This window comes from Schistocerca cancellata, chromosome 1 (genome assembly GCF_023864275.1).
Source record: "Schistocerca cancellata isolate TAMUIC-IGC-003103 chromosome 1, iqSchCanc2.1, whole genome shotgun sequence".
Taxonomy (NCBI): Eukaryota; Metazoa; Arthropoda; class Insecta; order Orthoptera; family Acrididae; genus Schistocerca; species Schistocerca cancellata.
The window spans coordinates 1,227,323,278-1,227,611,635 of record NC_064626.1 but is presented as its reverse complement, the minus strand read 5'-3'; the positions used below and the strand labels follow the sequence as shown (position 1 = coordinate 1,227,611,635).

At 43.6% G+C, this 288,358-nt stretch overlaps 1 protein-coding gene across 1 annotated transcript; it reads right to left on the bottom strand.

Moving 5' to 3' along the window:
* Positions 1-88,711: 88,711 nt before the first annotated feature.
* Positions 88,712-267,838, bottom strand: LOC126142539 (ionotropic receptor 75a). The gene is made up of 9 exons (XM_049915288.1): positions 267,827-267,838; positions 243,139-243,306; positions 239,058-239,173; positions 189,776-189,943; positions 185,768-185,994; positions 126,180-126,388; positions 119,741-120,012; positions 102,529-102,726; positions 88,712-89,040 (listed from the first exon to the last, which is right to left on the bottom strand). The coding sequence occupies exons 1-9, from the start codon at positions 267,836-267,838 to the stop codon at positions 88,905-88,907; spliced, it is 1,506 nt and encodes a 501-aa protein (XP_049771245.1). The 3' UTR covers positions 88,712-88,904.
* Positions 267,839-288,358: the final 20,520 nt, after the last annotated feature.

Genomic DNA, 288,358 nt, shown 5'->3' with positions numbered 1-288,358 from the left:
AAATTCCGCAAATACGTGAAAAATAGTCAGCCACTAAATTTCCTGCGCCTCTTAAATGGCGTATATCTGTCGTGAACTGACTTATGAACTCAATATAACGGAACTGTTTTGGTGAGCACTTATCACTGGTGTTTTTAAAAGCCGATGTTATGGATTTGTGGTCTGTAAACACAGTCACTGGTCTAGCCTCTATTTGTGGGCGGAAGTATCGAATTGCTTCGTAGATCGCGAACAATTCTCTGTCATACGCGCTCCACTTCTGTTGTGCAGTCTGTAACTTTTTAGAGAAAAACCGTAGTGGTTGTCATTGCCCTTCTACATGCTTGTGCAGCGCCGCCCCCATTGCTGACAGGCTCGCGTCTACAACAATAGATAGCTGTGCGCAGTGAACTGGGTGAGCGAGCAACACTGCTTTGCCGAGGCTTACTTGAAGATCATTAAATGCTTTGTCCATTTCTTGTGTCCATTTAATTATTCGTCGACCTTTGCCGTCGCGTCCCTTGAGTGCATCAGTGAGCAGTGTTTGCACCGTAGCCGTCGCTGGCAGATAACGTCTATAAAAATTTGTTACTCCCATGTATCGTCGTAGCTCTTGGTAGTTTGTCGGTTTCGGAAGGGCCGTATCGCCGCGATCTTCTCTGGCAGAGGCGATATACCTTCTGATGACACAGTATGGCCGTGGAAAGTGACTAGGTTCTTGTGCATGACGCATTTATTTTCGTTTAAAACGACTCCGTAGTCAGATAGACGCTTGCGAAGTTGACACAGATGCTCTACATGTGTTTGACTATCCGGAGAGAAAACTAAGATGTCATCAAGATAAGCAAAGCAAAATGTTAATCCCTTAATCACTTCGTCGACAAAACGCTGCCAAGTCTGTGCTGCGTTCTTAAGGCCCAAAGGCATAAATAAAAACTCGAATAATCCAAATGGTGTAATCACTGCTGTCTTCTGAACATCTCTTGGAGCCACCGGTATCTGGTTGTATGCTTTCTTGCAATCGAGGACGATAAAATTTTCGCGCCGGCCAAGGCACATGTGAAGTCCTGTATATTAGGCACTGGGTATCTATCTGGAATGGTTCTTGAGATTAATGCTCGGTAATACCCACACGGTCTTCATGATCCATCTTTCTTACGTGCTAAGTGTAGGGGTGAAGACCACGGATTGTCTGACCGGCGAATTATTCCCGACTGTAACATTTCCTCGAATATCCCCTTTGTTTTTGTCAATCTCTCTGGTGCGATTCTACGTGCTCGTCGTGAAAATGGTTGTCCTGGCGTGGTACGAATATAGTGAACCGTACTATGTTTAACCTCTTTTGCCTGTCTGTCAGAACTTCTCCGATTCGTCTCTTCGTCATGTAGCTTTTCGGATACAGAGTTGCCAATCGCCTGTAGCTTCTCACAATTTGTATGCCCTTTAGTGTTTGGTATTAAGTCGACCACCAACTCGAAATGTGCCAGAAAATCAGCACCGAAAATAGATTCTGATATACCAGCTGTCACAAAAGACCACGTAAACTGCTATCGTCGCGGTTATGTGACATCTCTGGCCACGACAGGCTCCCCTGCACATGCTCTTCCTACAACATAATTCATACATTTTCAGAAGCAAATACAAATAAAATTAACAACTCCTTTCTTTTATCGAAATTGACACTTTGATAATACACTCCTGGAAACTGAAATAAGAACACCGTGAATTCATTGTCCCAGGAAGGGGAAACTTTATTGACACATTCCTGGGGTCAGATACATCACATGATCACACTGACAGAACCACAGGCACATAGACACAGGCAACAGAGCATGCACAATGTCGGCACTAGTACAGTGTATATCCACCTTTCGCACCAATGCAGGCTGCTATTCTCCCATGGAGACGATCGTAGAGATGCTGGATGTAGTCCTGTGGAACGGCTTGCCATGCCATTTCCACCTGGCGCCTCAGTTGGACCAGCGTTCGTGCTGGACGTGCAGACCGCGTGAGACGACGCTTCATCCAGTCCCAAACATGCTCAATGGGGGACAGATCCGGAGATCTTGCTGGCCAGGGTAGTTGACTTACACCTTCTAGAGCACGTTGGGTGGCACGGGATACATGCGGACGTGCATTGTCCTGTTGGAACAGCATGTTCCCTTGCCGGTCTAGGAATGGTAGAACGATGGGTTCGATGACGGTTTGGATGTACCGTGCACTATTCAGTGTCCCCTCGACGATCACCAGTGGTGTACGGCCAGTGTAGGAGATTGCTCCCCACACCATGATGCCGGGTGTTGGCCCTCTGTGCCTCGGTCGTATGCAGTCCTGATTGTGGCGCTCACCTGCACGGCGCCAAACACGCATACGACCATCATTGGCACCAAGGCAGAGGCGACTCTCATCGCTGAAGACGACACGTCTCCATTCGTCCCTCCATTCACGCCTGTCGCGACACCACTGGAGGCGGGCTGCACGATGTTGGGGCGTGAGCGGAAGACGGCCTAACGGTGTGCGGGACCGTAGCCCAGCTTCATGGAGACGGTTGCGAATGGTCCTCGCCGATACCCCAGGAGCAACAGTGTCCCTAATTTGCTGGGAAGTGGCGGTGCGGTCCCCTACGGCACTGCGTAGGATCCTACGGTCTTGGCGTGCATCCGTGCGTCGCTGCGGTCCGGTCCCAGGTCGACGGGCACGTGCACCTTCCGCCGACCACTGGCGACAACATCGATGTACTGTGGAGACCTCACGCCCCACGTGTTGAGCAATTCGGCGGTACGTCCACCCGGCCTCCCGCATGCCCACTATACGCCCTCGCTCAAAGTCCGTCAACTGCACATACGGTTCACGTCCACGCTGTCGCGGCATGCTACCAGTGTTAAAGACTGCGATGGAGCTCCGTATGCCACGGCAAACTGGCTGACACTGACGGCGGCGGTGCACAAATGCTGCGCAGCTAGCGCCATTCGACGGCCAACACCGCGGTTCCTGGTGTGTCCGCTGTGCCTTGCGTGTGATCATTGCTTGTACAGCCCTCTCGCAGTGTCCGGAGCAAGTATAGTGGGTCTGACACACCGGTGTCAATGTGTTATTTTTTCCATTTCCAGGAGTGTAAGTTGAGGCGACTTACGTACGTAATGCCACATACGTATACCACTCAAACTACTTTTCAATTTTGGGGCATTACATCTTGCAACAGGAGTGTTTAGTTCAACTAGCTCTCCACCAGAAAACTCTGTTACGTGTTGATGGCAATATGCATGTACAACCGTATGTTGTCCCACATGGGTTTCCCTAATCCACTATCAATATGAGCTTACTCTCAAATGCCGTTTCCTGGACCTTATTACAATACAGTCCCTAACCTAATGCTTTTAGTACTTAGGATACAGTTTCTACTTCCAACAACTCTTCCAATTCCCTCTCTCATTCCTACTATCAAGACCATAGCACTATCTTCTACTCTTTTCCCCTACAACTACATATCATATTTTCATCCCCCATTAGGTACTGAATTACCCGTTCTGTAAGATCGTATACTTTCTCTGTCTCTTCGTCTGCTGATTGCAATGTCGGCATGTAAACATGAACTACTGCTGTCAGGTTGGTTTGCTGTCGATTCTAAGAGCAACCCCGTCACTGAACTGTTCCCAGTAACACAGTCTCTACCAAACCTTCCTATTCATAATTGATCCTGTTGCCGTTATATCATTTCTGCTGTTGTTGACATTAGCCTAATCTCATATGACCAGAAATCCTTGTCTTCTTTCCATTTGAATTCACTTAATCACGCTATATCTATATTGAGACTTACCATTTCGCTTTTCAGATTTTCTAGGTTCTGTACCTGGTTCAAACTTTGACATTCCAAGCCATGACTCGTGGAACGTTACCATTTTGTCGGTTATTCAGTCTTTTTCTCCTTGGCAGGACCCTCAGGGAGATCCGAATGTGGATCTTGTCCGGAATCTTTTGCCAATAAAGAGATCATCGCGACACATTTTTACCAAAGAGCATATGTCCTATAGATAGAAATTATGTGTCTTTAATGCAGTGGTTTCAAATGCCTTCTGCATCCTCGTGCTGTTGATCATTGCTGATTCTCCTGCCTATTAGTAGCAGTTGCCCACCACAAGAGCAAAACAGTGCCGTAGACTTCTGATAGCTCCTCAGCCTTCTTTGGCACATGCCGATGGCTGAATGAAGGTGACTTCTTATGCCGAAAGACTTCGTCACCCATTGACCACGATATTTTATTCAAAATTTGGGCAGTGGTGTGGTTCGAACCCGGGACCTTTTGATTTCGAGTTTCAGACGCTACCTGTAAACCCCGGGTGCAAATCTACAACCACTAGAAAACTGTAATAGGATTTTTATAACACCTTTACACACATACAGAGTAACAGTTATTGAACTATATGAAATAAAATCGTCATAAGTTTTGAACTGTTTTCGTTGGGACGTTGCTACTTCACGGTTAGCCGCGGGGCATGATGGGAATTAGCATGCACTTGCGCACGCGTCTTGTTGTCATCTACATGCATTTGGATGGGTTCGTAAGTAACCGAAATTGGCGAATTTGAGGGAGTGACAATCCGCATTTTGCGATCGAGAAGTCTCTTTACCCTCAGTGGTTGACTGTGCAGTGTCCAGTGTCGAGTAACGGAATAAACGGTGCGATATTCCTTGACGGCACGGTGACCACCGAAGGTTTTGGAAGATGATTTCACCCCATTACCCAAAGTGACCCTCATTTCGATAAGATGTGGTTCACGCAACACGGAGTTCGACCCCATCGATGCAGGAGAGTGTTTGATGTCCTGGAGGATCACTTTGGAGACCGCTTTCTGGGTCTGTGGTATCCAGAGGCCACGGGCATGGACCTCGATTTTCCACCATATTCTCCGCATCTGAACACATGCGACTCCTTTTTGTGGGGCTATACTAAAGACAAGGTGTACAGCAATAACCACAAGACTGAGCTGAAGTTATTCAAGAGGTCATCGACAGCATCGATATTCCAAGACTGCAACGGATCATGAAGAATTTCCTATTCGTCTGGGCCACATCATCGTCAATGATGACAGGCGTATCGAACATGTCATAACATAAATCCGAATACCTATAGTGACGTTAACATATTGAATAAAGTATGCGCGCCGTAGTTTACGTTTATTTATGTTCCTTTTCTTATAGTCCAATAGTTGTCACCTTCCATTTGACATGACTACAATGTCTTCTTAAAACGAATGGTGCATTGATGTACTTCATAGTGAGTTATCACCTCAAAGTAGCATAATAGGCGGAAATCAGAATTGTGGTGTAATATGTATTTAATAAAAGTCCGGGCAGATAACGTTAGCCTTTCTAAAGAATTATTCTACTTAATTGCTCTACTTATATGGTGCGGCGTCCAAGTTTACAAACAGCAACGAGAGTCATTACCGAGTCCATTCGTTTGCTGACCTTGGACCAGTATACATCGAAGATAGTAGATGTGTGTCCATTACCACCATTTTACCAAGCAAGCATTGCCTTCCGTAGCCCTGGGAGCAGCCTTGTGTTATGGCCCTCCCGTTTGATTACCGTGTTTCACGTTAGGAAGCGCACAGCTATTGTGGTAGTTGCTTTCGTACGATCACGCCGATTGTCACCGCGAACATCCACTCATCGCAGGGTGGTAGTTCCCGACCTCTCCCTCTTTGCGCCTAATACGCAACGCGTGGCTAGCAACTCTTACTTTCTTGGTCCGCTTCAGATGAACAATTCTCGCTCTCTCTGGTGACTGGATCTACTATTGTTTGGATTTTCTTTGTGTTTGGTGTGATGCCTTTAGCCTCATTCTTTACTTTGTAGAAAGGTGGCATCTCAGTAAACCATTCATGATTGTGGATGCTTTCTCTAAGACTGTTTAAGAGACCACCTCGTATTTGCGTGTCTCCCTGCTATATACAGGATGCTGCACAAAGGAATTTGTAGTGCTTGAACTTAATCAACAGGAATTTTTAAATAAAACCTAATCCATTTGTCATTGTAGGGTGCGCCCATGAGTAGTGTAAGTAGCTATTCATTTCTTTTTCTTCCTTTTTATTTTCAGTTGCCAGTTACTACACGTAAATAACAAGATGACTATAACCTTGTCTTTGGAGCAAAGAAAGTGGTTTTAAAGGTGTTATTGGAAATGAGAAAACATGAAAGAATTTCAGAGACGACAGCGGACAGAGTACGTTACTGCGTCAGCGTCATGTGTAACAGTAACGAAATTCCACAACAAATTTAGTAGGGAAGGAAGCGCGCGTAATCCGAAGAAGAGATGGTGTGGAAGAAAGAATTCAATAGCGGACGAGATTGGAGAAGAATCAGTGGCACAATCTTTCACAATATCACCAAAGAAGTACATTCATCGGGGCGCGAGTGATAACAAGAGTTCACCGCAATTTGAAACAAGCAAAGTGAAAGCCCTACATTCTCAGACTGCTTCAGGCGATGAATGAGGACGATCCGCATAGGCGCTTCGAATTTTGTGAATGGATTTTCGATAATGAACAGTCGACTGATGTCATTGTTTGTTGAGATGAGCCACGTTTAAACTGAATGGAACCATCAGTCGCCACGACTAAGCGCAGTGGGCATGATGAAATCCTCATGTTACGGTAGAACGAGCTGTCAATATTTCTGGCTTATCGGTGTGATGAGGTACGCCAGTCACAGTACTTGTACAGTCATTCTTTGTAGAAGGAAAATTGACAGATATAAAGTACCTCACCATGTCGCAGGAACGAACTGTATCAGCAGTTCACTAACTGTATATACACTCCTGGAAATTGAAATAAGAACACATTGACACCGGTGTGTCAGACCCACCATACTTGCTCCGGACACTGCGAGAGGGCTGTACAAGCAATGATCACACGCACGGCACAGCGGACACACCAGGAACCGCGGTGTTGGCCGTCGAATGGCGCTAGCTGCGCAGCATTTGTGCACCGCCGCCGTCAGTGTCAGCCAGTTTGCCGTGGCATACGGAGCTCCATCGCAGTCTTTAACACTGGTAGCATGCCGCGACAGCGTGGACGTGAACCGTATGTGCAGTTGACGGACTTTGAGCGAGGGCGTATAGTGGGCATGCGGGAGGCCGGGTGGACGTACCGCCGAATTGCTCAACACGAGGGGCGTGAGGTCTCCACAGTACATCGATGTTGTCGCCAGTGGTCGGCGGAAGGTGCACGTGCCCGTCGACCTGGGACCGGACCGCAGCGACGCACGGATGCACGCCAAGACCGTAGGATCCTACGCAGTGCCGTAGGGGACCGCACCGCCACTTCCCAGCAAATTAGGGACACTGTTGCTCCTGGGGTATCGGCGAGGACCATTCGCAACCGTCTGCATGAAGCTGGGCTACGGTCCCGCACACCGTTAGGCCGTCTTCCGCTCACGCCCCAACATCGTGCAGCCCGCCTCCAGTGGTGTCGCGATAGGCGTGAATGGAGGGACGAATGGAGACGTGTCGTCTTCAGCGATGAGAGTCGCTTCTGCCTTGGTGCCAATGATGGTCGTATGCGTGTTTGGCGCCGTGCAGGTGAGCACCACAACCAGGACTGCATACGACCGAGGCACACAGGGCCAACACCCGGCATCATGGTGTGGGGAGAGATATCCTACACTGGCCGTACACCACTGGTGATCGTCGAGGGGACACTGAATAGTGCACGGTACATCCAAACCGTCATCGAACCCATCGTTCTACCATTCCTAGACCGGCAAGGGAACTTGCTGTTCCAACAGGACAATGCACGTCCGCATGTATCCCGTGCCACCCAACGTGCTCTAGAAGGTGTAAGTCAACTACCCTCCGGATCTGTCCCCCATTGAGCATGTTTGGGACTGGATGAAGCGCCGTCTCACGCGGTCTGCACGTCCAGCACGAACGCTGGTCCAACTGAGGCACCAGGTGGAAATGGCATGGCAAGCCGTTCCACAGGACTACATCCAGCATCTCTACGATCGTCTCCATGGGAGAATAGCAGCCTGCATTGCTGCGAAAGGTGGATATACACTGTACTAGTGCCGACATTGTGCATGCTATGTTGCCTGTGTCTATGTGCCTGTGGTTCTGTCAGTGTGATCATGAGATGTATCTGACCCCAGGAATGTGTCAATAAAGTTTCCCCTTCCTGGGACAATGAATTCACGGTGTTCTTATTTCAATTTCCAGGAGTGTAGATGGATTTTTTTTTAACAAGACGGCGCCCCGTCATTTTACCATCATGAAGTGCAGCAAGTCCTGCGTCAGAAACTTGTTGAGAAGTGAATAGGCCGACGAGGAAGTGTTCAGGTGTTCAGTTTCCACCCAGATCTTCCTACCTAACGCTGTATGACTTCCTACTGTACGGAAATCTGGAGGACAACGTCTACGCCACAAAGCTGTGTACGATGGATGACATGAGAGAGGCCATTGTGACCGCTTATGAATCCATTCCTGTGGCAACCATAATTCGTGTGTCGTTCTGTTCCGCAACGTTACAGGCCCTGTGTTGCGGCCGATGGAGGACATTTTGTACGTCTTCAACAGAAAAACACCATGAGTAATGTTTTCTCTAGATGGCACGAGAAGCATAGTGCAGTACGTCTGTCGGGTATTTACGACACAGCTGATATTTCACCTATTGATGTTGTTGTTCATGGAATTATCATGCATTTCTCTCTGTAGCTCTTCTTTATTCGACTATTTTTGGCGGTAACTGTTTATATTCCTGTGTTGACCTTCCATAAATCTAAATGTAATATTAATTTTTATTCGGACAGAAATTTGTGTACTTTACGGACTGATTTCTGTGTGGCTAAAAACCGCCCCTCTTCTCTGTCAAGTATGTCTCTCCAAGTTTGATGAAATTACTTCTAGTGAGAAGAGTGTCTACAGGAATGAATATCATAAAAAGGACCCGACATTCACTTTCGCCAAGAGGTGTAAAATAGTTCGTTGGTCCCAAAAATAGTTTCAGTGACTGCTGCTTCATCCTCTGTACACAAAAAAAAAACACTGCTGACCATTAAAATTGCTACACCACGAAGATGACGCGCTACAGACGCAAACTTTAAGCGACAGGAAGAAGATGCTGTGATATGCAAATGATTAGCTTTACAGAGCATCCACACAAGGTTGGCGCCGGTGGCGACACCTACAAGATGCTGACATGCGGAAAAAAATAGTTCAAATGGCTCTGAGCACTATGGGACTTAACTCCTGAAGTCATCAGTCACCTAGAGCTTAGAACTACTTAACCTAACTAACTTAAGGACATCACACACATCCATGCTCGAGGCAGCATTCTAACCTGCGACCGTAGCGGTCCCTCGGTTCCAGACTGTAGCGTGACATGGGGAAAGTTTCCAACCGATTTCTTAAACACAAAGAGCAGTTGACCGGCGATGCCTGGTGAAACGTTGTTGTGATGCCTCGCGTAAGGAGGAGAAATGCGTACCATCACGTTTCCAACTTTGATAAAGGTCGGATTGAAGCCTAAAGCGATTGCGGTTTATCGTATTGCGACATTTCTGCTCGCGTTGGTCGAGATCCAACGACCGTTAGCAGAATATGGAATCGGAGGGTTCAGGAGGGTCAAACGGAACACCGTGCTGGATCCAAACAGCCTCGTATCACTGGCTGTCGAGATGAAAGGCATCTTATCCCCATGGTTGTAACGGATCGTGCAGCCACGTCTCGATCCCTGAGTCGAGAGATGGGGACGTTTGCAAGACAACAACCGTCTGCACGAACAGTTCGACGACGTTTGCAGCAGCGTGTACTATCAGCTCGGAGACCATGGCTGCGGTTAACTTTGACGGTGCATCGCAGACAGGAGCGCCTGCGATGATGTACTCAACGACAAACCTGGGTGCACGAATGGCAAAACGTCATTTTTGTGGATGAATCCAGGTTCTGTTTGCAGCATTATGATGGTGGCATCCGTGTCTGGCGACATCGCGGTGAACGCACATTGGAAACGTGTATACTGACGTATCACCCGGCATGATGGTTCCATTGGTTACACGTCTCGGTCACCTCTTGTTCGCACTGACGGCACTTTAAACAGTGGACGTTACATTTCAGATGTGTTACGACCCGTGGCTCTACCATTCTTTCGAGCCCTGCGAAACCCTACATTTCAGCAGGATAATGCACGACCGCATGTTGCAGGCCCTGTACGGGCCTTTCTGGATACAGAAAATGTTCGACTGCTGCCCAGGCCAGTACATTCTCCAGATCTCTCACCAATTGAAAATGTCTGGTCAATGGTGTCCGAGCAACTGGCTCGTCACAATACGCCAGTCATTACTCCTGATGAACTGCGGTATCGTGTTGAAGCTGCGTGGGCAGCTGTACCTCTACACGCGATCCAAGCTCTGTTGGGCTCAATCTTCAGGCGTATCAAGGCCGTTATTACGGCCAAAGGTGGTTGTTCTGGGTACTGATTTTTCAAAATCTATGCCCCGAATGTGCGTGAAAATGTAATCACATGTCAGTTCTAGAATAATATATTTGTCCAATGAATACCCGTTTATCATCTTCATTTCTTCTTGGTGTAGCAATTTTAATGGCCAGTAGTGTAATTTATCATCTCAGATCTAGGCACATAAGCCATACGTAGTCGAAAGTATTCACCACGCATGCAGTAAACATCAGCCTATTTACTCACCATCTACATGACGAACAGTTTGCAGTTCAAGAGAAACCACAGTCCGAACTGTGCGGATGTGTTCAGCATGCGAAGTACCTTTCTGCCTGTGAGTAGGAATGAACTGCTACAAGAGGAACCACAAAAATTTAAAGGAAGTTGTACCAAAGTGGAAGCACCAACCGTCGAACTTGTATACTGTAATGGGGCGATGGTTAGTTGCGGTGACCGCATTTAATGCTAATATTTTGTTGTTTTTAAATGCCGGCCGGTGTGGCTGAGTGGTTCTAGGCGCTACAGTCTGGAACCGCGCGACCATTACGGTCGCAGGTTCGAATCCTGCCTCGGTCATGGATGTGTGTGATGTCCTTAGTTAGGTTTAAGTAGATCTAAGTTCTAGGGGACTGATGACCTCAGCAGTTAAGTCCCATATTGCTCTGAGCCATTTGAACCATTTGTTTTAAGGCGAATTTTTACAGTGCTGCTGAACAAAAGAAATCATAAAAATAAAACTAAAGTGTGAAAAGTGCATCAAATCAAAAAGTATGTACAATATTGAACATGTAACACGTCAGCCTCAGTTGCTAATAGAAACCAAGCTTTACCCAGGTTTCAGCCAAAAAATTTGGCCTTCTTCAGAAGCGAGTGACACTAAACTACTGCATGCCAAAGTCTGGCCATGTCACGTATAAAACTGTAGCACCGTAGTAGCTAGTCGTAATCTACATTACTTGGGCTGAGGAGAAACAGTAGGCCCCACTGCGCGGACGAGGTCGGTTGGCCACGAGAGCTGCGCCGGAACTAAACGTGGCGATCAGCTGTATTTTAGTGTCACTCGCTTCTGAAGAACGATATTTTCTAAATCCGTGCTGACTATATGTCAATAAATCGTTTTCTTCGAGGTACTTCATAATGTTCGAATACAGTATATATTCCAAAGCCCTATTGCAAATCGACGTTAGTGATATAGGCCTGTAATTCAGCGGATTACACCTACTTCCCTTTTTGGGTATTCGTGTGACTTGAGCAATTTTCCAGTCTTTAGGTACGTATTTTTGTGTGAGCGAGTGGTTGTATATAATTGCTAAACATGGAGCTATTTTATCAGCATACATCGAGAGGAACCTGACTGGAATACAATTTGGACCAGAGACCTTGCCTTTATTAAGTGAATTAAGCTGCTTTGTTACACCGAGGATATCTACTTCTATGTTTCTCATCTTGACAGTTGTTCTAGAGTGGAATTCAGGAATATTTAGGTCGTCTTCTTCGGTGAAGGAGTTTCGGAAAACTGTGTTTAATAACTCTGCTTTAGTGGCACTGTCATCAGTGACTTCACCGTTGTTATCGCGCAGTGAAGTTATTGATTGTGTCTTGCCTTAGGTGTGTTTTATGTATGACCAGAATCTCTTTGGGTTTTCTGCCAGATTGCGAGACAGAATTTCGTAGGGGAAATTATTAAAAGCATCTCGCATTGAAGTACGAGCCATATTTCGAACTTCTGTAAAACTTAGACAATCTTGGGGATTTTGCGTTCTTTTAAATTTGCCATGCTTTTTTCATTGCTTCTGCAACAACGACCTGAACCGTTGTGTGTACCATGGGGGATCAGTACCATCACTTATTAATTTATGTGGTACACATCTCTCAATTGCTGTTGATACTATCTCTCTGAAAACATTCCACAACTTTTCTGCACTTATATGATCAGATGGGAAGGAGTGAAGACTGTCTCTTAAAAAGGCGTTTAGAGCATTTTTATCAGCTTTTTAAATAGATATACTTTTCGTTTGTTTTTAGTGGCTGTAGGTGTTACGGTATTCAGCCTAGCAGCAACTGCCTTGTGGTAGCTAATCCCTGTATTCGTCACAACACTCACTATTTTTCCAGGATTATTCGTTGCTAAAAGGTCAAGTATGCTTTCGCAACCATTTACGCTTCGAGTGGGCTCATGAACTAATTGTCCCAAATAATTTTCTGAGAAAGCATTCAGTACAATTTCGGATGATGTTTTATGCCTGCCGCCGGCTTTAAACGTATAATTTTTCCAGCATATCGATTGTAGATTGATGTCACCACCGACTATAATTGTATGAGCGGGGTACTTATTTCAAATGAGACTCAAGTTTTCTTTGAACTGTTCAGCAACTATGTCTTCTGAGTCGGGGGGTCGGTAAAACGATCCAATTAATATTTCAGTCCGATTGTCAGGTATAACCTCTACCAATACTATTTCACATGAACTATCTACTCCAATTTCGCTACAAGGCAAACTACCTCCGACAGCAATAAATACTCCACCACCAACTGTATTTAATCTATCCTTTCTGAACACTGTTAGATCGTTTGAAAAAAAAAAATTTGCCGGCCGGTGTGGCCGTGCGGTTAAAGGCGCTTCAGTCTGGAACCGCGTGACCGCTACGGTCGCAGGTTCGAATCCTGCCTCGGGCATGGATGTGTGTGATGTCCTTAGGTTAGTTAGGTTTAATTAGTTCTAAGTTCTAGGCGACTGATGACCTCAGAAGTTAAGTCGCATAGTGCTCAGAGCCATTTGAACCATTTTTTTTTTTTTTTTAAATTTCGGCTGAACTTATTTTCGGCTCTAGCCAGCTCTCTGTACCTACAACTACTTGAGCTTCAGTGCTTTCTATTAGAGCTTGGAGCTCTGGTTCTTTCCCAACACAGCTATGACAATTTACAACTACGATAAGAAGTCTACACTTGTGTTACAGGAAAACAGTTCAAAAATGGTTCAAATGGCTCTCAGCACTATGGGACTCAACTGCGGTGGTCATAAGTCCCCTAGAACTTAGAACTACTTAAACCTAACTAACCTAAGGACAGCACACAACACCCAGCCATCACGAGGCAGAGAAAATCCCTGACCCCGCCGGGAATCGAACCCGGGAACCCGGGCGTGGGAAGCGAGAACGCTACCGCACGACCACGAGATGCGGGCAGGAAAACAGTGATAGGCACTGACTTCACCAGTTTATTCTTATCATCCATCATCTGCAGACCAGTCGTCACAGCTTCAGACGTGACTTGCAAAAACTTATTTACACATAAACGAAGAATTCAGTAGCTTTTCACAGTACAGTGGCCTTTGTAGTTCCTGAACTCATTATGATTCATTCAGATCAATTCTCTACCAGAGGCGAGGTCTAAAAAATTAAGCCACAGTAGTAAAAGTTGAGTGAAGTGCCGTCTTAAAACTGGTCCTGTGCTACGTTCTGACACGGAAGCACCTGCTCGGAGCATCTGGACAGTGGCTGCGTACCTATACGTTTGACAGGGACCAGGAGCCGCGTGTCCCGGTATTTTGATGGCACGCCGGGACCAGCGGCTGTTTGTTTTCCGGGCTCTACTGTTTGTGCGCCAGTGGCTTATCTCTTGTCCGTCAGCGGCCGTCCGGCGGTAATGTGATTAATGGCCAGCCGTCACTCGGGCTGCAGCTTGCCTTGCAGCCTGTACCGATCTGCAGACATCAGGGATGCTCGAGCGTACGTTCAGAGTCAGCAGACAACAGATGGTATTCACTTTTCAGAATCACTTGTTTTACATTTTCCTTTTTTCCAGCAAAGGAACCTGTGTTTACGCCTGTCAGCGAATACAGGCTATCGCACAAATGTAGAATTTCTCGTATGGTCACCATTTCGATACTCCGAGTAGTAGGGTCATCCTGATTTGCAATCGTACACACCCAAAGAATACCATTATATAGCATAATCATACCAAACATTCAGCTCGAGAACGCAGGACACTTAGCAAACTGGAGAAATAATGAGTGGACAGCAGCACACATCACGTTAATACCATGTACCACCGCCTTTAGCCTCGATAAAGGCCTCAATTTTGCGAGAGCAAGTTTCTGCCATGTCCACCTAGAACTACTCATTGATGGTTACATCCTGCACAGCTACCAAACTGCGGGGATGTTGATTGCTACGTTTCACCCAGACTGTGTGCGATGGGATGCCTGACTGAAACTCCCTGGAAGATTGAAACTGTGTGCAGGAACGATACTTGAGACACTTGGCTTTCACAGATATGTGCTCTAGCCAACATCCTTTCTTCTCATCATCATCATCATCATTTAAGACTGATTATGCCTTTCAGCGTTCAGTCTGGAGCATAGCCCCCCTTATACAGTTCCTCCATGATCCCCTATTCAGTGCTAACATTGATGCCTCTTCTGATGTTAAGCCTATTACTTCAAAATCATTCTTAACCGAATCGAGGTACCTTCTCCTCGGTCTGCCCCGACTCCTCCTACCCTCTACTGCTGAATCCATGAGTCTCTTGGGTAACCTTGCTTCTCCCATGCGTGTAACATGACCCCACCATCTAAGCCTGTTTGCCCTGACTGCTACATCTATAGAGTTCATTCCCAGTTTTTCTTTGATTTCCTCATTGTGGACACCCTCCTGCCATTGTTCCCATCTACTAGTACCTGCAATCATCCTAGCTACTTTCATATCCGTAACCTCAACCTTGTTGATAAGGTAACCTGAATCCACCCAGCTTTCGCTCCCATACAACAAAGTTGGTCGAAAGATTGACCGGTGCACAGACAACTTAGTCTTGGTACTGACTTCCTTCTTGCAGAAGAGAGTAGATCGTAGCTGAGCGCTCACTACATTAGCTTTGCTACACCTCGCTTCCAGTTCTTTCACTATTTTGCCATCCTGTGAGAATATGCATCCTAAGTACTTGAAACCGTCCACCTGTTCTAACTTTGTTCCTCCTATTTGGCACTCAATCCGTTTATATTTCTTTCCCACTGACATTACTTTCGTTTTGGAGATGCTAATCTTCATACCATAGTCCTTACATTTCTGATCTAGCTCTGAAATATTACTTTGCAAACTTTCAATCGAATCTGCCATCACAAATAAGTCATCCGCATATGCAAGACTGCTTATTTTGTGTTCACATATCTTAATCTCACCCAACCAGTCTATTATTTTCAACATATGATCCATGAATAATCCTTTCTTCTAGGAGTACTATTCCTGCGAGTTCCACAGAGGAAACTGTGTGATGTTTGGCAGCTGGCAGATGAGGTACGGGCGGAAGCAGAGCTGTGAGGACGGGTTGTGAGTCTTCGGTGCGTAGATCGGCAGATAGACCATTTGCCCGTGAAAGGCAAAGGTCTCGAGTTCGAGCCTCGGTCCGGCACGCAGTTTCAATATGCCGGGAAGTGTCACATCACTTCGCTGCAGATTGAAAACTTCATCCTGATGACGCCTGAGTGATGTTAAACCGGAAACGGACGTGAACAACGTTGTTGGGGACTCTATTTTCCATAGCTTATTGTTTACGAGATGTAGAAGAAAGTACGAAACTTGCTCACCGAAAATTGATTCAATAAACATACTGGTTCATGTTTACGGCAACCTCATTACATGTGCCCGAATTATTGTTCCCAACACTGAAAAAAAACGCCGCGTTTGGCCAGAACAGCACTCTCTGAACACCGAAGGTCAAACGCATCAGTAGGCTTCGATACAAACGAGAACTTGTAATATCTTAAAAGATACAAAATGGTGAACACTACCCGCAACACCAGCAACCTACTGACATGATTCTGGGTTGTATGGGCCATTAGTCACATACAGCTTCATGTGGTGCTGCGAGCAATTCGCTTTTTACGAGATAAATGTTTGCAAATGTCCATTACACGCAGTTCTCTTCGTAAAATTCGCCCCGAACGTTACTGGAATGATGTGCATTCACTGGCAGCAGCAATTCATGTCAGGTATGAAGTGAACTGTCATTGACAAAGCGTCACCCTCGCCTCTGACTGCTGTCGGTTAGGACCACTGGTCTTACGGTATGATGGTCGCGAGAGCTTCATCGTTCTTTGTACAGGGTGGTCCATTGATCGTGACCGGGCCAAATAACTCACGAAATAAGCGTCAAACGAAAAAACTACAAAGAACTAAACTTGTCTAGCTTGAAGGGGGAAACCAGATGGCGCAATGGTTGCCAGCTAGATGGTGTTGCCATAGGTCAAACGGATATCAACTGCGTTTCTTTTTTTTATAGGAACCCCCACTATTTATTACATATTCGTGTGGTACGTAAAGAAATACAAATGTTTTGGTTGGACCACTTTTTTCGCGTTGTTATGGATGGCATTGTAATATTCAGAAACATATGGCTCACAATTTTAGACGAACAGTTGGTAACAGGTAGGTTTTTTAAATTAAAATACAGAATTTAGGTACGTTTGAACATTTTATTTCGGTTGTTCCAATTTGATACATGTACCTTTGTGAACTTATCATTTCTGAGAACGCATGCTGTTACAGCGTGGTTGCCTGTAAATACCACATTAATGCAATAAATGCTCAAAATTATGTCCGTCAACCTCATTGCATTTGGCAATACGTGTAACGACATTTCCTCACAACAGCGAGTAGTTAGCCATCCGTAATGTTCGCACATGCATTGACAATGCGCTGACGCATGTCAGGCGTTTTCGGTGGATCACGATAGCAAATATCCTTCAACTTTCCCCACAGAAAGAAATCCGGGGACGTCAGATCCGTTGAACGTGCGGGCCATGGTATGGTGCTTCAACGACCAATCCAGCTGTCATGAGCCCGCATCTCGTGGTCGTGCGGTAGCGTTCTCGCTTCCCACGCCCGGGTTCCCGGGTTCGATTCCCGGGGGGTCAGGGATTTTCTCTGCCTCGTGATGGCTGGGTGCTGTGTGCTGTCCTTAGTTAGTTTTAAGTAGCTCTAAGTTCCAGGGGACTGATGACCATAGATGTTAAGTCCCACAGTGCTCAGAGCCATTTGAACCATTTTTGAACCACCTGCCATGAAATGTGCTATTCAGTACCGCTTCAACGGCACGCGAGCTATGTGCCGAACATCCATCATGTTGGAATTACATCACCATTCTGTCATGCAGAGGAACATCTTGTAGTAATATTGATAGAACATAACGTAGGAAATCAGCATACATTGCACCACATACACTCCTGGAAATTGAAATAAGAACACCGTGAATTCATTGTCCCAGGAAGGGGAAACTTTATTGACACGTTCCTGGGGTCAGATACATCACATGATCACACTGACAGAACCACAGGCACATAGACACAGGCAACAGAGCATGCACAATGTCGGCACTAGTACAGTGTATATCCACCTTTCGCAGCAATGCAGGCTGCTATTCTCCCATGGAGACGATCGTAGAGATGCTGGATGTAGTCCTGTGGAACGGCTTGCCATGCCATTTCCACCTGGCGCCTCAGTTGGACCAGCGTTCGTGCTGGACGTGCAGACCGCGTGAGACGACGCTTCATCCAGTCCCAAACATGCTCAATGGGGGACAGATCCGGAGATCTTGGTGGCCAGAGTAGTTGACTTACACCTTCTAGAGCACGTTGGGTGGCACGGGATACATGCGGATGTGCATTGTCCTGTTGGAACAGCAAGTTCCCTTGCCGGTCTAGGAATGGTAGAACGATGGGTTCGATGACGGTTTGGATGTACCATGCACTATTCAGTGTCCCCTCGACGATCACCAGTGGTGTACGGCCAGTGTAGGAGATCGCTCCCCACACCATGATGCCGGGTGTTGGCCCTGTGTGCCTCGGTCGTATGCAGTCCTGATTGTGGCGCTCACCTGCACGGCGCCAAACACGCATACGACCATCATTGGCACCAAGGCAGAAGCGACTCTCATCGCTGAAGACGACACGTCTCCATTCGTCCCTCCATTCACGCCTGTCGCGACACCACTGGAGGCGGGCTGCACGATGTTGGGGCGTGAGCGAAAGACGGCCTAACGGTGTGCGGGACCGTAGCCCAGCTTCATGGAGACGGTTGCGAATGGTCCTCGCCGATACCCCAGGAGCAACAGTGTCCCTAATTTGCTGGGAAGTGGCGGTGCGGTCCCCTACGGCACTGCGTAGGATCCTACGGTCTTGGCGTGCATCCGTGCGTCGCTGCGGTCCGGTCCCAGGTCGACGGGCACGTGCACCTTCCGCCGACCACTGGCGACAACATCGATGTACTATGGAGACCTCACGCCCCACGTGTTGAGCAATTCGGCGGTACGTCCACCCGGCCTCCCGCATGCCCACTATACGCCCTCGCTCAAAGTCCGTCAACTGCACATACGGTTCACGTCCACGCTGCCAGTGTTAAAGACTGCGATGGAGCTCCGTATGCCACGGCAAACTGGCTGACACTGACGGCGGCGGTGCACAAATGCTGCGCAGCTAGCGCCATTCGACGGCCAACACCGCGGTTCCTGGTGTGTCCGCTGTGCCGTGCGTGTGATCATTGCTTGTACAGCCCTCTCGCAGTGTCCGGAGCAAGTATGGTGGGTCTGACACACCGGTGTCAATGGGTTCTTTTTTCCATTTCCAGGAGTGTAGTTTGCCATCGATAAAAGGGGGGCCAATTATCCTTCCTCCCATAATGCCGCACAATACATTAACCCGCCAAGGTCGCTGATGTTCCACTTGTCACAGCCATTGTGGATTTTCCGTTGACAAATAGTGCATATTATGCCGGTTTACGTCACCGCTATTGGTGAATGACGCATTGTCGCTAAATAGATCGCGTGCAAAAAATCTGTCATCGTCCCATAATTTCTATTGTGCCCAGATGCATAACTGTACACGACGTTCAAAGTCGTCGTCATGGAATTCCTGGTGCATAGAAATATGATACGAGTGCAATCGATGTTGATTTAGCATTCTCAACACCGACGTTTTTGAGATTCCCAATTCTCGCGCATTTTGTCTGCTACTGATGTGCGGATTAGCCGCGACAGCAGCTAAAACACCTACTTGGGCATCATCATTTGTTGCAGGTCATGGCTGACGTTTCACGTGTGGCTGAACACTTCCTGTTTCCCTAAATAACGTAACTATCCGGTGAGCGGGCCGGACACTTGGATTATGTCGTCCAGGATACCGAGTAGCATACATAGCACACGCTCGTCGGACATTTTGATCACAATAGCCGTACATCAACACGATATTAACCTTTTCCGCAGTTGATAAACGGTCCATTTTAACAGGGTAACGTATCACGAAGCGAATACCGTCCGCACTGGCGGAATGTTAAGTGATACCACGTGCTTATATGTTTGTGACTATTACAGCGCCATCTATCACAAAGCAAAAAAAGTGATCCAACCAAAATATTCGTATTTCTTTACGTACTACACGTTTATGTAATAAAAAATGGGGGTTCCTATTTTTAAAAAACGAAGTTGATAACCGTTTGAACTATGGCAGCGCCATCAAGCGGGCCAACAATAGTGCCATCTGGTTTCCCCCTTCAAGATAGACGAGTTTCGTTCTTTGTAGTTTTTTCGTTTGATGTTGCTTTCTTGAGATATTTGGCCCGGTCACGATCAATGGACCACCCTGTATACACGTTGAACAGTCTGCCTTGATACACAAACCAATTGGAAAACTGCAGCAGTGTGGGGTCATTGGCTCGTCCACATGCAGTAAGTCCTTTCTGGTACTCTGGTATGTCTCCAAATCTACGCCGCTGAATACGTACAACCGACTTTTTCATAGACGACACCTCATTGCTATGTCTCACGTCTACTTCCGAGGATCAACGAGTAACTAGTTCTACACCGTTTACAGACCAAAAAGCCGACGAATGAGCTCTTGTAAGGGATGCACTAACATTCAGTACGGTGAGCTTATTTGGGAGAATTTATCTGAAATACATATGTAAAACACAACCGATATTAAAACGCAAGGGATATCCAATACAAACTGACCATAAAATGTTTAGATGTCCCATTTACTAGCTAACGAAGACAGCTTATAAGAGGTGCTGCGAATGTCCACTATTGAAGTTTTTGATTTTCGGAACTGTGGCTGACGTATAACAGCTCATCCAAAGGCATCGCTGCAACCATGTTTACAGCCTTGGTTTTTAACAGTTCTGTTGTGTGGGGATTCTGTGAACACATCTGCCACTTCAGCTTGCTCCACAGGCAGCATGAATCACAAGGGGAGAGAGATGAGGATATCTTGGAGGACAGGACATTTTACTCTCTTCGATAACGTCTTCTCGCTGAATGTCTCATGAACCCATACCAAAGACGTGTGTGTTGTGTTCTGTTGCCAAAACGTACTGAAAATATTGATTCCGTCGTTCATCTTCTAGTATATCAACATACAAATCCAGCATGCCATCGTATGGCACGTGGGAGGGTACCTTGTACCACTAACAGTTGTTTTCTTTCCGGTTCCACTCACAAACAGAGCGAGTAAAAAACTGCTGTCTGTATGCCTCAATTAGAGCGTCTTACTTCTCTTGTCTAATCTTCGTAGTCCTCAGCCGAAATGTAGGTTGGTGGCAGCAGAATCGTTCTGCAGTGAGCTTCAAATGTTAGTTCCCCAAATTTATCACTTACGTTCGGCGTAAAGAAAATCCTCTTCCCTCCAGGGATTCCCACTTGAGATTGGGAAGAATCTCCATAATAATCGCATGTTGATGGACCTGTTGTTGTTGTTATTGTATTCTTCAATCCGAAGACTAGTTTTATGTAGCTACCTTCTCCCGTGAAAGCTTCTTCATCTCCGAGTAACTACTGCAATCCACATCCTTCTTAATCTGCTTACTATAATCATCTACTGGTCTCCTTCTACGATTCATCCCCCCTTCCCCACCCCTCTCCTACCAACCGACACCTTCTTCTTATCAGGTTGTGCCACTAATTTCTTTAATCTTCAGTTCTATTCCGCACATCCCCATTAATTACGTGATCTACGCATCTAATTTTCATCATTCTTCTATGGCACCACATTCTATGGCATCGCATTTAAAAATGCTTGTATTCTCTTCTTGTCTTGTGAATCGTCCATGTTTCACTTTCATACGTCACTCAATACAAATTCTTTGAGAAAAGACTTCCTAACACGTAAATCTATATTCGCTGTTAACAAAATACTCATCTTCAGAAATGTCGAACCTACCGGTAATAAACCTAGCAACCAGCCTATGAAATGCTTCGATATCTTCCTGTGGGGGTCCCAACCACGCGAGCATTACTCACAAGAATCACAGTAGTGTTCCATACCCGTTCCCCTTTACAAAGGAACCACATTTTCATATTATTCTCCCAATAAACTGAAATTAGCCATTCGCCTTCCTTACTACCATCCTTACGAGTTCGTACCATTTCGTATCACTTCGCAACATTACGCCTAAGAATTTAATCGACGTTTCAGTGTCAAACAGTACAGTACTAAATCTGTATCCGAACATTACGGGATTGTTTCTCCTACTCATCTGCATTAACTTACTTTACCACATTTAGAGCAAGCTGTCATTCATCACACCACCTACAAATATAATCTAAGCTATTTTGTATCCTTCTGCAGTCACTCTGAAAGGGTACAGTACCGCCCGACATTGAAAATAGGTACAACATACTTCATTATTTTTGTCAGAACAACACTTTTTTTTTGTAAAATAACTCAATTTCAATTAATACAGCGAAGCCGGATACCAGTGTGGGAAAGAATGACAATTTATTTATTTAATTGATCACATGTGCACTCCCACAAAGTAAATCCCTACATCCAGTTTGGTGAGATCTGTGAAATGAATGAATGTATGGTCGTCTGCTAACTGCAGATAGTGAATGTGAATATATGATCATCTTTGAGACGATCCTTTGGTGGGACCAAAGAGATGAAACTTACCTGAGCTTTGAGCGCCTGAAATGTGGCTGACCAATACGGTAGCAAGGTGCTCCCCCACTTCAGCAGAGGTGCGAGAGGACCTCGAGAACGGCCATGTTTCAGCACTCTGCCGCTGGATCTTGTGCTGTTATGACCTGTTTTAGTTGTGCTCCGTAATGACGAAAGAGTGGAGACATGGTATGCATGTGGAATATTTAAGAGTAGTTTGAAATAATAATTTCTCTATTTCAGGAACTTTTGTGGGGATAATTAAATGTCAGGCAGGTAATATTAATGGGATTGTAGTAATCTTCGGAAGTGACCAACGGTCACAATGAAACCATGTGTAGCAATAAGTTGAAATACTTCTGTGTGCTTAAGTTAAGCTGAATTACTAGCGTGTGTACAATAAGTTGAAATTTTTAAGAAATAGCATGTGTACCATAAGTTGAAATATTTAAGAAATGGCGTGTGCAGGACTTGAAATTAGAGACGAGTACTTCCACGTGGTGAGTACTGTGTAAGTCTCAAACTGTGTATGATACAAAGGATAAAGAGAAGTACTCGTCCCTGGTATCAGTTGAGGACTCGCGTGTGTGATGCATACGTTCTTAATATTACTTTGCGTGATATGATTCCGTGTGACGCTAAATTCAAACTCTGAGAGAGAAACAAGGTGAGTCGGCCATCTATCCAGCAACGCCACTTGGCTTGCATTGCACAGGAAGACGTGCATATATCTCCAGAGTTCATAGTAGGAAAGTAGAATTACGAAGTGGGGCAGTGTCGTGTGAAACTGGGATAAATATTAATTGAAGTGGGAAAGCTGAAAGTGATAATGTTGTGACTATTACCTGTGTAGTATTTCATATTATAGTGTGGTGTATGTCATGTAATTTGGGTATGTGTGGTTTGCATGGGAGAGTAGCGAGGTAGTTTCAAAAGATTAGTGGGTTATGCTTGTTCCTTCTGTACCGCTCGGTCTGGAGGAAGGTTACGTGATAGTGATTGTGAGAGTCGAAGTGTGAGAAATAATAAAAGGTCCACCATCCTATCCAGAAAGTGCACTGTAGCGTTAAATAATTACGAGACCATAATATAGAGATTCACCAATGTAAAGCCATGCCCACTGGGTATGAATTTCTCATGTGTTATTGTTGTAGGTTATAGAATTTGTGTGTTTAGGCTATTTCATACAGGAGGATAATTTGTAACTTAATGGTGAGTACGAGAGTTCATGTTACTCGATAAATAAGAATGAATCCACTCGCTTGGCAGACCACTCATCTTGCAGGCCTGACTGCTTGATGCCACAGTATGAGCAAGGCACGTGGGTGCCTCTCAACTCAACTAGGATCATACCAATATACCACAGCGCCATCAGCAGAAAGCCACAGACTGCTGCGCACACTGTTTGTAAGATCGTTGTCGTACCGTATATAGTGAATAACAGCAGCCCTCTCACACTTCCCTGGGGAAATCTTGATGATACAAGTGTCTCTGACAAAGTACTGCTTTGTATTAGATAAGAAGTTGAAAGCGTATTGTCATATCGCTGGCTTAGTTGTGGAGCATCTTTGCGGGCAGCCGCGTCTGTGGGGAGTCGAGCGCGGGACACGGTACTGTTATGTTGTGTAGTGTGTAGCTCTGCATGTGAGATGCTTTTTTAGTATTCAGGTTGAAGTGTTGCTACAAGTGCTGTTACAGTAAAGTGATGAAATATGGAAGTGATTCAGAGGAAAGTGCGTCAAGAAGTAACTGAAAACGAGCAGTGGCGTTAATAACGTATTTATGTATCCTCTCGTTGCGTGTCGCATAGCATCGATCATCCGCGCCGTGTTCGGTCTCCAACATTGAACAAAATGTGAATCAGTAATACTCTTTACAACAAAAGAGTGCAATCAAGTACCAGTGACTTGTAGCGAGCGTGATAACGTGCGTTCGATCATCGTGTTTCCGCATTATCAACAATTAGCCGCACTGCGACGGTTACGCGCACGCTCGTACAAGGAGAACTGAGAACTGAAAAATTAACTTTACGAACAGCGGTGTATCATTACTAGTGACAGGGAGGACCATTACCAGATATCTGTATGTGTGACGAGCGTCGTGTCGGTTACGCGTACGTTCGTCTGCACTATATTTTGGACTGTTAATCATCAAGATTTTTCCCGAGGGCATGCAGCTTCACTGTATGGATAAATGATGATGGCGTCCTCTTGGGTAAAATATTCCGGAGGTAAAATAGTCCCCCATACGGATCTCCGGGCGGGGACTACTCAGGAGGACGGCGTTATCAGGAGAAAGGAAACTGGCGCTCTACGGATCGGAGCGTGGAATGTCAGATCCCTTAATCGGGCAGGTAGATTAGAAAATTTAAAAAGGGAAATGGATAGGTTAAAGTTAGATATAGCGGGAACTAGCGAAGTTCGGTGGCAGGAGGAACAAGACTTTTGGTCAGGTGAATACAGGGTTATAAATACAAAATCAAATAGGAGTAATGCAGGAGTAGGTTTAATAATGAATAAGAAATAGGATTTCGGGTAAGCTACTACAAATAACATAGTGAACGCATTATTGTTGCCAAGATAGACACAAAGCCCATGCCTACGACAGTACTACAAGTCTATATGCCAACTAGCTCTGCAGATGACGAAGAAATTGAAGAAATGTATGATGAGATAAACGAAATTATTCAGACAGTGAAAGGAGACGAAAATTTAATAGTCATGGGTGGCTGGAATTCGATAGAAGGAAAAGGAAGAGAAGGAAACGTAGTAGGTGAATATGGATTGGGGGGAAGAAATGAAAGAGGAAGCCGCGTGGTACAATTTTGCACAGAGCATAACTTAATCATAGCTAACACTTGGTTCAAGAATCATAAAAGGAGGTTGTATACATGGAAGAAGCCTGGAGATACTGACAGGGTTCAGATAGATTATATAATGGTAAGACAGAGATTTAGGAAACAGGTTTTAAATTGTAAGACAGTTCCAGGGGCAGATGTGGACTCTGACCACAATGTATTGGTTATGACCTGTAGATTAAAACTGAAGAAACTGCAAAAAGGTGGGAATTTAAGGAGATGGGACCTGGATTAACTGAAAGAACCAGAGGTTGTACAGAGTTTCAGGAAGAGCATAAGGGAACAATTGACAGGAATGGGGGAAAGACATACAGTAGAAGAAGAATGGGTAGCTTTGAGGGATGAAGTAGTGAAGGCAACAAAGGATCAAGTAGGTAAAAAGACGAGGGCTAATAGAAATCCTTGAGTGACAGAAGAAATACTGAATTTAACTGATGAAAGGAGAAAATACAAAAATGCAGTAAATGAAGCAGGCAAAAAGGAATACAAACATCTCAAAAATGAGATCGACAGGAAGTGCAAAATGGCTAAACAGGGATGGCTAGAGGACAAATGTAAGGATGTAGAGGCTTATCTCACTAGGGGTAAGATAGATACTGCCTACAGGAAAATTAAAGAGACCTTCGGAGAAAAGAGAACCACTTGTATGAATATCAAGAGCTCAGATGGAAACCCAGTTCTAAGCAAAGAAGGGAAAGCAGAAAGGTGGAAGGAGTACATAGAGGGACTATACAAGGGTCATGTACTTGAGGGGAATGTTATAGAAAGGGAAGAGTATGTTGATGAAGATTAGATGGGAAATATGATACTGCGTGAAGAATTTGATAGAGCACCGAAAGACCTAAGTCGAAACAAGGCCCCAGGAGTAGACAACATTCCATTAGAACTACTGACAGCGTTGGTAGAGCCAGTCCTGACAAAAATCTACCACCTGGTGAGGAAGATGTATGAGACAGGCGAAATACCCTCAGACTTCAAGAAGAATATAATAATTCCAATCAAAAGAAAGCAGGCGTTGACAGGTGTGAAAATTACCGAACTATCAGTCTATTAAGTCACGGATGCAAAATACTAACGCGAATTCTTTACAGACGAATGGAAAAACTGGTTGAAGCCGATCTCGTGGGAGATCAGTTTGGACTCCGTAGAAATATGGGAACACGTGAGGCAATACTGACCCTACGACTTATCTTAGAAGCTAGATTAAGAAAAGGCAAACCTACGTTTCTAGCATTTGTAGACTTGGAGAAAGCTTTTGACAATGTTGACTGGAATACACTCTTTCAAATTGTGAAGATGACAGGTGTAGACTACAGGAAGCGAAAGGCTATTTACAATTTGTACAGAAACCAGATGGCAGTTATAAGAGTCGAGGGACATGAAAGGGAAGCAGTGGTTGGGAAGGGAGTGAGACAGGGTTGTAGCCTATCCCCGATGTTATTCAATCTGTATATTGAGCAAGCAGTGAGGGAAACAGAAGAAAAATTCAGAGTAGGTATTAAAATCCATGGAGAAGAAATAAAAACATTTAGGTTTGCCGATGACATTATAATTATGTCAGAGGCAGCAAAGGACTTGGAAGAGCAGTTGAACGGAATGGACAGTGTCTTGAAAGAAGGGTATAAGATGAACATCAACAAAAGCTAAACGAGGATACGGAATGTAATCGAATTAAATTGTGTGATGCTGAGGGAATTATATTAGGAAATGAGGCACTTAAAGTAATAAAGGAGTTTTGCTATTTGGGGAGCCAAAGAACTGATGATTTTCGAAGTACAGAGGATATAAAATGTAGACTGGCAATGGCAAGGAAAGCGTTTCTGAAGAGGAGAAATTTGTTAACATTGAGTATTGATTTAAGTGTCAAGAAGTCGTTTCAGAAAGTATTTGTATGGAGTGTAGCATGTACGGAAGTGAAACATATATGATAAATAGTTTGGACAACAAGAGAACAGAAGCTTTTGAAATGTGGTGCTACAGAAGAATGCTGAAGATTAAATGGGTAGATCATATAACTAATGAGGAGGTATTGAATGGGATTGGGGAGAAGAGGAGTTTGTGGCACAACTTGATCGGTTGGTAGGACATGTTCTGAGGCATCAAGGGATTACCAATTTAGTATTGGAGGGCATTGTGGAGGGTAAAAATCGAAGAGGGAGACCAAGAGATGAATACACTAAACAGATTCAGAAGGATGTAGGCTGCAGTACGCATTGGGAGATGAAGAAGCTTGCACAGGATAGAGTAGCATGGAGAGCTGCATCAAACGAGTCTCAGGACTGAAGTCCACAACAGCAACAATCATCAAGATTGTTAATTGGAATAAACATTTACGATTTAGAGTGTAAACAGTGCAACCTGTGGTTTCCATATCATCTCAGAATATAGATGTTCATCCCAGACATAGGACAGTGTTGTGTTTTAACGTTGAGTGGCTCCCCTAAACCCGCTTGCATATTTCGATAGATAATTTCAGGCAAGCCAACAGCAGTGTGGAGCAGAACAGTACGACCGCCGCGGGATTACCAGGTACGTGGTGTGGACAGGGCGCACTGTCACGAAACGAGAAGTCTGTATAAGGTACCCCCTCTCCCACCCCACTCCATCCATTAGTACTCCTGGGCGTGTTACAAAGTCTTCGACTCACTTACATATCTGGGAACCAGTTCCGTATACTGGTACCTTCATCAACATCCCGCAGTGGGGCATCGCGTCAAACAGTTTCAGGAAATCTAGGAATATGCAATCTGCCTGTTGACCTCTATCCATCGTTCGCATGATTTCGCGTGAGAAAAGGGTAAGCTGAGTTCCGAACGGGGGATGCCCTCTAAATCCGCGATGATTTTTGGACAGAAGCGTTTCCCTCTCAAGGACATCGTAATATTCGATGTGAAAATATGTTCAAGGAACCTGCAGCAAACCGATGTTAAAGATTTAGCCTGTAATTCTACAGGTCCATTCTTTTACTCTTCTTGCTTATCTCTATTCTCCAGTCATTCGGTACTTTGCGCTGGGTCATGTTTGCGATAAATGCGAATTAAGCGAGGCACCACTTCTGCTGGGTACTGTCTTTAAAACCGAAATGAGATCTCACGCGGACCTGGCAACGTATTTGTTTCCAATGATAAGTTTTCTGTTTAGTTCACGTTATGAAGGAACATCGAGAACACTATCACGGCAACTTACTATTTTGTGTAAGTCAGTTTGTTAGTTCATTTCAGGAACAAATCTGCAAACTCGACTAGAACCCAAGAGCCACTGTGTACACGTGCCGGAGGTACTACGCACTACTATTAGTCTTACTGAGATCTGTTTCATTTGAGTATGGAGTGTAAGAGTAAATTCAAGCTTTACGCCTCGGTAGGTTGTGAAAGGCGAAATTACGGTCTCTGCTGTGGGACTCGCCAACGAGCACACACCTAAATTACTCCCTCCCCTAACCGTGCTTACAGCATCGAATTCATGTTCAACTACAGGAGAATTAAAAGGTTCACAGGAGAGCTTCTGTGAAGTCTGGAAGATAGGAGACGAGATACTGGCGTAATTAAAGCTGTGAGGACGGGGCGTGAGTCGTGCTTGGGTAGCTCATTTGGTAGAACACTTGCCTGCGAAAGGCAAACGTCCTGAATTCGAGTCTCGGTTCGGCACACAGTTTTAATCTGCCAGGAAGTTTCACATCAGCGCACACTCCGCTGTAGAGTAAAAATTTCACTTTAGATACAGGAGAATTGTCTTCACAAAGTGTATAGATTAAGGACGGTTGGGGATAACGCAATTAAGAGTGTACTATAAACTAAATTAAATATGCATAATTTCGTTAAGTTCCACGAACGTATTAACAATGAAGCTTACTGACTGAACAAGGTAAAAAGGTTGTGAAAAAGTTGACGAACGTGCCTGGTTACAAGACTGACATTACTGAACAGATAGACAAAACTTGTTCACTCAAGACAAATCACACTTTCACGTTCTCACAGGACACAAGGTGAAGAATTGAGACGCGTGCTCGACGGCGAGCGAGAGAGATACTGCATAAGTGCGGAAATGTCGTGAGTACCTTCCTGAAGTCCAGCAACAGGATGTACAATTGGGCGCCGCTGTTTACAGCTCTCTGGATTTCATCCATCAGTAGAGCAAGGTTTCGCAAGCTCTCTTCTTCCACACTCCATTTTGGGTATAATAGATGAGAGAAGTTCTCATTAATGTCGTAAGCCATGAATATAAAACACGTATTTCCATAATTCTACAACAGATTCACGTCAACGGTGGAAGCTACACTCAAGAGTTAAAGAAACTGGTACACCTACCTAATATCGTGTACGACCCTACGAACACGCAAAAGTGCCGCAACACGGCATGGCTTGTACTCGACTAATGTCTGAAGTACTGCTGGAGAGAACTGATACCATGAATCCCGCAGGGCTATCCATAAATCCTTAAGAATACGGGGTTGGAGATCTCTTCTGAACAGCATGTTGCAAGGCATCCAAGATATGTTCAGTAATGTTCTTGTATGGAAGTTTTGTGGACAGTGGAAACGTTTAAACTCAGGAGAGTGTTCCTAGAGGCATTCTGTAGCAATTCAGGATGTGTGGGGTGTCGCACTGTCCTGCTGGAATTGCCCAAGTCCGTCGGCATGCACAATGGACATGAATGGATGCAGGTGATCAGACAGGATGCTTACGTATGTGTCACCTGTTAGAGTCGTATCTAAAAGTATTAGTGGTCCCATATCACTCCAACTGCACACACCCTACAGCATTACAGAGCCTCTATCAGCTTGAACAGTCCCCTGCTTACATGTAGGATCCATGGCTCCTGAGGTTGTTTCCATACCCGTACAAGTCCATCCGCTCGATGAAATTTGAAACCTGACTCGTCCGACCAGGCAACATGTTTCCAGTCATCAAACGTTCAAGTGCGCAGGCGAGGCGTAAAGCTTTGTGTCGTGCAGTCATCAAGGGTACACCAGTGGGCCTTCGTCTCCGAAAGCCTCTATCGATGATGTTTCATTGAATGGTTCGCACTCTTGACACATCTTGATGGCCCAGCATTGGAATCTGCAGCTCTTTGCAGAAGGATCGCACTTCTGTCACTTTGAACGATTCTCTTCGGTCGTCGTTGGTCCCGTCCTTGCAGGACATTTTTCGGGCCTCAGCGATGTCGGAGGTTTGATATTTTACCGGATTCCTGATATACACGGCACACTCGTGAAATGGTCGTACGGGAAAATCTCCGCTTCATTCCTGTCTCGGAGACGCTGTGGCCCATCGCTCGTGCGCGAACTATAACACCACGTTTAAACTCACTTAAATCCTGATAAGATGCCATTGTGGAACCGGTAACAGATCATACTGCTGCACCAGACACTTGTCGTCTTATACAGGCTTTTCCGACTGGAGCGCAACAGCTTCCTGTGTCTACAACGCAATTTTGTAAGCTTTTCTATGCCAATGCCTCTTCATTACTCTGTAGATGGCTGTTGTTTTAGCCTACGGCCGCTGGTGCTTCGCGCTGTTGAAAGTTGTCCAAAACGCTGCCAGGTATCAGGAATTTCGTTAATTTCACTCGTCTGTAGGAGTACCTTAGTAGTAAATAATAAATGTACTAAGACGTCATGCATGATCCGGCAATTTTTCACGCATCTTAGTGTTTATGACGTCACATCTCTTTAACTACCAGTCGTAAAACAACGTATTTGTGTTGGTACATTCACTGGCACATGTGTGTGTATTATCTGCGAAATACGTTACAAATAAAGTTAGTTGCAAAGAAATAATGAATTTAAACGCCAAGCGTGATGCGGCAGTTTTTCACACACCTCAGTGTTTATGACGTCATATCTCCTGCTTTATACAATGCTCATTTTGTAGTTTCACTCAGCGACATATATGGACACTGTCTGCAAAATATGTTGAGAATAGAATTTAGAGGAAAAAAGTAATAAATTTAAATGTAATGGACAATGCGGTAGTTTTTCATGTATCTCTTCAACTGTGTGTGGTATCATGACATATCTTTGTAGGTGCATTTAGCGGTAAATGTGGATAGTGTCTGCGAAATTTATTACGAATACAGACTTAGGCAGGGGCGATTCTAGAAGTCGGTCAATGGGTGGGCTTAGTGGGAGGGGGTTAGGGGGAATAGAATATGGCTTAACAAAAGGAGAGTTGGGGGCTCTCTGCCGACAAACTGGTAAAATTTGGTGTTGGTTAAAGTAGTTTTTCGTTACTGTTTTGGAGCTCAGGGTAAAAAAGTGTATTAAATAATAAGACGCCTATTTTAAATTAAATGATATTTATTGGTTTAGGTAGCAAGCTGTTTGCCGCTCATAGTGTTTTGTTAAAATGTGTATTACATTACAACCTATATTGCTACATAATTATAAAATAATGATTGACTGTGATGGAGTAATATATTCCTCATTTCTGAAGTCATTTTATCCAGTGTAATATGATACTCCATGCGGTGGGGGTGGAGGGGGGGCTATAGAGCCATATCTACCCCTTGCCACCGCCCCTGGACTTAGGATGCGCACTAGGAACTGCGATAACTAGTTTTCGTCACTTTCTACAGCTTTTGTTGCTGTTGCACATTAAGTTCTATTTTGCGAAAGATTTTTAAATATCAGCGTTCTATACATTCACGTGCTGTATAATCTAGGGTGTACCAAAAACAATCATTCGATTAAAATAAAATTATAAATATTGTGTTATTTCAGATATGTGCATCAACAATGAACTGTTGGAAATACCAAACTCTCGAGTTTCATATAGTTCCCGCTAGGTAGCAGCAGTCGTGTCGGGACAACAGAAAGCGTTTTGTGTTCTACGTTTTGCACAGTCCGTATCATTAATGTCTGTTCGACGTGACTTTCGTACCAGGTATGATGTGGATCCTCCTACAGCACAGAGCATTAGACGATGGCATGAACAATTCCGAGAAGCAGGTTGTTTGTGTAAAGGCAAATAGCCGAGCCATCTCTGAGTGTCTGACACAGACATCGAACGAACCCGCCATGGTTTCACGAGGAGTCCGCAAAAATCCGTTCGCCATACAGCTCGACAGCTCAACATGACCCCGATGTCCGTCTGGTATGTAGTCCCTCGACGTTTACACATGAAAAAATTGTATAAAATTCAGCTACTGCAAGCTCTTCGCGAAGGTGACATACAGCAACGTGTGGAGTTGTGAAATTTCGTTGTTGGCAAAATTGATAATGTTAGTTTTCTTCCACGCTTAGTGTTTAATGACGGGGCAACATTCCATTTAAATGGAAAGGTTAACCGTTCTAATGTGGGAATATGGGGTACTACATTAAGTTGTACAACATGAGAGGGACTCTCCTAAGTTTAACGTGTTCACGTGAAAAGGTGTATGGTCCATTTTTCTTTGTCAAGAACAGTGTCACAGTAAGCACATATCTGGATATGCTTTAGAACTTTCTTTTCCCACAGTTGAAGACTGATTCGAACGCCTTCGTTTGCTAACAGGATGGGGCACCGCCACACCGGCATCTGCAAGAGCGGGAATGTTTAAATCAAAGTTTTACTAAACGATGGATCGGTCGCACTGAACCAGATGATTCAGCCTTACAATACTGGCTTTCAAGGTCACCGGACCTAACCGTATGTGATTATTTCCTCTGGGGGCTCATAACAGACTCTGTGTATGTGTCTCCGTTATCAAAAAAATGGTTCAAATGGCTCTGAGCACTATGGGACTCAACATCTTAGGTCATACGTCCCCTAGAACTTAGAACTACTTAAACCTAACTAACCTAAGGACATCACACACACCCATGCCCGAGGCAGGATTCGAACCTGCGACCGTAGCAGTCCCGCGGTTCCGGACTGCAGCGCCAGTACCGCTAGACCACCGCGGCCGGCTCCGTTACCAGTTCCTTGAACTGCGACATCGCATAACAGCAGCTATAGAAGCTGTAACTCGACATGCTTGCTGCAGTGTGGGAATAATATGAATATCGCATCGACATACGCCGTGCATCTCAAGGGGGCATACTGAACACCTGTTAAAAGGTATTAAAAAAATTTGAGTTTCCCATTCATCAAAAAGCAAAATTCATTGTGTATGTTAATTAGTTTCAGAAACATAAACGTGCCAAATTGAATGATCCTTTTTGATACACCCTTTACATTAAAGCTATTGGAATATATTGTTAATTGTTCAGGTATAGAATTTTCAATTCAGTAACGTGCCATACATTTTTAGAACTATTGATATAACATGTGGACAACTGAGCCATACTTTGTCAGTCATGTACGTTTTTGTACCTTGAAACAGAATAAGGCATCTAATCATGCAACATGGGACACTTGCAGTTGAACCGAGTTTCATTAATATATTGACAATCCTTAGCCGATCCATTACCGATGTTTCAGACCCCACTATCAAAAGCTTCAACCATTCATTTTTTGAAATAGTTATTTATCGTTCCACAAACTGGTTTTAGAACTTTTCCAGGTTCCTCTACTTGTGGTTCTTAGGAAGCTACATGTATAGTTCAAGAATAATGCTTGGTATGATATACAACTTCCGGAAAACCATCTGAAGACGAGCCTGAAAATGTTCTGAAACCGAAAACCGGTTCATGGAATAATAAATAGCTATTTCACAAAGTGACTGGTTGCAGTTTCATATATTTATACTTAACATTGCAAACAAAAACTAGAGTCAGTTTACAGTAACTTCTATTTCAAAATGTATTAAACTTGTAACTGGTTTTTGATAATATTTATGCTTAATTTGATTTCATTTGCTGGTTATTGGTATATAATAAAGCAATACTGGTTTTCGAACTTTTCCAGGTTCCTCTACTTGTGGTTTTTAGGAAGCTACATGTATAGTTCAAGAATAATGCTTGGTATGATATACAACTTCCGGAAAACCATCTGAAGACGAGCCTGAAAATGTTCTGAAACCGAAAACCGGTTCATGGAATAATAAATAGCTATTTCACAAAGTGACTGGTTGCAGTTTCATATATTTATACTTAACATTGCAAACAAAAACTAGAGTCAGTTTACAGTAACTTCTATTTCAAAATGTATTAAACTTGTAACTGGTTTTTGATAATATTTATGCTTAATTTGATTTCATTTGCTGGTTATTGGTATATAATAAAGCAATACTGACAAGGCTTTCTCGATTGCAACGCTTTTAAATTTTAGTCGAATATTTTTTCCTAGGTACATAATCACTTTGTACCTTGAAACATGTTTACACGTTTGAAAAAACTTAATTTTTCCAGGATAGTTCTTGTAATTTCGGAAAAAGACTGCAGCACATAAAAAGTGAACGCCAATGTTTAAAAATGGAATCAGAAAATATATTAAACTTCTGTTACAGAAGAAAAAGCCTGAAAATTCTTCCTAGTTACAATACTCTCCCCTATAACACACATTAGACGTTTCTTGGCTTAATGGCTTAACGACGAAATGGAAACTGAAGCTAAGATTAAAGTTCGGTGTGACAGCTACGATTACGGTGAAAACACGTAAAATCTCAGTTGTTTCTGACACTGTTATTTATGAAACATTCGCCACTTGTACACGCAGAAAGAGCAAAAAAACCGCGCAACCTTATTCATTATTGCTAATAAATGTATCACCCATATTATATCTTTGATGTAGGAGATTACATTATGTATGCTTTTTGTTCCATTTATATATAGTAAGGGCATCCTCAACATGTAGAAAGTGTTATGAACATGAATCCATAGCATTTATTTACAAAAACAGAGGCATGCTAATATTACTTCCACACATCGTAAATGAAACAGTCAAAGTGAATGTGGGATAGGTGTAAAACAAATCTTGAACTTTTTTCATCTAAGAGGTACTAACAAAATTGTCACAAAGCGTGTTAATGTTTCCTACACTGATGTGAATTTCACAGTTCTTAGGTTACTGAAGCCGAACATCTTCAAACACAAAATCAGTTTACAACACACATTTACTGAATATTTGTAGCAAACATATTTAAGTAAAACTCCACTTATTAGATAATATTAATAGTTTCTATTGAGAAATGCATCAGTGCAGTAGGCGTTGGCCATCATTCTTCATTTAGACTCCTCCTAAATTAACTATATTAGTAGTTAGCTGTTTGAGGCATCTGGAAAGTTACTGAAATGTTTGTCACTGAATAAAGGGCACCTTTCCAGGACAAATTACGTGTTTTCAAACATTGGTTTAGATTATTCGTATTTCTGGTAATGAATAAATAAGTTTGAAGTGCCTGGTTGGGATAAGAACATCTTCGTCTAGTAAGTCATTCTGCTTTTTCAACACTAAAAATATCATCTTACATAAGAATATTATTGGAACTATTGTGTATAAACTAGTTCACTGAAAACGTGGAGAAGGAAGACTGTTGTAGATATTGTTGTACTCAGTCACGGATTTGCCTGTTCACCATAATCTAATACTAATACGTAATGTACGTTTATTGCAGGTGGTTAAATCTGTTCTGGAAATGGCTGATAAGAGATCTCATCACCACCGAACATAATCTACAGTAAATTCTTAAAAGTGAAACTCAATTTAAAGGATTTCACGCTTCCCTGGGTGCAGATAAGGAATATCTGTTTGTTGCGTTAAAGTCAGCATCTCTGTAACATGAAGACAGCTATACGTTTGGCTGCATGAAAAAAGGGCACACCTTTCGCACGGTGGGAGCTTCCAAGGTAAATTGGGTTTTTCCGCCTTTTCGACGGTGAGGTGGCGAGAAAATTGCGTCGAGAAGCTTTATTTCATTTAGACCGCTCTAGAAGAGGAAATAAATCGTAAAAATCAAGTTCTGTTCTTTTCTCCTTCTTTGCTTCTGCTGTCCCGCAGTCACAACGACAGTGTTGCAGCATATTTTTTTCCTACCAACGAGTTTCATAAATCAACGTTGCGGAATCAGAGACGAGTAATCAACCTAACGACTTGTAGTTGAATAGCGGGTTTATGGATTTCGATTCACATTTATTCTTTCTACTCCCCGCAACACTACGAAATCGTTCCGATGAGTCAGTGGATGTTGGCTACCTTTCCCACAGTAACTTAATGGTTATTATATATTACTTTTATTATATATAGGAAACAAAAATTATTTTGTAGATGTTTGTTTCTCCTGTAGAAGTTTAAAGATACTGATTTTTACGAAGAAACAGTTGTATACTCCTACCTGTCTCGAAATACATTTGTGTTCTCCTTTCACAGGTAATGTGCACAGATTACATTTATTTGTCACTAGCCGCAGGCTACTATGTATGTAAGGCTGTTATGTACCTGAATCTTGTTCTGATGCCCATATTACTTCCGTAGACATTGTACTACTGGAAGAGGCACCCTTCCTGACTCATATCCATCTGAACCACTTACACAGTATGTAGGATAAAAAAAAAGCACCCAGAAACATCTAGAAGTCTATATCAGAACATTTAGATTTGTATTTTAACACTGTATATTCGAGCATCATTAAACGACTCTCAGGTAGTACATGCATATGTATTAGACCTTAGTCTTTGACGCCACTGGTATGCGAAATATGTGATCAGCTTAAAGAATGCTTGCTGGTGATTCGTCCCACTGAATCTAAAAGCATTTAACGTACACCCGTCTGCTGGAAATGAGTCTGGGAACGATATGAAATTTCCTATTTACAAATGGTAACTATCTTTTACGAGTTTCAGCAAGGACTTAGTAACTGTCATTATTAAAATACCAAATATGATTTTCTAGCACGGTCGTAAGTTGCATTTCTCCTAGAAAATTTACTGAACACAGAACCAGGGGTATTACAGCAGACACCCATCAGCTGTCTGTTTTGGGACCGCTGTTACTCTTCTTCTACGTATTTCACAATTACTTTTTGTATTATTTCAATTTAAATAATAGTTTCTATCCTTCCTAAAAGAAACTTTCCACCTCCATCGGACTGCACACTCCTGGGAAGATGATAGAAACATTGACTCCGAGGCCCATGTTCGAACCCTCATGGGCAAAAAAACTAAACCTCTCTGCAAATTAATACTGTGTCTCTTACTAGGTCAACGTATCTATGTGAAGCTGGAATTCATGTTAAATAAATAAAATTGTACAAGATGGCGTCGTTTATGCCGAAAAATACTCTCAGCGCATCAAATGTTAATGAGTTCAGAATCTAGAATATTAGTTAACATAAAACAGATACTCTTCCTACCAACTCATTATGCGACTTCGGCACATTGTGAGCTAACATCTAATGTAGATTAAGTTGCGTAATTTTTGCATCCCGGAAAGTACAAGTATGTCTCTTGGTTTATATGTTACAAGTATCTTGAGGTACGCCACTTCAAAAGAGCTTCGTATCAATGCCTACTGAGCACGTGGCGAAAAACAGTCAATCCCGTCACTGATTGTAGAGATGGAAATGTTGCCGATGATGATGCCAATAAAGCGGAGTTACTAAATACAGTTTTCCGTAATTCCTTCAAGAAAGAAGTCGAAGTAAATATTCCAGAATTCGAAACCAGAACAGCTGTTAGCATGAGTGACATCAATGCAGAAATCTTAGGTGCTGCGAAACAATTCAGATTACTTAAGAAAGGCAAGTCTTCCGGTCCAGGTGGTATACCAGTCAAATTCCTTTCAGAGTATGCAGACACAATAGCGAATTTCTTAGCAATCATATACAACCGCTCATTTGACGAAAGGTCTGTTCCTAAAGACTGGAAATCCTAAAGACTGGAAAGTAGCACAGGTCACACCAGTATTGAAGAAAGGAAACAGGAGTAACCCATTGGATTAAAGACTCATGTCACTGACCTCAGTTTGCAGTACGATTTTGGAGCATATACTGTACTTGAACATTACGAATCACCTTGAAGAAAATGACTTATTGATACATAACCAACACGGAATCACAAAAATCGTTCTTGTGCAACACAGCTAGCTGTTTATTGTACATCTCAGATCGATTCCATATTCCTAGATTTCCAGAAGGCTTTTGATACCGTTCCTCATAAGCGACCATTAATCGAATTGCCTGCATATGGAGTATCGTCTCAGTTGTGTGACTGCATTCGTGATATCCTCTCAGAGAGGTCACAGTTCGTAGTGATAGACGGTAAATCATCGGGTAGAATAGAAGAGATATCTGGCGTTCCGCAAGGTAGTGTCATAGGCCCTCTGCTGTTCCTGATTTACATAAACGATCTACGTGATCATCTGAGAAGCTCCCTCAGATTGTTTGCAGATGTAACTGTAATTTATCGTCTAGTAAAATCATCAAACGATCAATTCCAATTACAAAACGATCTAGAGAGCATTTCTGTATGATGCGAAAAGTCGCAATTGGCACTAAACAAAGAAAAGTTCGAGGTCATCCACATGGGTACTAAAAGAAATCCGATAAATTTTGGGTATACGATAAATCGCACAAATATAAGGGCTGTCAATTCGACTAAATGGCTCAAAAATGGCTCTTAGCACTATGGGACTTAACGTCTGAGGTCATCAGTCCCCTAGACTTAGAATTAATTAAACCTAACTAACCTAAGGACATCACGCACATCCATGCCCGAGGCAGCTGCGCGGTTCCGGACTGAAGCGCCCAGAACCGCTCGACCACAGCGGCCGGCAATTCGACTAAATACCTCGGACTTACAATTACGAGCAACTTAAATTGGAAAGACCACATAGATAATATTGTGGGGAAGGCGGATCAAGGACTGCGCTTTGTTGGCAGATCACTTAGGAGATGCGACAAACCCACTAAAGAGGCAGCCTACATTACACTTGTCCCTCCTCTTCTGGACTATTGCTGCGCAGTGTAGGATCCTTACCAGGTAGGATTGACGGAGGACATCGAAAAAGTGCAAAGAAGGGCAGCTCGTTTCGTGTTATCGCGCAATAGGGGTGAGAGTGTCACTGATATGATACGCGAGTTGGGGTGGGAGTCACTGAAACAAAGGCGGTTGTAAGTAGGCTGTTTATGTTTTCTTTATGTAAGTAGGCTGTTTATGTTTTCTTATTGGCAACGTTACGTAGCGCTCTGTATGAAAATCACTGGCTGTACTGTGTGCAGTCTGTGGCTAGTTTGCATTGTTGTCTGCCATTGTAGTGTTGGGCAGCGGCAGCTGGATGTGAACAGCGCGTAGCGTTGCGCAGTTGGAGGTGAGCCGCCAGCAGTGGTGGATATGGGGAGAGAGATGGCGGAGTTTCGTAATTTGTCATGAACTGCTATATATATATTATGACTATTAAGGTAAATACATTGTTTGTTCTCCATTAAAATCTTTCATTTGCTAACTATCCCTATCAGTAGTTAGTGCCTTCCGTAGTTTGAATCTTTTATTAAGCTGGCAGTAGTGGCGCTCGCTGTATTGCAGTAGTTCGAATAATGAAGATTTTTGTGAGGTAAGTGATTTCCGAAAGGTATAGTTTAATGTTAGTCAGGCCCATTCTTTTGTAGGGATTTTTGAAAGTCAGATTGCGTTGCGCCAAATAATATTGTGTGTCAGGTTAAGCACAGTCGTGTATAAATTGTTCTAAGGGGACGTTTCACGGTTTTCTTTGCGGCGAGATACATTTACGAAATTTCAATCACCAGCTTTCTCTTCCGAGTGCGAAAATATTTTGTTGACACCCACCTACCTAGGGAGAAATGATCATCATAATAAAATAAGAGAAATCAGAACTCGAACGGGAAGATTTAGGTGTTCCTTTTTCCCACGCGCCACTCGAGAGTGTAATGTTAGAGAAGCAGTATGAAACTGGCTCGATGAACCTTCTGCCTGGCAGTTGAAACACCCCCGTTTAAATTCCTTTATTGGCTTTTGGGTAATTTACCGAAGCCGCCAAACAGTTAATTATTATGATATATGACCATGTGCTTAATGGATGAAAGGCTATCGGTTTTTATGCTGTGGTTTCGGGAGTATTTCAACCGAATTCGGCTGTTCTGAGATGGAATAGCTAATGATTGAAAGTTTGTCTATTATTAAGGACCACAAAGGTTGCGATGTACAAACTGATACATATTTCCTACTAACACACAAATTCTGAGGCAGTTGCTACCTTCGCCTTACACATCTCATTACGATTATATCTCTTATTGGTTGCTGATTTTAGGTATTTCGTCACACGCAATGATGATGGTTAACATCCACAACAATCCTCACTGCAATCCATGGTTCTTGCTGGCCGACGCGGTTGACGCGAAACACGAAATTCGGCAGTCTGTTAAGGGATCAATAGGTTTCACACGTTCACTACGCAAAAACCGAATAACAGAACGCTGTTCTTCCCTGGTGCAAGTCGCAATAGTGGTGGCCATCTTTACACTGATACTGCGGTGGTATGTGTGCATCTGCACTATACTACCACCTACAGTCCATTCTGCACGCTGTTTGTAGCACGCTTACTAACTTACAGGATAACAGCGGGAAATTTCGATTTGTTATTACAAATTTACGGTGTTCATTTGACTCACCCTCGTATAATATCTTGCAAATAGCAGCTGTAGGTAGATAAGTGTGTTTCAGCCTTTCTGGAATTTCTAAAGCGATTTGACGATGTTGACACATGATGAAGATGTCACGTGAACATAAGTCGATGGATGAACGTGTCATTGTCTTGTGTGTGTGTGTGTGTGTGTGTGTGTGTGTGGTTTGAGGTTTTCGGGCGCTAAACAGCGTGGTCATCAGCGCCCAAACGCATAGAAACAGGAACACATGCAGTGAAGGGACGAAGACGGACACCGAACAAGGAGAACAGCTAAAAGACACAGACCTGCCGCAGTTCCAAATCCTCACATACAGAGGCAAAACAAGAGGAGAAGAAACGCACTAAGAGAGGAAAGGAAACACAAGGAAAAGAGAACAGAAATCGAAGTGAAACAAGTAGGTAAACGTGACTGGCGGACCTCTTACCTAAAGCCTCGGTGAGCCAGTCACCCAGCAGCACATTAAAATCCTCTCCCTAAAATCCGAGGTAACAAATTGGACAGGACACAACACCGTAAGACCTTAACCACAGTCGTTGCGTCGTCTTGCAAAATAGAGGGCAAATCCGGTGGCAAGGAAACCACCGCCCTCTGGTCAGAGAATAAAGGACAGTCAAGTAAAACGTGGCGGACCGTAATCTGGACGCCACAAGCACTGCAGATTGGGGGGGGGGTCCTCCCGCCGGAGTAAAAAACCGTGCGTTAAGGGACTGTGCCCGATGCGGAGGCGAGTGAGGAGAACCTCATCCCGCCTGCATGACTGGTAGGACGTACGCCATGGCCGCGTGGTGGCCTTGACCAGACGCAGCTTATTTTCACCGACTGCCAGCCACTCCTCTTCCCATTGACACATAACACGAAAACGCAAAAGGGAGGTAACAGCATGGAGGGGGACGGCACATTCAACAACGTGAGGGAGGGAACATGCATCTTTGGCAGCCACATCCGCCAGTTCGTTTCCCCTAATACCCACGTGCCGCGGCACCCAGCAGAAAGAAACCTCCTTCCCCTGCCGTTGCAGGTGGAGGAGGGCATCGTGGATGTTCTGGACGACCGTATCCGCTGGGTACAAGTGTTGCATGGTCTGAAGGGCACTCAGGGAGTCAGAACAGATGAGAAACTTATGACTGGGAACACATCTCATCTGCTCCAATGCCCACGAGATCGCAAACCATTTGGCATCAAAGATGGTAAACGCTGCAGGAAGCCGTAACTTGACGACTTGATCAGGGAAAACAACAGCACAACCAACAAAGTCCCCCTGTTTAGAGCCATCCGTAAATACTGGTAGATGGTCGGGATGCCGGTTTAAAATATCATAAAATAAGGAGGTAAAAACAAACGCAGGAGTGCAGCTCCGCCGGTACTCTGACAAGTCTAAAAGGACGCTGGGCCTCTGGAGCAACCAGGATGGCAGACGGGTAAAACCCTGGAGTTGGGGTGCCACACGCTCCACACCAAGGGACTCAAGCAAATGCTTGGCACGAATCGCAAATGGTCTCGTTGCCCTTGGGCGACTGGAAAAGAGTCATTGTCTTGTCCAAAGCTACAACTCCCGCCGGGAACGCCTTGCTCCATCGCTGCAGCATTCAGCTGAGCATACCTCACGGTGAGATCAGAAGCCACGTGATCTTAAGTGGATGGTAACAGGGGTCGTTCACAGCAGCCGGAACACTTTGATACTCTCACCACGGGTGTCCGCCAGACGCCACAGTGACAACATTTCGCTTTGAGAGACAACGGGCGAGTAGCGCACGATCTCCATGAGCAGCAGCCAATCGCACAGCTTCGATATATCGTCCCATACCGACCCCGCAGTCAGCAAGACACCATTTGGCGTGCGGACTTCGGCGAGCAGTCTTCGCACTTCACTCTTCAATCAACAGTCGGATTTCGTCGACGCAGTCGTTCGACAGACTTAGTCTGGAGTTAGCAACCAATGTATTGCAATTCGCCATAAAGCAAGCATTCCGCAAGAATTGGAACAGCCCCAGACCATAACGCAAACTCTTGGCCTCAGACGTAGTGTCTGGTCTGGTGTTAAGTACTGGAAGTGACTATCTCCTACTGAACTTGTAAGTAGGCTGTTTATGTTTTCTTATCGGCAACGTTACGTAGCGCTCGGTATGAAAATCACTGGCTGTGCTGTGTGCAGTCTGTAGCTAGTTTGCATTGTTGTCTGCCATTGTAGTGTTGGGCAGCGGCAGCTGGATGTGAACAGCGCTTAGCGTTGCGCAGTTGGAGGTGAGCCGCCAGCAGTGGTGGATGTGGGGAGAGAAATGGCAGAGACTTGAAATTAGTTAGACTGGATGTCATGAACTGCTATATATATTATGACTATTAAGGTAAATACATTGTTTGTTCTCTATTAAAATCTTTCATTTGCTAACTATGCCTATCAGTAGTTAGTGCCTTCAGTAGTTTGAATCTGTTATTTAGCTGGCAGTAGTGGCGCTCGCTGTATTGCAGTAGTTCGAGTAACGAAGATTTTTGGTGAGGTAAGTGATTTGTGAAAGGTACAGGTAAATGTTAGTCTGGGCCATTCCTTTGTAGGGATTTCTGAAAGTCAGATTGCGTTGCGCTAAAAAATATTGTGTGTCAATTTAAGCACAGTCATGTATAATTTTTCAAAGGGGACGTTTCAAACTCAGTTCTTAGTCTGTACGGATTAACCGTGTAACCTGAGTTGGATGTTAAGGTAATTGTCAGTTGCAATAAATTCTTGCTCCTAGGGTAATTTCATTTGCGTCATGGTTACAGAACTTTGTTGTCGGTGCAGTTATTGGAGCCCAACAATAACCGATCATAGTGTGACCGTTACAAAAATGACACATTTGATAATATGTGACCACTAGCAATAGTGGCTCTTAACAAGAGAACAGTCGTGAGTTACCAGACAGTACCATTGACAGACAACCACGCATTTGGCAAATGCAGAGGCATTTAAAGTAGCCATTGACACAGTCATAATTAAGTGGACAACAAGTTGATCATAATGACATGGATATGCTGTAGTGTACTCTGCACGTTTCTGCCGACTTCCATTGTTGATTTCCAGATATTGATTGGTCATAGTAGACATAATGGTCATTCTCTTCCCGAATTCAGGCGTTTATGCTTCTTGCTGGACATTTGTTGCACATTCTTGTTAACAGTTTCAGTGAAATGGATATTTATAGTCGGAGCTTGGGTCGTGCGTTGTCATTTAGTTATCAAGTTGACTGAGGACACTAACCTCTTTGCAGTTTGTTCAGAATGCTGCAACGTTTTAATCCTAAATTACATATACTAAACCTTTTGACATCCGTTAATGCTCCTACGAAAAAGTTAAGTGCTGTTCAGGACCTGTTGTTACACCGGTTGGAGTATAGGTAACAGCGGCACATACTGCCACCAGGATTCCATCTTTTTTGACCCGGAACAGAGACAATGGATCAGCTACAAAGACAGACAAGAGAAACACTTTACAGCACATGGAACTTCATGTGATGTAACTAAATGTGCTTTTTTATTGTCAAGGGCTAATACTTATGTTTTGGGCTCGCTCAGCAACAATTTCTGGATAAGGACCTGTGTGAGTTAGGAAACTCAAACGTTAAGGATTACCTAAATATTTTCAGGGGAAAATTCTAGCTGCGAAAGCACACCGTAAATTTTATCGCATATACAAGAAACAGTTACAGTCATTTAAAGGATTGATTGCCACACTACAAGATCTCTCTCGCGACTGTCCCTTCTAGTGTGAAAATTTGGACTGCGCTCTTTCTTTTGTTGTCGGAGTGGCCTATGACATTCTTATCGATCTTGCTGCAGATGCAGGACTGTATACTGATCCTGCCTATTTTAATAACTCCACGTTGGACGAGTGCTTGCCAGTTATTCAAACCTTTGAACTGAACAGGAAAACACAGTAGGCAGTCTACTACATAGAACCTGAAACTTTTAAGACAGGTTTTCGAAATAGTAATTCTCGCAAGGGAACACAAGATCGTAAATTTCGTCACACTTCTAGGAATAGTGGTACACCCCGGAATGGGTGCAAACCAAACTCCGTTGCACATTCTTCTGGCCGGCCGTTGTGGCCGAGCGGTTCTAGGCGCTTCACTCCGGAAACGCGCTGCTGCTACTGTCGCAGGTTCGAATCCTGCCTCGGGCATGGGTGTGTGTGATGCCCTCAGGTTAGTTAGGCTTAAGTCGATCTAGGTTCTAGGGGACTGTTGACCTCAGATGTTAAGTCCCATAGTGCTTAGAGACATTTGGACCATTTCTCAGTATTCTTCTGATGGCAAACTTCTGCTCAGTGTGTTTTAGTTCAGAATAGAAAGTCATGCTTCTACAATCACATGTGTACATGTATATCTACATCTACTTAGAGATTCGACAAACCACCGTACGGTGCGTGGTGGAGTATACCCTGTACCACTCACAGTCATTGCCTTTCCTGTTCCACTTGCAAACAGAGCGAAGGAAAAACGAATGTTTACATGCCTCCGTATGAGCCCTCAGTTCTCGTGTCTATATATTCGTGATCCTAGCGCGCGATGTTTGTTGTCGGCAGTAGAATCGTTCGGATAGTCAGTTTCAAATTCCGGTTCTCTAAATTTTCTCAACAGCGTTTCTCGAAAAGAACGTCGCCTTCCCTCCAGGGATTCCCATTTGAGTTCCCGAAGCATTTCCGTAATTAGGTGCTGTACGGATCAACCAGTAACAAACCAAGCAGCCCGCCTCTGAATTGCTTCAATGACCGCCTACAAATCGACGTGGTACGGATCCCAAACACTCGAGCAGTACTCAAGAATAAATCGCAGCGTCGGATATGATACATCCTTTATCGCTGAACCAGTTTTTCTTAAAATTCTCCTAATGAATCGAACTCGACTATTTGCCTTCCCTACCACAGTTTTCACATGCTCGTTCCATCTATATCGCTTTTGCAACGTTACGCCCAGATATTTAAACGACTTGACTGTGTCAAGCAGGACACTAGAATACTGTAACCGAACATTACAGATCTGATCTTACTACTCATCCGCTTTAGCTTTCATTCTATCTGTCACGCTATCTGTCATTCATCACAGTAACTGTAAGTTTTGTCTAAGTAGTTTTGTATCTTCCTACAGCCGCTCAATTTCGACACCTTTCACTACACCACGACATCTTCAGCAAACAAACGCATATTGCTGCCAAAACTGTCCGCTAAGTCATTTATGTACAGGGCTATTACAAATGATTGAAGCGATTTCATAAATTCACTGTAGTTCCATTCATTGACATATGGTCACGACACACTACAGATACGTAGAAAAACTCATAAAGTTTTGTTCGGCTGAAGCCGCACTTCAGGTTTCTGCCGTCAGAGCGCTCGAGAGCGCAGTGAGACAAAATGGCGACAGGAGCCGAGAAAGCGTATGTCGAGCTTGAAATGCACTTACATCAGTCAGTCATAACAGTGCAACGACACTTCAGGACGAAGTTCAACAACGACCCACCAACTGCTAACTCCATTCGGCGATGGTATGCGCAGTTTAAAGCTTCTGGATGCCTCTGTAAGGGGAAATCAACGGGTCGGCCTGCAGTGAGCGAAGAAACGGTTTAACGCGTGCGGGCAAGTTTCACGCGTAGCCCGCGGAAAATTGGTTCATGCCAGAACTGGAGACCGACAGCGCCGACTTCATCTTTCAACAGGATGGTGCTCCACCGCACCTTCATCATGATGTTCGGTATTTCTTAAACAGGAGATTGGAAAACCGATGGATCGGTCATGGTGGAGATCATGATCAGCAATTCATGTCATGGCCTCCACGCTCTCCTGACTTAACCCCATGCGATTTCTTTCTGTGGGGTTATGTGAAAGATTCAGTGTTTAAACCTCCTCTACCAAGAAACGTGTCAGAACTGCGAGCTCGCATCAACGATGCTTTCGAACTCATTGATGGGGACATGCTGCGCCGAGTGTGGGAGGAACTTGATTATCGGCTTGATGTCTGCCGAATCACTAAAGGGGCACATATCGAACATTTGTGAATGCCTAAAAAAACTTTTGGAGTTTTTGTATGTGTGTGCGAAGCATTGTGAAAATATCTCAAATAGTAAAGTTATTGTAGAGCTGTGAAATCGCTTCAATCATTTGTAATAACCCTGTATATGAAGAACAACAGCGCCCCAATCATACTTCTCCTGGGCACTCGTAATGGTGCCATTGCCTCTGATGTATTCCTTCTTAAGCTGAAAAAGCTGTGTTAGTGGCTCTTGAGATCGGTGATACCATCATAAACAGTGCTACATTCTTTAATTGGGCCTCTATAGTTGTTCACACTTCACAGAACACTAAAGAGTTGCAGTTACCAGACAATTCACATGAACGTTTGTTGTACTCTGAAGGTCAAGTATAAAAATAAAATAGTGCAACCTGTGCTGCTAGTAACTTAATCATATACAGCGGCTACTCTTTTGGTACTGGATCTTTTCGAGCGGCTGCATTCTGTGTGTCCAGATTCGGGCAACCATGCCCAAATCGCAGACGTGAATAGGCGTTGCTCACCACTGTACTCTTATTTGCCCTTTCTGAGGCATCAAAACCCTGTAGTGGGCTTCATCTCCATTACACTGATCTGGGGACAAGCTTGCTTATTCTCGTAGACGCCTACATACACTACCCGTACGTAGTAACGCCGAACAGGACATGGACGTCCCAAATGGTCTTTGCGTTAAAAGAGACCATCGTTATGGAATGTCATCCGCTTGCCATTGTGGCTGATACAGGCACGAGTCAAAAGTCTAAGTCTTTCTGCATAGCCCATGATATCCAGCACCTCCACAGTACGCCATTTCACTCCGAATCAAAAGTGTTCGCTGAACGCTTTGTTCGGATATTCAAGGAAAAAATGAGAAAGCTCGCGGCTGACAAGGCACTGGAGGATACTGATGTTTTGTGCTCGTACGGAAACATTCCCCACAAGGACGCATCTCCAGCTGACATACTGGATGGTGGAAGGATGAGGACCCTCCTGTCCCTATTGGTGGCCACCAACGGTACAACACTGTCGCCACCAGAATGGGCAACAGAAAACGACAGTTTGCAGTCGATGCCAAACTCTCATATGCAGAGATTCGGTACGGATAAAAGAAATTGTTTCCGGGGATAGCATTTTCTCGTTTGGACAATGCGACGTACGTCCTATTGGCAGCAGACAGGAACAAACACCCCAAACATGTCAATGAGTCCCTATCACGTGTTGAGAAGGTTCTCCATCCACATGTAACAGACCCCTTTCAGTAGCAGGTACCAGAAACGCATCATACCTGGAGGGGAGATGTAGAGGTTTAACACTGTACCAGTGTACCAACGCCGGCGCCTTGCCATCAACTGAACCATTGGAAGCAGAGCCCAGCAGCGTCAGCACGGAGGTCAGTATAGAGAAAGCCTTCGAAAGACTTCGTCCACCAACTGTGGTAGCAGCTGAATAAGAAGAGGCTTCGTCTGCCTGTCTCTCCTTTGGGAAGGAGAAATGTTGTGTCCAACGGTACAACCCCAGATGGGACGGCCTCCTGCCCATCGCAACGGTGTTAGTGTACATCACGACAAAGCCAGGAGCCATGTGAACTTCAATGGTTGCTTTATATGTAAATGGGAGGCGGATAGGGGAAGAAAGGAAAGGAAAGGAAAGGAAAGGAAAGGAAAGGAAAGGAAAGGAAAGGAAAGGAAAGGAAAGGAAAGGAAAGGAAAGGGAGGGAATCACTGCCATCAGCTGCATCGGAACGTTACGCAATTGGGCGAACAGTCTCGGCACGTCTCACGACCTCATGTCCGAAAGAAACAGCACTACACTTTCATATAATCAATGGTTGCTCATACAGGGTGTTTCAAAAATGACCGGTATATTTGAAAAGGCAACAAAAACTAAACGAGCAGCGATAGAAATACACCGTTTGTTGCAATATGCTTGGGACAACAGTACATTTTCAGGCGGACAAACTTTCGAAATTACAGTAGTTACAATTTTCAACAACAGATGGCGCTGCAAGTGATGTGAAAGATATAGAAGACAACGCAGTCTGTGGGTGCGCCATTCTGTACGTCGTCTTTCTGCTGTAAGCGTGTGCTGTTCACAACGTGAAAGTGTGCTGTAGACAACATGGTTTATTCCTTAGAACAGAGGATTTTTCTGGTGTTGGAATTCCACCACCTAGAACACAGTGTTGTTGCAACAAGACGAAGTTTTCAACGGAGGTTTAATGTAACCAAAGGACCGAAAAGCGATACAATAAAGGATCTGTTTGACAAATTTCAACGGACTGGGAACGTGACGGATGAACGTGCTGGAAAGGTAGGGCGACCGCATACGGCAACCACAGAGGGCAATGCGCAGCTAGTGCAGCAGGTGATCCAACAGCGGCCTCGGGTTTCCGTTCGCCGTGTTGCAGCTGCGGTCCAAATGACGCCAACGTCCACGTATCGTCTCATGCGCCAGAGTTTACACCTCTATCCACACAAAATTCAAACGCGGCAACCCCTCAGCGCCGCTACCATTGCTGCACGAGAGACATTCGCTAACGATATAGTGCACAGGATTGATGACGGCGATATGCATGTGGGCAGCATTTGGTTTACTGACGAAGCTTATTTTTACCTGGACGGCTTCGTCAATAAACAGAACTGGCGCATATGGGGAACCGAAAAGCCCCATGTTGCAGTCCCATCGTCCCTGCATCCTCAAAAAGTACTGCTCTGGGCCGCCATTTCTTCAAAAGGAATCGTTGGCCCATTTTTCAGATCCGAAACGATTACTGCATCACGCTATCTGGACATTCTTCGTGAATTTGTGGCGGTACAAACTGCCTTAGACGACACTGCGAACACCTCGTGGTTTATGCAAGATGGTGCCCGGCCACATCGCACGGCCGACGTCTTTAATTTCCTGAATGAATATTTCGATGATCGTGTGATTGCTTTGGGCTATCCGAAACATACAGGAGGCGGCGTGGATTGGCCTCCCTATTCGCCAGACGTGAACGCCTGTGACGTCTTTCTGTGGGGACACTTGAAAGACCAGGTGTACCGCCAGAATCCAGAAACAATTGAACAGCTGAAGCAGTACATCTCATCTGCATGTGAAGCCATTCCGCCAGACACGTTGTCAAAGGTTTCGGGTAATTTCATTCAGAGACTACGCCATATTATTGCTACGCATGGTGGATATGTGGAAAATATCGTACTATAGAGTTTCCCAGACCGCAGCGCCATCTGTTGTTGACAATTGTAACTACTGTAATTTCGAAAGTTTGTCTGCCAGAAAATGTACTGTTGTGCAAAGCATATTGCAACAAACGGTGTATTTCTATCGCTGCTCGTTTAGTTTTTATTGCCGTTTCAAATATGTCGGTCATTTTTGAAACACCCTGTAGATATCGCTCACATTGCCTGGACTACTTTGCTATGTCCACCACGGGCACCAACCAGAGGCAACGATGACATCATTCCACTTGGAGAGACAACGGGCGAGAAGCGCTTGATTCCAGCAGCGTCGGCCAGTCGTGCAGATCTGTGCAGAAATCCACATGGTGAGCAGCCCACAGCCCGGCAGTCTGCAAAACCGTTTTCGGCAGGCGGTCTTTGGCTAGCAGTCCACGGCGGGCAGTCTTCCTTGCTCCCTTAAAAGTCTTTGGCGACGTTCCTTCAGTCTCAAGTCTACAGTGAACAACCGGTTTCCTTTCGGCTGAGTTCGTATAGAGCTAGCAACCAACAATACCAAAAAATACCATGCTATAAACAACTCACAACTGGGAAAGGCACAACCCATAACACACAGACGTCGTTACGGAATTTTTCTCAGGGCAGATGTTTACTACTGGAAGTGAGTATCAGTTATGGAATTCAGTTCTCAGTGTGTATGGCTTAAATGTGTAACCTGAGTCGGATATAACGTATTTATGAGTTATAAATAAATGTTCCTGCACCTGGACTAACTTATTCTGTGTAGCAGTAGCAAAACTCATTGATTGGCACAGTCGTTGGAACCCAAACACACCCGTGGGATGATCGATACTGTAACCGTTACAAAACCGTGTAACGCCGGAAATGCATATCCTCCTATTTCCATCTATTGTACTATTTTTTTCCTTGCTTTGTTACCTCAAGATATGACATTTCTGTCTCTTTGTATATTGTAATTGTTTTACTATTTGTATATTTATGCATTTATGTCGATGTATAATTGGTTTGTTTCGTAAATATTATTTGTATTTTTACGCTGGGTCTTGCCTAGGGAAAACTGCTATCGAACGATTACGTCGATAGGTTGTGTGAAGAATCAAACTGTGTAGGATCTTTGGTAGTGTTAACTCTGCCGCGTGGAGCGCGGGCTGAGCAGAGAGAGAAGGAGTCTGGCTGGAGTAGCGAGTGGAGCAGGTGTGTTGTGTGACGCTCCCGCGAGTTGCCGCGCTTTCGGGGTTTGGCAGCATGTAATTGCGCTCGACTTGCGACGATAGTTTCTGACAGGGTGTCGCGGACGGGAAACATTAACTAGCGCACATCAAGAGCCCGTTTCGTCTGGTGACCGTGTCGAGAAGAAGGCGCGCCAACATCCAGCTTCTGCAACAGCGACGGCCGACAATGAGTGACTGTCGCCACCTCCTCGACCGACGGTTTCAAACCTTCAATCAACCGACAAGGAAGACTGGACGCACGTAAAGTTTTAGAGCTGTATGGCAGACCTCAGCTTTTAATCTTGTTCCATTAGCCTCGTATAATTACAGCAACTTAGCATGAACGTTTGTTGCTCATTGTCCCAATTGCATTGCCAAGCAGGGTCCCTTCCTTTTCCGAAATGAACCCGAGTGTCGTTGAAATTTAAACGCCAGCACTAAAGTAATATAGCTAATTCTATTTCACTGCTTTAATTTCAAAGTTCAGTTAGCTGGCTACAATATTCAGATTACACAAGCACAAATTAAGAGTGCGAGTTTTGTTACCATATTTTAGCTTACCTGTGACTGCAGCTCAGCTTGGTACGTACTAAATTTTACTATTGTTAATTGTTGAGAATCATTTAATTCAGGCTCAAAGTTAAATCTCTTCTTTCTAAATTGCGTAGATTCAAGTAGCTTTTGAAATGATTGTTGAGGTAGTCCAAGACTAACCGTATTTTACTGAATTTCGATGTGCTTCAGAAAGAAAGCTCACTATTAACTTCAGTCACTAAATTAACCTTCGATTTTCCGGTTTTATTAATTCTTTTGCTAAATTAAGTCAGGGTGTAGCGAAATTTATTACCTCTGACAAACTTTCAGTTTTCACACTACGCGTGTCAACCTTCAGTTGCCACGCTTCTAGTGCTAATTATATGTGTAATAACCTTTCTTTTTCAGTTACTATAGTAATTGTCCTTAGGACTGGCGACCGTGATTTCCCCCAAATCTCAAATACCTAATTACCGCTAGTTAATTGTTAACGTAACGGCTGCACATTTACCTTCTTTATTAACTCTACCCCTTTTCAAAATTAATTTCCACCAGTTTCATTAGCACATTTCCTTTCATTTAGATGTAACCCTTTCCTCCCTCTTTACCGACAGGTTAACTTCGGTGACGATTGCTTTTCCAAAACTCCCATTAGGTACACGCGGTTTCATTTTTCACTGTCATTAAGGTCGGTAAGTGAGGGGGAGGTTTCAACCGAATGACATGGCAGTGGCCTGATGCCTCGGTAATGAGTAGTTTACGTACGGCAATGGCAAGGAAAACGTTCCTGAAGAAGAGAAATTTGATAACATCGAGTATAGATTTAAGTGTCAGGAAGTCTTTTCTGAAAGGATTTGTATGGAGTGTGGTCATGTACGGAAGTGTAACATGGACGATAAATAGTTTAGACAAAAAGAGAATAGAAGCTTTCGAAATGTGGTGCTACAGAAGAATGCTGAAGATTGGATAGGTAGATCACATAACTAATGAGGAGGTATTGGACAGAATGGGGGAGAACAGAAATTTGTGGCGCATCTTGACTAGAAGAAGGAATCGGTTGGTAGGACATTTCTGAGGCATCAAGGTGTAACGCCGAAAATGCGTATCCTCCTATTTCCATCTACTACACTGCCAATTTTTTTCCTTATTTTGTTACCTGAAGATATGACGTTTCTATGTCTTTGTATATTGTAATTGTTTTACTATTTGTATATATATATATATATATATGTGTGCATTTATGTCGATGTTTAATTGGTTTGTTGTGTAAAGATTATTTGTATTTTTACGCTGGGTCTGGCCTAGGGAAAACTATGCTATCGAACGATTACATCGATAGGTCGTGTGGAGAACCAAAGTGTTTAGGATCTTTGGTAGTGTTAACTCTGACGCGTAGAGCGTGGGCAGAGCAGAGGGGGGAGGGCAGTGGAGCAGGTGTGTTGTGTGACGCTCCCGCGAGTTGCCGCGCTTTCGGGGTTTGGCAGCATATAATTGCGCTCGACTTGCTATGATAGTTTCTGACACGGTGTCGCGGACGCGAAGCATTAGCTGGCGCACATCAAGAGCCCGCTTCGCCTGGTGACCGTGTCGAGAAGAAGGCGCGCCAACATCCAGCTTCTGCAACAGCGACGGCCGACAATGAGTGACTGTCGCCACCTCCTCGATCGACGGCTTCAAACCTTCAACCAACAAGGAAGACTGGAAGCACGTAAAGTTTTAGAACTGTTTGGAAGACCTCAGCTTTTCAAACTGTTCCATTTTCGTAACTATAATTACAGCAACTTAGCATGAACCTTTGTTGCTCATTGTCCCAATTGCATTACCAAGCAGGGTCCCTGCCTTTTCCGGAATGAACCCGAGTGTCGTTGAAATTCAAACGCCAGCATTAAAGTAATATCATTCGATTTCACAGCTTTAATTAAAAGTTCAGTTAAGGTATTCATAGCTGGCTACAATATTTAGATTACAGAAGCACAAATTAAGAGTGTGAGTTTTATTACCGTATTTTAGCTTACGTGTGACTGCAGCTCGGCTTGGTACGTACTAAATTTTACTATTGTTAATTGTTCAGAATCATTTAATTCAAGTTCAAAGTTAAATCTCTTATTTCTAAATTGCGTAGATTCAAGTAGCTTTTGAAATGATTGTTGAGGTGGCCCAAGACTAACCGTATTTTACTGAATTTCGATGTGCATCAGAAACAAAGCTCACTATTAATTTCAGTCACTAAATTAACTTTCAATTTTCCGGTTTTATTAATTCTTTTGCTAAATTAAGTCAGAGTGTAACGAAATTTATTACTTCCGACAAACTTTCAGTTTTCACGCTAAACGTGTCAACCTTCAGTTGCCACGCTTTTAGTGCTAATTGTATGTGTAATAACCTTTCTTTTTCAGTTACTATAGTAATTGTCCATAGGACTGGGGACCGTAATTTTCCCCAAATCTCAAATATCTAATTACCACTAGTTAATTGTTAACGTAACAGCCGCACATTTACTTTCTTTATTAACATTACCCCTTTTCAAAGTTAATTTCCACCAGTTTCATTTGTATTTTTCCTTTCATTTAGATGTAACCCTTTCCTCCCTCTTTACCGACAGATTGACTTCGGTGACGATTGCTTTTCCCAAATTTCCATTAGGTACACACGGTTACATTTTTCACTGTCATTAAGGTCGGTAAGTGAGGGGGAGATTACAAAGGGATCATCAATTTAGTATTGGAGGGAAGCACGGAGGGCAAAAATCGTAGAGGGAGACCAAGAGAGGAATACACTAAGCAGATTCAGAAGGATGTAGGTTGCAGTAGGTACTGGGAGATGAAGAAGCTTGCATAGGATAGGTAGGGTAACATGGAGAGCTGCATCAAACCAGTCTCCAGACTCAAGACCACAACAACAACATTTGTTTGTCAATAGTTAACTAATGTTGTCTTCAATGACGATTCTGATATGTCAAAATTATGTCACACGTGACATGTTAACGGGGCTTGGACTTTCCACCTTCGATTCCTACCACTTCATGACGGATCTGCAGCTTGACGTAAGGAAACCCGGTGAGCTCATCAGTACTGAGTGAGGGTGTTTAAAAAATTGTGGTAACCTTGGTGATTAAGTACAAGAATTTGCACCTTAATTAACGGGTAACGAAATTTTCAATGAGAGTGTAGTTCCGGTGGGCTATTGACAGTTTAAGGTAATACTCAGCTGTCACTAATTGCGTTTCAAGGGAAATATCTTATTTACACGTGTACTGCAGTATTTAAATTAATTATTAAGGGTTGAGTTTAAAAAGAATTGACGAGACTTCCTGTTTCAATGATATGTATTATTTTTTTATGTAATTTAAATGTGCAACCGCAATTGGTCTGTTGTAGTTGATTTATGCTTGAATTGGGCGGAGCGCAGTGTATTTTGTCCGGTTTGGTGGGACGTGACACCGGGGCTTGACGACTTGGCCGTTGCCAGTGCAAAAGTGTTTCGTTAGACCGGGACCCATGTTCCTGGCCTTCTGTCTCGATCTCGTTCTTAAGTTGAGTATTACTGTTCTCTTTGTTTCGGGCTCTGTGAGGTCGTTAAGCTTTGTAGCTCGTTCCTCCGCCACCTTGTTGGGTGCACCTCTCGCCCGAAATACGAATTTAAACTTGTAAGACAGGGTCACTCTGTAATTAGTCCCCGATCACATTGCTGGAGACTCCACCTTATTAATTCTGTGTTTATTAGCCATTTTTATCATATTTGTACCTTGTCTGCTATTTGTGAAGATTAATTCTTATAAAGGGGGTTTCATTTGCGTATGTTCTCAGGGAATGTTTAGATGTCGAGGTGTTATTTTTCACTAATCGTTTCTTATTTAATTAACACCTACTGTACTGGCATCAACTGGATTATTCCTCAAAGACAAGTTCGTGTGCCTGGTGTCTTCATCTCCGAATGTTCAAGTTTTAAAAGTTGCTTTATTGTTACTCATATGCATTATCTTATGCCTTAATGTCATACCTTGATATGAATTTATATCGCAAAAGAAGTGTCATTGTACAGATCAGTCATCGGGGTTCAGAGTTTGGCAAGTCTTGATTGTATTAGGTATTTACATCAACAGAAATTTTCTTAACGTTTCATGCATTTGTTATGCCGATTTCAACAAGAATTTAAGAAAACTTTCATTGTGCTTGTTAAATTGATCAACTTCATTGTATTTATATTCAGCAAGTTGTTCATTGTTCAACACAAGCTGTGTATGTTTGGTAATTCTGGTCCTGTTGCTTCCTGTCGTATTACTGGGCGCAAATAGCACGTCTCACTAGTCATCATGTAAATAAAAGGGTAATTTGCAACTTTGGCTGTTTTTCCGTTGTACTGATTAACACACGTTGCTGCCCCGTAATTACTACAGCTTGCTGAAAATTCGTAAAAAGTAAAAAGTAATGTAGCATTATCTGATTTGTTACAGTACTTACATGTAAAGTATAGCAGCGTTGAAAAACACAGATTATATAAACCAATTGTCTCGTGAGTGTGTGAACATATCTACGATGCATAAAAATCTAGGAAATTTGCATGTCTGTCAAATGCAATGAAGCTGTCACGTAAATCAGACATACAAAACACAGTTACAAGCTTCATTTTACATTATCTAAACAACAACTAACATGAGCATAAGTGAGACGATCATAAAAGATCATCACAGAGACATCACAATCTGCACCACTTAATCTTTGATATGTCAAAGAACAAGATAGTGGAATTGTTTATTTAACTTGACGATTACTTTATGAATACTACATGACAGTGTTTAAATTGTGTAAGACAGAGATCCTACTTCAAAGCTTGCAAGCAAACATCGTAAAATGCATAATCGTAATATAAATCTAAAACATGATGGATGATTGACCTCGTGAGACAGTTAACTATTTAATATGTGGCAAATTGTTGTATGTGTCGTTATAATTACGAAATACCCCAGGTTCCGTCCTCTCTCCTCTCCTTTATCCCCTCAACACCAATGATATTCCCTAACCAGCTCCACCAGTCCACCAGCTTCAGTATGCCGATGACACCACTTTTCTCACCCTTTACTCTACACTCCAGAAATACCAAGGATTCATCCGAATTTACCACAGACAGTTGAGCAACTGGTGTAACTACTGGCCTCCCAAGACCAATCTTCCAAAACCCAAGCAATAATTATGGGACGAACCACCCACTCCTTCTGTCCCCTCACTTTTACCAAGCCATTTACGATCGTCGTATCAAGTTAAATTACAGAATAAAATATAATAGAGTAGCTCTCGACCGGAAACTAACGTGGAAGTCTCAACCAAACGAAAGATACTAACAGGCCGAACTTGAGGAGTACACCCCTCTTTTACTTCCACCAAATCCTCATAAGTCATGCAGTCAGTCTGGTTTCCCGTATCAGTTTCCCTGCACCCACATGGATTTTTTTCCCTACTGACCCACTGCAAACACCTCTCCATTTCATATACTATTCTCAAACTTGATTTCAACAACTCCATTGTTTTCCCTCTGGTCACCAACCCGGGCATGCTGCTGTGCTTCTAAGAACACATTCCAGTGCCGCTACACCTACATACAGGCCATATCCTATCAGAACGCAACTTCTTCGCTGATACCAACTTTAAAGCTTCCCTACAAATCGCACTTCTCTTTCCCCTAACTTCATCATCCATCCCCATCTATTTCCTCCTGTTTCCACTACCCTACTCGCCACTACCGTGCCGACACACCAAACTCCTCCGTGCCCCTCTGATTTTCCTAAACTCTTTCTTCCCACTATATAGCCCAGCACCTACCTTAAGGCACATAGAATTTCTACATATACCTACCCACACCTCTCAGCCCTAAGGAACGTAATCTCTCTACCTGAAAATTTCTCTAACAGTGTAGATCCTCCAGATTTTAAGTGAGAGTGTATGAATGCTTTTTCTCAAAAGAATATTACCTTAAAGCTATGTATTTTTATTTTTATTTGAGAAAGAAAACCATTTCTAGTAACTTATTTTTCGTATCTACGTTATATATTTATCATGCCGTGACCGCGTGCTTTGAGGGACCATGTTACGGATCGCGCAACCTCTCCTGCTGGAGGTTGGAGTCCTCCCTCGGTCATGGGTGTGTGTGTTGTTCTTACCATACTTTACTTTAAATTAGGCTAAGTAGTGTGTAAGTCTAGGGACGGATGACCTCGCAGTGTGGTCCCTGAGGAATTCACACACTTTTGAACATTTGAATATTTATAAGTGCTCTTGGATAAAGAGCAGAATGTTGTACCACTGACAGCCCACACCTTCATCCCACATGTATGGGACGCAGGGGATTAAATAACAACAAAGAAAAGGAAAATAATTACAAAAGCCTTATGTGAAAGCCTTAAAGTGTTTTGCACTGGAGAAAGTGCTCGAACAGATAGCGACGTAGGAAGAAAAGTTGGTGAAACACGAGGTGGGAGGAAATAAAGAAATGGAAGTAGACGGTAGGTAGGCAGACTGGAACTAAAAGGAAAGAAATGAAAAGTAAAAATTGAGGAGGGGTGGAAGCGCTTTTTCACTTTTTATTTTTATAATTCGCGCGGTAATCGAATCCGCCGGTAACAAATCTAGCAGTACACCACCAAACTACTTCAATTTTTTCCTTTAATCTGACGTAGTGGCGATCACAAACACTCGAGCAGTACTCTAGAATAGGTCTTCTATAAGGAATTTCTTTGACAGATCAGCAGCACTGTTCCTGAAATTCTTCCAATTAACTTCAGTCTGCCATTCGCCTTCCCCACTACCGACCTTAATTGCTCTTACCATTTCATATCGCATGCAAGTTCACTCCTAGAAATTTAAGCATCAAGACTGCATCAAGCACCACACCACCTTTCCTTTTATAGAACAGGGCTGTTTCTTTCTAACCTGTATTGAGTTACATTTTCCCACATGTAGAGCAACTTCCGGTTCATCGCACAAAATACAAACTCTGACACAGTCATTCTGTATCCTCCCATAGTCACACAAAAGACGGAACTTCCCCGTACTTCTTAAGTAATAAAACCCAGTACTTTGTCGTCGATGGTGAGTGTTCATCGAAGGTGAGGGTATCTTCTGGAGTGCCCCAGGGAAGTGTGGTAAATAAATGATTAATGGCTCTGAGCACTATGGGATTTAACATCTATGGTCATCGGTCCCCTAGAACTTAGAACTACTTAAACCTAACTAACCTAAGGACATCACACAACACCCAGTCATGACGAGGCAGAGAAAATCCCTGACCCCGCCGGTAAATAAATGATGTTTTGGATAAGGTGGATAGCAATGTGCGGCTGTTTGCTGATGATGCTGTGGTGTACGGGAAGGGGTCAAGTTGAGTGACTGTAGAAGGATACAAGATGAGTTGGACAGGATTTGTGATTGGTGAAAAGAATGGCTGCTACCTCTAAATATAGATAAATGTAAATTAATGCAGATGAATAGGAAAAAGAATTCCGTAATGTTTGAATACTCCATTAGTAGTGGAGCGCTTGACACAGTCATGTCGATTAAATATTTGGGCGTTACATTGCAGAGCGATATGAAGTGGGACAAGCATGTAATGGCAGTTGTGGGGAAGGTGGATAGTCCTCTTCGGTTCATTGGTAGAATTTTGGGAAGATGTGGTTCATTTGTAAAGGAGACCGCTTATAAAACACAAATACGATCTATTCTTGAGTACTGCTCGAGCATTTGGCATCCCTGTCAGGTCGATTGGTTCAAATGGCTCTGAGCACTATGGGACTTAACATCTATGGTCATCAGTCCCCTAGAACTTAGAACTACTTAAACCTAACTAACCTAAGGACAGCACACAACACCCAGCCATCACGAGGCAGAGAAAATCCCTGACCCCGCCGGGAATCGGACCCGGGAACCCGGGCGCGGGAAGCGAGAACGCTAGGGAGAGAAGATGCTAGTTGCGGTACGAGGTACCCTCCGCCACGCACCGTATGGTGGATTGCGGGGTATGTATGTAGATGTAGATGTGCTACACAATGGCATCAGACACCGCTTGCGTCTGCGTGTGTATGTGCGCGAGCTTTGTGCGTGTGCGTGTGTGTAAGGGGGGAGGCTGAGCAGAAGTTTACGAGGCTGTCAGGTGCGGCTGATATTCAGCCGCGTGGGAACGCGGCTGCGACTCGTGCTGCTGATTGCAGACGAGCAGCACGCGAGAACGCACGGCGCGCCGCGCGCGACCATACAGCCACACGCGCCTGCTGGCACACCTGCGTTAATCACGGGCCTGCACGCCCCGCTGCGCGCCTAATGGGGCCCTCAGCCAAGGCTGCCATTGTCGCCAGAGATAGCCGGCCGAGCGCCGCCTCCACAGCCCTGCTCCGACACCCGACACACCCACCGGCGGCGTCTTGCTGGCCCTAAAGGCCACTCAAGGGAACAGCCCTTAGCCGTCATCATTGACTGTCCACGAGTGAGTGGATTTCTCACAAACGTTAACTTTATGATACGCTTTGCTTCCTGGAGACAAATACGAGTGCTATTTGATACACTTCTGGCCATTAAAATTGCTACATCAAGAAGAAATGCAGATGATAAACGGGTATTCATTGGACAAATATACTATACCAGAACTGACATGTGATTACATTTTCACGCAATTTCGATGCATAGATCCTGAGAAATCAGTACCCACAACAATCACCTCTGGCCGTAATAACGGCCTTGATAGGCCTGGGCATTGAGTCAGACAGAGCTTGGTTGGCGTGTACAGGTACAGCTGCCCATGCAGCTTCAACACGATACCACAGTTCGTGAAGAGTAGTGACTGGCGTATTGTGACGAGCCAGTTGCTCGGCCACCCTTCACCAGACGTTTCCAATTGGTGAGAGATCTGGAGAACGTGCTGGCAAGGGCAGCAGTCGAACTTTTTCTGTATCCAGAAAGGCCCGTACAAAACCTCCAACATGCGGTCGTGCATTATCCTGCTGAAATGTAGGGTTTCGCAGGGATCGAATGAAGGGTAGAGCCATGGGTCGTAACACATCTGAAATGTAACGTCCACTCTGCAAAGTGCTGTCAATGCGAACAAGAGGTGAGCGAGACGTGTAACCAATGCCACCCCATGTCGTCACGCCGGGTGATACGCCAGTATGGCGATGACGGATACACGGTTCCAATGTGCGTTCACCGCGATGCCGCCAAACACGGATGCGACCATCATGATGCTGTAAACAGAACCTGGATTCATCCGAAAAAATGAGGTTTTGCCATTCGTTCACCCAGGTTCGTCGTTGAGTACACCATCGCAGGCGTTCCTGTATGTGATGCAGCGTCAAGGTTAACCGCAGCCATGGCTTCCGAGGTGATATTCCATGCTGCTGCAAACGTCGTCGAACGGTTCGTGCAGTTGGTTGTTGTCTTGAAAAAGTCCCCATCTGTTGACTCAGGGCCGGCCGCGGTGGTCTAGCGGTTTTGGCGCTGCAGTCCGGAACCGCGGGACTGCTACGGTCGCAGATTCGAATCCTGCCTCGGGCATGGGTGTGTGTGATGTCCTTAGGTTAGTTAGGTTTAAGTAGTTCTAAGTTCTAGGGGACTTCTGACCTAAGATGTTGAGTCCCATAGTGCTCAGAGCCATTTTTGTTGACTCAGGGATCGAGGCGTGGCTGCACGATCCGTTGCAGCCATGCGGATAAGATGCCTGTCATCTCGACTGCTAGTGACACGAGGCCGTTGGGATCCAGCACGGCGTTCCGTATTGCCCTCTTGAACCCACCGATTCCATATTCTGCTAACAGTCATTGGATCTCGACCAACGCGAGCAGCAATGTCGCGATACGATAAATCGCAATCGCGATAGGCTACAATCCGTCCTTTATCAAAGTCGGAAACGTGATGGTACGCATTTCTCCTCCTTACACGAGGAATCACAACAACGTTTCACCAGGCAACGCCCGTCAACTGCTGTTTGTGTATGAGAAATCGGTTGTAAACTTTCCTCATGTCAGCACGTTGTAGGTGTCGCCACCGGCGCCAACCTTGTGTGAATCCTCTGAAAAGCTAATCATTTGCATATCACAGCATCTTCTTCCTGTCGGTTATATTTCGCGTCTGTAGCACGTCATCTTCGTGGTGTAGCAATTTTAATGGGCAGTAGTGTGTAAGGTGAGGCGAAATGGAACTGGGAATGGCATGAAGTTTTAATTACGGTATTATCGTTACAGGTCTTGTGCAACAGAATAATAATTGTATAACACGTCGACACCTACTGCGCCTAAAAGTAACCTGGGCGAAATTGGCCAGTCTTGCAAGGAAAAGAAAACTTGCAACACCAAGTGGAAGTTGTGCGGTGTAAACTAAAGTTGGTAGGCGTCTTTCTACATCTGAAACAAGATATCTATTCAAATTTCGCGCCAGGTGAGTAAGAGTGCTCTAGTAGCACCTCTATGATGATGCAAATCAGGTTTGCTTTAATTACACTGTCACTGTCCTGAGTGTCAGTTACCTTTGAGGTTGGACGTGGTGAGATGATGACTGTCGGGCATGCCTTTAAGGCGACAAAGACGTCAATATGAACACTGCACTGAGTTTGGATGTTTGATTCGGTGGAAGTGATCACTTTTTTTTTTTTTTTTTAACAGCGAGGTCATCAGTCCCATGGAATAAGACAAGGGGTGAAAGGAAGTTGGCCGTGACCTTGCAAAGGAATAATCCCGACATTTGCCTGAAGCGATTTAGGGAAATCAGAGAAAACCTAAATCAGGACGGCCAGACACGGGTTTGAACCACCGTCCTCCCGAATGCGAGTCCAGTGTGCTTTTACCGAGTTTGAACGAGGTCGCGTGATAAGGTAACGAGCATATGGATATTCCACCTGCGATAATGGAGAAAGGCTTGGGAGGAATGTAGCAAATGTACTTGACTGCTGGCTGCGAAGGTCACGGGAATGTAAGATCACAAGGAGAAACGGCTCCAGACGGCCGCGTGGCACTACCAAAAGGAAAGACAGCTGTGTCCAGTCTGTGGCTGGTTTGCATTGTCGTTTGCTATTGTAGTGTTGGGCAGCTGGATGTTAACAGCGCGTAGCGTTGCGCAGTTGGAGGTGAGCCGCCAGCTGTGGTGGATGTGGGGAGTGAGATGGCGGAGTTTTGAGAGCGGATGATCTGGACAGAGACAGTAAATTTGTAAGACTGGATGTCATGAACTGATATATATATATATATATATATATATATATATATATACACTCCTGGAAATTGAAAAAGGAACACATTGACACCGGTGTGTCAGACCCACCATACTTGCTCCGGACACTGCGAGAGGGCTGTACAAGCAATGATCACACGCACGGCACAGCGGACACACCAGGAACCGCGGTGTTGGCCGTCGAATGGCGCTAGCTGCGCAGCATTTGTGCACCGCCGCCGTCAGTGTCAGCCAGTTTGCCGTGGCATACGGAGCTCCATCGCAGTCTTTAACACTGGTAGCATGCCGCGACAGCGTGGACGTGAACCGTGTGTGCAGTTGACGGACTTTGAGCGAGGGCGTATGGTGGGCATGCGGGAGGCCGGGTGGACGTACCGCCGAATTGCTCAACACGTGGGGCGTGAGGTCTCCACAGTACATCGATGTTGTCGCCAGTGGTCGGCGGAAGGTGCACGTGCCCGTCGACCTGGGACCGGACCGCAGCGACGCACGGATGCACGCCAAGACCGTAGGATCCTACGCAGTGCCGTAGGGGACCGCACCGCCACTTCCCAGCAAATTAGGGACACTGTTGCTCCTGGGGTATCGGCGAGGACCATTCGCAACCGTCTCCATGAAGCTGGGCTACGGTCCCGCACACCGTTAGGCCGTCTTCCGCTCACGCCCCAATATCGTGCAGCCCGCCTCCAGTGGTGTCGCGACAGGCGTGAATGGAGGGACGAATGGAGACGTGTCGTCTTCAGCAATGAGAGTCGCTTCTGCCTTGGTGCCAATGATGGTCGTATGCATGTTTGGCGACGTGCAGGTGAGCGCCACAATCAGGACTGCATACGACCGAGGCACACAGGGCCAACACCCGGCATCATGGTGTGGGGAGCGATCTCCTACACTGGCCGTACACCACTGGTGATCGTCGAGGGGACACTGAATAGTGCACGGTACATCCAAACCGTCATCGAACCCATCGTTCTACCATTCCTAGACCGGCAAGGGAACTTGCTGTTCCAACAGGACAATGCACGTCCGCATGTATCCCGTGCCACCCAACGTGCTCTAGAAGGTGTAAGTCAACTACCCTGGCCAGCAAGATCTCCGGATCTGTCCCCCATTGAGCATGTTTGGGACTGGATGAAGCGTCGTCTCACGCGGTCTGCACGTCCAGCACGAACGCTGGTCCAACTGAGGCGCCAGGTGGAAATGGTATGGCAAGCCGTTCCACAGGACTACATCCAGCATCTCTACGATCGTCTCCATGGGAGAATAGCAGCCTGCATTGCTGCGAAAGGTGGATGTACACTGTACTAGTGCCGACATTGTGCATGCTCTGTTGCCTGTGTCTATGTGCCTGTGGTTCTGTCAGTGTGATCATGTGATGTATCTGACCCCAGGAATGTGTCAATAAAGTTTCCCCTTCCTGGGACAATGAATTCACGGTGTTCTTATTTCAATTTCCAGGAGTGTATATATACAGGGTGTTTCAAAAATGACCGGTATATTTGAAACGGCAATAAAAACTAAACGAGCAGCGATAGAAATACACCGTTTGTTGCAATATGCTTGGGACAACAGTACATTTTCAGGCAGACAAACTTTCGAAATGACAGTAGTTACAATTTTCAACAACAGATGGCGCTGCGGTCTGGGAAACTGTATAGTACGATATTTTCCACATATCCACCATGCGTAGCAATAATATGGCGTAGTCTCTGAATGAAATTACCCGAAACCTTTGACAACGGGTCTGGCGGAATGGCTTCACATGCAGATGAGATGTACTGCTTCAGCTGTTCAATTGTTTCTGGATTCTGGCGGTACACCTGGTCTTTCAAGTGTCCCCACAGAAAGAAGTCACAGGGGTTCATGTCTGGCGAAAAGGGAGGCCAATCCACGCCGCCTCCTGTATGTTTCGGATAGCCCAAAGCAATCACACGATCATCGAAATATTCATTCAGGAAATTAAAGACGTAGGCCGTGCGATGTGGCAGGGCACCATCTTGCATAAACCACGAGGTGTTCGCAGTGTCGTCTAAGGCAGTTTGTACCGCCACAAATTCACGAAGAATGTCCAGATAGCGTGATGCAGTAATCGTTTCGGATCTGAAAAATGGGCCAACGATTCCTTTTGAAGAAATGGCGGCCCAGAGCAGTACTTTTTGAGGATGCAGGGACGATGGGACTGCAACATGGGGCTTTTCGGTTCCCCATATGCGCCAGTTCTGTTTATTGACGAAGCCGTCCAGGTAAAAATAAGCTTCGTCACTAAACCAAATGCTGCCCACATGCATATCGCCATCATCAATCCTGTGCACTATATCGTTAGCGAATGTCTCTCGTGCAGCAATGGTAGTGGCGCTGAGGGATTGCCGCTTTTGAATTTTGTATGGATAGAGGTGTAAACTCTGGCGTATGAGACGATACGTGGACGTTGGCGTCATTTGGACCGCAGCTGCAACACGGCGAACGGAAACCCGAGACCGCTGTTGGATCACCTGCTTCACTAGCTGCGCGTTGCCCTCTGTGGTTGCCGTACGCGGTTGCCCTACCTTTCCAGCACGTTCATCCGTCACGTTCCCAGTCCGTTGAAATTTTTCAAACAGATCCTTTATTGTATCGCTTTTCGGTCCTTTGGTTACATTAAACCGCCGTTGAAAACTTCGTCTTGTTGCAACAACACTGTGTTCTAGGCGGTGGAATTTCAACACCAGAAAAATCCTGTTCTAAGGAATAAACCACGTTGTCTACAGCACACTTGCACGTTGTGAACAGCACACGCTTACAGCAGAAAGACGACGTACAGAATGGCGCACCCACAGACTGCGTTGTCTTCTGTATCTTTCACATCACTTGCAGCGCCATCTGTTGTTGAAAATTGTAACTACTGCAATTTCGAAAGTTTGTCTGCCTGAAAATGTACTGTTGTCCCAAGCATATTGCAACAAACGGTGTATTTCTATCGCTGTTCGTTTAGTTTTTATTGCCGTTTCAAATATACCGGTCATTTTGAACCATCCTGTATATATATATATATATATATATATATATATATATATATATATATATATATATTATTACTTTTGAACACTATTTTATCAAAATATTTCATCTGCTAACTATGCCTATCAATAATTAGAATGTTTTATTTAGCTGGCAGTATTGGCGCTCGCTGCATTGCAGTAGTTTGATTTACGAAGGTTTTTGTGAGGTAAGAATTCATGAAAGGTATGGGTTACTGTTAGTTAGGGCCATTCTTTTTTAGGGATTTTTGAAAGTCAGATTGCGTTGAGCTAAAAAAAATGTGTGTCACTTTAGTGACTGTCTGAGTACGTTCAGTTTTGCTCAGCTGTTTAAAAAGCAAATAATGTAAGACGTTTATCAGCACTGTCATTCATCAATTTTTCTAAGGGGACGTTACAGGGTTTCCAAAGTTTACTTTCTGTAGTTTGTTCATAAAAGTCTTTTTACATTCTTTTATGGAGATGGTCAAGGTAAAGAGTCCCCATTCTATGTCGCTCAATATGCATAAATTTACTTGATTAATGAATATAGCAAATGGATTTGAAGTTAATTTTGAGTTTTGTGCACATTGTGCGATGGAAAGTGTAATATCAGCTTGTGGGCCCCCACTTAATGCTTTTCTTACTGAAGGTAAAGTTACTGTGAGTGCCCTTATTCATATCAGCTACAACACTGCTTATTAAGGAATTTGTAAATTTTACTGCTAGTGAATTGTAGTAAAATTTTTGCTGTTTAGAAATTATCTGATGAAATAGGATTAGGTCCATGATCATTTTTAATTTAACATCGATTTCCAACTTTATTTTTGATGAAATAACTTATGCCAGGTAACGTATTTACTATTGATGAGAGCTAAAGTGTCAATTGTATTTGTGAGAACTTGCATTCCCTATTGACACTGGTTATATCCACTATACTACTTGTCTGCTTCTAAAAGGGTTCGTTGCACGTCTGTGAGAAAGAAGTATAGGTTGTGTTTTTCCATCAAAACTATTTACTGTTTATTAAACAGAAATGTTTCACATTTCTATGCCTAATTAGACTGGCGATCGTAAAGTATTTGATTTTAAGTAAACTTGGTTATTCAAAACACTTTCCAGACTCAAAATTTAGTTTTCTGGTTTCTTCTGTTATATTAAATACAGGTTCTATAATCCAACTCCATTAGGTAAGTCACGGTCAGTTTACTTAAATCCTCCAAGAGGGTAACATTTACTGTGACTTAAGGCCATATTTGGCAATACACGGTGTACCAGCATAATAAACGGCGCAGTATACTGTAATATTTGGCTTTTATTGCGACAGTACTAAATGTTCTGTAAGGCAGATAGTGTTACGACTTCTGGTGACCTAATCTCTCTGTGACAATGTTAACTGATAAGATTATTCAGTGCAGGAGGTAATCGATAATTTTATATTGTAGACCTCCTTTGAAAACCAATTTGTTTGGCCTGATCGGTGTGTTAACACATTCACTGTACAGCGATACTTCTTCACCGATCTACAACCTCAGGCGGGACAATCAACCCACTCCACACTAGTGGCCGCATACGAAATCAGAGGGATGTCGAAAGGGTTGCGTATATGACTGGTGGGTGGAGAGCAGTAGATAAATCACCCTTATCTGTTTCGGATCACGTTCAAATGTCGTAGTGGTTCCACATGCCAATTAGGTAGCAGCCTCGCGATGTTTCTAGAAAAGCATTGAATCGTCTGGAGGTGTGTCATCAGTCGTAAAATTTGCCAAGAACGTCGTAATGTCGTGCGTCTCAGTGCCAACTGTCGTTTTAGAACGCGAAATGCATGAAAATAAGCGACTCTAGGAAGGGGGTGGTTTCATTGATGCCTTTTATGCCACCTGCTGGGGCCTTTTCGCGTCGGTTCTTGGCGGTGGTTTGTCTAAAATGTTTTCGGTTTGCCATCCTCTTAAAACCATCCTCTTAAAACCGGCGTGATTTCAACGCTATGTGAAACTGTTCTGACATCCACTGTAGAGCCGTCAAGCGAAGGGGTGAAATGTGAATAAGAAGGGATGTGAAGATCTCCCAACCATGTGACATGTTCACGGAGGCGTTGGACAGATTTACGGTGAAATTTGGTGCCAGTGGGACATCACTGACCCACCTTACAGCCGACGAGAACTTCTGAGCCATGGCCTTTTATTTACATGTGTCGACACCTTCCAGTCTGAAGCGGTTCTGAGACCGGGAGCAACTTCGCAGGGTGCCACGCTTTTGTACCGCCACAGAGGAACGTTGTGGGCCCTCTGAGCCAAATTTCAAACTTCTGCATTGGAATGGGAGACAATTACGGGTTTAGAACGAGTAATCCTTTAATTGTGTTACGCAGTGTATTTTAAGCCGTTTATTTAATTTATGGTATTTGTGAGCCGTAGCGCCATTGAGTAAGCAGACTGTTCTGGCTGGTGCCACTGGCTCAGGTGTAGTGTCGACTATCCCTCTTGCGGCCCCACTGCCAATATCTGTGAGGAAGAGTTGGTATCTCTGGGCTGTGTCCGTAGAGAGTCTCTGCTTGCCAATATATACACGGGGTTCTCTGGCTAGAGAAGGAAGCACGAAGTTTGGGGGTTGGCGGTCACGCGGTCCGAGCGACTGAAGCCACGAACTGCACAAGGAGGGCCTGCGTAGAGATAAGACACCGGAGTACTTCACCGGGGCCAGCGTCGACTGCAAGCAGCAGGCCGACATCGCGGCGTTAGGTTGGCAACATTCGTGTCGGACGACCACTCGTGGCCTGGCTGACCACTTCTACCTGGCTTTCATTGGCACCACTCAGTTACCGCTGCGACACCCCGTGGATCCATGGAACTGCTTGCTGATAAAGGGGAGTAACATTCCGTATTCCGATTGGCGATTTTGTAACGCCGGAAATGCATATCCTCCTATTTCCATCTATTGTACTATAAATTTGTTTTCCTTATTTTTGTTACCTGAATATATGACATTTCTGTGTCTTTAAATATTGTAATTGTTTTACTATTTGTATATATATATATATTTATGCATTTATGTCGATGTATAATTGGTTTGTTTCGTAAATATTATTTGTATTTTTACGCTGGGTCTTGCCTAGGGAAAACTGCTATCGAACGATTACATCGATAGGTCGTGTGAAGAATCAAAGTGTGTAGGATCTTTGGTAGTGTTAACTCTGTCGCGTAGAGCGCGGGCAGAGAGGGAGTCTGGCGGGAGTAGCGAGTGGAGCAGGTGTGTTGTGTGAAGCTCCCGCGAGTTGCCGCGCTTTCGGGGTTTGGCAGCATGTAATTGCGCTCGAATTGCGATGATAGTTTCTGACATGGTGTCGCGGACGGGAAGCATTAGCTGGCGCACATCAAGAGCCCGTTTCGTCTGGTGACCGTGTCGAGAAGAAGGCGCGCCAACATCCAGCTTCTGCAACAGCGACGGCCGACAATGAGTGACTGTCGCCACCCCCTCGATCGACGGCTTCAAACCTTCAATCAACCAACAAGAAAGACTAAAAGCACGTAAAGTTTCAGAACTCAGCTTTTGAAACTGTTCCATTTTCGTAACTATAATTACAGCAACTTAGCATGAACCTTTGTTGCTCATTGTCCCAATTGCATTGCCAAGCAGGGTCCCTTCCTTTTCCGAAATGAACCCGAGTGTCGTTCAAATTTAAACGCCAGCATTAAAGGAACATTATTCTATTTCACTGCTTTAATTTCAAAGTTCAGTTAAGGTATTCATAGCTGGCTACAATATTCAGATTACACATGCACAAATTAAGAGTGCGAGTTTTGTTACCATATTTTAGCTTACCTGTGACTGCAGCTCAGCTTGGTACGTACTAAATTTTACTAATGTTAATTGTTCAGAATCATTTAATTCAAGTTCAAAGTTAAATCCCTTATTTCTAAATTGCGTAGATTCAAGTAGCTTTTGAAGTGATTGTTGAGGTAGTCGAAGACTAACTGTATTTGACTGAATTTCGATGTGCTTCAGAAAGAAAGCTCACTATTAACTTCAGTCACTAAATTAACTTTCGATTTTCCGGTTTTATTAATTCTTTTACTAAATTAAGTCAGAGTGTAGCGAAATTTATTACGTCTGACAAACTTTCAGTTTTCACACTACACGTGTCAACCTTCAGTTGCCTCGCTTCTAGTGCTAATTATATGTGTAATAACCTTTCTTTTTCAGTTACTATAGTAATTGTCCTTAGGACTGGCGACCGTAATTTCCCCCAAATCTCAAATATCTAATTACCGCTAGTTAATTGTTAACGTAACGGATGCACATTTACTTTCTTTATTAACTTTACCCCTCTTCAAAATTAATTTCCACCAGTTTCATTTGCATTTTTCCTTTAATTTAGATGTAACCCTTTCCTCCCTCTTTACCGACAGATTAACTTCGGTGACGATTGCTCTTCCCAAATTTCCATTAGGTACACGCGGTTTAATTTTTCACTGTCATTAAGGTCGATAAGTGAGGGGAAGGTTACAATTTGTTTCGTTGCCTACCTACCCTCCTTATTACGTAGGTTGGAACTTACATAGTGGCAACTATTTATTCACAACTAATACAAAAGAGTTACATGTTAACACCTGTTACTGTCTTCAAAGTAGTCAACAGCTTTGTGTATAACCCGTTGCCAGCGATGTGGAAGCCGTAGTATACCGTTAACAAGAGCCTGTTCTGTTGATGGTGCGAATGGAGCAGTCTGCTGCCTGTCGAATCTCTGGAACAGTTCTGAAGCGAATGCCACCAAGTGGTTCCTTCATCTTCGGAACCAAATCAAAGTAACAAGGACTTAAGTCGGGGGAGTATGGTGGATGGTACAGTACTTCACAGTCCCATCGACCGAACAGAGCAACCACGGCTTGGGCTGTATGCGCCCGTGCATTGCCATGCAAAATGATGGGTGGGTTGCGCAGAAAGTGTCACCGTTTCCTTAGCAAAGCTGGTCGCAGGTGATTCTCCAAAAACGAGCAGCTTTGCGAAATAAGCGGCGACACTTTCTGGTTCTTGGGCGCGCTTTCTGCCTTGAACAAGGACAAATCTGACTCGCTCTTTCCTCTTGGACACTTGGGGGCTTCTTTTTTTTTTTTTTTTTTTTTTTGCAGCTTTTTCTGACTGCGTCTCGTGTCTGCCCAGCAACGGACAGTGATAAGCGAGGAGGCGCTGCTCCAAGACTAGGTGCAGGGTGGCGGACTTGAAGTGGCATCTGTTTGACACAGGGTTCTGGTAGAGGTCGGACACAGTGGTCCAATCTCGGTGCAGCTTGGTGTAGGGACTTTCGCTCCACGACGGAAGCGCACTACGTACACACGAAACTTGCTTCTCTACCATTGCGTGAGGCTAAGGTGAGAATCCCAGCCACACTCCGAGGTCAGCCACAATAAGAGCTACGCAACGCGGAGAACTGACTTCACATCAGAAGGGGCAGTGATCCATTTCAGCTTAGGTAAGTCGGGAAAAATCTATCGTAATATGGGTAAAATGGGGAACCGAGCCTATTCAAGTTGTGTTTATCGTCTTCCTTCTTCAGTACTCTGTCACATTAGCGTGGTCACTCATTTAATGACTTAGATTTGGGAGACTATATTCCGTGATGTTTGAAGCCACGAAACTGTTTTACTCTCTTAATTCAGCCACGGTATTTCCTCCACTACTTACGAACGAATCTCAGTTTTTAAATGTTCCTCTCAATTAATAAGTTTACACAATCCATTCCATTAAGCCTTTGAGACTGATTCATGATTCAAGCGCATGGGGCACTTGCGGGAATCCTAAATTTTATACCAATTGATATAATGACACATAATACACTGAATCATGTTACTCATTTAATACCTTTTGTTCTACCTGTATTATTGTACCTCCGCTACCACCAACCATAAATGAGTCGTTTCGGCCAGTAGTAACTTGACAGCGATTCCTCTAATGTTGCTTGTGGCCGCTAGGTCCATTTGGGGGACGTGTATCAGAGGATCCCGAGTGACTGGACTGAGGCTAATAAATGTTTTATGTCATGACCACAAGCGTGCTGGCGGCTAGCAGCTCTTACGTCACAAAGGTGGACGCATTCTACCAGAAATTGCCCAATCGTTGTCGAGTATCTGTAATTTTCACAACCTTCTAAAACAGCGGTGATGTTGCAGCCACCAGAGATCAGCAGGTAATATCTATTTTTCGTGAAGATGCTGATACTGAGAGGACATACCGTCACAGGAGCATGCTACCGAGCATGCGAGCAAAACATCCCACGTCATCCAACGGGATGGTTGGTTGGTTGGTTTGGGGAAGGAGACCAGACAGCGTGGTCATCGGTCTCATCGGATTAGGGAAGGAAGTCGGCCGTGCCCTTTCATAGGAACCATCCCGGCATTTGCCTGGAGTGATTTAGGGAAATCACGGAAAACCTAAATCAGGATGGCCGGACGCGGGATTGAACCGTCGTCCTTCCGAATGCGAGTCCAGTGTCTTACCACTGCGCCACCTCGCTCGGTCCAACGGAATGCCCCAGCTCATTCTTCACAAGACAAAGTAAAACACGCTGTTATTTTCAGCTAACAAATTCTCTGCTCCCACCCCGTATTCTGCTGACATGTCGTCTACTGACTTCTACCTCTTTACTCGGATAAAAAAAGATTCACTACGTGGCAAGTATTTCCAGAATGACGACGAGTTGATTTTCGAAGTCGAACGATTCCTTAACAGTTACGCACCCATCCATTATCAAATTAACAATTCCTTGATACCTGAGAATGTGTCGCGTGGCCGGCCGGAGTGGCCGTGCGTTTCTAGGCGCTGCAGTCTGGAACCGCGCGACCGCTACGGTCGCAGGTTCGAACCCTGCCTCGGGCATGGATGTGTGTGATGTCCTTAGGTTAGTTTGGTTTAATTAGTTCTAAGTTCTTGGCGACTGATGACCTCAGAAGTTAAGTCGCAGAGTGATCAGAGCCATTTGAACCATTCTTTCTTTTTTTTTTTTTTGTGTCGCGCGAACTGATCCCATCTTATGTGCTGAGATAAATACCTTTTGTCCTTATTTCGATCAATATCTCCTTATTAGTTATCAGAACCACCTATCACATTTTCAGCATTCTCAAATACCAACAAAACTGAAAGCTTATAGTCTGCTTTCTGTCAACAGTTTTTCGTATATCTTTCACTTCTTTACTGCGCTACGCCACAGACCGATACTTTCAGAAAAATATTCCTAGGAAATTTATATTCGATGTAACTTCCCTTTCCCAGAAACGATTTTCTTGTTTTTGCCACTAATCATTTGATGCCTCTCCTTTTTGATCATTCTCGCTTATTTTGCTGCTCAAGTAACAAAACTGATTTACTACTTTCACTGTCTCATTCGTTAGTCTAATTCACCCAACATCGCCTGATTTAATTCGAATACATCCCATTACTGTTATTTTACTTTTGTTGATATTCATGTTATAATCTATTTCCAAGACCCATTTCTTCTGAGCATTCCAATTTGAACTGAACTTCAAAGTTCAGAGAGAGAGAGAGAGGGAGAGAGAGAGAGAGAGTACATAGTACATAGGCCTTTTGGCCTATGAAAAACCTTAACAGCAGACGCGGACATCCGCACGTGTCCTGTCATAACAGTGGCAGGCTACTCGGTGGGTGTTTATACGGGCAGGAGGAAGCATAATGTGGAAGTTGTGGGCCATGTTAGGCTAGAACAGGTTGTGGCGTTGTCAGTAGGTGGCGGCACGGTTGACGCATGACGATCGGCGAAGCTCAACGTATGAGATATCCTGCCTTTAGGTGAGCTAGTTTGGCGGTCTGAACAAGTGCTGGTCAGATCCCGCCCGCTTGAACGAACTGCAGAGGTAGCCGCCGTGGTCGAACTAACTAAATAATAAAAAAAAAGAAATAATGGACACTCTAAATAAAAAAAAATTAACCAACCCGGTGAAAGGGAAACCTGTTACATGGTTTTAAAGACAGCAGTTACACGAGTGCACAAATGAAGACACGCCTTTGCTGCGATAGATAGTTTAAAATTTATTTGGATGTAAAGTGATATTTAAAAATTAATAACTCTTCAGTGCCTTAAGCTATTCAAACAAATGTAGTGTCAATCGATAGAGCCCACTGAGCACTAAGGAACTGTTGTCATACATTTTCTGTGCTTATTGCATAATTCAAACTACAGGCCTGAATGCACATCCTGGGCATGAAAAAGTTTATTTTCTAGTAAATGAAACATGCAACAGTGATATTAGTGGCAGCATTAGTAAATAGAGGTACTTAAAGGTGTATGAGTGTAATTAGTTCAACTGTTTACTATTTATTTGTGATATAACATTGCAAATCAGCGCCCATATGAACAAAAATACCATTTGCGAGCAAACCATTACGGCTAAACAAAAACTACGATTAGTCGGTTCGCTAGATGGGCAGGAAGGGCTGTACAAAACACTGTTCTAAGCGGTTCTTCGTGTGTAACTTCAACATTTATCGAAAAATATTTGCAGTGTTACTTAGAAGCTAAAATTTTGTCAGTACATTTATTTCAGTGTATTCTTCCTGCACAAAAAATTTCAGGGTAGGTTTCGGTATGTCAGTCTGAAACATTCCCTTGTCAAAGTTTGATTTTTAACCACTGTGACGATGCATGTCGGAAATGCCTGTACAGTAGGGAATAAGATGAACAACACTAGCATCTAATCTAAACAAACAGAAAAATATAAGCCTTATCATGATGCAGAATTGGAGCGTGAAGAGAGACGGACTGCATGGTATGGGATAGGGTACTGCTCCTCGGTGGTGGTGTCTCTGCTAAATTATATTTACTGCGCTAGCCAACAACACCTGCTAAAGCGACTACTTTTCATCAGTGTGTCAAACCTGGGTGGGATGGCACTGATACACAGAGATGACAAGTGTATTCAAACGCGTAGCGACACCATAGAGTTGTGCAACGCCATTTACTACATTAGCTATATGCAAGGAGTTGTGAGGATGGAAAGTTTAACCAAATGCTTACCACTCGCAAAATAGCTACTGCCGAAGATACAAAAGGACCACCACTAGTACAAACGGCTTCTGGTTTTATCAGCTAGTGTTAGCTCCCGATTGAAAATTTCAGTTAAGGCATCTGACTCTCACAATATTTTACAGTTCGACCAGCAAGTTAACACGAAAAGTAATCTACTAGTCGATGGAATCAAGCAGAAACTACAAGTCTGATTAGGATGCGCTAACTCACTGCGATGTACCACTCTTCACAGCAACGTGATCGGAAACTTCGCTTACGTAACCCAATACTCCAACGCTGATACCTAAGATTTATCTTATCTCTTTCCCAGCTTGAAAACTATCCAACGTGGAGTTTAAGCGTTCCTTTTAATAGAACCCCACTGAAACAATCAATCTAGACTGAACTTTCTTGGTTACCAGTTAGTTTAATTTTCGTAAGAGAACGCCAGCGATATAGTTTTACGTGTTGACTGAGCGTTGCTAGTCAGAGATTATTAGTCCTATACAGTCACTGTACTGCAGCTCTATCCTTGCTTATTTCTTTTTACGAACACACATGATGGGTAATGCTATTTGCACGCTATCAATGATAATGGTTTATGCTACAACCTTCATTATTAATTCCCAAAACTTAACTTTTCCACTTTTTGTCACTTAAACAGTCAAACAAAAACCTCTTTCATATACTTTAAGCCGAACTTTATGTAATTATCGTAAAAAACTCTTAGTGTGACTTATATTTCACTTTAATATTCTTTGTCCTGCTTGTTCTTTGCTGTTTTGATTCACTGCGGCCGGCCGGTGTGGCCGAGCGGTTCTAGGCGCTTCAGTCTGGAACCGTTCGATCGCTACGGTTGCAAGTTCGAAACCTGCCTCAGGCATGGATGTGTGTGATGTCCTTAGGTTAGTTAGGTTTAAGTAGTTCTAAGTTGTCGGGGACTGATGACCTCAGATGTCAAGTTCCATAGTGGTCAGAGCCATTTGAACCATTTTGATTCACTGTGTGAGCATTAACCTTTTTACTTTTTGAGATTCGAAGATTCTGTTATCGTATTTGGAAGTTATTTTATATGGGGAGAAATGATAACACGAGAAACCAATTTATCCTTTATCATGCACAGGGCCTGAGCATCATTTTTTAGCCATTTTCTTAATTTTCAACGTCTTCACAAAGTTCCGTCAGGCGTGAGTGCTGGTGGTAAACTACTTCCCCACTAAGCGGAAGCTAGTAAAAAAAAGAAACAAAAAACCTAAGCGTCACCGCCATTTTAAACTATCATTAATATTCACTCAAATCAAAGCAAATTTCTCCCTCTTCAGGCGTTGACATACGCGGACCCTCTATACCCAATTAAAACACTCAGCACTCACAATTTCAAAGAGACAATTATGGTGCTCTACTCACTTAATAGGTCTTGGATCTGTCAGTTTCGTAGGATGGAAAATTACTATTACACCAATTCGCGCGTGTCACAAAGTATCTGACACAGATTGGCTCTCCAGTTTACATTAATCAAACTAGGACGTCCGTTCTCACAACAATTACACGACAATCACAGACCGCACTTCAATTTCAGCCGGGGGTTCTATTACCTTAGGACTTCCCCAAAATTACAACCAATACATTCGCACACTCACGCCAAAGCTTTAGCAAATCCATATTACTGAAGCGGCAACGGCACAGTCACCTTTGTGGTTACCCTTATTAAAACACTCACTCACAAAGTCTTCGCGTGAAGGCGATACCAAATACACACAATCAAGACTAAAAATAACCTCTCCTTAGCACGAGATACGGAACGCCTGATTGCGAGTAACTCCAAGGTTAGCTCGACCAAACTCTACACTATCACTAATCACCTGAGAACACAAGAGATACCAATATCTTAGCGTGTCTCACAACGAGTTACTCTTTTAAAGCAAACTCCAAATATCGCACATCCCACTACCGATTGCGAACAATACATCTCGCGAAATAATTACATATAACTACCCATATAGGCCATAACCCCATCACGGGTTCATCTAATAACTTTAGCAGCCCAGATCCGACATTAAATCACTCGAACGCATCCTCAAAATTGGCTTACACTTCCCGAGTGTCACGAACCGACTGACGTTACCCCGTGACCTCAATGGTGACTAACTGCCCGATGTCTCAAAAGTAACTTTCTACACGACATCTCAACCGTAACTCCTCTTGAAACAAGGGACAAAACCAAGAACCAGAATTTTTGAACAGACAAACATGTCACGTTAATTGTCTCTTTTTCACAGCTTTCATTATTAGACGCTTTCGTTCCTCTTCAATAGCGGCCAGCTGCGCTTCAGTCGATATCTTTGCCGCGCGCCACGTTGCTGCTATCGTCGCGGTTGTGTGACATCTCTGGCCGCGACAGGCTCCCCTGCATATGCTCTTTCTACATCACAATTTTGACAACATTTTCAGAAGCAAATACAAATCGAAATTGACACTTTGATTATAAGTTGAGATGACTTACGTACGTAATGCCACATACGTATACCACTCACACTACTTTACAATTTTGGGGCATTACAACAGGTAAACGGAAAACTATTACTAGTTCTTCGACATTCAAACTAATCCATAAGTAATATCACCGTGACTGTGTACGTATGAAAGTGTTGGATTGATGACTAGGTAAATAAAAAAGCAGGATAATCTTAATTAAGCGGTTAAATCAGTTTGTACAGTTACTTACGTTAATAGTTAAGGTTTTCGTAATTAGTTTAAGTGTTTAACATTTATTAGTGATACAGCGACGCAAAATACTGTTCATGTGATCAAAAGTACTATTTCTGAAGAAACCAATAATGCTAGACGAAAACTAAGAGCAGTTTTGAAAAGGCGATCATATTTACGTCCTTATTTATTTGTAATATGTCTATATAACACTAATTATGTAGTTTGTATATGTTTTCGAAAGACGGAAATACTTGAGCTGAATGACGTTCAGTGCGAGGTTGTATCAGTGGCCCTTTTCGTGCGACACTCTAGGGTTTTACCGCTCAGTTGGAGCGGAGTTTGCGTATGGATAGGACGTATGTGCGGTTGGAAGTCGCCTCGTTTGTGTAACCAATACATTTTCTAAGTTTTCTGGCGGGACTTGTAACAGTTTCACGAGTACGATAGCGAGGAGTCTGAAACACTCTTCGGCGTTTGTACTCTTAATAATATTGGGTTAGACTTTGTCTAAATGTCTATAAACTTTTCTGCAGTTACATTTTATGGTGATCTGCAATTAAAAATTTCGTTAGTTCGTGATAACCGAACTTCAACTTAGAAGTGTACTGAAACACTTTAAATAATTTTCGTGGATTTTCTGAAGGTTAAGTTAGCACGTCTTGCTGTTCAATCTACTTACATTCTTTCAGTGACAAACTGTTGATGTTGTTGTTGTGGTCTTCAGTCCTGAGACTGGTTTGATGCAGCTTTCCATGCTACTCTATCCTGTGCAAGCTTCTTCATCTCCCAGTATCTACTGCAACCTACATCCTTCTGAATCTGCTTAGTGTATTCATCTCTTGGTCTCCCTCTACGATTTTTACCCTCCACACTGCCCTCCAATGCTAAATTTGTGATCCCTTGATGCCTCAAAACATGTCCTACCAACCGATCCCTTCTTCTAGTCAAGTTGTGCCACAAACTTCTCTTCTCCCCAATCCTATTCAATACCTCCTCATTAGTTACGTGATCTACCCACTTTATCTTCAGCATTCTTCTGTAGCACCACATTTCGAAAGCTTCTATTCTCTTCTTGTCCAAACTAGTTATCGTCCATGTTTCACTTCCATACATGGCTACACTCCATACAAATACTTTCAGAAATGACTTCCTGACATTTAAATCTATACTCGATGTTAACAAATTCCTCTTCTTGAGAAACGCTTTCCTTGCCATTGCCAGTCTACATTTTATATCCTCTCTACTTCGACCATCATCGGTTATTTTACTCCCTAAATAGCAAAACTCCTTTACTACTTTAAGTGTCTCATTTCCTAATCTAATTCCCTCAGCATCACCCGACTTAATTTGACTACATTCCATTATCCTCATTTTGCTTTTGTTGATGTTTATCTTATATTCTCCTATCAAGACACTGTCCATTCCGTTCAACAGCTCTTCCAAGTCCTTTGCTGTCTCTGACAGAGTTACAATGTCATCGGCGAACCTCAAAGTTTTTACTTCTTCTCCATGAATTTTAATACCTACTCCGAATTTTTCTTCTGTTTCCTTTACTGCTTGCTCAATATACAGATTGAATAACATCGGGGAGAGGCTACAACCCTGTCTTACTCCTTTCCCAACCTGCTTCCCTTTCATGCCCCTCGACTCTTATAACTGCCATCTGGTTTCTGTACAAACTGTAAATAACCTTTCGCTCCCTGTATTTTACCCCTGCCACCTTCAGAATTTGAAAGAGAGTATTCCAGTTAACATTGTCAAAAGCTTTCTCTAAGTCTACAAATGCTAGAAACGTAGGTTTGCCTTTTCTTAATCTTTCTTCTAAGATAAGTCGTAAGGTCAGTATTGCCTCACGTGTTCCAACATTTCTACGGAATCCAAACTGATCTTCCCCGAGGTCGGCTTCTACCAGTTTTTCCATTCGTCTGTAAAGAATTCGCGTTAGTATTTTGCAGCTGTGACTTATTAAACTGATAGTTCGGTAATTTTCACATCTGTCAACACCTGCTTTCTTTGGGATTGGAATTATTATATTCTTCTTGAAGTCTGAGGGTATTTCTCCTGTCTCATACATCGTGCTCACCAGATGGTAGAGTTTTGTCATGACTGGCTCTCCCGAGGCCATCAGTAGTTCAAATGGAATGTTGTCTACTCCCGGGGCCTTGTTTCGACTCAGGTCTTTCAGTGCTCTGTCAAACTCTTCACGCAATATCTTATCTCCCAATTCGTCTTCATCTACATCCTCTTCCATTTCCATAATATTGTCCTCAAGTACATCGCCCTTGTATAAACCCTCTATATACTCCTTCCACCTTTCTGCCTTCCCTTCTTTGCTTAGAACTGGGTTGCCATCTGAGCTCTTGATATTCATACAAGTGGTTCTCTTCTCTCCAAAGGTCTCTTTAATTTTCCTGTAGGCAGTATCTATCTTACCCCTAGTGAGACAAGCCTCTACATCCTTACATTTGTCCTCTAGCCATCCCTGCTTAGCCATTTTGCACTTCCTGTCGATATCATTTTTGAGACGTTTGTATTCCTTTTTGCCTGCTTCATTTACTGCATTTTTATATTTTCTCCTTTCATCAATTAAATTCAATATTTCTTCTGTTACCCAAGGATTTCTATTAGCCCTCGTCTTTTTACCTACTTGATCCTCTGCTGCCTTCACTACTTCATCCCTCAGAGCTACCCATTCTTCTTCTACTGTATTTCTTTCCCCCATTCCTGTCAATTGTTCCCTTATGCTCTTCCTGAAACTCTCTACAACCTCTGGTTCTTTCAGATTATCCAGGTCGCATCTCCTTAAATTCCCACCTTTTTGCAGTTTCTTCAGTTTCAATCTGCAGTTGATAACCAATAGATTGTGGTCAGAATCCACATCTGCCCCAGGAAATGTCTTACAATTTAAAACCTGGTTCCTAAATCTCTGTCTTACCATTATATAATCTATATGATACCTTTTAGTATCTCCAGGATTCTTCCATGTATACAACCTTCTTTTATGATTCTTGAACCAAGTGTTGGCTATGATTAAGTTATGCTCTGCGCAAAATTCTACAAGGCAGCTTCCTCTTTCATTCCTTCCCCCCAATCCATATTCACCTACTATGTTTCCTTCTCTCCCTTTTCCTACTGACGAATTCCAGTCACCCATGACAATTAAATTTTTGTCTCCCTCCACTACCTGAATAATTGCTTTTATCTCGTCATACATTTCATCTATTTCTTCATCATCTGCAGAGGTAGTTGGCATATAAACTTGTACTACTGTAGTAGGCATGGGCTTTGTGTCTATCTTGGCCACAATAATGCGTTCACTATGCTGTTTGTAGTAGCTAACCCGCACTCCTATTTTTTTATTCATTATTAAACCTACTCCTGCATTACCCCTATTTGATTTTGTATTTATAACCCTGTAATCACCTGACCAAAAGTCTTGTTCCTCCTGCCACCGAACTTCACTAATTCCCACTATATCTAACTTTAACCTATCCATTTCCCTTTTTAAATTTTCTAACCTACCTGCCCGATTAAGGGATCTGACATTCCACGCTCCGATCCGTAGAACGCCAGTTTTCTTTCTCCTGATAACGACGTCCTCCTGAGTAGTCCCCGCCCAGAGATCCGAATGGGGGACTATTTTACCTCCGGAATATTTTACCCAAGAGGACGCCATCATCATTTAATCATACAGTAGAGCTGCATGTCCTCGGGAAAAATTACGGCCGTAGTTTCCCCTTGCTTTCAGCCGTTCGCAGTACCAGCACAGCAAGGCCGTTTTGGTTAATGTTACAAGGCCAGATCAGTCAATCATCCAGACTGTTGCCCCTGCAACTACTGAAAAGGCTGCTGCCCCTCTTCAGGATATCTGTATCGCTGAGGCACGCAAGCCTCCCCACCAACGGCAAGGTCCATGGTTCATGGGGGGAAACTGTTGATAATAATGTGAAAGGAAACTTCGTCTTTTTTTTCCTAGAATAAATTCAGTTCTGTAAAGTGAGAAGTGAACAATATTTCACATCAGATTCCTACCCGCAATTCTAATAAACTTATGACTGCTTTAATTTAGGGTATAATGTGATGAATGCCTTGGTTGTTCCATGGACAGCGACGAAGCCAATATTTTGGTATCCAACACATTGGGACGTTCTATGAACAGTGTTCACCTTGCTTTATTTAACATTTTATGGAGGCTCATGAATCGAACTGTAGTGGAAGCAACACTGATTAACTTCACCATTAGTTACTTAACACTTTTCATTAAGCAAGCAGTAAAAAGAAAACATTTTAAGACAAACAGTTTTAATCCAAAATATTACCTAATTCACGCTACAAAGTCATTAGCCGTCCCTAACAGAATTACGTGGTTTCCTTGTAAGCAAAATCCAGGCGAATTCCACGCGTAGTTTATCTGTAACGTGTGAAGGTACTGGTGTCATTGTTATCTGCTGCTTTCCTTGTTTTCCTTCAAGCTGAACACAACTAGACGAGCCGGCCCTAGTGACCGTGCGGTTCTAGGCGCTACAGTCTGGAACCGAGCGACCGCTAAGGTCGCAGGTTCGAATCCTGCCTCGGGCATGGATGTGTGTGATGTCCTTAGGTTAGTTAGGTTTAATTAGTTCTAAGTTCCAGGCGACTGATGACCTCAGAAGTTAAGTCGCATAGTGCTCAGAGCCATTTCAGCCACAACTAGACTGATGAAAACAAGAATTTGGTAGGTAGAAGAGATAGGGTGGCGGAAGCGATTTCTGATGCTTGTCATGAATCCGTGCCTGAACGCTCTGTGGATAACGGAGCTGTCCACGAAAGGCAACGATACGTTTTCATTTCGTGATATGGCACACGTTTTTCATTTCTCAGAAAATTTCATAACAACAGACACTCCACTGCAGAAAGAGTGCTAACATCCTAGTAGTAACGTAACATCTATTGTGTGGGATAACAGAGAGTTAACTTATCTTTTCTTCTCGACTAAAATTAAAAGAAAGGTATTAATCGAACTTACCTAAAGATTATTAATAAAAGAGTTTTGCGCTCAGACAGAAGCCTTTATTCCTTAATTACCGAGCTATGTTGACGTTATAATCCTCTCTCAGGAAAATACTGTTCACTGCATAGCGCGAACAACAAGGTATCTATTACATCCGACACCACATTCGCCTCTTCCACCTCCGTTGCATGAGGTCGTCTTTACACGTGTGGTCGTCTATGGTTCGCAACTTGTAAACATAGTGCTCATGTACTGCAGGCATTGGTTTCTTTAGCCATCAACAGGCCAATATGTCGAGTTTCTCAGAAGTGTAGTACTTCCTTCCACAAATATTACCTCCATTATCAGCATTTCCCCGACTCCGCAAACAGTAATTTTCACTTCATTATGTAGGTCTTGCCCTCAAAATGGACACGCCTAAATGCTTTCTGTTTTATGTTAGGGGAGATCCATGGGTTAGCAAATGAATTTGTTTTGCCTTTGTTCCAGCCATTTGAATTCTGTGGTGTGCGAATGAGAGTAATTAAATATGATACATACATTTTATGTGTCCAGCCTCAGAATAACGCCGAGAACAATCGGAAAAAGTAACAAAATAGAACTAGAGAGGCGTTTAAACCAAATAAACAGTTTCTTCAGAAAGCTAGTTGAATACAGGAGGGTATCATAAGATTAATCACTTTCAAAGTGATTAAATGTATGAGTTTAATCACTTGCAAATTTTATGAATGAAGTCGATCAAATTTATAAAATAACAGTCACAACAGTCGTATTGGACTAGATATCAATGGAAGCAACACATAAATCATAGAAATGACATCGTGTAATAGTGTAAGCTGGTATTAAGAAAATTCTGTAGTAGATAACTGGTATCGGTGAAAGACCAATTCCCAATTCTTGTGTTACAAACAAATGACAGAAACCAGGTGATAAAGTATATTTTATAACTGCTGAAAAAATATTGTCAATACTTACAAATTGGGTTAACCGCGAAAGTTACTCAGGATTACAATGATGCCCAAAAAAGAAACATGTTAAAAAATCGATTGGAAAGTAGACCAGCAAACAAGAATTGGCACTCAGAAGTCAACATGTGCGAATAAGAATTGTGACACGATAAAAAAATTATATCTTTCAGTTTTGAAATGTTTGTTGCAGTTATTGTTTCTTGGGATTGCTTTGCTACGTGTTTTATAATAACAGTTTTAATAGTGCCAGTTGTATGTGAATATGTATATTCATTTCCCATTGCAAACTTTCGTACACTATTGTCTTAAAACATTTAGTTTTTTTCACTGTATGCGCTACATGGCCTTTTAGTGAGTGGATCACGCCAGATTTTGTTTTCACAACTTTTTACCCAGTCTATCGATTTTTAACCCTTAATGTTTGTGATGTTCATCTGTTATGCTTCTCGTAAGGGCTTGTTAGCAACTGTCTTTCCTATGCGTAGAGTTGCTCATCCCCCCATCATTTACGTTTGACAACAGGACTGACAATTAAAACTACCGTTCCACTTAACGGTAGTAACATGTATCTCCACCATTTAAGTTGGCTATGAGCTCTGACACACTTGTCAAGTGAATGGAACACACGGTGCTATTGGGGCAATTTATGTTAAGTGTCTCATAGTATTTGCAACTGTGCTCGACCATTTCTATATGTCGTGTTTATTGCCCTAAGCACGTATATTACTCTAAAACATTTTAATCTGCGACTGCTGTTAGATTATGTTGTCGGCTACACGCCGTATACCATAGAAGCGTGTTTACTCCCTATGCAGTTGGCATAAAATATTTAATTATGACACATCTCACTTTCGCGTATGTAATCTTCAAATGGTTCAAATGGCTCTAAGCACTGTGGGACTTAACATCTGAGGTCATCAGTCCCCTAGACTCAGAACTACGTAAACCCAACTAACCTAAGTACATCACACACATCCAGGCCCAAGGCAGGACTCGAACCTGCCTCCGTAGCAGCCGCGTGGTTCCGGACTGAGGAGCCTACAATCGCTCGGCCACAGCGGCCAGAATGTAATCTTCATGCAACTAATAAGTACCTGGCTAGTTTCCAGTCGACCTTTTGAAAATGTACTCCTATCAACCGATCCCTTCTTTCAATGAAAAAGTTCCATAAATTTATTTTCTCTTAGGTTCGTATTAGTCAGTTCATCTGATCCTCAGCACTCCTCTGCAGCACCATATTTCAAAAACTCCATTTCCTTGTGGCTTTTCTATTAATCGTCTAAATTCGGCTTCCCTGCAAGGGCACGCTCCACACAAAGACTTTCAGAAATGGCTCCCTGAGATTTAAGTTAACACTGAAGAGCCAAAGAAACTGGTGTGTGTGTGTGTGTGTGTGTGTGTGTGGTTTGAGGTTTTCGGGCGCTAAACAGCGTGGTCATCAGCGCCCAAACGCATAGAAACAGGAACACATGCGGTGAAGGGACGAAGACGGACAGCGAAGAAGGAGAACGGCTAAAAGACACAGACCTGACGCAGTTCCAAATCCTCACATACAGAGGCAAAACAAGAGGAGAAGTAACGCACTAAAAGAGGAAAGGAAACACAAGGAAAAGAGAACAGAAATCGAAGTGAAACAAGTAGGTAATCGTGACTGGCGGACCTCTTACCTAAAGCCTGGGTGAGCCAGCCACCCAGCAGCACTTTAAAATCCTCTCCCTAAAATCCGAGGCAACAAATAGGACAGGACACAAAACCGTAAGACCTTAACCACAGTCGTTGCGTCGTCTTGCAAAATAGAGGGCAAATCCGGTGGCAAGGAAACCACTGCCCTCTGGTCAGAGAATAAAGGACAGTCAAGTAAAATGTGGCGGACCGTAATCTGGACGCCACAAGCACTGCAGATTGGGGGGTCCTCCCGCCGGAGTAAAAAACCATGCGTTAAGTGACTGTGCCCGATGCGGAGGCGAGTGAAGAGATCCTCATCCCGCCTGCATGACTGGTAGGACGTATGCCATGGCCGCGTGGTGGCCTTGACCAGACGCAGCTTATTTTCACCGACTGCCAGCCACTCCTCTTCCCATTGACACATAACACGAAAACGCAAAAGGGAGGTAACAGCATGAAGGGGGACGGCACATTCAACAATGTGAGGAAGGGAACATACATCTTTGGCAGCCACATCCGCCAGTTCGTTTCCCCTAATACCCACGTGCCCCGGCACCCAGCAGAAAGAAACCTCCTTCCCCTGCCGTTGCAGGTGGAGTAGAGCATCGTGGATGTTCTGGACGACCGTATCCGCTGGGTAGAAGTTTTGCATGGTCTGAAGGGCACTCAGGGAGTCAGAACAGATGAGAAACTTAAGACTGGGAACACATCTCATCTGCTGCAATGCCCGCAAGATCGCAAACAATTCGGCTGGGTGTTGTGTGCTGTCCTTAGGTTAGTTAGGTTTAAGTAGTTCTAAGTTCTAGGGGACTGATGACCACAGCTGTTAAATCCCATAGTGCTCAGAGCCATTTTTTTTCGCAAACAATTCGGCATCAAAGATGGTAAACGCTGCAGGAAGCCGTAACTTGACGACTCGATCAGGGAAAACAACAGCACAACCAACAGAGTCCCCCTGTTTAGAACCATCCGTAAATACTGGTACATGGTCGGGATGCTGGTTTAAAATATCATAAAATAAGGAAGTAAAAACAAACGCAGGAGTGCAGCTCCTCCGGTACTCTGACACGTCTAAAAGGACGCTGGGCCTCTGGAGCAACCAGGGAGGCAGGCGGGTAAAACCCTGGAGTTGGGGGGCCACACGCTCCACACCAAGGGACTCAAGCAAATGCTTGGCACGAATCCCAAATGGTCTCGTTGCCCTTGGGCGACTGGAAAAGAGACGTTCCACAGGCGGTCGGGCAACAGTAGGGTATGCAGGGGAGGTAGGACAGGCAAGGAATTGACACACCCGTCGCACCATGAGGAGTTTCCGCCGGATGGCGAGCGGCGGTTCCCCTGCCTCAGCACACAGGCTGGGGATGGGACTGGTACGGAAGGCACCAGTAGCCAACCTGATACCCTCATGGTGTACTGCGTCAAGAATCTTCAGATACGAAGGCCTCGCTGACCCATACACAGTGCATCCATAGTCAAGACGCGACCGGACGAAAGCCCTATAAAACTGCAGCAGACGCGCCCGATCTGCTCCCCAGGACCGATGGCTCAGACACTTCAAAATATTCAGCGCCTTCAGGGCCCGCACCTTGAGGTCTTTAAGGTGCGGCAACCACGACAACTTGGAATCAAAAGTGAGGCCCAGGAACCTCACAGTGTCCCTAAAAGGAAGAATGGTGCCCCTCAGACGCAATTCAGGGGAGGTAAAAGCACGTCGAGAACGATTAAAATGAATACACACACATTTGTCTGCAGAAAAGGTAAAACCCGTCTTCGCAGTCCATGCCTCTAATCGCTTTATCGTAAGCTGCAGCTGCCGACTAGCAGTGACAAGACTGGAGGAAGAACAGAAAACAGCAAAATCGTCCACAAACGAGGAGCACTGGGCAGGACTCCGGATAGTGGACGTGATACTGTTAATGGCGACGGCAAAGAGGGTGACACTTAAAACGCTTCCCTGAGGAACACCATTCTCCTGCACGTACAAATCAGATAACACATTACCAACCCGGTATCGAAAGAGGCGGCGGGAAAGAAAGGACCGAATGAAGATGGGGGGACACCTGCCTAATACTGTGTAAGACCCCTGCGAGGAGGCAGAAGTGCCGCAACACAATCTGGCATGAACTTGACTAGTGACTGAAGTAGTGCTGGAGGGTACTGACACCATGAATTATGCATGGCTCTACATAAATCCGTAAGAGTACTAGGAGGTGGAGATCTCTGAAAAGCACGTTGCAAGGCACACCAGATATGTTCAGTAATGTTCATGTGTGGGGAGTTCTGTGACCATTGGAAGTGTTTAAACTCAGAAGAGTGTTCCTGGAGCAACAGTTCTCCACGTGTAGGGTGTCACATTGTCCTGCTGGAATTGTCTAAGTCCGTCGGAATGCACAATGGACATGAATGGGTGCAGGCGATCAAACAGTACGTGTCACCTGTCAGAGTCGTATCTAGACATATCAGCGTTCCCATATTACTCCAACTACACACGCCCCACAGCGTTACAGAGTATCCACCAGCTTGAACAGTCCCCTGCTGACATGCAGGGTCCATAGATGAGGTTTTCTCCATAACCTTACACGTCTATCCGCTCGATAAAATTTGAAACGAGACTCGTCCGACCGTTCAACATAATTCCAGTCATCTAAACAGTCCAATGTCAGTGTTAACGGGCCCAGGCGAGGCCTAAAGCTTTGTGTCATCAAAGGGACACGAGTGTGCCGAAAGCTCATATTGATAATTTTTCGGTGAATGGTTCGCACGCTGACACTTGTTGATGGCCCAGCTCTGAAATCTGCAGCAATTTGCGGAAAGGTTGCACTTTTGTCCTGTTGAATGATGCTCTTCAGTCGTCGTTGATCCCGTTCTTGCAGGATCTTCTTCCGGCTGCAGCGCTGGCAGAGATTTTATTTTTTCCGGATTCCTGATATTCACGGTACACTCGTGAAATGGTCTTACGGGTAATGTCCACTTCATCGCAACCTCGGAGATGCCGTGTCCCACCGCTCGTGCGCCGACTATTACACGAAGTTCATACTCACGCAAAAATAAATGCTGTTGTCTCATATAGGAGTTGCCGACCGCAGTGCCGTATGCTGCCTGTTTACGTATCTCTGCATTTGAATACGCATGCCTATACCAGATGCTTTGACGCTTTAGTGTAGATACAGAAATGCCTCACTTTCTCAGATAAGTTTTTCTTACATTGCAGAGGACCAGAAGTTACGCACATCGGAAAGGGAAAGTTTCTTGGCGGTTCCAATAAGTTCATACTTTATGCCAATAATACGACCAAATTAATGTGACTAATTAATGTGACTAGCGAACACTGTGAAATAAAAATAAGAGTTTCTAGAATCGTTTATTTCCTGTCAGCGGTACTGTAAACAGGCAAAGATATGTTTTATAACAATCTGTGATTATCTCTGAACCAATAAAAAGTTAGATCATGAGGAAATTAAGTAAAAAGTTAAGTAAGAAAATTATGTCACTAGACTCTTAAACAAAAAATATAGAGATTTTTGTGAAAAATTTTGGATCGGAATGAATCTGACTGCATATAAAAGATTGGTAGAAGGCATGAAGTAATTAAATGAATGTGTTTCTTGTGCTCTATGTTCTAGCTGATCAATGCTAGCCATTACAGTGCAAAATTCGTCATTCCATAAATCACTATCACAAAGAACTCTATTTAGTTATTTCAATCGCGATCCCACATGCTGCATGTGGGGCCGCTTCTGGGATATCTGATCGACGGCGGCGGTATAGAAGTCTGGTGGCTTTGCAGCAGACAGCGAACTGATGCATCTCATACGCTGCCACAGTCTGCTCCTATAAGAGAGGAGAGTTAGTTGAAATGATTAGCAAAGAGCAACTTTCATCACAGAATGTTCAAGTGCAGTTAATATAAAAATAAAAAAAACATACAGAGTTACACAATTGAAACCACACACACCTAGAGTCTGTAAGGGAAGAATCTTTTACATTGGTACAGATGTGAGAAAATGGTCAGCGTTAAAACGAGAAAGAAATCGTTTTAACTTTCATACTAATATATATATATATGTCTTCGTATGTAGTTCCCTCTAGCACGGACGAGACTGATTTAAAGTTTATATTAAATGGACCACTTATTATTACATTACTTGCAACTACTTACTTACTCCGAAAATCACAGTTGTAGCCCAACCATAATATTTGGCCATGACTACGTACACGCCGCAGTCACAGCTAATGCAAGAGACCATGGAAGCGGGTTAGATCGGAAATGGGCTCACGCAGTTACAACAGGGGCTACTTGTTGGTATGAGAAGTATTAGCTCCAAGGTATCAAGTCGATTATTACGTGGTAGTTATAATTAAACTGACGTTATTCAGAGTGCTGCAGTGCAGGCTGTATACATCGCAGAACGCTGAAACATCGTTGGTACATTCATTAATCGGTGCACTATCCGTGCATGCGGAATAAAATGATAGTTCCACTTTCTGCCACCAGGTTAGAATATAGCGCTCTAAGCAGTCACAATGTGAAATGTTTCCTATTTTGACGTCAGTATGCCGTTTGTCGCTAAGCGATGCGTGTTGATTTCTTTTGTAAAGTAACTGTTGGTGTAAAGGGTTAAGATGAGTGAAGTTCTCAGTACAAAACGCGGTGACTGTTGAGAAGAAAGACCGTGAACTGGTGGTAAAGTTGTTTTATCGGAACGACAGCTCGATTACAGGAATGTTGCCGATAGTAACAGCTACGAAAAGGCCCCATGTCGATAGATGGGCTAAACAGTATGCTCAAGAAGTTAGAAGACACAGGTGAATTAGGTGTTGCTGCAGTTACATGGGAGTTGTTGAAGTTCCTGTAGCTACTGCTGACCGTGCAATACATGCCTCAAAATCTTCAGCCAGTGATGTGAATAAGTTAGAAATTATTCATGATTCCCTAGATATACAGATATTTCGAGTGATCTGATGTTATCGTTTCTCTTTTCACACCTTCAGCAACAAAATTTGGCGGTCCAGCACCAGGTGTGAAGCGCGAATCTTGTGCTTGTAATAACAGTACATTAACGACAGATTACTTTATACTCTTATTAGTGTGTCAAAGGCCTCACTTGTCTTTACGTACTATTCCAGAAAACGCGAAAAGATCGTCAAATTGAGTTGTCGTAGGATTCTAGTTTCAATTATCGGAACGCTCCTGGCTCAGCTGTCCTTACAGATGATTCATTTAGTTCACATGCGCCAGCCATGATCCTGTTTTCTTATAAACTGACATTATAAAGAAACTTTCTGATACTGATACTAAACTATGGCGGCCCCTTTCAGCACCCCACTATGTTTCGCCACACAAACGTTTCTAGGACATGGCCAACAATAATTGTTCCAGACGACCTCCAAAATCTCGTACTCAAAGTTCCCGGTGATTTTTCAGGTATTGTCTTTATAATTTTCTTGTCATGTATCCTCGGTTCTACGGACTATTTAATCGTATGCAGTGGAGTGTGCGACAATTTATCTAGCCCTTCGTTGGAGCTTTAAGCTGATAACAGAACAGAAGCTTTGTTGGTTAGTGGCTCCATTGCGGTGTGAAATGTCAACAGAATTAACTTGCAAGAAACGTGATGTAATTATGTTATGAATAACGAAATGCTGTTGTGAACACTTCCATTCGGTAGTTAACCATAATGTGTTTCCGCCAATGTAACACCGCCAGGCGGCAAAGTCTGCTCTTCTACATGAACTTGTTTAGTACACTGTATTGACGCTTCTATGCCGCTGCTGAAATTTTAATCAGGACTGTGTTCACAGAATGTTGGATGTGATCTTTATACTCCTGTTTCCATTCGAATACTGTAATTCGTTTCGGTCTCTCTGAAATGGTGTCAGTTACCTGGACGTTGTGAGGAATAAAGCACGCATGAAATTGCAACACGTTATTTTGTCTTTGTCACAATAACTGAAGCCGCGATGCATTGTACGAAAGACGCCAGACAGATACGTGTTCCTCCTGTTTCACCTCAGATCAGACATAGAGATTTTTTAAACTCAGGACTGAAATAAAAACAACACCAATCACTACTCTACAGGCTGTCAGGACGTAATTATAAAGCGATGATGAAATAAACACATAAAATATGTGACGCAACGGAACAGTCTATGAATAAAAATCCGAAAGGCTTCAGAGCCATCTAGATGGAGGATAATTATGACGCTAAATGATTAGAGAGTGGGGTTTGCAATAAGCAAACGAAGAGGACAAAATATACTGGAATTAGAAGCACTAGAAAATTTAAAAACAATCTTGGAACTGTTAAGCAGAGGACCATACTACCAAAATAATAACAAAAGTGGTTCAAATGGCTCTGAGCACTATGGGGCTCAACTGAGAACGAGTTAAACCTAACTAACCTAAGGACATCACACACATCCATGCCCGAGACAGGATTCGAACCTGCGACCGTAGCGGTCTCGCGGTTCCAGACTGCAGCGCCTAGAACCGCACGGCCACTTTGGCCGCCAAAATAATAACAGCATTTATTAAATCCAAAGCGGTCCCAAACGAACAGTGTACATATAACGAAATAATGCAGAAACTACACATAAACTTCAGTAAGCTATAAACAGATGGAAGTCTTAACTTGGGAATAGTATACTGGAAAGACAGATCATAGATCGCTGAGAAATGGAGGTGCTATAAGGGGATGTGTAAAGAAATTGAGAAAGAAATGCTTGTGTGCTAATGTGTGTAAGATTGTTATGTTTATAATTAAAAGAGATTTCATTGATTACATATTGCCTTCAAATCATCTTTGCATATTCATTACGAAAAAAACCCTCGAAAATGCGTTCATGGTATTTTTCATTTGACCAAAAATATTTTTTTTCTCAATTGTGTCAAACCAACCATTTCAGTGTCGTGAAGTAAATGTGCAATTAAGCAGACAATAATTTAATTAGAAGGTGCAGTGTTATTTTCCCTTTTATTCCTCCTAACAATTCTCCACTTGGAAGTTCATTGACATTTCTATGTAGCTTCAAAGTTCAATTTCTTCCAGTTAATTCCCGATAATGCTCTTACTGCCAGTGATTCATTCAATTTAGTGCTGAGCTTTAAATGCTTTTTCTAAAATCTTAATGGTCAGTTTTTTTATTACTTATACCAACATACTGATTTTATTCAAACCGAGCGAGATGCACAGTGGTTAGCACACTGGATTCGCATTCAGGGCAACGGGTCAAATCCTCCTCCTGCAATGCAGATTTAGATTTCCGTGAGTTCCCTAAATTCACGGCCGATTTCCTTCCCCATTCTTGGAACATTCTGAGCTTGTGGTCCGTCTCTAAGGACCTCAGTGTCGACGTGGCTACTCTTCCTTCTTTCCTTTCTTTTATTTAATAATGTCTCTGATAATAACCTTCCTTCGGCTCTCTTACATAAACTTGTTTCCTTGATGATAGAGTGTTTCAAAGGTTTCTCATGTCACTTCGAATGTTGATATTCAGGATGTCTTTATTACACTCAGTATGGCGCTATTGTCTTTCCTTCCTTCTACTTTCATGACATCCAACTTTGTTTGCTATTAACAAAAATTCCATACTACTTACCCTGTCTACTCCATTTTGTAATATTAGTAATTTTCGCCTCACAAACATTAATATTCGCTCAATAGTAAACGCCTGACGACCTAAAGTTATCGAACAATTGTAAAGTAAAAGAAATGAACCATCGCATAGCAGTGACAGAATCTATTATTCTTTATCTTTGCCGTTCTTGCGCGGTGCCTGTAAATCTCTATGTACATTTATCGATTAATGGTATAAAAAAGAATTCTGTTGTTTCAAGACAAATGAGGCTTTTGGCGCCTCACCTTTTACTGTTTGTATTCTATGAAAGGCGGACGTGGACTTGCTGCGTTCCGCAACTGTGTTTTGTATTTTATGGGAAATTATTGAGTGAATATGCTAATTGTTATTTTTTTACAATCAGAAAACATGTAGTTTCTTGTAACTGATTACGAACAGACAGCATCAAGAGGACATTTTGACTGTTATGTATAAAGTATTTAACCACAATGGTCATCTATTGTAATTTAAAAGATGTGTTACAGATAAGTGTGCTTATTTTAGTAAATTAACCTTGATCATTTCCCTCTCCTCATTTTCTTGAATTATAATTATTTTGTGTTACTTCATCACCAGAAATTACGATCACGCTGATGGGCCGAACGCAGCATGAGGCAGAAGGAACATTATCGTTTTCCTATTATTTCTGAACCAACTTTTTTGTGTAGTGTTGCATTTCTTTTAAAGTCTATAAATCTTCTGGTCCCTTAGTGTTGATCCGGGTATGACTACATCGCGACTATAAAAATGCACAGAAATGATAATGTTTCTTCCGAACGATCTCATATATATATATATATGTATATATATATATCAATATGCTGCTCTTATTCAGGTATTTAATGCACAACGTATATTATTATAATAGTGTAATCAATCCCTGATTCTGTTGCCAAATGGCCCACCAAAATATTCACTTTTTCGACATTTTTAAATACATATATAAAATAACAATTCTTTTTCTTTTCGTCCCCCAAGAGCAACGCCACAATTTCTCTGTCTGTAGTGATTTTTATTTCCGAAGTATCAATCATCGATTAACAAGATTTCAACAGGAGATCCGCCACGCGTGAATAGCCGAGTGGCGTAAGGCGCTGCCGTCATGGACTGTGCGGCTGGCCCCGGCGGAGTTTCGAGTCCTCCCTCGGGCATGGATGTGTGTGTTTGTCTTTAGGATAATTTAGGTTAAGTAGTGTGTAAACTTAGGGACTGATGACCTTAGCAGTTAAGTCCCATAAGATTTCACACACAATTAAACATTGAACAACAGGAGATCCAGAAAACTGAACAGGAACTGTTGTAAGCAAAATGTATTGCGTCTCAGAAAAATAATGAATGTAACTAATGCACAACATTCGATTGGAAATTTGTCGAACAGGGACGTAATACACTGAAGCACCATAGAAACTGGTGTAGGCATTTGTTTTCAAATACAGAGGTATGTAAACAGGCAGAAACGGCGCTGCGATCGGCAACACCTATATAAGATAACAAGCGTCTGGCGCATTTGTTTGATCGGTTACTGCTGCTACAATAAAAGGGTACCAAGGTTTTAGTACGTTTGAACTTCGTGTTATAGTGGCCGCGTGAGTAATGGGACACAACATATCCGTAGTAGCGATGAAGCGGGGTTTTCCCGTACGACCATTGCACCAGTGTACCGTGAATATCAGGAATCCGGTAAAACATCAAACTGCCAACATCTCTGCGGTCGGAAAAACATCCTGAAAGACCGAGTCCAAAGACGACTGAAGAGAATCGTTCAACGTGACAGAAGTGCAAATTTTCAGCGTATTGCTGCAGATTTCAATGTTGGGCCATCAACAAGTGTCATCGTACGAACCATTCAAGAAAACATCATCGATGTGGGCTTTCGGAGCCGAAGAGTGACTCGTGTACCCTTGACGAATGCACGACACAAAGCTTTACCCCTCGGCTGGGCCCGTCAACACCGACATTGGAGTGCTGATGACTGGAAACATGTTGCCTGGTCGGACGAGTCTCGTTTCAAATTGTATCGAGAGGATGGACGTATACGTGTATGGAGACAACCTCATGAATCCATGGACCCTGTATGTCAGCAGGGAACTGTTCAAGCTGGTGGAGACTTTGTAATGGTGTGTACAGTTGGAGTGATATGGAAAATTTGGAAATTTGAGCAGACCGCTCGGCTACCCCGCGCGGCGGAGTTATGTGGAACCCCTGGTATGTCTAGATACGACTCTGACAGGTGACACGTACGAAATGGTTCAAATGGCTCTGAGCACTATGGGACTTAACATCTATGGTCATCAGGCCCCTAGAACTTAGAACTACTTAAACCTAACTAACCTAAGGACAGCACACAACACCCAGTCATCACGAGGCAGAGAAAATCCCTGACCCTGCCGGGAATCGAACCCGGGAACCCGGGCGTGGGAAGCGAGAACGCTACCGCACGACTACGAGCTGCGGACGTGACACGTACGTATGCATATTGTCTGATGAGCTGCATCCACTCATGTGCATTGTGTATGCCGACAGACTCGGGAAATTCTTGCAGGACAATTCGATGCCTCACACGGCTAGAATTGCAACAGAGTGGCTCCAGGAACACTCTTCTGAATTTAAATACCTCCGAAGGCCACCAAACTCCCCAGACATTAACATTTTGGAGCCTATTTGGGATGCCTTGCAACGAGCTGTTCAGAAGAGATCTCCACCCCTCGTACTTTACGGATTTATGGACAGTCCTGCAGGATCATGCTAGGTATCAATTTCCACCGGCAGTACTTCACATACTAATCTAGTCCATGCCACGTCGTGTTGCGGCACTTCTCTGTGCTCGCGGGAGCCCTAAACGATATTAGGCAGGTGTACCAGTTTCTTTGGCTCTTCACTATATTCTGCTCTAATGTAATCCCTTTTGTGACAGGAAACGAATCGACACATTCCGTTGACAATGGGCATGTTATGAAAGAAAGGACGAGCAGTATTTTGTTCGGACACTCCGACTATATACTGCAATAAACTAAACTGCAAATACGTGTCGAAACGCCGCAGTAAATGCGCCTGAGGACTCATAGGAAAGCACATGGTACACATGTACAGGTTTGTCATAAACAGTCCGTAAACTTGTAAGGGTGTTAAAGGGTAGATCGTGCTGATAAATAATTGTTAAGAAAAAATAGGATATGTAACGCCGTTTTTGAGTTAATTAGCACTGTAGTTGATGATGATGTTTGGTTTGTAGGGCGCTCAACTGCGTGGTCATCAGCACTTGTACAAAGGCCCAATTTTAACGCAGTCCATTTTTTTCTCCATTATCTGGTCTAGCCACGGTTGCGAATGATAATGATAAAATGATGAGGAAAGCACAAATATCCTGTCTGTGGGCAGAGAAAAATCTCCAATCCGGGCGGGAATCGAACCCGGGCCCCCGTGATCCAGAGGCAGCAACGCTAGACACTAGACCACGATCTACGGGCATTAACACTGAAGTTAGCCCAAGCGGTCGTTGAGCGAGCAAATTCATTCGGCCCGCTACATACAATTAGTGTCAGTTAGTTTCACAGACTAGACGATAACGAACGAACCGCTCAGCCTTTGGATCTGGTTCAATTCTTACTACCATCCGATGTCCAATTTTTGTACCACTCTCTTGTTCGGTGTTAGGAAAGCGAACGAAGTGCACGTTCTGTGACACCATCTCTGGCTGGCCGCTTGAATTTGCACGCGCAAAAGCCTGATTAGCTAATTTCAATGCTAATTAACTCGGAAACGGTAAAACATAACGATTTTTTTTTCTTAACAGTGATTTCTCAGCACAATATACTCTGTAATACAACACCTCTACGAACACCAATTCACAGCTGCAAAGATTTTACTATCACACAGCTCCATACATTTATAAAAACAAATCTGTAACCATGTAACATCGCTGACATACAAAATGTTCACAATATCTTAACGATAATGGCCAACAAAGAAAATTTCTACTGCTGAGACATTACTTAGCGAGTAATTTATAATTTCGCCTGCGCTTTGCTTAAACATGCATCTGACAGCAAGAGCGTCAACAACGTAATATGGAAGTAAGTCTTAGGCCAAAGTACAAAATAATTATTTATTACGTAAACTCACAGATATATGATCTAAATACTTTACTATATGTTGCAGAGTGCTTGAAAATGGCCCTTGAGCCGAAATAGATCTATAGCCAATGGAAATAAAGCCACAATAATAACAACTCCTACACAAAGCAGCGTTTTGGCTTAATGTACACATAATGTCCTTACAAGACATATACAACGCTGCAGGTCCAGAAGAATTTAAAATGTTTTCAGAGTGTTTCTGACCACAATCTGTCCAGAGTAGGTTAGTTACCTTGTGACATCGAGATATCTGAAGAAGTACTAATCGAATTAAAAAACGGAAAATTACGTTGGCTACCCCGAACTATCCCATTGGTTGGGAAGTGGGAAAAAAATTCGTAACTTTTTTTACACTTGTTACTGCATGATGAATGGCGCTGTACTCAACATATATCACAACTGAGTTACAAACACGAGTAAAATGTATTGGAAAAACGTGTTCGGTGAGTGCGAAAAATGCTTGTTTGGGATGTCATTTCTAACCAACGTGGTGTTCGTTGGGGGCCTGTCCTTTCAATTTCCACAAATGGCGTTATTGTTTGTAAGAACTATTTCACATTAAGTACTCTAAAATGTCGTCAATCACTTCGATGCACTTACGTATTAGCATAAGGAAAGATTCTAAACAACTGAGAAGTTTTTCCAATGTAATCGCTGACATGAAGTGATGGTACTCTGAACCGTGTTATCGGACGTTACTGGCACTTCATTATAAACTTCACTCTTCGAGTAACGCCGCAAACAAAATCCAGGTGAGGTAAGATTTAGCAATAATGCAGACCAAGGCACTGGACCGCCTCTTCCGCTTGCACAAGCGATCTGACATTTCGCGTGGTGATACAGAATAATGTGCTGGACGTGTTGGCCAACGGTCTTGTTGAAACCAGATTGTCTACAGCCCAACGAAAAGTCTGCAAGCAACAATCAACATCTACGTGATTACTCTGCTATTCACAATAAAGTGCCTGGCAGAGGGTTCAATGAACCACCTTCAAGCTGTCTCTCTACCGTTCCACTCTCGAATGGCGCGCGGGAGAAACGAGCTCTTAAATTTTTCTGTGCGAGCCCTGATTTCTCTTATTTTATCGTGATGATCATTTCTACCTATGTAGGTGGGTGCCAACAGAAAGTTTTCGCAATCGGAAGAGAAAGGGGTGACGGAAATTTCATGAGAAGACCCCGTCGCAACGATAAACGCCTTTGTTTTAAAGACTGCCACTCCAATTAATTCACGTATCATGTCTGTGCTAATATCTCCCCTATTTCGCGATAGTACAAAACGAACTGCGCTTCTTTGTGCTTTTTCGATGTCATCCGTCGGTCTCATCAAATGCGGATCCCACAACGCACAGTAATACTCCAGAATAGGGCGGACAGACGTGGTGTAAGCAGTCACTTTAGTAGACTTGATGCATCTTCTAAGTGTTCTGCCAGTGAATCGCAGTCTATCGTTGGCTCTACCCAAAACATTATCTATGTGATCATTCCAATTTAGGGCATTTGTAATTGTAATCCATAAGTATTTAGTTGAATTTACAGCCCTCAGATTTGTGTGACTTATCGTGTAATCGAAATTTAACGGATTTTTTTATTACTCATGCGAATAACTTCACACTTTTCTTTATTCAGGGTCAATTGCCACTTTTCGCACCATACAGATATCTTATCAAAATCATTTTGCAATTCAGGTAGGTCATCTGATGAGTTTACAAAACTGTAAATGAAAGCATCATCTGAAAACAATTTGACACGGCTACTCAGATTGTGTCCTATGTCGTTAATATAGTTCAGGAACAATAGATGGCCTATAACACTTGGCTGGGGAACGACGGATATTATTTCTGTTTTACTCAATGGCTTTCCGTCTATTGTTACGAACTGTGACCTTTCCGACAGGAAATCACGAACCCAGTCGCACAAATCTGACGATATTCCATAGCCACGCAGTTTGGTTAGAAGACGCTTGTGAGGGACGGTGGCGAAAGACTTCAGTAAATCTACACTTGTGGCCATTAAAATTGCTACACCACGAAGATGACGGGCTACAGACGCGAAATTTAACCAACAGGAAGAAGATGCTGTGATATGCAAACGATTAGCTCTTCAGAGCATACACACAAGTTTGGCACCGGTGGCGACACCTACAACGTGCTGACATGAGGAAAGTTTCCACAAACAGCAGTTAACCGGCGTTGCCTGGTGAAACGTTGTAAGGAGGGGAAATGCGTACCATCACGTATCCGACTTTGATAAAGGTCGGATTGTAGCCTATCGCGATTGCGGTTTATCGTATCGCGATATTGCTGCTCGCGTTGATCAAGATCCATTGCCAGTTAGCAGAATATGGAATCTGTGGGTTCAGGAGGGTAATACGGAACGCCGTGCTGGATCCCAACGGCCTCGTATCACTAGCAGTCGAGATGACAGGCATCTTACCCGCATGGCTGTAACGGATCGTGCAGCCACGTCTCGATCTCTGAGTCACAGATGGGAACGTTTGCAAGACAACAACAATCTGCACGAACAGTTCGACGACGTTTGCTGCAGCATGGACTATCAGCTCGGAGACCATGACTGCGGTTACCCTTGACGCTGCATCACAGACAGGAGCGCCTGCGTTAGTGTACTCAACGACGAACCTGGGTGAACGAGTGGCAAAACCTCATTTTTTCGGATGAATCCGGGTTCTGTTTTCAGCATCATGATGGTCGCATCCGTGTTTGGCGACATCGCAGTGAACGCACATTGGACGCGTGTATTCGTCACCGCTATACTGGCGTATCACCCGGCGTGATGGTATTGGGAGCCGTTGGTTACACGTCTCGGTCACCTCTTCTTCGCATTGACAGCACTTTGAACAGTGGACGTTACATTTCAGATGTTTTACGACCCGTTGTTCTACCCTTCATTTGACCCCTGCGAAACCCCACATTTCAGCAGGATAACGCACGACCGCATGTTGCTGGTCCTGTACGGGTATAGAAAATGTTCGATTGCTGCCCTGGCCAGCACATTTTGCAGATCTCTCACCAACTGAAAACTACTGGTCAATGGTGGCCGGGCAACTGGCTCGTCACAATACGCCAGTCACTGCTCTTGATGAACTGTGGTATCGTGTTGGAGCTGCATGGGCAGCTGTACCTGTACACGCCATCCAAGCTCTGTTTGACTCAATGCCCAGGCGTATCAAGGCCGTTATTACGGCCAGAGGTGGTTGTTCTGGGTACTGATTTCTCAAGATTTATGCACCCAAATTGCGTGAAAAATGGTTCAAATGGCTCTGAGCACTATGGGACTCAACTGCTGAGGTCATTAGTCCCCTAGAACGTAGAACTAGTTAAACCTAACTAACCTAAGGACATCACACACATCCATGCCCGAGGAAGGATTCGAACCTGCGACCGTAGCGGTCTTGCGGTTCCAGACTGCAGCGCCTTTAACCGCACGGCCACTGCGACCGGCACTTGCGTGAAAATGTAATCACATGTCAGTGCTAGTATAATATATTCGTCCAATGAATACCCGTTTTTGGTGTAGCAAATTTAATGGCCTGTAGTCTAAAAATCTGGAATCAGTTCGTTACCTAATGTCGGTAACACTCATTACTTCATGAGTGTAAAGAGCTAGTTGTGTTTCACAAGAACGATGTTTTCTGAATCCGTGCTGACTATGTGTCAAGAAATCGTTTTCTTCGAGGTAATTTATAATGTTCGGACACAGTATACGTTCCAAATGTACTATATTTACCCAGTTTAAGATGCAACCGACAAAGAATGGACCAATGAGTTTATCACTAGTTTGTCCATTCCAAACATTTACGTGCCACAGACGGAGTAACCAGTGTGGTTTTCAACATTCCAACAATGCAGTCTCTGTCGATTATTCGTGTGGTTGGTAGCTAAGGTCGATATCAGAGATCAACAGTCGAAGAAAGAAACTGGGATCGCTTCTTATTTGCTGAAATGACCAATGGCAAAACGTTATTCATTTCGGCTCCAGAAAACATTGCCATAAATCTCCTGGTGGAGGGAAGTGTGTAACGGGTGCTATTTTCCACTTTCAAAATCCAACCAACACTAGGCTGACAACTCTCGCTACACGACGTAATTTCGGAGTGCTAAAATGGGGGCTATGATTCACTGTAGCTAACATCACGGTTTCAGTATTCTTTCAAGTAAATGTTCTTCGCCGTTTCCTTTTCTCTTTTCCATGGCTGTACAGTTCCCGCAGTGATGAGCTTTCAAATGACCCGACAAAGAGAAGCGCGTGATCACACCCTCTTGAGGTAACGTTGAGTATAAAGGACTACTCCACTATCGATATTCCTGTCACGTTTCCATAAATGTGAACTATTCCACTTTTCTCTTCCGTAGTAATCCTATCAATATAACTATCTAACTAATAACGCAATCTGATAATGAAGGAACGTGTTTAAGGAATGGGGGATGACGTGCACGCAATGATATCCAGTCAGATAATGAATGAATGAATGTTTCGAAACAGCGACATGGACGAAACTGTAAAATAATTTGTTTGCTACACTAGTCTGTTTCTATGCCTTTTGTTGTTTGATTTGATGATTCAGAGGTGGGGACCAAAGGAAGTCGGCCGTACCCTTTCAAAGGAACTATCGGGGCATCTGCCTGAACCGATTTAAGGAAATGATAGAAAACCTAAATCAGGATGGCCGCACGCTGGTTTTCAACCGTCATCCTCCCGAATGCGAGTCCAGTGTCCTAACCACTGCGCCACCTCGCTCGGTCAGTGCTTTTCGTCTAATGCAATTTTGAACTCATTTGTGTTATTTGTCGACTATAGCTCAATCAGTTACGCCAAGACAATTTTTGTTTTGCATACAAAAGTAGGATCGGACTATACAATAAGAAATGGGATTTTCCTATTTAAGATTCGAAAGCTGCCTTGTGTATGGGGCAACGGTTGAACATTGGTACCGCACGATAGCATTTTTAAAAATATTGAACACGTATTTCTCCGATTCTTTAGGGTGTAGTTATTTAGTAATACCACGCATTTTACCTATTATCATGGTTTGTGACACAGTACTGCGATGTCGTCGAAATCGTGGCTGCGGGATCGAATCCTTGTAATGAAAAACTATGAATAAGTTACTCAGCTTAGCTGATAAGAGAAAGGGAAACAGTAACTAAACATTCCTTACCACCATGTGCAAATGCTCAATGTTAAGTCTCTAACAGCTCTGGCTTGTAATAGGTTGAAGGCATATGTAACTGTTGATGGTCAACTATTTATTGAATATACCGTTAAATACACGAAGCTGACTGGCGTTTACTAAAGGACTAGGTTATCGGTAGCACTGCGTTTCATCTTCACTCCACTTCTCGTTCCTTCCATGTCAATTCTACTCAAATGCAACACGAAACTTCCCTACTGTTTCATGGTAGATAGGATGAAGGGAACAGTACACCACGTATACTAGGAACCTACCAAAGTGAGCAGTATGATAATATCTCTGTTACACTGATAGCTCACCGTTGAACTCAAAGATGGTTTAGACTTTTGAGATAACGGCGTTACTGCGTGCGCATACCTGTGGAAGTATAGCAGCTCCAGGGCGAGTACTGCGATGGCGCCGGCTATGCCGTACTGAAGCACGAGCAGCGCGGGGTAGAAGTCCATGATGCCGACGCTGACGAAGCCACTGACCATGTTCTCGCAGACGGGTCTCTGGGGCAGCCACAGCCGGCGCTGCCGCGTCAGGATCCCCACCTCGCGCTGCCAGCCCACTCTGTGCAAACGGGGATGGTTGGCTCACCTTAGAGACATGGCCCGCGGTCAGGTGGAAGGAAAATGAAGTCCTTTTATACGTTGTAACTATGAAAATTGTGATTGTAAACAGAAACAAATTCCAGCGTGTACCACGTACCCAGCGCCGCCTGGCGGTCTAGTCCGTTTGGCTTCCAAAATTATCACTTAGTAGCAATTTTCACTTGTCTCGTGCTCGAGAATGTTGACGTGATACAATGTATCTAATGTTTTTACATGACTGACATAGCAATGGTAAGGTAGGAAGCCCTAGTCGTTGTAATATGTCTCTTATCAATTGTGACATACTCTCCTGGAAATGGAAAAAAGAACACATTGACACCGGTGTGTCAGACCCACCATACTTGCTCCGGACACTGCGAGAGGGCTGTACAAGCAATGATCACACGCACGGCACAGCGGACACACCAGGAACCGCGCAGCATTTGTGCACCGCCGCCGTCAGTGTCAGCCAGTTTGCCGTGGCATACGGAGCTCCATCGCAGTCTTTAACACTGGTAGCATGCCGCGACAGCGTGGACGTGAACCGTATGTGCAGTTGACGGACTTTGAGCGAGGGCGTATAGTGGGCATGCGGGAGGCCGGGTGGACGTACCGCCGAATTGGTCAACACGTGGGGCGTGATGTCTCCACAGTACATCGATGTTGTCGCCAGTGGTCGGCGGAAGGTGCACGTGCCCGTCGACCTGGGACCGGACCGCAGCGACGCACGGATGCACGCCAAGACCGTAGGATCCTACGCAGTGCCGTAGGGGACCGCACCGCCACTTCCCAGCAAATTAGGGACACTGTTGCTCCTGGGGTATCGGCGAGGACCATTCGCAACCGTCTCCATGAAGCTGGGCTACGGTCCCGCACACCGTTAGGCCGTCTTCCGCTCACGCCCCAACATCGTGCAGCCCGCCTCCAGTGGTGTCGCGACAGGCGTGAGGGACGAATGGAGACGTGTCGTCTTCAGCGATGAGAGTCGCTTCTGCCTTGGTGCCAATGATGGTCGTATGCGTGTTTGGCGCCGTGCAGGTGAGCGCCACAATCAGGACTGCATACGACCGAGGCACACAGGGCCAACACCCGGCATCATGGTGTGGGGAGCGATCTCCTACACTGGCCGTACACCACTGGTGATCGTCGAGGGGACACTGAATAGTGCACGGTACATCCAAACCGTCATCGAACCCATCGTTCTACCATTCCTAGACCGGCAAGGGAACTTGCTGTTCCAACAGGACAATGCACGTCCGCATGTATCCCGTGCCACCCAACGTGCTCTAGAAGGTATAAGTCAACTACCCTGGCCAGCAAGATCTCCGGATCTGTCCCCCATTGAGCATGTTTGGGACTGGATGAAGCGTCGTCTCACGCGGTCTGCACGTCCAGCACGAACGCTGGTCCAACTGAGGCGCCAGGTGGAAATGGCATGGCAAGCCGTTCCACAGGACTACATCCAGCATCTCTACGATCGTCTCCATGGGAGCATAGCAGCCTGCATTGCTGCGAAAGGTGGATATACACTGTACTAGTGCCGACATTGTGCATGCTCTGTTGCCTGTGTCTATGTGCCTGTGGTTCTGTCAGTGTGATCATGTGATGTATCTGACCCCAGGAATGTGTCAATAAAGTTCCCCTTCCTGGGACAATGAATTCACGGTGGTCTTATTTCAATTTCCAGGAGTATATATATATATATATATATATATATATATATATATATATGTTATCTCAACTGTGATGGACACTGAAGAAAGTAGACAAACAATTAATCCCATGTAAGAATCAGCTTCAAGTTCGTGACATGGCACATTTCGTCGGAACTCAAGGCAGTTTTTTGTGGAGCAGACATGACTGACTACGTTTCAACGATTTCATCACGATTTTACAAATAGATTCTAAGGCTTAGTACGTTGAAAATTGATTTTGATTTATTTTTTAGACTTGTTACCCCAGACTCGAAGTGATACACGTACAGACCATCACTTAGTTCAACGACCTGTTTGACCAACCTGAAATTTAGAGGACTGTCATAAAATGTTATCCCAAGAGCAACATTCTCGATTGCACAGACAATTTCCTGAAGTTTGTTTTGTTCAGAGCATGAGTGCGAACGGTTTTTTCTGTTATAAAACTGACAAAAGTCCCTCCAATGTTCGGGTTTCATTGATTTTAATCCGTGTAACTCCGTGCGTTCGAGTATATAATGAACTATAGCCCCAGTCATGTTATCTACTCTAAACTCTTAACGTATATAAATTGAGAAACATCACAACTTAATGTTAAACGCACGCACATAACAGCATTTTGTAGCTATGCACGGTGTCTAATAAAGTCATTGAATTAAATAGTGAAGTCATTGCTGTGGTAGAAAAATAAAAAGTTGAAAGAAATATTAGTGACACAAAACTACCTGTAAGAGCTGCAAAATTCGCCTGTTAGAAGTAGTCGAACTGTGTTATAAACGCGACATCCTAAGTTTCCCATGTGTGCAGCATTCAGCCTATAGCCAACTCACTCACACAACTGCTTGAAACTGGGCCAGTGGTGGGGGCAGTCGGAGTGCTGGGCGGACTGGGCTGCACTAATGTTAGCCAGACCTGCACTAGAGCGCACATCAGAAGCTGAAACGAGCTCCTTTCATGCATCACAAAATTGCACCACATTCGGTGTTAGCCACTTGTTGATCACAGTGAGCCGTCAACTTCTTGTGACCGCCGTACCTAGAAACAAGTAGGTGCTATTATATCTTACTGCAAGGCTAAAATCGATCACTGGAGACGATATTTCACACAGGGCAGTACTCCGTATAAAGCAGTTTTTCAAAAAACTGTCAGAAAACTGTCATGTTAATGAATATACGAGGGCAGTTCAATAAGTAATGCAACACATTTTTTTTCTCGGCCAATTTTGGTTGAAAAAACCGGAAATTTCTTGTGGAATATTTTCAAACATTCCCGCTTCGTCTCGTATAGTTTCATTGACTTCCGACAGGTGGCAGCGCTGTACGGAGCTGTTAAAATGGCGTCTGTAACGGATGTGCGTTGCAAACAACGGGCAGTGATCGAGTTTCTTTTGGTGGAAAACCAGGGCATCTCAGATATTCATAGGCGCTTGCAGAATGTCTACGGTGATCTGGCAGTGGACAAAAGCACGGTGAGTCGTTGGGCAAAGCGTGTGTCATCATCGCCGCAAGGTCAAGCAAGACTGTCTGATCTCCCGCGAGCGGGCCGGCCGTGCACAGCTGTGACTCCTCCAATGGCGGAGCGTGCGAACACAGGCCGTAGCATTGAATGGAGATTACGTTGAAAAATAGTGTTGCGTAGCTAAAAGATTGGGGAATAACCTGGTGTATTTCAATGCTGAATAAAACAACCCCTGTTTCAGAAAAAAATGTGTTGCATTACTTATTGAACTGCCCTCGTATTCAGCCAGCAATCTTCACTGTACTGGTGAGACCACAGCAAGCAGCGAGCAACGCTTTTGATCTCATATGAGTGGGATGTGTGGTGCTATTCAAGTTAGGTAAAACTGTACCCCTTTCATATTCTCTCTTGCTTGTGGATTTTTCTTGTGGAGCTCTTGATCTTTGTTCATTTTATCAGCTGCTTCAGAACACTTAGTGATCTGAATCCATCTCAGTGATAGGCATCTTCAAGTTACTTACATCTTCATGTACTGCACGACACAAACGTTTACGCCTCACCTGGGCTCGACAACACTGACTTTTGTCTGTTAATGGATGGAAACATGTTGCCTGGTCGGACGAGTCCCGTTTCAAATTTTATCGAGTGGATGGACGTGTACGGGTATGGAGACAACCTCATGGATCCATTGACTCTGTATGTCAGCAGAGGACTGCTCAAGCTGGCGGACGCTCTGTACTGGCGTGGGAGTGTGCGGTTAGAGTGGTACGGGACCCCTGATAAATCTGGATACGACTCTGACAGGTGACACGTACCTAAGCATCCTGTCTGATCACCTGCATCCACTCACGTCCATTGCGCATTCCTACAGACTTGGGCAATTCCAGCAGGACAGTGCGTCACCCCACACGTCCAGGATTGCTACAGAGTGGCTCTACAAGCTCTCGTCTGAGTTAAAAAGCCTCCACTGGCCACAAAACTCCCAGACAAGAACATTATGGAGCATATCTGGGATGCCTTGCAACGTACTGCTCAGGAGAGATCTCCACCACTCTCGTACTCTTACGGATTTATGGACAGCCCCGCAGGATTCATGGGATCAATTCCCTCCAGCACTACGAGGTGCATTCAAGTTCTAAGGCCTCCGATTTTTTTTCTAATTAACTACTCACCCGAAATCGATGAAACTGGCGTTACTTCTCGACGTAATCGCCCTGCAGACGTACACATTTTTCACAACGCTGACGCCATGATTCCATGGCAGCGGCGAATGCTTCTTTAGGAGTCTGTTTTGCCCACTGGAAAATCGCTGAGGCAATAGCAGCACGGCTGGTGAATGCGCGGCCACAGAGAGTGTCTTTCATTGTTGGAAAAAGCCAAAAGTCACTAGGAGCCTGGTCAGGCGAGTAGGGAGCATGAGGAATCACTTCAAAGTTGTTATCACGAAGAAACTGTTGCGTAACGTTAGCTCGATATGCGGGTGCGTTGTCTTGGTGAAACAGCACACGCGCAGCCCTTCCCGGACGTTTTTGTTGCAGTGCAGGAAGGAATTTGTTCTTCAAAACATTTTCGTAGGATGCATCTGTTACCGTAGTGCCCTTTGGAACGCAATAGGTAAGGATTACGCCCTCGCAGTCCCAGAACATGGACACCATCATTTTTTCAGCACTGGAGGTTCCCCGAAATTTTTTTGGTGGCGGTGAATCTGTGTGCTTCCATTGAGCTGACTGGCGCTTTGTTTCTGGATTGAAAAATGGCATCCACGTCTCATCCATTGTCACAACCGACGAAAAGAAAGTCCCATTCATGCTGTCGTTGCGCGTCAACATTGCTCGGCAACATGCCACACGGGCAGCCATGTGGTCGTCTGTCAGCATTCGTGGCACCCATCTGGATGACACTTTTCGCATTTTCAGGTCGTCAAGCAGGATTGTGTGCACAGAACCCACAGAAATGCCAACTCTGGAGGCGATCTGTTCAACAGTCATTCGGCGATCCCGCAAATCAATTCTCTCCACTTTCTCGATCATGTCGTCAGACCGGCTTGTGCGAGCCCAAGGTTGTTTTGGTTTGTTGTCACACGATGTTCTGCCTTCATTAAACTGTCGCACCCACGAACGCACTTTCGACACATCCATAGCTCCATCACCACATGTCTCCTTCAACTGTCGATGAATTTCAATTGGTTTCACACCACGCAAATTCAGAAAACGAATGATTGCACGCTGTTCAAGTAAGGAAAACGTCGCCATTTTAAGTATTTAAAACAGTTCTCATTCTCGACACTGGCGGTTAAATTCTATCTGCTGTACTGTGCTGCCATCTCTAGGACGTATTGGCAATGAACGCGGCCTCATTTTAAAACAATGCGCATGTTTCTATCTCTTTCCAGTCCGGAGAAAAAAAAATCGGAGGCCTTAGAACTTGAATGCACCTCGTACTTGAGACATTAGTCAAGTCCATTACACGTCGCGTTGCCATCATCACAAGATCAAAATAAACTGCAAAACGATTTAGAAAAGATATCTGAATGGTGCGAAAAGTGGCAGTTGACCCTAAATAACGAAAAGTGTCAGGTCACCCACATGAGTGCGAAAAGGAACTCGTTAAACTTCAGTTACACGATAAATAAGCCTAATCTAAAAGCCGTAAACTCAAGTAAATACCTAGGTATTACAATTACGAACAACTTAAAGTGGAAGAAACACATAGAAAATGTTGTGGGGAAGGCTAACCAAAGGTTGCGTTTTATTGGCAGGACACTTAGAAAATGTAACAAACCTACTAAGGAGACAGCCTACACTACGCTTGGTCGTCTTCTTTTAGAATACTGCTGATCGGTGTGGGATCTTTACCAGGTAGGACTCACGGAGTACTTCGAAAAAGTTTAAAGAAAGGCAGCACGTTTTGTATTATCACGAAATATGAGAGAGAGTGTCAGAGAAATGATACAGTATTTGGGCTGCAAATCGTTAAAACAAAGGCGTTTATCGTTGTGACGGAATCTTCTCAAGAAATTCCAATCACCAACTTTCTCCTCCGAGTGCGAAAATATTTTGTTGACACCGACCTACATAGGGAGAAACGATCACCACGATAAAATAGGGTAAATCAGAGCTCGTACGGAAAGATATAGGTATTCATTCTTTCCACGCGCTATACGAGATTGGAATAATGGAGAATTGTGAAGGTGGTTCGATGAACCCTCTGCCAGGCACTTGAATGTGATTTGCAGAGTACCCATGTAGATGTAGATGTACTTCTGGGTGCTCGCGGGGGACCTACTCGATATTAGGCAAGTGTATCACTTTCTTTGGCTCCTCAGTGTATCACTGTGTCACATTTACTGTCTGCGTTGTATTTCGGGGTATGAATTGCTTTCATCACTTCGTACGAATACTTGTCTATAGTTCTGAAACGAGTGGTAGCTTGCAAATTTGGATCAGGAAGTGAAATATTTATGCTATGGTGACTTTGGTTTGAGAGGAAGGTAAGTGAATTGGTGTCGTCAGTGTACTGCAACAAGCGGACTGGCTGATTTGGCTTGGGTATATCACAGATACAATTAAGTTACAGCAGTGAATGTAGCACCAACTCTCGATCAGCCCTGGTGACAGAATGTAAATTGGATGTTTAGACTGGTTGACAGTAGCAAATGCAGAACGGTGGTACAGGAACAGGGCAGTCTAAGAACTAAATCGTTTATTTGCTCGTTAACCTACTTGCTGTAGCAGTCTTCACTCTTTTGTATCTTTTGACGTCGTATCTTAGTAACGGGTGATAGTGCATCACGCTCGAGCGCTCTGCATCGTCTGCCTCCCGATTTAAGAGTCCTGCACGCGCTGTCTTTCTGTCTGTGTTTTCCTCGCTCTAACAAGCTGCACAACTGTTAGCAACCTTGACACGTGCTTCGATGGAGACATAGCAATGTTTTCCTTTGTGCTGTATATGAAGTCTGATGTCCTTCGCTCCCTTCTGCCAATATGAGGCTCATAGGTTTCCTGTTCACCCCTTCCGGTCCGTTGGGTGATGCACTCGATATACTGCATGTGAGGAGACCTCGAAGTGAATTTACTTACTCTGACGGGTCGGGGTAATGGCAAAACAATAACAGCTGCACGTAAAACGCTTGCAGTTTTCTACTTCGTTCACTACACCGCTAGCGGAAGACGTAAGAAAATTGAATCTGGTGAAAAACATTTACAAACAAAATGGTTTCAGTTTTCTCTGCCACAGCGAAAAATCTTATGTGTTTCCGCGAATCGTCATTTCAACATTGACCCTCGTTAATATTATTTTTTATTTAACTCTTCAAGTTTCATTTGCTCTTTCAATGTCGTTGCAGTGCTGTCTGTCTCTGGTTCTGATTTCTGTTATAATGGTTGTAGCTCCCCTGCCACAATGCTAAAATAATTTATGAAATGATGACTGGTTTGGAGGGGATCAAATAAACAAGCTTTCATAACCTGCTGCTCTCTTATTGTATAATGCCTTTGAGTTTAAGAAGCGTTTCCTTACATAGATGTGTGTACCCATCTACCTGCACACTAGGTTGTGCGCTATTTTGATTTGGTTTTTGGTGTCAGAAATAAATACCTGTTCTGTGATATCTAATCTCAAGTTAGTCACTTCTGTGACAATAGTTTTTCACGTTGGATTCCTATAATGTTAGTAGTCTTCTATTTGATATTATCAACTTTCATCGATTTATAAATTTTTATTCTGAGCTCTAAAAGGTTTTCGTATATTTACGGCTAAGCTCTAACAAGTACGCTCTGTATGCTTTATATCTTTACCCTTGTTTTATGAGAGTTTTTCGAGTATTATAGTTGTCATGTACGGATAGCTTAATGCTCTGGAACATTTGTAAAATTGTATCATGTTAGAAGATGGTATGCAAGTCAGACTCTCGGGGCACGGGCTAGCTGCTCATTTTATAATTTTTTTCAGTTCCTGTGGAACACTTGATTCTAATTCTTATGTACTTGTGTTAAAACTGACGAGCAATAAATTTGCTGTCCGCAGCTCGTGGTCGTGCGGTAGCGTTCTCGCTTCTCACGCCTGGGTTCCCGGGTTCGATTGCCGACGGGGTCAGTGATTTTCTCTGCCTCGTGATGATTGGGTGTTGTGTGATGTCCTTAGGTTAGTTAGGTTTAAGTAGTTCTAAGTTCTAGGGGACTGATGACCACAGATGTTAAGTCCCATAGTGCTCAGAGCCATTTGAACCAATAAATTTGCTTAAGTTTTAGTTTTCTGTAAAGAGCAACTCTACAGACCTCGAGTCCAATAAAATAATTTAGGTTTGTTGTGTACTTGTATTTTTATTGGCAGTTTCCATTCCACCTCCTCGCTACCCTTTCAGTAACCTTAAGAGTTGGTAAATGCTTAGGTTAGATGATGAAACAGGAGACATAGTGAATTTCGTGCCCAAAACATTATTTATGGATACAAAAGTGTTCAGTTGATGGAATAGAATAAGTGTGATGATATCGAGAAGTTGGGCGTGTACACAACGTTCGGTATGAAAGTAACACTGAATAAAGGAATAGGATACTCAACGTCACAAAATACAGCATCGCTGCTGTTTGTTTGCATATCGACAGTGTTGGCGCTATACAGGGTGTTCGAAAACGATCTTTACAGCTATGACCATGTACTTCAGAAATGCGGATAAGCAGGAAGATGCGGTTTAGTGGTATAACGTTCAGACACACCTTAAGTTTCATTCTCTCTTCTTTTATGGCGCACTATGAAGAATGGTTGTTATAGCCCAAATTTCACAGCCAGGTCCAGCGGAACGCTCGGACACGTCACAGAAGCACATCACCTCACGTCCGAACGTCAGAGAGTGGTCCAGGAGCTTCAAGGTAGATCAACAAAGACGATGAGTTCTGGGAATCATAGTACGAATGATTCAGATGTGAAACGGGTGCAACAGTCGCTTGTCCAGAGCCCAAGCAAATCAATCACAGAGTGGTCCAGGAGCTTCAAGGAAGATCAACGAAGATGATGAGTTCTGGGCATCATAGTACGAATAATTCAGATGTGAAACGCGTGCAACAGTCGCTTGTCCAGAGCCCAAGCAAATCAATTAGAGAGTGGTCCAGGAGCTTCAAGGAAGATCAACGAAGACGATGAGTTCTGGGCATCATAGTACGAATGATTCAGATGTGAAACGGGTGCAACAGTCGCTTGTCCAGAGCCCAAGCAAATCAATTAGAGAGTGGTCCAGGAGCTTCAAGGAAGATCAACGAAGATGATGAGTTCTGGGCATCATAGTACGAATGATTCAGATGTGAAACGGGTGCAACAGTCGCTTGTCCAGAGCCCAAGCAAATCAATCAGAAAGTGGTCAAGGAGCTTCAAGGAAGATCAACGAAGACGATGAGTTCTGGGCATCATAGTACGAATGATTCAGATGTGAAACGCGTGCAACAGTCGCTTGTCCAGAGCCCAAGCAAATCAATCAGAGAGTGGTCCAGAAGCTTCAAGGAAGATCAACGAAGACGATGAGTTCTGGGCAAATCAATGACAAAAATGGTTCAAATGGCTCTGAGCACTATGGGACTCAACTGCTGTGGTCATAAGTCCCCTAGAACTTAGAACTACTTAAACCTAACTAACCTAAGGACATCACACACATCCATGCCCGAGGCAGGATTCGAACCTGCGACCGTAGCGGTCGTGCGGTTCCAGACTGTAGCGCCTTTAACCGCTCGGCCACTCCGGCCGGCAAAATGCCAAATCAATGACAGTTATGACTATCACCAACTACGATCCACAGGCTACTGCACAAGGCTTCAAGACTACCATGTGCAGCTGCTGCATGCGCTTCAAGTTAATGACGCGCCAAAGCACAAAGCAATGAGTTTGTGAGACACATCGACTATGACCAAGACTGTTTGAGAAAGGTGATGTTCTCGGACGAAGCTCATTTCATGTGCCTGCGAAAGTAAACCGACTCATTGTGCAGATCTGAGATTCTGACATCCCACACTTTTGCATGGAAATGGTGCTCGGCAGTCCAAAGATAAACTTACGGTGTGGTCTCCTTCATAACTATGTGGTGGGTCCCCTTTTCTTTGCAAAAGCGTCAATATTCTCGAGTATTTATCTGCACGTATTGGAACAGTTAACATTTCCACAAGTTGAAGAACTGCAGCCTGACATAATGCTGTAACAAGATCGTTTGCCTATCCACACTGGTCCTCGATCGATGTTACATATCGCTCCATTGGCAGAGTAGGACCCATTTTCTGGTCCACAAGGTCTCCAGTCATAACGGCATTAGATATTTTTATTTGGGACTTCGTGAAGCATGCTGCCTACCAACCCTGATAAGGGACCTGCAGGAACTGCGAGGTCACATCAAAGCAGCAGATGTACACGTTAATGAGGACTTTCTAAGCCGGACAAAAGAGTAACTGGGAATATTATTCAAGTACGAAGCGAGCTACGATGCCGTACTCAATGAACTCTGTTAAGCAGCTACTGCAACACTAGGCGTGTGTGAACATTATGCTGCAAACCACACATTTTTACCTGTTCCCATTTCTGAAATATACTTGCTTAATTTTTAAAAGATCATTTTTAACATCCTGTATTAAAACGTATTTTATATCAAGAAATGTGTGCTGCTGCAAGCCGATGTGAGATTAGGCAAAAGAAGCAGTGGAAAACAAATGTATGCCTAAAAGTGTTCGAGTAGACGAAATTTCCTGATGTAAGTAGAAATCAGACGTAAAGTACCTACAATGCTGATGTTTTATATCAACTAAATAGGCGCATAAGGTGCAAACACAAGCTATTTCTCATAGTTGCACAGACAGATTGCAAATACTGTCATAGCTGATGAAGCCTTCTCTGGTTATCAAAAGAGTCAAGGCGTCGTACGGCGGCAAAGTTTCGACATATTCCCTACTCCTCATCTTCAGGCGAAGTGTGGGTTTCATGTGCAGTTTGTATCTTTTCAGCCGCTGGACCACAGCTTCCTTTGCCTCGTCTGCTGCAGCTGGGCCAATTACAAGAATGGAGTTGCACTTCGTCCAATAGTTGACACGATAAATTCACTAACGTATGGAATAGTTAACACCAGGCGCAGCTGCCAAATCGACTCGTGGGTCAATGTACGCACCATGTCAAAAATTTTTCCGAGGTTGTGAAGGTGTTTCGGGAAATACATCTGGACAAGCGTGAGCTGGTCAGTTCCGACGTCACATCTCTCTTCACACAGGCACCGCTGGAATACATCTTGACATTACTGGCGAGTTACGTTGACGAAGACACTGTGACGCCAAGCGATCGCTACCAGTTACTTCCAATGTAGTGGAAAGTTCTACCACCAGTTAGATGGAGAGCTTATTGGATGCCCCCCCCCCTTCCCCTCCCCATTGCCCCAGGAATCCAACTATATATGGAACACTTCGAAAAAACGTCTCTCGAAACCATACATCTGGAACAAAGGCGGTTTGCCGATACGTGGACGACACATTCGTGGAGTTGCCTCATGCCTTAGGAAACCTGCAGGAATTTTTTGGCAACCTTTGTAGGCTGCATGGCCACATAAAGTTCACCACGTAGGTAGAAGAAAACGGATGCCTGCCTTTCCTCGATATCCTGATAAGGAAGGAAAATGATGACACTCTGGTACAATCCGTCTATAGACAATAGACATACACGGACCTGTACCTAAACGCCAATAGCTGCAACTGTTTTTTTTTTTTTCTTATTTTGGTCACCACGAAATCCTCTCCTGTGTCAACCTCTTAATTCAGAGTAGCACTTGCATCCTACGTTCGCAATTACTTGCTAGATGTGCTTCAACCTCTGTCTTCCTCTACAGTTTATGCCCACTACAGCTCCCTCTAGTACCATTTCCTGGTGTCTTAACAGATGTCGTAGTACCCTTTTCTTTCTCATTGTCAGAATTTTCCACAGATTCCTTTCCTCTCCGATTCTGCACAAAACCTCCTCATTCCTTACCTTACCAGGCCACTTAATTTTCAACATTCGTCTATAGCGCCAAATCTCAAAAGCCTCGATTCTCTTCTGTTCCGGTTTCCTTGCAGTCCATGTTTCATTGCCATACAATGCTTCAGACGTGCAGTGCTTCAGACATACATTCACAGAAATTTACTCCTCAAATTAAGGTCAATGTTTGACACTAGTAGATTTCTATTGGCCAAAAATGCCCTTTTCTCAAGTTTTAGTCTGCTTTTCTGATGTCCTCCTTGCTCCGGCCGTCATTGGCTATTTTACTGCCTAGGTAGTAGAGTTCCTAACTTCATTTACTTCGTAACCATCAGTCCTTACGCTTCCTCGCCGTTTTCATTTATGCTGCTTCTCGCTACTTTCGTCTTTCTTCGATTTACTCTCAATTCAGTTTCTGTACTCTTTAGACTGTTCATTCCATTCTGCAGATCATGTAATTGTTCTTCATTTTCACTCAAGATAGCAATGTCATCAGAGAATATTCCTTCACGTTGAATTTTAATTCCACTCCAGTACTTTTTTCTATTTCCAGCGTTGTTTCTACGATGTACAAGTTGACACCGATTTTAATCCGAGCACATAGTTCTTGGTCCTCCACTCTTAATATTTCCTCTTGACTCTTGTAGGTATTGCACTACTGGCCATTAAAATTGCTACACCAAGAAGAAATGCAGATGATAAACGTGTATTCATTGGACAAATATATTATACTAGAACTGACATGTGATTACATTTTCACGCAATTTGGGTGCATAGATCCTGAGAAATCAGTACCCAGAACAACCACCTCTGGCCGTAATAACGGCCTTGATACGCCTGGGCATTGAGTCAAACAGAGCTTGGATGGCGTGTACACGTACAGTTGCCCATTCAGCTTCAACACGATACCACAGTTCATCAAGAGTAGTGACTGGCGTATTGTGACTAGCCAGTTGCTCGGCCACCATTGACCAGACGTTTTCAGTTGGTGAGAGATCTAGAGAATGTGCTGGCCAGGGCAAAAATCGAACATTTTCTGTATCCAGAAAGGCCCGTACAGGACCTGCAACATGCGGTCGTGCATTATCCTTCAGAAATGTAGGGTTTCGCAGGGATTGAATGATGGGTGGAGCCACGGTTCGTAACACATCTGAAATGTAACGTCCACTGTTCAAAGTGCCGTCAATGCAAACAAGAGGTGACCAAGACGTGTACATATGGCACTCCATACCATCACGCCAGGTGATACGCCAGTATGGCGATGACGAATACACGCTTCCAATGTGCGTTCACCGCGATGTCGCCAAACACGGATGCGACCATCATGATGCTGTAAACCGAACCTGGATTCATCGAAAAAAATGACGATTTGCCATTCGTGCACTCAGGTTCGTCGTTGAGTATACCATCGCAGGCGCTCCTGTCTGTGATGCAGCTTCAAGGGTAACCGCAGCCATGGTCCCAGAGCTGGTAGTCCATGCTGCTGCAAACGTCATCGAACTGCAAACGAATCTTGCAAACGTCCCCATCTGTTGAGTCATGGATCGAGACGTGGCTGCACGATCCGTTACAGGCATGCGAATAAGGTGCCTGTGATCTCGACTGCTAGTGATATGAGGCCGTTGGGATCCAGCACTGCGTTCCGTATTACCCTCCTGAACCCACCGATTCCATATTCTGCTAACACTCATTGGATCTCGACAACGCGAGTGGCTTTGTCGCGATACGACAAACCGCAATCGTGATAGGCTACAATCCGACCTTTATCAAAGTCGGAAAGGTGATGGTACGCATTTGTCCTCCTTACACGAGGCATCAGAACAACGTTTCACCAGGCAGCGCCGGTCAACTGCTGGTTGTGTATGAGAAATCGGTTGGAAACTTTCCTCACGTCAGCACGTTGTACGTGTCGCCACCGGCGCCAACCTTGTGTGAATGCTCTGACAAGCTAATTATTTGCACAGCATCTTCTTCCTGTTGGTTAAATTTCGCATCTGTAGCACGTCATCTGCTTGGTGTAGCAATTTTAATGGCCAGTAGTGTATGTTTTATGCGTCTCTCCCTGTAGCTTACCCGTACTTTTCTCAGAACACAGCTGAGATCTGTGCTCACCACCCTGGTGCACACAGCACTAAACATACAGGACAAGGAGAGTCTACCCATCTAGTCGTAACATACGAGGAAACCTTTCGTAAGGACCCTCGGAGACACAGTTAAGACGCACTCTCCAGCCTAGCCATAAGAAGAAAGAGAATGATCCCGAAGACGTCTTCTAGCGTCTTGGGTCCTTCTGTACGTTGCGGTTGTCCACGGTCAACATTGTCAGAATATTGAAGAAAAACAATATTTAAACCATTTTGGGCTTATCTGCTAAAACCAAAAATATGCTTTGCTCAATGAAAGACGAACTAGGACTACGAACACCTGTAGTCTACATCATCAGTTGCGAATGTGGCAAGCCGTATATTGGCCAGACCCAACAGTGTGTTTCGTAGCGCCGCGCAGAACATGTGAGAAGCATTCGCCTATGCCAGACAGACCGGATGATGATCCGGGATGATGATGGCATTGAAACAGAGGATGACAAGCGTAAAGCTGAAATACTAAACACATTTTTCCAAAGCTGTTTCACAGAGGAAGACCGCACTGCAGTTCCTTCTCTAAATCCTCGCACAAACGAAAAAATGGCTGACATCGAAATAAGTGTCCAAGGAATAGAAAAGCAACTGGAATCACTCAACAGAGGAAAGTCCACTGGACCTGACGGGATACCAATTCGATTCTACACAGAGTACGCGAAAGAACTTGCCCCCCCTCTAACAGCCGTGTATCGCAAGTCTCTAGAGGAACGGAAGGTTCCAAATGATTGGAAAAGAGCACAGGTAGTCCCAGTCTTCAAGAAGGGTCGTCGAGCAGATGCGCAAAACTATAGACCTATATCTCTGACGTCGATCTGTTGTAGAATTTTAGAACATGTTTTTTGCTCGAGTATCATGTAGTTTTTGGAAACTCAGAATCTACTATGTAGGAATCAACATGGATTCCGGAAACAGCGATCGTGTGAGACCCAACTCGCTCTATTTGTTCATGAGACCCAGAAAATATTAGATACAGGCTCCCAGGTAGATGCTATTTTTCTTGACTTCCGGAAGGCGTTCGATACAGTTCCGCACTGTCGCCTGATAAACAAAGTAAGAGCCTACGGAATATCAGACCAGCTGTGTGGCTGGATTGAAGAGTTTTTAGCAAACAGAACACAGCATGTTGTTATCAACGGAGAGACGTCTACAGACGTTAAAGTAACCTCTGGCGTGCCACAGGGGAGTGTTATGGGACCATTGCTTTTCACAATATATATAAATGACCTAGTAGATAATGTCGGAAGTTCCATGCGGCTTTTCGCGGATGATGCTGTAGTATACAGAGAAGTTGCAGCATTAGAAAATTGTAGCGAAATGCAGGAAGATCTGCAGCGGATAGGCACTTGGTGCAGGGAGTGGCAACTGACCCTTAACATAGACAAATGTAATGTATTGAGAATACATAGAAAGAAGGATCCTTTATTGTATGATTATATGATAGCGGAACAAACACTGGTAGCAGTTACTTCTGTAAAATATCTGGGAGAATGCGTGCGGAACGATTTGAAGTGGAATGATCATATAAAATTAATTGTTGGTAAGGCGGGTACCAGGTTGGGATTCATTGGGAGAGTCCTTAGAAAATGTAGTCCATCAACAAAGGAGGTGGCTTACAAAACACTCGTTCGACCTATACTCGAGTATTGCTCATCAGTGTGGGATCCGTACCAGATCGGGTTGACGGAGGAGATAGAGAAGATCCAAAGAAGAGCGGCGCGTTTCGTCACAGGGTTATTTGGTAACCGTGATAGCGTTACGGAGATGTTTAACAAACTCAAGTGGCAGACTCTGCAAGAGAGGCGCTCTGCATCGCGGTGTAGCTTGCTCGCCAGGTTTCGAGAGGGTGCGTTTCTGGATGAGGTATCGAATATATTGCTTCCCCCTACTTATACCTCCCGAGGAGAGCACGAATGTAAAATTAGAGAGATTAGAGCGCGCACAGAGGCTTTCAGACAGTCGTTCTTCCCGCGAACCATACGCGACTGGAACAGGAAAGGGAGGTAATGACAGTGGCACGTAAAGTGCCCTCCGCCACACACCGTTGGGTGGCTTGCGGAGTATAAATGTAGATGTAGATGTAGACAAAGAAGGAGTCGCAGAGCACAGCCACAAACAAGGTCATATATTTTATTTTGGACAGAGGTGCTGTGCCGGAAGAACGGGATCTGGGACTCAATCAAGAAAGAGGCAATGAAGATACGGGACCGTGATGATCTTGTCAACTTGTCGTTTAAAGCAAGAATACTAATTTCAAACGTGAAAGCGGCGAAGGCAGTGGATGGAACAGACACCCGACATCAGGACGCAACGCCAGAACCTTCCATCCCAACAACACTGTGTCACCCATCCCGGATGCATGCATCTGGCCTACCGGTTGCAGACGAGGCAGAGGAGCCAGCGATCCAGGCTATAAAGACATGAAGTGGACGTGAAACCCACACTTCGCCTGAAGATGACTAGTAGGAAATTGTCGAAACGTTAGCACAGAACGACGCCTTGATTCGGCTGATAAACCGCGAGGATTTCGTCTCAGAAATTCAGCGTGAAAGCCTGCTTTTCCATATACTTCATAGTCATAAAGCAGCTATTTCTGGCAGTGTCAGCAATATTTTGATTCCGATTGTACCAAAGCTTACCACACACTTGGTGCCGAGGCAGTTTCATTTCCATGCAAGTCTTAGCACGCTCACTGGTGCACGGCTGAGAAATCTTGTGCTGTCCCGCCACTGACCTTTGCGAGAACATCTCCCGGTAGCCAGCGTGCTTGGTGGTGGCGACACAGAGCGGCGGCAGCGGGAAGAGGTTGACCTCCATGAGGCCGCACTTCTCGCGCTCCGTGTACGTCTCGCTGATGATCTTGTAGGCCGTGCTGGTGTCCACCTGGAAGCCGAACATGCCCTTCCGCACGCGCTCCATGCCCTCGGCGCCGTTGCAGTACACGCGGTTGCCCAGCGGCTGCATCTTGCGGCGCACGAACTGTCGGAGCTCTCCGTCCGTCGTTTCCTGCAGAAGATATCAGCCACCGAAAGTATGTGTATTTTGTACACTGCCTGATAAGAAGAGTGAAGTACCAAGAAGACTTGTTCGGTTGTGAACGTAGACAGGCGCCACCTGGATGGAATGCAAGGGCCCTCCAACATTTCGGGTTCTCCTTCCCCTTCCCCCTCCCGCCTCCCCAGCCATCCCTCCATCCCACCACCATCACCGTCTGCGACATCCCCTCCGGATGCGCGGATCTGTCCCAGCCGTTGGAGACGAGTCAGAGGTGCCAGCAATAAGCGACTATATGAAGTTACGTTGACAACCGAACATGCCTGTTGGGTGCTTCACTATTCTTATTCATTCTAAGTCACTTACCTTACAGAAAATATTCGTAACACGAACTACAGCAATTACAGCAAGTAGCAACAACGGCGAGCTAAATAAAATGATACCAACTACTATAGATTGTAACTACTAGGAGCCATATGGTTACCAAAAAGAAATATTTTGTTGAAGAGCAAACAATGTGTTTAGAAAATTTTACCTTATTCATGTGACATCCAGTGCCAAAAATTGCAAAGTTGTCATTAATTCTATTACCCAAACATTGTCAACGACAGCCATCGTCATACATTTCCTTCCGTATTCTAGTGATATATGAGAACTTTTCTCTGTAATGTTTTGGTTATTGGTACACTCCTTCATTAAAAAAATCTTCTTTCATTACCTAGTTCCTTTCGTATATAATTTTGTAACCACTATTATGGAAACTATATACTGATGGGTTTAATGACCAGGAGATCTGTTCGACTCCTTGTCCAAAGTAAGCACTTCATGGCTTCGTTACTGAAAGACTACTTGGTGTACCATGTACATGGATGCATAATCACCAAAACAGATATTCCTTGTGTTCAATCGTAAAAACTTGTGAGACTGCATGATGCACACCCTTACCCAGTCTATATGCGGCAGCATCTATACAGTATGATACATCTTTGTTGTAAGTCCTACAAACTACAGGATCTGTGAACCACTCATCTTGTCTTTCATCAAGATGATAACCTTCTTCTTCTGAGATGTTATGTCGTAAGGATTATTGGCCACTTATCCAGACATGTCGAATACTTTCGGATTGTACCTAATTATTTCATATGGATTACACTCTTTCATTTAGTAAATGAAACATCAACAAAGTGTGGTTTTGAAAACTCACACTGCAATAGGTCAAAATGGAGTTAAAAAAGATGTAGGAGACATACCAATATCGACAGGCATCAATAACTCCACTGTACACCTTAGCCACCACTGAAAATTGTGGCCCACTGGCCTGGCAATGTAATCCCTTCCACTATAACACCCAACCCCACGGTTAACCAAATGAATGTCATGACAGTTTCTAACATCCTACATTGTTTTACCACAATCTAAATTATTCATTTATTTATAAAAATCTGTCTCAGAATCACTCATTGGGAGAGTCCTCTTCTTGGTATTAACAGTAATATACTCCTCCAACTAGGGATGCACGTTGGGTGCTCCTAAGAAATCACATCCCCAAAATGAGACACTACTGGAGGTTTCTACAGTACAGAATGTATGTCTGCTTATTCCCCAGAGTCGTTATCAGCATGGGGATGAAACCGCTACATGTATTTAAATGTGATATAACGAAGAGCTTTGAAGGGGAACGGACAGTAATAATCAGTAGTGGGGAAGACAAGTTGAAGATTACGATTTGTTGGGATGATTTTTGATGCGTGCAGTACATCTGTAAAGAAAATGGCATACAGGATTCTAGTAAGACAAAGTCTAGAAAACTGTTCCTGTGTTTGGAGTCCTTATCCAGCAGGCACGACAACAGACTTTGAAGGAGCTCGGAGAAGCGCTGCTGGGATGGTATCAGGTCGTTACAGCCCATCTGAAAACATAACGGAGATGACCGAATAACGTAAAGTGAATATCTGGAAGACTGGCGTAGTAATTCTCCAGAAACCCTGACAGAGAAACAATAGCGAAACAAGAGCGAGCATTTTGCTGCTTCAGTCATGCACAACGGGTAGGGAGCACGATAACAGATATTAGGGCTTACTCAGAGGCAGATATATCACAACATTTCCCTTGATCAAGAAAATAAGTTCTTCTAGCTTCGATTTCCCGCTGGTGTTGTCTTACTTAATTTGTTTATCTCCGGCCGACGATTCGTTAGTGCCACCAATGCGGTTCCAGACACGGGAATTCAGCGTCGAAACCTCAAACAGAAAACATTCTGGGCATCAAGAAATCGCCAGTTTAATAATGGATGGTAGAGCTGGATTCGGAAATTGTAGACGGAGCCTAAGATTTGAATACATTAAGTATGTCCCAAGAGATGGACGAGGATTCGCTTCTGTGTGATTGGCAAGAAAATAGAGAATTCACGGTGAGAGAGTCGTGCTGCGAATAAATATCTTTGTTTAAAAGGGAAGACGGCCAAACAAGTTTATGATTACGTGTTTAGTACACTGCCCTTCCTACTCCACTATCGGAATTTGGTTACTGCTTTTAAATTAGGGAATTTCAGCACTCGAGATAAAGAGCTTCCTGGATGGACAACTAAAGTCACAGATCCAAAATTGTGATTGGTTTTCATTTCATTACCCTCGATGATCAGAGGATAATTGCTAAGATGACAGCAGAGACTCTGTGCACGTCCTACGAACGGGTGGGTCATATAACTCATGAGATTTTGCACTTAAGAAAGCTCTCAGCTAAATGGGTTCCCAAGTGCCTCAATGCAGACTAAAAGCATAGACGACTGGTTGCTTCACTTGACATTTTGGTCCAGTTTCGCCGAGAACCTGTTGGATTTTTTGATCGTCTCGTCTGAAGTTTGTGTATTGTGTGTGTATTAAACCGGGAACCTAGAAACGGCGGAGAGGCCCCCTCCCGCCGTAGCCCTTAGTGTTCACAGCCCCACAACAGGCCACAGCAGATCAGCCCCCCCCCGCCCCCCCCCCCCCACGCTACCCCACACCGAAACCAAGGTTGTTGTGCAGTTCGGCCGCCAGTGGAATAATACCCCCTCTCCCCTCTCCACCCCCCCCCTCCCACACCTGGTAACGTCTCATACCAGACGAGTATAGCCCCAAATGTTTGCATGGTAGAGTAATTATAGTGGACATGTGCGTGGAGACAGTGTTTGAGCAGCAATCGCCGACATAGTGTGAGGCGGTATAAGGGAAACCAGCATTCGCCAAGGCTGATGGAAAATCGCCTTAAAAACCATCCACTGGCTGGCCGGCACACCGGACCTCGACACTAACCCGCCTGGAGAATTCGTGCCGGTCCCCTTCTGCTCGATAAACAGTGCGTTAGACCGCGCGGCTAGCCGAGTGGGCACGTCACAGATATACTCCAGGAAACAAATCAGTCCAAACAATGAAGACACAGTAGTTCTAAACGTCCAAAGTAATTCAAAACACACAGATCAGCAGACAAGGTGTTCGCATTTCTCTTTTGGGATAAAGATGGACGCCTACTTATTGACTATGTGCAACGTAGTAAAACAATAACGGAAAATTATTACGGTAAACATCTCGACATGCTGAAACAACAACTGATCTCAAAACATTGTTGAAAGCTGAGAAAAGGAATCTTGTTTCCGCAAGACGAAGTCCCTGCTCAGAAGGTAGTCACCACGAAGAGGACGTTGGCAGGTCTTCACTCTGACAACCTCAAAAATCAACCCTATTCATCGTTGAGCGCCCCACAAACCAAACAATCAACCCTATTCATCTTACTGACGACCCCCCCCCCCAACCTTAGACTGTTCCCAAACCTCAAGAAACATCTCCAGGGAAGACGATATCTGACCAATGAGTAAACCATAAAGGCTGAGGATGGCTGGTTTGCAGCAAAATCTAAATATCTTTGTAGATGGCTAAATGGAACTGGATCAAAGATATCATAAAAGTATTAGCTCCAGGCGAATATGGTGAGTACGTAAACTTGTTAGAACCAATAGAGCACTTTTTCTTTATAAAGCCAAGGACTTATCAGTATCCCTTAATCACTTAAGAAAGGCAAGTCTTCCGGTCCAGATGGTATACCAATCAGATTCCTTTCAGAGTATGCAGACACACTAGCGACATTCCTAGCAATCATATACAACCACTCACTTGAAGAAAGGTCTGCTCCTGAAGACTGGAAAGTAGCGCAGGTCACACCAATATTCAAGAAAGGAAATTGGAGTAACCCACTGAATTACAGAGCCATATGACTGACCTCAATTTGCAGTAGGATTTTGGAGCTTATACTGTACTCGAACATTATGAATCACCTTGAAGAAAATGACTTATTGATAGAAAAATATCGTTCTTGTGCAACACAGCTACCTGTTTATTCCCATGAAGTAATGAGTGCTGTCAACAAAGGATCACAGATCGATTCCATATTCCTAGATTTCCAGAAGTCTTCCCAGAAGGCTTTTGACACCGTTCCTCACAGGCGACTGTTAACCAAATTGCGTGTATATGGAGTATCGTCTCAGCTTTGTGACTGTATTCGTGACCATCCAATAGAACAGAAGTGATATCCGGCGTTCCGCAAGGTAGTGTCATAGGCCCTCTGCTGTTCCTGATTTACATAAATGATCTAGGTGATAATCTGAGCAACCCTCTTAGACTGTTTGCAGATGACGCTGTAATTTGCCGTCTAGTAAAATAATCAGACGATCAATTCCAATTACAAAATGATCTAGAGAGAACGTCTTTAGGGTGCGAAGAGTGGCAAATGGATCTAAACAAAGAAAAGTGCGAGGTCATCCACATGGGTACTAAAAGATGTCCGATAAATTTAGGGTATACGATAAACCGCACAAGTCTAAGGACTGTCAGTTCGACTAAATACCTAGGAATTATAATTACGAGCAACTTAAATTTGAAAGACCACATAGATAATATTGCGGGCAAGGCGAAACAAGCACTGCACTTTGTTGGCAGAACACTTAGAAGAGGCGACCAACCCATTAAAGAGATAGCCTACATTACACTTGTTCGTCCTCTGCTGGAATATTGCTGCACCGTCTGGGATCCTTACCAGGTGCCATCCGGGGTGGCCGAACGGTTCTAGGCGCTACAGTATGGAACCGCGCGACCGCTACGGTCGCAGGTTCGAATCCTGCCACGGGCATCGATGTGTGTGATGTCCTTAGGTTAGTTAGGTTTAGGCAACGGCCTTGCCGCAGTGGATACACCGGTTCCCGTGAGATCACCGAAGTTAAGCGCTGCTGTGACTGGCCGGCACTTGGATGGGTGACCATCCAGCCGCCTTGCGCTGTTGCCATTTTTCGGGGTGCACTCAGCCTCGTGATGCCAATTGAGAAGCTAATCGACCGAATAGTAGCGGCTTCGGTCAAAGAAAACCATCATAACTACCGGGAGAGCGGTGTGCTGACCACACGCCCCTCCTATCCGCATACTCCTCTGAGGATGACACGGCGGTCGTATGGTCCCGATGGGCCACTTGTGGCCTGAAGACGGAGTGCTTTAGTTAGGTTTAAGTAGCTCTACGTTCTAGGGGATTGATGACCTCAGAAGTTTAGTCCCATAGTGCTCAGAGCCATTTGAACCATTTGAATCATACAAGGTAAGGATAGACGGAGGACATCGAAAGAATGCAAAGAAGGGCAGCTCGTTCCACGTTATGTAACTGATATGATACGCTGAAACAAAAGCGGTTTGCTTTGCGGCGAGATCAATTTACGAAATTTCTATCACCAAACTTTCTCTTGCGAATGCGAAAATATTTTCTTGACACCCACCTACGTAGGGAGAAATGGTCATCATAATAAAATAAGAGAAATCGGAGATCGAACGGGAAGGTTTAGGTTTTGCCATTTCCCACGCGCCATTGTAGAGTGGAATGGTAGAGCAGTAGTATGAAAATGGTTCGATGAACCATCTGCCAGGCACTTAAGTGTGAATTGCAGAAAAACCATGTAGATGTAGATGTAGACCCCCTCGTAAGGTGCAGTAGGCATGCAGAGACGAAGAGCCTTGCACAGGATGGACAAGCGTGGAGAAGTGCACCAAAGCAGAGCGAAGACCACAACAACAAGACAGTGCGTGTGTTTGCCACTGATCGTAGAGTGAAGTAACAAGACCGGTGTGTTCAACTGAATTATGTGTGACGAGGTAATCAGAACTCACCCCGAGATACACCTTGTTGTAGGCGATGTCCTGGACGCCCAGCGTCAGCGGACTGGACGCCAAGTCTGAGACGGAGCGGATGGAGTGGCTGGGCGACTGCAGTAGGGCCACGATGTTGGCCGAGTAGGAGGTGAACAGGAAGAGTGAGGTCAGCGCCAGCACGAACACCGTGACGCGACCCGACAGCGACGTGGGCGTCTGGGGCAGACCTACGCACCAGGCGGTCTCTCCTGACACCTTGCAATATCGACTTAACCTTTGCATCATTGAAGCAATGGATCACTCAATTATATCATTATAGCCGAACGTAATTAATGTAATATATATATTCCTTAATGAAACTTGTCATAAAAAATATATCACTTTTTTCAAACCAACAGCTAAGTTCATGGAATCAGTACTAGAAATCACAGTAATCTTCATAACGATTTAAAGTCACTTACTCTTGTACAAAAAGGTGTGCATTACTCAGGAACACACATTTTCAGTAACTTGCCAGCAGCCATAAAAATCTTAACAACCAATGAAATTCAGTTTAAGGGAAGCCTAAAAGATTTATTGGTGGCCAATTCCTTCTACACCATTGATGAATTTCTCAGTAGAACCAACTGATTTGTGTGTAATATATATATATATATATATATATATATATATATATATATATATATATATATATATATATATGCCCATGAACCATGGACCTTGCCGTTGGTGGGGAGGCTTGCGTACCTCAGCGATACAGATAGCCGTACCGGAGGTGCAACCACAACGGAGGGGTATCTGTTGAGAGGCCAGACAAACGTGTGGGTCCTGAAGAGGGGCAGCAGCCTTTTCAGTAGTTGCAGGGGCCACAGTCTGGATGATTGACTGATCTGGCCTTGTAACACTAAACAAAACAGCCTTGCTGGGCTGGTACTGCGAACGGTTGAAAGCAAGGGGAAACTACAGCCGTAATTTTTCCCGAGGGCATGCAGCTTTACTGTATGGTTAATGATGATGGCGTTCTCTTGGGTGAAATATTCCGGAGGTAAAATAGTCCCCCATTCGGATCTCTGGGCGGGGACTACCCAAGAGGGCGTCGTTATCACTAATAAGAGCACTGAAAGACCTGAGTCGGAACAAGGCCCCGGAGTAGACAACATTCCATTAGAACTACTGAAACCCTTGGGAGAGCCAGTCCTGACAAAACTCTACCATCTGGTGAGCAAGATGTATAAGACAGGCGAAATACCCTCAGACTTCAAGAAGAATATAATAATTCCAATCCCAAAGAAAGCAGGTGTCGACAGATGTGAAAATTACCGAACAATCAGTTTAATAAGCCACAGCTGCAAAATACTAACGCGAATTCTTTACAGACGAATGTAAAAGCTAGTAGAAGCCGACCTAGGGGACGATCAGTTTGGATTCCGTAGAAATATTGGAACACGTGAGGCAATACTGACCCTACGACTTACCTCAGAAGCTAGATTCAGGAAAGGCAAACCTACGTTTCTAACATTTGTAGACTTAGAGAAAGCTTTTGACAATGTTGACTGGAATACTCTCTTTCAAATTCTGAAGGTGGCAGGGGTAAAATATACGGAGCGAAAGGCTATTTACAATTTGTACAGAAACCAGATGGCAGTTACAAGAGTCGAGGGACATGAAAGGGAAGCAGTGGTTGGGAAGGGAGTGAGACAGGGTTGTAGCCTCTACCCGATGTAATTCAATCTGTATATAAAGCAAGCAGTGAAGTAAACAAAAGAAAAATTTGGAGTAGGTATTAAAATCCATGAGAAGAAATAAAAACTTTGAGGTTCGCCGATGACATTGTAATTCTGTCAGAGACAGCAAAGGACTTGGAAGAGCAGTTGAACGCAATCTATAGTGTCTTGAAAGGAGGATGTAAGATGAACATCAACAAAAGCAAAACGAGGACAATGGAATGTAGTCGAATTAAGTCGGGTGATGCTGAGGGCAGTAGATTAGGAAATGAGACACTTAAAGTAGTAAGGGAGTTTTGCTATTTGGGGAGAAAAATAACTGATGATGGTCGAGGTAGAGAGCATATAAAATCTAGACTGGCAATGGCAAGGAAATCGTTTCTGAAGAAGAAAAATATGTTAACCTCGAGTGTAGATTTAAATGCCAGGAAGCCGTTTCTGAAAGTATTTGTATGGAGTATAGCCATGTATGGAAGTAAAACGTGGACGACAAATATTTTAGACAAGATGAGAATAGAAGCTTTCGAAATGTGGTGCTACAGAAGAATGCTGAAGATTAGATGGGTAGATCACATAACTAATGAGGAAGTATTGAATAGAATTGGGGAGAAGAGGAGCTTTTGGCACAACTTGACGAGAAGAAGGGATCGGTTGCTAGGACATGTTATGAGACATGGAGGGATCATCAATTTAGTATTGGAGGGCAGCGTGGAGGGTAAAAATCGAAGAGGAGGACCAAGAGACGAATACACTAAGCACATTCAGAAGGATGTAGGCTGCAGTAGGTACAGGGAGATGAAGAAGCTTGCACAGGATAGAGTAGCATGGAGAGCTGCATCAAACCAGTCTCAGGACTGAAGACCACAACAACAACACATTTATTCCTTAATGAAATTTGTCATTAAAAATAGATCACTTTTTCAAACCAACAGCTCACTTCATGGAATCAGTACCAGAAATAAGAATAATCTTCACATGGATTTAAAGTCACTTACTCTTGTACAAAAAGGTGTGCATTATTCAGGACCACAAATTTTCAATAACTTGCCAGCAGCCATAAAAATCTTAACAACCAGTGAAATTCAATTTAAGAGAAGCCTAAAGGATTTATTGGTGGCCAATATATATACAGGGTGAGTCACCTAACATTACCGCTGGATATATTTCGTAAACCACATCAAATACTGACGAATCGATTCCACAGACCGAACGTGCGGAGAGGGGCTAGTGTAATTGGTTAATACATACCATAAAAAAATGCACGGAAGTATGTTTTTTAACACAAACCTACGTTTTTTTAAATGTAACCCCGTTAGTTTTGTTAGCACATCTGAACATATAAACAAATACGTAATCAGTGCCGTTTGTTGCATTGTAAAATGTTAATTACATCCGGAGATATTGTAACCTAAAGTTGACGCTTGAGTACCACTCCTCCGCTGTTCGATCGTGTGTATCGGAGAGAACCGAATTGCGTAGGGATCCAAAGGGAACGGTGATGGACCTTAGGTACAGAAGAGACTGGAACAGCACATTACGTCCACATGCAAACACCTTTCTATTGGTTTTTTCTCTGACGCACATGTACATTACCATGAGGGGTGAGGTACACGCACACACGTGGTTTCCGTTTTCAATTACGGAGTGGAATAGAGTGTGTCCCGACATGTCAGGCCAATAGATGTTCAATGTGGTGGCCATCATTTGCTGCACACAATTGCAATCTCTGGCGTAATGAATGTCGTACACGCCGCAGTACATCTGGTGTAATGTCGCCGCAGGCTGCCACAATACGTTGTTTCATATCCTCTGGGGTTGTAGGCACATCACGGTACACATTCTCCTTTAACGTACCCCACACAGAGAAGTCCAGAGGTGTAAGATCAGGAGAACGTGCTGGCCAATTTATGCGTCCTCCACGTCCTATGAAACGCCCTTCGAACATCCTGTCAACGGTCAGCCTAGTTTAATTGCGATATGTGCAGGTGCACCATCATGCTGATACGACATACGTCGACGCGATTCCAGTGGAAAATTTTCGAGCAACGTTGGCATATCATTCTGTACAAACGCAATGTATGTTGCAGCTGTTTGGGCTCCTGCAATAAAGTGAGGACCAATGAGGTGGTCGCCAATGATTCCGCACCATACATTTACAGTCCACGGTCGCTGTCGATATACCTGTCTGAGCCAGCGAGGATTGTCCACGGACCAGTAATGCATGTTCCGTAGATTCACTGCCCCGTGGTTTGTGAAACCCGCTTCATCGGTAAACGGGTAGAACTGCAACGCATTCTCTGTTAATGCCCATTGACATAATTGCACTCGATGATTAAAGTCATCACCATGTAATTGCTGATGTAGCGACTCATGAAACGGGTGAAAGCGGTGACGATGCAGTATGCGCATGACACTACTTTGACTCAGTCCACCGGCTCTCGCAATGTCCCGTGTACTCACGTGTGGGTTCATAGCAACAGCAGCTAACACACCAACTGCACCCGCTTCTCCTGTGACGGGCCTATTACGGACCCTTTTGCGTGCTACGACCATACCTGTTGCATACAGTTGGCGGTAGATGTTTTGCACTGTGCGGCACGTTGGATGCTCTCTGACCGGGTACAGTTCTGCATACACCCTGCAGGCTTCAGCTGCATTTCTTCGACACTCGCCATAGATGAGTATCATCTCCGCCTTTTCAGAGTTCGAATACACCATGGTCACAGTTCCTACAACAGTACACTATCACAGACGTCTGGTAACACGGTGTACTACAGTTGGTCTGCGTGCGGAGACGAATGCAGGATAACAACAGCAGCAAGCGCTACATGCGGACACTGCGACAGCAAGACCAAACCACAACAGTGCACTACAGCCACACTCGTAAACACGGTCGTCATCGTAAACATGTCCCTGCAGATGTTGCTCGCCGACCGTGGCCCGTGTTTGTTACAACACGCAACTGAACGTCGGAGGTTTCAAGCGTCAACTTTAGGTTACAATATCTCCGGATGTAATTAACATTTTACAATGCAACAAACGGCACTGATTACGTATTTGTTTATATGTTCAGATGTGCTAACAAAACTAACGTGGTTCCATTTTAAAAAAACTTAGGTTTATGTTAAAAAACATACTTCCGTGCATTTTTGTATGGTCTGTATTAAACAATTACACTAGCTCCCCTCCTCACGTCGGGTCTGTGGAATCGGTTCGTCAGTATTTGATGTGGTTTACGAAATATATCCAGCGGTAACGTTAGGTGACTCACCCTGTATATATATATATATATATATATATATATATATATATATATATATATATATATGTAATATGTATATACATATACAGGGTGTTACAAAAAGGTACGGCTAAACTTTCAGGAAACATTCCTCATACACAAAGAAAGAAAATATGTTATGTGGACATGTGTTCGGAAACGCTTACTTTCCATGTTAGAGCTCATTTTATTACTTCTCTTCAAATCACATTAATCATGGAATGGAAACATACAGCAACAGAACGTAGCAGCGTGACTTCAAACACTTTGTTACATGAAATGTTCAAAATGTCTTCCGTTAGTGAGGATACATGCATCCACCCTCCGTCGCATGGAACCCCTGATGCGCTGATGCAGCCCTGGAGAACGGCGTATTGTATTACAGCCGTCCACAATACGAGCACGAAGAGTTTCTACATTTGGTACCGGGGTTGCGTAGACAAGAGATTTCAAATGCCCCCATAAATGAAAGTCAAGAGGGTTGAGGTCAGGAGAGCGTGGAGGCCATGGAATTGGTCCGCCTCTACCAACCCATCGGTCACCGAATCTGTTGTTGAGAAGCATATGAACACTTCGACTGAAATGTGCAGGAGCTCCATCGTGCATGAACCACATGTTGTGTCGTACTTGTAAAGGCACATGTTCTAGCAGCACAGGTAGAGTATCCCGTATGAAATCATGATAACGTGCTCCATTGAGCGTAGGTGGACGAAACTAAAATGAGCTCTAACATGGAAATTAAGCGTTTCCGGACACATATCCACATAACATCTTTTCTTTATTTGTGTGCGAGGAATGTTTCCTGAAAGTTTGGCCGTACCTTATGCACAATTTCAGTGCAGTAATGTGTTCATTGTAAATAAGTAAATAAAAAAAAAACTTAATTTTAAATTGAGTGCATTAGTGTTTGTAAAATGATTCTTCCATATAGTGTTCATTAAAAAAAAGTACTATCATTCCACTTGGGACCTGTGGAATGGTACATTAGCTTGTTTGTTTTACTTGTAAATATTTGTCATGTATTATTGTTTTTGTGACATGTTCTACATCCAGGATGACCTCCTCACTACGGATCAATTGGAATGAAAGTAAATCTAATCTAATCTAATCGAACCACCTGTCATGACACTCTTACATACATTTACACGGCATTGGAAAAAAAATTGAAAATGGAATTCCGCAAGCTGTCACATGGTCGCGAATTGAACAGTGACCCGAATATAGAATAAATTTTCTTTAGTTCACGTCTATAGTCACAAACTTTTATGACATCAGACTACCGCTTTCGGTCTATAATGACCATCTTTAAATCTGATTCATAAAAAGATGTCCTAATACACTGGAGCCATAGTGGCATCGTCAAATGCTAAACATAAAATCAGCGCCAGAACACGTTTTTATAAAACAGATTTGAAGATGGTCGTTATAGACCGAAACCCGTAGTCCGATAACAAAACATTTGGTGTTCATAGTCATGAACCAAAGAAAATTTATATGAAAATGGAATGTTCTCTTCGTTGAACAAGGAACAGCTCAGAAAGTGAGAGAACCAGAAGAACGAAAAGCGAGCGAATGGCTGCTAGGCATAACTTACGGAGAGGATTTATCTTTCGTTCGTAAATTTCAGTGAGGAGGAATATATATATTTGGCACAAATCTCCCAGATATCTGTTTAGGAACGGTAATAATTATTCTCTGTAACTAGTGAATATGTTATATTCATTGATGTAATCACACATTACAATATTACAACTACAAGAAAATTCAATAATGTTGGCTCTTCACACATACATTTCTACTCACGGCTTAAACATATTTCTGTTCACTACTGTTATTATGAATGCCAAAAATTGTATTCAACTGAACCACCACGTAAACCGTCCGTAGTCATACAATTTCCTGAAATTAAAAAGCAGCTAGAAATCAGTTAGCCAGAAAAGCCACGTGAATCTGTTCATGACCTAGGAGGCGTTAAATGAAAGTTTTAACATTCGCAATGACACGACCTAATAGCCAAAAGATTTTATTCAAACCGACGCTGACCGCTGAAGCAGATGAACTTAAACTTTCATTCAGTTCGGATCTCTTGCCCATCTTTATATCAGTAAAGAGGTGTGAACCCACGCTTCACTAATACACTCTTTTTTTCGTTACTGCATGAAATAAAAGTGCCTTCGAATGTTATATTGAGGAATTTATTGCCGTGATTTTGTCGCATATTACGGCAGTTCATCTACAGCGTTGGCTGCAGACTCATGTACAACTACACGTCTCCGCATCACATTCTTTACATATTCTGTTTATGACAAATAAGTATTCCTGATAAGCTAATCAAAGACCCATACGTCCGGAGCTTTGTATTATCCTTAAGGAATATTCCGTTTCGTACGCTCGCCATGATGGCTCAGGCAACAGTATTTACAACAGTATTTACCATTCTTGCTACATCCTGGAAAGCATTCAGCCTCCATCCAGTCAGTGACTATTTTCTAAAATTTTATGTGCCGGAACACACCTGTTCAACCACGGAACCATCCTCCCGCCCCCCCCCCCTCCTCACCCCCTAACTATCACAAGTTCCGGTTATTGAAATCTTGTGGTAAAGGAGTGAGAAATAACTTTCTCCAATTAATGTTCTGAAATTCAGGTTTATAAAACATAATTTCTTATAAACAAAACAATAAAATGATAAGGTTTAATATAAGTGACAGGTGCTACCGTCTATACCCATAACACTGCCACATTTTTCCGTAGCTCTGCTCCATTCATATCGGCTTTTAGCACACACACACACACACACACACACACACACACACACACACCTTGCCCGCATTTCATCAGCAGATGTGGCGAAAATCACGACACGGAAGAAACAATATTTTGTGAAAGCACGTTATGTAGGCGTTCTTGTCCAAACAGTCCTAACGTTAATTTATTTTTTGTTGTGGACTGGCAAGACAGCCAATCCACTAGGAGGAAGCCGAAAGGCACGCGTTTAAGCTTACGCAGGTTGCCGTGAGGTCTGGAACAGGACACGGAATGAGACTAGTAAAACAAAGTACGTAGCTGCTGGAATACTTAACTTTAATCCATAATTGGTGAACATCGCTCTTGACGGTACATGTTTTACAGCATCAATAGTAACTGGTAATGGCGCCTTGCTAGGTCGTAGCAAATGACGTAGCTGAAGGCTATGCTAACTATCGTCTCGGCAAATGAGAGCGTAATTTGTCAGTGAACCATCGCTAGCAAAGTCGGCTTTATAACTGGGGCGAGTGCTAGGAAGACACTCTAGACCTGCCGTGTGGCGGCGCTCGGTCTGCAATCACTGATAGTGGCGACACGCGGGTCCGACGTATACTGACGGACCGCGGCCGAATTAAAGGCTACCACCTAGCAAGTGTGGTGTCTGGCGGTGACACCACATTTTTCATTGACAAACATAACGCCAAAAGTCACCACTACTAGATCACTGAGGTTGCTGGCAAAAGACAGTAAACAAAAGACAGTCGCCACGAAGGTTACCGATATGTACCTATGACAAACTTCGGAACGAAGCTCAACGTATCTTGGGTATACTGTTCACACATATACACACACACAAACACACACACACACACACACACACACACACACACACACAGTACCTCGCCTCACGGCCCTCCCTATCGTATGACAGTGGTCACCCACTGCCTTGTTCACTGGTGCCAAAAAATGGGAAATTATTGTTACGTTGCGATTTAATAAACGTGTACAAAAAAGAAATTCCCTGGGAGGTTCTGGAGTGCCGGTACGGCGTGTTCCGGCTGAAATTAAGCCAAAAATTACTAAATGAGTCTTGTTGTCACATCAATTAACTCCTCACACCATGGCTCTAGGAGTTATATAGGCCTTAAGAATAGCTGGCCTCTGTGACCTTTCATCTGGTTGTCTACGAACACGCTGTTGTCGATCTGACTGCTACAAACAGAATGGTGACTCATGGCTGAACGCCAAAGAACATGACTCAATTCGGCTCTGCACCATGCAAGTCTCTGTTTCTTTGCTCCTTGGAACTCTGCTCCCCGGGCCATTTTGTTTGCCCCACCTGCACATTAGATGCGGCATTTTATTTTTCCGCAACTGTACATTCCACTCACGCGGCTGTGAAAGCTTTTTTATGCCTAGACAGAGTATTGTGGCTACTGGAAAGTTTGGGCCTGAAGAATATGAATCTGATTTTTAATTTGCAGTTATTGAAACGGACATATCGACTACTTGCGTCCCATTGTTAATGTAAAACTCTTGGGCTTTCCGGAGTCCTTCAATATGGTTTTTATATGTCGTTGTTTCCGAGTAGACGCCGCTTGAAGCGCAACTACTTGAACGGACTCATCCACAAAAACAGAGAGTAAATTTAGTTTACTGTAGAGAGTTTTTTGTTATTTTGTACCTTACCTTCACCACTAAGCCACTCTATTTCCAACTTCATCAACCAATGACAAATTTACATTTCCTACGATTATTTACCTTTTTTTATTACACTCAACTACTGTTATGGCAACTGACAGCTAATTAAGTAATGTCCATTGTTTGAGTTGTGCAATTCTCTGAGCTGAAAAAATTCCAATGATACACGAAATTGGTCGTTGGCGTGACAAATAATCTGTATCGTCACCCAGCATACTTTATGATGTGCAAGACTTGTTTCAATGTTCTACAGCTTTATTCACACAGTAGTTTTGCATTGCAGGATGTGCTTATGAGATATTTCATGTATTCTATTATGTTGCTGTTGTACTTACTGTGAGAAATATGCTACCAGGCAGAAGAGCTGTCGCCCAGCCTTCCTCGAACTTACCATGGCGTATTCGCCCTCTATGTGCTACGATAGGAGCATTTTTCATTCTTGTTAGTCAATGGAGCACCATGCATTACAAGTGCTTGTCACTCTTCTTTCAGTGTTTCCGGTTCTTCAAACTGAATGTCTCGTCTTATAATAATCACAATGGTTCCAGAAAGAAAAACTTTCAACATCAAGAAAGAAAGAACAAAAATAGTAACTAAATTAAAAATTAAATTGTAAGTTTCAACATTACTAACACAAGTGAAAGCGCCAAGAGAGACCGAGGAATGTAATAAAATTGTAGCTTCTGCTTCTTGCACATCGCGCTAATCTCTGTGAGGGAACTACTTCAGAGTGTATTAGACGGTTTAATTAGCTGGCTGAGCCTTAATCTCGGCTGCAGCGGCCGTGCGTGCTATCTTAAGACCGTCTGCAGCTGAGGCTGCTGCGAGACACGGCGGTTTGGATTCAACGCGTCCTCAGAATTTAATGCTTGCCTTACGTCATGGTGTATTCCGTAGTCGTTCGTGATTATCTACAGTACTGCACTGTATTACTGAATTCTTCACAAGCTACAGCTTCGACTTACAACGTTAGAGAGAAGGTGCGTGATATCATAGACTAATTTATTGCTGCGTTTACTTAATGTTGCATGCGATGCGTCAGAAATATAAAATTTCATGTTTGCCTGACCATGTAGATGCAATAACAAATCCCATGTGATATTTCCAAGCAGTCTAAATTTATCACTTATTAGCGCTGTCCACTTTGCATTTTACACCGAAGTGCCAAAGAAGCTGGTATAGCCATACGTAATCAAATACGGAGATACGTAAACAGGCAGCATACGGCGCTACGGTCGGCAGCGCCTGTATAAGACAAGTGTCTGTCGCAGTTGTTAAATCGGTTACTGCTGCTACAATGGCAGTTTATCAAGGTTTAAGTGCGTTTGAATGTGGTGCTATAGTCGACGTACGGGCGATGGGACACAGCATCTCTGAGTTAGTGATGACGTAGGGATTTTCCCGTAAGAACATATCACGAGTGTACTGTGAATATAAGGAACCCGGTAAAACATCAAAACTCCGACATCGCTGTGGCTGCAAAAAGATCCTGCAGGAACGGGACCAACGACGACTGAAGAGAATCGTTTAACATGACAGAAGTTCACCCCTTCCGCAACCTCCTGCCAGTTTCAGCGCTGGCCCATCAACAGGAGTCTGCGTGCGAATCATTCAACGGAACATCATCGACATGGCTTTTCGGAGCTGAAGGCCTCCTCGTGTACCCTTGATGACTGCACGAAGCAAAGATTTACGCCTCGCCTGGCCCCTTCTACACCGACATTGGACTGTTGATCACTGGAAACATGTTGTCTGGTTGGTCGAGTTTCGTTTCAAATTGCACCGAGTTAATGGACGTGTACGAGCATAGAGAAAACCTCAGGAATCCATGGGCCTTGCATGTCAGCAGGAGACTGTTCAAGCTGCTGGAGGCTCTGTAATGGTGTGGGGCATGTGCAGTTGGAGTGATACGGGACCCCTGATATGTCTAGATACGACTCTGACCGATAACATGTACATAAGCATCCTGTCTGATCACCTACATCCATTCATATATGGATAAGGTGTATATTTCAGACATGTCCGAAAGAACAGACCACACTGATGACCTGCAGCGGTCTAGAACGAAATTAGAATTATGTATTAATATCTTCAGCTGCTGACGGGCGTTGATATATATCAATGGAGGCAGGTGAAAATGTGTGCCCCAACATTGACAGTGTTGTGGGTTGGCAGGAGAGCCAACACTGTATCATTAGAGGAAGCCGAAAGGCACGCGTTTTAGCTCACGCAGGTTGGCGTGAGGTCTGGAACAGGACAAGGAAAGTAGACTTTAGAAAAACGGACGTAGCTGGTGGAATACTTAACTTTAATCCATTAATGATGAGTGTCGCTCTTGACAATAGTAACTGGTACTGGCGCCTTGCTAGGTCGTAGCAAATGACGTAGCTGAAGGCTATGCAAACTATCGTCTCGGCAATTGAGAGCGTATTTTGTCAGTGAACCATCGCTAGCAAAGTCGGTTGTACAACTGGGGCGAGTGCTAGGAAGTCTCTAGACCTGCCGTGTGGCGGCGCTCGGTCTGCAATCACTGATAGTGGCGACACGCGGGTCCGACGTATACTAACGGACCGCGGCCGATTTAAAGGCTACCACCTAGCAAGTGTGGTGTCTGGCAGTGACACCACAGACAGGATCCCGGGTTATACTGCTTACATGGCAGACGCTCTAGACATCTGAGCCACCGAGGGCACAGAGGATAATGCTCCTGCAGGGACTATCTCGCCCACACCTCCCGCGAGACCCACATTCTCATGTCCACACATTACATTCGTAGTCTTCTTACCCAACACACTCTTTAGTCATGGAAGACATTCTTACCTAATACCGTAAGAGTTCGGGTAGTATGTGTGCATCTGCGCACAAGAAGATGGTCATGGCCGGTATTGCCATATACTTATATGAATATGGTGGCTGTTCTTTCTGACATGTCCCAAAAAACTGACACCATTGATGATCTGCAGCTGTCCATAACGAAATTATAATCATATATGAATACCTTCAGCTGTTGACGGACGTTGATATATATCAACGTGGACAGGTGAAAATGTGTGTCCCGACCGCGACACAAACCCCGGACATCCTGCTTACATGGCAGACACTCTATCCATCTGAGCCACCGAGGGCGACGGTAGGGTTTCTTCCCCTACTAACAGGTTCAGATTCCCCATGTCTAACATATTATCATATCCCTCTAGGTTTAGTTTTACCAGTTCACTGTCTCCAAATATACTTTCCATTTCCCTCCGTTATTTGCTTCTGACGTCCGCATGTATAACAGATGTAATATTGTGGACGAGGTTCGGCTGTCGATTCTGATAATAACACTATACCTGAACTGTTCACTGTATATCAGTTAGACGACGATTTTCAACGGCGAATCTATAAAGTCGCCAGCTCCTCGTTGGCGAGAAATCAGTTGCTCTGTCGCTCTCAGCTCTTTTCGGTTGGTGCCGTCGCTGAAAGTCATGGACCGCCGCTCCAGCATCTGAGACGTATTTGCACATGAGGTTAGTCGGGCTCGTAGGTGTGTTCCTCCTCCACAGCTATATCTATCAAAATATAATGAGCACGATTCTGGCAGGCCAATGTCCCTATTCATCTCGGTACCAAAGGTGTTGATAAACTTTTTTATTTTTATTTTATACGAGACATGTGCGTATAGTAAGAACCTGTCTGGAAACGAAAAATTCATACATACATTTTTTTCAAATCAAAATTTGTTTTTACAAGAAAAAGCATTTATTAAACGATTTTTCTACATAGGAGTCGCCATTGCTCAAACACTCGTCATAGCGGGAAACCAGCTTTTCTACGCCCCCTTCATATACAGATGCGTCCAGTGAAAACAGTCACTGCTGACATACTGCTTTTCCGTCGTTATCGATGTCGAAGAACCCTCCTCCAAAATCACACTTCAAGTTCAAGAACAAGAAGTAATCAGGAAGTGCGAAATCGAGGATGTGCGGCGGATGATCGAACTGTTCCTAACCAAATTGTTGCATAAGGCCTCAAGTGATAAAAGCAGAATGGGGACGTGCGTTGTTATGAAGCAACACATTACCTTGACTGGTCTTTCCACGCCCTTTGCTTTGCATTGCGCGCTTAAGTTTTCTCGGTCTTTCACAATATCGTACCGCAATGGTGGTTTCATCTCTGGGAGGGAGTTCTCTGTCTGTTCAGAAAACACAGTATCCGTTTTTTTTGTGCTGACACCGTTGATTTGAATTTTGTGTGTGTGTGTGTGTGTGTGTAAGGGAGGGGGGTGGGTGGAGAATCGTGAGTGCCTCCACTTCATCGACTGCTGTTTCGAGTGTGAAGTGACAGTTTCATAATTTTATTTCAGAATTCGAACCAATGGCAAGTCTCTTTATTTTGTAGAGATCTATAAGCATTTTCGGAACCAAACTGGACTAGAATTTGCTAACGGTTAAGCGATTTGTGATAACCTCATGCAAAATAATTTTTGAAATTTGTGGAATCATCACAAAGTATTCTTATTGTGAACGGTCTGTTTTGACGAATTTCCTCATTCAATTTCTCAAACAAATCATCAATCACAACAGAAGGCTTCCCACTCAGAGCTTCGTCAAGGAACACTGGTTCGTCTGTAATTTAATTGTGTCACCCACTTTCTAATCATTCCGTTAGTCCTTACAGTTTCACCATAACTTTCTACAAGTTGACGATAAGAACGCATTTCACAGTACACGGGCTCAGAGATTGTCTTAAACATTTTGAACGACCTCTAACATATGTAAACACAACGCAACCCGACTGTGATAGCGACAGTAGAAAGACAATGAATCAGAGAGATAATTGCAAATGTGCGGAACTGAGACACTAGTACTGCCGCGGTCGTAGAGCGAAACGGTACTTACTTTTCGGACACGCCTCTTAGATGCTTTTATTCTGTTGAGTAACAGCCGAAGAAAAAATTACCGTATCTCTTGCACGGCACGATAAATAGGGAAGCCGTTCTAACAAGTACAGAAGGCAAACCACTCATGTAAGTAGGTAAAGACGGAACCATTATATTCATTCTCCTTACTTATGGATTAAATACTCTTTCCTGAAGCCCATTTCTTGCTCATCTTCCTCCACCCTCTTTCCTATCACTATCATATTCTACTTATTTGTACACATTATTTACTTTTTTCGGCATAGTCCTAGTGTGAAGAAAAGAGCTAAAATTTCTAATTGTAAGTGAAGTTATTTCTGCACCATCTTGCACACTACCGCTTAGAGCAGGCATTTTGTCGACATACGGCAAGCGTCTTTCGAGAATTTCAATGCAATGTCCAACTACTGTTGAATCAAGTATGCATAGTATAACTATTAGCGATACTCGACACTAAACAGAAATCTATATATTTCTTTGTTAACCTTTTTGATAAGCGCATCTGCCTGAACGTCCTGCGAACTCATATTGACGTGATTTTCACACTTCTGTTTTCTTCAGCTATTGAACAAAATTCACGCTACCTGTTCTTGCACTTCAGATACTATCAGCACGCCAGAACAGCAATACAACATCTGATATGTACAGCATCTTGGTTGAACCTATGCATAACACTTTCTCCTATAAGCTCATAATGTTAAATCGGAAATAGCGATCAAAGAGGCATGTCTCCGACGTGCAGAAACACGTAACACCAATATCTAGTGGAGGTGAATGTTATGCCTCCGGCAATTCAGGACAACCATTTGGACAAAGCTCGCTACGTCGCCTGTAAACTGCCAGGGTATTGAGTTAACATACACCCCAACAACACAGCGATACTTCGAGTATTGTAGCAGGAGATATTGGAAGCACTGAAGTGTGGAGCTATAGGATATGTCACATTTAAGTGAATAATTGTTGCTTGAACTCAACAGCTACTTAATACATCAGGAAAATAAATATTTTCCGGAACATCCGTCCGGTAAGCGGTACATACGTGTACAACGATCTCCAGGTATCGTCAACCTTGCTCTGGAAAGAGAAGTAGAGTGAAACCATTGAAGATTAGAATATGAAACATGCTGCATAGAAAATACTGCGTTTATTACATTTGTCCGGACGAGAATAGTGAGTCTACATTAGAAAAGCTGGAGGATGACGTAAAACCAGTGGAAAGGACAAAGACTAAAAAACTGTTGTCAGTTTCATGACGCACAAAAATCTGTCCCTCAAGCTACAAGATAAAAATTATTTGTTGACTCATATTAAACAGGAAGATTAGCAATGACCATGTCGAGAAACACTTGTTTCATACTTCTTGGGTGTATCTAGTTACTTAAACAGTCTCGACATATTCTAAGATAAACTGTCGAAGAGGACAGGAAATCGCTCTCTTGTCTGTATTCATTTCGAATATTTAGAAAAATATTTCTGTATATAGCAATATAATAACTAATTCAGTGTTCCATTTTGCCAGATATTTGGTTTTTGTGATGTAATTCAAGATGGACAGAGTAGCGAAGGACAATCAAATGTCTTGAATTAGCCATGAACATTTGCGTAAATCGCGTTAAACATTCGATTGTGTGATCACAGCAGTCCTTTTTAGGTGTGTGTATGGTTTGAGGTTTTCGGGCGCTACTTTTTAGGTACAGATGGGCACTTGTAACGTTGTAGGTGACGTGACTCATATTCTGACTTCTTCAGACCTTAAGAACCACTTTATTGTTATCTCGTCTTGGACATAAGAAAGTATCGGTAGTCCAAAACTGCATTCAAGACCTGATGTGACCAGCACGATTCGAGCTAGTTATCAATATTTGCGTATGTATTGTCTAATATTCGACTGTTTGATCACGACCTCAGTAAAAGCAGATAAAGGTGACATGATTTTCATAGATTCAGATTTCTTCAGGAATTGATCCTCTCGTCGATGTTTTGTTCTCTTCAGCTTTGACTACTTCTGTAATTCTGACAAGTATTTGTTTTGTGAGAAAATTACTTAACGCAATTTTAATGATACTAGTATTACTTTAATAGAGTAAGATTTATTCACAAGCTAACTGACTAATTATGTTCTCTCCTCATCTCTTTATTTCTTTTCTTTAATATAAATTATTCCCTGTCAACATTAATCCTTCTGGCGTCAACTATACTGTTTCCTTTGTTGTTCTGTACGAGTTCGTCCACATCTCTTTCGTCCTCCTTCTGTTTCACTTCGAAACTCTTCCAAGATCTGCACTTTGTTTGTAAGCATAATTCTGTATGATGTCTGAAATATCAAAAGCTTTCCAAACCTCTGTAATGCATTTCGTTGTGGTTCTATCTACCTGAGATATGTGAATGTATGCATGGTTAATCTGTTCTCAACAGCCTGCATAATTATCGAAGGCTCTTTCGCTGCATAGTTTCCGACATTATTTTCTGGAAGAATTCCTTCGTAATTTGAACCAAAAATTTCTCTTAGAAATGTCCTTTCCGAGACTTTTCGTTAGTCCAGGGTTTAGTTCAGAGTGATGAATTTAATGGTAAAGAACATTCTCTTCTGATAACGGTGTTGTTAGACCTTATTTTTGTATTCCAGGAGATTTATTGCTGTAGATATATTTCATCAACCTAAACTCTCTTTCCATCTTTAGTACACCTACTCCAAGTGTTTCGTCACTTTTAATCCATACCCAGTTATTGTCTCAATTGAAATTAAAATCCATCTTACCTGTGTTTCAAGGAATTTTGCTCTGTGTTTCTCGACTGCCATAATTTGAGCTTTCCAATTATAAATCCTGTTTGGCTAGTTATCTTTCACGGAAGATTAGAGTCTTCTGAGCTCTCTCATTGTATTATAAAATCAACACCAGACCCTTCAACTTAATTCAAAAAATGGTTCAAATGGCTCTGAGCACCATGGGACTTAACATCTGTGGTCATCAGTCCCGTAGAACTTAGAACTACTTAAACCTAACTAACCTAAGGACATCACACACATCCATGCCCGAGGCAGGATTCGAACCTGCGACCGGAGCGGTCACGCGGTGCCAGACTGAAGCTCCTAGACCGCACGGCCACACCGGCTGGCTTCAACTTAATTAACCCTGACTTTCTTCTTAAGCAAATTTCATTCATACATGATCTCCATATTCCCATAGTCTTTTCTAGGACGCAGTTGTATATGAATGGAGAAAGATCATCGCATTGTTCATCTGTAACAAACGAGAGAGTTCACCCATGCACTTCGTGTTGCACGAACTTCATCCTGCTGGGTATGTTTGGTTGTGGTCTTATCTATTACATTGGCTATATTGGTTTTTACTTTGTACTCTCCTGCAATCTTGTCCAATGCATCTCTTTCCTCTGAATCCAATGAATTTCTGAAGTCTATGCTAGAGACCACTATTTTCTTGCTTGTCCGCAATACATGGCGGCTTATTTATTCTAAGTGGAAGATAATAAAATGCAGAGAACCAAGAAAAGTTTGCTCATCTACTGTGTCGATGATAATTTTCACTGTAAACAGATTCTGTAAGGATTTTCACTAACACAGGGTCTGGGAAAAATGAAAAAAATAAATACATACGTAAATATATTACTATGTGTTCCTCACTTACTAAATCACTTTCGATCTCCTATGAGTGCGTTGCAGAAACTCTAAATGTTATATGTGTATGCAACTCATTTTCCAATTTCTCAGATTTTGGTTCGTGTTTATACCGAAATTATGTTACGAGTGCTGCCACGTGAGGAAGCAGACAACACACGTACAGTCCTCATATACCCCTTTAAGCAAAGAGAGACGGCAGTAATTATTTCGCGTGGGACAGCAGTTAATGAAACGCTGAGGCGGCGTGTAGTGCGGGCGAGTCGCCATGCAGGCGCCACGCGTGTACTGCGAGCCAGGCTGTAATTAGGCGGCGGCGTGGCTCAACGCGGCTCAGTGGCCTCGACCCGCTCTGTCACCTTTTGCGCAGCTCTCACCAGGCGTGCCACGTCAAATTGGCACTAGCTGTGACCTCTGCAATAGCCGCTCCCCAAACGGACTCCCTTAATTAACGTCGCGACTGTGTCCCACAGAGCAAGTTTCACTACGTGTCGACACTTGTCGTGGTTTGCTACTTCAGCTGTGATTTAGCGTCTGTCAAGTACAGTTGCAGCAACTGTCATTAGCTTGACACCAAACATTTCTCCCGATTACCCTTTCTATTAACAGCTGTAACAGATAAAGTTTTTGTTAGGTTTCTCAGTTTCAAAGTCAGTGTGTCAGTCAATCACCACACAACATAGCTCTCATACCGAGTGGTCCTCATAGAAAGTATTGACCTTTACACATAGGTCATCATATACGAGTGTACCGTCATTTTGCATGGAGGCTAACTGGAGTAAAGTATCAACCTTATTTACTCTGGAAATTTACTGGAGGGTAATGATAAATGATCTAAATAGACTCATCATTATCGTCGTCATCAGTGTTCTGTGCTACAGCAGGTCTTCACATGTAGCTACTCATACAGTCCTGTCATTTGCAACACCTTTCGTTTTCTCATAATTTCTATCTGTCGTTCTACAATCTACCATCTGATAATTTCTGCGTATTCTTCTTCTTCCATTCACCGTTCCTTCCATAGCATTCATCAGTAAACACTCTCTTCTCATCCAGTGTCCAAGCCAGTTGAAAATCCTCTTCCTGATTATCTTTCAAGCTTCTCTCTTTTCCTTCATTCTTCTTAACACCTACTCATTTCTCAATTTATTCAACCATTTTATCCCTTCTATCCTTCTCCAAATCCACATCTGTAAAGCTCCTACTCTCCTTTCTTCTTTCTACAGTATCCATGTATCAGTTCCGTATACTGTCACACTCCATATAAAGCACTTCACCAGTCTCTTCCTCAAGTCGTTATTCATTCATCCACACAGAAACATCCTTTTCTCTTTAAGTGCCTGCTTGGCAATTGCTACACACATTTTCACGTTCTTATTGCATCTCGTGTCTTCAATAATTAGGCTCCCCACTAACTTGTTGTGCATCTTTCCATCCCTACTTTGTAGCTGTCATTACTTTTCTTTCACTAGTCACCATACATTTTTGCTTTTTTTTTATTAATTCCCATTACAAATTCCTCATAGAGCTTATTTAATTATTTTATCATTCAAATTATTATTTTTTCTTTCTCTGTCAATAACACATTACCATCCACAAACTGAACACATTCTATCCTCCAACCATCAACCTCCTCTCGTTCGTTCCAAACGTTTCTGAATAATGTGATCCAAAGATATGTTAAACAGCATTGATGAGACGCAACAGCCTTGCCTCTCTCCCTTTACAGTTGCGCTTTCCTTTGTCATCAAATTCCCAGTCTGTACAAGACTTTTCTTTTGTAGGCATAGATTCTTAATTAACCTTATATCCTTCTAGTCGATTCCATTCTTGCTTAGAATGTAGATTCACCCATTAACGCGCAGCGTCATAGTTAAAGAACAGTTCCTTTCCGTTGTTGAATTATGCAACATTGAACACCACGTAATCTCTGTCTGCACTCATTGTTGCCACCGCACATTCAGCGAAAGCTACTGTCCATTTGGAGGTAAAGTTTATTAGTCTCTTTTTATATGTATTTATATCGGCATCTTGAATATTTTCCTGTGCACCTAATTTTCTTTCTGTTTTGCTATAAGTTTTACGAGGTGGATAAGTAATTTAGATTAGTTAATATTTAAATTTTAAAAGTCTATTTATGTCAGCAGTATAAAATACTGGATGAAAACTAATAATCTCATACTAAAAACTTTCAGTTAAAAATGGTGTCCTATGAATGGGAAGCTGGGCTGTTATAATACCCACATAGAATTTCCTTTTCTTTCGGCAATTCTAATACATATAGGCAGAATACATCCAGATGGGTCGAGGTCGGTCTAGTATACTTGTTTTCTGAGGAGGTAGAGGCAGATATGGTTGCATTTCCACCGATGTAGATGAACTGTCAGACGAGAAGAGGACCGATGACGATGAGAAAGGGTGTCCTATAGTGCAGGATATTCCAGGGATCAATGTGTCTAAGAACGACGACGTTCCATGTTATTCTACAGCATCTTCATCTACTGCCAAGGGAATTGAAGTTCAGTCACAACCACAGGATCAATCCCCTAGAAAGAAAAAGAGTGAACCAACGGTAATACGATCTACGACAAATCCTAATTACACTTTCGTCAATGTAGGTAGTCTGGCAACAGGTGTGAAAATGTTGTAAACGCTCTACGGGATTATATGCCACCGGACATTTTTGAAGAGCTGCTTACTTCTGTAATGCTAAATACCATTATGGAAGAAACTGAAAAGTATGCAAAACAGTGGAAAAAATGGTTCAAATGGCTCTGAGCTCTATGGGACTTAACATCTGAGGTCATCAGTCCCCTAGAACTTAGAGCTACCTAAACCTAACTAACCTAAGGACATCACACAATCCATACCCGAGGCAGGATTCTAACCTGCGACCGTAGCGGTCCCGTGGTTCCAGACTGAAGCGCCTAGAACGGCTCGGCCACTACGGCCGGCCAAAAACAATGGAAAAACAAGCCACAGTGTTCTATCTGAGCAGATGAACTGGAAATTTTTATTGATTTTTAAATTTTATCTGGATACGACAAAGTGCTCTACCAGAGAGATTATTGGACTGAAGACGTATGGGGCTTGTTGCAAAAACTGCCGTAGGACGTAAAAGATATCTTGAACTAACAGTACAGCTTCATCTTGAAAATACTGATGAAGCGAATGCTAACAAAAGTGATCGAAGGTTCAAGATCAGTAATTTGACTGTAACTATGAATAGAAAACCCTGTAAGTGGGGAATTTTTTATGAAAATCTCTCGATCGATGAAATAATGATATCTAAAAACTAAACCCATTAAGTGTGCGTATAAATTTTGGTTTAGTTTGGAAGAGGAGGCTATTGTTTCAATTTTGATCTCTGTTGTGAGGAGGGTGTCTCTGAAGACTCTCAACCTTTGGGAAATCGAGTGGAGAAAAAAATGATATAGCATGTCGGTGACCTGAACAGCCAAATCATGAGTTTTGATAACTTTTTTATTCATATCATCCGTTTGTAGTGCTACCGTAGACTGTGTTCCATGCCACGGGTACAATAACACGAAACAGGACAACCCAATGCCCTTTCGAAGGAGACAGAGTCTTAACAAATAAAGATCAAGGAAATTATGATTCCCCTTTCGACACAACCAGTCAAACATATCATCATGGCAAAGTAGAATGACGGCACCTGTGTGTTATGACAACCAATTTTTAATTCACGTAGCCTCTGACTAGAGTTTATAGATGACGAATGGGACAAAAATGAAAAGCTTCTGGAGAAGCATATGATCGGAGCTCGTGGAAAAAAAATGTTATTGGCCAATTTTCAGTAGAGTTTTTGACATGGCTGTGGTAAACACATATGTACTCTATCTGAAAATTGGGGAGAAAGCAAGAAGAAACGTCGGAAGTCCAGTACCACTGTAGACCTCTAGAAAGAAAAATTTGGTTACTGTGCAGCTGGATGAGAAACCTCACATTATAGGAAAACTGTTCGGAGGAGCCCCTAACATTTTATGCAAAATGCGATTGTAATATTATGAACTGTTAGGTTTCCAATTTTTCGTAACTAACCAGACTTCCCAATTACGTGGTTTGTTTGTAGCTGTACTTACTAAATTGTTACTAATTTCTATGAATACTTATTTCCCAACATTTAGATCAATAATAATTACATTCTACTACACTTTTACTTGCGCCTGTAGGTCCTAATCACTGTCATAGGTAATCACAATTATTCTTGTTTAATAAGTGTATGACTTCTGTGACTCCATTTAGAGGCTAGGTAAAGATTTTCATAAGTTATATCTCATAATGTTTCGAGAGTACTGAACCTATTTTGTAATTTGAGATACAAATATATGTTTCCCCCTTCTAAATTTAGTGTTATGTGTCTAATTTATTTAAGTAAAGTGGTACAAAAATTGTAAAACAGGAAAGAAAGCTGAAGAAAGGTTGTTTTCTTTACAGTACACCATAAGCGCGCAGTGTTCTATTTATAGGATAATGATTATTTTTATTTATGTCAGAGGGAATTAATTTAAACTTCAGTGGTGTTACTTTAGACTTTTTAAACATTTCCTTAAAAAGTTTAAGGCAATTCGCACTGAAGGTTTGGGCGCTAATGAGTTGCTGTATTTCATTATACTGTAGCAATGGCTTTGGTTCAATTGGCTCTGAGCACTATGGGACTTAACTTCTGAGGTCATCAGTCCCCTGGAATTTAGAACTGCTTAAACCTAACTAACCTAAGGACATCACACACATCCATGCCCGAGGCAGGATTCGAACCCGCAAACGCAGCGGTCGCGTGGTTCCAGACTGTAGCGCCAAGAACCGCTCGGCCACCCCGGCCGGCAGCAATTGCTTTCTCCAAGTCATTGTAAACAGGATAAACTTCTCTTCCCCTTTCAACTTATGTGTCACCTGCAGTAATCAACAGCGCCACGCGGAATTAGCCGAGCGGTCCCAGGTGCTGCAGTCATGGACTGTGCGGCTGGTCCCAGCGGAGGTTCGAGTCCTCCCTTGGGCATGGGTGTGTGTGTGTGTTTGTCCTTAGGATAATTTAGGATAAATAATGTGTAAGCTTAGGGACTGATGACCTTACCAGTTAAGTCCCATAAGATTTCACACACATTTTTTTACTCAAGAGCCCAGTTGCTTCCCTTGTACCTTTCTCTCTTACAGATCCATACTGTTCCTCGAAATACTTTTTTCCTGTCTCCCCTCAACACTTCTTCTTATCACCATTAGTAGAGCTCTGCTACATTAGAAGTGAACGAGACTAAAATTTCTAATATATTTTAAAACATGACGAATATCTCATTGAATGGTAATTAAAAGGTAGCTGTGTTCAATTTTACTCTCATATCGACAGATTTATGTAAAGTGGCTGTCATGTTTTATGGGACCTCTTGTTTGGCTTTTTTTCATTACTGAATTACATATCTTCGGCGTAGAATCTCATGTAATGGAGTCGAATTGTGTTCGGTAATTAATACCGCATCCAACTCAGTCTCATTGACCAGCAAAGACGTCCCAGATATGAGGGATACCAACTAAAATTTCTGCCAACGTATGGCCTGACAACTATAAATGATGGTCTACAGCAGAGCTTCCCAAAGTGTGGTCCGCGGACATCTTTCACCCAATCGTGTAAAGTAATGAGTAAAATTATTGAACAGAAATGTGAAAATCCAATTCATCACCATTATTTCTTCGTGTCAAAAACATGTGTACTTTTACTTCAGGACGTATTCCCAAGCAGCCTTTGCGGTTCCTAAGTGAGATCGCATACACAGTTTAGTGCCGGAGAATGCAGTTTCTCTGATCTACTGTTTCGCAGCAATACGGGGTCGTTTGTGCGCCAGCTCACGGCGCTAGATGCGCTGAAATCTATTAATCATGCGTGGAGCGACCTTTGTCAACCAATCACAGCGGCCCCAGGCATCCTTAAATGTTAAACTTACTTTGTCAGTCCACTACCTATCTCGTAAGTCGATTCTTGAGCAGTTTATTACTTCTAACATGGATCTGTGGCTGAAGTCAGGATCGTTGAAGAAGGGTGCAGTTTCTCCATCGTCTTCACAACAAGGGAAGTTTCCAGTTGAAATGTATGAGGAGGGAGGACAACCAAAGGAAGAACAATCACAAGAAGCTCCTCAGCCGGATTTATTATGTGAAAACGCTGCAAGTACTCCATTGGTTGCAATATCCTGTGGAAGTGGAATAACCAAGAAGCGTAAGTACAACGAATGCTAATTAGAAATGGACTTTATGGAGACAAATGAGGGTAAAGCTCAGCGTGTAATTTGTGCCCGAGTCCTTCCAAACAGTTCAATGCTTCCAGTTAAATCGCGCCGTCATTTTGAAAGTACTCACCCAGGCTAAAGACATCGATTTTTTCAAAAGGAAGAGTGCTGAACTAGCTGCTGCTCAGCATTGCATGGAAACTCATGCAAAAACAATTGATGAAAATTCATTAAAAGCTTCTTCCTTGGTTAGTTATCAAGTGGCGAAAACATTCAAAGCTCATCTCATTGCAGAAAACCTCATAAAGTCGTGTGTTAATGATATTGTTCCTTGCATGCTAGACGAAAAGGCAGTAAAGCTTGTATCTTTAGTGCCATTATCAAACAATACTGTCAAGAGACGCATTGTTGACATGTCAAATGATGTGAAAGACACTCTTGTTTCTCGCATCCAACACAATTCATTTTCTCTGCAGATAGATGAATCCACTGATGTTGCAGGATAAGCGATTTTATTGGCTTTTGTCCTCTATGAATATTCTGGATGTTTTGAGGAGGACCTCTTGTTGTGCAGACCACTACCTGCCAACACAACAGGTGCTGAAATATACCGTCTACTGGATGATTTTTTAAGGACTAACGAAGTTTCATGGTCTAATTGCATAGATGTGTGCACAGATGGTGAAAGCTATGACGGGTCCTACAGTCTGAGCAATAACGGCTTTATAAAAGCAGATTTCCAGAATCGATTCTGAAGTGTTTACCTGACCAACCAAAAGCGGAACTGGGACATCGGCTTACGAAATCCGGTTTTGGAAACGCATGTAAAACATTGCACAACAGATGTCACAATAGTCCTTTAAAGGCATTTCGTTGGCCACTTTTCTTTCGTGATGTGTTTGTATCCCGAATCATGGGTGTGCCTCTTTTCTTCATAGCCGCGCGGGATGGCCGCGCAGTCCTAGGCGCCATGTCGTCGTGGATTGCGCGGCCGCTCCCGCCGGAGTTTCGAGTCCTCCCTCGGGCATGTGTGTATGTGTTGTCCTTAGTGGAAGTTAAACTTAGGTTAATAGTGTGTAACACTAGGGACTGATGACCACAGTAGTTAAGTCCCATAGACTTTACATACATTTGAATATTTTTCTTCAGATTTCACGAAAAACCACCCACACAGACACACGCACGCACGCACACACACACACACACACACACACACACACACACACACACACGACTGTTACGAAATATGCATGTTCCTTTCACAACAGTAGCCAAACAGTGGAAGCTAACAGACCACAAGCGGCAGCTTGTCAACAGCGAATAGTTTGGACGTGACGTTGATTGATCTTAAAGGAGGAAGGCAACTCCAACGTGTGAAATGTGAGTTACCAAGTAATTTTAATCAGGCTATAGTGTGTTGAACAAAGGGAGTAAATCCACTAGTAAGTGTCTGGATACAGTGGGAATTCAAATTCGATCGTTAATTTCAAGTTGTTTTCATTCATCTCTAAACCAAAGACTATTGATACTTCGGTGACGGGGAGGGGAGGTCATTGGGAACACGGCACGTGCACTAAAAAGCTTTCAGTTTCCATGGGTTTCGCTCTGAAATTTAAAGTTACTGTGATCTTGACTGACTAGGGGTCCGCCGTGGATTTTCGACTGAAAAAGGGGTCCGCCAGCTGAAAAGGCTGGCAAGCCCTGGTCTAGAGCGTCATTTCGTTTCATAACAGCACCCATCCATGGCACCCTCACAGCACAGCAGTACATCGATGATATTCTGCCGGTCGGAGTGGCCATGAGGTTCTAAGCGCTACTGTCTGGAACCGAGCGACCGCTACGGTCGTAGGCTCGAATCCTGCCTCGAGCATGGATGTGTGTGATGTCCTTAGGTTAGTTAGGTTTAATTAGTTCTAAGTTCTAGGCGACTGATGACGTGAGATGTTAAGTCGCATAGTGCTCAGAGTCATTAGAACCATTTGAACCAATGATATTCTACTCCCCGTTTTGTTGCCCTTAATGGCAAGTGATCCTAGGTTTAGATAGCTGCAAGATCCTCAAATGTCTTTGCTTTTTTAGCCGGTGTATTGCTTAGATGAGCTCTTTGATGAGCATCTATCTCAAATACGTGTTCCGAAAGCATGGCTATGGTGCACGGGATATAAAGGCAGCGTTCTCTAAAAAAAGAAAACGTGAAAATGTTGCACACTCACAGGATGAAACACCGACTGCGGATCTTCCTTGTGGCACTATATCCAGCAAAATTGGAAGAGTCCTGGGCAGACGGGGCATAAGACCGATTTTTCGTCCTCATAAGAAAATTAAGGAGATGAAGCGCCCTGTTAAGGACAATCTCGGCCTCAGGGTCCCTGGAGTTTATAATATGCCCTGTTTGTGCGGAAGCAATTATATAGAACAGACGATTCGTACCGTTTATGACCGCTGTGCAGAACACCAACGCCATATTAAAAATAGAGAACGGGAGAAATCGGCAGTTGCGGAGCACAGCCTCACGAACATACATAAAATATTGTTCGATGAAACTAAAATTCTGTCCCATGCTTCCACGTAACGGGATTCTGTTATTAAGGAGGCTGTTGAAATAAGAATGAGCCGAAAGAACTTTAACCGCGATAGCGGATATCATCTGAGTGATGCAGAGAAGCAGCAGATAAGTTCCCTCCAAGATTTACGTTCCAATGAAAGCGGTGGCGCCACAGGCGCACACAGTGACACCGTCTGCGATACAAGTACGTAATCGCCGACCTATCATAATCCGACCAATCAGAAGCCGTCTACGGGCTATAAAGAGGCTACCACAGCAGCAGTGAAGACAAGTCACCTCCTGATGATTACGATGGAGGTAATCGTCGAAAGCTCGAAATTTTATCTCAGTCCATGTTCTGTAAATATTAGACCGTTTATATTACACCGTTTACTGCATTCAACAGATTATATAGTGTGAGTCACAAACTACTGCGACCTAGAATAACTCCGAAAGTATGATAATAGCAGAAACGTTTGTGAGACAAATGTTGCATGGGACAACGTTGGTTTTTTGTTGTTAGGTGGGGTCGCGTCAGAGACATGAAGGTCAAATTTGTTTCTTTAATTGGAATGCTAAAGTTTAGTACTTATTTTCTGATAGCCGCCTTTGAGGCAAATCGCCGGCCGGGGTGGTCGAGCGGTTCTAAGCGCTACAGTCTGGAACTACGCGACCGCTACGGTCGCTGGTTCGAATCCTGTCTCGGGCATGGATGTGTGTGATGTCCTTAGGTTAGTTAGGTTTAAGTAGTTCTGAGTCTAGGGCACTGATGACCTTAGAAGTTAAGTCCCATAGTGCTCAGAGCCATTTTTGGAGACGAATCCAAAGATGTGTAACAGTAAGGTCTTTGAAGGTCAAAACAGTGGGATGAACGTCCATTTACAAAAGGTGTTCGAGGTGATTGGTATCAATGCAGTGCTGCAATCTTCTTATCATGGATAGAATGGTATTTCTTATCACATCGGCACTTACTGAAACACATGCTCTGACAATTCCCTTTCGTATATCGCGAAAATCGTTAATATTCCACGAATACGGCGTATCCATCCAGCGTGCCACTGACATGTAAACACCATTCGACGGTTTAGCAATACAACACTAATAGGAACGTTAAGACTAGTATCGTCGAATCAAGCGAATGTGAATGATGTATTCCCTCGAAGAAAAAGTCGATATGCTTCTCATTTACGGAGAATGCCAACGATAATTCAGTGAGAGATAGAGACGTATACGCTATAAGATATCCTCAAAGTACTTACCCTACACGTCGTATATGATAAATTGAGAACAACTGGATCTTTAACGCATCGGAAACATATCCGGTAAAGTAAAGTTACTAACGTGGAAATGTAAATTGGTACTCTTGCCACTGTGGTTCGAGATCCTTGTGTTAGTTCGCGTCAAATCGCAAGGGAATCTGGCATGAGCCAGAGTAGTGTTGTTCGTGTTCTGCATCGCCATAAATATCGTCCTTACCATATCAGCCTCCACCAAGTGTTAACTGGTACGGATTGTATGCGTCGCATTCAATTCTGCCGGTGGGCTCAGATTTAGGGTCATAGGGATCAAACATTTATCAGTTTCATGTTATTTACTGACGAGGCTACATTTAGGAACCATGGAAATGTTAATTTGCATAGCATGCATTATTGGGCAACTGAAACTCCATGTTGGCTACGGCAAGTAGGGCACCAAAAGCCATGGTCGGTGTATGTATGGTGTGGGATTCTGGAGGACAGAATTATAGGTGTCTATTTCATAGAAAGAAATCTTAGGTAGGAAGTACACCACATTCCTGGAAGAAACACCCTAGGAGAAATACCTTTAGGGACAAGGAACAGAATGTGGTATCAACTTGATGGGTGCCTGGCACAGTTTTCGCTGATGGCTAGAAATGAGTTGCAGAGACAGTTCCCAAATCGTTGGATGGGACGGGGAGGAGATGTGTCGTGGCCGGCTCGTTCACCAGACGTGACGCCTCTGGATTTTCTTTTTCTTTAGGGAATTTCTCAAAGACATTGTGTAACCTCCCCACAGAAAAATTTACCGTAACCTCCCAAAAAAATTCGTTCCCATTTAACATCCACACAAAATTCATTCACATTTAATGTAAGCTCAAAACAGAAAAATTCCTAAACCTCTCAACAGTAAAAATTATAGCTATGTCGTTCACATTCATGTGTAATGTCCCAACAAAAAAAAATTCAGTAACCTGGTAATAATACAATGTAACTAACCTCTCAATTAAATTGTCAGTCACTTATGACTTTTCAATAATTGACTATGAATTTAACCTGGTAAATTTTGGACGTCAGCAGTGCTGCGTCATGGCTCTGAAAGATCATTCTGAATAAAAAAGAGAAAAATTGTTACCTCAATGAAGTCGCCGGATAACGCATATATATCTGCTCTTAAAATAGTGTTTTCTGGCACAGCCCTGTGCAATGCTGGCCGATAGATTTGTCATTTATGAAAGGAAGCAACTGATTTTTCTTTTGCAACAATCGAGATGATCATGGATGGGAGAAATTAGTAAATTCTTTAAATTGATGTGAATGGTTGTTAAAAGTTACTTTTTATGAGAAAGATTATTATTACGAGATTTTAAAAACATTTACATGGGACTTGAGATGACATTACTACATATGCGCGAGGCTGCTTTTTACCTTATACAATAATACTCAGACTCCGGCATCGCTGCACCGCGACCGGCCACCCAACACGATACACCAGACCAGACGAGAGCAGATCGCAGACTAGAGCAGACTAGCCACAACTTACTGCTACAGCAACACAGTTCGTACTGCAGTCAACACTGCTCTCTGGTCAGCGATTCTCTTATACCTTCCATATCGCAGGCAGCGCATGAGCAATACATCGAGATTACATCTGCTCGGACCTCTTATAATTGTTTATTGAGGCATTCCAACTACACCTGTGGTAGAGTGGGAGGTCGTCTCAAGGTGTGGCAGGGGGCGAAAGACATTCCGGAGGGCTGAACGGAAGGCTTCTCCAGTTTGTCTGCCGAACCAGTTTCAGGCTCTGTCTCAGGCTGATACTGATCTTCGGCCTGACATGGCTGCTTGTCCTGTTCCAGAGGTTGCCCCTCAGTCTGCAAGATCCGGGCGGTCGCAGAGGGTGGGCTTACTGGTAGTAAGGAGCTCCAACGTCAGGCGCGTAATGGGGCCCCTTAGGGATATGGCAGTAAGAGAGGGGAAGAAAACCAATGTGCACTCCGTGTGCATACCGGGGGGAGTCATTCCAGATGTGGAAAGGGTCCTTCCGGATGCCATGAAGGGTACAGGGTGCACCCATCTGCAGGTGATCGCTCATGTCGGCACCAATGACGTGTGTCGCTATGGATCGGAGGAAATCCTCTCTGGCTTCCGGCGGCTATCTGATTTGGTGAAGACTGCCAGTCTCGCTAGCGGGATGAAAGCAGAGCTCACCATCTGCAGCATCGTCGACAGGACTGACTGCGGACCTTTGGTACAGAGCCGAGTGGTGGGTCTGAATCAGAGGCTGAGACGGTTCTGCGACCGTGTGGGCTGCAGATTCCTCGACTTGCGCCATAGGGTGGTGGGGTTTCGGGTTCCGCTGGATAGGTCAGGAGTCCACTACACGCAACAAGCGGCTACACGGGTAGCAGGGGTTGTGTGTCGTGGGTTGGGCGGTTTTTTAGGTTAGATGGCCTTGGGTAAGTACAGAAAGGGCAACAGCCTCAACGGGTGCGGGGCAAAGTCAGGACATGCGGGGACCAAGCAGCCGTCGGTATTGTAATTGTAAACAGTCGAAGCTGCGTTGGTAAAGTACCGGAACTTCAAGCGCTGATAGAAAGCACCGAAGCTGAAATCGTTATATGTACAGAAAGCTGGCTGAAGCCAGAGATAAATTCTGCCGAAATTAGATTACATGCAACCGGTGTGGAGTGTTTGTCGCTGTTAGTAGTAGTTTATCCTGTAGTGAAGCAGAAGTGGATAGTTCCTGTGAATTATTGTGGGTGGAGGTTACACTCAACAACCGAGCTAGGTTAATAATCGGCTCCTTTTACCGACCCCCCGACTCAGCAGCATTAGAGGCAGAACAACTGAGAGAAAATTTGGAATACATTTCACATAAATTTTCTCAGACTGTTATAGTCTTAGGTGGAGATTTCAATTTGCCAGATATAGACTGGGACACTCAGATGTTTAGGACGGGTGGTAGGGACAGAGCATCGAGTGACATTATACTGAGTGCACTATCCGAAAATTACCTCGAGCAATTAAACAGAGTACCGACTCGTGGAGATAACATCTTGGACCTACCGATAACAAACAGACCCGAACTTTTCGACTCTGTATGCGCAGAACAGGGAATCAGTGATCATAAGGCCGTTGCAGCATCCCTGAATATGGAAGTTCATAGGAATATAAAAAAAGGGAGGAAGGTTTATCTGTTTAGCAAGAGTAATAGATGGCAGATTTCAGACTACCTAACAGATCAAAACGAAAATTTCTGTTTCGACACTGACAATGTTGAGTGTTTATGGAAAAAGTTCAAGGCAATCGTAAAATGCGTTTTAGACAGGTACGTGCAGAGTAAAACTATGAGGGACGGGAAAAACCCACCGTGGTACAACAACAAGGTTAGGGAACTACTGCGAAAGCAAAGAGAGCTTCACTCCAAGTTTAAACGCAGCCAAAACCTCTCAGACAAACAGAAGCTAAACGATGTCAAAGTCAGCGTAAGGAGGGCTACGCGTCAAGCGTTCAGTGAATTCGAAAGTAAAATTCTATGTACCGACTTGACAGAAAATCCTAAGAAGTTCTGGTCTTACGTTAAATCAGTAAGTGGCTCGAAACAGCATATCCAGACACTCCGGGATGATGAAGGCATTGAAACAGAGGATGACACGCGTAAAGCTGAAATACTAAACATCTTTTACCAAAGCTGTTTCACAGAGGAAGACCGCACTGCAGTTCCTTCTCTAAATCCTCGCACAAACGAAAAAATGGCTGACATCGAAATAAGTGTCCAAGGAATAGAAAAGCAACTGGAATCGCTCAACAGAGGAAAGTCCACTGGACCTGACGGGATACCAATTCGATTCTACACAGAGTACGCGAAAGAACTTGCCCCCCTTCTAACAGCCGTGTACCGCAAGTCTCTAGAGGAACGGAAGGTTCCAAATGATTGGAAAAGAGCACAGGTAGTCCCAGTCTTCATGAAGGGTCGTCGAGCAGATGCGCAAAACTATAGACCTATATCTCTGACGTCGATCTGTTGTAGAATTGTAGAACATGTTTTTTGCTCGAGTATCATGTCGTTTTTGGAAACCCAGAATCTACTATGTAGGAATCAACATGGATTCCGGAAACAGCGATCGTGTGAGACCCAACTCGCTTTATTTGTTCATGAGACCCAGAAAATATTAGATACAGGCTCCCAGGTAGATGCTATTTTTCTTGACTTCCGGAAGGCGTTCGATACAGTTCCGCACTGTCGCCTGATAAACAAAGTAAGAGCCTACGGAATATCACACCAGCTGTGTGGCTGGATTGAAGAGTTTTTAGCAAACAGAACTCAGCATGTTGTTATAAATGGAGAGATGTCTACAGACGTTAAAGTAACCTCTGGCGTGCCACAGGGGAGTGTTATGGGACCATTGCTTTTCACAATATATATAAATGACCTAGTAGATAGTGTCGGAAGTTCCATGCGGCTTATCGCGGATGATGCTGTAGTATACAGAGAAGTTGCAGCATTAGAAAATTGTAGCGAAATGCAGGAAGATCTGCAGCGGATAGGCACTTGGTGCAGGGAGTGGCAACTGACCCTTAACATAGACAAATGTAATGTATTGCGAATACATAGAAAGAAGGATCCTTTATTGTATGATTATATGATAGCGGAACAAACACTGGTAGCAGTTACTTCTGTAAAATATCTGGGAGTATGCGTGCGGAACGATTTGAAGTGGAATGATCATATAACATTAATTGTTGGTAAGGCGGGTACCAGGTTGAGATTCATTGGGAGAGTCCTTAGAAAATGTAGTCCATCAGCAAAGGAGGTGGCTTACAAAACACTCGTTCGACCTATACTTGAGTATTGCTCATCAGTGTGGGATCCGTACCAGATCGGGTTGACGGAGGAGATAGAGAAGATCCAAAGAAGAGCGGCGCGTTTTGTCTCAGGGTTATTTGGTAACAGTGATAGCGTTACGGAGATGTTTAAGAAACTCTAGTGGCAGACTCTGCAAGAGAGGCGCTCTGCATCGCGGTGTAGCTTGCTCGCCAGGTTTCGAGAGGGTGCGTTTGTGGATGAGGTATCGAATATATTACTTCCCCCTACTTATACCTCCCGAGGAGATCACGAATGTAAAATTAGAGAGACTAGAGCGCGCACGGAGGCTTTCAGACAGTCGTTCTTCCCGCGAACCATACGCGACTGGAACAGGAAAGGGAGGTAATGACAGTGGCACGTAAAGTGCCCTCCGCCACACACCGTTGGGTGGCTTGCGGAGTATAAATGTAAATGTAGATGTAGATGTGAGCGAGAATTGTCAGGGCATATGCTTCGATAATTGCCGTTGTGATAAGGAATAGCCGGCCGTTGTGGCCGAGCGGTTGTAGGCTCTTCAGTTTAGAACCACGCGGCTGCTACTGTTGCAGGTTCAAATCGTGTCTCGGGCATGGATGTGTGTGATGTCCTTAGGTTAGTAAGGTTTAAGTAGTTCTATGTTCTAGGGGACTGATGACCTCAGATGTTAAGTCCCATAGTGCTTAGAGCCATTTGAACCATTTGGTAAGGAATACCACTCAATCCATGATAAGAAGATTGCAGCACTGCATTGATACCAATGGTGATGAGTTCGAACACTTTCTGTAAATGGACAAAAAAATGGTTCAAATGGCTCTGAGCACTACGGGACTTAACATCTTAGGTCATCAGTCCCCTAGATTTAGAACTACTTAAACCTAACTAACCTAAGGACATCACACACATCCAAGCCCGAGGCAGGATGTTAAATCAGTGTTTTTCAACTGGCACAGTTTTCACGTGACTGGCTGCCCTCCGCATTTTGAAATCCTTTAACGCCGAATAAGGATTACTCTTATGTGACGTAAACATTCTCCAGGTTTAAAGGTTCAAAACTAATCGAAATATGTGTAAGATGAATGCACATGATCCTCAGTTCACAAATCTACATCCAGGAAATCGTGGTTTGGGAACACAGCCGTTGAGTCATATGTAAACATATATAACAACTTCGCATTTGTTGCCACTTGAATTTCAGCAATGAGAGATCTGACAATTTCTGAAAGTGTTTCTTCTTGTTCATTTTTGACATGTTGTGTTTTGTGCTTTGTGTCACTTCAGAAAAAAATATGCATCGCACATAAACAAATACTGCAAATTTGTTTTTGTTATATGTGTGAAGGTTCACACAAAGCCTGACTTACTCATCTATTAAACAAGTCTTACGAACTTTATACTACGTGTAACGTTGATACGCAAGCACAAATTCCTCTCACCACATATACTACTCGTGATGCACTACACTCTTGAGAAGCTTTTTAATAGGACGTCGTCAAATTTTCTTTACTGTTTTGTGGTTTGGAGAAAACCAATGGGCCACACAAGTGACTTACTTTTGTCTAACAAAAACAAATACACTCGTTTCAGAAACAAGAGTAACAGTACAATATTTTAATTCACCACATGCAGTACGTCTTGTATGTCAGAGCGAGGATCTACCGATTCCTCCACCTGCTGAGATTGTAACACTGAGTGAACAATAACAGTGACGATTGCGTAGAAGACAACGATGGAGAAATGTATACCGACCTAACTTTTCGAGACCACTGTGAATGAACTGGGACGCAACTGTTCTCGCGGAGGTGATTTCAACGATCTTACTGCAGAGCACTATGTTCAACAATATATGCTGGCAGGTGTTCTCCGTGTAACAGTGTAGGCAATTTGGACAACACTATTTGCCAGGGATGTGGATTCTGCCCAGAGAGGGGCTTGCGGCAACTGCATGTAGCTTTCTGTCTGTACCACTTTGAAGTCAGGAGAACTCGTGCAGTATAAACATGTTTCATTCAACAAGACTTCCGTACAAGACGTGATGTCGGAGTCCCAATGGCTTACTAGGTCATCCAGGCAGCGGCGTGCTTCCTCACCATAGCTTGCTCGTGACGTGAGTGCCCTGTGGTAATGAATGTGTACGTTAGGCAACGGGTTGCTGCCTCAACAGCAGAGGAGCAGCTTAGGCGGCCGTGCAGACTTAAGGAAGGGGTCACCAGCCAGTTGGCAAGCTCGCGCTGAACCGCAGCATTCCCCAACAGTCAGAGTGTGAAGCGACGAAGCCCTAGTCGTTGCCTCCTCTATGTGGCACCGTCGCGTGGTCCGGAACCATCAGATCGGTATACTGGTTCTTTCTCTGCCTCGTGATGACTGGGTGTAGCGTGATGTCCTTAGGTTGGTTCGGTTTAAGTAGTTCTAAGTTCTAGGGGACTGATGACCATAGATGTTAAGTCCCATAGTGCTCAGAGCCATCTCTCTGCTGGTTCATAGTGCAGCAGATAACTGATGTTACTGCTCGGCGAGGTGGAAGCTGCTCGGTCCCACACAGGACCGACAACTGGTGCAGAGACTGCCACGGTGCTCGATTCCCGGCTAGTTCAGGAATTTTCACCTGTCTCGAGATGACTGGCTGTTTGTGTTGTCCTCATCATACCATCAACATTCATGAAAGTGGCGAGATTGGACTGAGCTAAGGTTGGGAATTTGTGCAGGCGCTGATAAACGCGCCGTTGAATGCCCCTCAAACCAAACATCATCATCATCATCAAACTGTCACGGCGACTGCTGTAGTCGGAAGCGCAAGTCCCCATCGAAGTAGAAGTGCCACAAACAGTTGAAAAAAATGGTTCAAACGGCTCTGAGCACTATGGGACTTAACTTCTGAGGTCATCAGTCCCCTAAAACTTAGAACTATTTAAACCTAACTAACCTAAGGACATCACACACATCCATGCCCGAGGCAGGATTCGAACCTGCGTCCGTAGCGGTCGCGCGTTTCCAGACTGTAGCGCCCAGAACCGCTCGGCCACCCCGACCGGACAAACAGATGAGCGACGAGCGACAGGAGCCCGCATGTCAGGCAGATGGTTACATGGATTATTGTGCCTTGGCACGTGGTAACCCAGACTACGGCTATGGCAATGCTGCGTTTCGCCAGCAGTATTCTGTCACTCCGTGGAAGGATTCCACAGTTGACTCGCCGGCACTCCCCGTAACTTATTGTGAAGTCTGGTCTGTGGTTGACGTCGAAACATCCGGAACACTTGCGCCAGCGTAACACTGTAGTCTGCTCTCACGTCTGCCACAAACCGCTGCCTGTTTTACATAGTAGACAAGCTTCCTACCTCCACGTTCAATGATTGGGTAGGGTGTCCAGTACCTTGTCACCTACACTTGGTTTCACCGTCCTCCATAGCCGATCAACGACAATAGTAGGCTAACAGCGGATAATCTTCCCTGTTCCTATATGCTCGATCCAGCCGCCGGTCCTTAACAATCTTCCCTTTTTTAAAGTCTCTTGTGCTTGTGTATTTCCCCATTTGTGGCCCGTATCGCCATCTATATAATTTCCTTATCGTGACAGTAATATGTCTTATCAGTATATATGCAGACAGCAAGATAATTGCTGTTCTTGGCTTGCCGCTGGGTACACAAAGGACTGCTACAATAAATATGAGGAAGAAAGGAGATGCATAAAAAGCCACTATTTTGGGCAAAAATTATACCGCCTTTGAATTATTTACTGCCTGGGCACAAGACTGTGATGATCAGTCCAGTTGTCGAACCCAGTGCATGTCTTTCCACTACCCATAAAATAGGTTTCGTCGAAAGGTTCATTCGGTACCATGTACTTTCGATAAAAATAAAGGAAAGAAACGTTGCAGAAGCTCAAATTAGTGAATTAAAGTTTGATGGTGATGTCGTGTGCGGTCAGATAGCGAACGGATCATCGACATACAGATAAAATGCACGACAGCCTGTTTTCGATATGTAGGTGATATGTTTGTAATCTGGGAGCATTGACTACATTACCCACAAGACTTACTCGATCACCTGAATTCGCTGGATCAAAACATCAAATTCACAAAGGAGGTAGATGAAAAGAATCAACTTCGTGGATGTTCCGGTTAAATGTGGACCAGATAGCACGCTAGGACACAGAGTTTACCGTGAGCAGAAACTTACGGATTTGTATTGGAATACCTCCAGCTTATAAGCCCCTTCACATTGAGAAGGCGTCTTCAGCACTCTAGTCAACAGAGCACGCGGAATCTGGGACGAAGATAGCCGGTTGCCAAACTGCAGCATCTATATGCAGTGTCCCATGCGAACGGTTACAGCAACCGTCAGATCCACAGTCCCATACGAACGAAGAAAGCTAGGCGACAGTCTGCTGAGGATGAAGAGAAACCTGTTGAGACTGCAACTATCCCTTGGCCGAGCGGCTCTAGGCGCTACGGCTGGAACCGAGCGAACGCAACGGTAGCAGGTTCGAATCCTGCCTCGGGCATGGATGTGTGTGATGTCCTTATGTTAGTTAGGTTTAAGTAGTTCTAAGTTCTAGGGGACTGATGTCCTCAGAGGTTTAAGTCCCATAGCGCTCAGAGCCATTTGAACCATTTTTTTGCAACTATCCCATAAATCGTGAACACGCCGGCAAAAATCCGAACAATACTCCGGAAATATTTGTATAACGTCAACCGCATGTTCCCATTACCAGTCAGTATAAATTCCTGTCGAGATCAGTCAAGAGTGACGTAGGACACCGTAGAACAAGGGTCCAACATAAGACTTTTCCGTGTGGCAATACGTGTATAGGACGGATTGCACAGGCTGTATAGAAGAAATGCACTGAGCACCTATACAAGAAGCAGCAGAGAAAGTCCACTGGGGGAGAGTGTTACATATCCCACGGACATGTCAATTTGTTCCAACAGTCGAACACCTACTGTGCTTGTTTGCTTAAAGAGGCCGTAGAGATCCGACTACGCGACGAATTAATAAATAAATACAGCGGCTTTCAAGTCAACAAAGTCTAGGATCCGACCTTTGACATAGTCAAAACACAGTGGCAGTGTACGTGGAAATCTACTGCCGTCATGGAAACTTATTAGGACGAGAACTTACTGTCGTCACTTCGGTAGACGATCTCATTCGCTTCAGAGTCCGTTCCTCGCATTCTGGCCACTCAGTTTTCCATTTCAAACGTCAGTAGATATTTTTCCGAAACTGTTGCGGACCTAAACTTCTGTGAAAACAATTCCGCACATGTATTCACCGAATTTTGCTTCGCATGACACTCGACAACGAACACGCTTTTATCGTGAGCACCACTTTGCGTTGCATTCAGATGGTCACTAAACACTCACTCACTCAAAAGTAGTGCCACTGCGAAATACTCGAGGCACAGCATTCTGGAGATGCGTATGTGTAGACATCCGACAGCAACCTGTTTGTTTATCAAAGTCATAGTTTGCAGCAATCTCTATGGTCGCCAGTTCTCCTGTTCATTATCAAGGGTCAATTCCGCAACAGTCTCGTAAATAATTTTTGTGCCCGTTTTATTTTTCCCACCATTTATTTTGTGCCCACATAAGCCCTCTATGCCTACATCTCATTCCCCGATGCAAAATTAAACCGTGGCAAAGCGTCATGTTAGAGACAAACCAGAAGTGGCCATTAATCCTTTCGCTGATGAGTTCGCGCCAGCTCTGTGTTGCTTGCTTGCCTCCTGACAGTTTTTCTGTCGCACAGTGAGCCGCAGCTGTCGCGCTAATTCGTCGCCGCGGCTCTGCCTATGTAGTTGTTTACGAGCTTTATCAAAAACTTTACAACGAACGCAAAGGTTGTATTTCACAATTTTTTTCGGGTATAGTACAATTCTAAATATCGAGCAAAACAAGTTCACACATCACATTGTTTAAAACAATAGCACGATGTCTCCGGCTTGTTTTTCTTCCTCCAAATGACGAGTCTATTCTCACGGTGCCATTCCATTTGAGGACTTTTAACAATGAAAGGCTGGAAAGTGACTTCCTCGTATTTGCAGAGGTCAAGAGTGCTTGTAAAATATTTTGTAGCGGGGTAGTGAATTATGTATGGATTATTCAAATGGTTCAAATGGCTCTGAGCACTATGGGACTTAACTTCTGAGGTCATCAATCCCCTAGAACTTAGAATTACTTAAACCTAACTAACCTAAGGACATCACACACATCCATGCCAGAGGCAGGATTCAAACCTGCAACCGTAGCGGTCGCGCGGTTCCAGAATGTAGCGCCTAGAACCGCTCGGCCACTCCGCCCGGCGCTAAAGGGAAAGACAGGTGAGATATACCATGTAAAGAACCAAGAGGGAACAATAACACTGAAAGATAAAGAACGAAGTTCTCAGATTAACTAGGATATAAGACAGTAATGCAATCTTTAGCCCCTACAGTTCAGTTTCTACATCGAAAACGCAGTGACAGGAAAAGAAAAATTCAAGAGAGCGGTTAAAATTCAAGATGAAAAGATATGAACGACAAGATTCACGTATATTGCATTCCTATCGTTAGTGGAATGGAAGAAATATTAGACGATCTGTCGAAGGGAAAGAACACTATAATGAATACAGAATATGAATTGAGAGTAAACTGAAAAAAGGGAAAAGTAACTAGAGCTGCAGAATTAAGAATAGCGATAAACTTAACATAAAATCTGGTGGTAACGATGTAGAAAAGTTAAGGAGTTCTGCTGGCTTGGAAAAAAAAATAACCGAAGACGGACGAAGCAAGGAGGACATAAAAAGCAGACTAATACAGGCAAAACCGGGGATTCCTGGCAAAGAGAAGTCTGCTATTAAGAAACATCAGACTCAATTTGAGGCAGAAATCTCTGAAAATCTGCGTACTGCGCAGAACATTTTATGGTAGTGGTTCATGGACAGTGGAAAAACAGGAATAGAAAAGAATGGAAGCGTCTGAGATGCCGTGCTAAGAAATGTGAAAATCAGGCGAACTGATAAGGAATGTGGAGATTCTCTATATAAGTGGCAAAGAGAGGAACATATGGGAAGCACTGACAAGAACAAGACACAGGATGATAGGCCTTGTGTTAAAGCATCAGGGAGTAAGCTTCATGATACTAGAAGGAAGAGGGAACTGTAGAGAGTACAGTAGGGGAAGACAGGGATTGCAGTACATTCACCAAATAACTGAGGACTTAGGGTAAAAGTGCTACTGTGAGATGAAGACGTGTGCGTAAGAAAAAGAAAGGTATACAGTGGTAGAGAAGCTCCTCATAAGTCACACATTTACGTGAAGCGATGCATGAGGTGCTGTAAAGGGAGTCGTCACCAGACAGCGAATGACCGGAAGGGAGTGATTTGGAGTTATGAATCACGCTTCAATCAAACTGATTCAAGGGGCTCTGAGCACTATGGGACTTAACATCTGAGGTCATCAGTCCCCTAGAACTTAGAACTACTTAAACCTAACTAACCGAAGGACATCACACACATCCATGCCCGAGACAGGATTCGAACCTGCGACCGTAGCGGTCGCGCGGTTCCAGACTGAAGCGCCTAGAACCACTCGGCCACATCGGCCGGCACGCTTCAATCAATGACAGCCCCATGGGAGATTTGGGTTTGGTGAATACCATCACGTGTAGTGTCAGCAGTGATGTGCGGTAGAGCAATGTTACGATAGATGGTGTTTTTCGAGGTTAGGGTGTGGTTCCTTTGTTGCACGTAAGAACTCGCTAAATGAAGATGGATACGAACCCCGTATTTTTGTACTACCTGCAGTAGAGGAACAGTTCAGAGACGGTGATTGTGTCAGCAAGACAATGCACCCTCTCCTAAGGCAGCATCTGTGGAAAACGAGTTTGTGGACACCAGCATTCTTGACATGTACTGGAACGCAGGTTGCCGGCCTGAACGCAATGGAATATCTTTGCGACAAGTTAGAACATCGGATTCCCGTCAGAAACCAGTGTAGAACACTACTACTTTCCCTGGTTTCGGCTCTTGAAGAATAATGGGCTGCCATTCCCCGACAGAGACTGAGATACCCCAATAGAAGTGTCCCTATCCGATTTGCAGCCGCCAAAAGGCGAAGTCTGGACCCATCTAATAATGATATCCACTAATAGGTATCTGGATACATTTGAGCAGATAATGTACGCTTTAAGAGTTAAAGGTACGTTTTCTTGTCTGTCATTGGTGGATAATAATAACCTGAGACCACAGCAACAGAATCACCGCATCACCTAATAACAAAGTGTGCCCTTTTCCTGCATTCTGAGTGGCAAAGCATGAAACAACAGCTGCCTATCCTAAACTGACTAAAGACGTATCACACAACAATTTTGGAGGTCATACGATGCGTACGGGTTAGGCCCAGTCTCCATCTGGCCAGTTTCTTCACAGTAATCAGCGTAGTATCAAAGCTGAGTGATCAACGAATCAACGGCCACGCACTTTCTATTGAGACCAGGGACATCGCACGGGGATTCAGTTGACTTGCGCCTCACATGCGTATGTCCAACTGCGACCACAAAAGAACTTTAGACGTATTTCAGACAGTCGGAGTTTCACGTCCTCGGAATGTAGAGGGCGATCTGAGAAGAAATGCAGCAAAATCCCTACTTTGCAGTGCTTCATTTACATTCTGTCTCCATATTCTTGCTGGTCTACGTCTTTCAGGGAGGCATCGACTGCCATACTCGTTTTCACCATACATCCTTTCAAGATGCTCATACCAAAGTAGACTTCATATTTTCATCCGTATTTTTTCATTTATTATGTGATGCATTATTGATAATACGCTACTTGTACTCCAGTACTCAATTTAATTGCAAGAAGTCTCTGTTCAACATACATATTTATTTCCCAGGCTGGACTTTTCTCATTTGTATGGTGTATTACTTATTTTGGCTTTTATTGCATTCCATTCTGGACGGCTGATACAGGAACCGTTTTGAATTATTTCATATTGAAAAACAGTATCGGTTGCAAAGTTGTATAATTTGAATAACGCGTTTCGTACTTTCAGGGCATCGTCAGATTGTCTACAAAACAAGAAGACCATCCATTAAGAACAAATACAAGGAGAGACATGCTCATACACTGTACGAACACGCGAATAAATAAACTAAAACATATATTAATACTTGTGCAATAGTAACTGGCTATAAAACCCATCGGCCACGGAGTCATAAAGAATGAGAGGTGGTCCTAATTGAAAGAATGAAAATACGACAGTCACTCACGCCGTGTAAGAGGAAGACGGTAAACTTCATACTGTGTTGCTACGGCGATGTCTGTTGATACCATTAAGGTTATACGTGGTTTCCTTCAACTTTTTCTACGTTTCCCGTCTCTTTCATACACAGAGTGGCTTAGTGTCTTATTTTCTTTCTTTTAATTAGACCCACCTCTCATTCTTTACGGATCTATGACGGATGAGGTTAATATCCAGATACTATTGTGCAAGTTTTAATATATACTTTATTTATTCGCATAGTCGAACAAGATGGAATAATGCCCGTTCCTATATTTGTTCTTAATGGACTGTTTTATTGTTTTGTAGACAATCCGATCACGCTCCAGAAGAGCGAAATGCATAAGTGGAAGTAAATAACTTTACACGCAGACTGTTTTTCTATTTGATATTTTTTGTTTCGATTATTGATTTTTTTATTCCACAATAAAAAATTTAACTGTCGGATTGCCTTCTTGCCTCACCCAGATTTATTTTTTATTTACTCTGTGGTTCTTTCACCAACACATAATGTTTCCCCAAGATATTTAAAAGCTTTACTTCCTTTTTCTTGGAGATATCAGTTACCAAATTTATTGCCTCGTTCTACCACTGCAAGATATCCAGTTTTGGCGAGACTTATCAAATGACCGCCTTTCTCATATTGTTTTCTGAGATTGTAAATGGCACACCTTCAGCTTCGGTTGCAAATGATCACCTAGTTGTCCGAAAAAAGTACTGAACTGACATTTTTTGTTCTTACTAGGATTCCTGTGCCGCGGCATTTACGTTCTCGTTACTGTAAAAGTTCGTCTAAATAGATTTTGAACTGAGTAGGTGCTAAAGTAGATTTTTGTACAAGTCCTTTTGTGATTCTAAATTTAACGGACGCCTGTTCACCTATCTTTACATAAGTGGTGCCTCTTGTATAAAACTCTTTCGCACGTAATATTTAAGGCTTATAGGCAACATTCTTCAACACGCTTTCCCACACTTTGTTTAGAGGAACCATGTCACAAGCTTTGTGTACTTCAACGAATATGGTATGGATATTCTATTTCCTAGCCATTTTCTGCATTCTCTTTCCTATTAAACTTCGTGAAATAATGTTCCATTAATACAGGTATGTCCAGGCCGAAAACCATTTTGCTGTTCTGTCTCTTCTGCATATTCTTCTACCTGCTTCTTTTGGACACTACCATAACATCTGGCTACTGAAGGCACCCCATTAATCCCTCTTTAACTTTTAAATCCAGCCACTTATCTTTTTTATATGCAGAAGTAATATATGCATTTCCATTCGTAAGGTACTTCACTGCCTTTTAAATGTTTACTAAACGCCCTTACCAGAAACTCACAGTCAACTGTGAGTTCGTCTTTTATTTAAATACTTGCATTGTCTGGTCCTAGAGTTTACCTATCTTTATCTACATCTACATCTCGTATATTGCGTCCACAGTTTGCGACTCGATCGCATATTTTTTACCAACACACATTTTTTGTACTGCTGGTCTTTTCACGGGCGCCAGTCCTCTTTTCGCGATAAGTCCTAACATCTACATCCAGTTACATATATTGCACCCAACAAGTCATACATAATGTGCTTTTGTGTGTTACACAAGTTACTTGAGATTCTGAGGTGATGCCAAACTAAACATAGTGATTTTCGGAATTTGAATTGTGAGCGCATGTTCTAAGTGGCAACTGTGATAACTTCGGCGACAGAGGGGTAGCGAGTGTACAAACCTATGTAGATAACAAAACACAATACATTGTCATCCCTAATGTGGTGTAGGAAATCGCTGACATTCGAAGCAGCTTCTAGACGTCCCGCAATGGAAAATACAAGTGATGGACGGTTTTCAAAAGGGCTATCATACCTTCCTACCAGCCAAACAGAGGCAAATTCAAGTAAAGGTTACGGATAATAGCGATCACGCACCTTTTTCTCCAAATTAGATAAGAATCGCTCAATAATATTGATGCACCAATTCATCCTCGAGCTCACAAAACCAGTCCTGGACGATAAGAGCTGTCTTGGAACACGACAGCACCAATGGGCAACAAATATTGTGCCTTAGGGCAGATCTTGGCTGTACGTGACCTTGCAGAGTGACCCTGTTGAGCACGGAATACCACGATGTGGCTGCTCAAATCATAGCCTGCCTCCCCGCCTTGTTTCACACTTGGGAGCAGGCCTGGATTTAGAATCAGTATGGAACAAAATCATTCGAGCAAATGATTTTTTTCCTTTGCTCCATGGTGCAAGGTTTATGGCTTCAGCACTATGTTTACCTGTTACGGGCATTTGCGTCAATGATATATTGGAATTCCATCTGGCCTTGTAGTTCCCAGCTTACGAAGCTCCTTCCGCGTGATTTTGGTGCTGCCACTGTTCACGAATGCGGCATTCAGTTCTGCAGTGACTTTCGTTACTCTCGTCCTTTTACTTTTCTTCACAATGCTCTTTTAAAACCGTCTGTCAGTGACACTCAACACACACTTTCTTCTGCGTTGTCATTAGCGGATGATGTTTTTCTGCTTTCCCTGTATGAGGTATAAATCTTCACTATGGTTCCTCTTCAAACAAATCAACAAAACTTGCACCCCCTTAATTATGAAAGCAACCACCATACTAGCACCAGCAATTTGTCCACGTTCCTATTCACTTAGCGTCGACATAATGCACTCTCTCACACTTACACAGAACAATATTCTGAACACGACTGAAACTTGGAACGTATTGAGGACGCTTCACAGATGCTATTCGTGGCAAATACGCTACTGGCCATTAAAATTGCTACACCACGAAGATGACGTGCTAAAGACGCGAAATTTAACCGACAGGAAGAAGATGCTGTGATATGCAAATAATTAGCTTTTCAGAGCATTCGCGTAAGGGTGGCGCCGGTGGCGACACTTACGACGTGTTCACATGAGGCAAGTTTCCAACCGATTTCTCATACACAAACAGCAGTTGACCGGCGTTGCCTGGTGAAACGTTGTTGTGATGCCTCGTGTAAGGAGGAGAAATGCGTACTGTGATATTATTGGATTTCAGACATTTTGCATATGAGAAAAGGACAGCCATCGAGCTGTAGTTTGTAGTGATACTAAGCATGACAACGCGAGACTAAAGAAACGAAATCTGTTTAAAACGTGCGCCTATACCAAGACGCGCGGCCAGCGTTTAAAAGGTACTTTTAAACACTACGACTCGCTGGGCGCAGATAATTTGAAGTCATTGCCGCAGCGCTTGATAGCAATAAGCTGCGAAACAGAAGAAAGAACAATTTATCATTTGTTAGGAATATTCTAGAGTCTTTATAGTTAGTTGTACTTCTGGTCGCCGATATGTGAACATGTACTTCATTACCTTTGATGATTGGTCGCCGACTTATTAAGACGTGTTGTGTAGCACCGCTACAAGTTATACTTCATTCAGTATGAAAAACCACGTTATCACCAAGAAAAAAAAAACGCTTTTGTAAACCTTGTGACGATAAAAAATACTTACGCGCACGCCAGGACATTTAATTTTTACAAAATATCACACATACAAAAGCAGCGATTGTTGAACTGCTCCATGTATGAGAAAAACATAAAAATTTAAGTTTTGTATTCATTGTAAATTTGTTAATGTTTCTAGTTTAACGCCTTTGTTCTTTGAGAATATATTGATGCTTCACTGTACAGAAAATCTATGCTTATTCTTTTCTTTAAATTAACCACAAGTAATGTTTATATTTAAAAGAACTTTGTTACAGGTTCGCTCTTTATCACGGTGTCGCGATTGTATTTGGGAGACCATTAATGTGTTCAATTTCCGATCTGACAACTTTTTTTTACAAAATTTCACTGTTTTGCATTCATTTCCATATTTTTTTTTATTATTCAAATAGGTCCCTTAGGCAATTTCATTGAAGAGTCTGATTGCATGAAAACAATCCGGGTTAAGAGGTCATTTGAGAAACTATTTTCGCGCAATCAATCTGTACGTCTCCTGAACACAATCGAGAACCGACGCATCGGCGATCATTCATTAATTTTTCTCTCTTTCCAAGTCGTACCAAAAAAACGGCCAAGGAGAACTGCCGTGAGTACGCAATCTAGTGTTAAATGTTGCATTATTTATCTTGTCGGCAAACATTGCCATAAATTATCACCATCAATGTTATATTTGGTTAAATGTGAAAAGCAAAACCTTTTAACGCTAGATGTGGCACCAGAACAGGGACCTGACTAAAAAACTAATTTGTTCTTTTTATTTTCATGCTACCATCTGGAGAAAATTGGAAGCCAAAACCAGTGATAAAAAAAGGACGCATATGCAGAAAATCGCAGTAAGAATCCACAACTGCAATAAATAGCAGCGCGCAAGACAACTAATGTGAGTACGATTTTTCATTACGTTTGAAGCTTTGCGTACCGAGCATTCAGTCGGCTCGTGACATTCACTCTCTACGCTTTTTTCTTTTTCCTCAAGCAATTTAATTTCCAAATTTCTGTTTCCTTTTGCTATTAGATCCGCCTCTATCACATAATTTCGCTTACAATAGTTAGAAATAGTTAGCAAGAATTTCCATTCTTGTGCATTTTAGTGAATCACAATGGCCGCTATCTGTGCCAGTTTCAGTGCTCTATAAGTGTTTTTCATTTATTTTATCACTCCCGTTGCCATATTGGCATTTTCGTGTGTCAGAGTTTCAATTGTTTATAACGCGCAAGCAATATCTGAGAAATCAGGACGCGAAATCCTTGGCGCACCTGACAAGCGAAAATCATAATTAAAAAACATTATCTTTTCTAGCTCGTGCAGTGTAACTACTTTACGATGGCTGATGAGCAACCAAGGCAACTTAGACCGCGCGCGGGTGTAAACAAACCTGAATCTCGTAGTGAGGGGACAACGGACGACGAAGCGACACGTGAGCTGTCGGCGCCACAGACCGCGTCGCAGTCACGTGAATGCTCGCTGTCAGATATACTAAAATTGTTTGCTGATATGAAAACCAGTTTTGAAGCAAACATGGCACAGCTTACAAACAAGAGTGGTAACATTGAAGCTCACATGAATAATCTTGACACTCGAATGGGACAGTTAACACACGAAAGTGACAATACTGAAACGCAAATCAGTCAGTTAGCAAATCAAAGTGACAGCAGGTTCAACGGTTTAGAATCTAGGATAGAGGACACTCAAGTGCGAATGAACAATATAAATTCTGTTATTAGCGACATCCAAGCACAAATCAAAAATTCGAATGACACCATGGAAGAAAAAATTAAAGCCATTACCACTGCTTACGCAAGCGAGCTAAACGCAAGCGTACACGCAAAAATTGATAGTGTTCTTTCGATAGTGGAATCCGCCGAGACCAATATTAGTAGCAAGTTCACAGATATGCAGGCCCAAGTAGATGTGTGTAAATCAACTGCGAGTGACTCTTTGAAACATTACAGTAATGTTTCAAAGAGAGTAAGCCAACTGACAGAAGGTGTCAACCACGTTGGCGAGCGAGTTGAAGACCTTGCTCAGCAAATATCCGATGTCAATATTGACAAAAAGATCGCAGATGTCAACACCGGTATAAGCAATAAACTTAATAGGGAATTTGAATAGTGGATGCAATCCAAAGAACAGTACATTGTCAGCAAGGTACACGCTGAACTAAAGGGTACGGTTAAATCTGCTACAGCAGAAATCTTAACCGCTCCCGGTACTTCTCGTGACACTTTAACCAGTGAATTAGATGAAATCAGATGAGCATTTAGCTACGATCTTACGGAACGGAAACGTCAGCTAAGCAATGATATAGATCAACTGAAACGAGAACTTACGGAATTACAAGGTGACTATCAAAGTGTTATTCGCTATCGCCAGAACACGACAATCGTCAATATCCCGAGTGTCAGGTACAATTCTCACCAACAGTAAATAATACGCGTGACGAAACTTCCACGTCAAGTAGTCATGCCGATCAACTAACACTCGTTGAACTAATGCGAGACGGGAGAGTGCTAAAACACAGTTTTCCAGTCTTTTATACCTGAAAAACGAAATATACATCCCATGGTATTTCTAAAATCATTCACAGGTGCTTTTCCAGAATCATGGAACGACAGGCAGCGGATACAGTTCATCTTAGGCTATGTACACGGTGAAGGATCAATTTGGGGTACAGAAATAATAGACAAATGTCACACCTATGCAGATTTTTGAAAAGCATTTTTTGAATAAATTCTGGAGTTCAGGTATACAACAAAGACTCCGAAAGGAGGTTTACAACGCCGAACCTTTCAACACCAAAGGAGGAGGTTTGAGACGTTATTTTGAAAAATATCTACGTAAATTTCAGTATTGGGACACCCCCATTTCAACCAAAGATGTAATCATGATCTTAAAGTATAAACTTCCTGTATCAATAAGAGAAAAACTAGTTAATGCGATTGAAGAAGACCTAGAAGCCTTTCTTTCTGTTCTTGACAATTTGGATATGATCTATGGGGATGTGCGTGCGAGCGCGCGGAATAATTATAATAATGGACCGCCCGCTCCGCAGCAGCACGTAACAAATTGCGTCAATGGAATGTTGTACCAACATAACATGGGACAACCAAACGCTCAACCTTACGGCAATCATAACAGTTTCAACCGCCGTAATGGAAAACAATGTAACAAATATCCACACCAGAATAGAAACAATCCGATTTATCAAAACACACAGCAACAATACGGTAATTCACCGATAAATCACAACGGTAATTACCAGTACCAGAACAACAAGACGAATAATGGAAATCGTCACAAGGGAAAGAAATGGAACAATTATAACAGACCACAACACTACTGTCAGCCGAGTCACTTCACTCCCTCTCACCAAATGAATTTTTCACAGCCGAAAAATGCGACGTTTTCTCACCAACCCAACCAACAGTTCAGGAACAATAGTCAGGACAATTCGTCGCATGCCTTTCCTGACACCGCCGGTCATAATAACCAAGGAAATCCGACCATTTTCTACACTCAGGCGAATCAAGCACCAAACGCGATGTCAAATAACACGCAATCAAGAGATGCATAAGTCGTTTGAGGTACGAACGCAAATTTTCGACCTGGTATGTCGCAAAATACTAGTCAACTAAAAATAACTGACATTTCAGCTCCACCCCAGTCGTAAAACCATTAGCAGCTTCTTTAGGCCTCCACGGGGAAGCTGCGGAACCAATGGGGGGCAACTTCATTAAAAGACATATCAACGTAATTAGATACGAAGACGACAGAGACTTACAGGACGAACTATTAGACGAAAAGAACACCTACGAAAACAACGACCTTTGGGAAAACCAAGTACAAGCATCACCTCTGATTCACATTTATGATATACCAATCATTGCCATAATCGACACAGGTGCAAATATTAATGCTATGTCTATGTGTGTATATATAGAGGTACGCTCTGTAACAAAAATTCCTTCACTTCCTGTACAAGGATGTACTGTATCCGGAGCAGTAGGCTCCCTAGTACAGAAGGTTAGCTTGCAAGTACAAGCAACAATTTAAATCCGACTGTATACAGTGCACATTTTTAGTAGTAAAGAACCTATCAGTGCCATGCTTGTTAGGAATGGACTTTCTAGGAAGAAATCGTGCCATCATTGATTTAGCTGAAGGTAAGTGCACGTTAAGACTAGATGATAGGACACTGGTCATACATCTAATGAGAACCAAAGTCAGGATAACCAACCTGGAACGTAAAGTGAAAATACGTAGACTTTCTGACAGGCAACATTATCACCGTGCGGTTGACGAGTTCAGTGACGTCAACAATGACCCTGACGTATTACCAACTGCCGACGAGTTACGCATAAAAGTTGTGGAAACAGATGGTCTCGACGACAGACAGAAGTATGAACTACATGACCTATTATCAACATTTCTGAACATTTTTTCCAGAAAACCAGGTATCATAGCAGACTATAAATTTAACATGAGAGTGAAACCCCATGATACTTTTTGCAAAACAACCTATTCAGTTCCGCAGTCCCGTAAAGAAGGCGACAAACAAGAAATACGTGAAATGCTTAAGTGGAAAATCATAGAACCGTCCGACTCTCCCTACAGTAGCCCGTTGTTACCTGTTTTCAAACACGATGGATGCGTCAGACTTGTCTTGGACGCAAGGAATATTAATAAAATCATCATTCCAGTATGCACAAGACCAGAACCACTGGAGGAACAACTACAAAAATTCCATAGTGTGAGGTTCTTATCCTCAATAGACCTCCGAAGGAGCTATTGGCAGGTGAAACTATCATCATCATCGAGGAAGTACACAGCCTTTATCTTTGCCGGCAGATCCTATCATTTTCGTGTAGTACCTTTCGGTCTCAACATTCTGGTGTTTTTATTGCAGCACTTGATCATGTGCTAGGACCAGAGTTACTTGACCAAGTCACCGTCTATGTTGTTGATTTACTGATAGCAACGACTTCCTGGGAAGAACATTTAACTCTTCTACAAAAGATCTTTCAAAGATTCTCTGATTTTGGTGTTACCGCAAATTTACAAAAATCCAAATTTGCCAAGAAAGAAGTCAAGTTTTTAGGACACATAATTTCTTCGGAACGAATCTCACCTGATCCCAGCAAGTTAACAGCAATAGAAAATTTCCCTGTGCCTTGCGCTAAAAGGCAACTAAAAGGTTTCATTGGATTAGCTTCATTCTTCCGTCGCTTCATTCCGAATCAATCAATGAACAATCCCGCATTGTTAAATTTGCTCAAGAAAAATGTCCACTGGATGTGGACTTCTGAATGCCAAAAAGCCTTTGACAAGATCAAAGAACCTCTTCTAAAGAGTAACATTTTAAGTCATCCAAACATGAGTTTAGAATTCTGCATTTCTTGCGATGCATCGTTTCAAGGATTAGGTGCATGTTTATTTCAAATAGACAAAACTGTTGGGCAGGAGGAAGTCAAAATAATCAGTTTTGCCAGTCGGGTCTTAACCGAATGTGAGAGATCATATTCGGTAACCGAATTAGAGGGATTAGCCGTTGTGTGGGCTTCTCGCGGCTTTAATTACTATATTTATGGTCACAAAATCAGAGTATACTCAGATCATCAAGCACTGAGATTCTTACTGTCTTGCAAATTGTATCATCCTCGGCTTACTCGATGGTGTTTATTTCTACAAGAGTATGATTTTGAAATTATTTACGTAAAGGGCAAGAATAACATTATTGCTGATGCGTGTCACGTATGCCGGAAGGATTGCCGGAGCCTACTGAATTAATAGAACAGATTTCTAATCACAAAATTCTTCTTATGAAAGATCCTCTACATCGAAGTTACTTTTTGCGTCTTTGCCGTCAAATGAATACCTTTCAAGACACAGATCGCAATTGGCTAGAAATTAAACAGCTTCTTCAAAACAACCCTGATCACTCGTTGTCAAAATTTTATTAAGTACACAATGGAGTTTTGTTTCACCGAACTTCTCTGTTGACAGGAAGGTGGTGTGTCTGTATTCCTAAAGATTATGTTGAACATCTCATTTGGTACACTCACCTCTCCTGGGGTCACTACGGCCCAGAAAAATGCAAACGCAAGATTTCAACATACTGCTATGTACCTAATCTTTACAAGAAGGTGCACCAATTATTAAGAAATTGTTCCATTTGCCAAAAAGCGGAACCTTTCAACTTGTCACATCCCTTGCCTTTAAACCCGATACGTACAGAAAGACCAAACCAAATCGTCAGTTTGGATTATGCAGGTCCACTTCCTCAGGGAAAAGGAGGTGTGAAGTATCTGGTCGTATTGTTAGATCTTTTTACCAAACACGTGAGACTATGCAATGCAGTCATCTAATATACTTCCACTAATTAGACGTATTGAGAAAGACTATTTTCCTCGCTTTGTCAAGCCTTAAGCCATGTTATCTGATAACGCATCAACTTTCGCAGGGAAACGATGGAGAAATTTCCTTGTAACCAACATCAGACAAATTTTGATATGCCGGTACCGACCGCAAAGTAATCCCACAGAAAGAGTATTCAAAGAGTTCAATCGTTTCATACGAACGTATATTCCAAACCAGCAGACACGGTGGATTGATGTCGTCACACCCTTTGAAGAGATTGTTAATAATTTACCTCACACATCAACTGGTTTCACACTATCAGAACTAGTCTCTAAACGACTAGAAAGAAATGAATGGGTAGACCCCATCCCAAAATTACAACACCCTGAAGTAAGCTCTCATATCTTTAACCACTCATGCCAACCTAAGAAAAAAGTCGCATGACAAACACATTAGCAAAGTCTTATCGTATCGTATAAATGAACGAGTGCTATTAAAGACCCACTTCAAACCATCTTTGATTCATCATAAGAATCGCAAGTGGCAGCACTTGTATGAAGGACCATATATTATATCAAGAAAGCCGCACATTGGTTGCTATATATTAGCTGACCCTGTATCTGGACGAATAAAAGGATTGTTTCATCACGCAGACTTGAAGAAATATCGAGTCAACCATTTAAAATATCTGTTAAGCTAAACTGCTAAAATAGAATATACACACACTATAAGTTGTCATACTATGTGTGAAGTACCAACGTATGTAAGAATAATGCACAGGACTAACACCCTGTCGACCTGCCACAAAAAGATAAGTAATTTATATGAGCACCTGAAGTAAAACACATTAATTGTAGGAGAGCAAGATTTGCCTTAGATGTAAGTTAGTTTTAAGTTAATTGAGCCATGAACGGCCACAGCCGAAAGAGCTGACAAATAAATATTATAGTAGGGACGGCGTAAGTGCCACCTGCTACCACTAGTTTTAAGTATAGCAAAGCTCTCTCCTCTTGAATGAAATAAATTAAAATGATCATTCAGACCAGAATGATTGCTCGTTGGTATAAAAAAAATATTTATTAAGGTCGCTTACTCTAATGAGGTAAATGTTATGTTATGCATAAGGAGTGTGTGACAACAAATTTTATGAGACCACCTATGAAACGCAGCAGGCAAAAAGCAGCAGCTTAGCATATAAGAATCAAGTAAGTCAATAACGATACTGGTGGCAGGAAAGAAGTGCGCAACTCAATTATTTTATTATAATACGGAGAAAACCGTATACGCTCATAACAATTTTACGGCACAGTGCAGCGAAATACAAAGATCATTTATAAATAAACTAATTTAGTATTAGAAATGTCTATTTCAGGTCCTCGAGATACGACGATATTTTTTTTTTTAGAAAACCAATTTTACGATGCATGGAACAGACGATAGTTAACAGACACAGTTCACTGCTAATGCATGGTTTAAGTAATTTTAGATATGCATAGAAAATTATTTAGAGAGCTGGATCAGACGACACTGAAACTACTGTATGGATTTAATTATACTATTTGTCATGAAAAACTAAGGTGGTAATAATTTATGTTAAGCTCATCATATCATACGTCATTAACACTGTGTCTTCAAATCTCTTCACTCCATAAAAGTCCTTTGTGTTTTCCTCTAACCAGTATCCTTACCATCCTACCTTATCCAGTAGAGAAGTGAATTTTACGAGCTGGTTGCGTGATTGATACATACAGGCAATACGAATGGATAGTCGTGACAGATTGGTTGTCGACGGGCTATGCTTATTCTCCGCAAATTGCGAGTTCAATTAAGATTTGTTATGTGCAATTGCACGACAGGGAACACCAAGCTTCCCAATTTCCCTAATGATAGTTTGAACACGAACTGTTCATCACGTAAGCGAAGCCACATTGACTATGACTTCAAATTAACGACGTAATAGAGATAAAATAAAAGAGCTGAACTTGAGAAAAGAGTAACTATTGTACAAAGAAAAGAATAACAAGATTTCGAACAAAGTGTAAACCTAAACTGCCTTGGAAGCACAAACTACAAACAAGAGACACGCTTTTCGTCATGCCTTGTAGTCACAGAGACTAAATATTTCTTTGTAAATAATTTTTAGACGTGATATGTATACTAACTGTTAACTGTACTTTGTAGTACTAATGCAGTCAGAAATAAATGGACACGTATATGCTGCTGCGTGTGAACCGACTATAGACAAGTAATTAATGGTAACGTATAAAAGTGGTGCGTGTGAACCTTAACATGACGACCAAATACATGTGAACACGAATTAATAATAACGTGTGAACTGAAAAGGTGATAACTCCAACGACACGTGTGAAATACCGCGTGTGAAGTAATATTATAAGTACCTGTACCACGAAACCACGATGATGAAAGCCGAAGAGTGAAAGTGAATAAGTGTTGTACTTACCACAAACGGTACTGTACGCCTTTCCACGGACACATTCTTCGAAACAGTTGCGGGAATCGCCGCATCTGGCTGCTTCCGTAGTCCAGAGTCGATGAAAAACTATGTAAAAACTCACATCACGGCTAGCAGACACCAAACGCTCTGCTTCTCGCAGAATACTGCTGCTAGCGTTGTGGAACTGTCAAGTTATTATCACGTGATTGTGACAAACGGACGTAACACTGTGTACGCTGAGCGCTCAACAATCAATTTTTCTTTGCACAACGAGCGCGGATGCCAAATGTGTTTGAAATGCATTCAAAATAAAATATGATAAAGCAATGAATTAAGCACTCATGTACCTTGTGAAATTATAAAGACACTAATCGGAAGAGTGTTAAGCTCGATTTTGACAATTGCTACCGAATTTACTGACCAGGCCGAGTAATGACGAAAACGTGTCGAACTAAATAAAACCAGAAAAATAGATAAATATGAGAACTAAGCATTCCTAAGAGAATGAGAACCATAAACAATAGGTATCCTTACCTAATCCAATTTTCTATTAGACTAAGTTATTAGTAAGTAAGCACATTCTAATACAGATTTTTTTCTGTATTTTTCATGTACGAAAACATAAATGGAAGCACGGACATGTGTCAAGTGAAATAGAGACCGCCACTATACGGCTCAACATGTTGCAGAACCAATCTTCCAGTTCCTGACCCACGTCGTATTTCCAACGCAACATCACACCCCGACAACTACTCCAACTTCCACAGTGAAAGTGATGCCCTACTTTTCCTCCACTGTGAAAATGTAATCAATTTCCCCACTCAACTGCAGTGCTGTCATTTATACCCCAAGTTCTACCACTCCCAGTGCAACTCATACCTACCCAAGTGTAGTGAAACATTTTTTTTTGCAAGTCATGAAAGCCACAAATAAGTAAAGTGCTACGTATTTACTGCAAGAAATCTTCGACGAAACAACGACAAAAATATTCCTGTAATATGTCATTTTAAAACAATAATGTCAATTTTTTGTAATGTGTTTTTTCCACGAGTGCACACAGCACCCAGACTTCCTGCGAAGTCAAGTAATTTATTTCTTTGTTATTTTTTAATATTTATTATGCCATGTATAATGTATCTATGTATGTGTATCTTTATCTTAATTTCATTATCTTTTACCGAGAAATGAACATTTGTTATCCTTGTACAATACATTACAAAGAGCACAGTTCAATTGTCATGTAGTTACCCTATGGACAAATTACTATCAATTTAAGTCGTACGAATATACTTACCTGATACTCTGTATGTAACCACTTTGCCTAATGTAGTGTGTAAAATCTATTGTAAAGAATTTTTTCAAGTAATACTAACTTGTTTCACGAAAGCAATAATATCACGACTACGGGTGAGTCGCGATGATCCTGACGGAGTCATCGCTCCTCACGCGGGAAGCAATGTGATATTATTGGATTTCAGACATTTTGCATATGAGAAAAGGACAGCCATCGAGCTATAGTTTGTAATGGTACTAAGTATGACAACGCGAGACTAAAGAAACGAAATCTGTTTATAACGTGCACCTATACCAAGACGCGCGGCCAGCGTTTAAAATGTACTTTTAAGCACTATGACTCGCTGGGCGCAGATATTTAAAATCATTGCCGCTGCGCTTGATAGCAAGAAGCTGCGAAACAGGAGAAAGCACAATTTATCATTTGTTAGGAATATTCTAGAGTCTTTATAGTTAGTTGTATTTCTGGTCGACGATATGTTAACATGTACTTCATTACCTTTGATGTTTGGTCGCCGACTTATTAAGACGTGTTGTGTAGCACCGCTACAAGTTATATTTCATTTAGTGTGAAAAACCACGTTATCACCAAGAAAAAAAAACGCTTTTGTAAACCTTGTGTCGATAAAAAATACTTACGCGCACGCCAGGACATTTAATTTTTACAAAATATCACACATACAAAAGCAGCGATTGTTGGACTGCTCCATGTATGAGAAAAACATAAAAATTTAAGTTTTGTATTAATTGTAAATTTGTTAATGTTTATAGTTTAACGCCTTTGTTCTTTGAGAATATATTGATGCTTCACTGTACAGAAAAACTATGCTTATTCTTTTCTTTAAAGTAACCACAAATAACGTTTATGTTTAAATGAACTTTGTTACAGGTTCGCTCTTTATCGCGGTGTCTCGATTGTATTTGGGAGACCATTAATGTGTTCAATTTCCGATCTGACAACTTTTTTTTACAAAATTTTACTGTTTTGCATTCATTTCCAATTTTTTTTTTATTATTCAAATAGGTCCCTTAGGCAATTTCATTGAAGAGTCTGATTGCGTGAAAGCAATCCGGGTTAAGAGGTCATTTGAGAAACTATTTTCGCGCAATCAATCTGTACGTCTCCTCAACACAATCGAGAACCGACGCATCGGCGATCATTCATTAATTTTTCTCTCTGTCCAAGTCGTACCAAAAAAACGGCCAAGGAGAAATGCCGTGAGTACGCAATCTAGTGTTAAATGTTGCATTATTTATCTTGTCGGCAAACATTGCCATAAATTATCATCATCAATGTTATATTTGGTTAAATGCGAAAAGCAAAACCTTTTAACGCTAGAGTACCATCAGGTTTTCGACTTTGATAAAGGTCGGATTGTAGCCTGTCGCGACTGCGGTTTGTCGTATCGCAACATTTCTGCTCGCGTTGGTCGAGATCCAATGACTGTTAGCAGAATACGGAATCGGTGGGTTCAGGAGGGTAATACGGAACGCCGTGCTGGATCCCAACGGCCTCGTATCATTAGTAGTCGAGATGACAGGCATCTTATCCGCCATGTCTCGATCCCTGAGTCAACAGATGGGCACGTTTGCAAGACAATAACCATCTGCACGAACAGTTCGACGACGTTTGCAGCAGCATGGACTATCAGCTCGGAGACCATGGCTGCGGTTACCCTTGACGCTGCATCACAGACAGGAGGGCCTGCGATGGTGTATTCAACGACGAACCTGGTTGGACGAATGGCAAAACGTTATTTTTTCGGATGAATCGAGGTCCTGTTGACAGCATCATGATGGTCGCATCCGTGTTTGGCTACATCGCGGTGAACGCACATTGGAAGCGTGTATTCTACCCTTCATTCGATCCCTCCGAACCCTACATTTCAGCAGGATAATGCACGACCGAATGTTGCAGGTCCTGTACTGGCCTTTCTGGATACAGAAAATGTTCGACTGCTGCCCTGGCCAGCACATTCTCCAGATCTCTCACCAACTGAAAACGTCTGGTCAATGGTGGCCGAGCAACTGGCTCATCACAATACGCCAGTCACTACTCTTGATGAACTGTGGTATCGCGTTGAAGCTGCATGGGCAGCTGTAGCTGTACACGCCATCCATGCTCTGTTTGACTCAATGCCCAGGCGTATCAAGGCCGTTATTACGGCCAGAGGTGGTTGTCCTGGGTACTGATTCCTCAGGAATTGCGTGAAAAGGTAATCACATGTCAGTTCTAGTATAATATACACTCCTAGAAATGGAAAAGAACACATTGACACCGGTGTGTCAGACCCACCATACTTGCTCCGGACAATGCGAGAGGGCTGTACAAGCAATGATCACACGCACGGCACAGCGGACACACCAGGAACCGCGGTGTTGGCCGTCGAATGGCGCTAGCTGCGCAGCATTTGTGCACCGCCGCCGTCAGTGTCAGCCAGTTTGCCGTGGCATACGGAGCTCCATCGCAGTCTTTAACACTGGTAGCATGCCGCGACAGCGTGGACGTGAACCGTATGTGCAGTTGACGGACTTTGAGCGAGGGCGTATAGTGGGCATGCGGGAGGCCGGGTGGACGTACCGCCGAATTGCTCAACACGTGGGGCGTGAGGTCTCCACAGTACATCGATGTTGTCGCCAGTGGTCGGCGGAAGGTGCACGTGCCCGTCGACCTGGGACCGGACCGCAGCGACGCACGGATGCATGCCAAGACCGTAGGATCCTACGCAGTGCCGTAGGGGACCGCACCGCCACTTCCCAGCAAATTAGGGACACTGTTGCTCCTGGGGTATCGGCGAGGACCATTCGCAACCGTCTCCATGAAGCTGGGCTACGGTCCCGCACACCGTTAGGCCGTCTTCCGCTCACGCCCCAACATCGTGCAGCCCGCCTCCAGTGGTGTCGTGACAGGCGTGAATGGAGGGACGAATGGAGACGTGTCGTCTTCAGCGATGAGAGTCGCTTCTGCCTTGGTGCCAATGATGGTCGTATGCGTGTTTGGCGCCGTGCAGGTGAGCGCCACAATCAGGACTGCATACGACCGAGGCACACAGGGCCAACTCCCGGCATCATGGTGTGGGGAGCGATCTCCTACACTGGCCGTACACCACTGGTGATCGTCGAGGGGACACTGAATAGTGAATGGTACATCCAAACCGTCATCGAACACATCGTTCTACCATTCCTAGACCGGCAAGGGAACTTGCTGTTCCAACAGGATAATGCACGTCCGCATGTATCCCGTGCCACCCAACGTGCTCTAGAAGGTGTAAGTCAACTACCCTGGCCAGCAAGATCTCCGGATCTGTCCCCCATTGAGCATGTTTGGGACTGGATGAAGCGTCGTCTCACGCGGTCTGCACGTCCAGCACGAACGCTGGTCCAACAGAGGCGCCAGGTGGAAATGGCATGGCAAGCCGTTCCACAGGACTACATCCAGCATCTCTACGATCGTCTCCATGGGAGAATAGCAGCCTGCATTGCTGCGAAAGGTGGATATACACTGTACTAGTGCCGACATTGTGCATGCTCTGTTGCCTGTGTCTATGTGCCTGTGGTTCTGTCAGTGTGATCATGTGATGTATCTGACCCCAGGAATGTGTCAATAAAGTTTCCCCTTCCTGGGACAATGAATTCACGGTGTTCTTATTTCAATTTCCAGGAGTGTATTTGTCCAATGAATACCCGTTTATCACCTGCATTTCTTCTTCGTGTAGCAATTTTTATGGCCAGTAGTGTACAATAGCACAACCTGCAGACTTGGCTAACGTATACGTTTATGATGAAGCGTAAGTTCCACACGATGTTTCTATATTTTTGCCAAACCCCTGAATTCCCAGTCCCAGTTTAAAAGGATCGTAATAATTTTTTTATGCTGTGTAAAATGCTGTCTACCTTGCTGGCAGATGGAGCCGAGCACGAACGTGAAGAGCTCGGCGTAGGTGACGTGCGTGAGCTCGCCCTCGATGCCGCGCCTGGCCGCCAGGCGGAGCTGCACGCCGAACAGCAGCAGCGTGAGCACGCACAGCAGCACGCAGCACGCCCACACGGCCGTGCTGAACGGCAGCGTGAAGATGTTCGTCACGCTCGCCAGCGTCGGCTGCCGGAACACCACGGCCGTCCTGCGGGCGCGCCCCACTTCCCTCAGCACAGTGCATGCAGCGTTGCACAAAATGGCTGGTATTACCCAGAGCGATTTGTACATCTTATATAGTCAATAAACTGCTTAAAATTTTTTATGCTTCCGCCGAATAATTAAAATTGATGACGTTTGTTTCAATGACCATTGTCATGGACGTGCCACTGATTTGTATAAATATGTTAGAGTGTAAGTCTTACTAACAAGGGAACCTCCCCATTTCACCCCCCTCAGATTTACTTATAAGTTGGCACAGTGGGTAGACCTTGAAAAACTGAACACAGATCAATCGAGAAAACAGGAATTAGTTGTGTGGAACTGTGAAAAAAATTAGTAAAATATACAAATTGAGTAGTCCATGCGCAACATAGGCAACATCAAGGAGAATGTGACCTCAGGAGCGTCGTGGTCCTGTGGTTAGCATGAGTAGCTGCGCAACAAGAAGTCCTTGGTTCAGGTCTTCCCTCGACTGAAAATTTTGCTTTCTTTATTTTCGCAAAGTTTTGATCTGTCCGTTCGTTCATTGACGTCTCTGTTCACTCCAATAAGTTTAGTGTCTGTGTTTTGCGACCGCACCGCAAAACCGTGCGATTAGTAGACGGAAGGACGTGCCTCTCCAATGGGAACCGAAAACATTTGAACGCAAAGTCATAGGTCAACCGATTCCTCCACAGGAAAACACGTCTCATATATTCTATACGACAGTGGTGACGGCATGTGCGTCACATGACAGGAATATGTTGTCGACCCACCTAACTTGTACACTTAGCGAATGGGTAAAAAGATTCTTCTACCTTGCCCGCTTTAGGTTTTCTTATGGATGTGATAACACTCCCAAAAACCAAAAAAGTGATGAAAACATAAGAGTTTTTCACATAAACTGAAAATAAAAAATTAAAATTTTCACTGTAGGGAAGACTTGAACCTAGGACCTCTTGTTCCCTAGCTGCTCTTGCTAACCACAGGACCACGGCGCTATTTGACTACCCCTGTCCTTGATGTTACCTGTCTTCGCATGGACTACTCAATTTGTATATTTTACTAATTTTTTCATAGTTCCACACAACTTCTTCCTGTTTTCTCGATTGATCTGTGTTCAGTTTTTCAAGGCCTATCCACTGTGCCAACTTATAACTAAATCTGAGGGGGGTGCGATGGGGAGGTTCCCTTGTAAGGAAATAAACACTGTACTCATCATTTAAGTATCAGGGGGTTCTCTTGAATGTTTCTCGGATGTCCAGTCCTGTTGCGTCGTCCAGCAAGCGCGACGTTTAAGTAATCTGACTTCGTGCCATCTTCATTTGCTTCTGGGGCCCAGGAAAACCTGAGCCGGCCGCTGTGGCCGAGCAGTTCTAGGCGCTTCAGTACGGAACCGCACTGCTCCTACGGTCGCAGGTTCGAATCCTGCCTCGGGCATGCATGTGTGTGATGTCCTTAGTTAGTTAGGGTTAAGTAGTTCTAGGTCTAGGGGACTGATGACCTCATGTGTTAAGTCCCATAGTGCTTAGAGCCATTCGAACCAGGAGCTCCTGAAGATGGCACGAAGTCGGTTTGCCGAAATACTGTGCGTGTTGGACGACGCCACCGAGCTGAATATCCGAGCCCTAAAATCAAACATCAGATGTTTCTGTTATGTGTTGTCACCTGTGATAAAATTAAGGTGAAATTTAACAACGCCTAAGGATTGAAGCACTAAACTACACTTCTCTTATAATGGTGACCGTGACAGGAAGAGTGCACTATATTACATGAAGTGGTATTCCTGTATAGCTTGTTTCCAAGACTTCATTACATAGTAGTTAGGTAATATCACTGTTGAACATAATAATTTACATCACAGTAAAAATACTTACGCTTACAGCATGTTATGATTCACAGTTAGGGTGGGGTAAATGCAACATTTGGTGGTGTTTCATACAACCATAGTACATACAGGTACAATTATGAAGGCCATATCTGTAATGGGAAAAAATGCTAAGGCTTGGAAATTGTAAGCCTATCCTTAAAAATAATGATAGCTACATCTGAAGTTGAGGATAATAGAGTGAATAAATGGGTATTATTCTTAGAGGGATAAAGTGGTATATAAAGTTGTGGGAATGGAAAATAAAGTCGATTAGAGAGAAATGAAGGAACAGGAGGAACTGTAATAATAAACAGACATATATAAAATAAACATTTATGAGGAATGTGACAGAGTAAATGAGCTGAAATACCAGTGAGGAGACAGTAGTCGATTCAGAAATGAAAGTTTATTAAGCAGTTAGCTCATGCTGAGAAGTGAGGCATGAGAGGCAGTGGTTATGTATGGACAAATACAAATAGAGAGTACAGCATCCCTTATCTGTTGCAGAAATATAAGTTGTGTGAGAGTTCTGAACTTGAAAGACCTTGGAAGAATTCAGAATGTCATGAGAGGAGAAAAATAGATTTCCACCAATGAATGATGAATGTTTATTCAAACGTTTAATTTACTGTCTGCGGAAATTGTTTCTTTTGTACTAAATAATATGAAACAGAGCATCTATGTAACTATGTCTTGACATCTCGTGCAAATTTTGAACGGATAAGGATCCGACATCTCTTTATCAACAAAATTGAACACTTTATGAATGGTAACAACTAGGATCGTCACCATGAGATTTTCACTCTGCAGAGGAGTGTGCGCTGATATGAAACTTCCTGGCAAATTAAAACTGTGTTGGACCGAGACTCGAACTCGGGAACTTTACCTTTTGCGGGCAAGTGCTCTATCAACTGAGCTACCCAAGCACGCCTCAGGCCCCCTCCTCACAGCTTTACTTCTGCCTGTACCTCGTCTCCTACCTTCCAAACTTTACAGAAACTCTCCTGCGAACTTTGCAGAACTAGCATTCCTGAAAGAAAGGATATTGCGGAGACATGGCTTAGCCAGAGCCTGGGGGATGTTTCCAGAATGAGATTTTCACTCTGCAGTGGAGTGTGCGCTGATATGAAACTTCCTGGTAGATTAATACTGTGTGCCGGACCGAGACTCGAACTCCGGACCTATGCCTTTCGCGGGCAAGTGCACTTGCCCGCGAAAGGCAAAGGTCCCGAGTTCGAGTCTCGGTCCGGCACACAGTTTTAATCTGCCAGGAAGTTTCAAATAGGGTCATATTTCCATATCAGACATTAACAGTTTTAACCATGAATCCAGCGTATCTACGATTCGTAGTAAATGTAACACTAAAATTGTACGACGGGGAACAGGGGTAGAAATAAAAACTAAAAATATATTCAGCAGTTATCTCACGCCAAGATTAGACACTGGAGAAACAGGGGCTATCAAATGGCAACCAAAATCAGTAACCGGTAGCGACGGAAACAGTCAAAAAATTCTATACTTAAACTGAGAGATTGTAAAGGAATATGATATCCTACAACTACTTAATGGAGATGACAGATTTCAGAGACATGAGTTATTTATCAGTCGATATTGTTGCTTCCTTATGACGTAGCTATATAAGACATTAATTTCATTGTGAAATTGATTCATGTACTGGCATGTACTTAATTTCACAGCCCCCTCGCTGACAGAACTTCAAATAACATTGAACTTAATAAGGAATATATTTATTATAGTTCAAGCGTGAGTAGGTTCATATAACAAAATGTAGATTGTTTTTTTTTGGCTAAGAGATCATCTGAAAGATGTATGAAACATATTCGTTTTTAATGTATTAACACTTCACAATATTAAAACATCTACAAGCATATAGCTACCCATATAGGGCACGACGTACTTGAGATAGAAAGCTTCTGCGGCGAAGTCCACGTATGGCATTCTGTCATGCCTCATGAAGAGCGACGAAGCGGCTATCTGGATTTCCTCGCGCTGCATCATGCCTATCACACCGTCGAACGTCCCGTTAGTCTGCCACCCGTAACTATCTGTGTAGTACACCTCCATTCTGGAAAATATCACGAGGTACTAAAATTTATCAGTAATAATAGCTGTGGATGATATTTTAGCACCTTAATTTTTCATATTTCATGAAGGAAACTTTTGCATCAATATATAGTTTCTAAAATAGCAGTGCTTTCAAACTACCGGGTAAACATTTCATTTTACTGTCATTAAATTTTAATCACGTGTGCTGCAAGCAATTTGTATGAAAATGGCCTCTACAGGTACATCTGCCCTTGTTTCTCATTTTAGACTACTTATGTACGTGGCAAGTATCATCTCAGAGACTTTAACTCAGAATTAGGAAAACAGTCTTAATCGCGATTATTTACTTATTTAGTGACGACCGGTTTCAGCCCATCCAACGGCCATCTTCAGGGCGAACAAAACGCTGGTCGACTGCTTGTGGTGTCACGTCTACCAAGGTGTGGCAGGACGCTGTCACCTTGGTAGACGTGACGCCACAAGCTGTCAACCAGCGTTATGTTCGCCCTGAAGATGGCCGCTGGAGGGGCTGAAACCGATCGTCACTAAATAAGTAAATAAACGCGATTAAGACTGTTTTCCTAATACAAAGTTAATTGCCGACCGCTGTGGCCGAGCGTTCTAGGCGCTTCAGTCTAGGGCCAATCGACCACTACCGTCCCAGGTTCGTATCCTGCCTCGGGCAAGGATGTGTGTGATATCCTTAAGTTTAAGTAGTTCTAACTTCTAGGGGACTGATGACCTCAGATGTTAAGTCCCATAGCGCTCAGAGACATTTGAACCATTTTGAAGTAAGTTAATTTTATTTGAATCGCTGTTACTCCACAGACGTGTTGTCCAAACTTAAAAGTTTCATGATGTCCAAAACCCTTTGGCTTTACATCGTTCTTACTTTTTATTCCAGTGGTAAAACTGTTTACTGTCATTGCTTTCAGTAATGTGTGAAGGATACGTGCATCTTAAATGTTGCAGACGTGGATCAGTTTACAGAATGGTGTACTGTGTAGGCGGAATCGCTCACTTAGCAGAGATATATACAGTTGAATCAATGTGTGATTGCACTGCTTTTTCTTTCTGGTCTCAATAGTGGGCCTGGTTTGACGCTCGCCAGCACACTGCGAGCATGGCGCACACGTGTGCGTGATTGTTAACTGATTACTAGTCTCGTGTAAACAAGCCGCACCAATGAGACACATTTATTGAGTAGTATCATTTATGACGTGTGGAGTAATCGGGTCAACTGCTGGATGTTTGTGTCGCTTTGGCACAATATTTCGGCCACGTAACTCGTTGCAGGTGCTACCTGAGACTGCCGTGTTGGAGGATCTTGTCCAGTATTTATGCCCAGAGGGCGCTGGGTGTTCTCTTTGCCGTCCGCACCCGCCTGGCGCTGCTTGTAAGGTGTTGTCTCTTCCCCGGTGTTCCCTCGGAGGTCTGCGCCCGACTTGGGCGCCATCTGTGGCAGCTCTATGAGGCCTGTCCTGTGTCGGGCGTTCCGTTCACGGTCCGCGCCCACCAGGTGCTGCTCCTGAGGTTTTCACCCCTCCCTGGTGCTTCCACGGACGTCCGCGCCCGGCTCGTCCACCATCTGTGGCCGTGGCAGTTGTCTGGGGCCGGATCCGCATGTGGCGTTCCGTTCGTGGTCCGCGCCCGCTTGGCGCTGCTCCCGAGGTGTTGGCAATTCCCTGGTGCTCCGATGGACGTCCGCGCCCGCCTAGTCCACCATCTGCAGTTGTGGCAGCTGTCTGTGGCCCGTCTCGCGTCGGGGGTTCTGTTCGCGGTCCGCGCCCGCCTGGCGCTAATCCTGCGGTGTTGGCACTTCCCTGGTCCTCCGACGGTCGTCCGTGCTCGGCTCGTCTATCATCTGCGGTCGTGGCGGATGTCAGAGGCTCGCCCTGCTTCGGGAGTTGCATTAGCGGTCCGCACCCGCCTGGCGCCACTCTTGCAGTGTTACTACTTCTTGAGGAGTTTGTTGGTTCATTTCGTTGAGCCCTGATAAGCTCCAGAGCCGGACTCCACACAGAGCTGAGCTAGTAATCGCTGTCTCGGTGTATTAAGTTGTCTGTGACCTTGATCTCGATGGCCTCCTTTATGACACTGTCCCAAAATCTTAGCGTCTGTGTCACAATTTTGGTGTTGTTATAGTCCATTGAGTGGCCGGGCTAGTGATTTTGAGGTGGCCTCATCGTGCTGCTTGTCGCTCAGGTTGACCACTGTCCGTGTGTCCCCATCCTGTTGTACTTGCTAGTTAAGGCGATCAAACTTGGCCTGTTGACATGCTGTTGATCTCCACATGGCGCATTCCGCCAAGGACCTGGAGGCACCATCAATCTGGTCCCAGTCTTCACGGGTCAGGGTGTCTGCTATGGAAAGGTGGAGATACAGCAAGTCCCTGGAGGTGACATCTAGGCGGTGGCGCATGTCACTCACTCTTTCTCTTACCAGCGCGAGGTTGGCTCGGTGTTTGATTCTGTTCGCCATTCTGGTGTTAACATGATGCTTGAACCTGGCGAAGACAGGAACTACATCCCCCTCTCGGCATCACAGAAGGAAAATGAGAGAACTCAACTTCCTCCACTTCCTCTGTCAAATCTTATCCAACTTCTTGATATTAAGGTAAATCTCTTCCCTGTAGAGTCTTCTGATGTAACTCTTCAGGCTTTCCCGGCGAGATCTTGACATGTGGAGTAATCGGGTCTACTGCCAGATGTTTGTATCGCTCTGGGACAATATTTCGGCAACGTAACTCGTTGCCTTCTTTAGGTGCTACCTGAGATTGACGTGTTGGAGGATCTTGTTCAGTATTTATCCCCAGAGGGCACTGGGTGTTCACTTTGCCGTCCGCACCCGCCTGGCGCTGCTGTAAGGTGTTGTCTCTTCCCTGGTGTTCCCTCGGAAGTCCGCGCCCGACTTGGGCGCCATCTGTGGCAGCTCTCTGAGGCCTGTCCTGTGTCGGGCGTACCGTTCGCGGTCCGCGCCCACCAGGTGCTGCTCCTGAGGTTTTTACCCCTCCCTGGTGCTTCCACGGACGTCCACGCCCGGCTCGTCCACCATCTGTGGTCGTGGCAGTTGTCTGGGACTGGACCCGCATGTGGCGTTCCGTTCGTCGTCTGCGCCCTCTTGGCGCTGCCCCCGAGGTGTTGGCACTTCCCTTGTGCTCTGATGGACTTCCGCGCCCGCCTAGTCCACCATCTGCATTTGTGGCAGCTGTCTGAGGCCCGTCTGGCGTCAGGGGCTCTGTTCGCGGTCCGAACCCGCCTGGCGCTGGTCGTAAGGTGTTGTTTCTTCCCCACTGATCCCTCGGACGTCTGCGCACGACTTGGTCTCCATCTGTGGCAGCTCTCTGAGGCCTGTCCTTTGTTGGGCACTTCATTCGCGGTCCGCACCCGCCTGGCGCCACTCCTGCAGTGTTACTACTTCTTGAGGAGTTTGTTGGTTCATTTCGTTGAGCTCTGATAAGCTCCAGAGCCGGACTCCACGCAGAGCTGAGTTGGTAATCGCTGTCTTGGTGTATTAGGTTGTCTGTGACCTTGATCTCGATGGCCTCCTTTATGACACTGTCCCAAAATCTTGGCATATGTGTCACAATTTTGGTGTTGTTGTAGTCCATTGAGTGGCCGGGCTCCAGACAGTGTTCCGCTATGGCAGATTTTGTTGCCTGTCCGAGTCTGGTGTGCCTCTGGTGTTCTTTGCACCTGACGTCCATCGTCCTGGTTGTCTGGCCAATGTATGACTTTCCACACTGGCATGGGATGTTGTAAATGCCTGGTTTGCATAGCCCCAGGTAGCTCCAGCATGTGGCAGGTACGCCACCTTCTTCGCCTCCTCTGCTCCTCTTGTTTACCCTGTGGTTGACTGGTAGTACAAAGTGCCCTTTTGATGTCCTTGGATGGGTATCCATTTCTGCTGAACACCAGCTGTAGATGTTCAATCTCTGTGGCCAGACTTTCTGTATCTGACAGAGCTTGAGCACTGTGAAGTAATGTTTCCATTTTTCTGTGCCGGGTGGTGGCAAATACTGGTTTGAATGTATAAGTCAGTGTGGGTGCGCTTAAGATACACACTATGCTCCAAAGTGCCATCTGCCTTCCTCTTGACCAGGACATCCAAGAATGGGAGATGTCCATCCTTCTCTAGCTCCATGGTAAATTTTATACTTGGGTGGCGTGAATTTAGATGTTCCAAAAAGTCATCTACCTTCTCCCTACCATGGGGCCAAATGACAAAAGTGTCATCAACATACCTAAGAAAGCACTTGGGTTGGTAAGTGGCTGATGCAACTGCCTCCTCTTCGTACGTTTCCATGAAAAGGTTGGCTACCACTAATGATAAAGTGCTGCCCATTGCCACTCCTTCCGTTTGCTCATAAAATTGACCCCATAAAGAAAATATCTTGAGGTCAGTACATGCTTGAGCAGGTCGAGCGGGGCACCATCGAACTTCTCTCCAATGATATTGAGTGAATCAGTGAGTGGCACTCGTGTGAAGAGCGACACCACTTCGAAACTGACCATGATATCAGAGTCCACGATGTGTAGCTGCCTTAGCCGTTGTAGGAAGTCCGAGTTCCGAATGTGGTGTGCACATTTGTCCACATATGGTGCCAATATCCTCTTCAGGTATTGTGCAGTGAGGTATGTCGCTGCGCCGATGTTACTGACAATAGGTCGAAGAGGGACCCCCTCCTTATGGACCTTGGGGAGTCCATATAGAGTCTGGGTGGTACGGGTGCTTTGGGATAAAGCTTCTTGGTGACCTGTTCAGGTAGACCTGTCTCCTTCAGCAACTACCGAGTCTTCTTGTCCACCTTGTCAGTGGGGTCACCATCTAGTGGTTTGTAAGCAGTGTCTACCAGAAGTTGTTGCACCTCCCTATCGTACGCCAACTTGTTTAAGATGACCATGGCTCGAGATGTTGGATTTGGGGGGCTTCGTCCTGGTAAGTGCCCTGCAGATCTCCCTGCAGATCTCTTCAGACACGTTGAAAGGTAGCGTGCTGGCGACTTGCTCAACCGAACTGATGAAGGCTGCAACAGGTACGCTTCTGGGAGTCACTCCAAAGTTGAGGTTCCTTCTGAGTGCTTTTGAGGTGACCTCATCGTGCTGCTTGTCGCTCAGGTTGACCACTGTCCGTGTGTCCACATGGTGTTGTACCTTCTTGTTAAGGCGCTCAAACTTGGCACGTTGACATGCTGTTGATTTCCTCGTGGTTCATTCCGCCAAGGACCTGGAGGCACCATCAATCTGGTCCCAGTCTTCACGGGTCAGGGTGTCTGCTATGGAAAGGTGGAGATACAGCAAATCCCTGGACGTGACAACTAGGCGGTGGCGCATGTAATTCTCTCTTTCTCTTACCAGCGCGAGGCTGGCTCGGTGTTTCATTCTGTTCGCCATTCTGGTGTTAACATGTTGCTTGAACCTGGCGAAGACAGGAACTACATCCCCCTCTCGGCATCCCAGTAGGAAACTGAGAGAACTCAACATCCTCCCATTCCTTGTCAAAGCTTATCCAACTTCTTGATATTAAGGTAAATCTCCTCCCTGTAGGGTCTTCTGATGTAACTCTTCAGGCTTTCCCAGCGAGATCTTGACATGTGGAGTAATCGGGTCTACTGCTGGATGTTTGTGTCGCTCTGACACATTATTTCGGCCACGTAACTCGTTGCCTTCTTTAGGTGCTACCTGAGACTGCCGTGTTGGAGGATCTTGTTCAGTATTTATGCCCAGAGGGCGCTGAGTGTTCTCCTTGCCGTCCGCACCCGCCTGGCGCTGCTTCTAAGGTGTTGTCTCTTACCTGGTGTTCCCTCGGAATTCCGCACCCGACTTGGGCGCCATCTGTGGCAGCTCTCTGAGGCCTGTCCTGTGTCGGGCGTTCCGTTCGCAGCCCGCGCCCACCAGGTGCTGCTCCTGAGGTTTTTACCCCTTCCTGGTGTTCCCACAGACGTCCGCGCCCGGCTCGTCCACCATCTGTGGTCGTGGCAGTTGTCTGGCGCCGGACCCGCATGTGGGGTTCCGTTCGTGGTCCGCGCACACTTAGCGCTGCTCCCGAGAAGATGGCACTTCCCTGGTGCTCCGATGGAGGTCCGCGCCCGTTAGTCGACCATTTGCAGTTGTGGCAGCTATCTGAGGCCCGTCTCGCGTCGGGGGCTCTGTTCGCGGTCCGCGCCCGCCTGGCGCTGCTTGTAAGGTGTTGTTTCTTCCCCACTGCTCCCTCAGACGTCCGCGCCCAACTTGGTCTCCATCTGTGGCTGCTCTCTGTGGCCTGCCCTTTGTTGGGCGCTCCATTCGCGGTCCGCGCCTCCCTGGCGCCACTCCTGCAGTGTTACTACTTCTACCTTCTTCACCTCCTCTGCCTCCTCTTGTTTACCCTGTGGTTGACTGGTAGTACACAGTGACCTTTGGATGTCCGTGGAGGGGTATCCATTTCTGCTGAACACCAGCTGTAGATGTTCTATCTTTGTGGCCAGACTTTCAATATCTGACAGAGCTTGAGCACTGTGAACTAATGTTTTCAAGACTCCATTCTTCTGTGCCGAGTGGTAGCAGCAACTGGCTTCAAGGTATAATTCAGTGTGGGTGGGCTTACAATACACACTGTGCCCCAAAGTACCATCTCCCTTCCTCTTGACCACGACATCCAGGATTGGGAGTTGTCCATCCTTCTCTAGCTCCATGGTAAATTTTATACTTGGATGGCGTGAGTTTAGATGTTCCAAAAAGTCATCTAGCTTCTCCCTACAATGGGGCCAAAAGACTAAAGTGTCATCAAAAATGGTTCAAATGGCTCTGAGCACTATGCGACTTAACTTCTGAGGTCATCAGTCGCCTAGAACTTGGAACTAATTAAACCTAACTAACCTAAGGACACAACACACATCCATGCCTGAGGCAATATTCGAACCTACGACCGTAGCGGTCGCTCGGCTAAAAACTGTAGCGCCTAGAACCGCATGGCCATTCCAGCTGGCTAAAAGTGTCATCAACATACCGAAGAAAGCACTTGGGTTGGTAAGTGGCTGATGCAGGTGCCTCCTCTTCGTACCTTTCCATGAAAAGTTGGCTACCACAGGTGATAAAGGGCTACCCATTGCCACTCCTTCCGTTTGCTCATAAAATTGACCCCCATAAAGAAAATATCTTGAGGTCAGTACATGCTTGAACAGGTCGAGCAGGGCACCATCGAACTTCTCTCCAGTGATATTGAGTGAATCAGTGAGTGGCACTCGCGTGAAGAACGACACATCTACACATCAAAACTGACCATGATGTCAGAGTCCACGATGTGTAGCTGCCTTAGCCATTGTAGGAACTCCTCCGAGTTCCGAGTGTGGTGTGCACATTTGCCCACATATGGTGCCAATATCTTCTTCAGGTACTGTGCAGTGAGGTATGTCGCTGCGCCGATGTTACTGACAATAGGTCGAAGAGGGACCCCCTCCTTATGGACCTTTGGGAGTCCATAGTCTGGGTGGTACGGGTGCTTTGGGATAAAGCTTCTTGGTGAACTGTTCAGGTAGACCTGTCTCCTTCAGCAACTACCGGGTCTTCTTGTCCACCTTGTCAGTAGGGTCACCATCTAGTGGTTTTTAAGCAGTGTCTACCAGAAGTTGTTGCACCTTCCTATCGAACTCCAACTTGTTTGAGATGACCGTGGAGTTACCCTTATCAGCTGGCAGAACTACAATGCTGTCATCCTCCCATAGCTGCCTGAGTGCCACCCACTCCTGGCTCGAGATGTTGGATTTGGGGGGCTTCGTCCTGGTGAGTGCCCTGCAGGTCTCCTTGCGGATCTCTTCAGACACGTTGGAAGGTAGCGTGTTGACGACTTGCTCAACCGAACTGATGAAGGCTGCAACAGGTACGCTTCTGGGAGTCACTGCAAAGTTGAGGCCATTGCTGAGTGCTTTTGAGGTGGCCTCATTGAGCTGCTTGTCGCTCAGGTTGACCACTGTCCGTGTGTCCCCATCCTGTTGTAGCTACTTGTTAAGGCGCTCAAACTTGGCCTGTTGACATGCTATTGATTTTCTCATGGTGCATTCCGCCAAGGACCAGGAGGCAGCATCAGCCTGGTCCCAGTCTTCACGGGTCAGGGTCTCTGCTATGGAAAGGTGGAGATACAGCAAGTCCCTGGACGTGACATCTAGTCGGTGGCGCATGTCACTCACTCTTTCTCTTACCAGCGCGAGGCTGGCTCGGTGTTTGATTCTGTTCGCCATTCTGGTGTTAACATGATGCTTGAACCTGGCGAAGACAGGAACTACATCCCCCTCTCGGCAACACAGAAGGAAACTGAGAGAACTCAGCATCCTCCCCTTCCTCTGTCAATGCTTATCCAACTTCTTGATATTAAGGTACATCTCCTCCCTGTAGAGTCTTCTGATGTAACTCTTCACTCTTCAGGCTTTCCCGGCGAGATCTTGACATGTGGAGTAATCGGGTCTACTGCCGGATGTTTGTGTCGCTCTGGCACAATATTTTGGCAACGTAACTCGTTGCCTTCTTTAGGTGCTACCTGAGACTGCCGTGTTGGAGGATCTTGTCCAGTATTTACGCCCAGAGGGCACTGGGTGTTCTCTTTGCCATCCGCACATGCCTCGCGCGCGCGCGGCCTCATGAGATTCTGGACGGGGTGTGGAACATCCCAGTCTATCGTGAACGTAGGGTTTACCAAGAGGCATTTCCTACCAAGGCTGCAGGTTTAGGTTGGCGGAGGACATCGCGTGTGATAACTAGAAGTCGCAGAGAGGAATAGGTGGTGGGGAATCCGCGGGGTTGACCTGATTATTCGATCAGGGCAACGGGCCGCCTAGCCGCACATGCCTGGCGCTGCTTGTAAGGTGTTGTCTCTTCCCCGATGTTCCCTCGGACGTCCGCGCCCGACTTGGTCTCCATCTGTGGCAGCTCTCTGAGGCCTGTCCCGTGTCGGGCGTACTGCTCGTGGTCCGCGCCCACCAGGTGCTGCTCCTGAGGTTTTTACCCCTCCTTGGTGCTCCCACAGACGTCCGCGCCCGTCTCGTCCACCATCTGTGGTCGTGGCAGTTGTCTGGGGCCGGACACGCATGTGGCATTCCGTTCGTGGTCCGCACCCGCTTGGCGCTGCTCCCGAGGTGTTGACACTTCCCTGGTGCTCCGATGGACGTCCTTGCCCGCCTAGTCCACCATCTGCAGTTGTGGCAGCTGTCTGAGGCCCGTCTCGCGTCGGGGTCTCTGTTCGCGGTCCGCTCCCGCCTGGCGCTGCTCGTAAGGTGTTGTTTCTTCCCCACTGCTCCCTCGGACGTCTGGGCCCGACTTTGATCTCCATCTGTGGCAGCTCTCTGAGGCCTGTCCTTTGTTGGGCGCTCCATTTGCGGTCCGCGCCCGCCTGGCGCTGATCCTGCGGTGTTGGCACTTCCTTGGTGCTCCGACGGTCGTCCGTGCTTGGCTCGTCCATCATCTGCGGTCGTGGCGGCTGTCAGAGGCTCGTGCTGCTTCGGGAGTTGCATTCGCGGTCCGCACCCGCCTGGCGCTACTCCTGCAGTGTTACTACTTCTTGAGGAGTTTTTTGGTTCGCAGATGGTGGACGAGCCGGGCGCGGACGTCCGTGGGAGCACCAGGGAGGGGTAAAAACCTCAGGAGCAGCACCTGGTAGGCGCGGTCTGCGAACGGAACGCCCGACAGAGGACAGGCCTCAGAGAGCTGCCACAGATGGCGCCCAAGTCGGGCGCGGACTTCCGAGGGAACACCAGGGGAGAGACACCTTACAAGCAGCGTCAGGCGGGCACGGACGGCAACCCAGCGCCCTCTGGGCATAAATACTGGACAAAATCCTCCACCACGGCAGTCTCAGGTAGCACCTGAAGAAGGCAACGAGTTATGTGGCCGAAATATTGTGCCAGAGGGACACAAACATCCGACAGTAGACCCGGTTACTCCACATGTCAAGATCTCGCCGGGAAAGCCTGAAGAGTTGCAGTATCGTTTATGTTTCACGTGTAGGGCCTCCTGTGCGGTACTGGCGCGTGGTAGAAAAAGGAATGATTATCACGAAAGACGTTTTGTGGATGCTGTAAAATACACTCAGGTGATAAGTCACGAGATACCTCATAATATCGTGTCGGATGTCGTTTTTTCCCGGCTTTGTGCAGCAACTCTACATGGCATAGACTCAACAAGTCATTGTAAGTCCAGTACAGAAATATTGACCCATGCTGCCTCTATAGCCGTCCATAATTACGGAACTATTTCTGGTGCTGGATTTTGTGCACGAAATTACTTCTCGATCATGCCGGATAAACGTTCGATGGGATTCATGTCGGGGTACCTGGGTAGCCGAATCAGTCACTTGAACTGTTCAGAAAGTTCTTCAAATCAGTCGCGAACAACTGTGGTCTAGTGACAATGCCTACTGTTATCCATAGGAATCCAGTCCACATTGGTGATGAGATGGGGCTCGGCAGTTGTCACATAATTGTGAAACTTCATTGTAGGAGTTTATTTTTACGCTAACTGCTACGGGTTGTCATCAGTAGACCATTATCAAGACGAAGCCTAAGGACAGACAAAATCTTTGAACTGCATAGGTCACAATCTGTTGACAAAATAACAGTTAAATAACGTAGGAATTACTGACAAGGCGTAACCAGCTTGTCACTACAATTTTTGAAGTTAACAATTATAATGTAGAAAGAAATACATAGCTTCTGAAACAATTAATGACCTCCAAAACACGAAGATATGTAGAAGACGCACTCAAGTCAATCATAAATTTCAAACTGAAGAAAATTGTGACGGACTACTAGAAAACTACTTTTTAACAGAAAAGATCAAAGACAAATTCCTATGAACATTGGGCAGAAATCATTAGAGCGTGTCTGCAGCTGTAACGTTGATAACCAAACGTGCATGTGAGATCTTTGGATTACTTGGACTATACCGTTCTAACGAAGAGGCTTAACGAAAAACGTGTTTCACAAACAGTGTCAATAAAGCATAATCTTAAAAACGCATACAATGAAGTGACATGTGTAGTGAAGGAAAGCTTTACAAAACAAGAAATGTCAAATTAATAAAAAGTGAATAAGAAACAATCGCAATAACCGCCATTTAGGTTAAGTATCAAGCATGAGTTAATATGTAGGAACTAGCGATTTTTAATCATAACAACCAAACCAGCATGTAAACAGCTGTAGTGACAAGCTGGTTACGCGTTTTCGGTAATTTCTACGTTATTTAATGTAATACTTTTTATTTTGTCAGCGTAATGTGACCTGTGCACTTTAAAAATTTTGTCTGTCCGCTAGGCTTCGTCCTGATAATAGTCTATTGATCGAGACCGGTGCATTAAGCATGAAAATAAGAAGCTCATGATTATCTACAAGAAAACCTATCGTTGAATGGCTGCAGATATCTCCGAGTAGCCGAACAGAACAATTTCAAGTCAATTATCTTTTCAGTTGGACCGTAGGACCCAGTCCATTCCATGTAAACACAGCCCAAATCATTATGTACCAAATTTTGGAAGTTTGTGGTAAGGTCTCATGGGACCAAACTGCTGAGGTCATCAGTCCCTAAGCTTACGCACTACTTAATCTAACTTGTACTAACTTACGCTAAGCACATCACACACTCCCATGCCCCAGGGAGGACTCGAGCCTCGGACGGGTGGAGCCGCATGCACCACGACATAGCTCCTAAGACAGCGCGGCTACCCCGCGTGGTCCACTATGGAGCCACCACCCGCTTGCACAGTGGTTTTTCACAGCTTGGATACATAGTTTTGTGGGTCGGCGTCGTACTCGAACCCTACCGTCAGCTCTTACCAACTGAAATATGGACTCATCCGATGAGGCTACGGTTTCCTCCTCACCTAGAGTCCAACCGCTATCGACACGAGCCCCGCAGAAGATCAGCAGGCGATGTCGTGCTGTTAGCAAATACACTCCTGGAAATTGAAATAAGAACACCGTGAATTCATTGTCCCAGGAACGGGAAACTTTATTGACACATTCCTGGGGTCAGATACATCACATGATCACACTGACAGAACCACAGGCACATAGACACAGGCAACAGAGCATGCACAATGTCGGCACTAGTACAGTGTATATCCACCTTTCGCAGCAATGCAGGCTGCTATTCTCCCATGGAGACGATCGTAGAGATGCTGGATGTAGTCCTGTGGAACGGCCTGCCATGCCATTTCCACCTGGCGCCTCAGTTGGACCAGCGTTCGTGCTGGACGTGCAGACCGCGTGAGACGACGCTTCATCCAGTCCCAAACATGCTCAATGGGGGAAAGATCCGGAGATCTTGCTGGCCAGGGTAGTTGACTTACACCTTCTAGAGCACGTTGGGTGGCACGGGATACATGCGGACGTGCATTGTCCTGTTGGAACAGCAAGTTCCCTTGCCGGTCTAGGAATGGTAGAACGATGGGTTCGATGACGGTTTGGATGTACCGTGCACTATTCAGTGTCCCCTCGACGATCACCAGTGGTGTACGGCCAGTGTAGGAGATCGCTCCCCACACCATGATGCCCGGTGTTGGCCCTGTGTGCCTCGGTCGTATGCAGTCCTGATTGTGGCGCTCACCTGCACGGCGCCAAACACGCATACGACCATCATTGGCACCAAGGCAGAAGCGACTCTCATCGCTGAAGACGACACGTCTCCATTCGTCCCTCCATTCACGCCTGTCGCGACACCACTGGAGGCGGGCTGCACGATGTTGGGGCGTGAGCGGAAGACGGCCTAACGGTGTGCGGGACCGTAGCCCAGCTTCATGGAGACGGTTGCGAATGGTCCTCGCCGATACCCCAGGAGCAACAGTGTCCCTAATTTGCTGGGAAGTGGCGGTGCGGTCGCCTACGGCACTGCGTATGATCCTACGGTCTTGGCGTGCATCCGTGTGTCGCTGCGGTCCGGTCCCAGGTCGACGGGCACGTGCACCTTCCGCCGACCACTGGCGACAATATCGATGTACTGTGGAGACCTCACGCCCCACGTGTTGAGCAATTCGGCGGTACGTCCACCCGGCCTCCCGCATGCCCACTATACGCCCTCGCTCAAAGTCCGTCAACTGCACATACGGTTCACGTCCACGCTGTCGCGGCATGTTACCAGTGTTAAAGACTGCGATGGAGCTCCGTATGCCACGGCAAACTGGCTGACACTGACGGCGGCGGTGCACAAATGCTGCGCAGCTAGCGCCATTCGACGGCCAACACCGCGGTTCCTGGTGTGTCCGCTGTGCCGTGCGTGTGATCATTGCTTGTACAGCCCTCTCACAGTGTCCGGAGCAAGTATGGTGGGTCTGACACACCGGTGTCAATGTCTTCTTTTTTCCATTTCCAGGAGTGTATATTCGTGTCAGTCATCTGCTGCCACAGCCCATTAACCTCAAATTTCTTCGCTGTTCTACTAGATACGTTTTCCGTACGTCTCACATTGAATTCTGCGGTTATTTCAGGCGGTTTTGCTTGTCTATTAACACTGACAACTTATGCAAACGCCGCTGCGATAGATCGTTAAGTGAAGGGCGTCGGCTATTGCGTTATCCATAGTGAGATGTGATGCCTGTAATTTGGTGCTTTCGGTACACTACTAATGCTGTGGATGTAACGATTTCCAAATGACCCTTCCGAGTTCAAAGTCTGTTAATTCCCATCTTGCGACCATAATCATGTTGAAAATCTTTTAAGATGAATCACCTCAATGCAAATGACACATCCGCCAGTGCACCGCCCTTTAATACCTTGTGTACGCGATACAGCCACAATCTGCATATGTGCATATCGCTAGCCCACGAGCCTTATCACTTCATTGTAAATCTAGCTTTTGTTCCACATTAGTTTGCGTTATGGGTTCACCTGCGACCATCAGAGATCTGTCCTGAACATGGCATCAAAGGATCCTACCAATAAAGTGTGTAAGGCCACTCCCTATGTAGTGTGCCCGGGAAGAAGAGGATGAAAATGATAATAAGCGGGACGATAGTAGGACAGGAGCTTAGAGTCTTATAAACTATGTCAGCTAGAGGCTTGACTGTTAATGACCGGACGTAAGGCCGTGTGCACAAACTTGCATTTGAAGAGACTGAAAAGACCTGTGGGACTTCCTCCATGTAGTACGTACCGTTCTTGTAACATGTTGCCACAGACTTGTAAATAAATGGTAATCTTCTGTGTATTTATTATTCTCTGGTTCCCGCTGAAGATGTACGTCTAAACACTCGAAACGCAAAGCGACGAATATTAAACCTCAGGAAATTGATCAATGATAGGATCTGTTCTGTGTCTTCAGTCTAACATCCAGAAAATTCAGGATTGCCCAGTATGTATGAGTGAAGAGTTTTTCTTAGAAATTTGTATATTTATATTTTCCTCTTAAATTATTAAATGCGGGGAAGTTTTAAGACTCTAGACACATCCGAAGGACTGAAGAAAATCACATCATCATATAGCCATAGTAATGTGAGTTTTCTGAATATAAACTAAATCATATGAGTTAATTTGTGGATGGTTTACTCAAAAATCCCGCGGTCAACCCCGATTGTCACGCTTGTCCTGCGGAACAAAGACACTGAAATGACATTTATGTCAATTCTTGTCACCTATCAGAGTCTGAATAAATTGCCTCAAGTCAGAGTACAAATAGAATTACTTATTTTGGAGTATATGAAGACGTGTAACATCAAATGAAATGTACAGTCGGAGAGGGAATGTCGATAGGCTAAAGGAGGTGGTCGTTTCAGGGGCGGCTGAAAGTCGTAACTAAAAAAAAAAAAAAAAAAAAAAAAATTGCATTTTTGCAGGTTAGGGTTCAAAATGGGACCCTTCAGTAAAGCTGGAGTTATTCCACACGTTAGTCTCCTGCACTACAGTACGGATGTCAAGATTTAAAAGTGTTCGAAAGAAACAGTGATATTTTAGGCTGAATAAGGAAGAAGAGGAAGAGACCGAGGTGGACACAAGTTATAAGAAAGATGAGATATGTTCTCTGAAATTTCGGACAATCTACCGGATTTCAGCAACCTGAGGCACATTACTTCGGCGCAGAGTCTTCTGGCCGCATACAGTTGTGTACTGGCCAAAAGACACTGAGCTCGCCTGTTCAAAACCACGCCAGCGCACGCATTGCGTATTGAGTTGTCACTGCGCAAATGTTGCTAGAGGGCATGCGAGTCCAGTACAGGTGTGTTAGTTTCTGTGAGTGCATTCCGTGATGAAATCCTGCTTTGTTGATATCATTTCGATCATTTCAACAGAGCAAAACCGCAGACCTGTGCCGGCTACATGGAGTACGAAGTTTTTCGGTGACAGGATTCTATACATTATTTAACTGGAAACCGCAGTCCCGATTTATATTGGTTGTAGGCAGTCGTATTTCCACTGATTCATTGATATCAGTGTTCCAGATGTTTGAAATATGTTCCAAAATTTTTTTCATTGCATTTCATCGGATGGCCAGTGTAAATGTAGTGTTCTGCGATAGCGGATTTGCTGTTTGCAGGAGGCGAGTGTATCGCCCAGTCCCAATCATCGTTCCAGAAGAGTGTACATTCTTTGCCAAGTGTTTACTTTCACACATACAGTATCTTATAAACACCAGCGTTGCGCAGCTCTAAGTTTTATTTCACGGACTCCAGAAGTGCACAGATTTTTGATGGAGGTCGAAAACATCACTTGAACACTACGTTTTCTTACTCAGCCTATTTTCGCGGAAACATTTCCAGTATATGGCTGGTAACCCGTCGTCTTGAAGCCCTAATCCTATTCCTTACTGTGCCGATTGTACGTCTGTATCTGCTGAGAGCAATATCCGTTTTCCAGTAACAGAATTTGGAGCTGTTCCAGTTCCATTTTTAGGTTATAAGCTTGTACGAGGCATAGTCGAACGCCAGTTGTTTGTGGCATAGTTCACCACAATACAGAGACAGACGCAAATTACAAGAAAGAGGGAGGGGTCCTATCGATATCTGCCCTGTAGAAGAGCTAAAGCACAGGAGTCTAAGGGACATTCACGAGTGTCTCTCTGCAGGCAGGCGCAGGAGTTAATCACGAGGCCTCTTTTCCACGCACACTGTTGGCTGTTAAAGGAATATTGTGTTAGGCTATGGATTCTTGGGCCAGAGTTCCACGGTGTGACAGTTGCGAACAAGAAGTGCCAGTCATTGCAGCGGTGCCGGTGGCACTGGCTTATAGTTGGCAGTCTCGTGGGAAGTGTTGGACAATGTGGTTGGATTCCAAAATCGGCACAGTCATGTTAGTTGGTACAGTGATATACACTCCTGGAAATTGAAATAAGAACACCGTGAATTCATTGTCCCAGGAAGGGGAAACTTTATTGACACATTCCTGGGGTCAGATACATCACATGATCAAACTGACAGAACCACAGGCACATAGACGCAGGCAACAGAGCATGCACAATTTCGGCACTAGTACAGTGTATATCCACCTTTCGCAGCAATGCAGGCTGCTATTCTCCCATGGAGACGATCGTAGAGATGCTGGATGTAGTCCTGTGGAACGGCTTGCCATGCCATTTCCACCTGGCGCCTCTGCTGGACCAGCGTTCGTGCTGGACGTGCAGACCGCGTGAGACGACGCTTCATCCAGTCCCAAACATGCTCAATGGGGGACAGATCCGGAGATCTTGCTTGCCAGGGTAATTGACTTACACCTTCTAGAGCACGTTGGGTGGCACGGGATACATGCGGACGTGCATTGTCCTGTTGGAACAGCAAGTTCCCTTGCCGGTCTAGGAATGGTAGAACGATGGGTTCGATGACGGTTTGGATGTACCGTGCACTATTCAGTGTCCCCTCGACGATCACCAGTCGTGTACGGTCAGTTTAGGAGATCGCTCCCCACAACATGATGCCGGGTGTTGTCCCTGTGTGCCTCGGTCGTATGCAGTCCTGATTGTGGCGCTCACCTGCACGGCGCCAAACACGCATACGACCATCATTGGCACCAAGGCAGAAGCGACTCTCATCGCTGAAGACGACACGTCTCCATTCGTCGCTCCATTCACGCCTGTCGCGGCACCACTGGAGGCGGGCTGCACGATGTTGGGGCGTGAGCGGAAGTCGGCCTAACTGTGTGCGGGACCGTAGCCCAGCTTCATGGAGACGGTTGCGAATGGTCCTCGCCGATACCCCAGGAGCAACAGTGTCCCTAATTTGCTGGGAAGTGGCGGTGCGGTCCCCTACGGCACTGCGTAGGATCCTACGGTCTTGGCGTGCATCCGTGCGTCGCTGCGGTCCGGTCCCGGGTCGACGGGCACGTGCACCTTCCGCCGACCACTGGCGACAACATCGATGTACTGTGGAGACCTCACGCCCCACGTGTTGAGCAATTCGGCGGTACGTCCGCCCGGCCTCCCGGCATGCTACCAGTGTTAAAGACTGCGATGGAGCTGCGTATGCCACGGAAAACTGGCTGACACTGACGGCGGCGGTGCACAAATGCTGCGCAGCTAGCGCCATTCGACGGCCAACACCGCGGTTCCTGGTGTGTCCGGTGTGCCGTGCGTGTGATCATTGCTTGTACAGCCCTCTCGCAGTGTCTGGAGCAAGTATGGTGGGTCTGACACACCGGTGTCAATGTGTTCTTTTTTCCATTTCCAGGAGTGTACATTTGTGTGCACACCCTAGGGACGAAAGCAATTTTCGGATGATGTGACACTGCCGTGTAACATAGCTCGGTGTCGGATATTGAGAGAGCACCTCGTGCTCCTGCTGCTAATAAGGCGAGTACACCGTTGGTTTGTTGTATATTTTTATGAGGGTACAACAGGAGCGACTTATTTATTTACAGATACTTGTTTAGTTACTAGATTATTTTTGTAATTTCTTGGGTTTTCGAGTGCTTACTCAGCACAAGGTTTTATTTTAACAACAGTGTAGCATACTGTACCACCGTTGCTATCGACCCTTATATCGACCCTAGTATTGTACAGGCTTTTGTTTGATTTGGTTAGTGTAGCTCAGTGTCGTGTAGACCATTAGTGAGAGAGCACTTGGAATTCCTGCTGCTACTATGCCGAGTACAGCATTTGTTTGTTGTACATTTTTCCGAGCTTCAAACTGGAGCAACTGCAGTAATGAATAGGAACTGTGATTGCCATGTACAGATGCGAGCTGAGTTGGCGAACCTTCGCTCACAGCTCCAGGCTGCATTGGCTTCCTTCACACAGCTTGAGGCTGCTGCCCAGGGGCATTACTGTGGGGGGTCTGATGCGGGGATGGGAGAGACATCTAGCATGTACCACGTGCCCCCATTTGGTCCACTGCTGTGGCTGCCCCGGGTACTGTCTGCACTGAGGTTGACACCTCACTTGTGGTCGAGTGGGAGATCATTCCAAAGTCTGGCAGGCAGTGAAAAAATTTCCGAGGGGCCAATCGTAGGGCCTTCCCTGTTCGTTTGATGAACAGGTTTCGGGTGTTATCTGTGGCTGACGATGTCTCTGAGCTGGATGCAGTCGTCCACCCTGTTCCAGAGGAAGCTTCTCGGTCCACAAGGTCTGTGCGTTCACAGAGAGTGGGTTTGCTGGTAGTTGGTAGCTCCAATGTTAGGCGCGTAATGGAGTCCCTTAGGAACATGGAAGCCAAGGAGGGGAAGGAAGCCAGTGTGCGCTCCGAGTGCATACCAGGGAGAGTCATTCCAGAGGTGAAAAGGCTGCTTCCGGATGCCATGAAGAGTAAAGGGTGCAGCCAACTGCTGGCGGTGGTCCCTATGGATCGGAGGAGATTCTCTCTGGTTTCGGGTGCCCAGGGGAAATAGTAAAGACTGCCAGTCTTGCTTGCTAGATTAAGGCGGAGCTCACCATCTGCAGCATCGTCGATAGAATCAACTGTGGTCCTTTGGTGCAGAGGCGAGTGGAGGGTCTGAATCAGAGGCTCAGGCGGTTCTATGACCGTGTAGGCTGCAGATTCCTTGACTTGTGCCATCAGGTGGTGGGTTTCCGGGTTCCACTTAATAAGTCAGGAGTCCACTACACACAGGAAGTGGCTACAAGGATAGCGGGGGCTGTGTGTAAAGGACTGGGCGATTTCTTAGGCTAGAGGGCCTCAGGGAACCACAGAAAGGGAGTCTGTGTAATACGGGGCAAGTAAAACACAGTATGTCAGTTGTAGAAACGATCGCTATTGTAGTTGTACATTATCGTAGCTATGTTGGGAAAGAACCAGAGCTCCAAGACTTAATAGAAAGCACTGAAGCTCAAATAGTTATAGGTACAGAAAGCTGCCTAAAGCCGGAAATAAGTTCTGCAGAAATTTTTTCACACGATCTAACAGTGTTCAGAAAGGATAGATTAAATACAGTTGGTGGTGGAGTATTTATTGCTGTCAGAAGTAGTTTGCCTTGTAGTGAAATTGAAAGGATAGTTCTTCCGAAATAGTATGGGTAGAGGTTTTATTTGGCAATCGCACTAAACTATTGATTGGGTCGTTTTACCGACCCTCCGACTCAGAAGATATAGTTGCTGCACAGTTAAAAGAAAACTTGAGTCTCATTTCAAATAGGTAACCCACTCATACAATTATAGTCGGTGGTCACTTTAATCTACCATCGATATGCCGGAAAGACTATACGTTTGAAATCGGCGGCAGGCATAAAACGTCAACCGAAATTGTGCTGAACGCTTTCTCAGAAAATTATTTTGAACAATTAGTTCATAAGCCCACTCGAAGCGTAAATGGTAGCCAAAGCATACTTGACCTCTTAGCAACAAATATCCCTGGACAAATAGTATCGTGAAGAATACAGGGATTAGTGACCACAAGGCAGTAGCTGCTAGGCTGAATGTTGTAACTCCTACAACCATCAAAGATAAACGCAAAGTAAGAGAATATCTATTTAACCATTTTAAGAGACAGTCTGCACTTCTACCTATCTGATCATGTAAACGTAGAAAAGTTGTGGAATGATTTCAGAGGGATAGTATCGACAGAAATTGAAATATACACTCCTGGAAATGGAAAAAAGAACACATTGACACCGGTGCGTCAGACCCACCATACTTGCTCCGGACACTGCGAGAGGGCTGTACAAGCAATGATCACACGCACGGCACAGCGGACACACCAGGAACCGCGGTGTTGGCCGTCGAATGGCGCTAGCTGCACAGCATTTGTGCACCGCCGCCGTCAGTGTCAGCCAGTTTGCCGTGGCATACGGAGCTCCATCGCAGTCTTTAACACTGGTAGCATGCCGCGACAGCGTGGACGTGAACCGTATGTGCAGTTGACGGACTTTGAGCGAGGGCGGGTAGTGGGCATGCGGGAGGCCGGGTGGACCTACCACCGAATTGCTCAACACGTGGGGCGTGAGGTCTCCACAGTACATCGATGTTGTCGCCAGTGGTCGGCGGAAGGTGCACGTGCCCGTCGACCTGGTACCGGACCGCAGCGACACACGGATGCACGCCAAGACCGTAGGATCCTACGCAGTGCCGTGGGGGACCGCACCGCCACTTCCCAGCAAATTAGGGACACTGTTGCTCCTGGGGTATCGGCGAGGACCATTCGCAACCGTCTCCATGAAGCTGGGCTACGGTCCCGCACACCGTTAGGCCGTCTTCCGCTCACGCCCCAACATCGTGCAGCCCGCCTCCAGTGGTGTCGCGACAGGCGTGAATGGAGGGACGAATGGAGACGTGTCGTCTTCAGCGATGAGAGTCGCTTCTGCCTTGGTGCCAATGATGGTCGTATGCGTGTTTGGCGCCGTGCAGGTGACCGCCACAATCAGGACTGCATACGACCGAGGCACAAAGGGCCAACACCCGGCATCATGGAGTGGGGAGCGATCTCCTACACTGGCCGTACACCATTGGTGATCGTCGAGGGGACACTGAATAGTGCACGGTACATCCAAACCGTCATCCAACCCATCGTTCTACCATTCCTAGACCGGCAAGGGAACTTGCTGTTCCAACAGGACAATGCACGTCCGCATGTATCCCGTGCCACCCAACGTGCTCTAGAAGGTGTAAGTCAACTACCCTGGGCAGCTAGATCTCCGGATCTGTCCCCCATTGAGCATGTTTGGGACTGGATGAAGCGTCGTCTCACGCGGTCTGCACGTCCAGCACGAACGCTGGTCCAACTGAGGCGCCAGGTGGAAATGGCATGGCAAGCCGTTCCACAGGACTACATCCAGCATCTCTACGATCGTCTCCATGGGAGAATAGCAGCCTGCATTGCTGCGAAAGGTGGATATACACTGTACTAGTGCCGACATTGTGCATGCTCTGTTGCCTGTGTCTATGTGCCTGTGGTTCTGTCGGTGTGATCATGTGATGTATCTGACCCCAGGAATGTGTCAATAAAGTTTCCCCTTCCTGGGACAATGAATTCACGGTGTTCTTATTTCAATTTCCAGGAGTGTATATATCTCATAAACTAATAGGTGATGGTACTGATCCCCCACGGTACACAAAACGGGTCAGATCGCTGTTGCAGAAGCAGCGAAAAAAGCATGCCAAATTTAAAAGAATGCAAAATCCACGAGAATGGCAAAGATTTGCAGAAGTTCGAAATATAGCGCGTGCTTTAACGCGAGATGCTTTCAGTAGTTTCCACAACGAAACTCTGTCTCGAAATCTGGCAGAAAACCCAAAGACATTCTGGTCATACATAAAGCACACTAGTGGCAAGACGCAATCAATACCTTCACTGCGTGATAACAACAGTGAAGTCACTGATGACTGTGCCACTAAAGCAAAGTTACTGCACATGATTTTCTGAAACTCCTTCACCAAAGAAGGCGAATTAAATATTCCTGAATTCCAATTATGAACAACTGCCAAGATGGGAAACATAGAAATAGATATCCTTGATGTCGCAAACTTAAATCACTTAATAGAAGGAAGGCTTCCAGACCAGATTGTATACTAGTCAGATCCCTCTCAGAGTATGTTGATACAATAGCTCCATATTTAGGAGTTATATACAACCGATCTCTCACAGAAAGATCCGTACCTAAAGACTGGAAAATTGGTCAAGTCACACCAATACCCAAAACGGGAAGTAGGACTACTCCTTTGAATTACAGGTCCATTTCACTAACGTCGATTTGCAGCAGGGTTTTGGAACATATTCTATATTCGAACATTATGATGTAGCTCGAAGAAAACGGTTGATTCACACTTAGGTAGCACGGATTCAGAAAATATCGTTCTTGCGAAGCACAACTGTCCCTTTATTCTCATGAAGTAATGAGTGCCATCGAAAGAGGATGTCAAATTAATTCATATTTTTAGATTTCCAGAAGGCTTTCGATACCGTTCCTCTCAAGCGTCTTTTAACCAAACTGCGTGCCTCAGTTGTGCGACTGGATTCATGATTTCCTGTCAGAAAGGTCACAGTTTGTAGTAGTAGACGGAAAGTCATCGAGTAAAACAGGAATAATATACGGCGTTCCTCAATGGTGTGTTATAGTCCCTCTAATGTTCCTAATCTATATTAACGACATAGGAGACAATCTGAGTAGGCGTCTTAGTTTGTTTGCAGATGATGCTGTCATTTACCGTCTTGTAAAGTCATCAGATGACCAAAACGAATTGCAAAACGATTTAGACAAGATATCTGTATGGTGGGAAAAGTGACAATTGACCATGAATAAAGAAAAGTGTGAAGTTATTCACATGAGTTTTAAAAGAAATTCGCTAAATTTCGATTACGCGATAAGTCACACAAATCTGAAGACTGGTGAACAACCATTTAGCATTTCCTATGGAAATTCCTTTAAGAGTTATTTCTGAAACCGTATATAACTGGCTATTTACTCAGATATTGACCACATTTGTAAGCCAAACGAGTTCCTCAGGCAATGTTACGCAGGAAAGGTAAATGACCTAGAGAAGTTGAAGTATGGGCTACAAGCTGGAACCTTGTGGAACACAATACGTTTCCAGTAGCACGACACAGCTGTGTCTCGTGGAAGACATGGGACTTGCCTCAAACAATTTCACAAAATTTCCTGAAACATTGCGACATTCTAAACTGCTTGAAAGGTTGCTGTGATTTTCGCGGGCAGGCACTTACAGCAGATCACAGGTGCAAATGTGATACGAGAGATGGTCTTGTGTTCATTGCCAGCCAATGCTGCAAATAACCGTTTATGCTTGCTAGTATTTCAGCATCATTACCCCAGTAGCAGAGACTGCATATAGTTATACTTGCAAGGCGTGCGCACAGCGACACTAATCCAGTTTCATTGCCAAAGCACTGCGCGTGCACTTATATCCAGCATTTACGACACGGCGACGTACGGCGTATCTCAGGCCTTGGGAAGCACGGTCATAATCCGAGTGGTGGCGGTGTCCGGAATGTGTAAATAAAGCAGCAGCGTATAATAGCCGGCGCTTCCCGTCCAACGTTCATAGGCGTCATTAAAAAGTTAATCAAATCAAAAGTATATCTGATTCGAACAATAAAAGGAATTGCGTGGCTACATTCCGAGGCTTTCTCAATTTATGAGATACTTCCACTTCCCTTGTATGTTGCCCTATAAAAGAATTTTTATGCACCGGCATAGGGAGCTGTTTGGATCTCAGCACGTACTTAATTTCTGCTCTGCTGGCTTCTTGAAGGTTACAGGAAGGGCTGATTTTTACGACGAGACTGATATATTACAACGAGTCATAAACTGTGGCGTAGCCGTAGAGCAGTCTTTCGCACTGGTATGATGCACGCTCTCCACCCCCCACCACATCTTTCCCACCGCACAATCCCTCCGGGCCCCACCTCTTCGCATCCCCCTTAAGATATGCATTTATCAGGAAAAATTTGGGTTTGTAAATCTTAAGCGTTTTGAAAATACAGGGTGTCCCATTTATCTTGACCACCCTAAATAACTGTTTGTCCAGATGCAAGTTACAAAATGTTTCAAGCAAATGTTCCTTAACCGTCAGGGGGACATCAATCAGCATGATTGCCTTCGTTGTAGCTTTGTTTTTTACAAAGGTATGAACAGCGGTATGAGTTTTTTAAATGGCACCCTGTATTTTTTTATTTGATAATTCATTTCCTCTCCTAAAGACCTGTTCAAAAATGTACCACAGTGTACCATTCACTGAAACACAACGTTATTAATTACGTAACACAACACTGACTTTGCGCCCGGGGTCACAAACTTATCCACTTGGTGGAGTTGTCAGAAAACAAATGAAAACCAAGTGAAAACAACACAAAATTTTAACTTTGACTCTCCTGTCCCACTGCCCAGGAGTAGAACATCCAAAGATGCTCACAGTGGTGATCGCGGGCACCGATAAACTGGAGCACTCGTTGAATTAAAAAATTATTTACTGCTTCCAGTGTTGTCTGCTGAAAAAAATTACAAGCAAGCACGATACGTTCATGCATGTCCTCTGAAGTTGCTGGAATGTCGCGATAGCCGGCCGCGGTGGCCGTGCGGTTCTGGCGCTGCAGTCCGGAACCGCGGGACTGCTACGGTCGCAGGTTCGAATCCTGCCTCGGGCATGGGTGTGTGTGATGTCCTTAGGTTAGTTAGGTTTAAGTAGTTCTAAGTTCTGGGGGACTTATGACCTAAGATGTTGAGTCCCATAGTGCTCAGAGCCAATGTCGCGATAGACCACGTCTTTAATGCATCCGCAAAGAAAAATATCCAAATCCTGAGACCTAGCAGGCCAAGTAACTTTTCCTCCTCGACCAATCCATGTCGAAGGATACCTTCGGTTCAGAACACAACGTGCACGCACGGCATTATGTGCTGGATATCCATGTGTTGATACCACATAAGCATTCAGGTTCTTAGTGGCACTTCTTCCAGAAGAGGAGGAATAATTTGTCTCAGGAAGTTGGCATACGCTGTGCCGTTTAGACTACCATTGATGAAATAAAGGCCAATAATTATAGTACCAAGCATCCCAGACATTAACTCTCCATTGACGCTGATGTTCTACCTGTCTAAGCCATTGTGGGTGATCGCTGGACCAATAATGCATGTTCCTTGTATTTAGCTGCCCTTTGTTTGAGAAGGAACATTCATCGGTAAATAGAACATCGGAGAAGAAGTTCGGGTTGGCGAGGATTTGCTGCTGTGCCCACTGACGGAACTGTACACGATTCTGGAAATCATCCACACGCAATTCGTGATGTAGGTTATAACGATATGTTTACGTAATGTGTATACATAAACATACAGTTATAAATGTCCCCGTTCGTAGTCTCTAATTATAACAATATGTTACTTTTGTGCTGTAACATATAGCTATAATCAGCGGTGGAAACATATTTGCGAACGCCGACCGTGTGCGGCTGATTCTTCTTTGATCGTCTGATCAGTCGGAAGTTGCATTGCAGAGGAGAGTAAATGCCTATTCAAAATATAATTATTTTGGATAGCTCAACATGAATTTCCTAAGGGACCGTAGTTTATCATGCATTTACCAGTAGAATATGGCGCGGAGAAAGTATTTCGCCGCATGCAACTTCCGTCCGAACTCGACGAAAGAATTCGTGACTGTGAACTCTCTATTTGGCAGAAACATAAAGAAAATTAAATAATTTCATGAAGAAGTGAGACATAGATTCTATAGTAAATGAATAGTCCATATACCATTTCCATTTAACTCTGAATTTATGGCAATTAATAGAAGAACTTACACTGCAATGAAGGATTTAACATGGATGACGTTTTGACTGGCACTTCTCTTAATGAAAACAATTCCTTTGACGTTTTCACATACACGTCGCACAATAGATCTACTGCAAGCACTTTTAGTATTACACATTTACTTTATGTAGAACAATATTAATTTTAACAATAATAATACGGCGGCAAGACATGCGCGTCCGACACAAGTTACAGGAGACAAGAGAAGAATGAGTAACTGTTCATCGAGAATATCTCGTACCTCAAAAAAAAAAATGGAATAAAAGTGTTCTTCTTCTGTCCGTTTTTCGCGCCGCGGTTTTCAAAGTCAATAACTCACTGCATCTCTGACGGCGCTTCGACAATAAACAAGTTACGTCACAGGTCGTTCACCTTTTACATTCTCGCAACATTATTTGCTGACTGTAGCTGTTGCCGAGCGACTGCTCGATTAGTGAATGATTTAAAATGATAAGACAATCACATAATGTTACATTGCCTTCCATGGGAATCTTGGAAATCAAGGAGATTACCAAGATTCACATGTCGCCGTTAACATTATGGGATTGAGTACTTTACAGATTTACTTTGATCAAACACAGTATTCCTGTCATTTGATTATTAGGATTACACAAATATGGTGATCTCTCATTCATAGACAAAGACAGTTCTTAAGGTAAAGATACACAAAAAAAATTAAAAAAATTAAAAAACTACGAAATTTACAATGGACATTATACATTATACTCATTACAGTCTTTTTTTTTTTTTTTTACAGAGTTCATACCGACCATCCTTGTGGCCTCAAGTTATTGTCCAGAGCTCATAGGCTCTTTGCTCCTGAAAGAAAACACATAGGATTCATCTTTTTATACGCACATAATTCTCACACATGGAATTTCTCACACGTGTCCATTTTTATACACATATAATTCTCACACATGGAATTTCTCACACGTGTCCATTTTCCATTGCTCACTAGTTGTCATGATTTTTACGCTTTCACTGTTTGTGTATTGACAGGTAAGTTAAAATTTGATTCTTCTCCAGGTGAAGCTTATGCCTTGAGAAGTTGGATCGCTACTTTGCGGTCTCCGAGTAGAAAACTTTTCATCAGCTCTGGCGTACACACGTTACATGTAACAAAAGAAATATAAATACCCATTAGTCTAAAAACTAAGCTTAAATCTATTTTAAGACTTGGGATTCATAGGAATTTGACTTTGTCACTATTCGCGTGTGGTTTGGCTGTTCACATTTCATCCACGGGATATAACATTAGCATTGTATGTGATATGTTGTGAACTCATATAAGAGTCTTTTATTTTGGGAGCGGCTTTCATGGAAAGTCCGTTTCGTCGAACTGCAGCGGGAGTGCTGTGCTAGTACATCACTTTAAATTTAACGCGTTTGTTGCGTCGATGTACGTTGACACAGGCTGATTGTTAGAGCTGAATCGCAACTCGAGGCGCTCACTAGCCTCCTCGCGGTACTTCAGCTTTTCCGCGCACGGTTCAGTGAACAGGTTGCGTCGATGGTGTTGTGGTATTTTGTGGTTTGCTGAGCTGGTGAGGAGGGACGAGAATTATCAGGGACAGAGGCTCCATTGAAACCATCCCTGTCTCCACATTTTCCAGCCGATTTTGAAGATTTTGAGGTAGGCTAGCGCTCGCACTTTGCAAACCAGCTAACACACTTGGTTTCCGATGCACTGCACGTAATCACATCACCGCCTTCGGTTACACAACCTGACTATCATTGTCCGTCCGCCTATCTGCACATTTAACACTTTTTATCTTCATCGTGAATGAAATTATCACTTAGTTACAACAACGATGCATTGCTTCGTGTCTGTGCCAGACAGCCACACCATTTTAAGCCTTCACTTATACACTACTATGTACACAATTTTTTTACAGTTTATAATCAAATAGTTTGTCTCACTTTGAAGCTTGTTAATTCAGAGCTTTGATTATCATGTCCATTTCAATTTCTGTTACTTTGTTGGTAACTACCTTAACATTTCGCTTTACATTGTTCCTCATCTTTCTCTAAGACTAAGTATGCTTTTAGTTCACAGTCACAATACATTAGTTTCTCCGATCTGTTAGCAATTATTATTATTTCAATTCATTTCAATCGTTCTTTCTATTTATTAGATTCATTAAAGTTATCACTGTCATTTCAACAAAAATTCTCTTTTTACTAGATGTGAGGATCAATCAGTCACATTTGATTGCCCTCTCACATGAGAACAGAACACCATTCAAGAAAATTTCAAATTCCTTATCGCGATCTCGGTTTGCGTCTCGGATTGACTTTAAAAGGAAAAATAAAGACATTTCAAAACTAGCTTTTCTCGATTTCGTTCACGCGCTTCCTTTTGAAAATCGTATGCCAAACCAGCCTTCCACGTCAACCGCATTTCTCAATCTGTGACGTCAAGTCTACGGGACGGGTTTAGGCGGGTTAGGATATTTACACAAATTCAGAAGAAAGACATAGATATAATAGTACATAGAACAAGAAATCTAGCAAACAACTCCTTGTTCCTTATGACTCAGAAATTAATTTTCCTTTGCTCCGTACGTCTGCATACACGCTCCAATTACAAACTAGCTACTTTGTTTTGCCGGTGGTTTCATTGTCATTTTATTCTCGCCTTGACGCCTGCTTGCGCTACACTGCATTGGCCTCTATATATGACCTTAAGTCATAATTGCTTTGTCCTGGCCACTTACACTCTTATACTTGGTATTTATTTCACTTATGGCTTTGAATGTATATGTCCTGCGTATTGCAATTACAATTAATGCTACTTTGTTTATCTAGCTGAAGGATAGCGCTTTCGTGGTCATGTTGGTACTTACAAGTAACTCACATGCTTCGTAAACATTACGTTATTTTAATGCAGAGATGAACCTGTTCCAGATTTCTATGTACATTGGAACTTAATCTAGACATAGCTGACTTAGAAACTAGTTACTTGTTTTCCTTTTTAGTGGGATCAGGAACCAATAATTGTCAAGCGACCCTTGTCCTTGACGAAAATAAATTTCGTTTCTGGATCATTGCTCCTTGAACTTAAAAAAAATTCTTACATACTATGTTTTATTTTCACTTCTTTAGCATTTCATATCGCAGAAGCCGGCTTGTTAGGCACATCCTTCGCTTTATATTTCATTTCTCTCTCTTAAATATTATCTCCTTAAAACTAAATCTTAAAAACTAGAGTTCTTGGAGTTGATCACTTTCTTTGTTAAACAAGATTTTTTTTTCAGCTTGTCTGTACTTAAATTATGGCTCAAGATAACATATTTTAAATTGTCTGCTGTATAGCAAGATAGACTCACTGTCGTGTAATATATATTCTAAGCATTTTTTTTTTAACGAAGTCAAATCAGTTGTCACTTAGTCACTAGCGGCTAACCTTCTTTTGTCATTATAAAGCTTTCCTTTTGACTTATTCTGTAGCATGATATTTTTTAAGATCAGAGTGATGGTATAACCCTTTTATTTTTCCATTTGCGGGATCAGAAATCAGGTAACAACCTGTATGCGGTATACGAAGGATCTCGTAAGGTCCCACAAAAAGACTTTGCCATTTTCGATTTTTGTGTAAGAGCAACGATGGTTTAAAGTGTGTTTTTAGCAAGACCTTTTCGCCTACTTTATAAGTTAACATCTTATTAATATGTTTGTCATACGCCTTCTTGCGTAAATTGGCTTGGGTGGTCAACGTTGTTAGAGCTTGTCTTATTCTGGCGTCTAAACTAGCACTTGCGTTGTTACAATTAGGAATTGAATTGACGTTGAATATCCTTGGACGGGTAATGTTGGAATTTTAATTAATGTACAATTTGCTTATAGAAACATAAGGACATAGCATTAATATTTGCACCTGTATCTAGGATTACAGTCGTCAAAATTCCGGCTATAGGAAGTTTTGTCATAGCTTGCACTTGGTCATCTATCGGTTCATCACCGTCAGTTGTCTCTTTCTCTTGTAATAATTCTTGTCTCATGGCAATCCCGTCATTGTATCTCAGTACAAGTACGTCATGGTTAGTCTCTCCGTCGAAGTGGTAGCCCCTATTCGGTCTCACAGCATCACTTAGGGAGCTTTCAGATGCTGAACTTAGTTTTCCTGTTTGTGTGGTTTTGATTGGCCTTCGTCATTAGAACGTTCGACCAATCTGACATTGTGAGAACACTGAGCAACAAAATTACTGTTATGCACAAACCTCGTGTCAGAATGTTGCTGCGTTTGTTCTGGTGTCCAATACGTGTTATTGTCTTCCGCGTTTGCGAAAAATACAGGGGGATTGTAATGCCTTCGCGGGGTCTGATGATTTTTATTACTATTATGATTTCCGGAATTGTTACTGTGAAATCCACCTTCACACTGTGGGTTGCCGTTAAACTGTGTGTTTCTGTACATTCCCTGCGCTTGATTTTTACTAGGCGCGGAGTTGTATTGGTATGAGTGGGCGTTATCAGCTGTTTGTTGCTGCGCGTAATTTGAGTGTTGGCTGCGCGAGTACGGTGCATTCCATTGCGATCCGCTCTGCTGTTGCCAACCTTTTTGATTGAAACCGTTTCCAAACTTCTGCTTGTACGATTGATTGCCGTACTGGTTACCAGTCCTGTTATACACGGGACTGAATCGGTTGTGTTGATTATGTCTATTCCTTTTGTGCGGATACCCACTGCCTTTATTTCCGTTTTGCCAATCGTTACTACTTTTTGAACCGTTCCCTGGCTTTTCATAGCCGTTACTGTCGTAATGTTGTGGCCAAGAATTGTGCGGAGTATTCCGCGGTTTGTTAGCTCTCATGTCCTCATAGATCATGTCTAGGGAATCTAATATCGACAGAAAGGTATCTGGATCATCATCTGGTATGGCTATCAGCTTTTCACGAATCGAAATGGGTAATTTAGACTTGAGAATCATAATTACATCTTTACTATTGATGGGGTTATCCCAATACCTAATTTTGCCAAGATATTTTTCGAAGTACTTTCTCAGGCTACTATTCCTGGGGTCAAATTGTTCTGCATTATAGACTTCTTTACGAAGGCGCTTCTGAACACCTTCGCTCCAAAATTTGCTGAGGAAACAGTGCTCAAACTCCTCATATGTTCGACACTTATCAACCATTTCTGTTCCCCATATTGCCGATTCGCCACCTATATATCCGGTAACAAATTGGATACGCTGTCTATCAGTCCACGAATTTGGAAAAATGCCGGAGAATCCACGAAGAAAGACAATTGGGTGGATATTTCGTTTTTTGCTGGGTTAAAGGTTTGAAAAACTCGATGCTTTATCATGCTTTCTTCCTTCATCATTTTTACTACTGAGTCAGATTCTTGATTTCGGTGACTAACTGGAATATGTGGTGGTGAAGTGTGTTCATTAGATACAACAGGTATTCGGAATAATTCATCTTCTTCCTCTGAGGCTAAAGAGTTAGGATAATTCGGTCTCTGTATTCGGGAACTACTACTCACTTGTGCCTTCAGGTTATTTAGCTGTTCCGTTACCTCTTGCTTCCAATTTGGTAATTCTTGCTGAAGGGTACGCCTAATGCTTCCGAGTTCAGACATTACGGTATCTCCGGAGCTTCCAGGAGCTGACAAGATACCAAAAGTGGTTGCTTTCACAGTCTCTACTAGGTCTTTGTTAATTTTATCTTCGACAAATTTGTCCTTTCCAGCAATCCAGTTCTCATACTTTTCTGTAAATTCTCTCTCATGACTATCTAGCCTCTCCTTTACTTTCGTTTCCGTTTCCAGAGTCAAGTTTGACATTCCCTCAGTTAGTTTTTCTACCTGCGTAGTTACTCTGTCTAATCTGTGATTAACCGTGGCTACGGTGGAGTCAAGATTGTTGGTTGCGTTTCGGATGTCAGCTGTCTCGCTTTGCATGGTAGCTAAAGTGTCATTCAGTTCGAAAATTATTCCACTTCGCATTTGAGAAACAGCATCCTTAACTTGCTTTGCTACTTCTTTGGCTACGTTTTCTCTAACAGTTTTTATTTCTTCGCTTACTGTAGAAAGTTTATCTTCAATTGAGGCTAACATTTGTCTATTTTCGTCTTTCAAATCATTTTTAATGGAATTCACCATTTGGCGATTTTCCTCTTTCAATTGGCGATTTCCGTCCTGCATCATTTGACTTATTTGACTCAGTAGCTGTTTGAATACATCGTCTGTCACTACCCCTGAATTGCTTTCACCTGCCTCCCTTGCAACCGGTATATGGCTACGACTACTAGTGGCAGAAACTACGCTGGCATTGTCTAGTTCAGTACCAGTAACATTATGGTGTGAGGCACTAAAGTCCGTAAGATTTCCCACTTCACTTTCTACAATTGTTTCAATTGGTGTCTCAGCCCTACTAATTACCGTGCGGGACCGTAAGCGACGCGACACTTCACACGTTTCATTCCGTTCATTTGAATCTAGTGATGACATTTTATCGTCTGCCATAGCTCACTTATTTACAAACAGTAAGTCAATGAAGTTCGTTTGAGCTACGGCCGTCAGCTGTCGACAGAGATGTAATTTATCGGTTGCGAGTCGGTTGTCACTGCTACGTCACAAGATCGGAATGTCGGGAGATGCACGTCACGAGAACAAGAGACTATTCTGGACCGTAAAGAAAGTATGGCTGCACACTGTTCAAAATAAATGAAAACGAAGGCTGGTCAACTCCGTGAACAGGCAGCGAACATTTAAAAACAAATGATATGCAATACACAACAATGGAATTTAAACAATACTTGAAGAAATTACTAATCTACTAAATGCAATCTACTGAATTCAAAGCAAATTTTACTGCAACTAATAAATATCGTCACAAATTGATTAATGTCGGCTGAAATTAAGGAAGCTTGGCTACGGCTAACGAAATTTTAACTTACGTTACTGATGACTGCCTTGGGCGTCGCAACTAGATTTTCGCACAAATTCTGTTCCAAAAAAAATCTCTCTTCCGTAATTTTCTCTGAATATCTCGTTTCTTTCGCTCAATGGAAATTTTATTGGATGGCGTTTGATGTCATGTAACAAATAAAAAGCACAAGATTAGCTACAATTATTTATGAATATTCCCACAATGCGTATCATATATAAATTTTTATTCCTTTGAGTATATATTTTTTTAAATTCAGGTCCCTGTTCGGCCGCCAATTACAACGATATGTTTACGTAATGTGTATACATAAACATACAGTTATAAATGTCCCCGTTCGTAGTCTCTAATTATAACAATATGTTACTTTTGTGCTGTAACATATAGCTATAATCAGCGGTGGAAACATATTTGCGAACGCCGACCGTGTGCGGCTGATTCTTCTTTGATCGTCTGATCAGTCGGAAGTTGCATTGCAGAGGAGAGTAAATGCCTATTCAAAATATAATTATTTTGGATAGCTCAACATGAATTTCCTAAGGGACCGTAGTTTATCATGCATTTACCAGTAGAATATGGCGCGGAGAAAGTATTTCGCCGCATGCAACTTCCGTCCGAACTCGACGAAAGAATTCGTGACTGTGAACTCTCTATTTGGCAGAAACATAAAGAAAATTAAATAATTTCATGAAGAAGTGAGACATAGATTCTATAGTAAATGAATAGTCCATATACCATTTCCATTTAACTCTGAATTTATGGCAATTAATAGAAGAACTTACACTGCAATGAAGGATTTAACATGGATGCCGTTTTGACTGGCACTTCTCTTAATGAAAACAATTCCTTTGACGTTTTCACATACACGTCGCACAATAAATCTACTGCTAGGCACTTTTAGTATTACACATTTACTTTATGTAGAACAATATTAATTTTAACAATAATAATACGGCGGCAAGACATGCGCGTCCGACACAAGTTACAGGAGACAAGAGAAGAATGAGTAACTGTTCATCGAGAATATCTCGTACCTCAAAAAAAAAAAATGGAATAAAAGTGTTCTTCTTCTGTCCGTTTTTCGCGCCGCGGTTTTCAAAGTCAATAACTCACTGCATCTCTGACGGCGCTTCGACAATAAACAAGTTACGTCACAGGTCGTTCACCTTTTACATTCTCGCAACATTATTTGCTAACTGTAGCTGTTGCCGAGCGACTGCTCGATTAGTGAATGATTTAAAATGATAAGACAATCACATAATGTTACAAGGTGTACATGGTAAGGATGGAACCGGTGGCGTGTAAGAATACGAAGTACACTGGTTTTAGGAATGTCAGTCTCGTGTTCACGCTGTCGTGTGCTCACATGTGGAGTCATAGCAACGGAAGAGAGAACAGTAACTTCGGCAGCTTCGTCTGTGCGAGTGCTACGACGATTGCGTTGACGTGGGTTGAAACTTCCCGTTTCCTGAAGCGTCGCAAGAAGACGAGAAAAAATCCATCGGTAAGGTGGGTTCATTTAACGGTTTTCGCTCTCTGTACAGTTCCGCTGCCTGCGTAGCATTTCGCCTACCTTCAGCAACAGCAATAAAAGGAACGTTATGTCGATGCAGTTTGTAGGAAGGACAGCCGTTACTGTATACCTGCTCCACACAACAGTATTTAAAATGACTAAATTATACTGTACTAAATGTACCCGTACATAATAAAACAGAATTGCAATTACTGTTCTGCTAACTTACATTCCCCATAGATGAGTAGCATTTCTATCTTCTCTTCATTGGTGTACATTCGTCTCACATAACTCCGTAACTGGCGATGGTTGACGGAATGACGGGTGTGCATTATACTTATGTTTACATTTGTCCTCAGCCAACATCAGCACGTGGATGTGTTCCTCTACCCCGAGTACCTGCACTAAGCGCTGGGAGCATAAACGTCAATGTTGTGTTATGTATTTAATAACGTTGTGTTTCAGTGAACGGTACACTGTGATACATTTTTGAATATTTCCTTAGCAGAAGAAATGAATTACCGAATAAAAAAATGCTGTTCATATCTCTGTAAAAGACAAAGCTACAACGAAGGCAATCATGCCGATTGATGTCCCCCTGACAGCTAAAGAACATTTGCTGGAAACATTTTCTAATTTGCATCTGGACAAAGAGTTGTTTAAGGTGGTCAAGATAAATCTGACACCCGGTATATCATGTTTCCCTATATCACTGATTATTCTTTCAGAGAAGAAGTTATTGGTCTTTTTCGTTAACTTTTACACAACGAACGATTCAGATACAGAAATTTCTCCTTGAGTGAATTGTGGGCACCTTGTTCATCGGCGGTGCAACTTGGTCTAATTTAAGGCAGTAGATATGGTGCAATATTCGTTTTGTGAACGATTCCGGAAATGAGGCACGTCTTCATATACGAGAAAGCCGACCACTAGTACTGTACTCAACATTGAGGTGGAAATAAATATGGAAACACCAAAAACCAGTTACCAAGCTCGTTGCGGTGTAGCATAACCGTAGGTAATCGAAAAAACATCAGATTTTGTAAATATAGGTCCTGTACGAAATTCAAGGGAATCTTAGACCATTCTTCCCGCACACTACTGGGACGCTCAGATAGCGGTGATGTAGGCAGACAGCGATTCCGCACCCTTCTATCTAAAGCAGGCCGCCAAGGCTCAATAACATTGAGATCTGTTCACTGTGGTAACCCGAGGATGTAACACCAGAGCTCCATAGCTCTACTGACATAAATAATTATTTTTTGTCTGTTCTACCTTCTGTCATTGTAAATATTGTTTCATTGTATTGATAGCACAAGAGTGTTCGCTTTTTCCTTTGTACGTCGTAAAAACTTTGATGTGCAATGTAGTGTATCTACCATTTAATTTCTTTGTCTCATTTGGAGGGAACAAAACTTAATGTATATAATTGTAATTTTGTGTAAACAATTTTTATAGAAATACAAATATGTGCAAACGATATGTTTTCTTTAAAGTAACTACTTGCTGTTATGTAAAGACTGATCCTCACTAAGGGCTTTTAGTTATTTTGTATGTAAAAGGTGGTGTGATTCCCCTCTGGAATGGAACTTTGTAGCTCGCGCAAAATGTCGTTGGTATAGGTAGAAGAGGTGGATTAAGAATCAGTCGGGGTGAGCTACTGAACCACCAACAGCTCACGAAAAGGTTGTGAATTGTGCTGGTGCCGAGAGGGGCTTTTTCTGCCATTTTCCAATGTGCCAAAGCCTTGGATGGATGCAGTAACTAGCTGGAATTATGTTGGAATTTATATCTATCATCGCCACCAAGTAATGACAGAGTCAAGCAATTCCGCCTGCAAATCAGCCCACCAACATGCACTCGCCACCACGTTGCGCAATCATTGTAAGGGAACCAAGGAATTGTTTAAGTGTACAGTGAAAGATCAGCTCATGTGAATGATATATTTGTTTTCTAATATAAGATAAACAAAAAGACTATCTAAGAAAACTTACCGTGATTTATCCTCTTTCACATATCCACTTAGGGCCCTTCCCATGCTACCGAGTGTCCTTATTGAAAGAATATTAAGGCCCAGTGTTTTAATAATTAATGCCTCTTGAACATAGTAAAAAGAAAGTTAAAGTTAATGTGGCAAAAGAGTGAGCTAAAATAAATAATGTTTGCTGAAAGTAATTTTGCAGTTAAAACTGTTTATTAATAGTTCGTGGGCTTGCTAAGAAACTAAAGTGAAAAATAGAATTTAAAGTAGTACAAACAGGTATTAACAGTTGCTGCCAACTTCATAGAACTGAGGCTTATAAAGTTTTTTTCAGTAAATGAATAATACAGCTTGTTGTACACTGTACCAGCTGAGTCAGTGCCTGATGTTTTATGATAACTTGTGTCTTACTGCAGTAACAGGTCAAATGACTGATGAAAGTTTCATGGTTGTTTGCTAAAATAAGGATCCCATGTGTATAGCAATGTGCATATCATTAGTGTAATAGGACCTACAGTTTGTTTATTGTGCTCACTAGTAGGAAAAATGTCATAGATCGACTATTTGTTATGATTACAGTAATTGCTTTCAGTCTTAATCAGTGAGAAAGTGTTTGTCAGTGCAGTTCACTTACATTTTATTCTAAGTAGAAAGCTATTTAGCTGAGAGGGACTTAACCTATGTCCAATTTACGATTCTATGTTGAGTATTAATAGTAATATTGTTCAGACCATCCTGTTTGACTAAGCACTGAAGACAATAGTGTGCGTCAGTATCTGTTGTACTTAGGCAAATAGTTTGTTCTGCTCTATCAGCTCCAACCTTAAAGTTAACATATGCTTGCGACAGAGTTCACTGCACTGCGGCAAAGTATAGGTTGTGTTTGTCCATTAAAGTTGCTCATATCCGTTTTCTTGAATAGGAATATCACTCATTCTTATGCCTAATTAGGCTGGCGAACGTTTTCCTTATCATTTGTACAGTGTGGATAGGTAAATTTTGTTTGTTACCAGGAGCCGTGCCACAGCGTAGCCAGTGGGTAACAAACGTAGTACCATGGTATGGAACTAATCACGCAAAAACAAAAAATGGTTCAAATGGCTCTGAGCACTGTGAGACTTAACTTCTGAGGTCATCAGTCCCCTAGAACGTAGAGCTACTTAAACCCAACCAACCCAAGGACATCACACACATCCATGCCCGAGGCAGGACTCGAACCCCCGAACGCAGCGGCCGCGCGGCTCCAGACTGTAGTGCATAGAACCTTTCGGCCACCACAGCCGGCTCACTCAAAAACAACAACGTAGTCCTTGTCGGTAATGCGAGCTTGAGGAGTAACCATTGGGCTCATTGAATACCGCGATATGGCTATCGCTATCATCATCATCTAATACACGCCATGTCTCACTCTTGGAAGGAAGCAGTTGGCAACGTGGGTTTGGGACAGTGTACACCAGACATAAGCTAGGCCAGGTGTTGGAAACAGTATTTAACAATACCATCCGACCAAATGAGCTTCTTCCAATATTCCATAGTCTTCGCCTTATTGCTCGGACACCAAGTTAATCTGTTACAGGAATTTGGAATTACAGCTTGCCCTGAAACTTCCAGATTATGGAGTTCCCATCGTGTTATTTTAGTGATGACAGGGTTCGCTAGTGTGTCATTCAGTTATGCAGCTGCGTTCGTCTCATTTTTCGTCGCAATGCTCTTCAGTAACTGTCTGTCATGATCACGCACACTGTCGTCAACGTTGTGACTTAGCGGTTAATGTTTCTGCGCTTTCCTTGTAAGCGGTAGAAATTTTCGCCACAGTGCCTGTTTGACACAACAAACACTTCGGTTACTATGGTTACGGAAGCACCTACAATAGGAGCCCCAACACTTTGCCATTTTCGACTTCACTTAGTTACGACACAAGCACTCACAACTACAAAGAATACTATTGTGACCTCTACTAATATTTTCGACACAGAACAACTCACCTCAGAAGATATTACCCGTAGTCGGCAACGAAACGTCAGGAAGAAGAAGTTTTACAGATCGACCACGGCCTCCCAGCCCCGAAGATTTAATTAAGAAGACGCCGGCCGTGAGGTCTACGCGTTATGATTATAGGAAGTTTGGTTCATTGTTGGGAACTTTTCATGCTCAAAATTTACTTCTCCCTGTGTGAGGTTTTTATACACAGTTTTTCTTGGTTATTTACCAGAATCTTAGCAGAAAGTCTGTGCAATGATTATTTTTATGTGTATACATTGGTATCGCGTCTGATGCATCTTCTTACGTATTCAAATATTTTTATCGTACTTACGAAAACGGCCAAAATCTTTCATTCCTTACGTAGTTCTCGTACACTCCTGACACGCACTTCAGTTCTGGTACCGAGTTAACTTATGATGGTGAACCATGTTTCTGAATACTCGCTAATCTCTCTATCCATTCAAATTTCTGTCTTCCACTACAGTTTGTGCCCCCAGCAGCTCCCTGTACCCGCCATGGAGGCCATTCTCTGATGTCTTAACAGATGTCCTATCAGACCGTCCCTTCTCCTTCTCAGTGTTTTCCACATACTCCTTTCCTCTCCGATCCTACGTAGGCCCTCCTCATTCCTTACCTTCTCAGTAGACCAAATTTTCAGCATTCGTTCTGCAGCACCACATCTCAAATGCTTCGATTCTCTTCAATTCCGGTTTCCCACAGTTTCACTACCATGCAATACTTCGCTCCAAACGTAATTCTCAGGACCTTATTCCTCAAATTTAGGCCTATGTTTGATAGTAGAAATCTCTTGACCAGGAATACCCTTTTTTGCCAGTGCTAGTCTGCTTTCAATGTCCTCCGTGCTCCATTCGTCATTGGTTATTCTGCTGCCTAGGTAGTAGAATTCCTTAACTTCATTTGTTTCGTGCCCATCAATCATATACACTCCTGGAAATTGAAATAAGAACACCGTGAATTCATTGTCCCAGGAAGGGGAAACTTTATTGACACATTCCTGGGGTCAGATACATCACATGATCACACTGACAGAACCACAGGCACATAGACACAGGCAACAGAGCATGCACAATGTCGGCACTAGTACAGTGTATATCCACCTTTCGCAGCAATTCAGGCTGCTATTCTCCAATGGAGACGATCGTAGAGATGCTGGATGTAGTCCTGTGGAACGGCTTGCCATGCCATTTCCACCTGGCGCCTCAGTTGGACCAGCGTTCGTGCTGGCCGTGCAGACCGCGTAAGACGACGCTTCATCCAGTCCCAAACATGCTCAATGGGGGACAGATCCGGAGATCTTGCTGGCCAGGGTAGTTGACTTACACCTTCTAGAGCACGTTGGGTGGCACGGGATACATGCGGACGTGCATTGTCCTGTTGGAACAGCAAGTTCCCTTGCCGGTCTAGGAATGGTAGAACGATGGGTTCGATGACGGTTTGGATGTACCGTGCACTATTCGGTGTCCCCTCGACGATCACCAGTGGTGTACGGCCAGTGTAGGAGATCGCTCCCCACACCATGATGCCGGGTGTTGGCCCTGTGTGCCTCGGTCGTATGCAGTCCTGATTGTGGCGCTCACCTGCACGGCGCCAAACACGCATACGACCATCATTGGCACCAAGGCAGAAGCGACTCTCATCGCTGAAGACGACACGACTCCATTCGTCCCTCCATTCACGCCTGTCGCGACACCACTGGAGGCGGGCTGCACGATGTTGGGGCGTGAGCGGAAGACGGCCTAACGGTGTGCGAGACCGTAGCCCAGCTTCATGGAGACGGTTGCGAATGGTCCTCGCCGATACCCCAGGAGCAACAGTGTCCCTAATTTGCTGGGAAGTGGCGGTGCGGTCCCCTACGGCACTGCGTAGGATCCTACGGTCTTGGCGTGCATCCGTGCGTCGCTGCGGTCCGGTCCCAGGTCGACGGGCACGTGCACCTTCCGCCGACCACTGGCGACAACATCGATGTACTGTGGAGACCTCACGCCCCGCGTGTTGAGCAATTCGGCGGTACGTCCACCCGGCCTCCCGCATGCCCACTATACGCCCTCGCTCAAAGTCCGTCAACTGCACATACGGTTCACGTCCACGCTGTCGCGGCATGCTACCAGTGTTAAAGACTGCGATGGAGCTCCGTATGCCACGGCAAACTGGCTGACACTGACGGCGGCGGTGCACAAATGCTGCGCAGCTAGCGCCATTCGACGGCCAACACCGCGGTTCCTGGTGTGTCCGCTGTGCCGTGCGTGTGATCATTGCTTGTACAGCCCTCTCGCAGTGTCCGGAGCAAGTATGGTGGGTCTGACACACCGGTGTCGATGTGTTCTTTTTTCCATTTCCAGGAGGGTATGTTAAGTTTCTCTCTGATCTCCTTTCGGAAACTTCTCTTTACTTTCGTCACTCTTCGATTTACTCTCAGTCCATATTTTGTACTCATTAGACTGTTTATTCTATTTAGCAGATCACGTAGTTCTTCATCACATTCACTTAGGATAGCAATGTCGTCAGCGAATCGAATCATTGATATCCTTTCACCTAGAGCTTTTATTCCACTCCTGGCCTTTTTTTTTTTATTTCCATCATGGCTTCGATGTACAGATTCAACAGTACAGGTGAATGATTACGTCCCTGTCTCAAACACTTTTTAATCAGAGCACTTCGTTCTTGTTCTTCCACTCTTGTTATTCTTTTTTGGCTCTTGTGGATATTGTACATTACCCGTCTCTTCCTATACCTTACCCATTTTTGCCTCAGAATTCTGAACATCTTGCACCATTTTGCTTTGTCGAACTCTTTTTTTCAAGTCGACGAATCCTATGAAGGTATCTCGATTTTTCTTCAGTCTTGCTTCCATTATCAACCGCAACGTCAGAACTGACTCTCTGGTACCTTTGCCTTTCCTAAACCCAAACTTCGTCATCAAACAAATCCACAGTTTTTTTTCCATTCTTCTGTATATTATTCCTGTAAACAACTTGGAAGCATGAGCTGTTGAGCTGATCCTGCAGTAACTCTCGCACTTGTCAGCTTGAGCAGTCTTCGCAATTGCGTGGATGATATTTGTCCGGAAGTCAGATGGTATGTTGCCAGACTCATACATTCTCACACACACCAACGTGAATAGTCGTTGCAACTTCCCCCAATGATTATAGAAATTATGATGGAATGTATTTATCCCTTCTGCCTTATTTGATCTTAACTCTCCCAGAGCTCTCTTACATTCTGATTCTAATACTGTATCCCCTATCTCTTCTAAGTCGACTCCTGTATCTTCTTCTATCACATCAGTCAAATCGCCCCCTCATAGAGGCCTTCAGTGTACTCTTTCCATGTATCTGCTCTCTCCTCTGGATTTAATAGTAGAATTCCCTCTGCACTCTTAATGTTACTATCTTTGCCTTTAATTTCACCGAGGTCGTTTTGACTTTCCTAGATGCTAAGTCAGTCCTTCCGACGATCGATTATTTTTCGATATCTTCACATTTTTCACACTGTCATTTCGCCTTAGCTTCCCTGCACTTTCTGTTTATTTCATTGATAAGTGACTAGAACTTCCTTATTCCTGAATTTCCCTGAACATTTTTGTACTTCCTTCTTTCATCGATCAACTTAAGTATTTCTTCTGTTACCCATGGTTTCTTTGTGGTTGTCTTCTTTGACGTATGTTTTCCTTTCCAACTTATGTGATTGACATTTTTAGGGATGTTCACTCCTCTTCAGTAGTGTTGACTACTGATCTATTCCTTATTTCTGTATCTAAAGCCTAAAAGAACTTCAAGTGTATCTCGTCTTTAATAAGTACGTCCGTATCCTACTTCTTTGCGTATTGATTGTTCTGACTAATCTCTTAAACTTCAACCTACTCTTCATCACTTCTACATTGTCATACCATTCTATATCTGCTCCTGGGTAGGACTTACAATCTAGTATCTGATTTCGGAATCTTTGTCTGACCGTGATGTACTCTAACTGAAATCCTCCCGTATCACCCGACCTTCTCCAAGTATACCTCCTCCTCTTGTGGTTCTTGAACAGAGTTTTCGCTATTACTAACTGAAATTTATTAAAGAACCCAATTAGTCCTTCTGCTCTCTCATCCCTTGTCCCAAGTCCATATTCTCCTGTAACCATTCTTACACTCCTCTCTGTACAACTGCATTCAAGTCCCCCATGAGCACTAGATTTTCATCTCCCTATACATACTGTATTACCCTTTCAATACCCCCATACACTTTCTCCATCTGTTCATCTTCAGCTTGCGACGTTCTCATTTATACCTGAACTATCTTTCAGGTATCAGCCAAGGGAAACTAGCGGTGCCCCGTGTCACTTCACATATGACATAGCTAGTTGCCAGAAGGATCACAGATTAGCCACCGGAGGTTCGGCTTTGGAACAATTGCCCCGTTCCCATAGGAACACCCTGAGAGAACAGTAGGCTATGGTGAACTTTTCCCCATGTACTTCTGTTAAAAGAGAAAAGCGAAGGTTTCGCTAAATACAAGATTATTCGACGTACCTCACTCGACCAGGTGTTGTTGTTGTTGTGGTCTTCAGTCCTGAGACTGGTTTGATGCAGCTCTCCATGCTACTCTATCCTGTGCAAGCTTCTTCATCTCCCAGTATCTACTGCAACCTACATCCTTCTGAATCTGCTTAGTGTATTCATCTCTTGGTCTCCCTCTACGATTTTTACCCTCCACACTGCCCTCCAATGCTAAATTTGTGATCCCTTGATGCCTCAAAACATGTCCTGCCAACCGATCCCTTCTTCTAATCAAGTTGTGCCACAAACTTCTCTTCTCCCTAATCCTATTCAATACCTCCTCATTAGTTACGTGATCTACCCAACTTATCTTCAGCATTCTTCTGTAGCAGCACATTTCGAAAGCTTCTATTCTCTTCTTGTCCAAACTATTTGCCGTCCATGTTTCACTTCCATACATGGCTACACTCCATACAAATACTTTCAGAAACGACTTCCTGACACTTAAATCTATACTCGATGTTAACAAATTCCTCTTCTTGAGAAACGCTTTCCTTGCCATTGCCAGTCTACATTTTATATCCTCTCTACTTCGACCACCATCGGTTATTTTACTCCCTAAATAGCAAAACTCCTCTACTACTTTAAGTGTCTCATTTCCTAATCTAATTCCCTCAGCATCACCCGACTTAATTTGACTACATTCCATTATCCTCGTTTTGCTTTTGTTGATGTTCATCTTATATCCTCCTTTCAAGACACTGTCCATTTCGTTCAACTGCTGTTCCAAGTCCTTTGCTGTCTCTGACAGAATTACAATGTCATCGGCGAACCTCAAAGTTTTTACTTCTTCTCCACGAATTTTAATACCTACTCCGAATTTTTCTTTTGTTTCCTTTAGTGCTTGCTCAATATACAGATTGAATAACATCGGGGAGAGGCTACAACCCTGTCTTGCTCCTTTCCCAACCACTGCTTCCCTTTCATGCCCCTCGACTCTTATAACTGCCATCTGGTTTCTGTACAAACTGTAAATAGCCTTTCGCTCCCTGTATTTTACCCCTGCCACCTTCAGAATTTGAAAGAGAGTATTCCAGTTAACATTGTCAGAAGCTTTCTCTAAGTATACAAATGCTAGAAACGTAGGTTTACCTTTCCTTAATCTTTCCTCTAAGATAAGTCGTAAGGTCAGTATTGCCTCACGTGTTCCAACATTTCTACGGAATCCAAACTGATCTTCCCCGAGGTCGGCTTCTACCAGTTTTTCCATTCGTCTGTAAGGTAAAGATTTATATTAAACTAAACTAAATTCCTCCCAAAGAAGCCACGAAGGCCCACAGGTACCGACCGGCCGCCGTGTCAGCCTCAGTCCACAGGCGTCACTTGATGCGGATATGTAGGGGTATGCACACCGCTCTCCCGGCCTTACGTCAGTTTCCGAGACCGGAGCCACTACTTCTCAATCAAGTAGCTCCTCAGTTTGCCTCACAAGGGCTGCGTGTACCCCGCTTCCCAACAGCGCTCGGTAGACCGGATGGTCACCCATCCAAGTGCTAGCCTAGCCCGACAGCGCTTAACTTCGGTGATCTGACGGGAACGAACCGGTGTTACCACTGTCGCAAATCCGTTGGCAAGGTTTATATTATATGCTGTTGAACCGTGTATGTATCTTTTCGAGTTACCTCCGAACGTTAAAATCGTCATTTTTTACGAGTCGCTTTGCTAAATCCAGGTAGGTATTCAGCACTATACTATACAAGTGTTTTCAGTAAACTGAGGTAATTAACATATTCTTCTCTTTATTTTCATAATGTATCCTTCGCAATGATTTAGCATTTTAATAAGAATTCATTAATGACTAACAACAATAGTAAATAACAATAAATGAAGTAGGAGAAAGCAAACGAAAAGTAAGAAGTTAAAAATTTATATTTATAACGTAAGAAATAGTCAACTATTATACTTTAAAACGAAAAATATTTATTGGTACTTCCATATTCACAGTTACTGCTATATCGTAGTAGTTTATTTTAAACATGTCAGAAAAATGAAGAGTTTTGTGATCAGACTGTGGCTCGGTATATATTTTTAATCTGTCAGGAACATCAGTCAGGGTGTGCTTCCCTTCCCTTGCAAGAATATTAAACCTAATGCATATGTGCCGCCTATGAAGCACTTTAAAAAAAAGGACAGAGATTAGTTGAGATCATTGTGAAGCCTACTAACAAGGGGATGCCGCCAATTGTGAAATTCAGATTCGATTCATACTGCGCATAATAAAAGCTCATGGCCAGAGGTGTAATGTGGCAAAGCACCAAGATGCACTTCTCAGCCGTTGTCGAGAAAATCGACAGTTAACTGTCGCTGCGCTGCCGCTGCGGTGAAATACTCTCTACGAATAATAATTTTCAACAGCGTCGTGGCGCAGCGGTAAGCGCTCGGGTTCGTAATCCGAAGGACGCCGGATCGAATCCCGCACTATGCAGCTTTTTTTTATTATTTGTTTTTTTGTAATTCAAATGTATATACACACACACACACACACACACACATTATATATAATTCCCGGCAATCAGTTGCAACAATTATGCATATAATAAGTTGTTGAAAGTCGTTTGTCGTGGAAAAATAATACTTGAAATGAAACACAATATCACAAATAATATTCAAGTGGATACAATTTATTGAAAAGTTCGGTATACACTCGCACATCATGAACAATTAGTGACCAGAAGTAGCTGGAGTATCGCACAAACCAGAGTCATAGTTATCATAGAAACATGGAAAACAGAAAACAGCACGACATCGAGCACATCTGATAAATGATGCGTTTTTACAAGAACAATTGTTTTTTAAATTACCTGTTGGAAAACACACCTGATTGACATTCTGAAAAATTGTTCTATCGTTCGTCAGGTTTGATGCATACCACGCGTATCGTATCATATCGGCAAAAATCGGAGAAGACAATTGGTGGTGGACGATGGATTGGATTTTTATACAATCGTCTCTGGAGTTGATGTCACGGTTTCGCTCGATTAAAAAAGCACAATTTTGAAGGCGCTTGATCAAATTTTTTACCTGCCGGTAAAAATAAACGTCACACGGTTTGACGAGAGGAGTGCACTTTGGAGGAATGACTTTTATAGTGCACGTTGGTAACTTCTTATCGTCCTGGAACATCTCATCGTATAACGCCGGGTTCGTTTGCCCACTCCAAGAGTCGATCAGAAGGAGAAACTCTTTCTTTTGTACGTATGGTTGCAAAGCATTACGCAATAAGTATATGAACAAACCCGTTGTTAGTTTACCGGATTTGGAGGATATAATAACAACGTTGGTATACTTCTTGGCGAACTCGTCGACTGTCTTCTGTACTCTGGGTCCAAACGTACCTGTGGACTCTTGGAGGCATACGAAAACAAGAGGCAAGACTCGTCCAGACATCGTGATTGAATATTGTGCCGTATACGAATGCGTCACCTTGTTCATGTCGTGTCGGGTTACCAGGACAGCCTTTGACCCTTTTTCGGCGAGAGTTCTGTTGAACGTGGACTGGTACTGGCACCCTGACAAACAAAATATAAAAATATAGTTTATATAAGAAATATACGAAATCTGTGTTGTCAATCATATATCAGATTATCATATTCTATCATCATGTCATATGACATTTGTGAACAGCTCTTTACGTACCTGTTTGATCAGTATTAATTACGAAATCTTTGTCGAAGTTAGTTATCAACGTTCGCGTCTGGATCCGATATGTGTCCGCTGCGGCCAAAATTTCGTCTTGGGTAGCCGTCTCTTTCCGGGAAACAAATTTTGTGATTTTCCGTTGCCGAATACCATGCTTCTTTTTAAATCCGGTGACCCATGTTTTTGAAGCTTTGAAGTTGAAATCTGGGAACTGACTTGCAGCGCCCAAGGCCCACTGCCGCAGGTTTCTGGTAGTAACTTGCTGGAAGTTTTGTCGAGCTTCTACGAAGCGATCATGCACCCATGAATCGATGGTACAATATATATCAAATTTGCTACCGCCACGTTTGATTTGCTCTTCCCACCTGGATAAATAGCCCATATTTGTCAAACGAGAGCACCCCTTTTTTTGTAGAGTTTTGAGACTCCAGCCTGGATGTTCTTTGGCCATATTGACAGCTCTAATTTTGTAGTCCAGAGAAATATAATCGTACCCTTTTTTTTTCTTCTCGTCCGGCTCGTATTCGTCTGATGATTCTTTGGCAATGGGACTCGTTTCAACGTCTCCGTAGTCATTATTATCGTCGATGTCATTAATGTCTATCAGTTCCTCATCATGAAAGAGGGTTTTTTCGGCGAGCATTTGCAGCGTATTCTGGAACATTTCTTCCCCAATTACCATGGCTTCTTCGTTGATTGATGATGACGGTTCTGCTGCGATGCGATTACTGTTACGAAGGAGGCTTTCAAAATACACCAACGCATCTTTCAATAGTTGTTTCGCCACTTCACTGTGTATAGAATCTTCTTCGGTAACATTACTTTCATGCGAAGGACCCGGATCGCTCTCCAATTGTGCCGTCTCCATTTTTCCGTTTGTTTAACAGGATGTACCAAAGCTCCACGCACTGATTTTCGACGATGTTATAAGTTGCGCTAGGGACCGCATCTACCTTCTTTCAAAGTTAGCAGGCAACTACGCTGTTATGCGGCGGCTCGTTTCGCCCCATTCAACATCTGTCCTTCAAGTGCAGCGAGCGAGTAACGGAGTTTATATTTCATACCTGCCACAGCAAATTTGTGTTCGTGGGGTCTCTATTCTAATTCGAACGTTTGACTTACAATATACGTAATCGTTTCGGAATATCGTTTCTACGTCTTCTTTCAACAACTTATTATATGCATAATTGTTGCAACTGATTGCCGGGAATTATATATAATGTATGTGTGTGTGTGTGTGTGTGTGTGTGTGTGTATACATTTGAATTACAAAAAAACCAATGATAAAAAAAAGCTGCATAGTGCGGGATTCGATCCGGGGACCTTCGGATTACGAACCCGAGCGTTTACCGCTGCGCCACGACGCTGTTGAGAATTGTTGTTCGTAGAGAGTATTTCACCGCAGCGGCAGCGCAGCGGCAGCGCAGCGACAGTTAAATGTCGATTTTCTCAACAACGGCTGAGAAGTGCATCTTGGTGCTTTGCCACATTACACCTCTGGCCACGAGCTTTTATTATGCGCAGTATGAATCGAATCTGAATTTCACAATTGGCGGCCTCCCCTTGTAATATTTACGTTTTTATATCACGAATAAAATTTCAGATTTAGATATGACGCATATATGCATTTCGCTGCAGAGTAATTCACTGCATAGCAGCGCTTGTTTCCACAAATACTCTATCACTCTAGTAAAATGGGGATTACTTGCTTCCTCCTACAGAAAGAGAGGCGTTGTTCCACTATAAGGAGAACGCAGCGATAATAAGGGATTAAAATGGACTTGGACGTGATTCAGAAACACTGTAGCAGCAAATGAAGACCACTGCAGCAGAAGAAAAGCGCGAGAAGGAACAATTTAATCTGTAATGCTTTGACCAGACTGGCTGGGCTAAATGTTGTCCATATACAGTGACCGCTTGAGGTACAGCCCTGGACGGCGCCCTCTGTCAAAGACGCGCCAGATGCTGAGAGTCCGTCCCGGGCATTCATCCTGCCACTACTGTACGTCAGGAGAATTTTTTTTTCTTACGTCCTCTGTGCGGTCGTTCTGCTGTTGAGAATAGTGTGACGGGTACGATTGGAGACAGATAATGCAACTGAAGATAAGAAGACGTGTAGTATCATATAAAGCATACAAGGATTAAACTGAGCTTATACTAAGAATCTGTGGTTCGGGACTGGACACAAGTGTAGAAACTTACAGTACATCTTGAACCTCGTATGTACAAAACTATCGCTATCTTCCATCTCAATATTGGGCTGGACACTAATCCTAGTCCCGTTGGAGGGACGAAGGTGACAAAGTAAAGACTCTGCTGTACGCAGGATATCCATCTTATGTGGACAACATGCAGTTTGTGAGGTGACGGGACGCTTTTTAGAAATATTTATTCTGGCGTCTGCGTGTGGTATCCTGCTGAAGGACTTGTGGGAGTGATCGCAGACCTAATGCCTTGTCAAGCTGATGCGGAAAGAGTTGTTATCCGAGGCGCAGGTGAGGAATGGATGCATCCACAAGGCGTAGGACTCAATAGTTAACTGACGACAGGCAGTTTGCTAAGCGAAGGAACATCGGCCGCTATAAATTGCGAGTGGTCTTCGACCGTGAGAACTGTGGACAAATAAAATGCTGAACAAAGATGTTGAATGTGTAACAAGTCAAGTAGCTTTATTACTCGGTATACCATCATATTTCACTCTTACCTACATGTTCGCGTGTGTTTTCCAATTACGTATTCTTCAAAATCCAATTAACTGCATAGGTAGGTCATCAGTGCTTACCCAAAATGTCAGTGTTTCTACGAGGTCTCAGTTTCGTTATTGATTCCAGATTTTTCTTACGATTGTGCCGTATTAGAAGCCTGTGTAAAAGCAGTTTAAAGCAGTTCAATATTTGCCTGAAATTTTCATAAAATCTTTAAACTTACGTGAAATTAAAATTCTGTCCCAGGTATTCGATGAGAGGATATGTAATCTTCGTCCAGGTGTCGAGGTGAGGCAGTCGTAAATCATACATCCCAGTAAAATATTTCGGGAACAGAATCTGCGAGAAATGTATTAGTTATTACGAGCAGAAGTCTTATACATATTTGAGACAAATGTGTTGCTACGAAACATGGGCATTCATTTTCAAAATTCCGACATTAGTGAAACACTTTCAGTGTACAGAATAAGAATAATGAAAAGCAGAAAGCTTTCTTCTTAGTAGTTCTTTACAGCACACAGATACTAAACATCCCAATTCCAGGCACTTTTTTGTTTGACTGATTAAATGTGGGGTGATAAAGACCATAAGTAATTTATACGGTAAATATTGATAGTACTTTAAAGGCGTAAGATAAAATCATAGATTACAGCTAGTCAATGTAACAATCATCATCCTAGCCTCATAAATGTTAGTTTTAGAAATAACAAAAAAGTAGGTTGGGACAGACAGACTCCAGCGGTACTAAATGCAAAAAACCATGAATAAATTTTAATGTGTTACAAATATAAAACCGACTGACAAGGAGAAAATCGCGTATTTTGAAAATAATAGCTTTGAAAGCAAGGGAGATATATTTCCGATGCGCTTGGGGCCCCATAAGGATCCAAGCGGTTCTAAGAAGGGTACAACAAGAGATGAGGCAAGGGACCCTAACAATGGCTATAAACATAAGGGGGAAATATTATTTTCATTGTTTCATTCAGACGTTTCGTGTAACTGCTGTTCAGTAAGTTACAGTTAGTATTCTGTTTCCGTAAATGCTACATTCAACAGGCATATGTACAATTAAAATTTTGGTCAGACTGACCCCAGTCTTCTAGGATGATTAATAATCCAAAGAGCTTCATCACAGGTAACGTGAGAATCGCTTTAATCACTCTATGTGACCTCTCCTGTCTTTGAAAGCGAACGTTTTTATTGAACTCGTGTAGCTGAAAACATCACAGCAGATGCAATCATACTTACAGAGGCTCCTTTTAACTAACTTCCAATTTAATTAACCTTTCTACAGTTACATTCGTTTAAAATGCTCTTGTAATTAATATTTTGCGATTAAGATTCCCACACATTGTTCGTAATCTAAACATGCTTGGGTTGCTGTCAGAAGATTAAGTGAACAATAATACTGTTACAAAAAAAAATGATTATTACGACGACACGAAGTAATCATGTTTATGGGCAACAATGGCCATTCATGTAGCCTTACGGCATCTGTAGTCAGGTATTACAGTGTAAGAAAGTATAGGAAAGAGAGGCTAAAGAGCACATCAGAACCGATGTAATTTTTGAAAAGAGGAGTTGTTTAGAGGTAGATGTCAAATTTTCCGTATGCTGCCACACATAAGTGGCTGATGACATGGAATGCAACGCAACTTGATTTCTTCCACAAATAAATGCATGCAAGCGATAGTCAATAAAATATTTCTTGAACACATAACGATAGTGGTGAATATTTGCAATTACACAAAGAAATTAATGACATTATCTGCCAGTCAGCATTGATTTAAATCAATGGGCAAAGTTGAAAATTTTGTGCTGGACCGGGATTCGAGCCCAGGTCTCCTGCTTACCACTGCACCATCCGGACACAGTGATCACTCTCCCGTCAGACCCAGATTCTCTACTTATCCACAAACTACTAATGTAGTGCCCCTTGCACATTATCCCCATTACTCGCTGCATTTCGCCGATTCCCATAAGAGTTTGAACATGGTGTGCATCCCAACAGAAGTGATCAATTGTAGCTCCTCGCCTTAATTAGATACGTGATGTTTGTTCTTTCGGACGTGCACGAAAGAAAGACACCACATATATCTGCAATGGCATTGTGTGTCCTTTCTCACCTACTATGGAAAATAGTGCAACCATATAAGAAGCTTTAGTAAACTCTCTCAGAAGAACCGACACCGACGATAAGGAACTAGAAGTCAGCTATTAGCCTGAAATAATGTAGCACAAATTCAACAGATTGTAGCAGATTGTAGTGAAGAGCAATCTGTAACTTTTTATCATTGTTCCCATTAGGTGGCACTCTCCAGTACGTGTCACAAGAAGTACAGTACCCATCAACTGCACAGCTGTAATGCGCCCCATACAAAGTGATTCACCTAGGAGATTGACGTGCATTTTGAGGAGACAAAAGGAGCGATCTTCAATACTTGCTAAAAACATTATAAAGCCGAAATCGCATAAATATTTCTTTATTTAAAACAACCGATTTCCACAGACTCTGCTGGCATCTTCAGGTCTCAAAAAATATTTTTGCTATGAAGCGTTTTAATTGTAAGTTGGACGTTTGGCCAAATTGTCATGCGGATAAAAACAGCACATTATAAAAAGTTTGTCATAACCGAAATACACTCCTGGAAATTGAAATAAGAACACCGTGAATTCATTGTCCCAGGAAGGGGAAACTTTATTGACACATTCCTGGGGTCAGATACATCACATGATCACACTGACAGAACCACAGGCACATACACACAGGCAACAGAGCATGCACAATGTCGGCACTAGTACAGTGTATATCCACCTTTCGCAGCAATGCAGGCTGCTATTCTCCCATGGAGACGATCGTAGAGATGCTGGATGTAGTCCTGTGGAACGGCTTGCCATGCCATTTCCACCTGGGCCTCAGTTGGACCAGCGTTCGTGCTGGACGTGCAGACCGCGTGAGACGACGCTTCATCCAGTCCCAAACATGCTCAATGGGGGACAGATCCGGAGATCTTGCTGGCCAGGGTACACCTTCTAGAGCACGTTGGCTGGCACGGGATACATGCGGACGTGCATTGTCCTGTTGGAACAGCAAGTTCCCTTGCCGGTCTAGGAATGGTAGAAAGATGGGTTCGATGACGGTTTGGATGTACCGTGCACTATTCAGTGTCCCCTCGACGATCACCAGTGGTGTACGGCCAGTGTAGGAGATCGCTCCCCACACCATGATGCCCGGTGTTGGCCCTGTGTGCCTCGGTCGTATGCAGTCCTGATTGTGGCGCTCACCTGCACGGCGCCAAACACGCATACGACCATCATTGGCACCAAGGCAGAAGCGACTCTCATCGCTGAAGACGACACGTCTCCATTCGTCCCTCCATTCACGCCTGTCGCGACACCACTGGAGGCGGGCTGCATGATGTTGGGGCGTGAGCGGAAGACGGCCTAACGGTGTGCGGGACCGTAGCCCAGCTTCATAGAGACGGTTGCTAATGGTCCTCGCCGATACCCCAGGAGCAACAGTGTCCCTAATTTGCTGGGAAGTGGCGGTGCGGTCCCCTACGGCACTGCGTAGGATCCTACGGTCTTGGCGTGCATCCGTGCGTCGCTGCTGTCCGGTCCCAGGTCGACGGGCACGTGCACCTTCCGCCGACCACTGGCGACAACATCGATGTACTGTGGAGACCTCACGCCCCACGTGTTGAGCAATTCGGCGGTACGTCCACCCGGCCTCCCGCATGCCCACTATACGCCCTCGCTCAAAGTCCGTCAACTGCGCATACGGTTCACGTCCACGCTGTCGCGGCATGCTAGCAGTGTTAAAGACTGCGATGGAGCTCCGTATGCCACGGCAAACTGGCTGACACTGACGGCGGCGGTGCACAAATGCTGCGCAGCTAGCGCCATTCGACGGTCAACACCGCGGTTGCTGGTGTGTCCGCTGTGCCGTGCGTGTGATCATTGCTTGTACAGCCCTCTCGCAGTGTCCGGAGCAAGTATGGTGGGTCTGACACACCGGTGTCAATGTGTCCTTTTTTCCATTTCCAGGAGTGTATTTACAAATATAAATCTTTATGTTTTTTAAATTTTTTAGGTATCGCACACCTTTTACAATGTGCTATTTTTATTCACATGATAACTTGTGAAGTATAACTTAAAATAAACACGATTCATCAGAAAAATATTTTTTAACACTTGAAGATGATGGCAAAGTCTGTCGAAACCGGTTGTTTTAAATAAAGAAATATTTATGCGACTATATCTTTGGAATTATTTTATTTAGTAAGCGTCAATTTAGCGAGTACCGCGGCTCCGGCTTTCAGCTTGGCCCCGTGGAGACTGTTGCGTCGTTTCGACGTGTCGGGTCGTGGCAGCAGGTACAGGCTGACTCCGGAGTCCCGCCTCACCGCCCAACCGGCGAGAGAGATGTTCAGCACCGGGGTGAAACTTGTCAGCCGGTACACGTCCAGCAGCTGAAACACACACACGGCACACAGCACACCGGCTGTTAGCTGAAATGTACTAGTAGATCAATACAGTTACCGTAAAATGATTACATGATGATCAGACGTGATTAAAAGCTACACATATTTTGCTACACAATTAATGCGACGACAATACCCGATACATTCTCTTCCATTGCCATCCAGAAAGTCGCAGCAACTACTATATGAATATTTAATATCACAGTCTATGTCAAACACGGTTGGTATTTGTATACAGGGTATACCACGAGGAATAATAAGTATTCAAGCCTACGACAGCAACGATCATCCGAAGCAAAAATGTCTAATAAACGCGAGCTCTAAAACACATACCTTAAGAGATTTGACTACTCCTTTGATACTGTGAAACAAATCTCATTTCCTGCAACCACTTTACTTTCCATATTTTGAAAGGTGGTACTTTGGACGAAAACATGAAAAAAAAATGTCGAATAAACACGGGTTGTAAAGTGCTTAACTTAAGAGAGACGAGCACTTGTTCATCTTCATTACTGTGAAACACTTCTCTTGTACCGGACAAGTCCTCATAGCTCTTAAGTATTGCAGTCTGGAGCCCATGTTCACTGCAATTTTTTCTTGGTTTGGACCAAACTACCTCATCCCAAAATACGGAAAGCGTTTATAAATAGCGAAGATGAACAATTGCTCATAACTGTTACGGTGTGCATTTTAGAAATCACGTTTACTAGACTTCCTTGATTCGAATTATCGTTCCTGTCATATTCCGGAATATTGGCATTTCCTCTTGTGACAGTTACAGATTAAAGTCCTTATGCATTGTTCCACAGACTCCATCATGAAGGATTATCCTCAGAAATGACCCAGAATAAAGACAAAAACAGATACAGTAGTTATGAAATTAGTAACTGCACAGTATAAAAATCGAAAGACATGATAGAAAAGCAGTATCTGAGTAGGGATTGAGATGTTATTCAGTCTGTGCATTGAGAAAGCAGTACAGGGTAGCAAAGAAAAGTTTAGAAAGGGATTAAAGTTTAAGGAAAAGAAACAGAAACTTTGAGGTTTTTCCAGTGACACCGTAATTATGGCAGAGACAGCAAAGGACTTGCGAAAGCAGTTAAATGGAAGATAATGCTGAGAGCAGGTTATAGGCTGAACAACTACAAGTAGGGAAGGGCAATGGAATGCAGTCAGATTAAACCAGGCGACGCTGATGCTATTGGATCAGATCAGTAAAAGTAGTAGGTCAATTTTGCTCTTTTGGTAGGAAAATAACACGACCAACGAAGTAAAGATGATATGAAATACAGACTGGCTTTAGTAAAAAAAGCCGCTTGTATAAAAGAGGAATTTTTTAACTTTTAATATAAACAGATATCAAGCAGTTCAGACAAGAATAGAATCTTTCGAATTGTGCTACACAAGAAAGCTGAAGCTTAGAGTATAAGATTGCGTAATTAACGAGGAAGTACTGAATCGAATTCTGGAGAAAAATATACGTGATACAATTTGACGAAGCGAAGAGATACGTTGATAGCAGACATCGAGGTATTCTCAGTTTCACGGAGGAAGGGTGGGATAAATACTGTAAGGAAGTTTAAATGTATGTAAGCTGCAGTAGTGATGCAGATATGAAGAAGCTGGTTCTAGCTTTAATATTGCAACCTTCTTTGCTGTACTGATTCACGATAACAATTACATTCACGAGTAGCAATATGACACAAGACGTTTAATCACAATTTAATAATACAAACACAATGCAATTTAAATGCCTTATCAATCTTAATTGACTTGACTGTTTTCGGTCGTCGGAAAGGGCAATGAACGGCTTCAAGTGGCATAAACTAATCAAGTGTTTGATCCATATACTTCACTGCAATGGTCATCTTGTGAAACACTACCGATTTTGTTGCTAGGTTTAATGTCTGTGCTGTTGAGCCTACTCATTTGTCTGGATCGGAAAATTATTATCTTTCCTCATGCAGCTTACAAAGAAATTCTGAGGCACAAAAGCAAGGAGCCTCTTCTTTCTACAGAGTGGTGTAAGAGGTGTGCACCGTTATTGTAATGAATAACTCTGTCGTGTGTTGTTCCGTTTCTGTCTTGGACGAATGAGTCTGATGCTTGTGGACAAGGGCAGGATAATTTCTCGTCTGTAATCTGAATGCCACCAAGGGAAACACAGAGATAATATTCACAGCAGGTGACCAGGTTAGCTTCAGTAGCGTCATTTGGCGTCACTAAGGGAAACACTTCTATAGAATGTAATATTACAAACAATTTTATATGAAGAGCACCCACAGTTGCTGACAGTCATGACGAATGAAAACATCGCTGATAGGTGGTAAAACCATACTACCGGTTTCACGGCTTACAGAACTTCCTGACATTAATCCATTATAGGTGAAGCGTACTAGGCACTAGGCACTAGGCACTAGGCACTAGGACGACGAGATGACAGTGAACTCCAGCTCTAGCCTTCGTTCCTCTAGTTTTTTTTAATACTGACAGTATTCTAAGACTGGCAATACCTTGGCTAAGAACGCTGGTTTCAACTTTTTCTTTTTAAATAATCAGAGGGAGGGGCGGCTTGGTAGAGGAGCAGATGGTCAGAGGGTGGAGGAGCCGATGGACAAAGAGAGGGAGGAGGGTGACTCAACAGAGAGAGGGTAGGAGGAGATGCACAAGGAGTGGGGATAGTGGAGGTGGGGAGAAGGAGGGGTAAGGGAGAAAGCACAGCGAGACGAGGAAAGAGGAGATGGAATAATAGAATTGGAATAAATACAGACCCTGGAGCGATTTTTTTTGTCAGTTTTCTGACTGGTTCGATGCGGCCCGCCACGAGATCCTCTCATGTGTCAACCTCTTCATCTCAGAGTGGCATTTGCAACAGCGCTTCCAACTTACATCCTCAATTAGTTGCTGGATGTATTCAAATCTCTATCTTCCTCTATAGTTTTTCCCTCTACAGCTGCCTCTAGTACCATGGCAGTTATTCTGTGATGTCTTAACACCTCTCCTACTATTCTGTTCCTTCTTGTTTTCAATGTTGTCCATATATTCCTTTCTTCGTCGATCCTGCGAAGGATCTTTTCACTCCTTACCTTATCGGCCCACCTACTTTTCGATATTTTTCTGTAGCATCGCATCTCAAATGCTTCCATTCTCTTCTTATCCGATTTTCACTCAGTCCATATCTCACTGCGATACAATGCGGTGCTGCAAACGTAAATTTTCAGAAGTTTTTTCCTCAAATTAGGGCCTATGTTTGTTACTAGTAGACATGTCTTTGCCAGGCATGTCCTTTCTGCCAGTGCTAGTCTGGTTTTGATGTCCTCCTTCCTCCGTCCGCCATTGGGTATTTTGCTAAATAGGTAGCGGAATTCCTTACCTTAATCTACTTCGTGATCACCAACCCTGATGTTGAGTTTCTCACTGTTCTCATATCTGCTACTTATCACTACTCTCATCTTTCTTTGATTCACTCTTAAACCATATTCTGCACTCATTAGGGTGTTCACACTATGCGAAAGATTCTATAATTCTTCTTCACTCTTACTCAGGATAGCAATGCCATCAGGGAATCTTACCATTGATCTCATTTCGCCTTGAATTTTAATACCATTCTTGTATTTTTCCTTTACTTCCGTCATTACTTCTTCTATGTATAGACTGAACACTAGCAGCGAAAGACTAAATCCTGTCTTATGCCTTTTTTAATACAAGCCCTTCTTTCTTGATCTCCCACGCTTGTTGTTCCCATTCTTTTTGTACATGGAGCACCGGAATCTCCATATAGCTTACCCCTATTTTTCCTAGAATTTTGGACATCTGGCTCCATCTGACACTGTCGACAGTTTCCTGCATGTCGACAAACCCTGCGAAAGTGTCTTGATTTTCCTTTAATCTTGTTTCCATTATCAGTTCAACGTCATAACTGCCTCTCTGGTGCCTTTACCTTACGTAGTTCTAGGCGCTTCAGTCCGGAACTGTGATGCTGCTACGGTCGCTTCTTCGAATCTTGCCTCGGGCATGGATGTGAGTTCTGTCGCCGCGCGGGATTAGCCGAGTGGTCTCAGGCGCTGCAGTCATGGACTGTGCGGATGATCCTGGTGGAGGTTCAAGTCCTCCCACGGGCATGGGTGTGTGTGTTTGTCTTTAGGATAATTTAGGATAAGTAGTGCGTAAGCTTAGGGACTGATGACCTTAGCAGTTAAATCCCATAAGATTTCACACACATTTGAACTTTTTTTTTGTTCTGTCCTTAGGTTAGATAGGTTTAAGTAGTTCTAAGTCTAGGGGACTGATGACCTCAGATGTTAAGTCTCATAGTGCTCAGAGCCAGTTGAACCACACACAAACAATACACATATTTTGCAGAACTTCATTTGTAAATAACAATTTTCAACTTTGAAAAATGCAGTGTAAATGTTTCTCTTGTGTGTCCGTCCCAGTAGGCGTTCACTTGTTTAAAAGTACGTTTGATGCCAAATCTGAAATTTGTTTGATACCCACAAGATAGGGAAACTAAACCAACACATGTGTGAACAGAAAGGAATGACACGCCACATATACAGAAGACCTTGCACAACAACACGGAAAAACACAACACGCAGGAAATGACCAAATGCAACCTACAACACAGAATATTTCACACAATAGGCAACATTTTAATGAAAGAGGAGCGTCAAATAGCATGTAGGACAGACAACAGGATACAGTAAAAGCTCAGAACAAAGGAAACACCCACAGGCACATCCAACACACCTGGCATATACGAACATATATGCAACACTTGTCAGTCACTACACACAGGGCAAACCTGCAGCAACTTTAAAAGAAGATATTCAAAACGCCTCAGAGGTCCCATAGCACGTTGTCTCACTACCTAACAGCACGAATCCAGCTACAGCCGGTACTATACACTTAAAACAGAAGAAAACTTCCATAACGAAAGACACTGACAGAAGCAAAACAGATTATAAACAAGTACAGACACTCTAAACACTGGCTCTAAGCACTATGGGACTTAACATCTGACGTCATCAGTCCCCTAGACTTAGGAACTAATTAAACCTAACTAACCTAAGTACATCTCACACATCCATGCCCGAGGCAGGATTCGAACCTGCGACCATAGCAGGCCCCCGGTTCCGGACTGAAGCGCCTACACCCACACTCTACAGTGGCGTACTAGTTAAAATATGAAAGAAACTTTACAGAGAAGATTACTGTAACAAATAAAAACACACACACACACTCACACATACGTACATACATGCACGCACACACGCATATAGGTACATAGAGAGCAGAATAGTGAATAAAATTCAGCTTCCGAGCTAGGGTTACTTGAGAAGAGCGAACGCTAATTGGGACTGAACAGAAAACAGCGAAATTTACCCTGTGCATTCACAAAGTTGGAAAATATTATTTTCAAACGAAGTTCTGCAAAATACGAGTAGTGTTTGTATGTGGTGCTCAGCAGCTCATGGGAAACGTATGGAAAAGGTTGGCGAAAGCAAGATGTAAGTAATCGCAAGTATAGTCACGCAATATCTTTGCACATAAATTACGTTCAGATGTAATACGATGTGTTAACTCGTCAACGAAATTTAACATCATTCAGTAGCAGATGGCAAGCACCATTACCCGATAGTGTACAGTCCCACATACCCCTATAATAGTAAATTACACTACTGGCCATTAAAATTCTACACCACGAAGATGAGTGTTTTGTGATATGCAAATGATGAGCTTTTCAGAGCATTCGTGACACCTACAACGTACTGTCATGAGTAAAGTTTCCAATCGATTTCTCACACACAAACAGCAGTTAACCGGCGTTGCCTGGCGAAAAGTTGTTGTGATGCCTCGTGTAAGGAGGAAAAATGCGTTCCATCACGTTTCCGACTTTGATAAAGGTCGGATAGTAGCCTGTCGCGATTGAGGTTTATCGTATCGCGAACTTGCTGCTCACGTTGGTCAGATCCAATGACTGTTAGCAGAATATGGAATCAGTGTGTTCAGGAGGGTAATACGGAACGTGCTGGATCCCAACGGCCTCGTATCACTAGCAGTCGAGATGACAAGCACCTTATCCGCATGGCTGTAACGGATCGTGCAGCCACGTCTCGATCTCTGAGTCAACTGATGGGGACGTTTCCAAGACAACAACCATCTGCACGAACAGTTCGACGAAGTTTGCAGCAGCGTGGACTATCAGCTCGGAGACCATGGCTGCGGTTACCCTTCACGCTGCATCACAGACAGGTGCGCCTGCGATGGTGTACTCAACGACGAACCTGCGTGCACGAATGGCAAAACGTCATTTTTTCGGATGAATCGAGGTTCTGTTTACAGCATCATGATGGTCGCATCCGTGTTTGGCGACATCGCGTTGAACGCACATTGGAAGCGTGTATTCTTCATCGCCATACTGTCGTATCACCCGACGTGATGGTATGGGGTGCCATTGGTTACACGTCTCGGTCACCTCTTGTTCGTATTGACGGCACTTCGAACAGTGGACGTTACATTTCAGATGTGTTACGACCTGTGGCTCTACCCTTCATTAGATTCCTGCAAAACCCTACATTTCAGCGGGGTAATGTACGACCACATGTTGCACGTCCTGTACGGGCCTCTTTGGATACAGAAAATGTTCGACTGCTGCCCTGGCCAGCACATTCTCCAGATCTCTCACTCATTGAAAACGTCTGGTCAATGGTGGCGGAGCAACTAGCTCGTCACAATACGCCAGTCACTACTCCTGATGAACTGTGGTATCGTGTTGAAGCTGCATGGGCAGCTGTACCTGTACACGCCATCCAAGCTCTGTTTGACTCAGTGCCCAGGCGTATCAAGGCCGTTATTATGATTTCTCAGGATCTATGCACCCAAATTGCGTGAAAATGTAATCACATGTCAGTTCTAGTATAATATATTTTTCCAATGAATACCCGTTTATCACCTGCATTTCTTCTTGGTGTAGCAATTTGAATGGCCAGTAGTGTAAAATAGTGGCTACAATAAACAAAAACTGTTTTTAGGTCCAGCTTTCGTTGATTAATTAGCACTTAAATCATGTTCACATTTTAAAGATTCGTATGACGAAAACAAACTGACGGTGGCACGAAGGTGCTGAAACATCTTTGTGTGTATGCAAAAAAACTTGGCCCAGTGCGAGTAGGCCTTGCGCACTAAGGTTTCCGTTGGAACTTAATTGTCTACAAAAACAGTTCATCCATCCGGGGAATCAATAATCTCAACTATTTTTTCCTATTACCGATATCGAGACAGGTGACATATTGGTCCCAGGAATTCCAGGACCAAACAAAATCTCTACAGTAGTTCCTGAGACAAGCCCGGATATCCAAAAAAAGGCGGCCATGGAACTTAAGTTCGTATATGGAGAGAGAGCAGATTTAGTAAAATATGACTACATCTTATACTCAGTAAAATTTTTCTGGTATGGTTTTGACGGGTGATGGATGCAGTGTAAGATATAATGTCAAATATATTTTTTTATGTGACATAATTGTGACATAATTGTTTTCCTTTACCGGTATGCTGAAAAATTGCTTCTTGCCAAATTTCATGATCCTAGGTCAACGGGAAGTGCCCTATAGGATTTAATGAGTGTATTTGCATGTATAAAATTATGTGACGCAAATCATCGTATCTATTAGTTGAATTCACCTACAATCTTAAATTTTGTCCACCAACAACGGGCCACAGGCCTTAATATTTGACATAAATTTTATCTTGATAAGTCAACCCATCGCCGAGAAAAAAGGGGTTTTAACAGTCGGACAGACAAAGTCGGGTTACTCCTGGCAAAATAATTCTTTTCCGTGAGAAATATTAAAAAATTACAATTTCGCGATTTATTCCTTTCTTGCAGTGTTAAACCTGGCTTTCTGCCAAATTTAATGATTGTAGGTCAATGGGGTATACCCTGCAGGTTTTAATGACCGAGAAGGGACGTGAGTCGTGCTTGGCTAGCTCAGATGGTAGAGTACTTGCACCGCGAACGGCAAAGGTCTCGAGTTCGAGTCTCTGTCTGGCACACATTTTTAATCTGCCAGGAAGTTTTAATGACCAAGTGTGCGAGTATTACACCATGCGACATAAATATACGTACCTTTTGATTGCATTGACTTAGAACTTAAATGTTGTACACCGTCATGAAGATCATGAAGTCCAATACTCTGTAACAGAGCGTAGGGAACGATGCGGGAGACCCTCACCGCCCTACTAGGCAAGGTCCTAATGGAGGTGGTTTGTCATTGCCTTCCTCCGCCCGTAATGCGGCTGAATGATGATGATGATGATCAAGACGGCACAGCAACACCCAGTCATTTCGAGGCAGGTGAAAAGCCCTGACCCCGCCGGGAATCGAACCCGGGACCCTGTGCTCGGGAAGTGAGAACGCTTCCGCGAGACCACGAGCGGACTGTATACCGTCAAGGGACTGTAGATCTTAGTATGGAACGTAAATTTTAACTGACGTAGAAAAAAGGTATCTTAACAGATGGACAGAGAGACAGACAAACAGACGGTCAATAAATGGTAAAAATATTTTTTGTGGCATATAATTAAAAATTGATAATTTTCGAATTTTTTCTTTTGTTTGTACTGTGAAAACTTGCTTCTTGTCAAATTTCGTGATTCTGGGTCAACGAGAAATACTACGTAGATTTTGATGAGCGAGTTTGCGAGTACCAGAATCTGTGACATGAATGGCTCTATCTTTTGGTTACATTGACTTGGAAGCTTAAATGTTTTACATCGTCGAGGGACCGTAGATCTTAGTATGCGACGTAAATTTGAAGTTGATACGCCTATCCGTTGCTGAGAAAAGCGTTCGACGGACAGACACACTAACAAGCAAGCGAATACACAAGTGTTCCGCTTTTACGTGCCGATTGAGGTACAGAACCTAAAAACACCGTTTTTCATGGCAGGCGGCCCTCACATCGCTAATTTTATCCGGAAACACGGCCAGTTACAGAGAAGAAAAACTAAATGATGACTAATCCATAGTGAAATGTAGCGCGATCGATAACTGGCACCACGTCTCCTGGAACATGAACTGCGACCTGAAGTGGGCGTAGCACGTTTGCCGCGGATGACGCTGACGCCGTTTCCTTGAGAGAGGCAGTGACTGAAGCAGCACGAAGAGCGCAAAACTGTGCACAACGGGCTGACTGTTCGTTCTTCACTCATGCTCATAAATTAAGGATAATGCTGATACATGGCGAAACAACGCTCTGGTGGGCGGTTTTCGAATTTATATAACCTCGGGGTATGACCATGCGGTGCATTTGACCTGCGGTCGTCGCACGATGGCGCTGGCAGCAGTCCACATACGCAGAGGTGTGTAGGTGCATGTCAGAGAACGGCTCAGCAAGTGTGCAGACGTTTTCAGACGTCATAATGGTGACTGTGCGTTGAAAATGGCTCAAAGAACACATATTGATGACGTTATGAGGGGTCGAATACTAGGGCGACTGGAGGCTGGTCAAACGCCGCAGGTCGTACCACAAGCCGTCCGTGTGCCATAAAGTGTGATCTCACGATTATGGCAACGATTCCAGCAGACAGGAAACGTCTCCAGGCGCTACAGTACGCGACGTCCGCAGTGTACAACACCACAAAAGACCGATATCTCACCATTAGTGCCCGCAAACGGCCACGGAGTACCGCAGGTAGTCTTGCTCGGGATGTTACCGCAGCCACTCTGTCTAAAGACGACTGAACAGACATGGTTTACTTGCCTGGAGACCTGCAAGGTGCATTCCACTGACCCCTGCTCACAGGCGAGCCCGTAAAGCCTAGTGCCAAGAACACAGTACATGGTCATTGGATCAGTGGTCCCAGGTTATGTTCACGGACGAGTCCAGGTACAGTCTGAACAGTGATTCTCGTCGGGTTTCCATCTGGCGCGAACCAGGAACCAGATACCACTTCCTGAATGTCATTGAAAGGGACCTGTATGGAGCTCGTTGTTTGATGGTGTGTGATGGGATTATAATTGGTGCACGTACACCACTGCATGTCTTTGCCAGAGGAACTGTAACAGGTCAGGTGTATCGGGACATCATTTTGCACCAGTATGTCCCTCCTGATGGATGATAACGCACGTCTCCACTGAGCTGGCATCGTGGAGAAGTACCTTGAAACAGAAGATATCAGGCGAATGGAGTGGCCTGTCTGTTTTCCATAGCTAAACCCAATCGAGCACGTCTGGGATGCTCTCGGTCAACGTATCGCTGCACGTGTTCAACACCCATACAACAGTTCAGGAGCTCCGAAGGGCACTGGTGCAAGAATGGAAGGCTATACCCCAGCAGCTGCTCGACCACGTGATACATAATATACCAACCCGTTGTGCGGCCTGTGTATGTGTGCATTGTGATCATATCCCATACTGATGTCGGGGTACAATGTAACGTTGATGCTTTAATTTGCTATGATGAAAGCGGTACTGATGGACAATAAAAGCGGTTTAAAAGCTGTGAGCTGCCTGGGGAAGTTAACCTTGCATTACTGTGCAACTGTTTCACCAGGTATCCAGTCTAGCTTACTAAATTCCTAACCAGACTAACATTAATTATAATCTTTTAATAGTCATACGACAACCGGTGATATATATGTAAAAAGTGAATTTAAATAAAAAGAAATAAATCAGTTTACATTTGGAAATTTATTTTAACATTGGTCATTGAAATTTCAGCATATTAAACGTGAGTTATAACTGAGCTGGTGCCTTATTTAGGACTGTGAAAATGTGAGTTTGCAATGTTACGGAACACATCAAATATGGAGGCAAGATCGGGAGACTGCATACAACACTGCATTCATAAAACAACACACAAAGAACGTTGAAACGTATGCAAGAGAAAGTTAACCACTACCAACAGATTCAAATTTTCACCCAAAGAAGATACGTTCGTAGCACAATCCTGTCCGTCATGTAATTACCACACACTGGTATACTAAATTCATATTAACTCTGTGAAATCTTCGCGAAAAGAATAGCTGAGGGCTACTTTGATGATTACACCACTTGCTTCACGTGGTCAACTTGGTTTATACAAAGGGTGTAACTCCACAATAATTTTGATAATTAAAAAAAATTAGATCGAAAAGCAATTTACAAAAGAAAAACCTCGAACTGGTTACTAACGCCTTACTGTTAACCTGACGGGTCAAACAGTTATATAAGCACGTGGTACTGGTCTCACAAAGTACACCCCACGTGGGTTGAAAATAAAGAAAAGTTGCTATATTGAAAAATATTGTCAAGACGAGACGTTATAATTACACAAGCATTCGCATTTAAGATTGATCTTAGTTAGAGTTACTGATCAACACGTGGTTCCACTTTACTCACAAAGTAGTGACAAAGCAACTACCGGAAAATAATCTGAACTTCACACGAGAATTACACTGCTCTGCAATTTAAGATAACATTAGATATTTTAGAGCTAAACCTGAAATAAAGGTGATTACATTTTCAGTTAGGCTGAACTTAAGAAATCCATTGTCCTACGGACTTAGCAGACACGCGCTTAGCCGGAGATCTTACCACTTCAGACGCTCGCCACGGACCGACTGACCTGCGCTCCTACCGAGCGTGCTTCCCAAATACAAACGGAAGTGACCAGAGGGGAGCTTCCTATACCAACATGACAACGGACGGACAGGACCATACTAGGGATAGAAACCTCTTTCCTTTTAGAAAGCGTAGCTACCTGTTCCGACGTTAGTCCTACCGTTCTCTAGCAGACAGGCTTGTCTGCTACCCTCAAGCATGCAACTACAAATACATTTGCTCATTCATCCTCTCACACAGAAGGGAAGGGGGATGACAGTATCTTATCATACACAGTGTATAAAAGAAAGCGGATGTAGGTTCCGTATGAGACTGCGTGACATGAATTACATATAAACTGTGTTTTAAGGTAAAGTAGTGTGACAGATCGTTCTTGTTTATGTGTAAAAGTAACACGTTCCACTACTCAGTATCCTCCCAGATAGTCAGAAACGCCACAGTAAATTTAGAAGAGGAATTTATGCCGTAAATGACAACAGATTTAAGAAATTAAACATGAAAGGAAACCAACAGAGACCTTTCAACATGCGTAGGAAACAGTGGCGTTTTGTAGCACATGTGTTTCGGGACAGTTTCCTCAACTTATCACCAATAACGTGAACTTACAGATCTGTGTCGTGTGTGTTCCCTATGTGCCTATGCTGTTAGCTCTAGTTTTGTGTAGTGTCACGTTGTGTGGCACCACATTCTGCAATTATCCTTAATTTATGAGCATGAGTGTACCACCCGTGTGACTTGCTAGTTTTTCTGTCAGAGCATCTTCCGTAAACGAAAGAGGTGCACTGTTTCTCTCCGCACTGTGCTCCGTCAGCTACATTTAGTTGCTTTGGTACCGAGGCTATGCTGCATTCGCAAAGGCTAATCCTGCTCCCCGCTGTTAGCGGGATAATTTTGACTGCTTCGGTTCCTGCGCACGGTTGTGTCTCGCTGCTTCTACATTCGACTCAGTCCTGCCTCATATTGTTGTTCCCTGTTCCTGTGTCTGACCAGGCGATTTGAGGAGCGTAATTTGGAAATTTGTGGTAAGTTCTATAGGACCAAACTGCTGACGTTATCGATCCCTAAGATTACACACTACTTAATCTAACTTTAACTAACTTACGCTAAGGACATTACACACACCCGTGCCCGAGGGAGAACTCAAACCACCGACGGGGGAGCCGCGCGAACCGTGGCAAGGCTCCACAGAACACGCGGCTAACCCGCGCGGAAAAATAAAGGGAAGCCAACAGCACCCGATGTTCTCAGGCGGTCACTCATCCAAGCACTAATCGGGCCCGATGTTGCTTAACTTCCGTGATCGGACGATAACTGAGGAGCGTATGACTCTTACGAAAACTTAATAGCTTTAATTTGGTACTTTTCAGAGAATTGTGGTTTGATTGTTTGTTTTGAATTTTTGGGTTATGTAATTTTATATTACGTTCATTGGGTCACTATTCCTTTGGTTTTTTTCTTTTTTGTTGTGGTACATTATGGGCTAAATTGCCAAGTCACTTTATTTATTTACACTCCTGGAAATTGAAATAAGAACACCGTGAATTCATTGCCCCAGGAAGGGGAAACTTTATTGACACATTCCTGGGGTCAGATACATCACATGATCACACTGACAGAACCACAGGCACATAGTCACAGGCAACAGAGCATGCACAATGTCGGCACTAGTACAGTGTATATCCACCTTTCGCAGCAATGCAGGCTGCTATTCTCCCATGGAGACGATCGTAGAGATGCTGGATGTAGTCCTGTGGAACGGCTTGCCATGCCATTTCCACCTGGCGCCTCAGCTGGACCAGTGTTCGTGCTGGACGTGCAGACCGCGTGAGACGACGCTTCATCCAGTCCCAAACATGCTCAATGGGGGACAGATCCGGAGATCTTGCTGGCCAGGGTAGTTGACTTACACCTTCTAGAGCACGTTGCGTGGCACGGGATACATGCGGACGTGCATTGTCCTGTTGGAACAGCAAGTTCCCTTGCCGGTCTAGGAATGGTAGAACGATGGGTTCGATGACGGTTTGGATGTACCGTGCACTATTCAGTGTCCCCTCGACGATCACCAGTGGTGTACGGCCAGTGTAGGAGATCGCTCCCCACACCATGATGCCGGGTGTTGGCCCTGTGTGCCTTGGTCGTATGCAGTCCTGATTGTGGCGCTCACCTGCACGGCGCCAAACACGCATACGACCATCATTGGCACCAAGGCAGAAGCGACTCTCATCGCTGAAGACGACACGTCTCCATTCGTCCCTCCATTCACGCCTGTCGCGACACCACTGGAGGCGGGCTGCACGATGTTGGGGCGTGAGCGGAAGACGGCCTAACGGTGTGCGGGACCGTAGCCCAGCTTCATGGAGACGGTTGCGAATGGTCCTCGCCGATACCCCAGGAGCAACAGTATCCCTAATTTGCTGGGAAGTGGCGGTGCGGTCCTCTACGGCACTGCATAGGATCCTACGGTCTTGACGTGCATCCGTGCGTCGCTGCGGTCCGGTCTCAGGTCGACGGGCACGTGCACCTTCCGCCGACCACTGGCGACAACATCGATGTACTGTGGAGACCTCACGCCCCACGTGTTGAGCAATTCGGCGGTACGTCCACCCGGCCTCCCGCATGCCCACTATACGCCCTCGCTCAAAGTCCGTCAACTGCACATACGGTTCACGTCCACGCTGTCGCGGCATGCTACCAGTGTTAAAGACTGCGATGGAGCTCCGTATGCCACGGCAAACTGGCTGACACTGACGGCGGCGGTGCACAAATGCTGCGCAGCTAGCGCCATTCGACGGCCAACACCGCGGTTCCTGGTATGTCCGCTGTGCCGTGCGTGTGATCATTGCTTGTACAGCACTCTCGCAGTGTCCGGAGCAAGTATGGTGAGTCTGACATACCGGTGTCAATGTGTTCTTTTTTCCATTTCCAGGAGTGTATTTGGAGTCCGCAAGCTCATGCGTCTTACAGGGGCAAATCTTGGTGCATGTACTTTGGTGGGTTATACCAACAAGTGAAGCTTGCGTGTAACGTGGGTGAAGTCGTAGGTGAAGTTCATCAACCAACAGTTCGCGTCTCCCTTCCATCTATGTTCCTCCTCCACCTCCACCTCCTCCTCCTCCTCCTCCCACTTCTTCCCCCCACCCAACATGCCGGGTGACGGTTAAGTATTTACCGTTTCCGCCTCGTGGCGTGATATGAAGTTGAATCTTAGCTGGCCGCTGAACCTCCTTACTGTCAGTTGTAAGTGGGGTTGGATGCCTTGGCCAGTTACCTTATCTTCCAGCGACTTCTAACAACTGTTTGTGTCACGCTGCCAGCGTGTAATTTGATGATTTAAATTTTTACTCGTTTACTTTGTTCATCAGGCTGTGATTGTATGTTGTGCCTTAGGGCATGTATGTATTAGATGATCAGGAAAGGAGGAACGTGGTGAGGAGCGCATAGGGCCTGCCCCAAGTAATCTCGCTGCCATTCGTCCGAAACATGTTGCCTGACGCTTGGTGGTTTCATATCGAGTTTTAATTATGCTTGTTTTCTTCTAATGAACTCCTTTAAGGTAAACGTGATTTATTTGTTGTACGAGGATTGGAACTTTAATAGTGGCAACTATTTATTTACATCTAGTGCAAAATATATACGTGTTTCAAAGTTTTACTGACCTTCAAAGTAGTCGCCAGCATTGTGTATAGCCCGCTGCCAGCTATGTGGAAGTCGTAGTATAGTCTTAGCAATGCTAGTTGTGTTGACAGTTCTAGCGGCTCGGTCTATTGCCCGACGAATTTGTAGCAGTTCTGAAGCGAATGCCGTGAAGTTTTCCTTCAGTTTAGAAATCCAGTTGAACTCACGAGGGCTTAAGCGAGGAGAGTGCAGTAGGTGGTGTAGCACTTAGCAGCCCCATTAGTCAAACAAATCACTAACAGCTTGCAATGTACGTGCTTGAGCGTTTTCCTGCAAAATGATGGTCAGGTCCTGCAGGATGTAACATCATCTCTGTCTCTATGCTGTTCATTTTTATAACTCAACCTACGACCAGCTTAGGAACAGAAGTGATGACACTTTCTGCAGGACCTGACCATCATCATTTTGCAGGACAATGCTCAAGCACGTACAGTGCAAGCTGTTACTCATTTGTCTGACTGATCGGGCTGCAAAGTGCTATACCACCTACTGCCCTTCCCTGGCTTAAGCCCTCGTGAGTTCAACTCGATTTCTAAACTGAAGGAAGCTCTTCATGGCATTCGCTTCAGAACAGCTACAAATTCCTCGGGCAATAGACTGCGCCCCTCAACCTGTCCACACAATTGGCACTGCTAAGAGTATCCTACGACTTCCACATCGCTGGCAACGGGTTATACACAATGCTGGTGACTGTTCTGAAGGTCGGTAAAACTTTGAAACACGTATATATTTTGTACGAGATGTAAATAAATAGTTGACGCTATTGAAGTTCCAACCATCGTATTTTGGTCAAATAACATTCATTGTTTGCCTGTTTTGAAGACGATTTTCCTATCATGTTATACTGACTAGAACACACTGTTATTTGAAGCATTCTTGTTTTTCGTACTTAATCATTTAAAATAACGATGCAGGAGATGGTTATGTATAATATCACTAATTGGTCTAAAATTGCATTATCTAACTGAATGCTTTCACCTCAATATATCAAGGTCATGTTGACCTAATTAGAAAAGCTACTGTGTAAGACGTATGCTTTGCCGGCGATGGGCGAGACATGACAGAATCTCTGACCAGAAGTAGTTTGTCGTTAGTTGTTACTTACGCCAGAATTACACGAAGCTGTGTAGAAAAATATCTAATTAAGAGCAGATATAATTGCAGTTTTTATTGAGGTAAGAATTTTTTTTTTATTCAGAATACAGTGCCGAAGAGCAGCGCTGCTGTCCTGATAAAATTCATCAGGTTACAAAACTTTTTATTATTTTGGTGTTTAGGAATTTTTCTGTTTCGAATTTGATATAAAATGAGAAAAGAATTTTGTGTGAACATTAAATGTGAATGCATTTTTGCACACAGACTATAAATGGGAACCAATTTTGTTCAGAGGTTACAATATTAAAAAATTCATTTAATTATTAATTTTGTTGGAAGGTTACATATGGTTCATTTTCATATTTTAAATATAAACATTTATTTGGGGAGGTTACACTTGGCACATTTGCATTTTCATTTTCATTTAACATTTTTTGTGGGGAGGTTACAACTGTCCCTAAGGAGTGTAGATGAAAAACTTGGTACCTATAATGTTCACTCCTTATTTTTATCGTAGTGTGTAGTGGGACGAAATTGAAGCGTCACCCATCCACCAGTGTCAGCCCAGTTTGCAGGTGAATATAAGTTTAATTTAGTTTTTGTTTATGTATTTTTGTAATATTTTGTAATGGTTGTGAATTGCCTAAAGTTTTGTATTTTTTTTATGTTTCATGTACGGAGAGGGCGGCGCAACGAACGGAGACAGCATCTTCGCTGCCGCGACCAGAGAGAAAGTTGCTGGCCACTATACGTCGCGGGTCGACAGTCAAAGAGCAACAGAAGATCCTGGAACCGAGTTGTTGCGTCGTGCTTCTAAAAATTGACAAATGAGAATATGTAATTTTTTTGTACAACAATGATATCATAGGAAGTTTAATCTTATTTGAAATGTTAGTCCTATCTTGTCAAAGCTCAGGTTCACGTCTGTATGTAGGAAGATAATAAACCAGTGGATGCTACTAAGTTGAAACACGTGTTCCGAGGATTTATTTATGAAGAATTATGTGAATGAATTAATAATATATTTGACGAGATTATTGAATTTTGACAGTGTTCATCGCGACTTTGAATCTCAAAGTTTATTCAATGTGGTTCTAATATCGATTAAATCAAGATAGAGTGTATCAATATAATTTCTGACGAGAAACAAACGACATCTAAAATTGAAAAAGTTTACGCAAACCAATTGACCCGAGTGACGTAATTCTGTGCATACGACTCAAATGATGTTTTACAGTTTCGTTCAAGAACCATTCTGTGACAATTTAAAAAGAATATAAATAATTTTGAAATGGGATGTAACTGACGTAGGTGACGAAGTATACACATGGTCATATATCGAAAGAAAATCATTTACAAAGAATTTACGTCGTTACACTACATCTTGTTGTTGTTGTGGTCTTCAGTCCTGAGATTCGTTTGATGCAGCTCTCCATGCTACTCTATCCTGTTCAAGCTTCTCCATCTCCCAGTACCTACTGCAACCTACATCCTTCTGAATCTGCTTAGTGTATTCATCTCTTGGTCTCCCCCTATGATTTTTAGCCTCCACGCTGCCCTCCAATACTAAATTGGTGATCCCTTGATGCCTCAGAACATGTCCTACCAACCGATCCCTTCTTCTGGTCAAGTTGTGCCACAAACTTCTCTCCTCCCCAATCCTATTCAATACTTCCTCATTAGTTATGTGATCTACCCATCTAATCTTCAGCATTCTTCTGTAGCACCACATTTCAAAAGCGTCTATTCTGTTCTTGTCCAAACTATTTACCGTCCATGTTTTACTTCCATACATGGCTACACTCTATACAAATACTTTCAGAAATGACTTCCTGACACTTAAATCTATACTCGATGTTAACAAATTTCTCTTCTTGAGAAACGCTTTCCTTGCCATTGCCAGTCTACATTTTATATCCTCTCTACTTCGACCATTATCAGTTATTTTGCTCCCCAAATAGGAAAACTCCTTTACTACTTTAAGTGTCTCATTTCCTAATCTAATACCCTCAGCATCACCCGACTTAATTCGACTACATTCCATTATCCGCGTTTTGTTTTTGTTGATGTTCATTTTATATCCTCCCTTCAAGACACCATCCATTCCGTTACACTACATGTGTACCGCAAATAGGTCTATAGCTAGGCGTTATGACCTCCACAAAGTTATTTTAATCGGACTACAAAATGGATTTTCCTCTAAAGATCACGCAGTCTTACATAAGATGCTAAAGTAAAGCGCTTTTACACGTTCTGTCCGCCCAGCTGCGGCCAGTAACGTATCAGCAGAACTGACTGTGTGACGGCTCGCCACGGCCGCGCAGCGCTCAGCCGCCGAGATAAGACTGTCCGCTGGTGGTGGGCGTGAGGCTGGACGCGGCAGACGCGCGGTGGCCGCACCGCAGACGCGTTGTTATCAGCCTTTGTCAGGGAGCTTGTCGCTCGACCGGCGATCCATCACGGCCGACGTGCGGATGGACGCGAGCGGGCGTGACTGTTTGGAAATGTAGCCGGTAACTGATGGGGCGTCAGGCCGGGCACCTCCCTAAGTGATGAATACGGCGTGCCGGCGCCAAGGAGGGCCGTGGCAGGACCGCGCGGGCCCGCAGCCGCCGATCGCGTATTCACCGCGAGCGGCCCATCGCCGCTGTTGCCCTACCGTAGCTCGTATTCGCGTCATTACCACTACACTCTGTGAAAAGGGACATACAGGTAATGTAGACAGTTGAAACGTCCCCTTAGAAAAATTATACAGGACTGAGCTTAATCTGACACACAATATTTTTTAGCGCAACGCAATCTGACTTTCAGAAATCCCTACAAAGGAATGGCCCTGACTAACATTAACCTGTCCCTTTCACAAATCACTTACCTCACCAAAAATCTTCGTTACTCGAACTACTGCAATACAGCGAGCACCACTACTACTGCCAGCTAAATAAAAGAGTCAAACTACTGTAGGTACAAACTACTGATAGGGATAGTTAGCAAATGAAAAATTTTAATAGAGAACAAACAATGTATTTACCTCAATAGTGTTGAAAAATCATAATATACATAGCAGTTCATGACATACAGTCTTACAAATTTCAAAACTCCGCCATTTCTCTCCCCACATCCACCACTGCTGGCGGCTCACCTCCAACTGCACAGCGCTACGCGCTCTTAACATCCAACTGCCCAACACTACAATGGCAGACAACAATGCAGACTAGCCACAGACTGCACACAGCACAGCCAGTGATTTTCATACAGAGCGCTACGTAACGTTGCCAATAAGAAAACATAAATAGCCTACTTACATAGCCCCCATGCTCCCCACAAAAAATTTTACAAATTGTTTTGGGCAGTGGCCAATAATGATTTGATAAAATTTTTCATAATTACAGTAAGAAAAATATCAAATGCAGACACTTATTAATTGCAAACTAGCCACACACTGCACACAGCACAGCCAGTGATTTTCATACAGAGCGCTACGTAACGTTACCTATAAGAAAACATAAACAGCCTACTTACACAGTTAGCGACGAATTTATTTGCTACCACTGTTTCGAAGGTTTCTGAAAAATCCATTTACACTCGAGCGCCAAAGAAACTGGTACAATCACTCGTATTCAACTACAGAGATATGTAAATAAGCAGAATACGGCGCTGCGGTTGGCAACACCTATGTAAGACAGTAAGTGTCTGGCGCAGTTGTCAGATCGGTTACTGCTGCCGGCCGAAGTGGCCGAGCGGTTAAAGGCACTACAGTCTGGAACCGCACGACCGGTACGGTCGCAGGTTCGAATCCTGCCGCGGGCATGGATGTGTGTGATGTCCTTAGGTTAGTTAGGTTTAAGTAGTTCTAAGTTCTAGGGGACTTATGACCACAGCAGTTGAGTCCCATAGTGCTCAGAGCCATTTGATTTGGTTACTGCTACAACAATGGCAGGTTATCAAGATTTAAGTGTGTTTGAAGGTGGTGTTGTAGTCGGCGCACGAGACAGCACCTGCGAGGTAGCGACGAAGTGGGGATTTTCCCGCACGACCATTTCACAAGTGTACCGTGAATTTCAGGAATCCCGTAAAACAACAAATCTCCGACACCGCTGCGAGCGAAAAATGGCCCTGCGAGAACGGGACCAACGACGACTAAAGAGAATCGTTCAACGTGTCAGAAGTGCAACTCTTCCGCGAACTGCTGCTGATTTCGAAAGTGGGCCAACAACAAGTGTCAGTATGCCAACCATCCAACAAAGATCATCGATATGGGCTTTCGTAGCCTAGGACCCAATCATCTACTCTTGATGATTGGTCGACACAAATCTTTCGCCTCGCCTGGGACAGTTGTAAGTAGGCTGTTTATGTTTTCTCTATGTAAGTAGGCTGTTTATGTTTAAAATGAAACGCATTTGCTAATGTGAACACTTTCTGTCAACAGATCTATTAAATAATTATTTTATGATCCACATTCTTTAAAAAAGGAGCACTTGGAAAGGAAAGAACAATAAGAAGGAACTAGTAACAGTAACACATAATTTTCTTTTCAAGTACATGGTAATATTTTTTTTACAATAAGTTTTTGTGGTGCACCACTTTAATTACATAGACATTAAGATGTGAATATACATTTTCCTTTTCTGCATTGTTGTTTTTACTGTAATATGTTTTTCTGCTTGAGCTATGTCATGTTTAGGTATAAGTTGCTGCTGTTTGCCAGGCATAGTGTTACTGAACTTGACTTTGTGTTACTCTGTTAAGCTAGTTTTACTACTGACTTATTTTTCTTGTTGCTGCACATTGGCTCATATTAGTTGTAATGTTGCATTGCTTGGTAATTTAGATTTACTGTAGCTTGCTTTGCAATTTTCCAATTTTTTGCATTGCTGTTTGTGTTATTTTGTTATGTGCTGCTGCATTGCCTCGTCCCTTAGTTTAGCTCAGTAGATTTAAGTTAGCTTAAGAGGGGGTAGCCTATAAGAGAATGAGTTGCAATGAATTGGAAGAAATGCATTGAGAAGCTATATGAAAATGGTTTGGGCAAAAAAAAAAAAAAAAAAAAGGATACTGTACAGTGGAGAAAAACTATTTTTGACAGAGGATGTGAACAGAATAGAGAAGGCAGGCTTAGATAGGACTTTTGGGAATAATGATGAATGAAGGGAGATCTCCAAGAAGCAAAGAAAGTTTTGTTTGCAAAATACTGCAATGAAACAAACCCTGTCCTTTCGTTTTGTGTTATCCCACTATGTGTTTGGGTACCCGTGTGTAATTATGTTCTTCCTGTCTTTATATGTTTATCTGGTAAGACTTATGTTGTAGAATTTTTCTAATACTCAGCTACATTCACTATGATGAAGAATACTGTTATCCTCAAATATAAATTGCATTTATAATATGTTATTTACTTTGTAAAGATGTTGAGACATTATTTATTCTGTTTTGTTGCTCATATGTGAAGGTGATGTTTCAAAAGTTATTCTGATCTTTATGTATGTACTTATGTCATTATTTTTGTAACACTGATGTATATGTTTATTTCTATTCTGTTGTAAAGCCTGTACTACAAATGTTATCTGTATTGTTATGTTTTTAATGATGTATTTTGTACCTTTGTAATTGTATTCTCATGTTATAAAATTGTAATTGACACCAGTTCATCATATTATTAACGTGTAAGTTTCATTTCACTGCACACGTTTCTGTTGGTCATAGTATATGGACAATGTGTGAGAAGTAGGGACTGTTAGTGTTTGCACGTGTGTTAATAATTCAGCAAGGGACTGGATAACAGCATTGCTGGTTCTAAGGACAACTCCAAAAAGTTTGTGAGTGCACAAGTGGTGGTTATGGACTTGCTATATTAACTACAAGACTCTTCAATGGTGATTGTGCACCCGCACAGTTACAACAGATGGCTGCTGGCCATCTCTACAAGGACTACAGTGGGTCTGCACATCTGGTGACTCACCAATACCGTAACCTCTACCAGTACTACAGTGGGTCTGCTCTGTGATGACCTACCTACCAATCTTCTTCAAAACATCGAATGACTCTGCTGTGGGGTTGCTCTGTTGTGGCCCATTACCTGTCAGCATGTCAAGAGTCAGCACTGTCTTTCCGTTGGAAGGACAACACTACTTCTTCAAGACTGCATGGAAATCCACTACTTCTGTGTGCAATTTTTTTTAGTAATGAGACTTTGTGAAAAAAAAACTGTAATTACTATTATGATGAATAATCAGGACTGTCTTTATGGACTGTGAGAAAATTTTAGCTTTTGACCAACATTGTATAAATAAGTGTGTGCATTTGATATCTTTGTTATTGTAATTATGAAAAATTTTTTCAAATCATTATTGGCCACTGCCCAAAACAATTTGTAAATTTTTTGTCGGGAGCAATGGGGCTATGTAAGTAGGCTGTTTATGTTTTCTCTATGTAAGTAGGCTGTTTATGTTTTCTCTATGTAAGTAGGCTGTTTAGGTTCTTATATTGGTAACGCCGCCGCCACGTAGCGCTCTCTGTATGAAAATCACTGGCTGTGCTGTGTGCAGTCTGTGGCTAGTTTGCATTGTTGTCTGCCATTGTAGTGTTGGGCAGCGGGAGCTGGATGTGAACAGCGCGTAGCGTTGCGCAGTTAGAGGTGAGCCGCCAGCAGTGGTGGATGTGAGGAGAGAGATGGCGGAGTTTTGAAATTACATATATTATGACTTTTGATGATATTAAGGTAAATACAGTGTTTGTTCTCTATTAATATCTTTCATTTGCTAACTATCTCTATCAGTAGTTAGTGCCTTCCGTAGTTTGAATCTTTTATTTAGCTGGCAGTAGTGGCGCTCGCTGTATTGCAGTAGTTCGAGTAACGAAGATTTTTGTTAGGTAAGTGATTTCTGAAAGGTATAGTTTAATGTTACTCAGGGCCATTCTTTTGCAGGGATCTTTGATAGTCAGATTGCGTTGCGCTAAAAATATTGTGTGTCAGGTTAAGCACAGTTGTGTATAAATTGTTCAAAGGGGACGTTTCACAGTCAACACTGACATTTGTGTGTTGATGACTGGAAACAAGTTGCATGGTCAGACGAGTCTCGTTTCAAATTGTATCGAGCGGATGAACGGGCACGTGTATGGAGACAACCTCATCAATACCATGGACCCTGAATCTCAGCAGGGGACTGTTCAAGTTGGTGGAGGCTCTGTAATGTTGTGGGGTGTGTGCAACTGAGGTGATATGGGACCCCTGAGGTGTGACACGTACGTAAACATCCTGTCTGATCACCTACATTCATTCACGTCCATTGTGCATTCCGACAGTCCTGGGAAATTCCAGCAGGACAATGCGACACCCCACACGTCCAGAATTGGTACAGAGTGGCTCCGGGAACACTCTTCTAACGTTAAACACTTATTCAGAACAGATCTCCACCCCCTCGTACTCTTACGGATTTATGGGCAGCCCTGCAGCATTCATGGTGTCAATTCGCATCAGCACTACTTCAGACATTAGTCGAATCCATGCCACGTCCTTTTGCAGCACTTCTGCGTGCTCGCGGGGACTCTTTACGATATTAGGCAGGTATACCAGTTTCTTTGGCTCTTCAGTGTATAATATACTATTTTTTGTCACAATCTCATTTAGGTTCAGGAATGACCGTCAGCAGAAAATGGAATTTATTCTTTTGTGTGCGAGGCACAAACAGCACTGAACCTTAGTACGACAGTAGGTATTTTCGTTGATTTACCGAAAGCATTAGATTTGACGAACTATTAACTACTTTTGCATTAGCTGGATCATTGTGGAATCAGAGAAAAAGCTTAACATTGGGTCCCCTTATATTTGGAAAGCAAAGTGTAAGATGTTCTCCGGTATCAACAAAGAAGAAAGACATCTGAATGACATGGGGTCCGGTTCTGGGTCCATTGCTTTTCTTGATATACATCGATGATCAGCGAATAAAACTGACAGATGGTTCACATTTTTCTCTTTGTATACGATAAAATTGCAACTGTGAAACATATGAAAAGTACTTTCAAATTAAATACCTAACAGGGTATTACGTCAGCAAGTGGCTTCCACGGTACGGACGAACGTTTACCTACAGCAAACCGGAAACTGTAATGCATATACACGATAGGCAAAAAACTTACAATGCACGCCATGATGTCTACACATGCCAGGAGCATGGATATATGCCGCAATTTTAAATTCAGTACGGGTATGCTGTAGACCCTTACCGTTCTCAGTGCCTCAATTGGTAGACGTACATCCCTTACCAAAACAACACATTGTTTAGTGTCATCAGGCAGTTAGGTTTTGGAATAATGAACTCGTGAAGCGACGCACCATGAAGTAATTACCTGAAATGAATGGAAATCAGTATCTGTGATCTACATATAAAAACAACAACTGATTAAAATGTCAGAAAAATTGAATGGTTTATTCAAAAAGAAAAAGCTTCAAAAATTGAGCCAGTCAATAATGCTTTGGTCCATCTCTGGCACTTATGCAAGCAGTTAGTTATTCGGCTTGGCATTGATTGATAAAGTACTTGGATGTCCTCCAGAGGGATATCGTGCCAAATTCTATCCAACCCGAGTATTAGATAGCTAAAATCACGATGTGGTTGTGAAGTATAGCGCCCCGCATCAAGCCTATTCAGATGGGACATAATAAATGGTTCAAATGGCTCTAAGCACTATGGTACTTAACATTTGAGGTCATCAGTCCCCTAGACTTAGAACTACTTAACCTAACTAACCTAAAGACATCACACACATCCATGCCCCAGGCTGGATTCGAAACAGCGACCGTAGCAGCAGCGCGGTTCCGGACATAACAGAAGTGATTGGCTGTGTACTGTGAGTCACGTGTAAGACAGGTAGGGTCAAATGGCTCGAGTGTATGTAATTTCTATGCGATGTGAGAGAGGTCATTAGCTGACGGACATTGTTTGAGCTACAGTCAAAATATTTTCAATTTTATTTTCTGTTTTGTTTCTTCAATTTTCTAATTGTTTATTAATTACTACTCTTATCGTGTTTCGTTATGAGAGTGAAAGAAGCTGTGAATGTGAAATACTATTTTATGTTAAGTTTTTATACTATGCAGTGAAGTAATTAGTCACGTGAGGAGTGATCGAGAATGAAGAGTGTGTTAATCATTCGTACCGGGGAATTAATTATAGACTACTTCGTCAATTTATGGTACTGGGGAAGTGAGATTATGATTTCGGAAAAGTAGTTTGGTTAAGAGGGAATTAATCATACATTTCTGGGAATTTTTTTAAATTTGTGGTAAGGTTTTCTGTAACCAAGCGTCTGAGGTCATCGGTCCCCAAGCTTATGCACTACTTAATCTAACTTAAACTAACTTATGCTAAAGACGACACACACACCCATGCCCGAGGGAGGAAGCCGCGCGAACCGTGACAAGACGCCCCAGACCGAGCGGCTATATTTTTGAGTTTTCAAAGTTTAGTTATGTTAATTTACTGTACTGATTCGGTGACAAATTTTGTTTGCTTCTGTATACATGCGTAGAACTGAGCGGGCTTGATACTGGTTTCCGATTGGTTGTGACGTATCTCAGCCAACCAGAAATTAATACACATCCTACGAACTGCGAACTAGAATTTTCTTTTGTGCAAAGAGATGAGTAGAGTCGGGGCTTGGATCTTACAGTGATGAGACCTACAGATACGTGCTCCACTTAAAATTATTATTATTGTGATATTTCAGTATTAAAATGTTAGAGAAATGCCGTAAAGTGTGGAAAGCAGTTCGATTTAAATCTCGGTGTGGAATTTCGAACATTTGGTGACATTAAAATATGTAAATGCCGCCTATCGTGTTGTTCACTCGCGAACTTGAGCAATTTGTTCCGTGACTCTATTACTAGCAACATTCGAGCGAGCAATTCTATAAGAAACAATCCGTTTTGTAACCTTTCGGTAAAGGATTATCACAAACTGGCTACGGCTATGAATGGTTTGTGCGTGTAAACTTTTTAGTCTTTATACATCTTAGAGTAAGGTTTGGTAGCGTCTCGTGCATGCAAGCTTATCGTAACAGAGTGGAATGTTACACACATAAACACTTTTAACTGTTCCTCCCACAATAATAATAATAATGTCGTGTGACGACGGCCTCCCGTCGGGTAGACCGTTCGCCCTGTGCAAGTCTTTCGATTTGACGCCACTTCGGCGACTTGCGCGTCGTTGGGGATGAAATGATGATGATTAGGACAACACAACACCCAGTCCCTGAGCGGAGAAAACCTCCGTTCCAGCCGGGAATCAAACCCGGGTCCTTAGGATTGACAGTCTGTCACGCTGCCCACTCAGCAGTCTCGTGCATGCAAGCTTATCGTAACAGAGTGGAATGTTACACACATAAACACTTTTAACTGTTCCTCCCACAATAATAATAATAATGTCGTGTGACGACGGCCTCCCGTCGGGTAGACCGTTCGCCCTGTGCAAGTCTTTCGATTTGACGCCACTTCGGCGACTTGCGCGTCGTTGGGGATGAAATGATGATGATTAGGACAACACAACACCCAGTCCCTGAGCGGAGAAAACCTCCGTTCCAGCCGGGAATCAAACCCGGGTCCTTAGGATTGACAGTCTGTCACGCTGCCCACTCAGCAGTCGGGGGCGGACGTTCCTCCCACAGACAAGACAATTTTAGTGCAACTTGTGCTTACGAAATGTGCAGCTGTTTCCCTATAGCGCTTTCCGGTTGAGAACTGGATTTCAGTGATTCAGGGAGCCGTGGGTCTGCGAAGAGAATCATCCAAGGTGACTGGAACGTTCAAATACACCGCTTCGGCGCAGTTGTAAGGCCCTGTCCATAATGTTTCAAACGTTCTCCATTGCGGAGAGATACGGCAATATCGCTGCCCAATGGTTTGGCAAGCACAAAGATTAGCAGTAGAAACTCACCATGAAGGGCAACATAAAAGGGCGTAGAATGTCGCCGATGTAGTGCTGCGCTGAAAGGGTACTACGGATGACAACGCACATGTAAATTGATCTTGTAATTTTTTACTTTACACGTTCTACACGAGTTCATTATTTCTACACCTAACTGTCTAGTGACACTGAACCATCTATTGCTTTGATAAGCGATGTACGTCTAACAATTGAGGCACTTAGAACCATATGAGCCTAAAGCACACCGTCATCGACTTTAATACTGTATCATATGTGCATGATCCTGACATCTGTTGATCTTATGGTGAACCATGGTTTGCTATATCGGTTGCCCCGTACTATGTACGTGAATATTCACGAAAAGCGGTCTCGTACTTCTGTCGAACGCTGATTTCCATGTGGACCCAAAGCTAAAAACTTGATTTTTTTGCTCTGCACTGTTCAGTTGTTATCTAAGGTTGACAACATAATTTAGTCTCTATCTCGTGTATGTAGCAATAATCTTCATAATCGGAGATGTTTTATCTGAATCTAGAGCCAGAGATTCTGATTAATGAAAATGATGACAACGAGGACCTTGATGTCTTGGAACAGGTCATAAATGGGTGTTTCGTGAATTTAATAACTGTTCATTATGTTCTGATTTCAGTTTTACGTTGATTACGAACTCTACAACGTTGGAGAGGCACTGTTGTCACTAACACATGTATGGAAATTCTGTGAATTAACGTTAATAATAAATATAACTTTTAATATTAATCTTTCGCAACATAAGTGGGTATATTAATCTCTCATAGGAAGTATAGCATTTTGAGATTTGGATAACAAACTTTTCAGACCTGTCAGACAGGTAGTTTGTCAATAAATTTGATTTTCACAAGCTTCTACTTTTCTCAAAACTTTGTTTCTGTGCTTTGGACCCTTGTGGTTCTCAGCGCCTCAGTTAATTTTGTGCTTCAAATATGTGTCTTAAAACCATGTAAAGATCTGCGGTTATGAATATGATACAGTCAAAATTCCTTGCCCCTTGAGTACTTTAAGACGTTATAACATAGTGAGGCGTGGCAGCTTATATCGCTCCTGTCTAGAACGTGTGTATCGGGTGAATGACCCATGAGTGCTCAGTGAAAGATTGTCTGAAGCGGGTTCAGTTGAGTGTGTCGTTCTAATTTTCATTTTCTAGAGGACAGTAGCGAACAGAGACATTCAGGTAACAGGTTAAGAGAATTTTTTTTGGTGAATTGTTCCTTTTATTTCTTGAAGGCTTTATTGTTTATTTATGATTGTACAGCTTTGTATATGCATTTAGTAGTGTGAATGATGCGTGAATGCGGTCTAGAGTAAAATTGTAGATCATTGTTGAACTGACGAAAGGTGTATGAACTAGTGTGGGAAAGTTTTAAGACAGTGTGAATGCAGACGATGGGGAATTTTGTATCATAATACGTTAAGTAAGTTTATGGTAAAAGGAAGGCTAATTAGAGTGGAAATAAAAATGGTTAATAACGTAAATTATAAACAAAATATCAGGATGTTAAATATTTATTTCGGGAAAAAGTAAAGTTCGGAAGTGTGTTGTTTGTTGATTGGCTAGTCACGAAAAGCGCGTACTAAAGCGGCAGAATAATGTTTTTCAATTGACCTTAAAGAAAATTGATCAATCAGAAAGGAGTATTCTTCGCGAGTCTTTTCTCTTGGAAATACAGTATGCTTCCAGCAGTCTAAGGAATCTAAGCCCAGCCTTTCAATGGTTCGGTCGTGTGTAGTACGAACTCCGAAGAAAGTTATAATTTGCCGGTTTTAGTTGTGCTACGTGTGTATTTTTTAAGTAATTTTGTGTATGAGAAAAGACAGTAATTCCGCGTAGCATATTGAGCAGGTCGGTTACTAAAAATCTGAGTGCATTCGACCATGATTCGACAATGACAAGTCAGCCGTGGCAGAACATGCTCTTCAGTCGGGTGATCACGTAGTGAAATTTTCGGAAACTGAAGTTTTATGTACTATGACGAACTATTATCCACGGCTATATATAGAAGCAATCGAAATATACAACCACTGGGATAGTATTAAAAGAAAAGAAGAAGCCATGAGACCCAGCGATGTATGGACAGTGGCGCTACAGAATCGATGAGAAGTTTTTATCTTTGACGTACTACGATCGATATTTATATTTTATCCTTGACAAGGTTTATCTCTGCTATCACGTGAAATCCAGTCCACGCTCACTTTCCACGGTATTGAGGCCGTTCTTCGATGTCCCACTCGTCAGTCGACAAGACTCAGCACCACCAGGAACACCTCCGAAGATGTCCAACGTAGCTTTGGACGAAACGTCAGGGATAGAAGAGTTCCATGGACCATGGCCATACAACCCGGAAGAATTCTCGGCAGCTGAAACATCCGGTCGGGAAGCCTCCATTGTATGACAGAATGTGCCTCACGTAGTTTCTGACTGCACACTGTTTATTTATACCTTCATCCTATCATCCTACTCCTCCATCGTTTGCTGAGATTAGAACCAAAGCGGTGAATAGTCCCATAGCAGAAAATAGTCACCTCCTTACAACAACACATTTCTCACTTCTGAGTGCTGTAAAAAGTGTGAAACTGATACGCGACAGTGGTATGAAATTCAATCTTTATGTAAGTCATGGCAGAAAAGTTGTGTGTATTCACGAGCAAGTTTGCACGGATTGAGCGCAGTTAAGTTGTGTCTTCTTAGAGACGTGAAAGAATAGCTAAAGTATCCATCGTCTTTGGACCGTTCCGTGACCAAAAGTGAATGAAGTTCTACAAAGAGCGGTGTACCACCAATTGGAGCCACGGAACACTGCGCAGTAACAGCAGTCGCGAAAAGCTGCTAACCGACAGGGACCAGAGGTGAGTGTCACGGCTCGTCCAGTAACAATCGGTTTCAAATGCGACCGATATTTACAGGGTTATTACAAATGATTGAAGCGATTTCATAGCTCTACAATAACTTTATTATTAGAGATATTTTCACAATGCTTTGCACACACATACAAAAACTCAAAAAGTTTTTTTAGGCATTCACAAATGTTCGATATGTGCCCCTTTAGTGATTCGGCAGACATCAAGCCGATAATCAAGTTCCTCCCACACTCGGCGCAGCATGTCCCCATCAATGAGTTCGAAAGCATCGTTGATGCGAGCTCGCAGTCCTGGCACGTTTCTTGGTAGAGGAGGTTTAAACACTGAATCTTTCACATAACCCCACAGAAAGAAATCGCATGAGGTTAAGTCGGGAGAGCGTGGAGGGCACGACATGACTTGCTGATCATGATCTCCACCACGACAGATCCATCGGTTTTCCAATCTCCTGTTTAAGAAATGCCGAACATCATGATGGAAGTGCGGTGGAGCACCATCCTGATGAAAGATAAAGTCAGCGCTGTCGGTCTCCAGTTGTGGCATGAGCCAATTTTCCGCGGGCTACGCGTGAAACTTGCCCGCACGCGTTCAACCGTTTCTTCGCTCACTGCAGGCCGACCCATTGATTTCCCCTTAAGCTTTAAACTGCTCATACCATCGCCGACTGGGGTTACCAGTTGGTGGATCTTTGTTGAACTTCGTCCTGAAGTGTCGTTGCACTGTTATGACTGACTGATGTGAGTGCATTTCAAGCACGACATACGCTTTCTCGGCTCCTGTCGCCATTTTGTCTCACTGCGCTCTCGAGCGCTCTGACGGCAGAAACCTGAAGTGCGGCTTCAGCCGAACTAAACTTTATGCGTTTTTCTACGTATCTGTAGTGTGTCGTGACCATATGTCAATGAATGGAGCTATAGTGAATTTATGAAATCGCTTCAATCATTTGTAATAGCCCTGTATTGCTCTCAGTGAGCGAACACTGCGAAGCGGGCTGCATGCTACAGCCATTTGTAGTGACATATCCCGCAAAAGGTACTCACAGTGAAACATGGACATGCACGTTCTCATTGGGCCAAAGAACACAGAAAACTGGACGGTAGCTGATTAGGGGGACGTAGTTTGGTCGGAAGACTCATAATTTTGTTGATATTTGTAGCGCGTCTCCGGCCGGAACATCACGTCATCTTGACACAATATTTTCTGCGGTCCACCTGGCCGCCAATCTTCTGTTGAGTAAGCCGCCACACTTACTCGCCTGTGTGGTTCTGTCCAGGATCCTCAAAACCTGCCCATCTGTCCATATTTGGACCAGCCCTGCACAATGAACGACTTATGGGAGGCAAATGACAAGGCCATACTGGCTGCTGATTTTTGGAAGTCTGAAGTCTAGTTCTGGACACGGAAAGTAAGTAACTCGCCGAAACCGAAAACCTCAGCGACGGCTCCTTTATGCACCGCCTATAGGCCGAAAGTCTCCAGTCCCGCCGAGATTATACGGTTTGTCTAAGGTACACAAGCAAGCCTTTCCTCATCGGCCTATTGTTAGCAATCTGAATGCTCCAACTAACAACTTAGCCAAGTATTTAGCATCCTTTCTCAGTCCTCATGTCGGATAATGCGAACATCGTATTTCCAGTTCACTGGCTTTTTATTCAGCGTTTGAAGTCTTCGTGTCTCTGTCTCACGGAACTGCTCATTAGTTTTGATGTTGTGATTCCTTTTACCAGAGTTCCTTTTGAAGATTAATTGGTGAAAAATTGGACGAAGATACAACAAACCTTTGTCGCCACGTGCTGACGTCGGACGTCGGCGTATTTTTTATTTAATGGCAAGTACTTTGAGCAAACTGACGGAGTGGCTATGGGGAGTCCAGCAATTCCCCACATTCGCCCATTTGTTTATGGAAAATTTTGAGGAGATGGAACTGAAGACGGCGTTCTCTAAACCAACTTGCTTTTTTGAATACGTCGACGATACGTTTATGGTATGGCTACTTCGGAGGGATGCCATGGATCGTTTCCGAGGTCATTTTACTTGTTTGCATCCTAATGTTAAGTTCACGATGGAAGTCGAAAAACGTGGAAAACTTCCGCTTTTAGATGTCTTGATGTACAGGAGGGATGATGGGACTTTGGGAGACTGTGTTTACTGTAAGCCCACACATACGGACAGATGCGTATCAATTAGTCGTCCATCGTAACAACGCAAAGAGGTCCTGCTTATATAGGTAAAACGACCTTATGCCATCTCAGATGCAGATAGCTTATCACAAGAACTGGACCATCTAAAAGCAGTGTTCAAGCAGAATGATTACACCGACAATCAGATAAGCAGAATGTTTACACGGACAATCAGATCCGTCGTGCTCTACAGACAGGACGTTTGCGGGAACCAACAGAAAATACAAGCAAATCGGAGGCATTCCTACATTTCACCAGCTACGACTAGAGCGCAGCTGGGCTCAGTGAAGGACGATTTGAATTTGAGGGAGCCCGGTGTCTACAAAATTCTCTGCCGTTGCGGGAAAGCTTATATTTTAACACCATTGCTTTTATTTCAGCCAGAAAAATCTGCGGTTGCGGAACATTGTCTTACTGAAAGCCAAAAAATATTGTACGATGATACACATGTGGTTGCCCCTGCGTGGCGTTATGGAGACTGGGTAGTGAAAGAAGGTATTGAAATCCGGTTATCTGACAATATTATAAACAGAAAATACGGGTGTCCTTTAAGTAAGAGTTATAACACTGTTTTGTTTTATATTAAAAAACAATGGTCTTTGTATAGGCCATCAAATAGTGCGAACAGTGTTTGGAATCGATTAATCATTTCCGGTAGTTTTCACCAGTGGTGCGATGTCGTGCTTTGCACTACATCTACATCTACATCTACATATACATCTACATATATTTTTGGCTAGCCACCAAGCTGTGTTTGGCGGAGGGCACAATTCGCACCAACATCATATTTCCCACCCTCTGTTCCACTCGCGAATCGCGCGAGGGAAAAACGACTGTTTGAACGCCTCAGTACGGGCTCTTATTTCCCTTATGTTTGAATGATGATCATTACGCGATTTGAAAGTTGGTGGTAACAATTTATGCTCTACATCCTCGGACAAGATTGGATTTCGGAATTTAGTGAGCTGCCCCTTCTGATTAGCGCGTCGTCTATCTGCAAGTGTGTCCCACTTCAAACCTTCTATGAGATTTGTAACGATCTCGCGATGGCTAAATGTACCAGTCACGAATCTCGCCGCTCTTCTATCGACCTTCTCAATCTCTTGAATCAGACCCAACTGGTAAGGGTCCCATACAGACGGACAATACTCTAAAGACTGGACGAAGTAATATATTGTAAGATATTTCCTTCGTTGAATGACTTCATCGCTTCAGGATTCTACCAATAAACCGCAATCTAGAGTTCGCCTTACCCGTTTCTTGTGTATTCTGATCATTCCATTTGAGATCATTTCGAATAGTCACACCCAGATACTTGACTGATGTTACCGCTTCCAAAGATTGACCATTTATTTTGTACTGATACATTAATGGTGATTTTCGCCATGTTATACGCAGTAGGTTACACTTACTAATATTGAGAGGTAACTGCCAGTCATTTATTTTCTACAAATCATCATTGATTTGTTCACAACTTTTGTGTGATACTACTTTTCTGTAGACTACAGCATCATCGGCAAATAGTGTAATGCCGCTGTCAGTACCATCAACCAGATCGTTTATGTGAATAGTGAAAAGCAGAGGACCTATTACGCTGCCCTGGGGCACACCTGAAGTTACTCTTTATTTTGTTGAAGTTACCCCGTTCAGGACGACATACTGCTCCTTGTCTGTTAGAAAACTTTCTATCCAACCGCATATGTCATTGGATAGACCGTACGCGCCCACTTTTGGTAGCAAGCGACAGTGCGGAACTGAGTCGAACGCCTTTCGAAAGTCGAGAAATATGGCATCAACCTGGGAGCCGGTATCTAGAACCTGTTGTATATCATTGCACTAGATGGCAGTTATGTTTGCGCATGCGCGGTGAACCTTCAGGCGGTGTATAAAAGAAACTGAAGATGGCGGCCAGGTGGATCGCATAAAATATTATTTCAAGGAGATATTACGTTCCGACTGGAGACTCAATATGGATATCATCAAATACTACGCCGTGTGTGGAGAGTGCCAAAGGTGATTCTGTGATGTCTTGAGTGGTGTTTCTTGTACCATGATTCTGGTTACCGTCAGCGTGAGTCAAGACGTATATTTCAACATTCTCAGCCAACCAAATGTGGCTTATTCTTCTACATCTTCTTGATGAGTGTACAGTAGACACCTGCATATTCCACGGTGACAACAGCAATCCTCACAGAGCTGTACATATACGTTATTGGTTTGACGAACATTCAGGCATCATATGCGACCTCGACTGGAACAATAAATCATCCTATATCAATACCACAGAAAATATGTTCAGCTATGGCTCAAGTGCCGTAGCTCTATTACCTGGATGCACACTTCCCCCACTAGGACTGTTAATATTTTAAAAAATCGGGAATTCGATACATGGATTAATTAAAAGCAAGTGGTTATTGGATCTCGATATACTGAGAAATTGTATCGGTGCGTCGAGCTATCGAGAGGAGAGATAGTGGCGTACCTGCCTATAGAAATGTCAGCTGCACATTCAAGATATACAGCCGCTTTTAGAGCTGTATATTTAAGTATTGATTTATTATCAGATATTCTGTATATTAACAAGCCTGCCTATTCCCCTTGGAGCAAGAACTGAAAGGAAAACGATGCACGTTCACACTTGGCGATAACCACTTTGCTAACCATGGTAACTGCATGTAAGGGGTACAATAAAAGGTGTCCGAGGGGTACGTCGTTCGGTTTCGTCAATATCTCATTTGCCCGGAACACTTCAGGTCAATTGTAGAATGAAGGCTTTCACGACCGGTTGACATGGCTGTTTATATACTTTCCGGGATGTGAGGTCGTGGTCCAAGAACTTTTCTGCTCCTTACGTTTCGTCCAGGACTGCGCTGGACTTCCTCAGAGGCGCTGCTCCGCTGAGTCTTGCCGACTGACTGGTCGGGTGTCTGAGAGCGACTTATATATTGTGAGAAAGAGGGGCGTGGTTCAGGTGACACGTGATGAGCAGTGATAATCCATAGCAAAGATAAGGTTGACTATCGATTACCACCTTGTCAAAGATAAAAATTGTTAGCAGTTTTGTAGAGCCACTGTCCATATATCGCTAAGTTTCATAGCCTCCTCTTTCCTATTAAAATTATCGTTATGTTTATAAATTTCGATAGCTTCTCTATAAAGCCGTGGGTAGTAATTTAACGTTGTAGATAAAACTTCGGTATCCGAAAACTTCACTTGGTGGTGTGTATAAAATTCCATGTACCTGTGGTAAAGTTTACATTGGTACTACCAAAAGAAGCGTAAACACGCGACTGAAAGAGCATAAAAGTCTTTGTCGACTTGGAAAAATAGAAAAGTCAGCTGTAGCGGAACATGCTCTTCAACCAGGCAACCACCAAGTGAAGTTTTCGGATACCGAAGTTTTATCTACAACGTTAAATTACTACCCACGGCTTTATAGAGAAGCTATCGAAATTTATAAACATAACGATAATTTTAATAGGAAAGAGGAGGCTATGAAACTTAGCGATATATGGACAGTGGCTCTACAAAACTGCTAACAATTTTTATCTTTGACAAGGTGGTAATCGATAGTCAACCTTATCTTTGCTATGGATTATCACTGCTCATCACGTGTCACCTGAACCACGCCCCTTTTTCTCACAATATATAAGTCGCTCTCAGACACCCGACCAGTCAGTCGGCAAGACTCAGCGGAGCAGCGCCTCTGAGGAAGTCCAGCACAGTCCTGGACGAAACGTAAGGAGCAGAAAAGTTCTTGGACCACAACCTCACATCCCGGAAAGTATATAAACAGCCACTTCAGGTCGACTTACCAGTTTTTTCATTTCTGCCAACACCAACGACATAGCAGCTGTAGTGTAAAAATTGCATGGTCAAGCTAACCATTCCAGTTTCTGTTGGTAGCGCCGAGCACCCAGTTCGTCAGCATACGTCTCCGCCCCCTCGTAAAGACCAAAGTCGTCGTTTAAATTTTTGTCCATCACTTTCAGCTTCTCTTTCTGAAGAATGCCGATGTGAAGAAATAGCACACTATTTGCATTGAAAGTGGTGTTTTTACGAATTGCTGTACTATTTCTTCACATCGGAAACCTTGTTATTCAATCCATACCGCCACCTCCCAGTGCAAACGGACTTCTTCTCTTCTGCCACACATAGATACTTCATAAATCATGGAGGGAGACTGGACGTGATGAAAGCTCTAAACGTAGTAGGACACCTGCACGTATTGAAAATAAAATTCTGTTCTACTACAATTTCTAAATAACAACAAATATTTACCGAAAATTGTGAAAAATATGTGAAAAAGAAATATCGGATCTAGATATCACCATTTCTATATCGACAAATCTGAGGAAACACAGCCAGCATACATCGACATTTCTAAATAACAACAAATATTTACCGAAAATTGTGAAAAATATGTGAAAAAGAAATATCGGATCTAGATATCACCATTTCTATATCGACAAATATTAGGAAATACAGCAAGCATACATCGACATTTTTGGTGAAAGATACCGATATATCGATATTTTGTCAACAGCCCTACCTCCCATGGCCATTGTGACACATGTCTGGTTGAAGGCATATGCGATCACAGCGGTGAAGAGAACGTGATGCCAATCCTGAGCGGTCAATTCGACATGTTGTTGGGCTCATCTGTACCGCGCTACATGGTGTCGTGGTTGCAAAGATGGACCTCGTCATGGACGTCGGGAGTGAAGTTTCGTGTGGTGTCACCGCCAGACACCACACTTGCTAGGTGGTAGCTAGTATACGACGGACCCGCGTGTCGCCACTGTCATTAATTGCAGACCGATCGCCACCACACTGCAGGTCTAGAGACACGTACTAGCACTCGGCCCAGTTGTACAGCCGACGTTGCTAGCCATGGTTCACTGAGAATTACGCTCTCATTTGCCGAGACGATAGTTAGCATAGCCTTCAGCTACATTGCTACGACCCCCCATGAACCATGGACCTTGCCGCTGGTGGGGAGGCTTGCGTGCCTCAGCGATACAGATGGCCGTACCGTAGGTGCAACCACAACGGAGGGGTATCTGTTGAGAGGCCAGACAAACATGTGGTTCCTGAAGAGGGGCAGCAGCCTTTTCAGTAGTTGCAAGGGCAACAGTCTGGATGATTGACTGATCTGGCCTTGTAACATTAACCAAAACGGCCTTGCTGTGCTGGTACTGCGAACGGCTGAAAGCAAGGGGAAACTACAGCCGTAATTTTTCCCGAGGACATGCAGCTCTACTGTATGATTAAATGATGATGGCGTCCTATTGGGTAAAATATTCCCGAGGTAAAATAGTCCCCCATTCGGATCTCCGGGCGGGGACTACTCAGGAGGACGTCGTTATCAGGAGAAAGAAAACTGGCGTTCTATGGATCGGAGCGTGGAATGTCAGATCCCTTAATCGCGCAGGTAGGTTAGAAAATTTAAAAAGGGAAATGGTTAGGTTAAAGTTAGATATAGTGGGAATTAGTGAAGTTCGGTGGCAGGAGGAACAAGACTTTTGGTCAGGTGATTACAGGGTTATAAATACAAAATCAAATAGGGGTACTGCAGGAGTAGGTTTAATAATGAATAAAAAAATAGGAGTGCGGGTTAGCTACTACAAACAGCATAGTGAACGCATTATTTTGGCCAAGATAGACACAAAGCCCATGCCTACTACAGTAGTACAAGTTTATATGCCAACTACCTCTGCAGATGATGAAGAAATAGATGAAATGTATGACGAGATAAAAGAAATTATTCAGGTAGTGAAAGGAGACGAAAATTTAATAGTCATGGGTGACTGGAATTCGTCAGTAGGAAAAGGGAGAGAAGGAAACATAGTAGGTGAATATGGATTGGGGGGAAGGAATGAAAGAGGAAGCCGCCTTGTAGAATTATGCACAGAGCATAACTTAATCATAGCCAACACTTGGTTCAAGAATCATAAAAGAAGGTTGTATACCTGGAAGAATCCTGGAGATACTAGTAGGTATCAGATAGATTATATAATGGTAAGACAGAGATTTAGGAACCAGGTTTTAAATTGTAAGACATTTCCTGGGGCAGATGTGGATTCTGACAACAATCTATTGGTTATGAACTGCAGAGAAACTGAAGAAACTGCAAAAAGGTGGGAATTTAAGGAGATGGGACCTGGATAAACTGAAAGAACCAGAGATTGTAGAGAGTTTCAGGGAGAGCATAAGGGAACAATTGACTGGAATGGGGGAAAGAAATACAGTAGAAGAAGAATGGGTAGCTCTGAGGGATGAAGTAGTGAAGGCAGCAGAGGATCAAGTAGGTAAAAAGACGAGGGCTAGTAGAAATCCTTGGGTAACAGAAGAAATATTGAATTTAATTGATGAAAGGAGAAAATACAAAAATGCAGTAAATGAAGCAGGCAAAAAGGAATACAGACGTCTCAAAAATGATATCGACAGGAAGTGCAAAATGGCTAAGCAGGGATGGCTAGAGGACAAATGTAAGGATGTAGAGGCTTGTCTCACTAGGGGTAAATTAGATACTGCCTACAGGAAAATTAAAGAGACCTTTGGAGAGAAGAGAACCAGTTGTATGAATATCAAGAGCTCAGATGGCAACCCAGTTCTAAGCAAAGAAGGGAAGGCAGAAAGGTGGAAGGAGTATATAGAGGGTTTATACAAGGGCGATGTACTTGAGGACAATATTATGGAAATGGAAGAGGATGTTGATGAAGACGAAATGGGAGATAAGATACTGCGTGAAGAGTTTGACAGAGCATTGAAAGACCTGAGTCGAAACAAGGCCCCGGGAGTAGACAACATTCCATTTGAACTACTGATGGCCTCGGGAGAGCCAGTCATGACAAAACTCTACCATCTGGTGAGCACGATGTATGAGACAGGCGAAATACCCTCAGACTTCAAGAAGAATATAATAATTCCAATCCCAAAGAAAGCAGGTGTTGACAGATGTGAAAGTTACCGAACTATCAGTTTAATAAGTCACAGCTGCAAAATACTAACGCAAATTCTTTACAGACGAATGGAAAAACTGGTAGAAGCCGACCTCGGGGAAGATCAGTTTGGATTCCGTAGAAATGTTGGAACACGTGAGGCAATACTGACCTTACGACTTATCTTAGAAGAAAGATTAAGAAAAGGCAAACCTACGTTTCTAGCATTTGTAGACTTAGAGAAAGCTTTTGACAATGTTGACTGGAATACTCTCTTTGAAATTCTGAAGGTGGCAGGTGTAAAATACAGGGAGCGAAAGGCTATTTACAGTTTGTACAGAAACCAGATGGCAGTTATAAGAGTCGAGGGGCATGAAAGGGAAGCAGTGGTTGGAAAAGGAATAAGACAGGGTTGTAGCCTCTCCCCGATGTTATTCAATCTGTATATTGAGCAAGTGGTAAAGGAAACAAAAGAAAAATTCGGAGTAGGTATTAAAATTCATGGAGAAGAAGTAAAAACTTTGAGATTCGCCGATGACATTGTAATTCTGTCAGAGACAGCAAAGGACTTGGAAGAGCAGTTGAACGGAATGGACAGTGTCTTGAAAGGAGGATATAAGATGAACATCAACAAAAGCAAAACGAGGATAATGGAATGTAGTCAAATTAAGTCGGGTGATGCTGAGGGAATTAGATTAGGAAATGAGACACTTAAAGTAGTAAAGGAGTTTTGCTATTTAGGGAGTAAAATTACCGATGATGGTCGAAGTAGAGAGGATATAAAATGTAGACTGACAATGGCAAGGAAAGCGTTTCTCAAGAAGAGGAATTTGTTAACATCGAGTATAGATTTATGTGTCAGGAAGTCGTTTCTGAAAGTATTTGTATGGAGTGTAGCCATGTATGGAAGTGAAACATGGACGATAACTGGTTTGGACAAGAAGAGAATAGAAGCTTTCGAAATGTGGTGCTACAGAAGAATGCTGAAGATAAGGTGGGTAGATCACGTAACTAATGAGGAGGTATTGAATAGGATTGGGGAGAAGAGAAGTTTGTGGCACAACTTGACTAGAAGAAGGGATCGGTTGGTAGGACATGTTTTGAGGCATCAAGGGATCACAAATTTAGCATTGGAGGGCAGTGTGGAGGGTAAAAATCGTAGAGAGAGACCAAGAGATGAATACACTAAGCAGATTCAGAAGGATGTAGGTTGCAGTAGATACTGGGAGATGAAGAAGCTTGCACAGGATAGAGTAGCATGGAGAGCTGCATCAAACCAGTCTCAGGACTGAAGACCACAACAACAACAGCAAGGCGCCATTACCAGTATAGATATTGAGATTCTATTAATGTATCATCAAGAGCGATGTTCTACAAATGTGGATTAAAGTTAAGTATTCCAGAAGCTACGTACTTTTCTTTATAGCATTCATTACGTATCCTGTTTCAGACCTCACGCCAGCCTGCGTGAGCTTAGCGTGCATTTCGGCCTCCTCTAACTACAAGGTGTTGGCACTTCTGCCAACACTTCATTTCGCATCATGCAACCCTATTGCGCACAGTTTGAGTCGTAAGACGACGTTCTGTGGCTGCACGAAAAGCGTTATTCAACATGGTGGCGTTGCTGTCAGTGTCCCTCCGAGCCGTAATCCGTAGGTAGCGGTCATCCATTGCAGTAGTAGCCCTTGGGCGGCCCGAGCGAGGCATTTCATGACAGTTCCCGTCTCACTGTATCTCCTCCAAGCCCGAACAACATCGCTTTGGTTCACTCCGTGACGCCTGGACACTTCCCTTGTTGAGAGGCCTTCCTGGCACAATGCGGACGCAATCAAACCGCGATATTGACGTCTAGGCATGGTTGAACTACAGACAACACGAGCCGTGTACCTCTTTCCTGGTGGAATGACTGGAACTGATCGGCTGTCGGTCCCCCTCCGTCTAATAGGCGCTGCTGATGCATGGTTGTGTACGTCTTTGGGCGGGCTTAGTGACATCTCTGAACAGTCAAAGGGACTGTGTCTGTGATACAATATCCACAGTCAATGTCTATCTTCAGGAGTTCTGGGAACCGGGGTGACGAATTTTTTTTTTTCTGTGTGTAGTTATAGAGATGCAGAAACTATTCCGAAGGGCAATAACGTAGACAAACTGGACAGTTTCGACGTAAAAGAATTTGTACTTTCTACGGGAAATACACTGCAGATGAACCGCTTGCATCTACACATGCACAAAGGTGCTTCCAAAAGTAAAATGCAAGCGACCTCGAAAGCAGCTCGAAAACTACTCTAGCTGGCCGAAGTGGCCGTGCGGTTCTAGGCGCTGCAGTCTGGAACCGCGAGACCGCTACGGTCTCAGGTTGGAATCCTGCCTCGGGAATGGATGTGTCTGATGTCCTTAGGTTAGTTAGGTTTAACTAGTTCAAAGTTCTAGGTGACTAATGACCTCAGAAGTTGAGTCCCATAGTGCTCGGAGCCATTTGAGACATTTGAATACTACTCTAATATTGGCAATGTCCTAGACACTATCCTTGTAATTCTTGAAAGGCTGCTATGAATTCTTCAACTCTTGCGTTTTCTTTAATGCCACTGAGCTTACGAAAATATGCGGGGATCTTTGTCAGAATTTGTCCCACCCACAATGTGATTTTGTTATTAAATGCGTCCCACCAAATCGAAAGTAAGTTCAGTCTCACATTTCAATATCTTACTGTTGGCAGTGATAGGTCCAGTTAAAATGTGAGGTATACATTCTCCGCCGGATCTTCTCATTTCCGTTCCTGCTCTTCTTTTTCTGTCACAAATTCAACAATAGCGGGTCCCAAATCGGAAAATCGTTGCAGCCATTCACCTTCATTTAACCAAAGTACTTTTCTTACGTAAAGTCTCCATGTTCTTCGTTCAGTTTTATTGAATAGTGTTGTAACTGACAGTGGAATATAACGTGAAACTTCAGAAAATTTATTGTTTGTACCACCAGTTTTATCATGTGCTCCACGGCTGCCAATTTCACACAAAGCGTTTCTATAGCTACAGCACAATAAATATCGTCTGTCGGTCGCTCTAAATGTGTAGCTGTTCCTTCGTCAACTTTAAGTACGATACTGCATTGCCTGGCCGGTCGTTGTGGCCGAGTGGTTCTAGGCGCTTGAGTCTGGAACCTCGCGAACGCTACGGTCGCAGGTTCGAATCCTGCCTCGGGCATGGATCAGTGTGATGTCCTTAGGTTAGTTAGGTTTAAGTAGTTCTAAAATTTAGAGGACTGATGACGTCAGATGGTAAGTCCCACAGTGATCAGTGCCTGTTTTGCTAAGAACACTGCAATGTACCTTCGGACGTGCATGCATGTCTGAAGGAACATTGTATTACTGTCCTTAACAACAGAGGCATTGCAATATCTAATTTATCCGCCGAGACCAGGCAGTGGCTTTCTGTTAAAATTTCCTCCCTTGCAGTGGGACTTACATAATGTGTGTACCAGTGCAGGCTGTGACGCAGTAACGACGGCATATAGAAGTTTCAGTCCAGCTCTGAGCCGAGCATTAATAGCCAAAACGATTGAAGCGAAAAATCCGGTTTCGAGTCCCGGTCGGGCACAAATTTTCACTGTCGACAATCCCTTATACAGCCGATCGTTGATCGTATTCGGAAATGCGCAAATATTTCATGTAAATTTTTAATATGATTTAATGTCGTTTATAGCCAATTGCTGCGGCTACATCATACGAGAGCGAATCAAATGAAAACCTTAAAATTGTAGTAACAAATCGAAATTTCGTGCCGTTATACTGTAAGTTGGTAAGCGTGCTACAAACTGCGTGCAGAATGGCCTGCAGGTGGCAGCATAGTGCAGATACACACATACTTCCGCAGTTTCAGTATATTGATGGTCACCCCACTTGCGACTTGCACCACGGAAGAACAGCGTTCTGTTATTCGGTTTTTGCGTAGTGAAAGTGTGAAACCTATTGAAATTTATCGACGAATGAAGGTTCTGTACGGTGATGCATGTTTGTCACAGCAGCAAGTCTACCAATGGAGTAGGAAGTTCGCAAATGGTGTGACTTCAGTGGATCACGCTCCTAGTCCAGGTCAGGCACAACGAGTTGTGACTCTACAGTACATTGCAGCAGTTGAAGCCATAGTGAAGGAAAACCGCCGAGTGACACTCAATGACACTGCAGCATGTTTGCAGATTAGTCATGGGTGCCGGCCGTTGTGGCCGAGCGGCTCTAGGCGATTCAGCCCGGAACCGCGCTGCTGCTACGGTCGCAGGTTCGAATCCTGCCTTGGGCATGGATCAGTGCGATGTCCTTAGGTTAGTTAGGTTTAAGTAGTTCTAAGTTCTAGGGGACTGATGACTTCAGATGTTAAGTCCGATAGTGCTTAAAGCCATTTGAAGCATTTAGTCATGGGTCAGCACAGCACGTTGTCCATGATGTGCTCCAGTTTCACAAAATGTCTGCAAGATGAGTGCCACGGAAGCTGACTCCTGAAATGAGAGAACGACGTGTTGATGATTGTGAAGAACTACTTCGGCACTTTGAACGATAAGGTGATGGCTTCCTTGCAAGAATCGTTACTGGGGACGAAACAGTTGCAACAATCACGGACCTGCGTTTTGAGTGTCTTCCTCATCCACCATACTCACCAGACCTTACCCCAAGTGATTTCCATATGTTTGGACCACTCAAAGACGCAATGGGAGGAAAGACGTTCCGTTCTGATGAGGAGGTACGCCACACGGCGCATGAGTGGTTGAGCGGACTAGCAAAAGAATTTTTTTTCTAAAGGAATTTATACACTTTGTTAGCGCTGGAGGACTTGCACTGAACGTGGAGGAGATTATGTTGGAAAGTGATACAGCTTTGTACCACTTCTGCACAATAAATAATATTTTAAAAAAATATTTAAGGTTTTCATTTGACTCACCCTCGTAGATATTAAGAATCCTCATCCTTCTGTCGTCCCAGTCCAGTTTTAAGGGCTCCTGGCGATTGATCTCTAGACTGCATCTTTCAGTATGGACACGTGACCTGTGACCTCCCATTTATAACGGTACTTTGCGGGCAGGCGTGTCAACTGGCATCATATTAATTAAAATCGGGGATAAATAGACTTTATTTTGGAAGAATTAAAAAGGGGAAAGTAATACGAAACTTTAATAACTGCACAGTATTACTAAGAAGCAATATAATGAAACGTAATAAAAAGCAAAGTAGCAAAGACCAAGCGGGACAGAAAGACATACGGACGCGTTTGTTTTTTAATACATAATAAAAGAACATGTAACACATTATTGAGCTCTCTGCCTTCAGTTATCGCGATCGGGATGGTCGATGAAATAGTAGTACGCGACTGCGAAATTCGTTAAGGAGATTATTTAAAGACCCTTCAAGCACGTTTAAAATACATTACGTGTGACGAAGTGATCAGAGACGTTTATTGTCGGGTGAAGAGAAAATGATTCCGACAACGTAATTCGAACTTTGTGTTAGCTGGGAAAAGTACTCTTGGGAAACTATCATGGTTGTGGAACCCACGGAAGTTGTAAGCAACGGAAAGCTATAGTTTACGTAATTCTGCATTTTATAAAATTGTGAAACGCGTGTGCGCGGAACATTAAGAGAATCTTATCCTTGGACGGTTGCGGGGGTAACTGATACAAACAACGCGCTAGCATAAAAATAGTTCGCTTATTAACTACCAAATATTAATTAACTGGACCTAA

Coding starts and splice junctions, on each gene's coding strand:
- LOC126142539 (XM_049915288.1), bottom strand. Junction 126,389..185,767: donor CGGCTCCATCTGCCAGCAAG/GTAGACAGCATT, acceptor CCTGGTGCGTAG/GTCTGCCCCAGACGCCCACG. Junction 89,041..102,528: donor GAGCTGCTATACTTCCACAG/GTATGCGCACGC, acceptor CCTCTCTTATAG/GAGCAGACTGTGGCAGCGTA.